This window comes from Chiloscyllium plagiosum, unplaced genomic scaffold (genome assembly GCF_037043375.1).
Source record: "Chiloscyllium plagiosum isolate Xiang-an unplaced genomic scaffold, Cpla_swu_hap1 HiC_scaffold_44, whole genome shotgun sequence".
NCBI lineage: Eukaryota > Metazoa > Chordata > Chondrichthyes > Orectolobiformes > Hemiscylliidae > Chiloscyllium > Chiloscyllium plagiosum.
Genome location: NW_028270182.1, coordinates 45,027,856 through 45,316,213, shown reverse-complemented (window position 1 = coordinate 45,316,213; position 288,358 = coordinate 45,027,856).

Below are 288,358 nucleotides of genomic sequence, written 5' to 3'. Positions count from 1 at the left end.
AGAGGGATAGTGGGGGCGAGAGGGGAAGAGAGAGAGAAAGGGGGCGAGTGAGAGAAAGAGGGGGGCGAGAGAGAGAGGAGGCAAGAGAGAGAGATCGCGAGAGAGACAGGAGGTGGGGTGAGAGAGAGCGATGGGGCAAAAGGGAGAGAGGGGAGCGAGAGAGAGGGCGGCAGAGAATGAGACATAGAGGGCGAGAGAGAGGGAGGGAGAGAGAGGGGGCGATAAAGAGAGAGGGATGAGAGAGAAGCAGAGGGGGCGAGAGAGAGTGGGGGCGAGAGAGAGGGGGGTGAGAGAGGGGGTCAAGAGAGAGGGAGTCAAGAGAGAAAGAGGGATGGGTGACAGAGAGAGGGGTAGGTACGACAGAGAACTGGAGGTGCTGTGTGGACAGCACTAAGGATCAGTTTGGGGGCGGTGTTGGACTGTGTTGAGATTCAGGCTGAGGGCGGTGTTGCCGGTCTTCGGGGTCAGGCTGGGGGTGGTGTGTGGACGAAGGTGAGGGTCAGCCTGAGGGAGCTGTGTGAACGCTGGTGAGGGCCAGGCTGGGGGAGGTGTTGGATGGCAGTGAGGGTACGGTTGGGTGTGCTGATGGATGGTGGTGAGGGTCAGGCTGCGGGCTTTGTGCGGACGTCGATGAAGGTCAGGCTGGGGGCAGTATGTGGACAGCTGTGTGATTCAGGCTGAGGGCGTTGTTGGACGGTGGTGCGGGTTAGGCTGGATGTGGGGTGTGGACAGCAGTCAGGGTCAGACTGGGTGCACTGTTGGACGCCGGTGAGGGTCATGCTGGCGGCAGTGTGTGGATGGCAGTGAGGGTCAGGTTGGAGGCGCTGTTGGATGGCAGAGGGCAAGGCTGGGGGCTGGTGTTGGACGGGCGGTGAGGGTCAGGCTGGAGTCGGTGTGTGGACGGCGATGAGGGTAAGGCTGGTGTCGGTGTGTGGATGGTGGTGAGGGTCATGGTGCGGATGGTGTTGGACTGCAGTGTGGGTCAGGTTGGCGGCGGTGTGTGAATGGTGTTGAGGGTCAGGCTGAGGGCAGTGTTGGACGGCAGTGATGTTCAGTCTGCGGGCTGTGCGTGGATGGCAGTGAGGTTTCGGGCTGGGGGCGGTGCCTGGACGGCGGTCAGGGTCAGGCTTGCGGCTGTGTGTGGACGGCGGTGAGGGTGAGGCTGAGGGCGCTGTGTGGACGGTGGTGAGGGCCAGGCTGGGGGAGGTGTTGGATGGCAGTGAGGGTACGGCTGGGTGTGCTGATGGATGGTGGTGATGGTCACGCTGAGGGCTTTGTGCGGACGTCGATGAAGGTCAGGCTGGGGGCAGTATGTGGACAGCTGTGTGGGTCAGGCTGAGGGCGGTGTTGGACTGTGGTCCGGGTTAGGCTGGATGTGGGGTGTGGACAGCTGTCAGGGTCAGACCGGGTGCACTGTTGGACGCCGGTGAGGGTCATACTGGCGTCAGTGTGTGGATGGCAGTGAGAGTCACGTTGGGGGCGGTGTTGGATGGCAGTGATGCAAGGCTGGGGGCTGGTGTTGGACGGCGGTGAGTGTCAGGTTGGGGTCGGTGTGTGGACGGCGATGAGGGTAAGGCTGGTGTCGGTGTGTGAATGGTGGTGAGGGTCATGCTGGGGATGGTTTTGGACTGCCGTGTGGGTCAGGTTGGGGGCGGTGTGTGAATGGTGGTGAGGGTAAGGCTGAGGGCAGTGTTGGACGGCAGTGAAGTTCAGGCTGGGGGCGGTGCCTGGACGGCGGTCAGGGTCAGGCTTGGGGCTGTGTGTGGGCGGTGGTGAGTGTCAGTCTGGGGTGCTGTATAGACGGCAGTGAGGATCAGGATGGTGGTGGGTTTGAGCGGTGGTGAGGGTCAGTCTGGGGTGGTGTGTGGATGGTAAAGAGGGTCTGGCTGGGTGCGGGGTGTGGACAGCAGTGAGGGTCAGGCGGGGGCCGGTGTGTGGACGGCGGTGAGGTTCAGACAGCGGGCGGTGTGTGGATGGCGGTGAGGTTCAGGCTGGGGGCGGTGCCTGGATTGTGGTGAGGGTCAGGCTTGGGGCTGTGTGTGGGCGGTGGTGAGTGTCAGTCTGGGGTGCTGTATAGACGGCAGTGAGGATCAGGATGGGGGTGGGTTTGAGCGGTGGTGAGGGTCAGTCTGGGGTGGTGTGTGGATGGTAATGAGGGTCTGGCTTGGTGCGGGGTGTGGACAGCAGTGAGGGTCAGGCTGGGGCCGGTGTGTGGACGGCGGTGAGGTTCAGACAGCGGGCGGTGTGTGGATGGCGGTGAGGTTCAGGCTGGGGGCGGTGCCCGGATTGTGGTGAGGGTCAGGCTTGGGGCTGTATATGGGCGGTGGTGCGCGTCAGTCTGGGGTGCTGAGTGGATGGCAGTGAGGATCAGGATGGGGGTGTGTTTGAGCTGTGGTGAGGGTCAATCTGGGGTGGTGTGTGGAAAGCGGTGAGGGTCTGGCTGGGTGCGGTGTGTGGATGGAGGTGAGGGTCAGGCTGGCGGCAATGTGTGGACGGCGGTGTGGGTCAGGCTGGGCGCAGTGATGGATAGTGGTGTGTATCAGGCTGGGGGCGGTTTTAGACGGTGGTGCGGGTCAGGCTGGTGGCAGTGTGTGGATGGCAGCGAGGGTCATGTTGGGTGTGGTGTGTGGATAGCAGTGAGTTTCAAGCTGGCGTGGTATTGGACGGCGGTGAGTGTCAGGTTAGGGCGTTGTGTGGACGGCGGTGAGGTTCAGGCTGCGGCTGGTATGTGATTGGCGGTGAGGGTCAGTCTGGGGGTGGTGATGAATAGTGGTGAAGGTCAGTCTGGTGCAGTGACGGGACAGCGGTGAGGGTCAGGCTTCAGACGGTTCATGGATGGCAGTGAGGGTCAGGCTGGGGGTGTGTGTGGGCGATGGTGAGGGTCAGTCTGGGGGCAGTGTTGTTTTACGGTGTGGGCCAGTCAGGGGATGGTGTGTGGGTGGCAGTGCGGGTCAATCTGGGGTCAGTGTTGGACGGCTGTTGGCGGTTTTTGGGCGGCAGTGAGGGTGAGGTTTGGGGAGATGTGTGTATGGCAGTGAGGGAACGGCTGGGGGCTGGTATTGGACGGCGGTGATGGAAAGGCTGGGGTCAGTGTGTGGATGGCGGTGATGGTAAGGTTGGGGTCCGTGTGTGGACGATGCTGAGGGTCAGGCTGGGGGTGTTGTTGGACTGCAGTGTGCGTCACGGCGGAGGGCGGCGTGTGGACTGTGGTGAAAGTAAGGCTTGGGGCGGTGTGTGGACGGCGGTGAAAGTAAGGCTGGGGGCAGTGTGTGGACAGCGGTGAGGGTTATGCTGGGGTGGTGTTGGATGGCAGTGAAGCTGAGGCGGGGGGCGGTGTGTGGATGTCAGTGAGGTTCAGGCTTGGTGCTGTGTGTGGGCAGTGGTGAGCGTCAGTCTGGGGTAGTGTGTGGATGGTGGTGAGGGTCTGGCTGGTTGAGGTGTGTGGGTGGCAGTGAGGGTTAGGCTGGGGGCAGTATGTGGACGGTGGTTGAGTCAGGCTGGGGACGGTGATGGATCTTGGCGAGGGTCAGGTTGGGGGCAGTGTGTGGACGGCGGTGAGGGGCAGGCTGGGGGCAGTGTATGGACAGCGATGAGGGTCAGGCTGAGGGCGGTGTGTGGACGGTGGTGAGGGTCAGGCTGGGGGCGGTGAGGGTCAGGCTGGGGGCAGTGTGTGAACTGCAGTGAGGTTTAGACTGCGGGTGGAGTAGACTGAGGTGACGGTCAGATTGAGGGTGGTGTTGAACGGCGATGAGAGTCAGGCTGGGGGCAGTATGTAGACGGTGGTGAGGGTCGGGCTGAGGGCGGTGTGTGGGCGGCAGTGAGCTTCAAGCTGGGGCAGTATCGGGCGGTTGTGAGTGTCACATTGGGGGCGTTGCGTGGTTGGCGGTGAGGGTCAGGTTGAGGGTGGTGTTGAATGGCGGTGAAACTCAGTCTGGTTGTGGTGACGGGACGGCGGTGAGGGTCAGGCTGGAGGAGGTGTGTATACAGTGGTGAGGGTCAGGCTTTGGACGGTTCGTGGACGCAGTGAAGGCCAGGCTGGGGGAGGTGCATGAGCGATGGTGAGGGTCAGTCTGGGGCAGTGTTGGATGACGGTGCGGGTGAGGCTGGTGCCGGTGTGTGGACGACGGTGAGGGTCACTCCAGGGCCAGTGTTGCATTACGGTGTGGGCCAGTCAGGGGATGGTGTGTGGGTGGCGGTGCGGGTCAAGCTGGCGTCGGTGTTGGACGGCTGTGGGCGGTTTTTGGACAGCAGTGAGGGTCAGTTTGGGGGAGGTGCACAGACGGAGGTGGATGTCAGGCTGTTGGGCGGTGGTGGTGGGTCAGGCTGGGGCGGTTTTGGATGGCGGTCAAGGACAGGCTAGAGGCACTGTGTGGGCGGTGCTGAGGGTCAGGGTGGGGGCGGTGTGTGGACGGCAGTGAGGGTCAGTCTGGGGGCGATGTTGGATGGTAGTGAGGGTCTGGGTGATTGTGCTGTTGGATGGTGGTGAGGGTCAGGCTGGGGGCATTGTGTGGACGTCGATGAGGGGCAGACTAGGGGCGGTGTGTGGATGGCTGTGAGCGTTAGGCTGGAGGTGGGGTGTGGACAGCAGTCAGGGTCAGACTGGGTGAACTGTTGGACGTTGGTGAGGGTCATGCTGGGAGCAGTGGTTTGGATGGCAGTGAGGGTCAGGCTGGGGGCGGTGTTGAATGGCGGTGAGGGCAAGGCTGTGGCCTGGTATTGGATGGGGGTGAGGGTAAGGCAGGGGTCGGTGTGTGGGCAGCGATGTGGGTAAGGCTGGTGTCTGTGTGTGGACGGCGGTGAGGTTCAGGCTGCGGCTGGTATGTGATTGGCGGTGAGGGTCAGTCTGGGGGTGGTGATGAATAGTGGTGAAGGTCAGTCTGGTGCAGTGACGGGACAGCGTTGAGGGTCAGGCTTCAGACGGTTCATGGATGGCAGTGAGGGTCAGGCTGGGGGTGTGTGTGGGCGATGGTGAGGGTCAGTCTGGGGGCAGTGTTGTTTTACGGTGTGGGCCAGTCAGGGGATGGTGTGTGGGTGGCAGTGCGGGTCAATCTGGGGTCAGTGTTGGACGGCTGTTGGCGGTTTTTGGGCGGCAGTGAGGGTGAGGTTTGGGGAGATGTGTGTATGGCAGTGAGGGAACGGCTGGGGGCTGGTGTTGGACGGCGGTGATGGAAAGGCTGGGGTCAGTGTGTGGATGGCGGTGATGGTAAGGTTGGGGTCCGTGTGTGGACGATGCTGAGGGTCAGGCTGGGGGTGTTGTTGGACTGCAGTGTGCGTCACGGCGGAGGGCGGCGTGTGGACTGTGGTGAAAGTAAGGCTTGGGGCGGTGTGTGGACGGCGGTGAAAGTAAGGCTGGGGGCAGTGTGTGGACAGCGGTGAGGGTTATGCTGGGGTGGTGTTGGATGGCAGTGAAGCTGAGGCGGGGGGCGGTGTGTGGATGTCAGTGAGGTTCAGGCTTGGTGCTGTGTGTGGGCAGTGGTGAGCGTCAGTCTGGGGTAGTGTGTGGATGGTGGTGAGGGTCTGGCTGGTTGAGGTGTGTGGGTGGCAGTGAGGGTTAGGCTGGGGGCAGTATGTGGACGGTGGTTGAGTCAGGCTGGGGACGGTGATGGATCTTGGCGAGGGTCAGGTTGGGGGCAGTGTGTGGACGGCGGTGAGGGGCAGGCTGGGGGCAGTGTGTGGACAGCGATGAGGGTCAGGCTGAGGGCGGTGTGTGGACGGTGGTGAGGGTCAGGCTGGGGGCGGTGAGGGTCAGGCTGGGGGCAGTGTGTGAACTGCAGTGAGGTTTAGACTGCGGGTGGAGTAGACTGAGGTGACGGTCAGATTGAGGGTGGTGTTGAATGGCGATGAGAGTCAGGCTGGGGGCAGTATGTAGACGGTGGTGAGGGTCGGGCTGAGGGCGGTGTGTGGGCGGCAGTGAGCTTCAAGCTGGGGCAGTATCGGGCGGTTGTGAGTGTCACATTGGGGGCGTTGCGTGGTTGGCGGTGAGGGTCAGGTTGAGGGTGGTGTTGAATGGCGGTGAAACTCAGTCTGGTTGTGGTGACGGGACGGCGGTGAGGGTCAGGCTGGAGGAGGTGTGTATACAGTGGTGAGGGTCAGGCTTTGGACGGTTCGTGGACGCAGTGAAGGGCAGGCTGCGGGAGGTGCATGAGCGACGGTGAGGGTCAGTCTGGGGCAGTGTTGGATGACGATGTGGGTGAGGCTGGTGCCGGTGTGTGGACGACGGTGAGGGTCACTCCAGGGCCAGTGTTGCATTACGGTGTGGGCCAGTCAGGGGATGGTGTGTGGGTGGCGGTGCGGGTCAAGCTGGCGTCGGTGTTGGACGGCTGTGGGCGGTTTTTGGACAGCAGTGAGGGTCAGTTTGGGGGAGGTGCACAGACGGAGGTGGATGTCAGGCTGTTGGGCGGTGGTGGTGGGTCAGGCTGGGGCGGTTTTGGATGGCGGTCAAGGACAGGCTAGAGGCACTGTGTGGGCGGTGCTGCGGGTCAGGGTGGGGGCGGTGTGTGGACGGCAGTGAGGGTCAGTCTGGGGGCGATGTTGGATGGTAGTGAGAGTATGGGTGATTGTGCTGTTGGATGGTGGTGAGGGTCAGGCTGGGGGCATTGTGTGGACGTCGATGAGGGGCAGACTAGGGGCGGTGTGTGGATGGCTGTGAGCGTTAGGCTGGAGGTGGGGTGTGGACAGCAGTCAGGGTCAGACTGGGTGAACTGTTGGACGTTGGTGAGGGTCATGCTGGGAGCAGTGGTTTGGATGGCAGTGAGGGTCAGGCTGGGGGCGGTGTTGAATGGCGGTGAGGGCAAGGCTGTGGCCTGGTATTGGATGGGGGTGAGGGTAAGGCAGGGGTCGGTGTGTGGGCAGCGATGTGGGTAAGGCTGGTGTCGGTGTGTGGATGGCGGTGACGGTCATGTTGGGGGTGGTGTTGGACTGCAGTGTGGGTCAGGTGGGCGGTGGTGTGTGGATGGCGGTGAGGGTCAGGCTGTGGGCGGTGTGTGGACTGTGGTGAGGGTCAGGCTGGGGGCAGTCTTGGATAGCAGTGAGGTTCAGGCTGGGGGCGGTGTGTGAATGTGGTGAGGGTCAGGCTGGGGCGGTGTTGAACAGCAGCGATGTTCAGGCTGGGGCGGTGTGTGGATGGCGGTGAGGTTCAGGCTGGGGGCTGTGTGTGGGCGGTGGTGAGTGTCTGTCTGGGGTGCTCTGTGGACGACAGTGTGGATCAGGATGGAGGTGGGTTTGAGCGGTGGTGCATGTCAGTCTGTGGTGGTGTGTGGATGGCGATGAGGTTAAGGCTGGTGTCGGTGTATGGATGGCGGTGAGGATCATGCTGGGGGTGCTGTTGGATGCCAGTGTGTGTCAGGCTAGGGCGGTGTATGGATGGCGCCATCCTGGGGATAGTGTGTGGACTGTGGTGAAAGTAAGGCTGGGGACTGTGTGCGGACAGCGGTGAGGGTTAGGCTTGGGGCAGTGTGTGAATGACGATGAAGGTCAGGCTGGTGGCGGTGTGGGACAGCAGTGATGTTCAGGCTGGGTGCGGTCCGGGGATGGCAGTGAGGTTCAGGCTGGCGGCGGTGCCTGGATGGCGGTCAGGGTCAGGCATGGGGCTGTGTATGGGCGGTGGTGAGTGTCAGTCTGGGGTGCTATATGGACAGCAGTGAGGATCAGGATGGGGTGTGGGTTTGAGCGGTGGTGAGGGTCAGTCTGGGGTGGTGTGTGGATGGCGATGAGGGGCAGTTTGGGGTGGTGTGTGGACGGCAATGAGGGGCAGGCTGGGGCCGGTGCGTAGATGGTGGTGAGGTTCAGGCTGGGGGCGGTGCCTGGATGGTGGTGAAGGTGAGGCTTGGGGCTGTATGTGAGCGGTGGTGAGGGTCAGTCTAGGGAGGTGTGTGGACGGCGGTGAGGGTCTGGCTGGGTGCGGTGTGTGGATGGCAGTGAGGTTCAGGCTGGAAGCAGTGAGTCGACGGCAGTGAGGGTCAGTCTGGGGCGGTTTTAGACGGTGGTGAGTGTCAGGTTGGGGGTGGTGTGTGGATGGCGGTGAGGTTCAGGCTGGTGGAGGTGCCTGGATGGTGGTGAGGGTCAGGCATGGGGCCGTGTGTGAGCGGTGGTGAGCGTCAGTCTGGGGTACTGTGTGGACAGCAGTGAGGATCAGGATGAGGGTGGGTTTGAGCGGTGGTGAGGGTCAGTCTGGGGTGGTGTGTGGTCGGTGGAGAGAGCCTGGCTAAGTGCAGTGCATGGATGGCGGTGAGGGTCTGGCTGGGGTTGGTGATGGATGGAGGTGAGGATCAGGCTGGGGGCGGTGTGTGGACGGCGGCGAGGGTTAGGCTGGGGGCGGTTTGTGGACGGCAGTGAGAGTCAGTCTGGTGCCGGAGTTTGGACGGCAGCGAGGGTCAGGCTGGGGGCGGTTTTGGACGGCGGTGAGAGTCATGCTATGGGAGGTGTATGGACGGCAGTGAGTTTCAAGCTGGGGAAGTATTGGACGGCGGTGAGTGTCAGGTTAGGGGTGTTGCATGGACGGCGGTGAGCGTCAGGCTACAGATGGTGTGTGATTGGCAGTGAGGGTCAGGCTGCGGCTGGTGATGAATAGTGATGAAGGTCAGTCTGGTGTCAGTGACGGGACAGCGGTGAGGATCAGGCAGGAGGCGGTGTTGAACGGCGGTAAGTATCAGGCTGGAGGCAGTGTGTGGACGGTGGTGAGGGTCAGGCTTCGGACGGTTCTTCGATGGCAGTGAGGGTCAGGCTGGGGGTGGTGTGTGGGCGATGGTGAGGGTCAGTCTGGGGGCAGTGTTGGATGACGGTGTGGGTGAGGCTGTGGTCGGTTTGTGAATGACGATGAGGGTCAGTCTGGGGGCAGTGTTGTATTACGCTGTGGACCAGTAAGGGGATGGTGAGCGGGTGGCGGTGCGGGTCAAGTTGGGGTCAGTTTTGGACGCCTGTGTGCGGTTATTGATCGGCAGTGAGGGTCAGCTTGAGGGAGGTGTGTGGATGGCAGTGAGGGCAATGCTGGAGGGGTTTTGGATGGCGGTGAGGTTCAGGCTGGGGGCGCTGCTTGGACGGTGGTGGGGGTCAGGCTTGGGCTGCGTCTGGGCGATGGTAAGCGTCAGTCTGGGGTGCTGTGTGGACGGCAGTGAGGATCAGGATGGGGATGGTTTTGAGCGGTGGTGAGGGTCACTCTGGGATGGTGTGATGATGGCGGTGAGGGTCAGGATGGGGATGGTTTGAGCGGTGGTGAGGGTCAGTCTGGGGTGGTGTGAAGATGGCGGTGAGGGTCTGGCTGGGTGCGGTGTGTGGATGGCGGTGCGGGTCGGGCTGGAAGTGGTGAGTGGACGGAAGTGAGGATCAGACTGGGTGCGGTGTGTTGATAGTGGTGAGGTTCAGGCTGGGGACGGTGCCTGGACGGCGGTGAGGGTCAGGCTTGGGGCTGTGTGTGGGCGGTGGTGAGCGCCAGTCTGGGGTGCTGTGTGGACGGCAGTGAGGATCAGGATAGTCGTGGATTTGAGCGGTGGTGAGGGTCAGTCTGGACTTGTGTGTGGAAGGTGGTGAGAGTATGGCTGGGTGCGGTGTGTGAAGGGCGGTGAGGGTCAGGCTGAAGGCAGTGTGTGGACGGCGGCGTGGGTCAGCTGGGGTCAGTGAGGACCTGGCTGGGGCGGTGTGTGGACGGTGGCGAGGGTCAGGATGGCGGCAGTGTGTGGACGGCAGTGAGGGTCAGGCTGGTGCAGGAGTCTGGATGGCAGCGAGGGTCCGGCTGGAGGCGGTTTTAGACGGCGGTGAGGGTAATGCAAGGGGAGTTGTGTGGACGGCAGTGAGGGTCAGGCTGGGGGCGGTGTGTGGACGGTGGCGAGGGTCAGGATGGCGGCGGTTTGTGGACGGCAGTGAGGGTCAGGCTGGTGCAGGAGTCTGGACGTCAGCGAGCGTCCGGCTGGCGGCGGTTTTAGACGGCGGTGAGGGTCATGCTGGGGGAGGTATGTGGATGCTGGTGAGGGTCAGGCTGGAGGCGGTGTGTGGGCGGTGGTGAGGGTCAGGCTGAAGCGGTGTGTGGACGGCGGTGAGTGTTAGGCTGGTGCAAGAGTGTAGACGGCGGCGATGGACAGGCTGGGGGCGTTTTTGATGGCGGTGAGGGTTATGCTGAGGGTGGTGTGTGGACGGCAGTGAGTTTCAAGCTGGGGCGGTATTGGACGGCGGTGAGTGTCAGTTTAGGGGTGTTGCGTGGACGGCGGTGAAAGTCAGGCTGCAGATGGTGTGTGTGTGGCGGTGATGGTCATGCTGGGGTGGTGATGAATAGTGGTGAACGTCAGTTTGGTGGCAGTGTCGGGACGGCGGTGGGGATGAGGCTGGAGGCAGTGTGTAGACGGTGGTGAGTGTCAGGATTCGGATGGCTCATGGATGGCAGTGAGGGTCAGGCTGGCAGCGGTGTTGCACGGCGGTGATGGTAAGTCTGGGGTCAGTGTGTGGACAGCGCTGAGGGTCAGACTGGGGATGGTGTTGGCCTGCAGTGTGGGTCAGCCTGAGGACAGTGTGTGGATGGCGGTGAGGGTCAGGCTGGGGGCGGTGTGTGTCCTGCGGTGAAAGTAAGGCTGGGGGTGTTGTGTGGATGGCAGTGAGGGTCAGCCTCAGGGCGGTGTGTGGATGGCGGTGATGGTCAGGCTGGGGGGGGGTGTGTAGACTGCGGTGAAGGTAAGTCTGGGAGCGAGGTGTTGATGGCAGTGCGGGTCAGGCTGGAGGCGGTGTTGGATAGTGGTGTGTGCAAAGCTGGGGGCTGGTGTTGGATCGCAGTGAGGGTCATGCTGTGGGTGGTGTTGGACTACAGTGTGGGTCAGGTTGGGGGCGGTGTGTGGACTGTGAAGAAAGTAAGGCTGGGGAGGTGTGTGGACTGTGGTGAGGGTCAAACTGGGGGCGGTGTGTGGATGGCAGTGAGGTTCAGGCAGGGGGCGGTATGTGGAAGGCAATGAGGGTCCGACTGGGGATGGTGTTGGCCTGCAATGTGGGTCAGGCTGAGGATGGTGTGTGGATAGCAGTGAGAGTTAGGCTGGGGGCGGTGTGTGGACTGCGGTGAAGGTAAGGCTGGGGGTGATCTGTGGACGGCATTGAGGGTCACGCTGAGGGCGGTGTGTGGACGGCAGTGAGGGTCAGACTGGGGATGGAGTTGGCCTGCAAAGTGGGTCAGGCTGAGGATGGTGTGTGGATGGCGGTGAGAGTTAGGCTGGGGGCGGTGTGTGGACTGCGGTGAAAGTAAAGCTGGGGGTGTTGTGCAGACGGCAGTGAGGTTCAGGCTGGGGCGGTATTGGATAGTGGTGTGGGCAAGGCTAGGGGCTGGTGTTGGATGGCAGTGAGGGTCATGCTGGGGGTGGTGTTGATTGCAGTGTGGTCAGGCTGGAGACAGTGTTGAACAGTGGTGAGGGTCAGGCTGGGGACAGTGTATGGATGGCAGTGAGGCTCAGGTTGGGGGCGTTTTGTGAACGGCGGTGAGGGTCAGGTTGAGGCGGTGTGTTTGCGGTAGTGAGGGTCAGGTTGGGGGTGGTGTGTGGATGGCAATGAGGTCGAGGCTGGAGGCCGTGCATGTGTGGCAGTGAGGGTCAGGATGGGGGCGGTGTGTGGGCGGTGGTGAGGGTCAGGCTGGAGCGGTGTGTGGACGGCGGTGAGTGTTAGGCTGGTGCAAGAGTGTGGACGGCGGCGAGGGTCTGGCTGGGGTGAGTTTTTGATGGCGGTGAGGGTTATGCTGAGGGTGGTGTGTGGACGGCAGCGATTTTCAAGCTGGGGCAGTATTGGACGGCGGTGAGTGTCAGTTTAGGGGCGTTGCGTGGACGTCGGTGAAAGTCAGGTTGCAGATGGTGTGTGTGTGGCGGTGATGGTCATGCTGGGGTGGTGATGAATAGCAGTGAACATCAGTTTGGTGGCAGTGTCGGGACGGCGGTGGGGATCAGGCTGGAGGCAGTGTGTAGACGGTGGTGAGTGTCAGGTTTCGGATGGCTCGTGGATGGCAGTGAGGGTCAGGCTGGCAGCGGTGTTGCACGGCGGTGATGGTAAGTCTGGGGTCAGTATGTGGACAGCGCTGAGGGTCAGACTGGGGATGGTGTTGGCCTGAAGTGTGGGTCAGCCTGAGGACGGTGTGTGGGTGGAGGTGCGGGTCAAGCTGCGTGCGTAGTTGGACGGTTTTGGGCGGTGTTTGAACGGCATTGAGAGTCAGGCTGGTGGCGGAATGTGGGTGACAGTGAGGGTAAGGCTGGGGGCGCTGTGTGATGGCGGTGATGGTAAGGCTGGGGTCAGTGTGTGGACAGCGCTGAGGGTCAGTTAGGGGATGGTGTTGGCCTACAGTGTGGGTGAGCCTGAGGACGGTGTGTGGATGGCCGTGAGGGTCAGGCTGTGGGCGGTGTGTGGACTGTGGTGAAAGTAAGGCTGAGAGTGGTGTGTGGATGGCAGTGAGGGTCAGGCTGAGGGCGATGTGTGGATGGCAGTGAGGGTCAGGCCGTGGCGGTGTGTAGACTGCGGTCAAAATACGGCTGGGAGTGATGTGTGGACGGCAGTGTGGGTCAGAATGGAGGCGGTGTTGGATAGTGGTGTGGGCAAGGCTGGGGGCTGGTGTTGGATGGCAGTGAGGGTCATGCTGTGGGTGGTGTTGGACTGTAGTCTGGGTCAGTTTGGGGGCGGTGTGTGGACAGTGATGAAAGTAAGGCTGGGGAGGTTTTTAGACTGTGGTGAGGGTCAAACTGGGGGCGGTGTGTGGTTGGCAGTGAGGTTCAGGCTGGGGAGGTTTGTGGAAAGCGGTGAAAGTAAGGCTGGGGTGATGTGTGGACGGCAGTGAGGATCAGGCTGATGGCGGTGTGTGGACGGCAGTGAGGGTCAGACTGGGGATGGTGTTGGCCTGCAATGTTGGTCAGGCTGAGGATGGTGTGTGGAAGGCGGTGTAGTTTAGGCAGGGGGCGGTGTGTGGACTGCGGTGAAAGTAAGGCTGGGGTGAGGTGCTGACCGCTGTTAGGTTCAGGCTGGGGGCGGTGTTGGATAGTGGTGTGGGCAAGGCTAGAGGCTGGTGTTGTATGGCAGTGAGGGGCATGCTGGGGTGGTGTTGGACTGCAGTGTGGGTTAGGCTGTAGACGGTGTTGAACAGTGGTGAGGGTCAGGCTGGGGACAGTGTATCTATGGCAGTGAGTGTCGGGCTGGGGACGGTGTGTGGGCGGCAGTGAGGGTCAGGCTGGGGGCGGTGTGTGGATGGCGGTGAGGGTCAGGCCGGAGGCGGTGTTGCACGGTGTTGAGGGTTAGGCTGGGGACAGTGTACGGATGGCAGTGAGGTGCAGGCTGGGGGCGTTTTGTAAACGGCGGTGAGCGTCAGGTTGAGGCAGTGTGTGTGCGGCAGTGAGGGTCAGGCTGCGGGTGGTGTGTGGATGGCAATGAGGTCCTGGCTGGAGGCGGTGCGTGTGCGGCAGTGAGGGTTAGGTTGGGGGCAGTATGTGGGCGGTGGTGAGGGTCAGGCTGGAGCGGTGTGTGGACGGCGGTGAGTGTTAGGCTGGTGCAAGAGTGTGGACGGCGGCGAGGGTCAGGCTGTGGCAGTTTTTGTTGGCGGTGAGGGTTATGCTGAGGGTGGTGTGTGGACGGCAGTGAGTTTCAAGCTGGGGCGGTATTGGAGAGCGGTGAGTGTCAGTTTAGAAGCGTTGCGTGGACGGCGGTGAAAGTCAGGCTGCAGATGGTGTGTGTGTGGCGGTGATGGTCATGCTGGGGTGGTGATGAATAGCAGTGAACGTCAGTTTGGTGGCCGTGTCGGGACGGCGGTGGGGATCAGGCTGGAGGCAGTGTGTAGACGGTGGTGAGTGTCAGGATTCGGATGGCTCATGGATGGCAGTGAGGGTCAGGCTGAGGGCGGTGTGTGGATGGCAGTGTGGTTCAGGCTGGGGGCGGCGTTGGATCGTGGTGTGGGCAAGGCTAGGGGCTGGTGTTGGATGGCAGTGAGGGGCACGCTGTGGGTGTTGTTGGACTGCAGTGTGGGTCAGGCTTGAGACAGTGTTGAACGGTGGTGAGGGTCAGGCTGGGGAAAGTGTATGTATGGCAGTGAGTGTCAGGCTGGGGACGGTGTGTGGGCGGCAGTGAGGGTCAGGCTGGGTGTGATGTGCAGTGAGGTTCAAGCTGGGGGCGGTGTTGGATAGTGCTGTGGGCAAGACTAGTGGCTAGTGTTGGATGGCAGTGAGGGTCATGCTGGAGTCGGTGTTGAACGGTGGTGAGGGTCAGGCTGAGTGCAGTGTTGGATGACGGTGTGGGTGAGGCTGGGAGCGATTGTGGATGGCGATGAGGGTCAGGCTGGTGGCAGTGTTTGGACGTTGGTAAGGGTTAAGCTGGGAGCAGTGTTGATTGACGGTGTGTGTGAGGCTGGGGGCAGTCGTGGACGGCAGTGACTGTCAGACTGGCGACGGTCTATCGGCGTTGGTGAGAGTCAGGCTGTGGGAAGTGTTGGATGACGGCGTAGGTGAGGCTAGGGCCAGTGTGTGGATGGCGATGAAGGTCAGGCTTGGCGTCGGTGTGTGGACGGCAGTGAGGGTCAGACTGGGGATGGTGTTGGCCTGCAATTTTGGTCAGGCTGAGGATGGTGTGTGGATGGCGGTGAAGGTTAGGCAGGGGGTGGTGTGTGGACTGCGGTGAAAGTAAGGCTGGGGTGAGGTGCTGACCGCTGTAAGGTTCAGGCTGGGGGCGGTGTTGGATAGTGGTCTGGGCAAGGCTAGAGGCTGGAGTTGGATGACAGTGAGGGGCATGCTGGGGGTGGTGTTGGACTGCAGTGTGGGTCAGGCTGTATACGGTGTTGAACAGTGGTGAGGGTCAGGCTGGGGACAGTGTATGTATGGCAGTGAGTGACACGCTGGGGACGGTGTGTGGGCGGCAGTGAGGGTCAGGCTGGGGGCGGTGTGTGGATGGCAGTGAGGGACAGGCCGGAGGCGGTGTTGCACGGTGTTGAGGGTCAGGCTGGGGACAGTGTATGGCAGCGGTGTGTGGGCGATGGTGAGGGTCAGTCTGGGAACATTGTAGTATTACGGTGTGGGCCAGTAAGGGGATGGTGTGTGGGTGGAGGTGCGGGTCAAGCTGCGTGCGGTGTTGGACGGGTGTGGGCGGTTTTTGAACGGCAGTGAGGGTCAGGCTGGTGGCAGAGTGTGGATGGCAGTTCGGGTAAGGCTGGGGTGGTGTTGGACGGTGGTGATGGTAAGGCTGGGTTCAGTGTGTGGACAGCGCTGAGGGTCAGTTAGGGGATGGTGTTGGCCTGCAGTGTGGGTACGCCTGAGGACGGTGTGTGGATGGCGGTGAGGGTCAGGCTGGGGGCGGTGTGTGGACTGTTGTGAAAGTCAGGCTGAGGGTGGTGTGTGGAAAGGCAGTGAGGGTCAGGCTGAGGGCGGTGTGTCGATGCCAGTGATGGTCAGGCTGGGGCCGTGTGTAGACTGCGGTGAAAGTAAGGCTGGGAGTGATGTGTGGACTGCAGAGAGGGTCAGGCTGGAGGCGGTGTTGGATGACGGTGTGTGTGAGGCTGGGGCGGTAGTGGATGTCGGTGGGGGTGAGGCTGGGAGCGGTGTTTGGACGTTGGTAAGGCTCAGGCTGAGATGAGTGTTGGTTGACGGTGTGTGTGAGGCTAGGAGCAGTCGTGGACAGCAGTGAGTGTCAGACTGGGTACAGTCTTTCGGCTTTGGTGAGAGTCAGGCTGTGGGATGTGTTGGATGACGGCGTGGGTGAGGCTAGGGCCAGTGTGTTTACGGCGGTGAAGGTCAGGCTGTCGCGGTGTGTGGACGGCAGTGAGCGTCAGGCTTGGGGCAGTTGGTGGCCAGCGGTGAGTGTCAGGCGGGAGGCAGTGTATGGACGGCGGTGAGGGTCATGCTAAGGGCGGTTTGTGTACGGCGGTGAGTTTCAGGCTGGGGGCTGTGAGTGGAAGGCAGTGAGTGTCAGGATGGGGTGGTGAGTCGACGGCGGAGATGGGTCAGGCTATGGGCAGTGTGTGGATGGCGGTGAGGGTCATGCTGGGGGCGGTGTGTGCACGGCGAGGACGATAAGGCTGGGGCGGTGTGTAGATGGCGGTGATGGTCAGGCTGGGGCGGTGTGTAGACTGCGGTGAAAGTAAGGCTGGGAGTGATGTGAGGACGGCAGTGAGGGTCAGGCTGGAGACGGTGTTGGAAAGTGGTGTGGGTAAGGCTGGGGGCTTGTGTTGGATGGCAGTGAGGGTCATGCTTGGGTGGTGTTGGACTGAAGTGTGGGTCAGGTTGGGGGCGGTGTTTGGACTGTGATGAAAGTAAGGCTGGCGAGGTGTGTGGACTGTGGTGAGGGTCAAACTGGGGGCGGTATGTGGATGGCAGTGAGGTTCAGACTGGGGGCGGTGTGTGGACAGCGGTGAAAGTAAGGCTGGGGGTGATGTGTGGACGGCAGTGAGGGTCAGACTGGGGATGGTGTTGGCCTGCAATGTGGGTCAGGCTGGGGATGGTGTGTGGATAGCGGTGAGAGTTAGGCTGGGGGCGGTGTGTGGACTGCGGTGAAAGTAAGGCTGGGGGTGATGTGTGGACGGCATTGAGGATCAGGCTGAGGGCGGTGTGTGGACGGCTGTGAGGGTCAGACTGGGGATGGTGTTGGGTTTCAAGGTGGGTCAAGCTGAGGATGGTGTGTGGATGGCAGTGAGAGTTAGGCTGGGGGCGGTGTGTGGACTGCAGTGTGGGTCAGGCTGAAGACAGTGTTGAACGGTGGTGAGGGTCAGGCTGGGGACAGTGTATGTATGGCAGTGAGTGTCAGGCTGGGGACGGTGTGTGGGCGGCAGTGAGGGTCAGGCTGGGGGCGGTGTGTGGATGGCGGTGAGGGTCAGGCCGGAGGCTGTGTTGCACGGTGTTGAGAGTCAGGCTGGGGACAGTGTATGGATGGCAGTGAGGGTCAGGCTGGGGGCGTTTTGTGAACGGCGGTGAGGGTCAGGTTGAAGCGGTGTGTGTGCGGCAGTGAGGGTCAGGCTGGGGGCGGTGTGTGGGCGGTGGTGAGGGTCAGGATGGCGGCGGTTTGTGGACGGCAGTGAGGGTCAGGCTGGTGCAGGAGTCTGGACGTCAGCGAGCGTCCGGCTGGCGGCGGTTTTAGACGGCGGTGAGGGTCATGCTGGGGGAGGTATGTGGATGCTGGTGAGGGTCAGGCTGGAGGCGGTGTGTGGGCGGTGGTGAGGGTCAGGCTGAAGCGGTGTGTGGACGGCGGTGAGTGTTAGGCTGGTGCAAGAGTGTAGACGGCGGCGATGGACAGGCTGGGGGCGTTTTTGATGGCGGTGAGGGTTATGCTGAGGGTGGTGTGTGGACGGCAGTGAGTTTCAAGCTGGGGCGGTATTGGACGGCGGTGAGTGTCAGTTTAGGGGTGTTGCGTGGACGGCGGTGAAAGTCAGGCTGCAGATGGTGTGTGTGTGGCGGTGATGGTCATGCTGGGGTGGTGATGAATAGTGGTGAACGTCAGTTTGGTGGCAGTGTCGGGACGGCGGTGGGGATGAGGCTGGAGGCAGTGTGTAGACGGTGGTGAGTGTCAGGATTCGGATGGCTCATGGATGGCAGTGAGGGTCAGGCTGGCAGCGGTGTTGCACGGCGGTGATGGTAAGTCTGGGGTCAGTGTGTGGACAGCGCTGAGGGTCAGACTGGGGATGGTGTTGGCCTGCAGTGTGGGTCAGCCTGAGGACAGTGTGTGGATGGCGGTGAGGGTCAGGCTGGGGGCGGTGTGTGTCCTGCGGTGAAAGTAAGGCTGGGGGTGTTGTGTGGATGGCAGTGAGGGTCAGCCTCAGGGCGGTGTGTGGATGGCGGTGATGGTCAGGCTGGGGGGGGGTGTGTAGACTGCGGTGAAGGTAAGTCTGGGAGCGAGGTGTTGATGGCAGTGCGGGTCAGGCTGGAGGCGGTGTTGGATAGTGGTGTGTGCAAAGCTGGGGGCTGGTGTTGGATCGCAGTGAGGGTCATGCTGTGGGTGGTGTTGGACTACAGTGTGGGTCAGGTTGGGGGCGGTGTGTGGACTGTGAAGAAAGTAAGGCTGGGGAGGTGTGTGGACTGTGGTGAGGGTCAAACTGGGGGCGGTGTGTGGATGGCAGTGAGGTTCAGGCAGGGGGCGGTATGTGGAAGGCAATGAGGGTCCGACTGGGGATGGTGTTGGCCTGCAATGTGGGTCAGGCTGAGGATGGTGTGTGGATAGCAGTGAGAGTTAGGCTGGGGGCGGTGTGTGGACTGCGGTGAAGGTAAGGCTGGGGGTGATCTGTGGACGGCATTGAGGGTCACGCTGAGGGCGGTGTGTGGACGGCAGTGAGGGTCAGACTGGGGATGGAGTTGGCCTGCAAAGTGGGTCAGGCTGAGGATGGTGTGTGGATGGCGGTGAGAGTTAGGCTGGGGGCGGTGTGTGGACTGCGGTGAAAGTAAAGCTGGGGGTGTTGTGCAGACGGCAGTGAGGTTCAGGCTGGGGCGGTATTGGATAGTGGTGTGGGCAAGGCTAGGGGCTGGTGTTGGATGGCAGTGAGGGTCATGCTGGGGGTGGTGTTGATTGCAGTGTGGTCAGGCTGGAGACAGTGTTGAACAGTGGTGAGGGTCAGGCTGGGGACAGTGTATGGATGGCAGTGAGGCTCAGGTTGGGGGCGTTTTGTGAACGGCGGTGAGGGTCAGGTTGAGGCGGTGTGTTTGCGGTAGTGAGGGTCAGGTTGGGGGTGGTGTGTGGATGGCAATGAGGTCGAGGCTGGAGGCCGTGCATGTGTGGCAGTGAGGGTCAGGATGGGGGCGGTGTGTGGGCGGTGGTGAGGGTCAGGCTGGAGCGGTGTGTGGACGGCGGTGAGTGTTAGGCTGGTGCAAGAGTGTGGACGGCGGCGAGGGTCTGGCTGGGGTGAGTTTTTGATGGCGGTGAGGGTTATGCTGAGGGTGGTGTGTGGACGGCAGCGATTTTCAAGCTGGGGCAGTATTGGACGGCGGTGAGTGTCAGTTTAGGGGCGTTGCGTGGACGTCGGTGAAAGTCAGGTTGCAGATGGTGTGTGTGTGGCGGTGATGGTCATGCTGGGGTGGTGATGAATAGCAGTGAACATCAGTTTGGTGGCAGTGTCGGGACGGCGGTGGGGATCAGGCTGGAGGCAGTGTGTAGACGGTGGTGAGTGTCAGGTTTCGGATGGCTCGTGGATGGCAGTGAGGGTCAGGCTGGCAGCGGTGTTGCACGGCGGTGATGGTAAGTCTGGGGTCAGTATGTGGACAGCGCTGAGGGTCAGACTGGGGATGGTGTTGGCCTGAAGTGTGGGTCAGCCTGAGGACGGTGTGTGGGTGGAGGTGCGGGTCAAGCTGCGTGCGTAGTTGGACGGTTTTGGGCGGTGTTTGAACGGCATTGAGAGTCAGGCTGGTGGCGGAATGTGGGTGACAGTGAGGGTAAGGCTGGGGGCGCTGTGTGATGGCGGTGATGGTAAGGCTGGGGTCAGTGTGTGGACAGCGCTGAGGGTCAGTTAGGGGATGGTGTTGGCCTACAGTGTGGGTGAGCCTGAGGACGGTGTGTGGATGGCCGTGAGGGTCAGGCTGTGGGCGGTGTGTGGACTGTGGTGAAAGTAAGGCTGAGAGTGGTGTGTGGATGGCAGTGAGGGTCAGGCTGAGGGCGATGTGTGGATGGCAGTGAGGGTCAGGCCGTGGCGGTGTGTAGACTGCGGTCAAAATACGGCTGGGAGTGATGTGTGGACGGCAGTGTGGGTCAGAATGGAGGCGGTGTTGGATAGTGGTGTGGGCAAGGCTGGGGGCTGGTGTTGGATGGCAGTGAGGGTCATGCTGTGGGTGGTGTTGGACTGTAGTCTGGGTCAGTTTGGGGGCGGTGTGTGGACAGTGATGAAAGTAAGGCTGGGGAGGTTTTTAGACTGTGGTGAGGGTCAAACTGGGGGCGGTGTGTGGTTGGCAGTGAGGTTCAGGCTGGGGAGGTTTGTGGAAAGCGGTGAAAGTAAGGCTGGGGTGATGTGTGGACGGCAGTGAGGATCAGGCTGATGGCGGTGTGTGGACGGCAGTGAGGGTCAGACTGGGGATGGTGTTGGCCTGCAATGTTGGTCAGGCTGAGGATGGTGTGTGGAAGGCGGTGTAGTTTAGGCAGGGGGCGGTGTGTGGACTGCGGTGAAAGTAAGGCTGGGGTGAGGTGCTGACCGCTGTTAGGTTCAGGCTGGGGGCGGTGTTGGATAGTGGTGTGGGCAAGGCTAGAGGCTGGTGTTGTATGGCAGTGAGGGGCATGCTGGGGTGGTGTTGGACTGCAGTGTGGGTTAGGCTGTAGACGGTGTTGAACAGTGGTGAGGGTCAGGCTGGGGACAGTGTATCTATGGCAGTGAGTGTCGGGCTGGGGACGGTGTGTGGGCGGCAGTGAGGGTCAGGCTGGGGGCGGTGTGTGGATGGCGGTGAGGGTCAGGCCGGAGGCGGTGTTGCACGGTGTTGAGGGTTAGGCTGGGGACAGTGTACGGATGGCAGTGAGGTGCAGGCTGGGGGCGTTTTGTAAACGGCGGTGAGCGTCAGGTTGAGGCAGTGTGTGTGCGGCAGTGAGGGTCAGGCTGCGGGTGGTGTGTGGATGGCAATGAGGTCCTGGCTGGAGGCGGTGCGTGTGCGGCAGTGAGGGTTAGGTTGGGGGCAGTATGTGGGCGGTGGTGAGGGTCAGGCTGGAGCGGTGTGTGGACGGCGGTGAGTGTTAGGCTGGTGCAAGAGTGTGGACGGCGGCGAGGGTCAGGCTGTGGCAGTTTTTGTTGGCGGTGAGGGTTATGCTGAGGGTGGTGTGTGGACGGCAGTGAGTTTCAAGCTGGGGCGGTATTGGAGAGCGGTGAGTGTCAGTTTAGAAGCGTTGCGTGGACGGCGGTGAAAGTCAGGCTGCAGATGGTGTGTGTGTGGCGGTGATGGTCATGCTGGGGTGGTGATGAATAGCAGTGAACGTCAGTTTGGTGGCCGTGTCGGGACGGCGGTGGGGATCAGGCTGGAGGCAGTGTGTAGACGGTGGTGAGTGTCAGGATTCGGATGGCTCATGGATGGCAGTGAGGGTCAGGCTGAGGGCGGTGTGTGGATGGCAGTGTGGTTCAGGCTGGGGGCGGCGTTGGATCGTGGTGTGGGCAAGGCTAGGGGCTGGTGTTGGATGGCAGTGAGGGGCACGCTGTGGGTGTTGTTGGACTGCAGTGTGGGTCAGGCTTGAGACAGTGTTGAACGGTGGTGAGGGTCAGGCTGGGGAAAGTGTATGTATGGCAGTGAGTGTCAGGCTGGGGACGGTGTGTGGGCGGCAGTGAGGGTCAGGCTGGGTGTGATGTGCAGTGAGGTTCAAGCTGGGGGCGGTGTTGGATAGTGCTGTGGGCAAGACTAGTGGCTAGTGTTGGATGGCAGTGAGGGTCATGCTGGAGTCGGTGTTGAACGGTGGTGAGGGTCAGGCTGAGTGCAGTGTTGGATGACGGTGTGGGTGAGGCTGGGAGCGATTGTGGATGGCGATGAGGGTCAGGCTGGTGGCAGTGTTTGGACGTTGGTAAGGGTTAAGCTGGGAGCAGTGTTGATTGACGGTGTGTGTGAGGCTGGGGGCAGTCGTGGACGGCAGTGACTGTCAGACTGGCGACGGTCTATCGGCGTTGGTGAGAGTCAGGCTGTGGGAAGTGTTGGATGACGGCGTAGGTGAGGCTAGGGCCAGTGTGTGGATGGCGATGAAGGTCAGGCTTGGCGTCGGTGTGTGGACGGCAGTGAGGGTCAGACTGGGGATGGTGTTGGCCTGCAATTTTGGTCAGGCTGAGGATGGTGTGTGGATGGCGGTGAAGGTTAGGCAGGGGGTGGTGTGTGGACTGCGGTGAAAGTAAGGCTGGGGTGAGGTGCTGACCGCTGTAAGGTTCAGGCTGGGGGCGGTGTTGGATAGTGGTCTGGGCAAGGCTAGAGGCTGGAGTTGGATGACAGTGAGGGGCATGCTGGGGGTGGTGTTGGACTGCAGTGTGGGTCAGGCTGTATACGGTGTTGAACAGTGGTGAGGGTCAGGCTGGGGACAGTGTATGTATGGCAGTGAGTGACACGCTGGGGACGGTGTGTGGGCGGCAGTGAGGGTCAGGCTGGGGGCGGTGTGTGGATGGCAGTGAGGGACAGGCCGGAGGCGGTGTTGCACGGTGTTGAGGGTCAGGCTGGGGACAGTGTATGGCAGCGGTGTGTGGGCGATGGTGAGGGTCAGTCTGGGAACATTGTAGTATTACGGTGTGGGCCAGTAAGGGGATGGTGTGTGGGTGGAGGTGCGGGTCAAGCTGCGTGCGGTGTTGGACGGGTGTGGGCGGTTTTTGAACGGCAGTGAGGGTCAGGCTGGTGGCAGAGTGTGGATGGCAGTTCGGGTAAGGCTGGGGTGGTGTTGGACGGTGGTGATGGTAAGGCTGGGTTCAGTGTGTGGACAGCGCTGAGGGTCAGTTAGGGGATGGTGTTGGCCTGCAGTGTGGGTACGCCTGAGGACGGTGTGTGGATGGCGGTGAGGGTCAGGCTGGGGGCGGTGTGTGGACTGTTGTGAAAGTCAGGCTGAGGGTGGTGTGTGGAAAGGCAGTGAGGGTCAGGCTGAGGGCGGTGTGTCGATGCCAGTGATGGTCAGGCTGGGGCCGTGTGTAGACTGCGGTGAAAGTAAGGCTGGGAGTGATGTGTGGACTGCAGAGAGGGTCAGGCTGGAGGCGGTGTTGGATGACGGTGTGTGTGAGGCTGGGGCGGTAGTGGATGTCGGTGGGGGTGAGGCTGGGAGCGGTGTTTGGACGTTGGTAAGGCTCAGGCTGAGATGAGTGTTGGTTGACGGTGTGTGTGAGGCTAGGAGCAGTCGTGGACAGCAGTGAGTGTCAGACTGGGTACAGTCTTTCGGCTTTGGTGAGAGTCAGGCTGTGGGATGTGTTGGATGACGGCGTGGGTGAGGCTAGGGCCAGTGTGTTTACGGCGGTGAAGGTCAGGCTGTCGCGGTGTGTGGACGGCAGTGAGCGTCAGGCTTGGGGCAGTTGGTGGCCAGCGGTGAGTGTCAGGCGGGAGGCAGTGTATGGACGGCGGTGAGGGTCATGCTAAGGGCGGTTTGTGTACGGCGGTGAGTTTCAGGCTGGGGGCTGTGAGTGGAAGGCAGTGAGTGTCAGGATGGGGTGGTGAGTCGACGGCGGAGATGGGTCAGGCTATGGGCAGTGTGTGGATGGCGGTGAGGGTCATGCTGGGGGCGGTGTGTGCACGGCGAGGACGATAAGGCTGGGGCGGTGTGTAGATGGCGGTGATGGTCAGGCTGGGGCGGTGTGTAGACTGCGGTGAAAGTAAGGCTGGGAGTGATGTGAGGACGGCAGTGAGGGTCAGGCTGGAGACGGTGTTGGAAAGTGGTGTGGGTAAGGCTGGGGGCTTGTGTTGGATGGCAGTGAGGGTCATGCTTGGGTGGTGTTGGACTGAAGTGTGGGTCAGGTTGGGGGCGGTGTTTGGACTGTGATGAAAGTAAGGCTGGCGAGGTGTGTGGACTGTGGTGAGGGTCAAACTGGGGGCGGTATGTGGATGGCAGTGAGGTTCAGACTGGGGGCGGTGTGTGGACAGCGGTGAAAGTAAGGCTGGGGGTGATGTGTGGACGGCAGTGAGGGTCAGACTGGGGATGGTGTTGGCCTGCAATGTGGGTCAGGCTGGGGATGGTGTGTGGATAGCGGTGAGAGTTAGGCTGGGGGCGGTGTGTGGACTGCGGTGAAAGTAAGGCTGGGGGTGATGTGTGGACGGCATTGAGGATCAGGCTGAGGGCGGTGTGTGGACGGCTGTGAGGGTCAGACTGGGGATGGTGTTGGGTTTCAAGGTGGGTCAAGCTGAGGATGGTGTGTGGATGGCAGTGAGAGTTAGGCTGGGGGCGGTGTGTGGACTGCAGTGTGGGTCAGGCTGAAGACAGTGTTGAACGGTGGTGAGGGTCAGGCTGGGGACAGTGTATGTATGGCAGTGAGTGTCAGGCTGGGGACGGTGTGTGGGCGGCAGTGAGGGTCAGGCTGGGGGCGGTGTGTGGATGGCGGTGAGGGTCAGGCCGGAGGCTGTGTTGCACGGTGTTGAGAGTCAGGCTGGGGACAGTGTATGGATGGCAGTGAGGGTCAGGCTGGGGGCGTTTTGTGAACGGCGGTGAGGGTCAGGTTGAAGCGGTGTGTGTGCGGCAGTGAGGGTCAGGCTGGGGGCGGTGTGTGGGCGGTGGTGAGGGTCAGGCCGGAGCGGTTTGTGGACGGCGGTGAGTGTTAGGCTGGTGCAAGAGTGTGGACGGCGCCGAGTGTCAGGCTGGGGTGAGTTTTTGATGGCGGTGAGGGTTATGCTGAGGGTAGTGTGTGTACGGCAGTGAGTGTCAAGCTGGTGCGGTATTAGACGACGGTGAGTGTCAGTTTAGGGGCGTTGCGTGGACGGCGGTGAAAGTCAGGCTGCAGATGGTGTGTGTGTGGCGGTGATGGTCATGCTGGGGTGGTGATGAATAGTGGTGAACGTCAGTTTGGTGGCAGTGTCGGGACGGCGGTGGGGATGAGGCTGGAGGCAGTGTGTAGATGGTGGTGAGTGTCAGGATTCGGATGGCTCATGGATGGCAGTGAGGGTCAGGCTGGCAGCGGTATGTGGGTGATGATGAGGTTCAGTCTGGGAGCAGTGTTGTATTACGGTGTGGGCCAGTCAAGGGATGGTGTGTGGGTGGAGGTGCGGGTCAAGCTGCGTGCGCAATTGGACGGTTTTGGGCGGTTTTTGAACGGCATTGAGGGTCAGGCTGGTGGCGGAATGTGGGTGACAGTGAGGGTAAGGCTGGGGGCGGTGTGAGATGGCGGTGATGGTAAGGCTGGGGTCAGTGTGTGGACAGCGCTGAGTGTCAGACTGGGGATGGTGTTGGCCTACAGTGTGGGTCAGCCTGAGAACGGTGTGTGGATGGCCGTGAGGGTCAGGCTGTGGACGGTGTGTGGACTGTGGTGAAAGTAAGGCTGAGGGTGGTGTGTGGATGGCAGTGAGGGTCAGGCCATGGGCGGTGTGTGGATGGCAGTGAGGGTCAGGCTGTGGCGGTGTGTCGACTGCAGTGAAAATAAGGCTGGGAGTGATGTGTGGACGGCAGTGTGGGTCAGGATGGAGGCGGTGTTGGATAGTGGTGTGGGCAAGGCTGGGGGCTGATGTTGGATGGCAGTGAGGGTCATGCTGTGGGTGGTGTTGGACTGTAGTCTGCGTCAGTGTGGGGCCGGTGTGTGGACAGTGATGAAAGTAAGGCTGAGGAGGTTTGTAGACTGTGGTGAGGGTCAAAATGGGGGCGGTGTGTAGATGGCAGTGAGGTTCAGGCTGGAGGAGGTTTGTGGAAAGCGGTGAAAGTAAGGCTGGGGGTGATGTGTGGGCGGCAGTGAGGCTCTGGCTGTGGAGGGTGTGTGGATCAGCCTGAGGACGGTGTGGATGGCGGTGAGGTTCAGATTGGGGGTGGTTTTTCAGCGTTCGTGAGAGACAGGCTGGGGGCAGTGTTGAATGACGGTTTGTGTGAGGCTGGGTGTTATATGTGGAGGTCGATTAGGGTCAGGTTGGGACAGTGTTGGAAGACGGAGTGGGTGAGGGTGGGGATGGTGCGTGGACGACGGTCAGGGTCAGGTTGGGGACAGTGTTGGATGACGGTTTGTGTGAAGCTCGGTGCGGTGTGTGGAGGTTGGTTAGGTTCCTGCTGGGGTCAGTGTTGAATGACGGTGTGGGTGAGGCTTGGGACGGTGTGTGTTCGACAGTAAGGGTCAGGCTGGGGGCAGCTTTGAATGACGGTTTGTTGGAGGCTGGGTGCGTTGTGTGGAGGTCGGTTGGTGTCAGGCTGGTGGCACTGCTGTATAACGTTGTGGGCCAGGCAGGGGACGGTGTGTGGGAGGCGATGAGGGTCAATCTGGGTGCGGTGTTGGACGTCTGTGGACCGTTTTTGGTCGGCAGTGAGGGTCAGCGTTTGGGCGGTGTATGCACAGAGGTGAGGTTCAGACTGGAGGCGGGTGTTGGACGGCGGTGAGGTTCAGGATGGGGGCAGTGTTGGACGTCGGTGAAGGTCAGGCTGGGGGCGGGGTGTGGACGGCAGTGATGGTCAGGCTGGGGGCGTTTAGTGACCGGTGGTGAGGGGCGGTGTGTGGATGGCAGTGAGGGTCAGGCTGAGGGCGATGTGTGGATGGCGGTGATGGTCAGGCTGGGTCGGTGTGTGTGCAGCAGTGAGGGTCGGTCTGGGGGCGGTGTGTGGACGGAAGTGAGGGTCAGGCTAGGGGCATTGTGTCGATGCATTGAAGGACAGGCTGGGGGTAGTGCCTGGACGGTGGTGAGTGTCTGGTTTGGGGCAGTGCGTGGACGGCATTGTGGGCCAAGTAGGGGGCGGTGTTGCACGGTGGTGAGGGTCAGGCTGGGGACAGTGTATGTATGGCAGTGAGTGTCAGGCTGTGGGCGGTGTGTGGGCAAAAGTGAGGGTCAGGCTGGGGGCGGTGTGTGGATGGCAGTGAGGGTCAGGCTGAGGGCGATGTGTGGATGGCGGTGATGGTCAGGCTGGGGCGGTGTGTGGACTGCGGTGAAAGTAAGGCTGGGAATGATGTGTGGACGGCAGTGAGGATCAGGCTAGAGGCGGTGTTGGATAGTGGTGTGTGCAGGCTGGGGGTTGGTGTTGGATGGCAGTGAGGGTCATGCTGTGGGTGGTATTGGACTGCATTGTGGGTCAGGCTTGGGGCGGTGTGTGCACTGTGATGAAAGTAAGGCTGGGGAGGTGTGGGACTGTGGTGAGGGTCAAACAGGGGCCCGTGTGTGGATGGCAGTGAGGTGCAGGCTGGGGGCGGTGTGTGGACAGCGGTGAAAGTAAGGCTGGGGGTGATGTGTGGACGGCAGTGAGGATCAGGCTGAGGGCGGTGTGTGGACGGCAGTGAGGGTCAGGCTGGGGATGGTGTTTGCCTGCAATGTGGTCAGGCTGTGGATGGTGTGCGGACGGCAGTGAGGTTCAGGCTGGGGGCGGTGTTGGATAGTGGTGTGGGCAAGGCTCGGGGCTGGTGTTGTATGGCAGTGAGGGTCATGCTGGGGGTGGTGTTGGACTGCAGTGTGGGTCAGGCTGGAGTCGGTGTTGAACGGTGGTGAGGGTCAGGCTGAGGGCAGTGTTGGATGACGGTGTGGGTGAGCCTGGGAGCGGTTGTGGATGGCGATGAGGGTCAGGCTGGGGGCGGTGTTTGGACGTTGGTAAGGGTGAGGCTGGGAGCAGTGTTGGTTGACGGTGTGTGTGAGGCTGGGGGCAGTCGTGGACAGCAGTGACTGTCAGACTGGCGACGGTCTTTCATCGTTGGTGAGAGTCAGGCTGTGGGATTGTTGGATGACGGCGTAGGTGAGGCTGGGACCAGTGTGTGGATGGCGATGAAGGTTAGGCTTGGCGGCGGTGTGTAGGTGACAGTGAGGGTCAGGCTTGGGGCGGTGTGTAGATGGCGGTGAGGTTCAGATTGGGGGTGGTGTTTCAGCGTTTGTGAGAGTCAGGCTGGGGGCAGTGTTGAATAACGGTTTGTGTGAGGCTCGGTGTTATATGTGGAGGTCGATTAGGGTCAGGTTGGGACAGTTTTGGAAGACGGTTTGTGTGAAGCTCGTTGGGATGTGTGGAGACCGGTTAGGTTGATGCTGGGGCAGTGTTGGATGACGGTATGGGTGAGGCTGGGGACGGTGTGTGGTCGACTGTGAGGGTCAGGGTGGGGTCAGCGTTGAATGACGGTTTGTTGGAGGCTGGGTGCATTGTGTGGAGGTCGGTTGGTGTCAGGCTGGTGGCACTGCTGTATAACGTTGTGGACCAGGCAGGGGACGGTGTTTGGGAGGCGATGAGGGTCAATCTGGGTGCGGTGTTGGACGTCTGTGGACGGTTTTTGGTCGGCAGTGAAGGTCGGCCTTTGGACGGTGTATGGACAGAGGTGAGGTTCAGACTGGGGGCGGGTGTTGGACGGTGGGGAGGTTCAGGATGGGGTTAGTGTTGGACGTCAGTGAAGGTCAGGCTGGGAGCTGGGTGTGGACGGCAGTGATAGTCAGGCTGGGGGCGTTTTGTGACCGGTGGTGAGGGTCAGGCTGGGGCGGTGTGTGTGCAGCAGTGAGGGTCAGTCTAGGGGCGGTTTGTGGATGGCCCTGAGGGGCAGGCATGGGACGGTGATGCACGTTGGTGAGGGTCAGGCTGGGGAAAGTGTATGGATGGCAATGTGGGTCAGGCTGGGGGCGTTTTGTGGACGGTGATGAGGGTCAGGATGGGGGACGGTGTGTGGCCGGCAGTGAGGGTAAGACAGGGCGGTGTGTGGGCGGCAGTGAGGGTAAGACTGGGGGTACAGTTGGATGGCGGTGAGGTCATACGGGGGGCGGTATGTAAATGGCAGTGATGTTCAAGCTGGAGCACATTGGACGGCAGCGAGTGTCAGGCTGGGGATGGTGCGTTTGTGTGGCAGTGAGGGTCATCCTGTGGTGGGGTTGAATGGCGGTGAAGGTCAGTCGTGGAGCGGTGATGGGACGGCGGTAAGGGTCAGGCTGGAAGCGGTGTAGAACAGCGGTGAGTGTCAGGCTGGGGGCGGTGTGGGGACGGCAGTAAGTATCATGCTGGGGGCGGTGTGTGGATGGCGGTAAGGGTCAGGCTTCAGACAGTTCGTGGATGACAGTTAGGGACATGGTGGGGGCGGTGTGTGGGCGATGGTGAGGGTCAGTCTGGGGTCAGTGTTGGATGACGTTGTGGGTGTGGCTGAGGCCGGTGTGTGGACGACGTTGAGGGTCGGTCTGCGGGCACTGTCGTATAACGGTGTGCGCCAGTCAGGGGATGGTGTGTGGGTGGCGGCGCGGGTCAAGATGAGGGCGGTGTTGGACGGCTATGGGTAGTTTTTGGACGGCAGTGAGGGTCAGTTTGGGAGCTGTGTATAGACGGAGTTGAGGGTCAGGCTGTGGGTGGTGTTGGACAGTGGTGAGGGTCAAGATGGGGCAGTGTTGGATGGCGGTGAGGGTCAGGCTGGGGACGGTGTTGGATGGCGGTGAGGGTCAGGCTGGGGGCACTGTGTGGAACACGGTGAGAGTCAGGCTGGGGTCGCTGCGTGGACGGCAGTGAGGATCAGGCTAGGGGCAGTGTTGGATGGCGGTGTGGGTCCGCCTGGGGGTGTTGATGGATGTCGGTGAGGGTGAGACCGGGGCCGTTGTGTGGACATCAGTGAGGGTCAGTCTGCCGGCGATGTTAGATGGTGGTGAGTGTCAGGCTGGGGGCGGTGTGTGGACGTCAGTGAGGGTCAGGCTGGCGGCGGTGTTGGATGGCGGCGAGGGTCAGGCTGGAGGCTGTGTTGAACTGCTGGGTGTGTCGGGCTGGAGGCGATGTGTGGATGGTGGTGCGGGTCAGGCATTGGACGGTTTCTGGACGGCAGCGAAGTCAGGCCGTGGGCGGTGTGTGGATGGCAGTGGGGGTCAGGCTAGGGTGGTGTGTTGACGGCGGTGAGGGTCAGGCTTTGGGCTGTGTATGGACGGCGGTGAGGGTGAGGTTGGGTGCAGTGTTGGACGGCAGTGAGGGTAAGGCTGTGGACAGTGTTGGAAGGGAGTGATCAAGAGGGATGGGGCCGTGATGGACGGCGGTGAAGGTCTGACTGGAGGCAGTGTCCGGATGCTGTGTTAGTCAGGCTGGGTGCGGTCGTGGACGGCGGTGAGCGTCAGGCATTGTGCAATGTCGGATGATGGTGTGGGTGAGGCTGGGGACAGTGTGTGGACGTCAGTGAGGGTCAGGCTGGGGGTGGTGTATGGACAGATTTGAGGGTCAGGCTGGGTGCAGTGTTGGATGATGGTGTGGGTCAGGCTGGAGGCGGTGTTGGATGCCGGTGCGGGTCAGGCTGGGGGCACTGTGTGGAACACGGTGAGAGTCAGGCTGGGGTCGCTGCGTGGACGGCAGTGAGGGTCAGGCTAGGGGCAGTGTTGGATGGTGGTGCGGGTCCGCCTGGGGGTGTTGTTGGATGTCGGTGAGGGTCAGACTGGTGCCGTTGTGTGTACATCAGTGAGGGTCAGTCTGGCTGCGGTGTTGGATGATGGTGAGTGTCAGGCTGGGGGCGGTGTGTGGATGGCAGTGAGGGTCAGCCTAGGGACAGTGTTGCGTGTGGGCGCGAGTCAGGTTGGCGATGGTGGGTGGACGCCGGTGTGAGTCAGGTTCTGGGTGGTGTGTGGACAGCAGTGAGGGTCAGGCTGGGGACGGTATTTCTTGGCAGTGAGTGTCAGGCTGGGGGCGATGTATGGACGGTGGTTAGGGTCAGGCTGGGGACAGTGTTTTACGGCGTGAGTGTTAGGCTCGAGGCAGTGAGTAGACAGTGGTGAGTGACGGGGTGGTTGTGTGTGGATGGCAGTGAGCGTCAGACTGGGGGCGGTGTGTGGACCGCAGTGAGGGTCAGGTTTGGGCGGTGAATGGACAGCGGTGATGGTCAGGCTAGGATCGTTGTTTCGGAGTTGGTGAGGGTCACGCTGTAGGCAGTGTTGATTGACGGTGTGGGTGAGGCTGGGGGCGGTGTGTGGGCGGTAGTGACGGTCAGGCTGGGGGCAGAGTGAGGATGGCAGGAAGGGTCAGGCTGGGGGCAGTGTGTGGAGGGCAGTGAGGGTCCGCCTAGGGACGGTGTGTGCACAGCGTGAAGGTCAGGCTGGGAGCGGTGTGAGGACGGCAGTGAGGGTCAGACTAGGGGCAGTGTTTCAGTGTGGGCGAGAGTCAGGTTGGCGACGGTGGGTGGACGCCGGTGCGAGTCAGGCTAGGGGTGGTGTGTGGACGGTATTTGTCAGCAGTGAGTGTCAGGCTGGGGGCGATGTGTGGACGGTGGTAAGGGTCAGGCTGGGGACAGTGTTGAACGGCGTTGAGTGTCAGGCTGGAGGCAGTGTATGGACAGTGGCGAGTGTCAGGCTGGAGGCGGTGTTGAACGGCGGTGAGGGTCAGGCTGGGGACGGAGTGTGGACAGTGGTGAGGGTCTGGTTGGATGCGGTGTGTGGGCAGCTGTGGGGGTCTGGCTGGGGTCGGTGCTTGGATAACGGCGAGAGTCAGGCTGGGGGTGGTGTTGAATGTTGGTGAGGGCCAGACTGGCGGTGGTGTTGGACAACATTGAGGGTCAGGCTGGGGGCGTTGTGTGGATGGCAGTGTGGATCAGGCTGTGGGTGGTGATGGACTGCGGTGTGGGCCAGATTGCGGGCACAGTTGAAGGGCAGTGAGGTTCATGCTGGGTGCGGTGTGCATACGGCAGTGAGGTTCAAGCTGTGGTTGGATGGGATAGCGGTGAGTGTCTGGCTGGTGGCGTTGAGTGGACGGCAGTGAGGGTCAGGCGGGGGACAGTGTTAAAGGGGGGTGAGTGTCAGGCTGGAGGCTGTTTTGAACGGCAGTGAGGGTCAGCCTGGGGACAGTGTGTGGACCGTGGTGATCATCAGGCTTTGGGCGGTGTAGGGACGGAGGTGAGGGTCAGAATTCGAGAACTGTTGGACGGTGGTGAGGGTCAAGCTGGGGGCAGTGTGCATACGGCAGTGAGGTTCAAGCTGGGGCGGTATTGGACGGCGGTGAGTGTCAGGCTGGCGATGACGGGTGGACAGCGCTGAGAGTCAGGCTGGAGGTGGTGTGTGGACGGCAGTGAGGGTCAGGCTGGAGGGGGTGTGTGGACGGCAGTCAGGGTCAGGCTTCGGACGGTTCGTGGATGGCAGTGAGGGTCAGGCAGGAGGCATTTTGAATGGCAGTGAAGGTCAGGCTGGGGCACTGTGTAGACGGGGGTGAGGGTCAGGCTGTGGATGGAGTGTGCGTCGCAGTGATGGTCTGGTTGGGGCGGTGTGTGGACGGCAGTGAGGGTAACGCTGGGGTGGTGCTGGATGGTGGTGCGTGTCCAGCTGGCGGGGGGGGGGGGGGGTTGGATGGCGGTGGGTGTCAGGCTGGAGGTGTTGTGTGGACGTCGGTGAGTGTCAGCCTGGGGACAGTGTTGGATGGCGGTGAAGGTCAGTCTGGGGGCGGTGACAGGACAGCGGTGAGGGTCAGGCAGGAGGCGGTGTGTGGACGGCGGATAGGGTCAGGATTCGTACGGATCGTGGACGGCAGTGATGGTCAGTCTGGGGCCGGTGTCTGGACATAGGTGACGGTCAGGCTAGGAGCGGTATTGAATGGCAGTGAGGGTCAGGCTGGGGCGCTGTGTAGACGGCGGTGAAGGTCAGGCTGGGCGCGGCGTGTGGACGGCAGTGAGGGTCAGGTTGGGGGCGCTGTGTGGACGGCAGTGACGGTCAGGCTGGAGGCGCTGTGTGGATGGCATGTGGGTCAGGCTGGGGGCATTGTGTGGGCATCGGTGAGGGTCAGTCTGGAGCGGTGCTGGATGGGGGTGAGGGTCAAAATGGGGTCGCTGTGTGGACGGCAGTGAAGGTCACGCTGGTGGCGGTATTTGATGGCGGTGCGGGTCCGGCTGGGAGTGCTGTTGGATGGCTGTGAAGGTCAGGTTGGTGGAGTTGTTTGGACGTTGGTAAGGGTCAGTCTGGGGGCAGTGTCTGGACGGCAGCGTGGGTCAGCCTGCGGGTGGTGTTAGACGGTGGTTAGCGTCAGGCTGGGGATGGTGTTGGATGCCGTTAAGTGTCAGGCTGGGGATAGTGTGTGGATGGCGGTGAGAGTCATGCTGAGTGCGGTGTGTGTGAGGCAGTGAGCTTCAAGCTGGGGCAGTGTTGGAGGGCGGTGAAGGTCAGGCTGGGGGCGTTGTGTGGATGGCGGTGAAGTTCAGGCTGGGGACGGTGTTGAATGGCGGTGAGTGTCAGGATGGAGGGGCTGAGTGTCAGGCTGGAGGCGATGTGTGGACGGCAGTGAGGCTTATGCTGGAGGTGTTGTTGCACGGCGGTGACGGTCCAGCTGGGTGCAGTGTTGGACGGCAGTGAGGGTAAGGCTGGGGGCGGTGTATGGATGGAGGCGATGGTTAGGCTGGATGCAGTGATGGACGGCGGTGAGGGACAGGCTGGGGGCCATGATGGACGGCCATGATGGTCTGACTGGAGGCAGTGTCTGGATGGCAAGGATGGTCATGCTGGGTGCGGCCGTGGACAGCGGTGAGTGTCAGGCTGGGGGCAGTGTTGGATGACGGTGTGGGTGAGGCTGGGGACGGTGTGTGTACCTCGGTGAGGGTCAGACTGGGGACAGTGCGTGGGTGGCAGTGAGGGTCAGGTTGGGGGCGGTGTATGAACGGAGGTGATGGTGAGGTTGAGGGCAGTGTTGGATGGCGGTGAGGGTCAGACTTGGGGCGCTGTGTGGACGACGTTTAGAGTCAGGCTGGGGGCAGTGTGTGGACGGCAGTGAGAGTAAGCTGGGTGCGATTTTGGATGGCGGTGCGGGTCTGGCTGGGGATGCTGTTGAACGGCGTTGAGGGTCAGGCTGGAGGCGTTGTGTGGGCAATGTTGAGGGTCAGTCTGAGGTGGTGTTGGACGGCGGTGAGGGTCAGGCTGGGGACGGTGTTGAATGGCAGTGAGGGTCAGGCTGGAGATGGTGAGTGTCAGGCTGGAGGCGATGTGTGGGCGGCGGTGAGGGTCAGGCTGGATGCGGTGCGTGGATGGCTGTGAGGGTCAGGCAGGATGCGGTGCGTGAACGGTAGTGAGGGTCAGGCTGGAGGTGCTGTTGGGCGGTAGTGAAGGTCAGGCTGGGGGCGGTGTATGGACGGAGGTGAGGGTCAGGCTATGTGCAGTGTTGGACGGCGGGGAGCATCAGGCTCAGGGCAGTGATCGACGGCCTTGAAGGTCTGACAGGAGGCAGTGTCTGGATGGCGGTGATGGTCAGGCTGTGTGCGGTCGTGGTCGGCGGTGAGTGTCAGGCTGGGGGCAGTGTTGAATTTCGGTTTGGGTGAGGCTGGGAGCGGTGTGCGGAGGTCGGTGAGGGTCAGGCTGGAGCCAGAGTTGGATGACGATTTGTGTGAGGCTGGGGCCGGTATGGGGACGATGGTGAGGGTCAAGTTGGGGGCAGTGCTGAATGACGGTTTGGGTTACGCTGGGTGCGGTGTGTGGAGGTCGGTGAGGGTCAGGCTGAGGCAGTGTTGGATGACGGTGTCAGCCAGGAAGGGGACGGTGAGTGGGTGGCGGTAAGGGTCAAGCTGGGGGCGGTGTTGGACGGTTGTGGGCGACTTCTGGACGGCAGTGAGGGTCTGGTTGGGGGTGATGTGTGGACGGCAGTGAGGTTCAGGCTAGAGGCGGTGTATGGACGGCGGTGAGTGTTCGGCTTCAGATTGTTCGTGGACGGCTGTGAGGGTCAGGCAGGAGGTGGTGTTGAATGGCAGTGAGTGTCAGGCTGGAGGCGGTGTGTGGACGGCAGTGAGGGTCAGGCTGGAGGCGGTGTGTGGACGGCGGTGAGGATCAGGCTTCGGACAGTTCGTTTTTGGCAGTGAGGGTCAGGCAGTAGCTATTTTGAATGGCAGTGAGTGTCAGGCTTTAGGCCGTGTGTGGATGGTGGTGAGGGTCAGGCTTCGAACGGTTCGTTTATGGCAGTGAGAGTCTGGCAGGAGGCATTTTGAATGGCAGTGAGTGTCAAGCTGGGGGCGGTATGTGGACGGCGGTGAGGGTCAGGCTACAGGCGGGTTGTGGATTGCAGTGAAGGTCAGGCTGGGGCAGTGTGTAGAAGGGGGTGAGGGTCAGGCTGGGGATGGAGTGTGGCTCACAGTGAGGGTCTGGTTGGGGCGGTGTGTGGATGGCAGTGAGGGTAAGGCTGGGGTGGTGCTGGATGGTGGTGCGTGTCCAGCTGGGGGGGAGTTGGATGGCGGTGGTTGTCAGGCTGGAGGTGTTGTGTGAACGTCGGTGAGTGTCAGCCTGGAGGCAGTGTTGGCTGGCGGTATAGGTCAGTCTGGGTGCGGTGACGGGACAGCAGTGAGGGTCAGGCAGGAGGCGGTGTGTGGTCGGCGGGAAGGGTCAGGAATTGGACGGTTCGTGGATAGCAGTGATGGTCAGGCTGGGGCCGGTGTCTGGACGGAGGTGACGGTCAGGCTGTGAGCGGTATTGGATGGCAGTGAGGGTCAGACTGCGGGAACAGTTGGACGGTGGTGAGGGTCATGCAGGGGACAGTGTGCATACGGCAGTGAGGTTCAAGCTGGGGCGGTATTGGATGGCGGTGAGTGTCAGGCTGGCGACGACGGGTGGACAGCGCTGAGAGTCAGTCTGGGGGAGGTGTGTGGACAGCAGTGAGGGTCAGGCTTCGGACGGTGCGTGGATGGCAGTGAGGGTCAGGCAGGAGGCATTTTGAATGGCAGTGAGAGTCAGGCTGGAGGCGCTGTGTGGACGGTGGTGAGGCTCAGGCTTCGGAAGGTTCGTGGATGGCAGTAAGGGTCAGGCAGGAGGCATTTTGAATGGCAGTGAGAGTCAGGCTGGAGGCGGTGTGTGGGTGGTTTGGGTCAGGCTTCAGACGGGTTTTGGATCGCAGTGAAGGTCAGGCTGGGGCAGTGTGTAGACGGGGGTGAGGGTCAGGCTGTGGATGGAGTGTGGGTCGCACTGAAGGTCTGGTTGGGGCGGTGTGTGGATGGCAGAGAGGGTAAGGCTGGGGTGGTGCTGGATGGTGGTGCATGTCCAACGGGGGGGGGGTGGTTGGATGGCGGTGGGTGTCAGGCTGGAGGTGTTGTGTGGACGTCGGTGAGTGTCAGCCTGGGGGCAGTGTTGAATGGCGGTGAAGGTCAGTCTGGGGGCGGTGATAGGACGGCGGTGAGGGTCAGGCAGGAGGCGGTGTGTGGACGGCGGATAGGGTCAGGATTCGGACGGTTCGTGGACGGCTGTGATGGTCAGGCTGGGGCCGGTGTCTGGACGGAGGTGACGGTCAGGCTAGGAGCGGTATTGGATCGTAGTGAGGGTCAGGCTGGGGCGCTGTGTAGACGGCGGTGAAGGTCAGGCTGGGCGCCGCGTGTGGACGGCAGTGAGGGTCAGGTTGGGGGCGCTGTGTGGACGGCAGTGACGGTCAGGCTGGAGGCGCTGTGTGGATGGCATGTGGGTCAGGCTGGGGGCATTGCGTGGGCATCGGTGAGGGTCAGTCTGGAGCGGTGCTGGATGGCGGTGAGGGTCAAGCTGGGGTCGCTGTGTGGACGGCAGTGAAGGTCAGTCTGGGGGCGGAGTGTGGATGGCAGTGAAGGTCAGGCTGGTGGCGGTATTTGATGGCGGTGCGGGTCCGGCTGGTAGTGCTGTTGGATGGCTATGAGGGTCAGGTTGGGGGAGTTGTTCAGACGTTGGTAAGGGTCAGTCTGGGGGCAGAGTCTGGACGGCAGCGTGGAACAGGCTGGGGGTGGTGTTAGACGGTGGTTAGCGTCAGGCTGGGGGTGGTGTTGGACGGTGGTTAGCGTCAGGCTGGGGATGGTGTTGGATGCCGTTAAGTGTCAGGCTGGGGATAGTGTGTGGACGGCGGTGAGAGTCATGCTGAGTGCGGTGTGTGTACGGCAGTGAGCCTCAAGCTGGGGCAGTGTTGGAGGGCGGTGAAGGTCAGGCTGGGGGCGTTGTGTGGATGGCGATGAGATTCAGGCTGGGGATGGTGTTGAATGCCGGTGAGTGTCAGGATGGAGGGGCTGAGTGTCAGGCTAGAGGCGATGTGTGGACGGCGGTGAGGCTCAGGCTGGAGGTGTTGTTGCACGGCGGTGACGGTCCAGCTGGGTGCAGTGTTAGACGGCAGTGAGGGTTAGGCAGGGGGCGGTGAATGGATGGAGGTGATGGTCAGGCTGGATGCAGTGATGGACGGCGGTGAGGGACAGGCTGGAGGCCATGATGGACGGCCATGATGGTCTGACTGGAGACAGTGTCTGGATGGCAAGGATGGTCATGCTGGGTGCGGCCATGGACAGCGGTGAGTGTCAGGCTGGGGGCAGTGTTGGATGACGGTGTGGGTGAGGCTGGGGACGGTGTGTGTACCTCGGTGAGGGTCAGACTGGGGGCAGTGCGTGGATGGCAGTGAGGGTCAGGTTGGGGGCGGTGTATGAACGGAGGTGATGGTGAGGTTGAGGGCAGTGTTGGATGGCGGTGAGGGTCAGACTGGGGGCGCTGTGTGGACGACGTTGAGAGTCAGGTTGGGGGCAGTGTGTGGACGGCAGTGAGAGTAAGCTGGGTGAGATTTTGGATGGCGGTGCGGGTCCGGCTGGGGATGCTGTTGGACGGCGTTGAGGGTCAGGCTGGAGGCGTTGTGTGGGCAATGTTGAGGATCAGGCTGGATGTGGTGCGTGGATGGCGGTGAGGTTCAGGCAGGATGCGGTGCGTGAACTGTAGTGAGGGTCAGGCTGGAGGTGCTGTTAGGCGGTAGTGAAGGTCAGGCTGGGGGCGGTGTATGGACGGAGGTGAGGGTCAGGCTATGTGCAGTGTTGGACGGCGGGGAGCGTCAGGCTCGTGGCCGTGATGGACGGCCTTGAAGGTCTGACAGGAGGCAGTGTCTGGATGGCGGTGATGGTCAGGTTGGGTGCGGTCGTGGTCGGCGGTGAGGGTCAGGCTGGGGTCAGTGTTGAATTTCGATTTGGGTGAGGCTGGGAGCGGTGTGCGGAGGTCGGTGAGGGTCAGGCTGGAGGCAGAGTTGGATGACGATTTGTGTGAGGCTGGGGCCGGTATGGGGACGACGGTGAGGGACAGGTTTGGCCAGTGCTGATTGACGGTTTGGGTTACGCTGGGTGCGGTGTGTGGAGGTCGGTGAGTGTCAGGCTGAGGCAGTGTTGGTTGACGGTGTCAGCCAGGAAGGGGACGGTGTGTGGGTGGCGGTGAGGGTCAAGCTGGGAGCGGTGTTGGACGGTTGTGGGCGACTTCTGGACGGCAGTGAGGGTCTGGTTGGGGGTGGTGTGTGGACGGCAGTGAGGTTCAGGCTGGAGGCAGTGTGTGGATGGCGGTGAGGATCCGGCTTCAGATGGTTCGTGGACGGCAGTGAGCGTCAGGCAGGAGGCGGTGTTGAATGGCAGTGAGTGTCAGGCTGGAGGCGGTGTGTGGATGGCAGTGAGGGTCAGGCAGGAGGCGGTGTATGGACGGCGGTGAGGGTCCGGCATCAGATGGTTCGTGGACGGTAGTGAGGGTCAGGCAGGAGGTGGTGTTGAATGGCAGTGAGTGTCAGGCTGGAGGCGGTGTGTGGACGGCAGTGAGGGTCAGGCTGGAGGTGGTGTGTGGACGGCGGTGAGGGTCAGGCTTCGGACAGTTCGTTTTTGGCAGTGAGGGTCAGGCAGTAGGTATTTTGAATGGCAGTGAGTGTCAGGCTTTAGGCCGTGTGTGGACGGTGGTGAGGGCCAGGCTTCGAACGGTTCGTTTTTGGCAGTGTGGGTCTGGCAGGAGGCATTTTGAATGGCAGTGAGTGTCAAGCTGGGGGCGGTGTATGGACGGCGGTGAGGGTCAGGCTTCAGACGGGTTGTGGATTGCCGTGAAGGTCAGGCTGGGGCAGTGTGTAGAAGGGGGTGAGGGTCAGGCTGAGGATGGAGTGTGGCTCGCAGTGAGGGTCTGGTTGGGGCGGTGTGTGGATAGCAGTGAGGGTAAGGCTGGGGTGGTGCTGGATGGTGGTGCATGTCCATCTGGGGGGGCTTTAGCTGGCGGTGGTTGTCAGGCTGGAGGTGTTGTGTGGACGTCGGTGAGTATCAGCCTGGAGGCAGTGTTGGCTGGCGGTGAAGGTCAGTCTGGGTGCAGTGACGGGACAGCAGTGAAGGTCAGGCAGGAGGCGTTGTGTGGACGGCGGGAAGGGTCAGGATTCGGACGGTTCGTGGATGGCATTGATGGTCAGGCTGGGGCCGGTATCTGGACGGATGTGACGGTCAGGCTGTGAGCGGTATTGGATGGCAGTGAGGGTCAGGCTGGGGCGCTGTGTAGACGGCGGTGAGCGTCAGGCTGGGGGCGGCGTGTGGACAGCAGTGAGGGTCAGGTTTGGGGCGGTGTATTTTCGGAGGTGAGGGTCAGGCTGGGAGCGCTGTGTGGACGGCAGTGAGGATCAGGCTGGGGCGCTGTGTGGACGGCGGTGAGGGTCAGGCTGGAGGCGGTGTGTGGACGGCGGTGAGGGTCAGGCTTCGGACGGTTCATGGATGGCAGTGAGGGTCAGGGTGGGGCAGTGTGTAGTCGGCGGTGAGGGTCAGGCTGGGGTCGGAGTGCGCATCACAGTGAGGGTGAGGCTGAGTGTGGTGTGTAGATGGCGGTGAGGTTCAGGCTGGGGTCGGTGATTCGCTGTTCATGTGTGTCAGGCGGGGGGCAGTGTTGAATGGCGGTTTGAGTGAAGCTGGGAGCGGTGTGTTGAGGTCGGTGAGGGTCAGGCTGGAGGCAGAGTTGGATGACGATTTGTGTGAGGCTGGGGCCGGTATGTGGACGACTGTGAGGGTCAGGTTGGTGGCAGATTTGAATGACTGTTTGGGTTAGGCTGGGTGCAGTGTGTGGAGGTCAGTGAGGGTCAGACTGAGGCAGTGTTGGATAGTGGTGTCGGCCAGGCAGGGTTCGGTGAGGGGTGGCGGTGAGGGTCTGGTTGGGGGCGGTGTATGGACGGAGTGAGGGTCAGGCTAGCGGCAGTGTTGGACCACGGTGAGTGTCAGGCTGGAGACGGTGATTGTCAGGCTGGAGGCGATGTGTGGACGGTGGTGAGGGTCAGGCTCGAGGTGGTGTTGGAAGGCGGTGATGGTCAGGCTGGGTGCAGTGTTGGACGGTGGTGAGGATCAGGCTGGGGGCGGTGTATGGATGGAGGTGAGTATCTGGTTGGGGGCCGTGATGGACGGCCATGAAGGTCTGACTGGAGACAGAGTCTGGATGGTAGTGATGGTCAGGCTAGGGTCAGTGTCGGATGATGGCGTGGGTGAGGCTGGGGACGGTGTGTGTACGTCGGTGTGGGTTAGAATGGGGGTGGTGTGTGGATGGCAGTGTGGGTCAGCCTGTGGTCGTCTTTCGTTGTTGGTAAGAGTCAGGCTGTCGACAGTGGGTGGACGGCAGTGTGAGTCAGGCTGAGGGTGGTGTGTGGATGGCAGTAAGGGTCAGGGTGGAGACGGTGTGTGGACAGCGATGAGGGTCAGGCTTTGGACGGTTCGTGGAAGGCAGTGAGGGTCAGGGTGGAGGCGGTGTGTGGATGGCGTTGAGGGTAAGTGTGGGGCAGTGTGTTGACAGCGATGAGGGTCAGGCTGGGGCAGAGTGCGTGTCGGAGTCAGGGTCAGGCTGGGGCAGCATGTGGACTTCAGTGAGGGTCAGGTTGGGGGGTTGTACGGACGGAGGTGAGGGTCAGGTTGATTGCGGTGTTGGATGGTGGTCAGGGTCAGGCTTGGGGCGCTGTGTGGATGGCAGTGAAGGTCAGGCTGGGGGCGGTGTGTGGACGGCAGTGAGGTCGGGGTGGGGGCGGTGTTTAATGGAGGTGCCGGTCCGGCTGGGGTGCTTTTGGACGGCTCTGAGGGTCAGACTGGGGGCGTTATCCGGACGTTGGTGAGGGTCAGTCTGGGGGCAGTGTGTCGACGGCAGCGTGGGTCAGGCTGGGGATGATGTTGGACGGTGGTGAATGTCAGGCAGGGGGTGGTATGTGTACGACGGTGAGGATCAGGCTTGGGGTACTGTAAGACGCCGGTGATTGTCCTGCTTGGGGCAGTGAGTGTATGGCAGTGAGCTTCAAGCTGGGGCAGTGTTGGAGGGCGGTGATGGTCAGGCTTGGGGCGTTGTGTGAACGCTGGTGAGTGTCAGGCTGGACGCAGTGAGTGTCAGGCTGGAGGCGATGTGTGGATGGCGGTGAGGGTCAGGCTGGAGGCAGTGCGTGGATGGTATTGAGGGTCAGGCTGGAGGTGTTGTTGGACGATAGTGAGGATCAGGCAGGGGGCGGTGTATGGCCGGAGGTGAGGGTCAGGCTGGGGTCAGTGTTGGAAGGCAGTGAGCATCAGGCTGGAGGAAGTGATGGATACCAATGAAAGTCTGACTGGAGGCAGTGTCTGGATGGTGGTGATGGTCAGGTTGGGTGAAGTCATGGACGGCGGTGAGTATCAAGCCGGGGGTAGTGTCAGATGATGGTGTGTATAAGGCTGGGGACGGTATGTGCATGTCGCTGAGGGTCAGACTGGGGGCGCTGTGTGGATGGCAGTGAGGGTCAGCCTGGGTGCAGTGTTTTAGTGTTGGTGAGAGTCAGGCTGTCGATAGTGGGTGGACGACGGTGTGAGTAAGGCTGAGGGTGTATGGATGGCAGTGAGGGTCAGGGTGGAGGCGGTGTGTGGATGGCAGTGAGCATCAGGCTTTGGACGGTTCGTGGATGACAGTGAGGGTCAGGGTGGAGGAGGTGTGTGGATGGCGGTGAGGGTCAGGCTGGGGGCGGGGTGCGTGTCGCAGTGTGGGTCAGGCTGGGGGCGGTGTGTGGACGGCGGTGAGGTTCAGGCTGCGGGCGGTGTTTCGGCATTTGTGTGTGTCAGGCTGGAGGCAGGGTTGGATGATAGTGTCAGGCAGTGGACAGTGAATGGGTGGCGGTAAGGGTCAGGCTGGGGGGCAGTATTGGATGACGGTTTGGGTGAGGCAGGGAGCAATGTGTGGCGGTTGTTGAGGGTCAGGCTGGGGGCAGTATTGGATGACAGTGTGGGTGTGGCTGGGGGCAGTGTGCGGAGGTCAGTGAGGGTCAGGCTGGAGGCAGAGTTGGATGACGATTTGTGTGAGGCTTGTGCCTGTATGTAGATGATGGTGAAGGTCAGGTTGGGGTCAGTGTTGAATGACTGTTTGGGTTAGGCTGGGTGCGGTGTGTGGAGGTCGGTGAGAGTCAGGCTGGGGCAGTGTTGTAAGATGGTGTCGGCCAGGCAGGGGACAGTGAGTGGGTGACGATGAGATCATCAGAGGGTGGTGTTGGACTGTGGTAGGAGACTTTTGGACTGGGGTGAGGGTCTGGTTGGGGGCGGTGTCTGGACGGAGTTGAGGGTCAAACTGGGGGCGGTGTTGCACCGTGGTGAGGGTCAGGATGGGGGCGGTGTGTAGACGGTGGTGATGGTCAGGCAGGAGGCGGTGTGTGGACGGCGGTGAGGGTCAGGCTGGGTCGGTGTATGGGCGGCGGTGAGGGTCAGGCTGAGGGTGGTGTGTGGGCAGCAGTGAGGTTCAAGCTGGGTGGTGTGAGTGTGGCAGTGAGGGTCAGACTGGGGGTGGTGTTGAATGGCGGTGAAGGTCAGACTGGGAGCGGTGACAGGACGGCGTTGAGGGTCAGGCAGGAGGCGGTGTGTGGACAGTGGTGCCGGTCAGGATTCAGACGGTTCGCGGATGGCAGTGAGGGTCAGGCTGGGGATGGTGTTGGATGGTGGTGAGGGTCAGGTTGGGCGTGCTGTGTGGACGTCGCTGAGGTTCAGGCTGTTGGGCGGTGTCTGGGCGGCAGTGAGGGTCAGGTTGCGGGTGGTGTATTGACGGAGGTGAGGGTCAGGCTGGAGGCGGTGTTGGATGGCGGTGAGAGTCAGACTGGGGGCGTTGTGAGGACGGTGGTGAGGGTCAGGCTGGGGCGGTATGTGGACAGCTGTGATGGTAAGGCTGGGGGCGGTGTTGAATGGCGGTGTATGTCCAGCTGGGAGGTTTGGACGGCGGTGGGGTTCAGGCTGTGGGTGTTGGATGGACGTCGGTGAGTGTCAGCCTGGGGTCAGTGTTGAATGGCGGTGAAGGTCAGTCTGGGGGTGATGACGGGACGGCAGTGAGGGTCAGGCAGGAGGCGTTTTGAGCGGAAGTGAGTGTCAGGCTGGTGACGGTGCGTGGACGGCGGTAAGGGTCAGGATTCCGATGGTCCGTGGACGGCAGTGCGGGTCAGGCTGCGGCTGGTGTCTGGACGGAGGTGACGGTCAGGCTGGGAGCGGTATTGGATGGCAGTGAAGGTCAGGCTGGGACGCTGTGTAGACGGCAGTGAGGGTCAGGCTGGAGGGGCGTGTGGATGGCAGTGAGGGTCAGGTTGGGAGCGGTGTATTGACGGAGGTGAAGGTCAGGCTGGGGGCGGTGTGTGTCAGGCTGGGAGTGCTGTATGGATGGCGGTGAGGGTCAGGCTGGGGGCGGTGTGTGGATGGCAGTGAGAGTCAGGCTGGGTGCGGTCTTGGATGGCGGTGCGTGTCCGGCTGAGGATACTGTTGGACGGCGTTGATGGTCAGGCTGGGGGCGTTGTGTGGGCGTCGGTGAGGGTCAAGCTGGACGCAGTGCGTGGACTGTGGTGAGGGTCAGTCTGAGGCGGTGTTGGATGGCGGTGAGGGTCAAGCTGGGGTCGCTGTGAGGACGGCAGTGAAGGTCAGACTAGGAGTGCTGTTGGACGGTTGTGATGGTCAGGCTGGGGGCGTTGTGCGGATGTTGGTGAGGGTCAGGCTGTGGGTGATGTGTGGACGGTAGTGAGGGTCAGACTGGGATACTGTTGGACGGCAGTGAGGTTCATGGTGGGGGCGGTGTGTGTACAGCAGTGAGCTTCAAGCTGGGGCAGTTTTGGAGGGCGGTGATGGTCAGGCTGAGGACTTTGTGTGGACGGCAATGAGGGTCAGGTTTGGGACGGTGTTGAATGGCGGTGAGTGTCAGGCTGAAGGCGGTGCGTGGACGATAGTGAGGGTCAGGCTGGAGGTGGTCTTTGGACGGAGATGAGGGTCAGGCTGGGTGCAGTGTTGGACGGCGGTGAGTGTCAGGCTGGGGGCCGTGATGGACGACCATGAATGTCTGACTGGAGGAAGTGTCTGGATGGCGGTGATGGTCAGGCTGGATGCGGTCGTGGACCGCGGTGAGTGTCAGATGACGATTTGGGTGAGGCTGGGAATGGTGTGTGTACGTCTGTGAGGGTCAGACTGGGGGCAGTGTTTCAGCGTTGTTGCGAGTCAGGCTGTCGACAGTGGGTGGACAGCGGTGTGAGTCAGGCTAAGGGTGGTGTGTGGATGGTAGTGTGTGTCAGGCTGGGGGCGGTCTGATAGCTTAGATTACTTACAGTGTGAAAACAGGCCCTTGGCCCAACAAGTCCACACCGATCCGCCGAAGCGCAACCCACCCATTCCCCTACATTTACCCCTTCACCTAACAGTACGGGCAATTTAGCTTGGCCATATCACCTGACCTGCACATCTTTGGACTGTGGGAGGAAACCGGAGCACCCGGAGAAAACCCACGCAGACACGGGGAGAATATACAAACTCCATATAATCAGTCACCTGAGTCGGGAATTGAACCCGGGTCTCTGGCGCTGTGAGGCAGCAGTGCCAACCACTATGCCACCGGGGCGTCCACGGTGGTCATGGTCAGGCTTGGGGCGGTGTGTGGACAGCGGTGAGGGTCAGGCTTGGAGCGCTGTTTCGGCGTTGGTGAGGGTCAGGCTGTAGGCAGTGTCCATTGATGGTGTGTGTGAGGCTGGGGGGCGGTGTGTGGACGGCAGTGAGTGTCAGACTGTGGACGGTTTGTGGACGGCAGTGAGGGTCATGCTGGGGGTGGTTTTGGATTATGGTGTGGATGAGGCTGGGGACAGTGAGTGGGGACATTGGTGAGGGTCAGGCGGCAGCTCTGTGTGGACAGTGGTGAGGGTTCGGCTTGGGGCGGTGTTGAACAGTGGTGAGTGTCAGGCTGGGGGCGGGTGTTGGTCGGCGGTGACGATCAGGCTGGGGTTGGTGTTGGACGGCAGTGAGGATCAGGCTGGAGGCGGTGTGTGGAAAGTGGTGGCGGTGAGTGGACGGTGGTTAAGGTCAGGTTTGCGGTGGTGTGTGAACAGTGGTGAGGGTCAGGCTGGAGGCAGTGTGTGGCCGGCGGTGAAGGTCAGGTTGGGGGGCGGTGTGTGGATGGCATTGAGGGACTGGCTGGTGGCGGTGTGTGGACGGTGGTGAGGGTCAGGCTGGGGGGCCGTGTGGGGACGGCTGTGTGGGTCAGGCTGGGGGCGCTGTTGGAGGGCGGTGATGTCAGACTGAGGGCACAGTTGAATGGTGGTGAAAGTCATGCTGGGGGCGTTGTGTGGACGGCGGGGAGGGTCAGTCTGGGGGCGGTGTGTGGACGTCAGTGAGAGTCAGGCTGGGGCGGGGTGTTGGACTGCGGTGAGGGTCAGGCTGGGGCAGTGTGTGGATGGCAGTGAGCGTCAGACTGGGGCCGGTGTGTGGACGTTGGTGAGGGTCAGGCTTAGGGCGGTGTTGGACGGCGGTGAGGGTCAGGCTGGGGACAGTGTTAGAAGGCAGTGACCGTCAGGCTGGGGTCTGTGATGGACGGTGGTGAGCGTCTGACTGGAGGCAGTCTCTGGACAGCGATGATGGTCAGGCTCATTGTGGCCGTGGATGGTGGTGAGGGTCGGGATGGTGGCGGTGTTGAGCGGAAGTGAGTGTAAGTCTGGGGGTGCTGTGTGGACGGCGGTGAGGGTCAGGCTGGGGGCGGAGTGTGGACGGCAGTGAGGATTAAGCTGGGGGCGGTGTGTGGACGGCAGTGAGGGTCACGCTGAGGGCTGGGTTGGATGGCAGTGAGGGTCAGGCTGGGGGTGGAGTGTGGATGGTGGTGAGGGTCAGGCTGGGGGCGGTATGTGAACGGCTGTGATGGTCAGACTGGGGTTGGTGTGTGCGGCATTGTTGGTCGGCTAAGGGCGATGTGTCAGAGGCAGAGAGGATCAGACTGGGAACGGTGTGTTGATGGCAGGGTGGGTCAGGCTGGGGGCGGTGTGTGGGGACGGTGTGGATCAGCCTGGGGGCGGTGTGTGGCACGTGGATGGCAGTGAGGCTCAGCCTGAGGGCAGTGCGTGGATTGCGTTTAGGGTCATGCTGGGGGCTGTGTTGTATGGCGGTGGGGGGTCAGGCTGGGGGCGGTGTTGAACGACGGTGAGGGTCAGGCTGGGGGCGATGTGTGGACGGCAGTGAGCGTCAGGCTGGGGGTGGTGTTTGGACCTCGGTGATGGTCAGCCCGGGGGAGTGTTGGATGACGAAGTGGGTCAGGTTCGGATAGTGTGTGGGCGGCGATGAGGGTCAGATTGGGGTTGGTGTGTGGGAAGTACTGTGGGTCAGGGTGGACGGCAGTGAGGGTCAGGCTGGGGCAGTGTGTGGACAAAGTGAAGGACAGGTTGAGGGTGGTGTGTTGACGGCAGTGGGCGTCAGGCTGGGGACGGTGTTGGACGGCAGTGAGGGTCAAACTGGTGTTGGTGTGTGGACGACAGTGCGCATCAGGATGAGGACGGTGTTGAACGGCGGTGAAGATCAGGCTGCGTGTGGTGTATGGACGGCAGTTTGGGTCAAGCTTGGGCGGTATTGGTAGGCGTTGCGGGTCAGGCTGGGGACGGTGTGTGGGCGGCAGTGAGGGTCAGGCTGAAGGCGGTGTTGAACGGCGGTGAGGGTCATGCTGGGGGTGTTGTTGAATGGCGGTGAAGGTCAGGGTGGGGGCGTTGCGTTGACGGTGCTGAGGGTCAGGCTGTGGACGGTGTTTGCCTTCAGTCAGGGTCAAGCTTGGGGCGGTGAGGGTCAGGTTGCAGACTGTGTGTGGACAGCAGTGAGGGTCTGGCTGGGGATGGTGAGTGGGTGGCGGAGAGGGTCAAGTCGTGGGCACATTTGGTCGGTGGTGAGGGTCAGGCTGGGGGTGGTGTTGAACAGCAGTGAAGATCAGGCTGGAGGCGGTGTGTGGCGATTGTGAGGGTCAGATTGGATGCGGTGTTGAACGGCGGTGTGGGTCAGGCTGGGGATTGTGTGTTGACTGCGGTGAAGGTCAGGCTGTTGGCATTGTGTGGATGGCGGTAAGGGCCAGGCTGGGAGCTGTGTTGAACTATGGTGAGTGTTAGGCTGGGGGCGGTGTGTGGACGGCGATGAGGGTAAGGCTCGGGTCGGGGTTGTACAGCAGTGAGGGTCAGGCTGATGGCTGTGTGTGGGCAGCGGTGAAGGTCAGGCGGGGGTGGTGTGTGCACGACAGTGCCGGTCAGGCTGGGGGCGCTGTGTGGACAGTGGTGAGGGTCAGGCAGCGGTTGGTGTGTAGACGGCGGTAAGGGTCAGGCTGCGGGAAGTGTGGCGGCGGCGGTGAGCGTCAGGCTGGGGTCAGTGTTGTATGACAGTGTGCGTCAGGCTGGGTACGGTGTGTGTGTGGCGGTCAGGGTAAAGCTGGGGGCGGTGTTGGACGGCTGTGGGCGTTTTTTGGACAGCAGTGAGGGTGAGGCTGGTGTCGGTTTATGGACGGCGGTGAGGGTCCAGCTGAGTGTGGTGTTGCATGATGGTGAGGGTCAGGCTGGGGCGTGTTGGATGGCGGTGACAGACATGCTGGATGCGTTGTGTGGACGGCAGTGAGGTTCAGGCTGGGGCCGGTGTGTGCACGGCAGTGTGGGTCAGGCTGGGGATTGTGTTGCATGGCAGTGAGGGTCAGGCTGGGACGGTGTGTGGGCGGCGGTGAGGGACATGCTGTCGGCGGTGTTGAACGGCGGTGAATGTCAGGCTGGGGTCGTTGAGTTGACGGCAGTGAGGGTCAGGGTGGGGACGATGTGTGGACAGTCGTTAGGGTCAGGCGTGGGGTGGTGTGTATACGACGGTGAGTGTCAGTTCGGGGACACAGTTGGTCAGCGGTGAGGATCAGGCCTGGGGTGGGATGTGTGGATGGCAGAGAGGGTCATGCTGGGGGCGGTGTGTGTGTGGCGGTGAGGGTCAGACTGGGGGCAGTATTTTATGGCAGTGAGGGTCAGTCTGGGGGTGGTGTGTGGACGGCAGTGAGCGTCAGGCTGGGGGCGGTGATTGGGTGGCAGTGAGGATCAGGCTGAGGGCAGTATGTGGGTGGCAGTGAGGGTCATGCTGGGGACGGTATGTCGATGAGATTAGGGTCAGGTTGGAGGCAGTGATGAATGGCGGTGAGGGTCAGGTTAGGGACAGTGTGTGGATGTCAGTGAGGGTCAGACTAGGGCAATGTGTGGAAAGTGTTGAGTGCCAAGCTGGGGGTGCGAGTGGATGGCGATGTGGGTCAGGATTTGGGTAGTGTTTGGAAGCTGGTGAGAGACAGGCTGGGGGCGGTGTGTGGACGGTGGTGAGAGTCCGGCTGGATGTGGTGTGTGGATGGTGTTGAGGGACAGGTTAGGGGCGTTGTGTGGATGGCAGTGAGGGTCAGGCTGTGGGGCAGAGTGTGGACGGCAGTGAAGATTAGGCTGGGGGCGCTGTGTGGACGGCAGTGAGGGTCACGCTGAGAGCTGGGTTGGACGGCAGTGAGAGTCAGGCTGGGGGTGGTGTGTGGACGGCTATGATAGTCAGACTGGGGTTGGTGTGTGCGGCATTTTGGGTCAGCTAATAGCGATGTGTCAGCGGCAGTGAGGATCAGACTGGGAACGGTGTGTGGATGGCGGTGAGGGTCAGGCTGGGGGCGGTGTGTGGGGGCGGTGTGGGTCAGCCTGGGGGCGGTGTGTGGCACGTGGATGGCAGTGAGGCTCAGCCTGAGGGCAGTGCGTGGATGGCGTTGAGGGTCATGCTGGGGGCTGTGTTGTATGGCGGTGGGGGTCAGGCTGGGGGCTGTGCTGAACGACGGTGAGGGTCAAGTTGGGGGAGGTGTTGAACCGTGCTGAGTGTCGGCCCTCGGGCGGTGTGTGGATGGCAGTGAGAGTCAGGCTGGGGGCGGTGTCTGGGCGACAGTGGGGGACAGGCTGGGGGCGGTGTAAGGACTACCAATTGGTGGGTCAGAATGGGGTGGTGTGGATGGCAGTGAGGTTCAGGTTGGGGGCCGTTTGTGGACGGTGGTGCGGGTCAGGCTGGGGGCAGTGTGTGGACGGTAGTATGCGTCAGGCTCAGGACGGTGTGTGGATGTGGGTGACGGTCAGGCTGGGGGTGATCTGTGCATGGTGGTAGGGTTCAGATTGGAGGCGCTGTGTGGACGGCGGTGATGGTCAGGCTGGTGAGGTGTGTTGTTGGCTGTGAGGGTCAAGCTGGAGGCAGTGTGTGGACGGTGATGAGGGTCAGGCTGGGTGCGGTGGGTGGGCAGCATTGAGGGTTTTGTCGTGGGTGGTGTGTGAACGGCAATGGGGTCAGGCTGGGGGTGGCGTGTGGACTGTTTTGGGGTTCAGGCTGGGGGCAGTGTGTGGTCGGCGGTGAAGTCCAGCTAGGGGTGGTGATGAATGGTGGTGAGGGTCAGGCTGCGGATGGTGTGTGGACGGCGGTGACGGTCAGGCTGGGGGCGGTGTGTGGATGGCGGTGATGGTCATGCTGGTGGCTGTGAGGGTCAGGTTGGGGGCCGTGAAGTTCAGACAGGGAGCGTTGTTGGGCAGCGGTGAGCGTCAGGCTGGATGCAGTGCATGAACGGCATTGAGGGTCAGGCTGGGGGCGGTGTTGGACGGCGATGGGGGTCAGGCTGGGGATGGTGTGTAGCCAGCGGTGAGGAGCAGGCTAGGGGCGGTATTGCACTGTGGTGAGGATCAGACTGGGTGTAGTGTTGGACGGTGGTGGAGGTCAGGCTCGGGGCGGTGTTGAACAGTGGTGAGGGTCAGGCCAGTTGTGGTGGGTGGACGCCGGTGAGGGTCAGTCTTGGGGCGTGTTGGATGATGGTGAGGGTCAGGCTGGGGACGGTGTGTGGACGTTAGTAAGGATCAGGTTGGGGAGGGGTTGTACGGTGGTCGGGTCAGGCTAGGTGCGGTGTGTGGACGCCAGTGAGTGTCAGACTGGGGGCGTTGTTGGACGTTGGTGGGGGTGAGGCTGGAGGCGGGAGTGGGTGTCGGTGATGTTCAGGCTGGGGACGGGTGTGTGGACGTCAGTTAGGATCAGGCTGGGCGTGTGTGGACTACAGTGTTGGTCAAGCTGGAGGCGGTGTGTGGACGGCAGTGAGAGTCAGGCTGGAGGCGGTCTGTGGATGGCGGTTGAGGTCAGGCTGGGGGTTGTGTGTGGACGGTGGTGAGCTCAGGCTCGGGGTGGTGTGTGGATGGCAGTGGGGTGCAGTGGATGGGCAGCGTTGAGGTTTATTTGTGGGTGGTTTGTGAGCAGCAGTGGGGGTCAGGCTGGGGGTGGTGTGTGGACTGTGGTGGGGTTTAGTATGGGGCCGGTGTGTGGTCGGCAGTGAGGGCCAGCGAGGGGCAGTGTTGAATGGTGGTGAGGGTCAGGCTGGGTGCAGTGTTGGATGGTGGTGGAACTCTGGCTGGGTGTGTACGGCGGTGAGAGCCAGGCTAGGAGTGATATGTGTATGGCGTGGAGGGCCAGGCTGTTTGTGGTGGATGGGCGGAGGAGAGAGTCAGGCTGGGGGCGGTGTGTGAACGGTGGTGAGGGTCAAGTTGGGGGTGGAGTGTGGAGGGCAGTGAGGTTCATGTTTAGAGTGGTGTTATACGGCAGTGGGGGTGTGGATGGGGGCGGTGTGCGGACAGCGTTGAGTTTCAAGCTGGGGCGGTGTTAGATAGTGGTGTGAGTCAGGCTTGGGAGGTGTTGGATGGCGGTATTGGTCAGGCTGGTGGCATTGTGAGGACGGCGGTGAGGACGGTTGGTCAGGCTGGGGCGGTGTGCGGGTGGTGGTGAGGGTCAGGCTGGGGTGGTAAGTGTCAGGCTGGGGGCGCTGTGTGGACAGCAGTGAGGGTCAGGCGTGGGGTGGTGTTGAATGGCGATGAGTGTGAGGCTGGGGGTAGTGTTGAACGGTGGTGAGGGTCAGGCTGGGGGCGGTGAGGGTCAGACTGGGGGGGTTGTTGGGAAGCGTTAAGGATCAGGCTGGGGTAGTGTGAGAACAGCCGTGTGGGTCAGGAGGCAGAGCGATGGGTGGACTGCAGTGAGGGTCAGGATGGGGATGGTGTTGGACGGTGGTGGGGGTCAGGCTGGGGGCGGGAGTAGGCGTCAGTGAGAGTCAGGCTGGGAGTGGTGAGTGGACGGCAGTGTGGGTCAAGCTAAAGGCGGTTTGTGCACGGCAGTGAAGGTCTGGCAGGGGGTGGTGTTGGACTGCGGTGAGGGTCAGGCTGGGGCAGTGTGTGGATGGCAGTGAGCGTCAGACTGGGGCCGGTGTGTGGACGGTGGTGAGGGTCAGGCTTAGGGCGGTGTTGGACGGCGGTGAGGGTCAGGCTGGGGACAGTGTTAGAAGGCAGTGACCGTCAGGCTGGGGTCTGTGATGGACGGTGGTGAGCGTCTGACTGGAGGCAGTCTCTGGACAGCGATGATGGTCAGGCTCATTGTGGCCGTGGATGGTGGTGAGGGTCGGGATGGTGGCGGTGTTGAGCGGAAGTGAGTATCAGTCTGGGGGTGCTGTGTGGACGGCGGTGAGGGTCAGGCTGGGGGCGGAGTGTGGACGGCAGTGAGGATTAAGCTGGGGGCGGTGTGTGGACGGCAGTGAGGGTCACGCTGAGGGCTGGGTTGGATGGCAGTGAGGGTCAGGCTGGGGGTGGTGTGTGGATGGTGGTGAGGGTCAGGCTGGGGGCGGTATGTGGACGGCTGTGATGGTCAGACTGGGGTTGGTGTGTGCGGCATTGTTGGTCGGCTAAGGGCGATGTGTCAGCGGCAGAGAGGATCAGACTGGGAACGGTGTGTGGATGGCAGGGTGGGTCAGGCTGGGGGCGGTGTGTGGGGACGGTGTGGATCAGCCTGGGGGCGGTGTGTGGCACGTGGATGGCAGTGAGGCTCAGCCTGAGGGCAGTGCGTGGATTGCGTTTAGGGTCATGCTGCGGGCTGTGTTGTATGGTGGTGGGGGTCAGGCTGGAGGCGGTGTTGAACGACGGTGAGGGTCAGGCTGGGGGCGATGTGTGGACGGCAGTGAGCGTCAGGTTGGGGGTGGTGTTTGGACCTCGGTGATGGTCAGCCCGGGGGAGTGTTGGATGACGATGTGGGTCAGGTTCGGATAGTGTGTGGGCGACGATGAGGGTCAGATTGAGGTTGGTGTGTGGGCAGTGGTGTGGGTCAGGGTGGACGGCAGTGAGGGTCAGGCTGGGGCAGTGTGTGGACAAAGTGAAGGACAGGTTGAGGGTGGTGTGTTGACGGCAGTGGGCGTCAGGCTGGGGACGGTATTGGACGGCAGTGAGGGTCAAACTGGTGTTGGTGTGTGGACGACAGTGCGCATCAGGATGAGGACGGTGTTGAACGGCGGTGAAGGTCAGGCTGCGTGTGGTGTATGGACGGCAGTTTGGGTCAAGCTTGGGCGGTATTGGAAGGCGTTGCTGGTCAGGCTGGGGACGGTGTGTGGGCGGCAGTGAGGGTCAGGCTGAAGGCGGTGTTGAACGGCGGTGAGGGTCATGCTGGGGGTGTTGTTAAATGGCGGTGAAGGTCAGGGTGGGGGCGTTGCGTGGACGGTGCTGAGGGTCAGGCTGTGGACGGTGTTTGGCTTCAGTCAGGGTCAAGCTTGGGGCGGTGAGGGTCAGGTTGCAGACTGTATGTGGACAGCAGTGAGGGTCTGGCTGGGGATGGTGAGTTAGTGGCGGAAAGGGTCACGTCGTGGGCACATTTGGTTGGTGGTGAGGGTCAGGCTGGGGGTGGTGTTGAACAGCAGTGAAGATCAGGCTGGAGGCTGTGTGTGGGCGATTGTGAGGGTCAGATTGGATGCTGTGTTGAACGGCGGTGTGGGTCAGGCTGGGGATTGTGTGTTGACTGCGGTGAAGGTCAGGCTGTTGGCATTGTGTGGATGGCGGTAAGGGTCAGGCTGGGAGCTGTGTTGAACTATGGTGAGTGTTAGGCTGGGGGCGGTATGTGGACGGCGGTGAGGGTAAGGCTCGGGTCGGGGTTGTACAACAGTGAGGGTCAGGCTGATGGCTGTGTGTGGGCAGCGGTGAAGGTCAGGCGGGGGTGGTGTGTGCACGACAGTGCCGGTCAGGCTGGGGGCGCTGTGTGGACAGTGGTGAGGGTCAGGCAGCGGTTGGTGTGTAGACGGCGGTAAGGGTCAGGCTGCGGGCAGTGTGGCGGCGGCGGAGAGGGTCAGGCTGGGGTAAGTGTTGTATGACAGTGTGCGCCACGCTGGGTACGGTGTGTGTGTGGCGGTCAGGGTAAAGCTGGGGGCGGTGTTGGACGGCTGTGGGCGTTTTTTGGACGGCAGTGAGGGTGAGGCTGGTGTCGGTGTATGGATGGCGGTGAGGGTCCAGCTGAGTGTGGTGTTGCATGATGGTGAGGGTCAGGCTGGGGCGTGTTGGATGGCGGTGACAGACATGCTGGATGCGTTGTGTGGACGGCAGTGAGGTTCAGGCTGGGGCCGGTGTGTGCACGGCAGTGTGGGTCAGGCTGGGGATGGTGTTGCATGGCAGTGAGGGTCTGTCTGGGGGCCGTGTGTGGACGGCGGACAGGGTCAGGCTGGGGACGGTGTGTGGGCGGCGCTGAGGGACATGCCGGCGGCGGTGTTGAACGGCGGTGAAGGTCAGGCTGGGGTCGTTGCGTTGACGGCGGTGAGGGTCAGGGAGGGGACGATGTGTGGACAGTGGTTAGGGTCAGGCTTGGGGTGGTGTGTATACGACGGTGAGTGTCAGTTCGGGGACACAGTTGGTCAGCGGTGAGGATCAGGCCTGGTGTGGGATGTGTGGATGGCAGAGAGGGTCATGCTGGGGACGGTGTGTGTGTGGCGGTGAGGGTCAGACTGGGGGCAGTATTGTATGGCAGTGAGGGTCAGTCTGGCGGTGGTGTGTGGACGGCAGTGAGGGTCAGACTGGGGGCGGTGATTGGGTGGCAGTGAGGATCAGGCTGAGGGCAATATGTGGGTGGCAGTGAGGGTCATGCTGGGGACGGTATGTCGATGAGGTTAGGGTCAGGTTGGAGGCAGTGATGAATGGTGGTGAGGGTCAGGTTAGGGACAGTGTGTGGATGGCAGTGATGTTCAGACTAGGGCAATGTGTGGAAAGTGTTGAGTGCCAAGCTGGGGGTGCGAGTGGATGGCGATGTGGGTCAGGATTTGGGTAGTGTTTGGAAGGTGGTGAGAGACAGGCTGTGGGCGGTGTGTGGACGGTGGTGACAGTCCGGCTGGGGGTGGTGTGTGGATGGTGTTGAGGGACAGGTTAGGGGCGTTGTGTGGATAGCAGTGAGGGTCAGGCAGTGGGGGGTATGTAGATGCGGGTGTGTGACAGACCATGGGCGATGTTTGGAAGGCGGTGAGGGTCAGGCTGGGGTGTTGTGTGGATGGCAGTGAGGGTCAGGCTGAGGGCTGTGAGTGGACGGCGGTGACGGTCAGGCTTTGGGCGGTGTGCGGACCGCAGTGAGGGTCAGACTAGTGGGAGTGTGTGGGCGGCAGAGGGGATCAGGCTGGGGGCGCTTTGTGGACGGTGGTGATGGTCAGGCTGGGGGCAGAGTGTGGACGGCAGTGAGGATTAGGCTGGGGGCGGTGTGTGGACGGCAGTGAGGGTCACGCTGAGAGCTGGGTTGGACGGCAGTGAGAGTCAGGCTGGGGGTGGTGTGTGGATGGTGGTGAGGGTCAGGCTGGGGGCGGTGTGTGGACGGCTATGATGGTCAGACTGGGGTTGGTGTGTGCGCCATTGTGGGTCAGCTAATGGCTGTGTGTCAGCGGCAGTGAGGATCAGACTGGGGACGGTGTGTGGATGGCGGTGAGGGTCAGGCTGGGGGCGGTGTGTGGGGGCGGTGCGGGTCAGCCTGGGGGCGGTGTGTGGCACGTGGATGGCAGTGAGGCTCAGCCTGAGGGCAGCGCGTGGATGGCGTTGAGGGTTATGCTGGGGGCTGTGTTGTATGGCTGTGGGGGTCAGGCTGGGGGCGGTGTTGAACGACGGTGAGGGTCAGGCTGGGGGAGGTGTTGAACCGTGGTGAGTGTCGGCCCTCGGGCGGTGTGTGGATGGCAGTGAGAGTCAGGCTGGGGGCGGTGTCTGGGCGACAGTGGGGGACAGGCTGGGGGCGGTGTAAGGACAACCAATTGGGGTGTCAGAATGGGGTGGTGTGGATGGCAGTGAGGATCAGGCTGGGGGCCGTTTGTGGACGGTGGTGAGGGTCAGGCTGGGGGCAGTGTGTGGACGGTAGTATGCGTCAGGCTCAGGGCGTTGTGTGGATGGGGGTGACGGTCAGGCTGGGGGTGATCTGTGCATGGTGGTGGGGTTCAGATTGGAGGCGCTGTGTGGACGGCGGTGATGGTCAGGCTGGTGGGGTGTGTTGTTGGCGGTGAGGGTCAAGCTGGAGGCAGTGTGTGGATGGTGATGAGGGTCAGGCTGGGTGCGGTGGGTGGGCAGCATTGAGGGTTATGTCGTGGGTGGTGTGTGAACGGCAATGGGGTCAGGCTGGGGGTGGCGTGTGGACTGTTTTGGGGTTCAGGCTGGGGGCAGTGTGTGGTCGGCGGTGAAGTCCAGCTAGGGGTGGTGATGAATGGTGGTGAGGGTCAGGCTGCGGATGGTGTGTGGACGGCGGTGACGGTCAGGCTGGGGGCGGTGTGTGGATGGCGGTGATGGTCATGCTGGTGGCTGTGAGGGTCAGGCTGGGGGCCGTGAAGTTCAGACAGGGAGCGTTGTTGGGCAGCGGTGAGCGTCAGGCTGGATGCAGTGCATGAACGGCATTGAGGGTCAGGCTGGGGGCGGTGTTGGACGGCAATGGGGGTCAGGCTGGGGATGGTGTGTAGCCAGCGGTGAGGAGCAGGCTAGGGGTAGTATTGCACTGTGGTGAGCATCAGACTGGGTGTAGTGTTGGACGGTGGTGGGGGTCAAGCTCGGGGCGGTGTTGTACAGTGGTGAGGGTCAGGCCAGTTGTGGTGGCTGGACGCCGGTGAGGGTCAGTCTTGGGGCGTGTTGGATGATGGTGAGGGTCAGGCTGGGGACGGTGTGTGGACGTTAGTAAGGATCAGGTTGGGGAGGGGTTGTACGGTGGTGTGATCAGGCTAGGTGCGGTGTGTGGACGCCAGTGAGTGTCAGACTGGGGGCGTTGTTGGACGTTGGTGGGGGTGAGGCTGGAGGCGGGAGTGGGTGTCGGTGAAGTTCAGGCTGGGGACGGGTGTGTGGACGTCAGTTAGGATCAGGCTGGGCGTGTGTGGACTACAGTGTTGGTCAAGCTGGAGGCGGTGTGTGGACGGCAGTGAGGGTCAGGCTGGAGGCGGTCTGTGGATGGCAGTTGAGGTCAGGCTGGGGGTGGTGTGTGGACGGTGGTGAGCTCAGGCTCGGGGTGGTGTGTGGATGGCAGTGGGGTGCAGTGGATGGGCAGCGTTGAGGTTTATTTGTGGGTGGTTTGTGATCAGCAGTGGGGGTCAGGCTGGGGGTGGTGTGTGGACTGTGGTGGGGTTTAGTATGGGGCCGGTGTGTGGTCGGCAGTGAGGGCCAGCGAGGGGCGGTGTTGAATGGTGGTGAGGGTCAGGCTGGGTGCAGTGTTGGATGGTGGTGGAACTCTGGCTGGGTGTGAACGGCGGTGAGAGCCAGGCTAGTAGTGATATGTGTATGGCGCGGAGGGCCAGGCTGTGTGTGGTGTATGGGCGGAGGAGAGAGTCAGGCTGGTGGCGGATTGTGAACGGTGGTGAGGGTCAAGCTGGGGGTGGAGTGTGGAGGGCAGTGAGGTTCATGTGATGGTTACGGTACAGTGGGAGGTATGTCGGGCCGTGATGGTTACTGTACAGTGGGAGGCATGTCTGGCCGTGACAGGTACTATAAAGTGGGAGGTATGTCGTGCCGCGATGGTTACTGTACAGTGGGAGGCATGTCTGGCCGTGACGGTACTGTACAGTGGGAGGTATGTTGGGGTGTGATGGTTACTGTACTGTGGGAGGTATGTCGGGCCGTGACGATTACTTTACAGTGGGAGGTATGTCTGGCCGTGACAGGTACTATAAAGTGGGAGGTATGTCGTGCCGCGATGGTTACTGTACAGTGGGAGGTATGTCGGGCCGTGATGGTTACTGTACAGTGGGAGGTATGTCGGGCCGTGACGGTTACTGTACATTGGGGGCAATGTCGGACCGTGGGGGTTACAATACAGTGGGAGTTATGTTGGGCCGTGAGGGTTACAATACAGTGGGAGGTATGTTGGGCCGGTTTGGTTACTGTACAGTGGGAGGTATTTCAGGCCATAATGGTTACTGTACAGTGGGAGGTATGTCAGGCCGTGATAGTTCTTGTACATTGGGAGGTATGTCGGGCCATGACAGTGACTGTACAGTGGGAGGTATGTTGGGCCATGATGGTTACTGTACAGTGGGAGGTATGTCAGGCCGTGATGGTTCTTGTACATTGGGAGGTATGTCGGGCCATGACAGTGACTCTACAGTGGGGGGTATGTGGGGCCATGATGGTTACTGTACAGTGGGAGGTATATCGAGCTGTGACTGTTACTTTGCAGTGCGAGGTATCTCGAGCCCTGACAGTGACTGTACAGTGGGAGGTATGTTGGGCCGTGATGGTTACTGTACAGTGCGAGGTATGTCGAGCCATGACTGTGACTGTACAGTGGGAGGTATGTTGGGCCGTGTGACAGTGGCTGTACAATAGGAGGTATGTCGAGCTGAGATGGTTACTCTACAGTGGGAGGTATGTCGGGCCGTGACGTTTACTGTACAGTGGGGACAATGTTGGGCCGTGATGGTTACTGTACAGTGGGAGAGATGTCGGACCGTGATGGTTACTGTACAATGGGAGGTATGTGGGGCCATGATGGTTACTGTATAGTGGGAGGTATATCGAGCTGTGACTGTTACTTTACAATGCGAGGTATATCGAGCCCTGACAGTGACTGTACAGTGGGAGGTATGTTGGGCCGTGATGGTTACTGTACAGTGGGAGGTATGTCGGGTCATGATGGTTACTATACAGTGGGAGGTATGTTGGGCCGTGAGGGTTAAAGTACAGTGGGAGGTATGTCTTGCCATAATGGTTACTGTACAGTTGGAGGTTTGTCGGGTCATGATGGTTACTATACAGTGGGAGGTATGTTGGGCCGTGAGGGTTAAAATACAGTGGGAGGTATGTCTTGCCATAATGGTTACTGTACAGTGGGAGGTTTGTCAGGCCATAATGGTTACTGTACAGTGGGAGGTATGTCAGGGCGTGATGATTACTGTACAGTGGGAGGTATGTCGAGCCCTGACAGTGACTGTACAGTGGGAGGTATGTTGGGCCGTGATGGTCACTATACAGGGGTGGGGTATGTCGGGCCGTGATGGTTACTCTACAATGGGAGGTATGTCGGGCCGTGATGGTTACTGTACAGTTGGAGATATGTCGGGCCATGACAGTGACTGTACAGTGGGAGGTATGTCGGGCCGTGTGACAGTGACTGTACAGTAGGAGGTATGTCGAGCTGTGATGGTTACTGTACAGTGGGCGGTATGTCTGGCCGTGATGGTTACTGTACAGTGGGAGGTATGCCGAGCCATGACTGTGACTGTTCAGTGGGAGGTATGATGGGCCGTGACAGTTACTGTACAGTGGGAGGTATGATGGGCCGTGACAGGTACTGTACAGTGGGAGGTATGTCGGGCCGTGATGGTTTCTGTACCGTGGGAGGTATGTCGGGCAGTGATGGTCACTGTACAGTGGGAGGTATGTCAGGCCGTGACGGTGACTGTACAGTGGGGAGTATGTTGGGCCATGATGGTTACTGTATAGTGGGGGGTATTTCGGGCCGTGATGGTTTCTGTGCAGCGGGGGGGGTATGTTGGGCCGTGATGGTTACTGTACAGTGGGAGGTATGTCAGACCGTGATGGTTACTGTACAGTGGGAGGTACGTCGGGCCATGATGGTTACTGTACAGTGGGATGTGCGTATGGGTCCGTGAAGGTTACTGTATAGTGGGGGGGAAGTCGGGCCGTGATGGTTACTGTACAGTGGGGGGTGTGTCGGTATGTGATGGTTACTGTACAGTGGGATGTGCATGTGGGTCCGTGAAGGTTACTGTACAGTGGGGGTGAAGTCGGGCTGTGATGGTTACTGTACAGTGGGGGGGTATGTCGGTATGTTTTGGTTACTGTTCGGGGTTGGTATGTCGGGCCGCGATGATTGCTGTACAGTGGGAGGTATGTCGAGCCATGACATTGAGTGACAGTGGGAGGTATGTTTGGCCGTGTTGGTTTCTGAACGGGGTGGGGCGTGGTATGTCGAGCCGTGATGCTTTCTCTACAGTGGGAGGTATGTCGGGCAGTGACGGTTACTGTACAATGGGAGGTATGTCAGGCCGTGATGGTTACTGTACAGTGGGAGGTAAGTCAGACCGTGATGGTTACAGTACAGTGGGAGGTATGTGGGTCCGTGATGGTTACTGTACAGTGGGAGGTATGTCAGACCGTGATGGTTACTATACAGTGGGAGGTATGTCGGGCCGTGATGGTCACTGTACAGTGGGGGGTATGTCTGGCTGTGATGCTTACTGTACAGTGGAAGGTATGTCTCTCCATGGCGGTTACTGCACAGTGGGAGGTATGTCAGGCCGTGACGGTTACTGTGCAGTGGGAGGTATGTCGGGCCGTGATGGTTACAGTACAGTAGGAGGTATGTCGGTCCGTGATGGTTACAGTACAGTAGTAGGTATGTCAGACCGTGATGGTTACTGTACAGTGGGAGTTATGTCGGGCCGTGATGGTTACTATACACTGGGAGGTATGTCGGCCCGTGATAGTTACTGAACAGTGAGAGGTATGTTGGGCCATGATGGTTACAGTACAGTGGGATGTATGTCAGACCGTGACGGTTACTGTGCAATGGGAGGTATGTCAGGCCGTGACGGTTACTGTGCAGTGGGAGGTATGTCGGGCCGTGACGGTTACTGTGCAATGGGAGGTATGTCAGGCCGTGACGGTAACTGTACAGTGGGAGGTATTTCAGACCGTGATGGTTACTGTACAGTGGGAGATATGTCTGGCGTGATGGTTACTGTACAGTTGGAGGTAAGTCGGGCCGTGATGGTTACTGTACAGTAGGAGGTATGTCGGGCCATGATGGTAACTGTACAGTGGGAGGTATGTCGGGCCGTGATAGTTACTGTACAGTGGGAGGTATGTCGGGCCGTGATGGTTACTGTGCAGTGGCAGGTATGTCGGGCCGCGATGGTTACTGTACAGTGGGAGGTATGTCGGTCCATGACTGTTACGTACAGTGGGAGGTATGTCGAACTGTGACGGTTACTGTACAGTGGGGGGTATGTCGGGCCGTGTTGGTTTCTGTACAGTGGGATTTCTGTCAGTCCGGGAAGTTGCAGACTGTATGAGTTGTACAGAATATGATTGTGCTGCTGCCGTTCGGCCATTGTACCTCATAGATGCATCTTCATTGGTTGCTTAATCTGTTTAAAGTCTGTACCATTCAGTAGATAGCATGGTGTGGAGGGTCTGCCATATGTGAAGTTAGCCCTTGTTCCCCGTCAGGACTGTGCAGTGACCATTCTCACCGATATATGAATTGGAGGAGTGTGTCTGCAGCAGGCAGATCGGTGATGATGTCGTCAATTTTTGGTTTCCCTTTTATTGGTTCTCCATAACCTGCCGCAGAGCAGTCTAGCCGCCACAGGACCCAACATCAATGCTGAGCACTAGGATTATTTTAGATTTTGTGCGAACAGACCCTTCGGCCCAACCATCCCACGCCAACCCCCTCCAAAGAGCAACCCACCACCATGGCCAATTCACCTGATCTGCATTTCTTTGGACTGTGGGAGGAAAGCCATGCAGACACGGGAAGAATGTGCAAACTCCACACAGGCAGTGGCCCAAGGCTGGAATCAAACCTGGGTCTCAGGTGCTGTGAGGCAGCAATGCTAACCATTGAGCCACCATGCCTCCCCATATTGACTATATGTCAAGGAGCTGTCCGCCTGTGCCTGGCTGTGTCCTGTCAGTGGGACAGAACCTACCACAGAGGATGGTGATGTTGTCTGGGACAGAGTTCTGTTCACATAATCTTGTTTTCCGGACAATATCTGATCGTTGCTTGATTAGTCTGTGGGAAATATACAGCAGGTCACGTTTACATTCTGTATAATGATGAATTAATATCACTTTATTTTTTACATATTTTAAAATAAACCAAACATCATTGTTTTCAGTTGAATGCAATTGAAGTGAACAATAATTGACTTACAAGAGCGCACACCTAAGTATTACAGTTCAGTGACTATAGTAACCAGCCAATTCATGTCCAGTTCAGTGAACACACCAACTTGCAGGCAGAAAAGCTGTTGGAAATGACATTGAGAAAAAACTTACATTCAGGCACAGTTTTACTGGCCCTCACCACGACCTCCAAAACACTGGCCATCTCCAAAATCTGTTCAGTGAGCTTCCTAACTTGAGCTGGACAGTTAGTCACACAATCCCTCGCAATAGACTGGTTAGATACATTCCTGAAGAACAGGGAGATGTGTGTGGGGCAGACTGGTCAATGGACTAGCACATGGCGCTGGTCCAGATGCAGTTCAACATTTGTAATAATGACCAGTAAACAACCATGTCTTGCAAGTATATTCCTTCTGGTGTGCCACCGAAACTCTGTAATTTTGTACCTTGGACCTACTCCTGAATGAATGTGTTATAAAGATGAAGGATTCCTGCAGCACATGGCATCTTACATTGAATCCCTCATAAACCATATCCAGTGTATGTTATTTCCACAATGTCAGTATCCAAACAGAGTTGTGCAGCTCCATTGATGGCTGGCATCAGCCCAGCCCAACATCCTTGTGTGTGACTTGAGCTGGAAATCTCTGTGTAAATGTTTTCACCATTGTTCTAACCATTAACTGAAAGGTCCGACATCCTTTCATAATATCAACTTTTAGATAGTCCAATAAACACAAAATCCTCCCTTTATTCAGTTCATCTTTAGAATAATATGTTGAAAACGGTGCACAACTCACAGTGTGGAGCATTAAAATGATGAGTCTCAGTTCCACAGCCAAGACCAAGTTATTATTTTGTACAAGGACTTTGAAAATAGAGCATAGAACAGTACAGCACAGAACAGGCCCTTCAGCCCACGATGTTGTGCCGACCGTTGGAACTCATGTATGAACCCTCACATTTCTGTGACCATATGCATGTCCAGAAGTCTCTTAAATATCCCCAATGACCTTGCATCCACTACTGCTGCTGGCAACGCATTCCATGCTCTCACAACTCTCTGTGTAAAGAACCCGCCTCTGACATCCCCTCTATACTTTCCTCCAACCAGCTTAAAACTATGACACCTCGTTTTAGCCATTTCCGGCCTGGGAAAAGTCTCTGGTTTTCGACTCTATCTATGCCTGTCATTATCTTGTCTACCCCAAATTGGCTCCCCTCTCCTCATCCTTTTCTCCAATGAAAGAAGTCCGAGCTCAGTCAACCTCTCTTCATAGGATAAACCCTTCATTCCAGGTTGCATCCTGGTAAACCTCCTCTGAACCCTCTCCAAATCATCCACATCTTTCCTATAATAGAGCGACCAGAACTGGTCGCGTTATTCCAAGTGCGGTCTAACCAAAGTTTTATAGAGCTGCAAGAAGATCTCATAACACTTAAACTCCATCCCCCTGTTAATGAAAGCCAAAACACCATATGCTTTCTTAACAACCCGGTCCACTGGGTGGCTATTTTAAGGGATCCATATACCTGCCTCCCAAGATCTCTCTGTTCCTCCATACTGTTAAGAATCCTATCCTTAATCCTATACTCAGCTTTCAAATTCGACCTTCCAAAATGAATCACCTCGCATTTATCCAGGCTGAACTCCATCTGCAACCTCTCAGCCCACCTCTGCTTTCTGTCAATGCCCCCTGAAGCCTACAACAGCCCTCTGTACCGTCAACGACGCCTCCAACCTTTGTGTCGTCTGACAATTGCTGTCCCTTCCTTCAATCCCCTCATGCAAGTCAATAATAAAAATTACAAACAGTGGAGCCCCATGGACAGAGCCCTGTGGAACAACACTCAACACTGACTTCCAGGCAGAATATTTTTCTTCTACTACCACTCGCTGTCTTCCGTAGGCCAGCCAATTCTGTATCCAGACAGCTAGGTTCCCCTGTATCCCATTCCTCCTGACCTGCTGAATGAGCCTACCATGGGGAACCTTATCAAATGCCTTGCTGAAGTCCATATACACCACATCCACAGCTCGACCCTCATCATGACCTGCCCCTCACAAAGCCGTGTTGACTGCATTTAATCACGTCATGCATTTCCAGATGGTCATAAATCCTATCCCTCAGAATCCTTTCTAACACCTTGCAGACAACAGACGTGAGACTTTCTGGACTGTAATTGCACGGGAATTCCCTATTTTCTTTCTTGAAGAGAGGAATTGCACTTGCCTCTCTCCAGTCCTCAGGAACGACTTGAGACCGAGGATGCAAAGATCTTCGAGAGTGACGAAGCAATCACATTTCTCGTTTTCCAAAGCAGCTGAGGACAAATCTGATCCGGGCATGGCGACTTGCCAATCTTAATGTTGCTCTTCGGAGGGTCTGTGCAGACTTGCTGGTCTGAAGGGCTTGTTTCCACACTGTAAGCTAAAAGGTGCTTAAAAAAGCAGTGTGTGTGTCATCATTTTGATTCAAACCTCGTCCCTCAAAGCCTCATTTGAAGACCCTTCCAAGATATTGCCCATCCTTTCAGCAGTAACTGACTTGTTAATTCATAAAGCAATACCACATCCTCTTTAACACCCTGCCCTGTCCTGCCTATAGTTCCAGTACAACAGAGTATTGAGTTGTTAGCCCTGACCTCCCTCAAATGCGCCTCTGTGATGGTAAAAATGTCACACTTCCACATATCAACTCATTCCTTCATCACATCTGTCAGCCTGTCTGAAAATACTCCCAGCATTAACGTAAGCTGGAATATAATACCTGGAATACCCGGTACCTCGGAGTGCTTCAGTCATATCCTGTTTGTTATCAAGCTGCTGAAACCATGAATCACATTTCTAACTCTGGCACTAAATGAATATCTGTGGAATTGTAATTTCGTTTTTTAAAAAATGTATTTATCAAGTGCAACTTTCCAGAACTGAGCAGTCAGCTCCACATACAATGAGTCCTGATGGTTAATTCCCTGCTCAGTATTGGAGAAAGTGAGGTCTGCAGTTTTTCGAGACCAGAATCAAAAAGTGTGGTGCTAGAAAAGTACAGCAGATCAGGCAGCATCCGAGGGGCAGGAGAGTCGATGTTTCCGTCATAATCTCTTCATCAGGAAGGCATTGGTGCATTCTTTATTTTTTCATTCCATGACTCACAGAATGTTGTGAACTGTACTTACTCAGGAAGGCAGCACTGCATATTCCACTGAAATGGAAAGCAGTCAATCAGTTGGTTGGACAGTGTGCAGAAAAGTTGAAGGGAAGTATACACTGATTGAATGAATTACAACCATAAGGATAGGTAAATCCCCTGGGCCAGATGGGGTTACACTAGTTTACCCCAGGAAGTGATGGGAGAGACTGGCGTGCCTTTGGCGATGATATTTGCGTCCTCACTGTCCACTGGAGTAGTGCCAGCTAGATGTTTGGAGGGTGACAAATGTTATTCCCTTGTTCAGGAAAGGCAATAGTGATAACTCTGGGAATGACCGAACAGTCAGTCTTGCATCAGTGGTGGGCAAAGTACTCCAGACGTTTCTGAGAGACAGTATTTACAATTACATAGGAAACGATAGTTTGATTACAGATAGTCATCACGGCGTTGTGAGGAGCAGGTCCTCCGTCAGAAACCTCATTGAATTCTTTGAAGATGTAAAAAACACATTAATGAAGGTCGACCTGTAGATGTGGTCAACAAGAATTTTAGCAAGGCATTCCCCATTGTAGGCTCATTCAGAAGGTACGGAAGCATGGGGCGCAGAGAAATTTGGCTGTATGGATACAGGCGTGGCTGACTCATAGAAGACAGAAGATGGTAGCAGATGGAAAGTATCCAATATGGAGCTCAGTGACCAGTGGTGTTCCAAAGGGATCGGCTCGGGGACCTGTGCTCCTTGCAATTTTTATAAATGGCTTTGATGAGGAAGTGGACAAGTAAGTTAGTAACTTTGCTGATGACACGGAGGTTGGTGGGGTTGTGGATAGTGTGGAGGGTTATTGTATGTTGCAACAGGATATTGACAGGATGCAGAGCTGGGCGAATAAGTGGCAGATAGAGTTCAACATTAAAAAGTGTGAAGCAATTTATTTTGGAAGGATGCATTTGCATAAAGAATACAGGGTTAAAAGCAGAATTCTTGGCAGTTTGGAGTGACAGAGGGATCTTGGGGTCATTGTCCATAGATCTCTCAAAGTTGCCACCCAAGTTGATAGGGCTGTTCAGAAGGAATGTGGTGTGTTGTCTTTCATTATCGGGAGATTGCGTTTTAGAGCAGCGAGGTTATTCCTTCGCTCTATAAAGCTGTGGTTCAACCATACTTGGAATATTGTGTTCAGTCCTGGTTGCCTCATTATAGGAAACACGTGGAAGCGTCAGAGAGTGTTCAGAGGAGACTTACCAGGGTGCTGCAAGGACTGGAGGGCATGTCTTACAAAGAAAGGTTGTGCGGCTAGGGCTTCACTCCAGCGGTGATAGCAGAGTCAGATCGATTAGGAATATTTAAGTCTTGGATAGACACACGAAAGTGAGTGCATTGAAGGTTTTGTTGGTTAGTCTGATCTTAGGGTAGGCTGAAAGGCTGGCAAAACATTGAGGGCTGAAATACCTGCACTGTGCTGTACTGTTCAATGTTCCAAATTTCATCAGATTATGGATTTTCATCAGTTGGTGAATGCGTGAGGGAGTGAGGTGTGTGAGGGAGTGAGGTGTGTGAGGTCAGGAAGGTGGGGAGGGGCGTTAGACCAAGACTACCAGTTTTGATGTAATTGTTACATTCATCTGAGTGTCAGCACAGTATGTGTGGTTATCTTGACCAGACAAAATCCACCAAGTTCAGTTCGTAAAGCGATTTTTGGCTTGCAAGGTTTGTTCCTGGTTTCTTCAGATACATTCTGTTGGGTGACCGATGAATTAGTATCTGACCATCCACAGGCATGTATAATTTTATTTTGATACTGTTGAATGTGAAGGTACACTTATTGGATATATTTTCAGAGGGTTCACCGTGAGACACAAAATACTGTAATAGACTGTCAATTGTGAACGCTTTCACGCAGTGTCTGGTCCAGGGTGAAGATGTATGGAGTCTGGGGGACATGCCAGATGGCATCATCATAAGTAACTTGTGCGATGTGGTTCTGATACTCCATGTCCATACATCTGCTCCATGGGCCAGGCTCTGACTGAGGATGAATTTATAAGGCCTGGCTCCTGGTCAGTCATTGGTATCTAATTTAGACAGCATTTGTACCTACACTGAGAGTAGTGATAGCCTGTTAGCTAGTTTCCTCCTGCTCAAGGTGGATTCCAAATGATTCTCTGTGAGGGAATGTTTGAATGACTGCCCTAACCCAGGTGGGAAACTCTCTTCACAGATTCAGGACCAGTGTCTCTCTGAGTGCTACATGCAGCTGTGAGGTCCAGTAGCACTGTACCGAATTCACCCTTTTGGAATCCACTTTTAATGTTGGTCATGATGCAAAGTGATGGGTTTGCTGACCTGTACAATAATCAGGAGTTTTCCATGTTTGTGAATTGGGCAATAATAAGGTATGAGCTACAATTATTCAACTGAACAATAACTGCATCAACTCTGAAAACGATAACATTGATTCTATATTGATGGAATTAAAATATAAACACCGAACAACCTTTTATGACACAAAAGTAAAGAATGCACATTTTGTTTTTAGCGAAAAAGAACATGTTGTCTGACTATGCTGGTGATCACAATTACACATTGAATCTCAGTATTCAAATGCCTAAATTGTCGCTCTATCATTTGCAAAATGGTTGACCTCTGACTGATTGAATATTCAGAGTGAGCAAATTATTGAACAATCAAATAGAACTATAACGCTTACACATTTAAATATAATCAATCGATTTAATTTCTCACCTGAAATGTGTTAACTTCCGTTATTTTCCAACAATTCTATTAGTTTTAATATAATGATGGAAAAGGAGAATCTAGATCTAAAAGTTGACGTTCTAAATTGGAGAAAGGCCAATTTTGACGGTATTAGGCAAGATCTTTTAAAAGCTGATGGCGGCAAATGTTCGCAGGTAAGCGGACGGCTAGAAAATGAGAAGCCTTCAGAAATTAGATAGCCGGAGTCTAGAAACAGTATATTCTTGTTAGGGTAAAACGAAAGGTTGACTAAAGAAATTGAGAGTCTGCTTAAGAATAAGAAGGAAGGATATGATCGGCACAGGCAGGATAGATAGAGTGAATCCTTAGAAGAGTATAAAGGCAGAAAGAGTATACTAAAAAGGGAAATCATGAAGGCAAAAAGGGGACATGAGATAACTTTGGCAAATAGAGTTAAGGAGAATCCAAAAAGACTACAAATACATTGAGAACAAAAGGGTAAACAGGGAGAGAATAGAGCCCTCAAAGATCAGAAAGGTGCCTTTGTGTGGAGCCGCAGGAGATGGGAGAGATACTAAACGAGTATTTCGTATCAATGTTTACTCAGGAGAAGGACATGGGAGATGTAGATGTACGGAGAAATAGATGGTGATATCTTGAAAAATGTCCATATTACAGAGGAAGAAGTGCTGGATGTCTTGAAACGCATGAAGGTGGAAAATTCCCCAGGACTTGATCGATCAGGTGAAACTTGAAAAGGTTCAGAAAAGATTTACGTGCATATTGCCAAGGTTTGTGGGTTTGAGCGACAGCTGGAGGTTGAACAGGTTGGGGCCGTTTTCCCTGGAACGTTGGAGACTGAGGGGTGACCTTATAGAGGTTTATAAAATCATGAGCGGCATGGATAAGGTAAATAGACAAGGTCTTTTGCCTGGGTTGGGGGATTCCAGAACTAGAGGGCATCGGTTTCGGTTGGGAAGGGAAAAATGTAAAAGAGATGTAAGGGGCATTTTTTTCACTCAGAGTGTTGGACTTGCGTGGAATGAACTGCCAGAGGAAGTGGTGGCGGTTAGTACAATTGCAACATTTAGATGGCGCCTGGGTGAGTATATGAATAGAAAGTGTTTAGAGGGATATGGGCTGAGTGTTGTCAGGTGGGACTAGACTGGGTTGGGATATCTGGTTGGCGTGGACAAGTTGGACTGAAGGGTCTGTTTCATGCTGTACATCTCTTTGACCCTGTGACTGTAATTTAGAAATGACAATAATTTGACATGCACTATCAAATAAATAAATCGTTTACATTATTAAATTGTAGCAAACAATAAGTTGAAAACTTGCTATTTTTAGAATGAATGATAAAGATCAAAGAGCATTCCAACACAGGAACAGACCCTTCGGCCCCCCAAGCCTGCGCTGATACAGATCCCCTATTTTCTAAACCTGCCACCTATTTTCTAAGGGTCTGTATCCCTCTGCTCCCTGCCCATTCATGTATCTGTCTAAATACATCTTAGATAATGCTATCGTTCCTGCTCCTACCACCTCCGCTGGCCACATGTTCCAGGCTTCCACCGCCCTATGTGTAAAGAACCTCCCAAATATATCTGCCCTAAACCTTTCCCCACTCACTTTAAACTCATGACCCCGAGTAATTGAGTTCCACAATCTGGTGAAAAAGCTTCTTGCTATCCACCCTGTGTATATCTGCCTTGATTTTGTAGACCTCAACCTTCATCTTTGAAATGAAAATATTCCTAATCTACTCAATCTTTCTTCATCACCAGCACCGTCCATCCCACGCAGCATCCTGGTGAACCTACTCTGTACCCTATTCAAAGCATCCACATCTATTTGTTAATGTGGTGACCAGAACTATATGCAGTATTCCAAATGGCCAAACCAAAGTCCTATGCAACTGTAACATGACCTGCCAACTTTTGTACTCAACACCTGATCCAATGAAGGAAAGCATGCCATATGCCACCTTGACTACTTTACTGACCTGTGTTGGCATCTTCAGGAAACAATGGAGCCGAACACCCAGATCTCGCTATAAATCAATTTTCTCCAGTACTTATCCGTTTACTGCATTGTTCACGCTTGAACTGGATCTTTCAAAACGCATCACCTCGCATTTGCACAGATTGAACTCCATCGGCCAATTCTGTGGCCATCTCTCCAATCTATCTATATTCTGCTGTATTCTCTGACAGTCCCCATCACTATCTGCTACTCCAACAATCTTGGTGTCACCTGAAAACTTGCTAATCAGGCAACCGATACCTTCTTCTAAATCATTAATATATATCACAAACATCAGAGATCCCAGCACGGATCGCTGTTGCACACCACTGGTCATAGGTCTCCATTTTGAGAAATTCCCTTCCACTACTACTCTCTGTCTCCTGTTGCCCAGCCAGTTCTCTATCCATCTAGATAGAACAATCTGGACCCCATGCGACTTCACCTTCTCCATCAGCCGACCATGGGGAACCTAATAAAAGGCCTTCCTCAAGTCCCTCAGTATCTGCTCCAGCAGCTTCCCTACCACTGATGTCAATCTTGCCGGTCTACAATTACCTGGATTATCCCACTATCCTTCTTAAACAAGGGGACAATATTTGCAATTGGCCAGTCCTCCGGGACCTCACCCATGTCCAATCATCCTGCAAAGATATATGTTAAAGTCCCAGTTATTTCCACACTTACATCCCTCAGTAACCTGTGGTTGATCCCATCCGGACTTGGGGGCTTGTCTACCTTAATACCTTTTCGAGTATCCAAAACTTCCTCCCACTTTATGTTGACTTGACTCAGGGTACTCAGAGATCTATCCTCAAACTCAACGTCTTCATGTCCCTCTCCTTGGTGAATACAGATGCAAAGTACTCGCTACAAAACTCACCCATTTTCTCTGACTCCATGCATAACTTTCTTCCTTTGTCCTTGTGTGTCCCAAACATTTCTCTAGTTACCCTCTTGCTCCTTATATATGAAAATAACTCTTTGGGATTTTCCTCAACCCTGTTTGCTACCGATATCTCATGACCACTTTTGGCCCTTCTAAATCCTCGATATTTACTATGGCTCGTGGCTAGTGAAAAGAAAATAAACATTTGTTCGTGCGAGTGGGAACTCAGACCTTTTCAAAGTATTTTTCGCCAAAAAATATTTCAAATCCATCTCAGTGCAAATAAAAAGCAAGAGAAGAAACCTCTTGGGAAGAATAATTTTCAGCCACTGTCACCTCCCCCCCCGCCAAAGTACTTCTGAGGTAGAGAAGAGTGGGGGATTGCAGCAACGGCAGAACAGTAACTATGGATGGTTTAAACATGCAAATCGGCTCAATTAATCAACTTGACAGTGATATCCTTGAATAAAGATTCATAGAGTGTATGAGAAATTATTTCTGAGAGCAGGACGTCATGGAACCAACCAGGGAATGGAACGGCACGGTGGCTCAGTGGTTACCACAGCACCAGGGTCCCAGGTTCGATTCCAGCCTCGGGGGATTGTCTACGTGTAGATTGCACATTCTTCCCCTGTCTGCATGGGTTTCATCCCACAGTCCGAAGATGAGCAGGTCAAGTGAATTGGCCATGCTAAATTGCCCATTGAGTTAGGTATATTACTCAGAGGGAAATGGGATTGGGTGGGTTATTCTTCAGAAAGTCAGGGTGGACTTTTTGGGCCGAAGAGCCTGTTTCCATACTTTAGGGAATCTAATCTAATTTAGATTTGATATTATGTAACAAGGAAGGATTGGTGGATGAGGTTTGCCTTGGAATAACCACAACATGCTGGAGTTTCACATTCAGATTGAAAGAGTGAAGACTGAGTCATACATGAGAGTTTTAGTGTCAGGCAATGATAATTATACTGGCCTAAGGAAGGATTTGGCTGTGGTGGTCTGGAGAGAGAAAAGAACAGTCAAAGGCAGGACAGCTGAAGAAATTTGGCTAAGGACCGAAGAGGAATTGCATTACGGAGAAAAAATATCCATATCTTGATAAGGAAGTCAAGGATAACATGAAGGTAAATCCCGTTGCATGTCATACTGCACACGTTAGTCACACTGCGGAGGATTTTAGCTCGTCAATGGCCTTGTGGTGTTATCATTGAATTCTAATGTGATAAACCCATATAATGTTCGAGTGACCTGGCTCCAAATCCTCTCACAGCAGGTGGCGAAGTTTGAATTCAAATCTGAAATTAAGAGACTGATGGTGGTTATGAATAGATTGCCAAGAAAATCTCACCTGGTTCACTGACGTCCTTTAGGGGAGGAAACTGCCATTCTACCATAGATTCACCACTCTCAAGCTGAAGACGTTTCTCCTTATCTCTGTTCTAAAGATGTTCTCTTGACTCTCAGGCTATGTCCTTGAGTCCTTTCTCTCCTAACAGTGGAAGCATCTTTCCAATGTCTACTCTAACCAGGCAACCAGTATTCTGTGTGCTTCTATTAGATCCCCCTTCATTCTTATAAACTGCAGCGAGTATAGACCATGAGACCTCATATTTTGAGCTTGTCATTCCGAGAACCATTCTTATGAAGCTCCTCTGAACACGCTCTGGGGAGGTACATCCTTCCTGAGTTATGGGGCCCAAAACGATACACAATACACCAAATGTGGTCTGACCAGAATCTTATAGAGCCGCGGAAATCCATCCATTCAAGTCATCATAAAAGAAATGTCATCACTCTATTTGCCTTTCTGATGGGCCACCTGAAATAATAATCTTACGATGGACAATAATAATTTTACCATGGAGTTACAAAAATGAACCATGATTAAAGCATGCTGGGAAGTAGAACCCAGCCTTGACCAAAGTCTCTGTGCTCATCCACATGCAGCAGAATGCAGACAGGCTGCAGCTACCCACAAATGGTTGCAAACAAACCTGACAGCTACAGACCCTGTAATACACACCTGAGGTTGGACCTGAATGGGACCATGGAATGTCGCCCTTGGGCCATCAATGTGACAACCACAGGTTGGATCTGATTGATCAGGGTAAATGAACCTGATCATTCCATTGGCACATTCTCCACACCATCCCAAAAGGTGTGAAGACTTGGGAGGATAAGAATCACTGTAAAACCCCTCAGAGAGTGGTAACTGCTGGTGGGGTGGTATGTGATCATCCAAACTTAAGTTAAAACATAAGGTAGATTGTAGAGATTTTCTTAACAGTATAATACGTTTTATTGTTCCAATATTAAGTGTCTTCAATAAACAAATATCATTGTTTATAAGAGTTGACTCAGTTCTTTTGCTGAATATAAGATTTCAAACACACTGTGTGGCAGATACAGCACCTTGCTAACTACTGACACAACCTGCACATTTACCTTGAGACAATCCTGACTGGAACTCGCAACACTCTGCACATCAGACTTCTGAATTTTCTCCCCAGTTATAAAATAGTCCATGCCTCTCTTCTTCCTACTAAAGTGCATAACTTCGCACTTGATACCAAGTGTACTCCATCTGCCACGTCTTTGCCCACTCTCCTACCCTGTCAAAATCCTTCTGCAGCCACCCTGCCATCTCAATGATACCTGACCCTCTATCTACCTCTGCATCATCTACAAACCTCGCTGGATTGCCCTCAGTTCCTTCATCTAGATTGTTAATGTACAAAGTAAAACGTTTTGTTCCCTTGCGAAACACGAGTTGTCATTGGCTGCTATCCTGAGAAAGACAGTTTTATTCCCACTCTCTGCCTTCTGCCAGACAGTCAAGCTTCTGTACACACGAGTACCTTGTCTCTGACACCATGGGCCCTTATTTTACTCAGCAGCCTCCTGTGAGGCACCTTGTCAACGTCCTTCTTGAAGTCCAGATACATAGTATCCATTAGTTCTCCTTGGTCTAACCTGCTTTTGACATCCTCAAAGTGTTCTAACAGATTCATTAGCATGACTTCCCCTTGATGAAACCATACTGACTTCGGCCTACTTAATTATTCAGAAATCTCATCCTTCACAATGGATTCCAGGAACTTACCCGCGATCGAGGTTATGCCTTATTCCCCTTTTAAACAGGGTGTCAGCGAGATCCAAGATGGCGGCGACCCAGTAGGTCTGATTCTGCAGAGCTCTGCCCAAGACTCAGGCAAAGTGGGGTTCCCACCCTCACCTCGCCTGCTAAATTGCGAAAATAATTTTTGCCCAGCATCCTTGACCATTCTACATCAAACTTTAGCATTCTGATGCTTTTTTAAATGACCAGAGGTAAAGGCTCCCGCAGTTCACAACAGGCAGGGAGTTTTCCCCCAATACCCCTTAGCAACAGAGAGGTATGCAGCCGCCCCGGGGGCCTGGCCTGCTGGGGAGAGCCTAATCTCGGAGTTTCTTAAACTCTGAGAGAAGATTGATGAGTCCATTCAAAAGACGCTGTCCAGGTGGGAGTCGATCTCGGTCATGCTGCAGAAACATGACAGAGAGATCGAGAAACTCGGGCAGCATGTAGGTTAGAGGGGGGGAGCAACGGGCCGCGGCCTCCGAAACCACCATTGAGTCATCCATGGGTCAGGTCTGGGCTCTGGAACATCGTGTCCCGACCTTAGAGGGACATATTGATGACCTCGAAAATCGAGCTCATCAGCCTTCCCGAACAGGAGGAGGAAGGGCAGCTTGTTGATTTCCTGGAGCAATAGCTCCCACAGCTGCATAAACTGGAGTCAGAGCTGGGCCGGGTGCGGGTTGAGCGGGCCCTCGAGTAGGACCAGCGCCGCCGCCAGGTCCTAGTTCAACTTCAACATTAGAGGGAAAAACAGATGCTGCTAGAGTCCACCAGTGTGTTGGGGAAGGATCCCCATGCCATGATATACAGGGGCTCCAGGATAATGTTGTTCTCTGCCTGTGGTCCGCAAGAGGAAAGCATGTGATGAGGCAAAGAAGCGTCTGAGGGATTTAAACATTCAATATTCTGTGCGATATCCGGCAACGCTATGCTGCAGTCATGGAGGATCTGTATATGACTTCAGATCACATAGAAAAGTAAAATAATGCCTGGATACTCGCAACTAGACTGCAGGATTTGAACTGTATGGATAATGACTTTATTTTGCCCCTCTTTTCTTTTTTTTCCTCCTCCTTTCTTTCTTTATTTCTCTTCTCGATCTTTCCGTGGTGATGGGGGAGGGTGAATGTTAGTTCCTTAAGCTTTCTATGGACTCTTATCTATAGCTCGTGCAGTTTATTTTATTATTGGGGGACGTTTCTGATTTTTTTTTATTTCGTTGCTTATTACTTGTTGGGATTGTAATTTTGTAATTTTATGTATTTTAATCTTGTGTTGTTTTGCTAAGTGTATCGAGGTATTGGTGTGGGGGTCGCCCACATTTAACTTCTGTCTTATAAGATGTTGAAATTTACCTACTCTACATTGTAATGCCTGGGCCGAGCGCATGCCTCTGGCTGGGAGATGGTATGGTGGGATTATAGGAAGGTAGTAGTGCCTCCTCTGAACAAGGGGGAAAAATCTCCTTTTAAATAATTTTTACGTTATTTGTTTTTAGGAATAATTCTTAGTTGTTTTGATTTAGCTGTATTAAAGAGTATTTTATGTGTGAATCATGTTTGGTTTTTATCCAATGTCTTTTGGGAGGGGATCTCCCTCCTGGGGGGTCTCTGGTTTGCTTGGCTCGTCATTCGTTTAGGTGGTGCACCTGGAATGTCAAGGGGAGCCACTCACCTCTCAAAAGGAAAAATATATTATCAAGTCTTTAAAAATGTAAGGGTGGGTGTAGCCTTTTACAGGAGACACATCTACTTGATAAGGAGCATTGGAAGCTGCAACAGGGTGGATTTGGTCAGGTATTCTTTTCATCTTTAAGCACAAAAAGTAGGGGAGTTGCCAATCTTACTGGGAAGAATCTTCCCTTCCAAATGCTAAGCCAGATAAAAGATGAGTCTGGACAATATATATTAATTAAAGTCCTAATGTATGAGAGGAATATGGGATTTTGAATCTCTATTGTCCCCTGGTGCACCCTTTTAAATTTGTGATGGAAGCGTTCTCCAAGTTGATGGCTCTCGGGGTGCACCACACAATTATAGGGGGAGATTGTAATTGTATCATCGAGCCGGGGTGGACAGAAAATATGCTCTGTGGGCATATCTAAGAGATCTAGGCAGTTGGCGGATCTGAGTTGGGAGTTGAGGCTGGTGGATGTGTGGAGGTGTCTTCACCCAGAGGGTACAGATTTACTTTTTATTCTAACCCACACAAGTGTCATACCAGAAGCGACATGTTTCTGTCCACTCGATCCTTTTGAACTCAATATTGTTTTGCAAGGTAGGTAATATAACTATTTTCGACCATGCCGCAGTAAATATGGAAGTTAAGACCAGCGATGACGAGATAGCTTCCCGACATTGGCGTATGGACACTTTCCTATTGAAGGATAGTAAGTTCACAAAATATTTCTCGCAGGAATTTAAAACCTTCTGGGATATCAACTCAGGCACGGCCAGTAACCCTTCGGTGATGTGTGAGACTGCTAAGCCATATGCGTGAGGCTTGGTCATATCATATTCTGCGACCCAGAAAAGACAAAAGGGAGAACAATAGTGTCTGCTCGGGGCTCGCCTGAAGGCGGCTAAGGCAGTGTATGTTGATAGACCCTCCACTATTAACCTACAGGGGATCACAGCCCTTAGGGCAACTTTGAATCCCACACTTACTCAAACAGCAAAGAGGCAGCTATTAATTGCGAAGCAGAGATTATTTGAATATGGTGACAAGCCTGGCAGTTATCTAGCATACCTTCACAGAAAGAAAAAGGCTCCCCAAGCCATTACATCTTTAGAAAGAGTGCTGGTACCTGACTTGTGATCGTAAAAAGATCTGTGCAGCCTTTAGAAAGTTCTATTTCGAATTGTATAGGTCACAGGGCTGTAAGGATAGAATGAGGAAGACATTTAAAAAAACCTGGCACTCCCGGGCCCAACCTCGGAACAGATGTTGTTCTTTAATGCCCCCTGGCAAATCAGGATGTACAGGAGGAGGTGAGGCAACTCCAGAGAGGCAAAACGCCTGGGCCAGATGGATTCCAGGCTGAGTTCCTTAAAGAATTGATTGGAGAATTGGTCGGTCGACTTATAAATATGTTTAATTATTCACATAGTCAGGGCTGCCTCCCACCTTCTCTGAGAGAAGCAAATGTTTCTCTCATTCTTAAGAAGGGAAAGGCCCCAGATGACTGTTCTTCGTATAGACCTATATCCTTGTTGAATGTGGATTTTAAAATTCTCTCAAAAATGTTGACATTAAGACTGGAGAGGGTTTTACCTTTCATTATTATAGAAGACCAAATGGGGTTTGTAAAGGGTCGCAGATCAACTCATAACATTAGAAGAGTCTTAAATATGGTACAAGCCTGCCAGCAGGGAACGAGACTGGAATTATTTGTCTCCCTATGGGCAGAGAAGGCATTCGATCGGTCAGATTGGCAATATCTCGTTTATATGCTGGAACGGTTTGGTATTAGAGAGGTCTTTACTAAATGGGTTATAGTATTACATAATGATCCCAAAGCAGAGGTGATCACCAACAGTTTAAGTTCAGATAGCTTTAGCGTTGGCAGAGGTTGTTGTCAGGAATGCCCTCTCTCGCCATTATTATTTATGCTAGTGATTGAGCCGTTGGTGGAAGCTATATGAGCTGACCTTAATATAATGGCTCCAGAGGTTGGATTGGGTAAGTACAAAATTGCTCTCTCTGCAGTTGATGTCCTCGTTTTCTTAATAATCCATTGACATCTGGGGGTGCCCCGCTTAATTCAAGTGGTTAACTTATTTGGCATGTTCTCAGGTTATAAAATCAATCTGTGAAATCAGAGGCCATGTCGCTTGGAGGTCTTGCCAGTATATCCAATTTTCCAGATCAATCCCGTTTCCCCTTTCGGTGGTCACTGGGAGGTTTTCTTTACTTAGGTATTTTTAATGCTCCGGCATTTGGTCAGCTATATAAAGCCAATAAACATTTATTGGAGAAAATATGATAGGACCTACAACGATGGGAAGATTTCCCGATATCTTGGCAAGATAGAATCGCTTTGGTCAACATGTACATCCTACCTGGCCCTTCATACCCTATGAGAATGCTCCCCTTGAGGCTGCTGAGACAGGCGCTGTGTAAGCTTTATGGTTGGCTCGGCTCCTATATTTGGATTCATAGACGGCCACTTATTAAATTAGAAAAGCTGCAGCTTCCACAAGTAAGAGGTGGGCTGGATTTTCCGGATTTTAGGAGGGACCAATTGAGCTCTCTATCATCCTACACAGCTGGTTGTGTGTCTTGTGACCCACAATCAATCTGGTTACATAATGAGGCCTCCAAAGCAAATATCCCCATATCAATCTACAATTTATGGACAAGTTGAGAGTTATTACGGATAATTGTAAAAATCCTATTGTATTAAATACAATCAAAGCCTGAAGGATAATGTGACAGGATGAGGGTAACCGACAAAAAACCTTATCTTTTTCCCCTATAGTGGGAACATTGTGATTCCAGCCAGGGCTGACACGCTGAATTCAAAACCTGGGTGTCCAGAGGTATCGCCTATTTGGGAGATCTTTTCGATGGGGAGGTTGTGATGTCCTTCGAACAGCTGCATTAGAAGTTTGGGCTGCCTAGTAAAGATCTTTTGAGATTTTTCAAATACTACTTTATACAAAAGAAGACCAAATGGATAATTAATTCTAATAAATCGCATAAGGAAAGGAGAGTGATTCGGCCAATGGGTTCTCTCGTGGTCAGTACTCTCTACCACAAACTATTTAATAAGGTATCGAAGGACATGGAACGTTTATATAAAACTTAGAGTCAACAATTGGGGATGGAAATCTCCTTAGAGATGTGGGAGGACGTCTAGGAAAACAACAGGAAGATCTCTATCTATAATAGAACTCAGGCTATCCAAATGAAGATATTTCATAAGGCTGACATGGCATACAAATTTCAAGGCAGGAGCACTCCAGTGTGTCCTATATGCAAAATAGAAGTTGGTACTCTCACTCATTTTCTGTGGACATGCCATAAGATCTGCAGGTATTGGGACAGAGTGGCGAATGTCTTGGCAAAGATTCTGGCTGCGGAGATTGTGTTAGACCCAGTGTCTCTCATTTTTGGCTCCCCAAATTTCCCCTCTTTGGATGTATACGGCAGGAAATTATTCACTATCCTTTCCCTTTGTCTGGGAAAAACATTTTATTGAATTGGGTATCCGAAGGATCCCCCAGGACGTTCAAATTCGTACAGAATAGTCATGGAATATATCCCCCTTGACTTCCTTATGAATATGGTGCACCAAAAAACGGAATTATTTTCTAGAACATGGCAGCCCTTTTTGAACTACATTGACACAGATATGTCAGCCACATTGTTCAGGGCTTTTGTTTAGCCGTGTGGATGGTTCTGGCTGGTTCAGGGGCTCCCGGGAGGAGAAATCACGTATAAAAACGGGTTTTGTTATGACTTGATATAAATGTATTTTAAATGTGTATTTAGTTATTTATTTACTTATTTGTTTTCTTTTCTCCTTTTGTGTATTTTTCGTAATGCAGGCTATCCTATCTCATGTTTTGATGGTTTGTAGAGTAGATTGTAGTTTGCTTTTACATTCTATATTAGGGTTGTTATTATATTATAAAGCAAAATACACTAGTTTGCACTATTTTTGTAATTTGGTAAAAAAAATCAAAAATGTTATTTTTTCAAACAACAGGGTGTCACGTTCGCAATTTTCTCGCCTTCTGGGACCCTCCCTGATTCTCGAGATTCCTGGAAGATCACCATTAATGAGTCCATCCAGCTTATTTTTCCATTTCATTTTTCATGCAACTTCTCCTAATCAGCTCTGCCTCCTCACTCTCTTGAATTTTTGGAATATTATTCATATCTTCCACCGTGAAATCTGATGTGAAATAATTATTCAGTTTCTCATCTATTATTATTCCACACTATTATCTCTCCAGCGTCATTTTCCAGTGCCCCAATATCCACTTCTGCTTCAGAGTCCTACAGCATACAAACAGGCCTTTCACCCAATACATCTACGCCAGTCAGAAAACACTAAACTACATTATTCCCAATTACCTGAAGATCTATAACCTACTATTCCCTGGCATTTTGCGTTTAAATGCTACATTACCGTGTGTCTGTGACCTGAGCATTTTTGTTCTTCCAGTATATGCACAAAATGGTTTCACAGAAATAGATCACACTACTTCAAAGACAGCGACAAGCTCATCAGATCAATAAAAATCTCTACAATTTTCAATAATTATAGAAAATCCGATTGTGTTTTCAATTCATTTTAATGGAGTTAGACTAGCATTAATTGTCCTTGAGAAGTTCCAGTCCGGTTGACGTTGGTCCATCCAAGTGGTTGTTGAAAGGGAGTTCCAGCAGTGCATCTCATGTGTTGGTTTAACTGGGAGTAAATATTACTGGTGGTGGATGGAGTGTTACACAAGCCGCCATGCTGTGATGTACAGCTCGCAGGATAACAGACCCTTTGTCTATATGAATATATGGGAAGGAATTTATTCGTCTTCAGAGAAATAACAACCTTCCAACAGAAGTCTAATAATAATGATGTGAAGTCTGTTTCTATGTTTTTGGTGTCCTTAAAATAATGGTGTTGATGCTGTCGTTGGACGATTCTGGCACTGAGCATGTGAATTATCCTGGATGTTTTCAGAGAGGCTGGACTGTCCTAGGTTTAATAAATTCTGATACTCCATGGGATGATGCTGGTTTGTAATCTCGCCATTTACTGAGCACAGTTCGATGGACGAAACCAACAAGTCCCTGTGGCTTCTGCTTCAGAATGTATCAGAGCTTTCATGGCTGCCACCACATGAAATCATGCAATAAAGACAAGGCCCATCGAGTCTGCACCATCCAATGTTGATACAAGTGCTTTATAAAGTTCGTGGAGTTACCTTCCTTATCCACCATCACAGGCAATGCATTCCAGGCACAATCCATCCTCTGGGATCAAAACAGATTCCACAAATCCTCTCGTAATGTCTTCTCTTTCATTTTAAACGTCTTCCTCCTTGTTTTTAACACTTTGACGAAGGGGAACAGCTGCTGTCTGTTCACTCGGCTCATGCCTCTCATTCACTGATATACCTCTGTTCGGTTCAGTTTCCTCCCACAGTGCACACAGGTTCAGTCGATAGACCATGCTAAATTACCCATCATGTGCAGCTCGGTGTGTTAGCTATGGGAGACGCAGGGAGATGGTAGGGGGGCGGGTTAGCAACGGGAAATGCAAGAATGGGGTATGAGGTGGGTCTGGGCGCAATGCTCTACAAGGGGCCTGTGTGTACTCGACGGGACATTTTTCCATAAAATTTTAAAAAAAGGTTAAATCAAACAAAATGGATACTGGGGTTCTGAAGCAAAAGGGAACAGAGTGCTGGAGAAACGGAGCAGGTTTGGCAGCCTCTGTCGAGAGAAAAGCAGACTCAGCATTTTGAGTCCACTCACCATGCATCAGATATGAAAACAGCTGAAAAATAGTGTAATGCGTGTTGGTAGAGTGAGTTGAATATATGGAGAAGTAGAGATATAGAAAAAATAAATAAAGGGACTGTGGGTAATCCGTTGATATGGAAGTAAATTGTGAGACCATTTTCATTTATTTTTCACTTTTTCCCATATTCCTGAGTCAAATTCGCATGTAAGTATATATCCAAGTCCCTGTCTCTCCATCCTGGGTGTGGTAATCTTTTCTTCATTAATGGGACAGGGCTATTGTTGTCTGGGCCAGTATTTATTTCTCTTTCGGAGTTGTTTTTGGGAAGGTGCTGGGGAACTGCCTTTCTGAACACTGCACTTCGATGTGCTGTAGGCCGACATTGCTTCAGTCTGTGTGGTTTCACTTCTTTGAGACCTTGAAGTGTTATAACTGAATGGCTGGCTTGACCATTTCAAAGGGCATCTGAGAGTCTACCACTGCTGACGGTCTGGAATCACATGTAGTCCAGACCAGTGAAGATAGTGAGCCAGATGTTCTTAGCTTTGACAACCAGCAATATTTCATTAGATTGTTAATTCCAAACATTTAATGAATTCAGATTCCACCATCTGCTGTGGCGGGATTAATGTCTGGGTTTTGGTCATTACCTGGGAAAGATATACCATTGGGAAATATTTGTGGAAATCTCAGAATTTATAGTTTAGAGAAAATACCGCTAGACCATCACCTCCCCAGCATCTCCACCATCAATAGCAGTTTTACTGCTATCGTGACTGAGGTGCAGGAAATTGTGCAGCTTCATTGACAACGATTTCCATGGAGAGCAGAACTATTCATATTTCAGGGACTGCACAGAAATGTAACAGTTTATCAGCCAGGAATAGAAACACAGGAGAGGTAGGCATTTTCAACACTGAGTGGGTCTACCATATTTACAAGCATTGATTTGCTTTTGACATTGGAAAGTCAGTGGAGGTTCTGTGGATGGTTTTCTTGAATTTGTGTTGTCAGCTGCTGCATACATTCAGGGAGACCAGAGGGCCTGGTGTTCTTACTCTGTGCAAGGTATGGGGGTAGATTTTACAGTGTATCTGGGTCTGCAGTGACTGCATAAGGAGGAGCAGGGCACTGCACTGTCCTTACTGGGATTTCCACAAAGATTTGCCAATGGTATACTTTCCCAGGTGCAAAGAATGAAGCCAGTTTATTTCAACAATGAAGAGGTCACAGAGTTGTGCAGTCTCACACCAGTGAGAAGACTGTACTCAAAATTGCCCATCAACCATTTTGATTCTGGAACTTGACAGACAGGAATGGGGGACATATCCATTATGCCAGAGTCTCATCTTCTCACGTATTCACGAGGTGACAGAGGCCATCTCTATCCAGTGAGGTGAATACATTGGACCTGTCCAAACAGAGGGAGCAACAGAAAATCTGTTTGGAAATATTAGAGAACAGGGTGACTGACAAAAGTGAGGAAGTTACGAAATTTAGAATTAGTAAAGTCGAGGTACTAGAAAAAACATTGTATTGAAGGCTAGTAGGCTGCTGGAACAGAAGAGTGATGGATTTAGAGGGCTACAGAGATAGGGTTGGAAAACTGAACTTGCTGGATAACTCTTTTCAGAGCTGGTGCAGACACGATGGATCAGTGGTCTCCTTCTCTCCTGTCTTTTCCTTAATTATATGAGGGAGGTCAAAACTCTATAGATTCTGTAAAGGATCCTTCAGACTGGAAAGCACCTATTATGACCACACATACTTAGAACAAGATGGAGGGTGAAAATAGAAAACCAACTGGGGGATAAGTGCATGTCAGTTGTGAGGAAACTATGAGCAATTTTTGTAATTACTCATAAATAGATCATTGGAGAACAATGATATAATTGAGCAGAGTCAACCTAGATTCCGGACAGTAAAACTGTCTTTGATGGAGAATGTTGGTTGTGACATCGACGAGTGAGAATAGTGCGTTTAAATTTTCAGAACAAGGTTGACACGGTTGCACACAGGTAAGTGAAGAAATTTACAGACCTTCGGTAACGGGGAGGTATCCTACATGGATTGTGAATTGGATCATGGAGAGAACACTGAGACGAGCGTCCTCCTTTGGACAGAATGCCACGACTGATTGGGTATCACTTTTATCAGTGCTTGGAACACCGCTGTTTGTAATGCAGAGAAATGATTTGAATGTGAACAACATATACAATTTTTTTCATGTTGGATTTATTAGAAGGTGAGAGGTTGGGAAGTGCTTTTGGCAAAAAGAACCGGAATGCCCTTGGTCATAAGTCATGAGCATAATTCATGCATGGCATCCATTAATCAGGACAAGAAATGAAATGCCAGCCTTCATTACAAAATGAATCATGTGTAGGAGTAAAGACACCTTCCTGCAGTTGTGGAGTGTTGTTGAGACAGTATTTGGGCTATTATGGACATACAGACTTTCTTTCTTATATAAATCAATGATCTCCCTGTCACAGAGACAGTGGAAATGAGTTTTATCAGAATAATCACTGGGATGATGGTAGCATGAGGAGAGTGTGATGGAAATGGATGTTAATTTGTAGCACGGTGAGAGAATAAGAGTTGACTACATTGGAACTTGAATATCATGGACGAACATGCATTATTTCCAGTGAAAGACATTGGTGGCAAGAGAAAGTGCATTTTCCCCATGACACGTGCTCCTTGGTAGTTTATGTAGCTCTGTGGAGCTCCCATGTTGATTGAGAGAGAGCTTCAGGCTCTGACTGAACTCTTACTGCCTCAATGTGCAGTTGGTGTGTGACACTGCGCTGAGCGTCACATTATTCACAAACCTGCCAGCAGCTACAATTCCTTACTTCTGATAGAGTTAGCCATTCCCAACTTCCTTCCAAAGAGAACACCAGTCTCGCTTCTCGGAAATGGAAGATGCCTCCGTGAGTCTTCACATGAAACATTTTCTTCCCTCTTCACCGTAAAAATACCACATTAATATATCAATTGTGTACCATTAGCAATGGAGCCAGAAGGAACACAATGGAGCAGTCTATCCGTGCAGTTTCTACTTCATTGGTTTGTCATGTTGGGGTGTCGATAACATCCTTTCTGTACAAGGGAATTGGGCGGCTGTGTTGGCAATCCTTGGTTCCTGTTTAACAGTTCAATGTGTTTGACTGGGCTCCTTAACTTCCTGTGTAATAGGCAGGAGGTAATGAATGGGCTATCCCTATTCTTATCCAATAGTGTTGATGGGCTGAATGAGCTCATCACATTCCTGTGAAGTGAGCTTTGGTGCTGAATAAGCTGCTTCTTTTATTGTGGTAATGCACAGTGTCCAGCAGTACTGTTACATGAATGTTACCAACACTCTAACAGCACAAGCCTAAATGCTGTCCGGGTCTTGTTGCGAATGGACACAGACTGCTACAGGAGCTGAGGGAGGACACATTATTCTGAACATTGTGTGATCTTTATTGACCTTTCCCACTTCTGAGTGATGGGGGGAGGGGGGGCGGGGAGAGACATTGAGGAGCAACTGAAGATGCTCGTGCTGTGGACCTCCCGCAGAGATGTTCCGGGACTGAGGTGGTGGTTGTCCAAGAACCACAGCCAACTTCTTTGTGCTGAATCATTCCAACCAGTAGGGAGGTTCCTCCTAATCTCCATAAAGTTCCATTTTCTTCAGGTTTCTTGATACCATCATCAGTCAAATACTGCCTTGCTATCAGGGCCAGTGACTCTTACCTGGTGTTCGCATATTTTCTTGATGTCAAAAGTTCACGCTTTATGTGTGCAGTATGTTTCCTTCTCACAGAGGGGAGTGACCGTCGGGACCTCTCTATCCCAGAGAGGTAGGGGAGAGAGATTACTGAGACAGTTGGAAGACAGAGATAGATGGATGTTTGACACGTCAGGGACTGTAGGAGTTGGGGCCTCGAGCAGATCATCGATGATCCTATTGAAGGGAAAGGCAGGCTGTATAATCTGAATGACCTACTCCTGCTTCTAATGTTCTTGCATTCTGTTATTGGATGTTTCATCGTTGTTATTTTCCTGGAAGTGTGAAGGATTGTTGCCGTCAAAGAGACAGAGGATTTTGTGAGCAATATCTGGTTACAGTATGGGGGCTGTAATCACTGTGAATCTAGGTCTACAACATAACTAATGAATGGAGACTGGGGAAATTCTGTAAAGAGAGAGGAAGGGACTGTTTCACAGTAATATTTTCCCAAGAAAGTTTTCCAATCCCCACCAAATCATTTTTGACTGTATTTAGGGGCTGAATGGTCTCCTCTATTTCTGTGCACCAGGTAGTAGGAGCAAGTGGACTCCAACTGTTCCTGTGTAGCAGATTGAGGTGTTGAATGGAATGGGGCAAAGTAGGACTGAGGAACTGGAGTGGGCCCTGCCCACCAGGCACTAAGATTATGGCTGATCAGATTTTCGTCTCAGCCCACATTCCTTTCTGCAGTTCATTATCCTTGAGTCACTTTCCCATCAAATATTTAAATAACACACCATTGAATAAATGCAAACACACAGGTACACAAACCTATGGGGCAGAAAATTCCCACTTTGAGAATTTCTCCTTATCCCTATTTCTACCGAGGTTAGAGAGTCATTGTTTTTTTTTTATAGTCCCACTCCTCGAGAAGTCACGAGAAATTATCAGTGTAACTAAGTGTGTAATTTGGTAACTTAATCCGTCTCAGACTGGGTCAAGTTCAATGTTAGGAAGAAGTCAGATACGTTTCTTTAATTTGTAAAAATAACTCATCTAAAATCCAAGGAAAGTTACTGGAATTACAATGGATGCATAAATGATGTACCGTTTGGACATTGACAGTATATACATCAACGTTTATTTTTCTGTAAATCTGAGACACAGAGTCATGCACACAAAGACACACACACACACACACACACACACACACACACACACACACACACACACACACACACACACACACACACACACACACACACACACACACACACACACACACACACACACACACACACACACACACACACACACACACACACACAGAAAAAATGAAACTCTGCAGTATATTAGTTTGGAGAGGTTTTTCTTACCAAATAACAGTTAATTTCATGACAAAAGCAAAATTGAAAATGTTTCAATTGTTATTCTGCCTCTGAAGTTATTCTGCCTCACAGAAGCTGCTAGCACTGGGGTTTCTTCATGGAACAGTTGGATTTGGCTGAATTCTCTTTGCTACAGGCAGTGGAGAGATTCCAATAATTACTCAACTGGAACCCTCAAAGAGTGCAAATGATCGCTGATTGGTTTTCAGCTCGCATATGTTGCTGTAGAGACGTGCAAGTAGAGATAGAGATAAAACCGTTTGCTTCTCTGACAGGTTACATTTTCTCCCTGTCTGATCTGAAACATGCAATAATGTGACCCGAACACCATATATAAGGTCTGGTTGAACATTCCCCTGATTGCATGGCTCCATCACTGTTATATGCTCCATTTTGGAATGATTTGTAATTTATAATTGAAGGTATGTTTAGATGTGTCTGCATTATTTTTGTACCATAAATTCATGTCTTCATAGTATCTGTGTTAAAATGAAAATGTTGTTTTCGAAAACTGAACGCTTACTTTTATTCTCTCATCCATTAGCAACGCCCCAATCGACTCTCCTCACGGCCTGATATGGTTCAATATGAACATCTCTCATTCTCAGGCTTGAAGTACTCTGACCTTGTAGGGGCCATGAGGGCATGGATAAGGGGAACAGCCAAGGTTATTTTCCAAGACTGGAGGGGTCCAAACCATAGACTCGTGATTTAAAGTGGGAGGGGAAAGATTAAGAAGATACCTGAATGGTAACTTTTTTACGCAGAGAGTAGTGCGTGCATGGAACGAGCTGGCAGCGAAAGTGCTGGAGTTTAGTACAATTACAACATTTAAGAGACAATGGATGGGTATATGTATAGGAAGGGTTTAGGTGGTTATGGATCTAATTCTGCTACATCAGATTGGTGCTACATCAGATTTGGAATATCTGGTCGGTGCAGATGAGCTGGACTGAATGGTCTGTTTCTGTGCTGTATAACACTATGATTCCATCAGGGCTTCAGTTCAGCAATAAGCAAAGTGAAGCATCTGTGAAAAGCTTCTAAAAAAATTGCATGTTTTCTTTCAATTTAGGGGTTCAGTACTATCCACAAGATATTCGATGAAGTCTCAGCATTGTCATCTACAGATGCAGTAAAATATCCCAATGATTATACCCAATAGCGTTTGCATGAAACAGCATCATTCGATACACTTTCCGAATCACTTGCTGAATCTGCTGACTAGGTTTATCTGACTCATGTACCGAGACATACAAATCCCTCTGTACCAATGAGTTCATCGATGTTCTCTCCATTTAAGTAGGTTACTGATCTTTTACCTGTTCAACACAGCACTGATTTCCGTTTCCCACATTATACTATTTTCTGCCAAAGTGTTGCTCACGAACTTCCCCTGTTTGTTTCCCATTGCAGAGTCTCTATGTCCAGTTAAGTGACTACCTTGGTGAATGAGCTGACTGGTCTCCACTCCAATCAGTCCCCTCATCCAAATCATTGGTATAGATTGTAAGTAGTTGATAATCTCACACTGATCCCTGAGGGACTCCACCAAGTTACAACTTTTCAGCCTGAAAATAAACGTTTATCCCAAATGTTTATTCCCTGATAGTTAACCGGGTTTCCCCTGTTGCTGGGCAGCAGGCTAGGAAGGTTGGATGGCCTCAGCCTATGTTGTGTAATGTACTTAGCGGCTGAATGACATCAATCTATTCCTGCATAAATCCATAGAGGACAGAATGGTCTCCTCCTGTCTCATTATAACGATGCGGACTGGCTGGATGAGATCTTCCTTTTCCTCTGTAACATTACTGAATGCTTGAGAGAACAACACATGTGTTAGGTCCAGCAGCTGGCCATTCAGCCCCTCGCACCTGCTGCACAATTCAGAATGTACATTGTTGATGCGATTGTAACTAAATCTCCCTTTCCTGTCTGCTCCCAAGAGTAACCCACCCAGACCAGTTCAAATGATATCCTACGTGGATCCCTGACTAATGCCCCTAACATAAATATCCCTGGGAACTATGGACAATTTATCGTATCCAATTCACATAACATCCACATTGTTGGACTGTGGCTGGAAACCAGAGCACCCGGTTTAAACCCACGCAGACACGGGGAGAATGTGAATCTCCACACAGACTGTCGCCCGAGGGTGGAATTGAGCATGGGTGCCTGGCACTGTGAGGTACCAGTGCGAACCACTGAGTTTTATGATTAGATTCATACAATACCTCCCTCTGCTGGACTCCCCACACCACTGCATCAGTGGCACAGTTTTTAAATCTCTGAGAAGATAACAAATCCTTTGCTGTGAATCTCTCAAATTACACAGCCATTTGATTTTTGAAATAATATCTTTGGACGCACAGAGCAGTTTTGTCTGATACTAAGCAATGTTGTTCCTGCGTCATTACCAACACTACTGGGCCTTTTTCGGGACTTTTCAATACATTCTCACATAATGTTTAAGCATTGCAAGTCACAGAATGTGAAATCAATTCATCTCATCTCCTGACAAAATGGTTCACTCAGATGTGAGCATTTCCATTCTGACAGGCCTAAGTATATTTGCAACCCTCCACCTTCTACCAGCATTGTGTCTGAGTATGTGTGTCTGTGTGTGTGTGATGATGATGCTGTCAGTTTAGATAGTACTGTGAGCTGCTGCCCTCTCTCCCACCCATACTGAATCTTCGCAGGTTATCACCCTCTGTCATTGTCACTGCAGTAGGGTGTGGAGGCCAGCTGAGGGAGAGATTGTGTCATTTTCAACACCACAGAGACTGTCGGACCTGCACCCACGTACAGATGCCCACAGAGTCAAATACAGACACACAGGTAAAGGGGTTGTGGGTGGGGAGATGGATATCGGGCACTCCACCACCCGGTTTCACTCTTTGTATCCTATTCCGAGCTGTTTGTCCTGGAATAGGAGACTGGGAAGGATGGAGTGAGGGTGAGAGTGGATGATCCCGCTGCTGTTAGTACTGTTGTAGGTGAGGGAGGGGGGGAAGTGTCGAGAGGGAGTCAGTCAACAGTGTTGTGTCCATGCATTGCTATTAGTGATGGAGATATAGTAGAGGGGAAGGAGAGAGAGGGGGAAGATGCTGCATGCTGGGTGGTGAGCTCAGACCATGTCTCGCCGTGTCTAGTGGTATGGCCCCCCGCTGGGAAGAGAATGGTCCCCCTCGGGTACTAGCCCTTCCACCAGAACCACCGTGTCTCTGTCGACAAACCATGGTGTAATTGCCCCTTACCTGCCATGGTCAGGATAAACTGTGCAGGGCAGTGCCAACCTGAGAAAGCTCATCCATGTGCCTTTTAAAGATGGCACCAGTGCCAGGGATCACGGAATACCAAGGGGCATGTGGGTGATGGTGGTTATCTACAACTTTGATGGGTGGGAGCATCGGGTGGTATTGAATGAGAGGGATACTATGGGGTGGGGTGGGTAGTTAATGAGTTGATGCCGATTAGATAGCACCAGGAAACTAGCTCAGCCTCGTGCAGACAATCCCTCTGTCACACTCAATGAAAATGGCACTGAGACAAGTTATTGTTCGATTCAACCCAATGAGTCAAAGACTCTGCTGACCCAAATCCCAATTAAAACGCTGCAGCTGCTTGGCCAATGCTGTCCATCACAGAGAAGGATCTAAACGTCACCTTAACCTTGGAAAAAAGGCAGTGGGGAGGGGGTAGTTGAGGTATCACTGGGGGAGCATTTTATGCAAATCATCATAATTCTATTAGTTTTAAAATAGAGATGGGAAAGGATGAACCGGGTCTAAAACTCAAAGTTATACATTTTGGAAATCCAATTTTGATGACATTAACTAAGAATTTTCCAAATTCGATTGGGGCATATATTCTCAGAAGAGGGGGTCATTTGGGAAGTGGGAAGCCTCCAAAAATGAGATGTCAGGAGTACAGAGACATTATGGCCCTGTTAGGGTGAAGGGTAAGGCTGGTACGTGTAAGGAATGCTGGAGGATCGGAGAAGTTGAGGTTCTGGTCACGGATAAAAGGGAAGCACATTTCAGGTATAAACAGCAGGAATTGAGGGTTTTTTCTTAAGTCATTCACAGGATGAGGGCGTCCCTGACTAGGCAAGCATCTATTACCCATCCCTAATTGCCCAGAGGGCATATATCAGTCAACCACATTGTTCTGAGTCTGGAGTCACTTGTCGGCCAGACCAGGTAAGAATGGCAGTTTGTTTCCTTAAAGCGTGTCAGTGAACCGGATGGATTTTTCTGACAATCAAAATGGTCATCATTGGACTCTTAATTCCTGATTTAAAATGAATCACTAGAAGTGTCTGAAGGCAAGAAGAGTATACTTAAGAGGGAAATTGGGAGCTTAAAAAGGGGCATGTGATAGCTTTGGCAAATAGACTTAAGGAGAATCCAAAGGAATTCTACAAATACGTCAAGGACAAAAGAATAACTGTGGAGAGAATAGGACATCCTTAAAGATCAGCAAGGCTGCCCATGTGCAGAACAACAGGAAATGGGGGAGGTGCTGAACTAATACTATGGATCAGTATTTACTGTGCAGGAGGATATGAAAGCTAGAGAACATGGGAAATAAGTAGTGACATCTTGGAAAGTGTCTGTATTACAGAGGAGCTGCTGGAGGTCTTAAAACATACTTAGGTAGAAAAATGATCTGGTATTTATTCGATGTATGCTAGAACTCTGTGAGAAGGTACCCAAATGATTGCTGGGGCCCTTGTTATCATTAATAGCCACAGGTAAAGTGCCGGAAGACTGGATGTAGACTAATGTGGTGCCACTACTTAAAGGATTTAAGAAGGGTAATAAGGAAAAGCCAGTGAGCCTGACGTCAGTGGTGGGTAAGTTGTTGGAGGGGATTATGAGGCAATGATGTTCATGCATTTTGAAATGTAACAACGGATTAGGGATAGTCAATATGGCTTTTTGCAAGCAATATTGTGTTACTGGCTTGACTGAGATTTCTTTGAAGCAGCAACTAAGAAGATTAATTGAAATAGAGTGGTGTACATTGTCGATATGGACTTCAGTAAGGCGTTCAACAACATTGTGCATGGTCATTTGTTTAACAAGGTTGGTTCATATGAAATACATGTTGAACTAGCCATTTGGATACAAAACTGGCTCAAAGGTAGGAGGCGGAGGGTGGTGGTAGAGGGTTGCAATGTCCTGGCAAAGGTTTGTAATGCTCCCCCTGCCAAGCAGATAGTCCAGTTTATGGAGTAATCCTCTAGCATGACCTGCACAGCTCTCTACCTTAACCAGTACCTTACCCCAGTTTATGGTTTCTGGTCTGGCTCTGTGAAGCAGACTCAGAATTTGAGGCAATGGACCATTCTAGCGGATCTGGCTATGTCTTTATTCAATGTTTGCATTCTTGGGATTGTATCCACCATTGTCTCCCTTATCCCGTTATTTCAACCCCCCCCCCCCCCCCCATCTTCTTATTCTTATTTTCAGAAAAGTATCAGTTAATAAATTATTCGGGGTTTTTTTTCTGTATCTTTCCCTGGCTTTAGTTTCTGACTCACTCATGCATCGAGTGCTGGCATTGTGAAGCTCAGAAAAATTGAAATGGTATATGTCAGGCTGTTGTTCACTTCCCGGTGTGTCCCATGTGCTGCTCCATGGACAGGGGTGTTCCTGCAGCTCTGACTCTCAGGAGTCAGGTTTGAAACTTGGTATACACCTGCCCAGGGAACTTCTCTGTTTGTCTCTCTCAGTTGATTGTGTGGTCAGTGACACGAGGAAAATCCTGGATTATAATTGTAAAGGAACGGGCATTTAACTTGTAGCTGAGGGGCTTCTGACAGTCTTTTGTTATTGAAAATTTAGTAGAGGTGCTGGGGATGGTTTGCTGGAGATTGTGCTGGGAGCTGCCTCGGACATTCAGGGAGACCTGAGGATTTGGTGACCAAACTCTGGATGGAGCATGGGGACTGTAGTTACAGCACCTGGGTCTGTAACATGAACAACAAATGGAGCAGAGGCTACAGAGGGGGGAAGCTCTGAAACCACGGAGTGTGTGTGGGGGGGGGCAAGGGATCTGCTGTATCTGTCTGTGTTTTCGCCTGGACAAGCACACCCTGGACAAGCACACCGTCTCACTCTCCCTGTTACATACATTGATGCACACTCTCCCTCTCTGCTCCACACACACACACTCACACTCCCCCCTCACATTCCACACACGCACTCCACTCTGTAACACACGCATGCACACACAGCCTCTCTCTTTCCCTCTCGCACTCACACTCACATTCCACCTCACTCTCTCTCACACATACAGACAATGTCTCTCTCTATCCCCTTCACACAGACTCGCCCCCTCTCTCACACATACGCCCATGGACACACACATGTCCGCACATATAAATCTGCGGGGTGAATTTGCATTTGTCAATTTGTATTCGCAGATGCATTTTATTTGTTCCAAAAACATACAATTTGTAGACAGTCAGTCAATGTGATATTTTACAAACTCCTACTTTGTAAATGAAACTAGTCTGACTCCAGGTGAAGACACAGACAGCGTCCAATCAAGGTCTCACGCTTAGAATACATTGTCTGACCGCAAGCGTTACTTCATTTACCTGAAAGCATCTCCAGATAGTGACTTGAAATAAATTCCGCGATTTGCATATTAATCAATCAAACTTGCACATCCATTCTAACTGATTAAGTTTAAGAGCCATCTTGGATGTGTACAATTCATGCGCAGAAGTTGTACAATCCTTTGATCTTTTCCTTATAACTTCTGTGTTTAAGGTCATCATTTCTCTTACACCTGACGAAAGAGGAACGCAATAAAATATTGTGTTTACAACTACACCCATGGGGCTCTAACTTAGTGTCATTTGATATTTGACCTTGTCCAACCCAGTCCAAAACCAGCAGCTCTATATCATGGCTTTTACTGGTTCACTAATCCTCTCAACTAGCAAGTAAATTGTTCCTAACCCCATGTGTTCTTGCTTGCATATTAATCTTTTGCGACGCACGTTATGCACTGATGGCTGTAAATCCAGATATAAGACATCTATCTGATCCCCATTATCCAACTAGTTTGTTACGTTTTATTTAAAGAAAGTTAGTCAAATCATTCAAACTTGGTTTATCCTTCGTAAAACTATGTTGACTGTGCTGAATTGTGGCTTGACTTTGGAAATCTCCTGTTATTAATTCCTTCATAACGGATTCTAATAATTTGTCTTCAATCCCAAACGTTTTCTCACTACTTTTCATTCCCCAGTGAAGCTGGTTATTCGAAGTCCTTCCCTTTCTATAACTTCTATGTTCCCTTTCACAATTCCTGTGTAACAGGCACAAAACTGTAAAAGATCTGCTCCAATTGCTGCGTAAGAGGCATGATTGGCTGATTGGACTCATTCTGTTCCTACTTTACACACTCGCTGGGCGGAATGTCCGAAAGGTGTTCATACATTATAGTCTCAATGGACTTGCATGTCATGTTCCTGTTGCTGTTCCTGTTCCTGACCAAGCTGCTGAAGATCTCAATGTCCACCTTCTGTCGCTCAATGACAGGTTTGGGGACTTATGGAATCTCCCTGCTCAAATGTCACTTTTCAAGGGCTCAACTATGCAGGCAAGGTGTGTTGCCCACACTGGGTATCTCAGTGGTTAGCACTGCTTTCTCACTGCACCAGAGATCCTCATTCAATTTCAGTCTCCAGTTTCCTCCCACAGTCCCAAGATGTGCGGATAAGATGGATTGGCCAAGCTAAATTACCCATAAAGTTTGGGGATGTGGAGGCCAAGTGCATCAGTCATGGAAAATGACAGGTTATAAGATTGGGTGGAGTGGGTGGTGGAATTAGATGGGATGGTCTTCGGCGGATCAGTGTGGGAGTCGATGGGTCAAATGGCCTGCTTGCACACTGCAGGGATTTTATGATTAACACCTTCGTTGCAGAAATCAGCTGAGGGAACAATCTTTGAGTTCATTCCAACATCCTTTCCTCAGTGAGGAAATTAAATCTGTGTACACTACTCCAGATGTGATCTCACTGAGATCCTGTACAGCAGTAGCAACGCTTTACCAACCTGCTGTAATGTTCCCACACAGGTTAGAGCAGTCTCAGCTGTCTGGGGAATACACAGCTTTGCTAAAAGATCATTGTCCTTCTCTATTCCGCCAGCATAACGGGTGATCTGGAAAATGTCTCAGAATGACGCTTGAGAAGAACGGGGAAGATGTGGTGAGATAATAACCATGTTGAGATATGCCTCGCCAAACATCTTGTCTGAATCTACCATTAACCTCGCCAGACCCCACGTCACTCAGGTTCCACAGAATCTGGTAAGGTGATTCTTAGAAACAGCAAGGAGAAGCAAACTTCGATGTGAGTTATGTATCAAAGTGAAAGTTGCAATACAAAGGTTGTGTATGCTATAAAACAGGAAATTAGACATACAGGTTTGTGAGTACTGCAGTAATAGTGGACAGCTTCAAGTTACATCTCACCAGTGTTTACCCAAGTGAATGTTAATGCTGGGAAAACGGATTTCATCAGCATGTCTATATTGCTTTAGTAATATATTGAGCACCAAGCTGTTGATCAGGCAATTTTGGAATTGGTGTTGTGTGATGGTAGTGGGGCATGGTGTCTCAATGGTTAGCATGGCTGTTTCACAGTGCAAGGGACCCGGTTTGGGGGAGAGGGGGAGGGCAGCATGGTGTCTCAGTGGTTAGCACAGCTGTTTCATCGTACCAGGTACCCGTTTTTGGGGGAGGGGGAGGGGGTCATGATGTCTCTGTGGTTAGCACGGCTGTCTCACAGTACCAGGGACCTGGTTTGGGGGGGAGGGGTCATGTTGTCTCTGTGGTTAGCACGGCTGTTTCACAGTACCAGGGAGCCGGTTTGTGGGGGAGGGTGAGGGGTTCATGTTGTCTCTGTGGTTAGCACGGCTGTCTCACAGTACCAGGGAGCCGGTTTGTGGGGGAGGGTGAGGGGTTCATGGTGTCTCTGTGGTTAGCACGGCTGTCTCAAAGTACCAGGGACCCGGGTTTGTGGGGAGGGGTCATGTTGTCTCTGTGGTTAGCACGGCTGTTTCACAGTACCAGGGAGCCGGTTTGTGGGGGAGGGTGAGGGGTTCATGTTGTCTCTGTGGTTAGCACGGCTGTCTCACAGTACCAGGGAGCCGGTTTGTGGGGGAGGGTGAGGGGTTCATGGTGTCTCAGTGGTTAGCACGGCTGTCTTACATTTCCAGGAACCCGGTTTGTGGGGTGAGGAGGAGGGGCTCATGGTGTCTCTGTGGTTAGCATGGCTGTTTCAGAATACCAGGAACCCAGTTTTGAGGTGAGGGGACCTCGTGTCCCAGTCGTTAGCAGAGTTGTTTCACAGTACTAGGGACCCGGTTTTGGGGGGAGGGGGTCATGGTGTCTCTGTGGTTAGCACGGCTGTATCACAGTACCAGGGACCCGGTTTGGGGGCGGAGGGGAGTACAGCATTGTGTCTCATTGGTCTGCGGGCTGTTTCTCAGTACCAGGAACGCAGTTTGCTTCCTCCCTCAGGACTGTCTGTATTGAATTTTCACATTCTCCCCGGGTGTACTTGTGTTTCCTCCAGGTTCCTCCCACAGTCCAAACATGTTCAGTGTATTGACGATTCTAAATTACCCATCATGTGCAGCTAGGTGTGTTAGCTAAGGGAAATGCTGGGATCGGGTAGGAAACGGGTTAACTAATGGAAGTGCAGAATTAGGGCATGAGGTGGTCCTGAATGCAATGCTCTGCAGAGGGTCAGTGTGGACTCGATGGGCCAATGTCGCATAATATATAAAAAATGTTAAATCAAACAAAGTAAGTTACTGGCGATCTGAACCGAACAGAAACAGAATGATGTGGAAACGGAGCAGTTTTGGCAGCCTCTGTCGAGAGAAAAACAGAGTTTGCATTTTAAATCCACTCACCATGTATCAGATCTGAAAGCAGATGGGAAATAGTATAATGTGTGTTGGTGGAATGATTGGAATATGGGGAGAAATAGAGGGATAAAAAAGATTATTGATAATCAGCTGCGATGGAATAAAATGTGAGATTATTTTCATGTATTTTTCACCTTTTCCCATATTCCTGAGTATCATGCACATGTAGGTATATATCCAAGTCACTGTTTCAAGTGAGGACCGTCCCCTCCATCTTTCTTTCATTAATGGGATATTGGTGTTGGTGGTCTAGGCCAGAATTCATTTTCCTTACCGAGTTGCTCTCGAGAAGCTGTTGGGGAACTGCCTTTCTGAACCCATGCACTTCAAAGTGCTGTCGGCTGCCAGTGCTCAGTTCTGTTTGGTTTCACTTCTTTGAGAACTTGTAGTGTTATATCTGAATGGCTGGCTTGACCATTGCAAAGGGCATTTGAGAGTCTGCCATTGCTGAGGGTCTGGAGTAACATGTAAGTCAGACCAGGGAAGATAGCAAGTTTCCTTCTCTGGAGGACACTAGTGAGCCAGGGTTTTTTTTTAGTGTTGAAAGTCATCAATATTTCATTAGATTGCAAATTCCAAACATTTTATTGAATTAAAATTCCACCATCTGCTGTGGTGGGGTTGAAGTCCAGGTTTGGGTCATTGTGTGATGTACTTAGCAAACTGAATGACATCAATCTCTTCCTGCGTAAATCCTTAGAGGGCAGAAGAGTCTCCTCCTGTTTCATTTTACCGACGCTGACTGGCTGAATGGGATCTTCCTTAATCTCTGTAATATTACTGAGTGCATGAGAGAACAACACATGAGGAAAGAGCATCTGCTGGCCATTCAACCCGTCGTGCCTGCTGCACCATTCAGAATGTGTATTGTTGATGTGATTGTAACTAATCACCCCTTTCCTCTCTGTTCCCAATAAACATAGATTCTCTTGTTCATCAAAGTTTTATGATATTCAATCTTGAGTGTTTTCAGTAACCCAGTCTTCACTGCTACTTCAGCATGAGAACACGACAGACCACAGAACCTTAAAGAGATAGGAATATCTCTGTCTCAGTCTGAAATGGGAAGGCCCTTAGTCTCAAAATGTGTTACCCTCAAACCAATCGCCACTTTTTTAAGATAAAAAGGGATGATAATTAGGAACATATATTTAAAATTCAGTCCCTGAAACCTGTCCATATTCCCATTAACTCTCAAAAATCACATACTTACCAATTTGAATCTCCACTGAACTTGCAGGAAGACAGTCCTAGGCACCACAAGATCATATCAGCATGAGACACTGAAGCAGAATTAATCCATTCAGCCCATCTAATCTACCATGGCAATTGACCACGGCTGAAATATTTCTCAACTCCATTCTCCTGACTTCTCAGACTGACCATTGATCGCTTATTAATAAAAAAATATATATCTCTGTGTTAAAGCCATTGTCTGCCTGTATGTTGGGGTGGTGGGGGGGGGGGGGGGGGGGGGGGGGGTGTTCGTGTGTTTGTGTGTAAATGTCCATATCCATGTGCGTATCTCTGTGTGCATGTGTTATGTGTGTTAGTGTCAGAATCTAAGTTTGTGTGCACCACTGTCTGCATCTTTTTACAATGTTGTTTTTGAAGAAAACACTTTGAAATTGGAATCAGTCTCCTTCCTGCTCTCCCTACAATGCGGAAACAGGCCCTTCGGCCCAACACATCCTTACTGACCCATCGAAGAGTAACACTGACCCTTCGAAGAGTGACACATCCAGACCCATTCCCCTACTATCCTACGTTTAGTCATGACTAATGCCCCTAATCTACACAGCCTCGGGCACTATGGGCAACTTAGCTTGGCCAATTCACCAAACCTGGACATCTTTGGACTGTGGGTGGAAACCGAAGCACCCGGAGGAAACCCACGTAGACACAGGGAGAATGTGCAAACTCCGCACAGTCAGTTCCCGAGGGTGAAATTGAACCCGGGTGCCTCGCGCTGTGAGGCAGCAGTGAGAACCACTGAGTTTTATGAACAGATTCGTACAATACTACTCTCTGCTAGTCTCCCCACGCCACTGCATCAGTGGCAGAGATTTTTTTACTTTCTCAGAAGATAACAAATCCTTTACTGTTGATCTCTGAAATTGCATGGCTGTTTGGTTTTTCAAATAATATCTTTGGATACACAGCCAGTTTCGTCAATACTGATTGATATTACAACCACTGCTAGGCTTTTCTCAGGACTTTCTAATACTTTCTCATATAATGTTTAAGTATGAGAAGACACAGAAGGAGAATTACATTCTTCTTATCTCCTAACAAAATGTTTCACTCGAAGGTGAGCATTTTCATTCTGACAGGCCGAAGTATATTTGTAAACCTCCATCTACCAGCATTGTGTGTGTGCGTGGAGGGGAGGAGGGGGAGTGTGAGATTGGGTGGGGGGTTAGGTTGTGTGTGTTGATGGTGCTGTCAGTTTGCATGGTGTTGTGAGCTGCTTCCCTCCCACCCTCCCAGAGTGAATCCTCGAGGGTTATCACACCCAGCCATTGTCGCTGCAGTCGGGTGGGGAGGCCATCTGTGGGAGAGATTGTGTCATTTTAAGCACCACAGAGACTGTCAGACCTCCACCTACATGTAGGTACTCACAGAGTTGGGTGTGTGTTGCTGGAAAAGCACGGCTGGTCGGGCAGCATCCAAAGTGCAAGTAAATCGAGAAAATCGAGATTTCAGGCCACAGCCCTTCATCAGGAAGTTTAAATCCTGGAAATATGGGATGACCATAGCCTTAGAAAGCCACAAAATCCCCACCTGACATCACGCTCTCCCAAATTGTATTCCATCTGCTACTGCTTTTCCCACTCTCCTATACTGTCTAAATCTTTCCGCAGGGTCCCTGCCTCCTAAATACTACATGTCCCTCCACCTATCTTTGCATTATTGCAAACGTAGCTAGAATGTCCTCAGTTCTGTCATCCAAATCATTGACCTATAAAGTGAAATATTGTGGTCCCAGCACTGAACAATGTGAAAAACTACAAGTTATCGGCTGCTATCCTGAGGAGTATTTTATCCCCACCCTGCCTCCTGCCAGACAGCCAGTCCTTTATCCATGTTAATACCTGACCTTTAACACCATGCGCCCTTGTCTTACTCAGCAGCCTCCTGTGCGGCACCTTATCAGAGGCCTTCTGGAAGTTCATACAGGAACTCCCATTGGCTCCCTTGATCTGACCGGCTTGTTACCTCTTCAAAGAAATCTCATTAGCTTGTGGGCAAGGTATTTATTGAAATGGGGAGCAATCAGAAGGTCTGAGTCATTCCTGCAGACAGAGTGGGAGTGTTCCTCAAAGCAGTCTCTGGTCTCTCCAGTGGAAAGGAGACTGCTTTGGGGGAACGATGTCAGGAGACTGGATTGAAAGAGTAAAGTGAAATATTGTTTCACCTGGAAGGTATGATTGGGGTCTTGGACAGTGAGGAGGGAAGAGGGGAATGGGCAAGTGTTGCAGCTTCTGCATTTGCATGGGAAGGTGCCATGGGGGAGTGGGGAAGGGTTCGGGTTGATGGAGAGTGTCACAGAGGAGATAGTCCCTGTGAAATGCTGACAGTGGACGGGAGGGGAAGATGTATTTGATGGTGCTGTCCAGCTGGAGGTGGTGGAAGTGGCGGAGGATGCTTCAGTGAATGTGGATTCTAGTGCAGTGGGAAGTGAGGACAAGGGGAGGTCTATCACTGTTCTGGGAAGGAGGGGACGGAGTGAGGGCACAAGTGAGGGGCATAGGGCAGTCACAGCTGAAGGCCCTATCCACCGGAGTTAGAAGATTTTTTTTGAGAGAAAAGCTGTTCATGTAGGAAGCTTCCCACTGGAATGTGGCATCATCGAACAGAACTGGCAGAGCCAGAAAAACTGGGAGAATGAAGTCACTTTCAACTGATCATGTATTCATCTGCAGACAGAGGTTCCCCCTGAATGATTGAAAAGAGCCAGGCATTTCCATTGCAGATTTCTGTCTTTTTCTGATCTGAAACGGGATGTGAAAATAAACTCAGGTAAAGGTTAGTAGATGTGTGGGTGAGACATTTTAACAGATACTTCATAACGCTAATCAATATTTGACTCTGGTCAAAAGGAAGATGATAAGCAGATGTGAAGATGACTCCTCCCCCCACCCACCCCTCCTCCCCCCCCCCCCCCCCCCCCCCCCCCCACCCCCTCCATGATGCACAAAGGCTGTGAAGGATAACTAATCAATCACAAACTACAGATTTCAGGTTGGTGAGCTCCAGCATCGGCCACATTTGGGAAGTTTAGTTTTGGAATCAGAAGCAGATTGAATAAAGTAAAATATAAAGAAAAATATTCTAAAACTGGCTAAAAATATAAAAAAATAAAATTATCACCAAGAGTTTTTCCGTACCAATTATAAAACGTTCATGATATGTGTATGACCCTTGGAAGAAAGGCAGGAAAGTATATGTGGGACACCTGGAGGATGGTGACCCTGAGAACATATAGAACATAGAACATAGAACAATACAGCACAGAACAGGCCCTTCGGCCCACGATGATGTGCCGAACTTCTAACCTAGATTAAGTACCCACCCATGTACCTATCCAAATGCCGCTTAAAGGTCGCCAATGATTCCGACTCTACCACTCCCACAGGCAGCGCATTCCATGCCCCCACCACTCTCTGGGTAAAGAACCCACCCCTGACATCTCCCCTATACCTTCCACCCTTCACCTTAAATTTATGTCCCCTTGCAACACTCTGTTGTACCCGGGGAAAAAGTTTCTGACTGTCTACTCTATCTATTCCTCTGATCATCTTATAAACCTCTATCAAGTCACCCCTCATCCTTCGCCGTTCCAACGAGAAAAGTCCGAGAACTCTCAACCTATCCTCGTACGACTTCCTCTCTATTCCAGGCAACATCCTGGTAAATCTTCTCTGCACCCTCTCCAAAGCTTCCACATCTTTCCTAAAGTGAGGCGACCAGAACTGCACACAGTACTCCAACTGTGGCCTAACCAAAGTCCGGTACAGCTGCAACATCACTTCACGACTCTTGAATTCAATCCCTCTGCTAATGAACGATAATATTCCATAGGCCTTCTTACAAACTCTATCCACCTGAGTGGCAACCTTCAAAGATCTATGTACATAGACCCCAAGATCCCTCTGTTCCTCCACCTGACTTAGAACCCTACCATTAACCCTGTATTCCGCATTCTTATTTGTTCTTCCAAAATGGACAACCTCACACTTGGCAGGGTTGAACTCCATCTGCCACTCCTCAGCCCAGCTCTGCATCATATCTAAGTCCCTCTGCAGCCGACAACAGCCCTCCTCACTGTCCACAACTCCACCTATCTTCGTATCATCTGCAAATGTACTGACCCACCCTTCGACTCCCTCATCCAAGTCATTAATAAAATTTACGAACAGCAGAGGACCCAGAACTGATCCCTGCGGAACTCCACTTGTAACTGGGCTCCAGGCTGAATATTTACCATCTACCACCACTCTCTGCCTTCGACCAGTTAGCCAGTTTTCTATCCAATTGGCCAAATTTCCCTCTATCCCATGCCTCCTGACTTTCCACATAAGCCTACCATGGGGAACCTTATCAAATGCCTTACTAAAATCCATGTACACTACATCCACTGCTCTACCCTCATCCACATGCTTGGTCACCTCCTCGAAGAATTCAATAAGACTTGTAAGGCAAGACCTACCCTTCACAAATCCGTGCTGGCTGTCCCTAATCAAGCAGTGTCTTTCCAGATACTCATAAATCCTATCCCTCAGTACCCTTTCCATTACTTTGCCAACCACAGAAGTAGGACTAACAGGCCTGTAATTCCCGGGGTTATCCCTATTCCCTTTTTTGAACAGGGGCACAACATTCGCTACTCTCCAGTCCCCTGGTACCACCCCCGTTGCCAGTGAAGACGAGAAGATCATTGCCAACGGTACTGCAATTTCCTCTCTTGCTTCCCACATAATCCTAGGATATATCCCGTCAGGCCCGGGGGACTTGTCTATCCTCAAGTTGTTCAAAATGTCCAACACATCTTCCTTCCTAACAGGTATCTCTTCTAGCTTACCAGTCCATTTCACACTCTCCTCTTCTACAATACGGTCCCTCTCGTTCGTAAATACTGAAGAGAAGTACTTGTTCAAGACCTCTCCTATCTCTTCCGACTCAATACACAGTCTCCCACTACTTGATCGGACCTTCCCTCGTTCTCGTCATTCTCACGTTTCTCACATACGCATAAAATGCCTTGGGGTTATCCTTGATCCTATCCGCCAACGATTTTTCATGCCCTCTCTTAGCTCTCCTAATCCCTTTCTTCAGGTCCCTTCTGGCTATCCTGTATCCCTCCACTGCTCTGTCTGAATCCTGTTTCCTTAACCTTATGTAAGCCTCCTTCTTCCTCTTTACCAGACATTCAACCTCTCTCGTCAACCAAGGCTCCCTCACACGACCATTTCTTTCCTGCCTGATAGATTGGGAAAGGTTATTGAGGCTTGTCCTGTGTTGCTGGACATTTCTTCAAAGCCCAGGTTCTGCACTGAGCTGGGTGGTGAGCTCAGACCATGTTCGTTCGGTCTGATTGTGCGGCTCCTCTGGGAAGAGAAAGGTCCTCATCTGTACCAGGCGTTCCACCGTGTCCCTGTCAACAAATCGTGGTATAATTGTCCATTATCTGCCTTGCTCAGGGTAAATTGTGCAGGGCAGCTCTGAACTGAGAAAGCTCAACCGTGTGCCCGTTGGTCATTTACAAATGGCTCCAATGCTCAATTTGTAAGCTCTTAACATTGTTCAATCCTAGACGGATTGCTGGTACACTTGTCTCCGAAGTGTTTCATGATGAACAGATATCTCATCTTGCCTTATATGTATCCGGGCTGGAACTGTGAGGAGGAATGAATATCCAACATAATTCCTGACGTAACTGTCACTCCTCCAGCTCGGCCCATTCTGCTGCCAAACTCCATATTTCTGCAAAATTTTGTCCATGAAGTAATTACCCAAGCAAGACATGAATATCTGTCACTCTGTTATGGACCAGAGCAGATCCCCTCAAAGTACATGGAGAAGGTAATCTCCACCCGAGCGTTTTCTTATTTTAAAGGTAAATGGGAGGTACTGTATTTCAGATACAATTCGATTGGTCAAAATATCGACATTAAGCAGAACTCAATCTATTCAAACACAGTAGACAAAACATAACGAAAACAAAAGGATCTTGGAATAACTTAATTCTTTTGGAAAACTTAACAGAATAATAGGTTATTCAACTAACAGGAACTGCTCCATTATAGTAACATCCTAGAAAAACTCACATGTCGAAAAACAAATTCAGGAAACAGATTGTCTCACATGCAGTTATCCGATCCAGGAGGGAAAAACATCAAAAACAATTCTGAGAGAAATCTCAGAGAGAGAGTGTGTAGCAGCCGGGAGAGATTCACTGCCTTCCAACCCTGCTGAGACCTCAGCAATAACTGACGAAAGGTTAACCGAAGAATCCTGGTTCTAGGAGTGTTTGACCATCACTCCACATGACAAGACCGTGGCTGCAAGGACCACAAGGAATGGAGTGTATCTACACCGTCTAAGGCATTGTAGTAGCCTCTCAAAAATGCCTAACCCCACCTACGCCATTAAATAATGGTCAGATATATGTCAAAGTTAAATATAAATACATAAACCGAAAGAATGCAGCAGGCCTAGTGATCAGACACAGATGGCATAAGGTGCCCAGAAATTCATACCTTTCCAAAACACAGTAGAATCAACGAGATAGTGAAGAGAAAGCATCATCTCGCTCCCTTACCTCTAACTCTACATTTGGAGATGTACCATTCACCCAATAGTCAGCGATGTCAGCATCCCATCCAGTCTAAGTGTTATTGGAATATGTCAGGGTGGTTGTGAAAGGGGTTAACTGGAGCTGTTTGTTCAGTGGCTGTGATTAATATCAGTCTTCATGGACTTAACTGTATCACTGGAGGGTTTCCCTCTTCCATAATTAGGGGCTTCTATCAACTTGTTACGCCATAGTATTCGGGGCAGCGTCACCCTCAACAGGATTGGGATCAGCAGCGACAGAGAGAGGGAGAGATCAGAATCTGAGAACATGACGCTGGAATGTTCCAACAATGGACCAGAACCTGCGAACATTAGACTGGAATGTTCCAACAATGGATCAACATCTAAGAACATTATACTGGAATGTTCCAACAACGGATCAAAATCTGAGAACATTAGGCTGGAATGTTCCAACAATGGACAGGAGTTTATCCGATGATCTTTACTATCTTTCTCTAGATTCGACATGGTTAGAGTTGCAGATAGAAGACGTAATGATGATTATTTAGGAAGATTACTACGCCATCCTCGCTATCCTTGGTGTTCCTGGTATACCTATCTCTGTAAATTCTATGATGATGGTGAGTGTTATTGCTACTTCGGTTATTTATATTTCGCAAAAGCATAAACTTTCAGTCATAAACTCGACTTCGAGTCCCCTTTTTACCCTAAAATGTTCTACAATTCTGGATTGTGTCTGTCATTAAAACGGCCAAAATCCACCTGTAAAATATCCCCAGTCTCCACTTCTGCCTCAGTGTTGTTGCTGAATGAGCTTGTCATCTACCCCTTCCTTAACTTCAGACCTTATGGCTTCACTTCTCTTCTGACCTTTCTTCCCCATTACAAATATTTTGACCACAAACGTATTCTTGTCTCTACTGTTACTTCACAGCAGGGGCACTGTATCAGAGTAATAATATCACTGACTGTGTAATTCAGAGGCACAGGCTATGACTTTAAACTTATTGTTCGAAATCCTACCACAGCCGATGACAGAACAGAAATTCGAATGATAAAAATTGGAATGAAACCTAAATTCACTCGTGGCAACCGTAAACCACCAGATTTCTTTTTCCTTATTTTACCGATAACCTTTCGTAAAGAACTTTAACATTTTTGCCCAGTCTGGACTAGGTGTGAATTCTGACCCACAACAATATGGTTGGCTCCATATTTTCTTGACAAGTGGCCTCACAGTCAAGAAAAATTAGTGATGGACAACAAATGCTGGCATCCTGGGAAACAACAACATAAAAAGTGAAATAAACGAAGGAACTGTGGCTACTTGAGTTCTGACAAAATTCTTCAGCATCTAGAAGTGTTGTAGAATCTCAGCAGTCATGTCTCTCTGTCAGGAGAAACACAGATAATGTTTCGAGTTCAGTGACCTTATCAAAACTTAATGCAACTGGGAAATAATATTATTTACATCAGGGATGATAAGAAGGGTGAGTGGGAGGTTTGTGTTGAATGCATGGAGGAACGTTCAGCAAAAGAGAGACAGAGCTAGAGACAGGCAAAGCAAGCAGAAGGATTGCTGATGATGAACTGCAAGGAAAATAGAATGGGAAGTTATTCTAACATTTTCCCTTTTCTGATATTCCTGAATTTCACGTAATTTATGTATGTGCCTGTTTAAAGTGAGTTACGTTCCTTCTATCTCTCTTCTCTGAGTGTCGTGACCAATTTCGTCGGCAATACTGGTGCTGCCCGACTAGTTGCTGAGATACAGAGAAACATAATGTCACATTGTCAACTGCTTCTTTCAGAGAGTTACTGTGGGACTGTGTGGAAACGTAACAGGTTTCTAAGCTAGGAAGAGAAACTGAGGAGAGGGAGGCATTTACAACATTGAATGCGTGCACCATGGGTGTGGGAATTTGACTTGCTGGTGTCAGTAGAAGGTCAGGGAAGTTCAGGTGAATGGTTTTCCTGGCTTTGTATTGTCAGCTAATGGGTTCATTCAGGGAGACCTGAGGGTCTGGGGATGCCTCCCTGGATACAGAATTTGCAGAGTGTCTGGGTGTATGGGAAACAAATGGAGCTGAGACTAGACAGAAGGGAAGCTTTGTAAACAGAGAGGAGGTGGACACTGCAATTTCCTCCCTGGGATTTCCAGGAACATTTGTCTAAGCTGGACACATTCCAGGTGTAAAGTGTGAAGCCAGTTTGGTTCAAAAATGAGGTGCTCACTGAGCTCTGTCCCCTCCTTCAGTATAACCTGTAGCCTCACACCAGGGACAGGACTTTGCTGACTCTCACCATGAAGAGAACTGTATCGATTCTGGAACTTTCCACGCAGGAGTTGGTAATATATACACCATCTCTGAAGTATAGTCCTCCGATGTATTGCTCGCTGACAGAAGCCATCTGCCTGCTGAGAGGAATGCATTGGTTTCATCTCCATACGAGTAGGTATAGAAACTAACTTTCCGAAAAATAAGGGAACAGAGTGTCTGGCAAAAAATGATGGACGGCAGAAAATTAGAATTAATGAAGAGTATGTTTTGAAAATCTAATTGAATTGAAGTTTCATAAGTTGCCGCATCTGATGAGCTCCATCCCAGAGTATTGAAGAGGTGGCAACAGAGCTAATGAAAGAATGACTGATTATTCTTCAAAGCTGGTTACATTCTGGAAAGGATGCTGCAGACTGGAAAGCAGTTATTGTTCCACTAAATATTTAAAACAGGATGTGGAGAGAATACAGAAAACTAAGTAACTTGATTCCAACTGTGAGAAAAACATTGTAACCTTTTATGAGGAATGTGACAACTATTCACTTGGAGAATAATGATATGATTTGGTGCATCGGACTAGATTCAGGAAAGGGAAATGATCATTGCTGAACCTGCTGGGGGTTGTGAGTATTGTCTGCTGTGACATCGACAATTGAGAAGCAGTGGGAGTGGAGTATTTGAACTTTCAGAATACGTTTGACATGTTTGAATATGGATGAGTGGAGGATACTAGAGTCCATGGGTAGGTAGGGTTGGAATAGATACTATATTGATTAAACATTGTGTAATGGAGAATGAGAAGAGTAGTGCTTTTTTCAGGTCTGAAGGCTTGTTGGCTGGCAGAAGGAAGAGTGTTTTTGCAGTGGGTATTCACAAGGTATATAAATGATTCAGATGTGAACAAATAATACAATCATTCCCTTTATATCTATTAAATGGTGAGAGGTTGGGAAGGACTGGTGTTGAAAAGAACCACGATGTCCTTGGTCATAAGTCACTAACAGAATTCTTATGGGGCAGGAAGTAAGTGATACGTGGCACTTCATGCAAAATGATTGAAGTACCAGAGTTATATACCTTTCCCGATGGGAGTGTTTTATTAAGACAGTATTTGGTGCATTGTTTACAGATTTGGTCTGTTTTATAAATAATGGTTTTTTTGTCACCGAGACAGTGCAAAGTAGTTTCACCAGACAAAACCCTGGCATGATGGCACCATGAGGAGAGAGAACAATAACTATATGTTTAACCTGTAGCGCTTTGAGAGAATAAGAAGATGAAACTTGATGGTTTTCGACGGACACTCATTACGTCCTAAACAGCTGAATTGGGTAAAAATGCTATATTTTCACTGGATGGTTGACTCCCGATAGTTTTCCTGCCTCTGCAGTGCCCTCATGTCTATTGACAGAGTGGTACAATCTCTAAATGAACTCTGAACACTTTAATCCACAGTTACTGTGTGAAACTGCATTGAATGTCACTTTGTACACAATACTATCAGCAGTCACAATACCTTCATTCTGAAACACTTAACAATTCCGCACCACTTTCTGACCTCCATGGAAACCATGGGTCTGCTATATTGGAAATGGAGGACACCTTTGGAAAATGGTTAAAAATGTTGGCATCATTGCTACTGCCAAAGAAAATGTTAAAGTTACACAAATGTACAATTAATAATTAAGTCACGAGGGACAAGATGGTGCAGTCTATCTGTTGGGTCCCTGCTCCATTTGTTTGTGAAGTTGTAGCATCTCTTACACCTTCTTGTTCCTGGGTTAGTTTCCTGTTCCTCAGTAAGTAACTCCAGATGCAAACCACTCTCTTTCTGATCCCGTGTAAGTAAAGGAGTTAGTAGATTCCTTCTCTTACTGTGTAATTGGCAAGAGGGACTGAATGAGCAATCACACGTCTTGTCCAATATTTTGAAGGGTTGAATGACTTCCGCATATTCTTGTGAACACAAATTAAGATGCCGAATTAGCTGTACCTTTTACTGTCGAAATGGAGAGTGCTGTTAAATGAGTGTTACCCAGACTTTACCGGCACGATATTGAATGGTGTCCAATTCTTGGTGTACATGCACACAGACTGTTTCAAGAGCTGAGGAGGGCCAACTTGTTCTGAACTTCAGTGAATATTAGCAATTCTGCTCTGTTTAGACTCAATAGGCTGAATGGCCTCCTTCCACTCTGTAAGGACGCTATGCTGACAAAGTGGAGATACCTGGGCTGAGTGAGCTACCCTTAGGATCTCCTGCAGAGATGCCCAACGGCTGAGATGATTGATGCCCACCGATGATAAATATCTTCCTTGTGTTGTGACTAACTCCAAAAAGTGGAGAGGTCGCAATCAATTCACAGTCAGTGCAAATTTCCTCAGATTACTTGATGTCATCATTGCTCTAATACTACCTTGAGTTCAGGCCCAGTCTCTCTGTCTAATCCCCCGTGTTTCCTCTTTTGTTCATATCAATAGGTCATGGTGTAGAAGCAGAGAATGTTTTCTTCAAACAGAGGGTAGTGAATGTCAGGAATTTCCTTACGCAGAGGGTTAGGAGAGCTAGATCATTGAAAGGGACCAGTGGTGTCACGCAGGGCTCCGTTCTGAGACCTTTGCACTTTGTGATTTTTATAGCTGACTTCAATGAGGAAGTGGAAGGATGGTTTAGTAAGTTTACCAATGACACGAAGGTTTGTGAAGTTGTACATGGGTGTTTGGAGGGCTGTTGTAGGTTGCAACGGGACATTGACATAATGCAGAGTTGGGCTAAGAAGTGGCAGATTAAATTCAAACTGGTAAAGTGTGAAGTAATTCCCTTTGCAAGCTTAAATTTGAATGCAGAATAATGGGTTATAGGCAGGGTTCTTGGCAGTGTGGAAGAACAGAGTGATTTTGGTGTCCATGTCTCTGGATCCCTCAAAAATAATACTCAAATTGGTAGGGTTGTTAAGAAGGCGAATGGTGTGTGAGCTTTCATTAGCAGGAAGATTGACTTTAAGAGACGTGATGTTATGCTGCAGCTCTGTCGAGCCCTGGTTGGACCGCACCTGCAATATTGTGTTCACATCTGGTCACCCTATTATAGGAAGGACGTGGAAGCTTTAAAATGGTGCTGAGTAAATTTACTAGGATGCTGCCTGTACTGGAGTGTAGGTCTTATGAAAAAAAATTGAGGGAGTTAGGGCTTTTCTCATTTGCATTAAGAAGAATGAGAAGTGACTTGATAGAGGTGTCAAAGATGATGAGAGGCAAAGAAAGAATGAATAGTCAGAGACCTTTTCCCCAGGGCAGAAATGTCTATCACGAGAGGTCATCATTTTAAGATAATTAAAGAAAGGTTTGGGGGAAATATCAGCGGTAGGATATTTTTTAACACAGAGTGTATGGAATGCACTGCCAGCGGTGGTAGTAGAGTCAAATACGTGAGGGAAACATAAGAGATTTTTGGATAGGCACATAGAAGAGAATTCTCTGTGGAAGAGAATTTCCACTTGAAAGGCCCTTTTTAGAATTGCTCCTCATCCCTCTTACACAATCAGAGAGTCAAACAGCGTGCAAAGAGATCCTTTATTCCAGCCTGCTCACCCCGACCAAACACCTCTGGCGACAAGCCTCCAATCTGGAAAGCAATTGGTTACCTTCAAGACAATTTTGTATCCAATTGGTTCGCTTTCCCTGGATTCCATGTCACTTGACCTGAATAATCTATTATAGGGAACCTTATTAAACGCCTTGCTGAAGTCTGTGAAAACAATATGTTCGACAGCACATTCTTCAATCTTCTTTGTCACCTTTTCAAATTATTCAATCACATTAATGAGACATTATTTCCATTACACAAAGCCATTTTGACTATCCCCAATCAGTCCTTATCTTTCTAAATGGATGTAAGTCCTATCCCTCAGAACTGCCTCCAACAAACTCCTCTACACTGAAGTTAGGCTGACTGAGTCGATAATTTCCTATGTTTTTGGACCGCTGTTCCCTTTTCTAGTCCCACCCCTCCACTGGCCACAAAAAAATTAATTATATCTATGTTGGTGATATGGCCAATGATACAGTTCTCAGATTGTGTCAGGGTCAGTGTTAGGAACAAGTCAAGCAGATTTCTTTAAGCTGCTAAAACAACACGTTTATGACCAAAACAAAGTTACTCAAACTATGATGGAAAGAGGAATGACGAGAGGATATTGGATATATTTACATTGATATTTCACTTTGAAAAATACAGTGGAACACACTCTCTCTCTCTCTCACACACAGACACACACACACACACACACACACACACACACACACACACACACACACACACACACACACACACACACACACACACACACACACACACACACACACACACACACACACACACACACACACACACACACACCCATACACACACACACACACGTTTGATAACAAACTGAAAAGCAAAATATCTGCAGCGTTATCGTGACAGAACTTTGCCCAAATCTTCGAACACATGACAAAAAGAAATATGACAGTCTGGCCCAAATGCTGTTCTATAAATAGAGTCATCAAGTCCTACAGCATGGAGAGAGGCCCTTTGGCCCACACTGGTCCATGCTGACCCAAATGTTCATCAACACTAAGTCCATTTCCCAGCACATGGCCCATAGCCTTCTTGTCCTTTCCTGTCCATGTACTTTCCAAATGCTGTTTAAATATTGTTAATATAAATGATTCAACCAATTACGCTGGCATCTCATTCTCCTGGTGCAACACTCTCTGCGTAAAACAGTTTCCAGCGGTTTTCCTTTTATTCTTTCCCCTCTCACCTTAAACTGATGCTCCGTCGTCCTCAATTCCCCAACTCTGTGAAAAAAGGTTGAGTCAATTCACCCTATCCGTTCCTCTCATAATCTTGTACACTTCTATAAGATCCCCCTCAATCTCCTACGCTCGAAAGAAAATAGTGTTCGCTTGTCAAACTCCTCCCTATATATCATACTGTTGAGTCTTGGCAACATGTTTGTAAATTCCGTCTGCACACATTCCAGTTTAGAAACATCCTTCTAATCGCAATGTGACAAAACTGAACACAACACTAAAAGTGCAGCCTCACCAACATCCTGTATAACTGCAACATAACATCCCAACTTCTCTCCTCCACGTCCTGATTGATGACTGTCAGTGTCCCAAAAGCCTTCTTCACTGCCATATCTAACTGTGACTCCACTTTCAGAGAACGGTGGACCTGAACTTCAAGGTCCTCTGCTCAACTACACTCCTTAAGGCCCGACCATTCACCATGAAACTCCTACCTTGATCTGACTTTGCAAACATATTCTTCAGCCCACTTCTCCAGTTTGATCAAGGTTCTGCTGCAATTTCTAATAACCTTCCTCACTCTCCACGATGCCACCTATTTTACTGTCACCTTCACATTGACGAATCATGCCTTGTACATTCTGAAGAATATCATTGATATCGATAACAAATAGCAATGGGCCCAGTACTGACCCCTGAGGCACTTCATGTGTCACAGCCCTCCAGTCCGAGAGCATCCTTCCACTATTACCCTCTGCTTACTACCAACAAGCCAATTATGTGTCCAATTTGTCAGCTCCCTCTGGATTCCATGCGATTCTAACCTTCCAGATCAGCCTATCAATGGTAACCTTATCAAATGCCTTACTGAAAACCATACAGACTATGTCTACCGCAGTGCCCTCATCAACATTCCTGGTCACTTCATCAAAGAACTCAAACAAATTTGTGAGGCATGATCTCCCACTCAGAAAGCCATGCAATCTTTCCAATCTAAAAACAATCTAAATATCACACGGTATGTGGTATTGGAACTTGCATCATGAGTAGATTTTGTACATTTGTCATTGAACTATGTTGACAAAACGCAAGGGTGGCATGGTGGTTTAGTGGCTAGTACTGCTGCCTCACAGTGCCATGGGTCTGGGCTTGATTCTAGCTGTGGGTGACCCTCTGTGTGCAGTTTGCACATTCTCCCTTTGTTTATGTATGTTTCCTCCGGGTGGTCCATTTTCCTCTCACAATCCAAAATTGCACAGGTCAGGTGAATTATCCATGCTAAGTTACCTATAGAGTTGTGTGCATGAGTCAGGGTTAAGTATAGGTTAGGGGGATGGGACTGGGTGGGTTACTGTTTGGAGGGTCGGTATGGCCTTGTTGTGCCAAATGGCCTGTTTCCATATTGGAGGGAATCTGAAAAAAAAATTTCTAATCAAAAGCTATCTTTCCAAATGCACGTACATCTTATCACTCGGAGTCTTCTCAAGTAACCTACCTACCACAGATGTAAGGCTTCCTGGTCTATAGTTCCCAGATCTTTCTTTGCTTCCCTTCTTTAATAATGGCACAACATTTGCTATCCTCCAATAATCAGTAACCTAACCTGTAGCTAACGATGATGCAAAAATATCAACCAGGGTCCCCGTAGTTTCTTCTGTCGTCTCTTGCAGTGTTCTCGGAAGCATCTGTTTAGGACCAGGAGGTTTATCCTCCTTCATACATTCTAATGCATCCAACAAGTCCTCTCCTGTGATATTGACTAACGCAAGATGTTACCACGACGTTTGTTAAGCTCCCAAGCCTTCGTGTATTTCTCCACGGTAAAGACAGAGGAGAAATATTCATTGAGAATCTCGCACACCTCCTACGGTTCCTGGCATGCATGTTCACTTTGGACCTTGAGGGGTCATATTCTCGTTTAGTTATTCTTTTTTTCTTTAATATACTTAAAGAACCGCTTTGGATTCTCCGAAACCTTCTCAGCCAAGGCTATCTTGCGCCCCCTTTTCGCCCTCCTGATTTTCTTCTTCAGTGATCCCCTGTATTCCTTTGTATACCTCCAGGGAATTCCCTCGATCCCAGCTGCATGGACCTGAGCCACACCGCCTTTTTGCTGGTCAAAGACTCAATACCTCCTGACATCGAGGGTTCCCTATCCCTGCTAACCTTGCCTTTCACCTCAAAGGAATATATAGACCTTGAGCTCGAGACATTTCAATTTTAAAGGCCTCCCATTTGCAGGAGGTCCCTTCGCCTGCAAACAAACTCCTCCAAACAACCCCTACAAGTTCCTATGTAATTCCATCAAATTTCGCCTTGCCCCAATTTTGAACTTGAACATATGGACCGGTTTTGTCCTTCTCCACAATTATTTAAAAACTAATTCAACTATGGTCACTGGTCCCAGAGTGCTCCCCCACATTCACCTCAGTCACCTGTCCTGCCCTCGATCTTACAGTAGGTCACGGTTTACCCCTTTCCGAGTTGCACCCTCTACATACTGCTTGGGGAAACTTTCCTGAACACACTTAATAGATACAGTCCATCTCAGTCCTTAATTCTATGTCATTCCCAGTCTATGTTACGAACATTAAATCTCCTACTATGGCAATCACATTGGCCCTGGAAGTCTCCCCAACCACTCTACATATTTTTGTTCAGCGAATTCCTCGTTTACTATTTGAGGACATATGGAACAACCCAAATAATATCACCATTCCCTTCTTACTTCTAAGTTCCCCCACAAATCCTCACTGGATATTCCTTCAGTTATTTTATGTCTGATTACTGCTGTGATACTCGCCTTAATCAAAAATGAAACTCCCTGTCCCCTCTTTCCAACATCTCTGTCTCGCACAAAGGAACTGTACCCCAGTAAATTAAGTTGCCTGTCCTGTCCCTCCCTTAGTCATGTTTCTGTGCTGCTATAATATCCCAGTCCCACGTACCTATTCCTGCCCTGGGTTCATCGGCCTTACCTGTCAGCCATCTTGCATTTCAACAGTTGCAATTTAATCCTGATTTGGAGATGCCGGTCTTGGACTGGGGTGGACAAAGTTAAATATCACACAACACCAGGTTATAGTCCAACTGGTTTAATTGGAAGCACACTAGCTTTCGGAGCGACGCTCCTTCATCAGGTGATAGTGGAGGGCTCGATCGTAACACAGAATTTATAGCAAAATTTTGCAGTGTGATGTAACTGAAATTATACATTGAAAAACTGATTGTCTGTTAAGCCTTTCATCTGTAGGAAAATATAATGACAGTTTCGCTTCTTTCATGTGTAAATCACAAAACCTTTTTTTAAGAAGTTGCATTCTCGGGTTAGCTGTTAACAATGGTGATAGCTAGACAAAATGTTGAAGGTGTTAGCCCCCTGTGTTCCCTGATGTTTAGACTGAATCTAATCTACAAAGTGAGATAACAGAGTTTTACATAAATGCATGCAGCTTTTGAGCTCAGAGTCTACTGTTTACAATTAATTCTACAATTTAATCCAACATGCATTTCTTGCTCCTTTTCGTGTTCCAGCCGAACCTGTCACTTCACTTTACTGTTTCTGATTACTGTATCTCCTTCCAGCCTCGCACTTGCCTCCCTGCTGTTGAGGATCCCACCCCTCACCAACCACAGCCAATTTTGTTGAAATCCTCCGTTGAAGCTCGAGCAAACCTGCCTGCCCGGATATTAGTCCCCTTCTAGTTCAGGTACAACCCGTCCTTCCTGAACAGGTTACCGCTGTCCCACAAAAGATCCCACTGATCCAAAACTCTGCCCCCTGCACAAATTCTTTAGCCACGCATTCATCTGCCATATCCTCCTGTTCTTACCCTCACTCACACTGGAAGTAAACCGAATATTACCACTGCGGTGGTCCTGTCGTTTATCGTTTTTCCTCGCGCTCTATAATTACTCCACAGGACCTCATCACTATTTCTACCTGTCATTTGTACCAACGTGCTCCCCGCCCGGTGAGAATGTTCTGCAGCCGCTCTGAGACATCCTTGACCCTGGCACGTGGGAGGCTACACACCATTCTGCATTCCGATTTGCAGCCACAGAATCTCCTGTCTGTCCCTCTCACTATCGAGTTTGAACAATTACTTCTGAAGTTATTCTGCTCGCACAACCTTCTAACAATGGGATTTCTTACTGCAACAGTTGGATTTAGCTGAATTGTTTTTTCTTCAGGCAGTGGGAAAATTCCAATGTATCCTGATCAGGAATCCTCATTCGGAAAGACGACTGGGCTTTTTTCACTCCCACACATTGCTGTGAGGAGCGACAGGGAAACAGAAAAGGAACAATAGAATGTCCCTTCACAGATAGGCTACATTTTTCCATCTGTAAGTTAAATCAGTTACGTTATCAGGGCCCAAACGGGACCATGTGAGCTCTCCTTGAACATTGTCCGAACTATATGACTCCATCACATTCTCGACTCCAGGTCAGTGCATTATTGCTGTTGTCATACACATAATCCATTCATTAACAATAACTGGCCCTATTTGATAATATGTGTCTGTATAGTGTAAAATTAAGCATTTCATGACTTCCCAATATCTGTGTTAAGATGAATATGTTTTATTCTTAAACAAATACAGAAATTGCTGAAAACTTTCAGCCTGTCTCGCAGCATGTATGAGGAGAAATCAGAGTTCAATCTTTCTGTCCAATGGCCTTTCCTTTGAACCTGACGTTTTCTTAAATTATTTCCCCAGTTTTATTCTCCCACACAAGAAGAAATATCCATCCGGTATTCACCAACGACACTCTTCTCAAGATTTTACATGGTCAATAAAACAACCCTCATTCTCAGGCTGAACTGTTAATTCTTCATAAAGTAGTGCCTTCATCCCAAGAATAAGTAAAGAGAAACATCTTTGAAAGGTTTTGAAAGCAATTTTGTCTTTTTTTTCCAGTTTAGGCAATAACTACACATAATATATCAGATGTAATCTTAGCAATGCAGAAAAACATCGCTAAGATCATACCCAACCCCCCTTTCACGAAACAGAATCATTCCATTTACCTTCCAAATCACTTGCTGCATCTTCAGAGTAATTTGATGTGAGTCATGTACTAAGACACACAAGTCCCTCTGTACCACTGAGTTCTGCATTCTCCTTGCACTTAAATAATTTTCTGCTGTATTGTCTTTTTCCCCAAATCAGAAAATTCCCATCACATCTGTATTGTACTGTTATTTTTTCAGCTGAAGGTTTGATTACAACTGTCCTCTGTCTGCATGCCATTGCTTGATGCTCTGACCTCCCCCAGTTTGTGTCCCGTTGCAGACGTTCTGCACTCCCACTTTCTGTATCCCGTTACAGACTCTGCTCTCCCTCTGTCTTTCTCCCATTGCAGACTCTCTGCCCTCTCTCTGCCCGCATCCCATTGCAGACTCGATGCCCAACTCCTCTCTATATCCCATTCCAGACGCTTTGCTCTCTAATGTCTGTATCCCATTGCAGTCGCTCTGCCTCCCCCTGTCTGTATCCCATTGTAGATGCTCTATCTCCCCTCATCTGTATCCCATTGCAGACGCTTTGCCGTTCCCCCATCTGTAATACACTACAGATGCCCTAACCTCCCTTGTCTGTTTCCCATTGCAGACGGTCTTCCCTCCACTGTCTGTATCCCATTGCAGAGGCTCTGCCTCCCCCGTCTGGATGCCACTGCAGACGCCCTGCCCTCTCTGTCTGTATCCCATTGCAGGTGCACTGCCCTTCACTGTCTCTATCCCATTGCAGATGATCTGCCCTCCACCTGTCTGTAACCCATTTCAGACGCGCAGCCCTTCCATGTCTGTATCCCATTAGAGACGATCTGTCTCCATTTGACATCTTACTGAATGACTATCCTGGTGCATGAGCAAACTGAGCTCCTTCCCCTTCATCCAATTCATTGGTATGGATTGTAATTTGTTGACAACCTCACACAGATTCCTGAAGAATTCCACTAGTTACAGCTTTCCAAACACAAAATCAGTAATGATCTCTACTCTGTATTTCCTGACGCCACCCAAGGCACCCCTGCCCCTGCATAACAGCCTGGGATGGTTATGTATCATCCTCCTTTGCTGTGTAATTTACTGAAATGATTTGATACTTCATTCTATTCCAGTCTAACCCCATGGTGGTGTATTATGGACTTCCCCTGCTGCATTGTTACGATGCTGACTGGCTGAATGGGATCTTTATCTCCCATTCAACAGAACAACGTGTGACATAGGAACAGCAGTTGGCTATTCGGCCCTTCCAGCCTGCTGCACGAATTAGAAACATGATGGCTGGTCTGATTGTAGCTGACCACCTCCTTTCCTGTCTGGTCCCAATAAACATTGACTCCCCTGTCCATCAAAGTTCAGTCAAGGTCGGCCTTGAATATCCTCAATGACCCAGACTTCACTGTTCCCAGGGGATGAGAACGCCACAGGTCGCATAATCCAAAGGAGAAAGGAACAACGTCAAGTCATCTCCTCTTTTCAGAAACAAGGGCACAGCAAATAGGAACAAACATAGACCATTCAGCAACTCAAATCTATCCCACAGTCCCATTGACTGTTCAGTCAAGTTCTTATCTGACTTAGCTTCTACTGCACTCTTGGGAAAATAATCCTGACACCTTAAGTCCACAGACCATAGGAAATTGGAATTAGGCCATTTGGCCCATCAAGTCTACTTTGCTGTTTGATCCTGTCCGGTGTGTTTCTCAACATAATTCTCCTGCCTTCTCACTGTAACTCTTGATCGTTGTTTTAATCCAACTTTACTATCCTTGTCTGAAATACATTTTTGTGTCTGTGTCTCTATATGGATGATTGTGTGGTTGTGTTTTTGTGTTTGTGTGTGCGTGTTTGTGTGTGTTTCTGTGTATATCTGTTTAATGGCAGGAGACAGGGTGGTCGTGAATGGTTGCTTTTTGAACTGGAAGCCTGTGAACAGTGATGATCCACAGGCAAAAGTGTGATCATCGCTTGACATGCGGATGACAACAGGTTTGGGTGAATAGTGGACAGTGTTTGCATAATGGAGAACAATTGAAGATTGCAAAGAGATCTTCAGTAATTAAATCAATGATTCATAGACATGTACAACAGGGAAAGAGAACCTGCAACTCGTTCATCCCATCCAACGATTCTAAATTAATCCAGTCCCGTTTGCCAGCATTACGTCCATATCCCATTAATCATATAGCCACCAGTTGCCTTTTAAATGCTCTAATTGCTCCAGCCTCCAACAGTTCCTTTGCCAGCCTATTACATACAAGCGCCATCCTCTGCAGGAAAAAAAGTTGCACTTCGTTGTCTTTCAAATCTTTCTCTTCCCAACTTAAACCTATGCCTTCTAGTTTTAGTCTCTCCTACCTTGGGGGGATGAAACCTTGACCATACCCTATCCATGCTCTTCATATTTTTATAAACCTCTCGAAAGTGCAAATGTAACTCTGATCAAGACGATTGGCTGTGCTTTCAATCATCCTGGATCTAAATTCTCACATTCAGTAGTCGGACCCCTTCCGTCTCCATCATGACACGATTCCAAAAAAGTTTAATCAACTTGTTCAGACATATTATGAATCAGCTCTGTGGGATTTTAAACTAAAAGTTTCGGCACAGTGATAGGGACACTGCCATCATTCAGCATTAGCCCCTAAAGCTGCAACATTATGCTCCTGTGTGTTTGTTCATCAGCCTGTTGTAACATACTGTGATACACCTCCACAGGATATGAATACACACCACCTTCTCCAGAGACAGGTGCACTACCATATGTTGATGGACTGGAATCGATTTCAGAGTTCCGGCTCAGAAACCTGGGCACCACCCACTACACAAGGCCTAAACCATGCCCAGATTTTATGTCTTCTTTTAAGTATATGGATTTATTAAATTCTGGTTAACATTACCAAATTATACAGTGGGCATTTCTCATTGAAAAGAAGTGCAAGTTATTAGCCTCAACGATAGGATGTTGAGTGCATTCGCTGTGCTATCAAGATAAACTATTAACATCTTCAATTGCTTGGGTTTGATTTCCGGTTTAAATGGCTGTTAACAGTCGTCTGCTATATCAGGGAAAGAAATCCTGCAAACACACTCTGCACTATGAAGGATCTCGAGTAGATATCAATACTGAACACCAGAGACGAGGAAAGAGCACAATGTCCCAAATCACCGTTCACGATTTCAAATCTCTAACATGTGGCTTTCCTCTTCCTAAGATCATGACGTCATACAAGATACCTATTCTCTATCCAGCTTCTCCTTACCCACTCCTCCCTCTGCCTGCGCAAAGCAAACCAAGCTCTGCGTCTTTGGGAAAGTTAAGACAGTTATTTGTGGACCTACTGGAGAGGGGGGTATCGTTTTAATCCGAATGGGGAATGTAGAGGGGGTAATAATATCACTCATTCGGCTGATGTGTGGCACATGGAGTTTAACTTGGATACATGCGATGCATTGCATTTTGGTAAATCAAACAAGGGGAGGGCTTGTACAAATAATGCTGGACTTTGGTCGTTATGTAGAAAAGAGGGACCCGGGGCGCAGGTGTAATTCTTTAACGTTTGTGCTGCAGGGTGTTTAAGGATACTTCATTGCTCAGACCTTTGACATTAGAAGTTGAGAAGTCATGCTGAGGTTGTGCAGGACATTGATGAAGCCTCTTCTGCTGTACTGTGTGCAATTATAGTCGTTATGTTATAGGAGGGATATTATTAAACTGGAGAGGGTTGGGAAGAGATTTACAAGGTTGTTACCATGAATACTTCATCTTCTGTCTCGGGAGCCTGCAAACACAAGGCATGAAGATTGAATTGACGAGTTTCCAAACCACCCTCACCCATCCAGATCCCAAATCCAACTCTCCGACTCAGGTCCGCCCTCTCGAAATGATCTACGTGTCCATGTTCCTTCCCACCGACCGCTGCACACTCCCCATCGACCTATCACTATCACCTTCCACCTTCGTCCACGTATCGCCTACCTTTCCGCAGCCTCACCCCACCACCCATTTTCTCTCAGCCCTCTTCCCCCTCCCCAGGCATGAAGAAGAGTCCTGACTGAAAAGATAACTCTCTTGCTCCTCGGTTGTTGACTGACCAGCCGTGCCTTTTCCGTTATCACACTTTATCTACACTGAATTCTCCAGCATCTGCAGTCCCCATTGTCTCTTAGGTACCATAATATCGTTGTCTGTTGTAAACGCACACAGTCTAAGAGACATTTTCTTCAAGATAATGGATGATAGAAGTTCTCTCAATGTTTTATTGATATTGTAATACCTGAGCAGCAGGTACAGGACACATGCTTCCTTTTATAAACAGGGAAGCATATTCATGTTCCAATAAATCTTCAGTATTACTCCCATATCCAAGGCAGATTGAATTGAATTGACCTACAAGCCCCAACATTCGCTCCCTCAGTCACCCTCACATATCCGTATCAAAATGTGTAAATATTAATCCTTATTTTGAATTTTAATAAGATAGTATTGCATTGAAACGGGCTAACTGGAACTATTAGTTCAGCGAATGTTTTTGATGTCAGTCTCCGTGGATCCTAAATGTGTCATAGGAGGATTTGCCTCTTCTATTAATTAAGGATTTGGTTCAATGTGTTATCCCATAGTATGAGCAGGAGCTCACCGACAGCACTAACAGGGATAAGCTGCTCCAGAGAGAGGGGGAGGAGAGATCATAAGCTGAGATCATTAGACTGGAATGTTCCAACAATGGATCAGAACATGAAAACATTAGACTGGAATGTTCCAACAATGGACAGGAGTTTATTTTAAGGTCTTTACTGGATTCCCAAGCCTGGAATATTATTCGTTTGGTGGATCTATAATTTTCTGCTGGTTATTCAAGCTGGTTACTATGCCATCCTCGCTATAGTTGGTGTTACTGGTAAGTCATTCTATCTGCTCATTAAGCCAGGTTAAACTGAATTGCTGCCCATATGATTTAAAATTTAGAAAGATAGACGTCAACATTTTCAATTCTGATGCAATTCCATTTCACACAAATTATAACGAGAAAATTACTCATGACAAATTACTCACCAATATGCGAGGAGGAACCAGACTGTTCTCCAACTCCATAATCCTTCTAACCCTACACAGATGTACATTTCCATATCCTTCCCACTCACTAATCCTGTCCAATACCACCATCATGATATCCCCGTCTCCTCCTCTGCCTCAGTGCATCTTTTGAATAAACCATCAATTGTTCCTTTGTTAAAGCTGGACACAAGTTATCAAGTCCCTTCTAACCACATGTTAATGACAGAATAATTGTGCTTGAGTATGTTGAACTTGTTCACTGTACAAAATCAGTCAGACAGGCAAAGAACTGCATGCTGCTTTAGTCATTGCACATAATCTAGAGGCACAGAATAATAATCTGTTGATATCCCATGAAGGAAATTAATGTAATTGAAATGAAACTATCATCATTTGTGAGAAAAGGCCCATCTGATTGCATCATGTCCTTCAAAGAAATCAATGGGTTATCATTCCCCAGTCAGGTCTGTGCAAACTCACAACAATGTGTTTTACTCTGTGTTGTCCTGTGGAACAGCTGAACCAGTCACTCAGTTCAAGATCCATATAACATGCTGGCCTGGCCAGGGCTGCCCACATCCCGTGAGAGAAGAACAAAAATAAAGTTAGCTCCCTTCCTGTGCCTGTTTTCCTTATTCCTACACTTCATTTCCATTCAGGTAGGTGACTATTCCCCATTTCAAGTGCAATCTTTCTGACTGAGTCTCTCCCCAAGCGTGATGGTCATCTCCACGGGCACCTCTGGTGCTGACTTTACTGATGCTGACATTCAGATGTAACAAACGTTTAAATTCCGCGTCAGTGGCAGTGCATAGAGTCGGAATGGGGTTTTATGTCATTACAAAGAAATGGAGACCGGTAAGTGAGGGAAAGGAATTATTATGATCATCACTGAAATTGTTGTTGAGGCAGTATTTGGGATACTGTGGATAGATTTTCTCTCCTTTAAAAAGGAATTATCTCATTGCAACAGAGACAGTGTAAAGGAATTTCACCAGACTAATCCCTGGGCTGTTGGTAAAAGAGGAGTGAGTGAAGGTTAATCTGTAGCACTCTCAGAGAATAACAGGTCATTGCATTGAAACTTGATGGTGATGGACAATCACTCGTTATGTTCTACACAGACTCTGAGAAGACGATAAATTCCATGGCTTGTATTTTTTTATTTTACTCGGGATGCATGATTCTGGATATTTAACTGTTTCTGAGGATTAAAATCTTCAATCAAATCCTGCCTTGATATCCGGCTCAATCTCTCATATCTGAGCAGAACAGTTAATCCCTTTTGTAAAGATTAATAAGATGGTGTCTGGAGAATATTTTCTTCTCACAGAGGGTAGTAAATGTCAGCAATTCTCAGGTCTAGAAAGTTAGGGGAGCTAGATGACTGCAAGTACTTAAAGAGGGGATAGTTGGATTTTTGACCTGTCAGAGAGCTGAGGGGTGTGAAGAATTGGGCTTTAAAAAGGAGTTAATACCAACAGTAAGTCAGACATGATCGAATACAATGCCGTGAACGTCTGAATTACCTACTCCTGTTTTTTATGTTCTCATATTCTGTCTTTGGAAAGTGAATGTTTGTAATTTTCCTGGAAGAGCTGTTATTGAATGTTGAGGACAGTGAGAGACATGTATTCGGTGAGCCATCCCTGGGAGTGATATGGGCCAGATATTCACAGTGAATCTGGGTCTACAACATGACCAACAAATGAAAGCCCAGTTGCAGAAAGGAGACATTCTCTAAAGAGATGGGAGGCCTCTTTCGTAACCAGCCTGGATTTCCATCACATTTTCCAATTCACACCAAACCACAGTGTTGATGACTGAATGGTATCCTGTGTTACTGCGGACCAGGTATTTGGAGCAAGTGGTCTCTATCTGCTCCTGTTCAGAGTGGTTGTAAGGAATGAGTGGAACATAGGAAATGGGACTGAGGTGCAGGAGTGGGTCATTCGACACTTTGTCATTGCTCGAACAGACAGTAAGGTCATGGCTGATCTGATTTTGATCTCCGCAGCACTTTTCTATCTGTCCACAATTTTCCTCCATTCACGCCTGTCAAATGTTGAATAAACTCAACTTTGAATAAATGCAAACACCTAAACAATACTAGGAAATTGCACAAAGTCAAAGTGCACAGGCAGCACAATTCTGGAAGGCACCGGGCATTTATCTATCAGTCTTCTTCCTATCCAATTAATTCTGCTGCCGTTTATCATTTTTGATTTGTTCATGGAATGTGGCTGTTGTTGATAGGCCAACATTTATGGACCATGACGAATTACGAAAGAAGTGGTGGTCTTGAGCTGCCATCTTGGGATGAAGCTTCGGGGGAATAGAATTACCATTTGAACAGCCCAGTGAGAAATTCTCATTCCTGCTCCGACCACTGTTGGAGGGTCACTGTTTCATTAACCAGCCCCTCTACTCCACTGGTCATTTTCCCGACAAATGTGAGACACAGAGTCACACACGTACAGACACATAGACGAACGCACATGTCTTAAGACGAAAAAGAATAAGGAAAGGTTTCCAGAGTTTCATAGTAGTTGAACTCATATCAAATAGAAAAGTGATAATGTGTCCCAACTGCTATTCTGTCTCCGATATTATTCTACTCAAACAAACTGCAGGTATGAGACTTCTTCCTGGAACAGTTGGATTTGGTAGAATTTCCTTTCCTTCAAGCAGTGGAGAGATTCCCATGAATCCGCAGCAGGAATCCTCCATGTTAGGTAAAGATGACTCAGGGATTTTTGACTCTCGCACTTTGCTGTCAGGAGGGTCAAAGTGATAGAGAGTTAGCAATCGGCTGCGGCTTACGACCATAAGATCATCGGATATCGGAACAGAAGTTCGGCCATTCAGCCCATCGAATCTGATCCACCATTCAATTATGGCTGACAGGTTTCTCAACCACATTCTCATGCTTTCTCCCTGTAACCCTTGATCCTTTTGATACTTAAGAACCTTTCTATCTCTGTCTTAAATATACTCAATGACCTAACATCCACTGCCTTCTGTGAAAATGAATTCCATAGATTCTGCACTCTCTGGCTGAAGACATTTCTCCATATCTCCATTCTAAAAGGTATTCCCTTTACTCTAAGGCTGTGTCCTTGGGTCGTAGAGTCTCCTACCAATGTAAATCTTCTCAACATCCACACTGTCCAGACCATTCAGTATTCTGTATGTTTCAATTAGATCAACCCACATCCCTCTGAACTCCATCAAAAACAGTCCCAGAGTCCTCAAACGTTCTCAAACGTAAGCTTTTTCATTCCTGGGGCTATTCTCGTGAACCTCCTCTGAACGCCTTCCAAGGCCAGCACATCCTTCCTGAGGTATGGGGCTCAAAACAGCGCACAATACTCCAAATATGGTCTGACAAGAGCCTCATAGAGCCTCAGACGTACGTCCCTGCTTTTACATTCAAATCCTTTCAGAATAAATGCCATCATTGCATTTGCCTTCCTAACTACTGACTCAACCTGCAAGTTTACGTTGAGAGAATCCTGCAGTAGAACTCCGAAGTCCCTTTGCACTCCAGATGTCTGAACTTTCTCCCCATTTAGAAAGTAGACCATGTTATATTCTTACTAAAGTGCATGTTCCCGCAATTACCAACTTTGTACTCCATCTACACTTCTTTGCCCATTATCCTAACCTGTCCAACTCATTCTTGAGCCTTCCTGTCTCTTCGACGTTACCAGTCCCTTTCCCTATCATTTTATCATCTTCAAATGTAGCCAGAATGCCTTCAGTTCCTTCATCAGGATCGTTCATGTATAAAGTGAAAAGTTGTGGTCTCTACACTGGGCCTTATGGAACACCACTTGTCACCGAGCCCCAGGCTGTTCACGAGAATAGCCCCAGGAATTAGAGTCGAGCGTGTGGTCTGTAAAAGCACAGCATGTCAGGCAGGCAAGTCAATGTTTCGGGCAAAAGCCCGAATCCTGTTGAAGGGCTTTTGCTCAAAACAGCGATTTTCCTGCTCCTCAGATGCTGTCGGATCCATCCTGCTTTTCCAGCACCACACTCTGAACCCAGTGTATATCCCAGATGCCCTCCTTCTTCAAAAACCGCAGTTTCCCCTCCCACATGGTGAACGATGCCCTGCAGCGCATCTTATCCACTTCCCACACCTCCGCCTTCGAATCTCACCCCTGCAAATGCAGCAGGAAAATACCATCCTTGTTCCTCACCTTCCATCCCATCAAACCTCCAAATGCAATGCATCTTCCTCCCCATTTGCGCCACCTACAAACAGACCCAACCACCAGAGATTTATTTCCCTCCCCACCCCTATCTGCATTCAACAAAGACCATTCACTTCGTGACTACATCATCATGTCAACACCTCCCACTAAAGCACTCTCCCCTCTCAGCTCCTTCCCCTGCCACGGCTGGAATTGCAAAACCTACGTCCGCACCTCCCCCCCCCTCACCTCCTCACAAGGCTCCACAGAATCCTTCCATATCCCTCGGAGTTTTACCTGCACTTCCAGACACAGTACCTACTGTATCCATTGCTCCCGATGTTGTCTCCTCCACATTGGGGAGACAGCACGCGAACATGTGGCACACTTCAGAGAACATCTCCAGGGCACCCGCACCAACCAACCCCACCGCCCCATAGCAAAACATTTGAGCACACCCTCCCACTCCACAAAGGCCCTGGGCTCCTCCACCACCACCCCCTAACCACGTGATGGCCTGGAGGAAGAAATGCTCATCTTCAATCTTGGAACCCTGCAACCACACGGGATCAATTTGGATTTCACTAGTTTCTTATTTTCCTTTCCAACACTTTAAACTTCCAACTCAGCATCACCCCCATGACTTGTCCTACCTGTCCATCTTCCTTTCCACCTTTCTGCTCCACCCTCCTCTCCGACATATCACTTCTACCCCCAACTTCATCTACCTATGACATTCTCAGCTATCTTCCCCATTCCCATCCCCTTCCCATTTACCACTCAGCAGCTTTGGGCGATAAGTCTCATTCCTGATGTAGGGCTGAGACAGAGAATGTGGATTCTTCTGCTCTTTGGATGCTGCCTGAAGGTCTGTGCCTTTCCTGCACATCTTTGTCGACTCTGACGTACAGCATCTGCAATCCTTACTTTCTCCCTTGGGTTACTGTATGCAAAAAATTCCCCACCAGACATTTTATGCAGGCGGTCTGCTATTGTATCCCTGTCTCCTTTTATAAACAGAGTGGGACATACACAGCTTTGCACAGTTATGGCATTTCTTCCAGATACAAGGAAATGGTAAAAAGAAAGATTGAAAGATTTGTCGTCGGTCTGTCAGTAACCCTCATCCATTTCATCCAGACTGAGCAAATATTCGCTTTTATAATGATATGAAATGCAATATAAGGAAGGGGTTAACTGAACCGATTTGTTCAGTAGCTGTGGTAATGTCAGCCTCCATGTATTGTAATTATCCCAATGGAACGTTTCCATCTTTTCCTGATAAATGGGCTCTGTTAGCATATTATTCCACAGTGTGAGCGGGAGCGTCACCGACAGCACTAACAAGGATCAGTGTCTGGCACGCCTTTATTTTGATATTCTTAAGCACTATAGCACTGTAACTCATCTGTCCATGATACTTCCGTTAGTCTCTCTGTGTCGATTATCCAATCCCTGACAGTTGTTCATATTTAACCTGTTTTCCTTCAAGTGCATTTTCTCTCAAGCAATGATTTTCTCATTCAACCACCCCAAATTCACGCCCCCAACACACACACACCACACACAGACACACACACACAGACATACACACACACACCTCTGATACTGGTCTAATGGAAATAGAAATCTTCACCTGCTGTGTGTGTTTGATTTGTATATCGTTCTCATATGATAGTAAAGGTTAGCAATACTCCTCATGCTATGCAGACAATCCAGATTACTGAGCAATACACTAGCATGGCTTGCACAGCTCACTGTGTTAGTCTGTCATCTTGTCCCAATTTATGTTGCTTGAACTGTTCTGGGAAGCAGATTCAGAATTTGGTGGAACAAACTATTTCAGCTGATCTGAAAATACCTTTATTTCATGTTCAGATTCTTGCAATTTTGCTCTCTAGGGATTCAACCAACAGTTAGTGCCATTACCCAGTATTTTTCTATATATTTCCACAACACGATCTCAGTTAATTAACTGTCTGTTTCTGTCTTTAATGTGAATCTCTGTGTCCCTCTATATCTTTCCCTAGCTTTGGTTTTTGTCTCCCTAGTGTATCGAGTGCTGACATTGTGAAACTCAGAAACAATGAAATGGTATGTCTTGGGCTTTTGGTGTTCCATGGGAAGGGATGTGTGTGTCGTGTTGTTGTTCACTTCGCGGTCTGTCACATGGGATGTTTCATGTCGGGGCAGGTGGTGTATGTCGGGCTGTTGTTCACTTCAGGTGTGCCCCATGTAGTGTTCCATGTCCAGGGAGGGGTTGCGTGTCGGGTTGTTGTTCACTTCCCGGTGCGTTTCATGTGGTGCTCCATGTGTGAGGTGGGTGTATGCCTGGGGTGGGAGAAGGGTTGGATCATTCACGTGAATGATCCCTTGCTGCTATTCTGTCTGAAATGCAACTTAATGCTGTTTCCTCCTGGATTGGAGAACTGCATTCGAGACTTTTTGGCCTTGGGTGTGTCTTTTTCCCAAGGGATGAGTTTATGGGATGTTAGTACATTGGAACAGCTCGTTAGTAGATGATACTGTATCTCTTATTCTGTTAAGATTTCCAGTAGTTATGTTATTCTAAACTTCTCGTCTTCTTGAATGTGTTTTTATTGGAGTGTTTAAATAAATTGTGTTTTGCCTAAAATTGAGTGGTTTGACCAGCCACATCACAGCTGGAGCATTCACTTCACATCTGCCTTTATTGTACGACAAGGTTGGCGTCCAGGCTACCATCTTAAAGCATTTTAAGGCAGTCTGGTCTGGTCCGTAGCAAACTGGGGACTCTAGTCCGTTTTGAAATCGATAATTCCAAATTGGGTTCAGGTTTATAATGCCCACAGTGTGGAAATAGGCCATTTGGCCCAACAAGTCCACACCCAATCCACCGAAGGAGAAATCTCCCAGAGTCATTCCCCTTCCTTACTATTCCACATTCACCCCTGACTAATCTACACAACCCTGAATTGTGCAGGCAATATAACATGGCCAATTCACCTAATCTGCACATTTTTGGGCTGTGGGAGGAAAACGGAGAACCCAGAGGAAACCCACTCGGGCATGGGGAGAATGTGCACAAGGAGATTGTTGGGCTCAAAGGCGGCGTCTGGGTAGTTGTTAGTGTCTTTTGTTCCGGGTGTTGAATTCGGATGGCTTGAACAGTGTTTTGTTGCTAATGGTTCTTCTGTCGCTAAGCGTTCTCTGGGTGTGGAAGAAGTGAAGCTGGAGACTTTACAAAAGGTGAGCAAGGCAAAGGTGTTAGAATTGGCAGACAAACTGGAGTTGGGTTTGTGTTTGTCTGTGAGAGAAGGAGAGATAATTACAGCTATCGCTTGGCATTTAAATATTGGTAGAAACACCATCACAGTCTTTGGAAATGGCTAGAATGCAATTGTAGATGAGGCAGCTTGAACATGAAAAGGAATTAAAACAGTTTTAAATATGATTATAAGTGGAATTGAAAGAAAAACAGGAATAAAAAAGACAGATAAAGAAAGTAGAAAAGCAGGAAGAGAGATAGAATTTCAACTTCAAACGTTAGCAATTAGAGAGGAAGGTCGACTTAGAAGGCAGATATGAGGGTAGACAGTAGGCTGAATATGGAGGATAGTGAGGATGATTAACCCTGTGGGAACCAAAAGACCTGATGGGGATCTGTTTCAATATAGGGGAGAAAGTGAGGACTGCTGGAAATCAGAGCTGAAAATGTGTTGCTGGAACAGCGCAGCAGGTCAGGCAGCATCCAGGAAACAGGAGAATCGATGTTTCGGGCATAAGCCCTTCTTCAGGAATGAGGAAAGTGTGTCCAGCAGGCTAAGATAAAAGGTAGGGAGGAGGGACCTGGGGGCGGGGCATTGGAAATGCGATAGGTGGAAAGAGGTCAAGGTGAGGGTGATACGTCAGAATGGGGTGGGGGTGGAGAGGTCAGGAAGAAGATTGCAGGTTAGGAAGGCGGTGCTGAGTACGAGGGATTTGACTGAGACAAGGTGGGGAGGGGTAATGAGGAAACTGGTGATATCCAAGTTCATCCCTTGTGGTTGGAGGGTTCCTAGGCGGAAGATGAGGCGCTCTTCTTCCAACCGTCGTGTTGTTGTGGTCTGGCGATTGAGGAGTCCAAAGACCTGCATATCCTTGGTGGAGTGGGAGGGGGAGTTGAAGTGTTAAGCCACCGGGTGGTTGGGTTGGTTGGTCCGGGTGTCCCAGAGGTGTTCTCTGAAACGCTCCGCAAGTAGGCGGCATGTGGCGTGGGTGGTATTGGATGGGATGGATTCCCATGTTGTTTGGGGGCCGGGGGCCGTGTTGGTTTGTGGCGGGGGCCCATATTAGATGTGGGCGGGGCGGTGTTTAATGTGGCGAGGGCCGTGTTGGATGGGGAAGGGTGCAGTGTTGGATGGGGACAGCGGCAGTGTTGGATGTGCCGGGGGCTGAGTTGGATGTGGGCGGGGGCCGTGTTGGATGTGGGTGGGACGGTGTTTGATGGGCGAGAGCCGTGTTGGATGGGGCGGGGGTCTGTGTTGGAAGAGGGCAGGAAACCGTGTTGGAAGGAGCAGGGGTGGTGTTGGATGGGGCGGGAGGCTGTGTCGGATGAGGGTGGGTGACCGTGTTGGATTGGGCGGGGGGCTATGTTGGAAGGGAGCGGGGGCCATGTTGGATGGGGTTGGGGGCTGTGTTGAATGGGACAGGGGGCTGTGTTGGATAGGATGGGGGGGCCGTGTTGTATGGGTTGGGGGGTCCGTGGTAGATGTGGTGGGGGAGCCGCGTTGGATGTGGGGATGGAGGCGCGTTGGATATGGGCGGGGAGGTGATGTGGCGACATTGGTTAGGGGCGTGGGCAGTGTTGTTTGGGGCGGGGACCCATGTTGATGGGGGCAGGGGTCAGAGTTGGATGGGGCAGGAGGCAGTGTTAGATGGGGCGGGGGGCGGTGTTGAATGGGGTGGGGGGTGTTGGATGGGGGCGGTTTTAGTGTTGGATAGGGCAGCAGCTTGTTGGATCGTGGCGGGGGCGTGATGGATGGGTGGAGGAGTGCGTTGGATGGGGGCAGTGGCCGTGTTGGATGGGGGCGGGATTGGTGTTGGACGGGGCGCGAGCGGTGTTGGATGGGACGAAGGTTTGTTGGATGGTGGCGGGGGCATGTCGGATGGGTGGGGGAGCTTGTTGAATGGGGGCTGAGGCCGTGTTGAATGGGGGCGGGGGCGTGTTGGATGGGTGGGGGAGTGTTTTGGATGGGAAGCGGGGGCAGGGATGAATGGGGCGAGAGCGGTGTTGGATGGGGGCGGGGGGCGGTGTTTGATGGGGCAGGGGCTGTGTTGGATGGGGCGTGGGGCCGTTTTGGATGGGATGGGGGACGGTGCTGAATGGGGCGGGGGCGGTGTTGGATGGGGGCGGGGGGCGGTGTTGGATAGGGCGGAGGTGTGTGTTGGATGGGGCATGGAGCCGTGTTGAATGGGGGCCATGTTGCATGGGAGGAAGGGGCCATGTTGGATGGGTGTGGGGACCGTGTTGGATGGGGGAAGGGAACGGTGTTGGATGGGGGACGGACTGTGTTGGATTTGCGTGGGGGGCTGTGTTGGATGGGGTCGGGAGCGGTTTTGAATGGGGCAGGGGTCGTGTTGGATGGGAGTTGGGGAGTTGTGTTGGAAGGGGGTGGTAGACCGCATAGAATGGGGTTCCATTGGATGGGGTGGGGGCCATGCATGATGGGTGCAGGGGGCTGTATTGAATGGGACAGGAGCCTCATTGTTGGATGGGGTGGGGAATGCGTAGGATGGGGATGCATTGGATGGTGGCGGGGGCCATGTTGAATGGGGCAGGTGGGGCCGTGTTGGATATGGGCAGGGGGGTGGTCGGGCGGCATTTAATGGGGCGGGGGCGGTGTTGAATTGGGAGGGAATCCATGTTGGTTGGAGGCAGGCGGCCGCGTTGGTTGAGGCAGGGGGACCGTGTTGGATGAGGGCGGGGTGGTGTTTGATGGGGTGAGGGCCGTGTTGGATGTGGGCGCGAGGCCGTTTTGGATAGGGGACGGGAGGTGTTTGATGGGGCAAGGGCTGTGTTGGAAAGGATGGGGTGCTGTGTTGGATGGGGGCAGGGGGCCGTGTTGGATGGGGGTAGGGGTCGTAGTTGTGTGGGGCGGGGGGCAGAGTTGGATGGGACAGGGCGGTGTTGAATGCGGCGGAGGTGTGTTGGATGGGGGCGGGGTGGCGATGGAAGGGGCGGGGGCTTGTTGAATGGAGGCGGGGGCGTGTTAGACGGGTGGGGGAGTGTGTTGGATGGGGTGGGGCTTGTTGGATGGGGCAGGGGCTTGTTGGATGGATGGGGAAGTGTGTTGGATGGGGCGGAGGCCATGTTGGACGGGGGGGGAGTGTTGGGTGGCTGGGGGAGTGTTTTGTTGGGGCGGGGGCGGTGTTGAATGGGGTGGGGCGTGGTGGATGGGGCAGGGGCGGTGCTGCATGGGGCAGGGGGCCGTGTTGGATGTTATGGGGTCGATGTGGGATGGGGCAATATTGGTTGGGGATGTGGGGTCGTGTTGGATGGGGCAGAGGGCGGTGCTGAATGGGGCGGCGGACCGTGTTGAATGGGGATGGGGGCGGTGTTGGATGGGGCAGGGCGCTGTGTTGGTCGGGGTGTGGGGCCATGTTGGATGGGGCGGGGGCGGTGCGGAATGGGGCGGGGGACCATGTTTGAGGGGTTGGGGGCGGTGTTGGATGGGGCGGAGGCCTGTGTTGGATGGGGCATAGGCTGTGTTCAATGGGGGCAATGTTGGATAGGAGAAAGGGGCCATGCTGGATGGGTGTGGGGACCGCGTTGGATGGGGGTGGGGGGCTGTATTGGATGCGATTGGGTAGCGGTTTTCAATGGGGCAGGGGCCGTGTTGGATGGGGGTTGGGGAGCTGTGTTGGATGGGAGTGGGGGACCGCGTAGGATGGGGTTGCATTGGATAGGGGAGGGGGGGCATGCTGGATGGGTGCAGGGGGCCATGCTGGATGGGTGCAGGGGGCTGTATTGAATGGGACAGGAGCCTCATTGTTGGAAGGGAATGGGGAACGCATAGAATGTGGTTGCGTTGGACGGTGGCGGGGGGCCGTATTGGAGAGGGCGGGTGGGGCCGTGTTGGATGTGGGCCGGGGCGTGGTGAGGCGGAATTGGTTGGGGAAGGGGCGGTGTTGAATTGGGAGCGGGCCCATGTTGGTTGGGGGCAATGGGCCGCGTTGCTTGGGGGCGGGGAGGCTGTGTTGGATGGGGACGGGGTCTGTGTTGAATGGGGACAGGGAGCCGTGTTGGAAAGAGCGGGAATGGTGTTGGATGGGGGCGGGGGGCCATGTTGGATAGGGATGGAGGCTGTGTTCGATGGGGCGGGTGGCCATGTTGGATGGGGCAGTGGGCCATGTTGGATGGGTCAGGAGGGCTGTGTTGAATGGGATGAGGACCATGTTGGATAAGGTGGGGGGTCGCTTTGGATTGGAGTGGGGGGGCCGTGTTGGATTTGTTGTGAGGCCCTGTTGTATGGGGTGGGGGGGCATTTTGGATGGGGCAGTGGGGCCCTGTTGGATGGGGCGGGAGCAATTTTTGATGGGGCAGGGGCTGTGTTGGAAGGACCGGGGGCGGTGTTGGATGGCGGAGGGGGGCAGTGTTGGGTTGGGGGCAGGGAGCCGTGTTGGAAGGAGCAGGGCGGTGTAGGATGGGGGCGCGGGGCCGTGTTGGATGGGGGCGGGGGCGGTGTTGGATGGGGGCGGGTGCAGTGTTTGATGGGGGCAGGATGGTGTTGGATGAGGGCGGGGCTGTGTTGGATGGGGGCGGGGGTCTGTGTTGGATGCGGATGGGGGACCGCGTTGGATGGTGACGGGGAGCAGTGTTGGATGGGATGGGGAATATGTTGGGTAACGTGGGGGGTTGCATTGGATAGGGGCAGGTGTGTCGTGTTGGATGGGGTGTGGGACGGTGTTGTTTGGGGTGGGGGGGCCATTTTGGATGTGGTGTGCGGCCCTGTTGTTTTTGGCGGGAGCGACTTTTGATGGGGGGTCTGCATTGTTCGGGACGGGGATAGGGAAGATGGCAATGGGGACGGTGTTGCGAGGGCAGGGTGGACAGGGGAGGTGGTGGTGTTGGATGGGGCGGGGCCGGTGTTGAATGGGCTGGGTGTCCGTCTTTGGTTGGAGGCGGGGTGCGGTGTTGGATGGGGAGGGAGGCTGTGTTAAATGGGGCGGCGGGCAGTGTTGAATGGGGCAGGGGGCTGCGTTGGATAGGATGGTTTTGTGTGATGGATTGGGTGGGGTCCGCATTGGATTGGGTGTGGTGTCATTTTCGTTTGGATGGGGTCCATGTTGGATTGGGTGGGGGACTGCGTTGTGTTGGGTGGAAGGCTGCGTTGGATTGGGTGGGTGGACCACGTAGGATGGGGTGGGGAGCCGAGTTGGTTGCGGGCGGGGGCTGTCTTGGATAGGTGTGGGAAGCTGTGTTGGATGGGGCACGGGACCATGTTGAATGGGGGCGGTGTTGGATGGGGGCGTGGTCTGTGCAGAAAGGGGCATGGGGCTGTGTTGGATGGGGCAGGGGACCATGTTGGATGGGTCGGGGGTGCTGTGTTGGATAGCGGCAGGGAGCTGTGGTGGAAGGAGTCGGGGTGGTGTTGGAAGGGGGCGGTGTTGGATGGGGGCGTGAGGCCATGCTGGATGGGGCGGGGGCCTGTGTTGGATGGGAGCCAGGGAGCCGTGTTGGAAGGACAGGGGGCGGTGTTGGATGGGGGTGCGGGGCCGTGTTGGATGGGGATGGAGCCGGTGTTGAATGGGGGCGGGGCAGAGTTGGATGGGGGCAGGGCGGTGTTGGATGAGGGCGGGGAGCCTTGTAGAAATGGGGGCGGTGTTGGATGCGGGCGGGGGGCCGCATTGGATGGTGAAGGGAACCGTGTAGGATGGGATGGGGACCAAGTTGGATAAGGAGGGTGGGTTGCGTTGGATGGGAGCGGGGAGGCCGAATTGGATGGGGTGTGGGACCCTGTTGTGTGGGGTGGGGGCCATGTTGGATGGGGCAGTAGGGCTTTGTTGGTTGGGGGCGGGGGAATGTGCTGGTTGGGGCGGCAGAGATTTTTGATTGGGCTGGGGGCTGCGTTGTTCAGGACGGGGATGGGGATGATGGTAATGTGGGCGTTGTTGGTACGGCGGGGCAGACTGGGGCGGGTGGGTAGTGTTGGATGGGTTTGGGGGGTCGGTGTTGGATGGGGCAGAGGTGGTGTTGGATGGGACGGGGGCGGTGTTGAATGGGCTGGGGGTGGTATTGGACGGGGCGGGAGACTGTGTTAAATGGGGGCAGGGGGCGGTGTTGAATGGGGCGGGGGGCTGCATTGGTTTGGGTGGGGAGACCACGTTGGATGGGGTGGGGGGCCGCATTCTTTGCGGGCGGGGGCTGTCTTGGATGGGTGTGGTGAAGCTGAGTTGGATGGGGCAGGGAACTATGTTGAATGGGGGTGGTGTTGGATGAGGGTGGGGGCAGTGTTGGATAAGGGTGGGGAGCGGTGTTGGATGGGGGCTTGGGGCCGTGTTGGATGGGGGCGGGCGGATGTGTTGGATGGGTGCGGGGAGCTGTGTTGGTTGGGGGCGGGGGTCCATGTTGGATGGGGGCAGGGGCAGTGTTGGACGGGGGCGGGGGGCAGCGTTGGATTGTGGCGGGGGCAGTGTTGGATGGGGGCCAGTGTTGGATGGGGTGGAGAAAGAGATAGATGGGGTGGGGGGTTTGTTGGATGGGGGCTGGGGCAGTGTTCGATGGGAGCGGGGCGCCGTGTTGGATGGGGCCGGGGGCCGTGTTGGATGGGGGCAGGGGGCAGTGTTGGATGCGGGCGGGGCAGTGTTGGATTGGGCGGGGGACAGTGTTGGATTGGGGTGGGGAGCCGTGTTCGATTGGGGTGGAAGGCCATGTTGGTTGGGGGCGGCGACAGTGTTGGATGGGGCGGGGTCAGTGTTGGATTGGGGCGGGTGGCAGTGTTAGACTGGGGCGGAGGGCAGTGTAGGAATAGGAAGGGGTGGTTTTAGATGGGAGCGGGAGCAGTGTTGGATTGTGGCGGGGGCAGTGTTGGATTGGGTGTGGGCAGTGTTGGATGAGGGCGGCGGGCAGTGTTGGATGGAGGCGGGGGGCACTGTTGGATGGGGCGGGAGGCCGTGTTGAATGGGGGCTGGGGGGCCTTGTTGGATGGGTGGGTGAGTGTTGGATGGGGGCAGGGGGGAGTGTTGAATGGGGCAGGGGGCTGTGTTGGATGGGCAATGGGTCTGTGTGGATGTGGACAGGTGCGGTGTTGGATGGAGCAGGCGTCCGTGTTGGATGGGGCGGGTAGCGGTGTTGGATGGGGGAGGGGGCCGTGTTGGATGGGCCGGGGATTGCAGTGTTGGTTTGGGCAGGGGGCGATGTTGAATGGGGCGGGGCGTGTTCGATGGGGGCGGGGGCGGTGTTAGGTGGGGCGGGGGCCTGTTGGATGGGGCGGGGCGTGTTGGATGGATGTGGGAGTGTGTTGGTTGGTGGCGGGGCCGTTTTGAATGGTTACGGGGCGATGCTGGATGGGGCGGGTGCTTGTTGGACGGGGCGGAGGCATGTTGGATGGGTGGGGGTGTGTTGGATGGGGCGAGGGGTGGTGTTGAATGGGGCGGGGTGTTTTGGAGTGGGGGTGGGGGCAGTGTTGGATGGAGGCGCGGGGCAGTGTTGGATTGGGGCAGGGGGCAGTGTTGGATTGGGGCTGGGGCGTTGTTGGTTGGGGGCGGGACAGTGTTGGATTGGGGCCAGGGCAGCGTTGGATTCGGGCGGGGGCAGTGTTGGATTGGGGCGGGGAGCCGTGTAGGATGGGGGCGGGGGCTGTGTTTGATAGGAGTGCGGTCAGAGTTGGATGGGGTGGGGGGCCGTGTTGGATGGGGCCTGGGACAGTGTTGGATGGGGGCGGGGGGCCGTGTTGGATGGGGGCGGGGGGCAGTGTTGGATGGGGAGGGGGCAGTGTTTGATTGGGGTGGGGGCAGTGTTGGATTGGGACAGGGGGCCGTGTTGGATTGGGGCGGGGGTCCGTGCGGGATGGGGGCGGGGGCCGTGTGGGATTGGGCGGGGGGGCAGTGTTGGATGGAAGCGGGGGCAGTGTTGGATGGGGCAGGGGCAGTGTTGGATTGGGGCGGTGGGTCAGTAATGCATTGGGGAGGGGGGCAGTGTTGAATGGGGGCGGGGGGCAGTGTTGGATTGGGGCGGGGGGGCCGTGTTGGTTGGGGGCGGGGCAGCGTTGGATGGGGGCAAGGGGAAGTGTTTGATTGGGTAGGGGCGCAATGTTGGATTGGGGCAGGAGGCAGTTTTGGATGGGGGCGGGGGCAGAGTTGGATGGGGCGGGGGGCAGTGTTGGATGGGGTGGGGGCACTGTTGGTTTGGGGCGGGGGCAGTTTTGGATGAGGGTGGAGGGGCCGTGCTGGATGGGGCGGGAGGCAGTGTTGGATTGGGGCGGGTGGCAGTGTTCGATTGGGGCGGGGGGCAATATTCGATGGGGGCGGGCGGCCATGTTGGTTGGGGGCAGGTGGCAGTGTTGGATGGGAGCGTGGGTGCCGTGTTGGATGGGGGCGGGGGCAGTGTTGGATTGCGGCGGGGTGCAGTGTTGGATTGGGGCAGGGGACCGTGTTGGATGCGGGCGGGGGGCAGTGTTGGATGGGGGCGGGGCCATGTTGGATGAAGGGGGAGCGTGTTGGATGGGTGGTGGAGTGTTGGATGGGGGCAGGGGGCAGTGTTGGATGGGGCGGGGCATGTGTTGGATGGCGCATGGGGCCATGTTGGATGGGAGCCATGTTGGATGTGGGCAAGGGACCACGTTAGATGAATGTGAGTTCTGTGTTCGATGGGGGCGCGTGGCTGTGTTGGATGAAGCGAGGGGCTGTTTTGGGTGGGGCGGGGGCCATGTTGAATGTGGCGGGGGACCGTGTTGGATGGGGGCTGGGGAATAGTGTTGGATTTGGGCGGGGGGCCATATTGGATTGGGGCGGGGGGCGGTGGTGGATGGGGTGGGGGCAGTGTTGGATGGCAGTGGGGGGCAGTGTTGGATGGGGTGGGGGCCGTGTTGGATGGGGCGGGGGGCAGTGTTGGATGGGGGCGCGGGGCTGTGTTTTTAGGGAAGGGGCAGTGTTTGATTGGGGCGGGTGGCAATGTTGAATTGGGGCGGGGGCAGTGTTCATTGGGGGCGGGGGGCCATGTTGGATGGGGCAGGGGGCAGTGCTGGATGGGGACGAGGGCAGCGTTGGATGGGGGCGTGGGGGCCGAGTTGGATAGGGGCGGGGACAGTGTTGGATTGGGGCGGGTGGCAATGTTGGATTGGGGTGTGGGCAGTGTTCATTGGGGATAGGGAGCCATATTGGATGGGGACAGTGGCAGTGTTGGATGGGGGCGGGTCAGTGTTGGATGGGGCGGGGACCGTATTGTATGAGGCGGGGGCGGTTTTTGATGGGTTGGGGTCTGCTTTTTTGGGGACGGGGCCGGGGCATATGGGAGCAGAGAGACAGTGTTGGAGGCGGCGATCATGGGCTGTGCGCTGCTGCAGTCTCCTGAACGAGGAGCAGACTTTCGAAACTCCGAGCCCCAGAGGAAAGGCATTTAGTCGATTAACCAATATTCGAAATCGTGCCCGCCCATCTCGTTCTGATAATCGAGGTTTTCATGTGTACGGATTTCAGTCAGACGTTTGATAAGGTTCCCCATTGTTGGCTACTGCACAAAATATGGGGACATGGGATTGAGGCAATGTAGCAGTTTGTGTCAGAAACTGGCTCGCTGAAAGAAGACAGATGGCGGTGTGTGATGGGAAATGTTCATCCTGGAGTTCAGATACTCGTGGTGTACCACAAGGATCTGTTTAGGGGCCACTGCTGTTTCTAATTTATATAAATGAACAGGATCAGGGCGGAGAATGATGGGTTAGTAAATTTGCAGATGAAACTAAGGTCAGATCAGTTATGGATAGTATCAAAAGATGTTGTAGGTTGCAGAGGGACATAGATAAACTGCAGAGCTTGGTTTAAAGGTGACAAATTGAGCTTAAAAAGTGTGAGGTGATTCACTTTGGAAGAGGTAACAGGAATGCAGACTCCTGGACGAATGGTAGTGCAGATGAGCAGAGGGATCTCGGTGTCCATATATGTGAGATCCCTGCAAGTTGCTCCCCAGTTGATAGGGATGTTAAGAAGGCATATGGTATGTTAGCTTCTATTGGTAGAGGGATTGAGTTTCGGAGCCACGAGGTCATGTTGCAACTGTACAAAACTCTGGTGCAGCCGCACTTGGAGTTTTGTGTGCACATCTGGTCACCAAATTATAGGAAGGATGTGGAAGCTTTGGAAAGGTTAATCAGAGGATTAGATCGGGTGGAAAGTGAGAGCCTTTTTTTCTCACATGGTGATGGCTAGCACAAGGGAGCAAAGCTTTAAATTGAGAGATGATAGATATAGGACAGATGTCAGAGGTAGTTCCTTTACTCTGAGTGTAGTAGGGGTGCAACAGTTGTAGACTCGCCAACTTTACGAGCATTTAAATGGTAATTGGATAAACAAATGGATGATAATGGAATAGTGTAGGGCTTCAGATTGGTTTCACAGGGCAATGCAACATCGAGGGCCGAAGGGCTTGTACTGTGCTGTAATTTTCGATGTTCTTCTATGTTCTAGTTGCTGCTAAAGCTGCTTGGCTTTGTGTTTTTGCTAAACAGCATAACAATACAACACATTGTGAACATCTGAGATCTCATTGAGGGATCAAATTGCAAAAAGGCAAAACACCATGGAGGCACAAGTGTGTGAGCACCAAAACATCAGCTGAGCAGCCTTAGATCCAACCTAGTTTAGTCTATGAGCTGATAACCTGTTCTGTGCAAATTGTCCTCACAGTCTGACAATGTCGAGGGCCAGTGCTGTGCCATGACAATGCAGAAAGGTTGGGGTCACGTGTCGGATGTTACATGTTGGATGCTAGTGTCACTGGAGGGGTGCATGAGGCTATTGGCCTGACATATTGATGCCAGGTCTCCAAGATATTTGCTAGAACTGTTTAGGAGGATTTAAACGAGTGAGGTGGGGGTTGGGACCCAGGGAGATCGTGAGGAAAGAGATCAATCTGAGACTGGTACAGTTGAGAACAGAAGCGAGTCAAACATTCAGGGCAGGCAGGGACAAGGTAGGACTAATAAATTAAACTGCATTTATTTTGATGCAAGGGATCTAACAGAGAAGGCGGATGAACTCAGGGCATGGTTAGGACTGGGATATCATAGCAATGACAGATATGTGGTTCAAGCATGGACAGAACTGGCACCTTAGTGTTCCAGAATACAATGCTGCAGGAAGGATAGAAAGGGAGGCGAGAGAGGAGGGGAGTGGTGTTTTTGATAAAGGATAGCATTACAGCTGTACTGAGGAAGGATATTCCTGGAAGTACATCCAGGGAAGTTATTTGGGTGGAGCTGAGAAATAAGAAAGGGATGATCACCTTATTGGGATTTTATTATAGACCCCCTAATAGTCAGAGGGAAAGTGAGAAACAAGTTTGTAAGGAAATCTCAGTTACCTCTAAAAATATTAGGGTAGTTGTGGTAGGGAATTTTAACTTTCTCAACATAGACTGGGTTACCATAAGGTGAAGGGCTTGGATGGAGAGAAATTTGTTAAGTGTGTAGAAGAACATTTCCTGATTCAGTAGGTGAATGTACTAACTAGAGAAGCTGCAAATCTTGACACTATACTTGGGAAATAAGGCAGGGCATGTGACTGAGGTGTCAGTGTTGGGAGCACTTTGGGGCCAGCGACCATAATTCTATTAGTATTGAAATAATGATGGAAAAGGATAGACCAGATCTACAATTTGAAGTTCTAAATTGGAGGAAGGCTTACTTTGTTGGTATTAGGCAAGAACTTTCAAAAGCTGACTGGGACAGACGTTCACAGGTAAAGGAACGGCTGGAAAATGGGAAGCCTGCAGAAATGAGATAACGAGAGTCCAAAGACAGTATATTCCTGTTAGGTTAAAAGGAAAGGCTGGGAGATATAGGGACTACTTGATGATTAAAGAAATTGAGAGTTGGAGAAGAAAAGGAAGGAAGCATATATCAGATATAGAAAGGATAGGTTGAGTGAATCCTTAGAAGATTATAAAGGCAGTAGGGGTATACTTAAGAAGGAAATCAGGAGGGGAAAAAGGGACATGATATAGCTTTGGCAAAAAGAGTTAAGGAAAATCCAAGGGTTTTTCCAAATACATTAAGGACAAAAGAGTAACTAGGGAGAAAATAGGGCTCCTCAAAGATCAGCAAGGTGGCCTTGGTGTGGAGCCGCAGGAGATGAGGGATATATGAAACGAGTATGTGGAAAAGGACATGGAAGATATAGAATGTAGGGAAATAGATGGTGACATCTTGAAAAATGTCCATATTTCAGTGGCGGAAGTATTGGTTGTCTTGGAGTGCATAAAGGTGGATAAATCCCCATGACCTGATCAGGTGTATCCTAGAACTCTGTGGGAAGCTGGGGAAGTGATTACTGGGCATCTTACTGAGATATTTGTATCATTATAATCTCAGGTGAGGTGCTGGAAGACTGGAGGTTGGTTAACATGGTGTCACTGTTTAAGAAGGGTGGTAAGGACACGCCAGAGAACGATAGACCAGTGAGCCTGAACTCGGTGGTGGGCAAATTGTTGGAGGGAATCCTGAGGGACAGGATGTACAAGTATTTAGGAAGGCATGGACTGATTAGGGATAGTTAACGTGACGTTTTGCGTTGGAAATCATGTCTCACAAACTTGATTGCGTTTTTGAAGAACAAAGAGGATTGATGAGGTCAGGGCAGTGGATGTGAATTTTATGGACTTTAATAAGGCCTTCGACAAGTTTCCTCATGGGAGACTGGTTAGCAAGGATTGATCTCATGGAATACAGGGAGAACTAGCCATTTGGATACAGAACTGTCTCATAGGTAGAAGACCTAGAAGAGGGTGATGTTGGAGGGTTGTTTTTCAGACTGGAGGCCTGTGACCAGTGGTGTGCCACACGGATCGGTTCCGGGTCCACTACTTTACATCATTTATATAAATGATTTGGATGTGAGCATAAGAGGTTTAGTTAGTAAGTTTGCAGGTGACACCAAAATTGGAGTAGTGGACAGCGAAGAAGGTTACCTCAGATTAAAACGGGATCTTGATCAGATGGGTCAATGGGCTGAGAAGTGGCAGATGGAATTTAATTTAGATAAATGCGAGTACTGCATTTTGGGAAAGCAAATCTTAGCAGAACTTATGCATTTAATCGCAAGGTCCTAGGAAGTGGTGCTGAACAAAGAGACCTTGGAGTGCATGTTCATAGCTCCTTGAAAGTGGAATCACAGATAGGATAGTGTGGAAGGGGTTGGTATGCTTTCCTTTATTGGTCTGAATATTGAGTACAGGAGTTGAAAGGTCATGTTGTGGCTGTACAGGTCATTGGTAAGGCTACTTTTGGAATATTGTGTTCAATTCTGGTCTCCTTCCTATCGGAAAGATGTTGTGGAACCTGAAAGGGTTCAGAAAAGATTTATAAGGATGTTGCCAGGGTTGAAGGATTTGAGCTATGGAGAGAGGTTGAATAGGTTGAGTCTGTTCCCTGGAGCATCAGATGCTGAAGCGTGATCTTAGAGTTTTATAAAATCATGAGGGGCATGAATAGGATAAATAGACAAAGTATCTTCCTTGGGGTGGGGGAGTCCAGGACATAGGTTTACGGTGAGAGGGGAAAGATATAAAAGAGCACCTTTTTCATGCAGACGGTGGAAGACATATGAAATGAGCTGCCAGAGGAACTGGTGGAGGCTAGTACAATTACAACATTTAAAAGTTATACGGATGGGTATATGAATAGGAAGATTTTGGATGGACATGGGCCAGGTGCTGGCAGGTGGGACTAGATTGGGTTGGGATATCTGGTCGGTGTGGACAAGTTGGACAGAAGGGTTTGTTTCCACGCTGTACATCTGTGTGATTCTGCGATTCAAGATGTCTGGAGGAGCAAGTGGCCAGCTGGTGTCGCACATACCCACTATCTTTTGTGTTGGGAATTCTCAGCGCTTTTTCCTGCTCAGCAGGTGGGAGAATAGGAATCTATATATCTTTTTCTCAATAGCCTGTTTATTTTTTAAAAATATTTTTTGCACCCCACACTGTCACCAAACAGTGGTATTGACAAGCATTGCCCTCCTCAACAAAGGGTAATGCTCAGTGATCAAAGAGTGAAAGGGGGATTAGGGATTAAATCAAAATAGAGTCAGAGAGGGAAATAAAACAATCCACATCCTGCGGTGTCCACCTCTCTCGAAACCCTTGAAGGTGTTGGTAGACACTGCATGTTCCTTCTCTCAGGATACCAGGGCCCAGACATAACCAGTGAAGAGGGGCAAGAAATCAGCCATAATGACCTCCACGGCCTGGACCTGTTTATGGCTAGTTTGGCCAAAATAAGAGTCCATATATTACTGAGTTGAGATTATGTAATAATGAACACCATAACAAATAATAATAGTCTCCGTTAATAGGTCTTATCTGAGCCTTCAGGATTTGCTTGGTAAATGTGACTTGTCAGTCTCAATGGCAAGAAAGGCCTCACTTGACATTAAACACAATTCTTCCAAATTATTCAATTGGTCTTTTTTGGGTTTGCAGTCACAGTTATCTAATATCGACAGTCGACAATTTGTTAGTAATTTTCTCATGGTTTATTGAGTTTGCAAAGAAGCACCAGTTTAGGTATGACACATGAGTTAATTAGATAACTAAAATATTATAACCGTGACAATTGGTATCAGTGGCTGATCCCACGGGACAAACAGAATGTCAGAATGAAATGCTTCAATAATTAAAGTGGTAGGGGCAGCATCCTGCTCTCTCACTGAGATGGTAGGGTACTCTCCCCTCGGTCTTCCTCCTCTTCTTCCGGTCTATCTTCCATCTGCCTGGTGAGGACTGCTCAATGAAGACTGCTGTCTGGGGACTCATGGATGAGATCTGCTGCTGACAAGGCGTGCTTAATGAGAAGTGTCCTCTGAGACTCCTGCCCGATGCCACAATACATTATTATATCACATTTCCAGAGGCAAGTTTATCAATTGTCTGAGCTCTTTTGCCACTGGCCATTGGACAACCACATTTGAAGTGGTGGAAATGGTCTTTTGGATGCAGATGCTTGTGGAATGGAAAGTGAGGAGTAAAAGGATCCTATCAGTGTTGTGAGAGGGAGGAGAAGGGGGTAGGTGAAGGCAGAGATGTAGGAAATGGATGGGACATGTTTAACAGCCCTGTCAGTCACAGCAGGTGCCTAGAAAATGTCCTCTTTTATCTCAAATGAGGATTCCACCAGTCTTCACTTTCCACGCAGACAGATCAAAACCTACAAAACGGATTAGAATAATATAACAAAGCAAAAGATTCAATGTTCCAGGTGCAGAGAGAAGGTGCACAGACAGCGATCTCAATATTAAATTTAAAATTTGTGAGGTCATTTCAAAAGTCTCAGAACAGTGGGGAGAAAGCTGTTCTTGGATCTATACAAACTTTTATATCTTCTGCCCAACAGAAGAGAGAATAACAGTGGTGGGAGGGGTCTTTGATTATGTCGGCTGCTTTCCCGAAGCAGTGGGATGTATAGATGAAATTAATGGATGGAAGTTTGGTTTGCAAGATGGACTGGGCTGTGTTTAAAACTGCAGTTTCTTCAGATCTTGGGAATAGCAGTTGCCAAATCAAGCTGTGATGCATCCAGATAGGATGCTTTCTATCTGTATGGAAATGATCATTAGCTGCTACTTCCACCATCTGCAGTGCCCTGTGTTACAATATGGAGGTCGAACCATTCTGTTAGTTCAAACAAACATCCAGAAACACTCACCTTGCTTCATAATTTGTTAAAATGTGAGTGTTAAGTTTGTTAAAATTCCTAATTTCCACTATTCAAAGAAAAATAACAATATATTTTTCTAATGCTAATCAAGAACACTAAACAAAACCTATTCACAAATCCTTTTCTTAACTACTTACTATCTGACCCCAACTTTATAAAAATGCTGTTCAGATAACACACTTATTAAACATTACATTTATTCATTCTCAAGTCCAACAGTCCTTGCCTTCTCCACTGTCTTCAGTCTTCCATCTGCTGACCTCCCTGGGTCATCTTCTTTCTTTTTACAGACCGTATGTTTTACAGGAGAAGGTAAAAAGTGCTTTCCTGTTTCTTTGAGAGCAAGATGTTAAATGGGCAATGAGCTTTCCATCTCCGTAGCAGTTACTCAGATCTTCCGTGGAAATTGCTCTCTGACCAAATTTCAAAATAGCCGCAATTTTTATACTCCTCAACATCGCTTTCTGTCATTGGTCCAATGTTCTCAAAACAATAAATTCAAACTCGATTGGATTTTAGTAAAGTATTGAAGAATATCTAAAAAGATTCTCCATATTTGTAAGATTCCGTTTTGTAATCTTTAAAAAGAACCTCCATATTTGCAAGACTTTATTTTGTACGATAAACTGACTTTTAAAAAGGCGAAACTTAGTGACCGTAAGAATGAATGAATCTTGGCACAAATTAACATCTGTCCTGCTTCCCAGACAGTTGCCATGGCAGTTGTCATGATGCCATGACACTATGACCAGGACAAGATTGTGTAGCCTCGCTATTATCTCGCTGTTGTAGATGACACTAATTAATTGGTTTGTTTAACATGTGTGAAACAATCCAAGAAGAAGTAACATCACATTAACAGTATTGTTATTTAGAAGTGATTATCTTGTTCACATACATTAATGCAAATAAAATCACATCAGCAACTTTGTTTAACAATACTAAAGTTATTAATTATCTAATGAGAACCTAACTAATAAAGAAACATTATATGGTGAGAAATAGAAAACATGAGAGAATATTGTATATTAAGGGTACAAATAATTCTGTCCCCTTACTTAGATTTAGAGATCTGTTATTAGCATAGTAAGGGATATCTATGATTGATAATCTGGCTTATTGACTACTGATCTCGCGCCGGCTTCATTACAAAAAAAATTGTGCTGTTTTGCTTACATGTGGTCTGAGAAATTCTGAGTCCACATTTTGCACCTTGACTTGTTTCCTAACTTGGGAATGGTTCGATAGAAGAAAGTGAGGACTGTAAATACTGGAGATCAAAGCTGAAAATGTGTTGCAGGGGAACGTGCCGGGAGTGGAGGTTGGGTTGGTGGGGGGTGTGGATCTGACAAGAAAGTCACGGAGGGAATGATCTTATCAGAATGCTGACAGCTGAGGGGAGGGAAATATATCCCTGGTGGTGGGGTCCGTTTGGAGGTGGATTTAAGTGGTTCTGTCGGCTGATTAAATGACTGAAAGTTTGAATTGAACTCAATATGTAGGTTCCCTTCGGTATTTTACCTTGAGACCACTCCTTGTGCCCAAATAGACGGTCTTTTCCTCACCTAGTGAGACTTACACCTTGAAAGGATAGACCTAATCACGGTCTGGAAATATAGGTTGGATTGCTTCTTTGCCTTTATGGTTGGATTTACATTCAGGTTAACCTTGGGTCTATGTTTTCAGGTTAACCTTTTTTTTTCGATATAGCCGGTTTGCAGTTTGTATTTCTCATTGACTTGGCTGGTGTCGATTTGAGTTTTTTTTTGGTGTCATTTTCAGTTTTTTTTTTACTCAGTCGGTGTCGATTTCTGTTTTTTTTGTTGATTTGGCTGGTGGACGATTTACAGTTCTGCAGTTATGGGTCAGTCTTTAGATAGGACAGGGAGAGGCACTCTCCTTCACAGCATGAGTGAAAAACCTTCTGATCAGTAACAATGTTTTTTCTGGGTTAGAAGTCCTTCATAGAAAGTGGACATTTGATAATTCTTTGCGTGAATTTGTGAACTTGGTAAATTTTAATATACAAATTAAATAGGATAAGCTAATCTTTAAGTTCCAAGAATGCAATCCTTGTCGAACAAGATTTTGTTAAAATTTCCAAATTTTTGAGAAAACTAATGGAGATGTGGTGGTGACGTTTAACGATATTTGGGTTTTGATGAAGATGTAGAAACACCTGTCCTTGCATGTGTTGTTGTAGATCTATAATCAGTTACACTATTATAATAAAAATCTCTTCAGGCTATTGATTAGATTCCTTACAGTGGCCCTTCAGCCCAACAAGCCCACACCGACCCTCCAAAGAGTCAGCCACTTCCCTCTGATTAATTTAGCATGACCCATCCAGCGGACCTGCACTGTGGGAGGAAACCAGAGCACCCAGTGGGAATCCACACAGACACAGGGAGAATGTGCAAACTCCACACAGGCAGTCACGCAAGGCTGGAATTGAAGCCGGAGCTCTGGCGCTATGAGGATGCAGCGTTAGCCACTGTGCCACCCACAGATTTTATTTTTAAGGTAAAACTCTCCCTTCTCTGGAAATACAATGTAGTCCTCTGCTCTGGTGTTAAGATGTAGGTATTTCGGCCAGTATTCATGGATATGGATTTTTTTAAAACTTGATCCTTTCAGTTGTTTTAATATGCAAATAGGTCATCTACGCAAAGTATTTTATTATGATGATTATGACAGCCATTTTGATTTTATTGGTATATTTATACAATTTAATTTCTGTAATGGATAAATTGACCTGAAAATTATAATCATAATCTGTTTCGTCACTTGATTAGTTGGAGTTCAAATTTATTCGGTAAATGAATTTGTTTCAGTTTTGAGTTCTCTTTTTATTAAAAAAAAACATGATTAATCGATCATCTCTAACGGAATTGATTAGTTTGTTTGTGCTCACATTCATTTCCTATTGGACTTTCTCTTTTTAATTTGTTTTTCAGGGTTTGGTGCTTTTTAAAATCTGTGAGATTAATAGGGATTTAATTGGATTTTCAGTAGTGAAATTCATACGTACAGCACCTACGGAATTTCAGAATGTTTTACATTGATTTTCATTTTTCTTTGAAGGCAGTGGGAAAGGAAAATGTGGATGTGCTTTAAAATGGATTTTTAATTCTTTTCAACTATGCCTTGTGCACAGTCCAGTTCATCCACCATATGTTAGGTAGCTCAATTCACTAACTTGACTTATATTTGTTAACCACAGGAAGTATTGCACAAATCTTGGTTTAATTTTACATTATTGCATTTTTATGAAAAAAAAACTTGTTTACTAATAGCTGAGTGGGAATTTGAGTTTTTGTGATGCACTAATTTTTGATACAATACTCTGAAAACAATCTGACAGATTTTAAATATTTTGTGACATTTAAGTCTGCTTGTTATTCTTAATTGACTGCAATTTCTCAGTGACTTGTTCAAAACCCATCTCTCTAATTTAGAATATGGTTATTTTAGTATCTTTTAACCATTTATATTAGTCCTTAATTGCAAAAACAGAATTAATTTGCCAGTTCGATTGGTTTTTATGCAAATTGGGTTTTGTACAAGCAATTGCCAATAGACATTAAGGCAATACGATGGAAAGTGCAACAACACAGCAACAGAAGAAAGGTTAAGGGAAAGTGAGACTTTCCGTGTTCCTCATGTAAAGCACAGGCACTGAAACAACAGGTTGAATAACCTTTTGTGCTGGAGTCATTCTTATTTTTATTTGATAAGCTTGCCTAAGAGTAGGACAAATCTAATTGTTAGGATTGTGTGCACTGCTATTTCTGAATAATATAGAGATGTTGCTTCTCTCAGATGTTCAAAATTGAATGTATTAATGACAGTTCAAAAAGGAATATTTTATTAATTTACGTCAGAAGTTGCTAAAATAATGTCACTCTTTGGGAAATTGCATCAGTGGGCATTAACAAACAGATCAATAACCAAATTAGCAGAAGCTGTGGGGGCATTGAAATTTTTATCACATAACAATACTTTGTAAACTTTCTTCGGATTTTTGTAAGTTTAATTTGGACATGCTAAATGTGTTACTTCTGAGTTTAATTTATTTATTTGAATCTTTATTATACTCTGTAAATGACATGAAGTCTTGATACTCTACCCTCTGTATAGGTCAGTAAACTAGAGACCAGGATTTGGCCTCTTGTGAACAGGCGGTAAACCTTCTTTGAATTAAAAATTGAGAGAAATACTTAGCTATTTAAAAAAAATCAGGAAAGTTAAACAGGATAGACTTCCAAAACATGAAACCAGATGGATCCAACACACCATGCTTCTACTGGTAACCAAAAATACACAAACGTGCCCCCCCGACCCATAGTCTCCCTACCTTGTACACAACATACAGACTAGCCAGAGAACTCCACTAAAAACTAAAACACCTAATTGAAGATGCACACTACTCCATTCACTCCACTCAAGAATTCCTGAACAACATCAAAGACACGAAGATATAAGAGGACAAAATAATGGTCTCCTTTGACATTATATCCCATTCTCTCTCTGATACGCATACGCATTCTCTCTCTCACGCACACTCGCACACATTCTCTCTCTCACACCATTCTCTCTCACACACACACGCATTCTCTCTCACGCACATACGCATTCTCTCTCTCACACATGCATTCTCTCTCTCACACATGCATTCTCTCTCTCACGCACACACACAATCTCTCTCTCACACACATGCATTCTCTCTCTCACACGCACACACATTCTCTCTCGCACACATGTATTCTCTCTCACGCACACACGCATTCTCTTTCTCACATTCATGCATTCTCTCTCACATGCGCACACGCATTCTCTCTCTCGCACACGCATTCTCTCTCACAGCCACACGCATTCCCCCTCTCTCATGCATTCTCTCTCACGCACACACGCATTCTCTTTCTCATGCACACAGGCATTCTCTCCCGCTCGCACACATGCATTCTGTCTCTTTAAAATGCATTCTCTCTCTCTCACATGCATTATCTCTCTCTCAAACACGCATTCCATCTGTCATACACACATAGATTCTCTCTCTCTCACACGCATTCTCTCTCTCACTCACGCATTCTCTCTCTTGCACGCACGCATTCTTTCACTCTCATACACGCATTCCATCTCTCATGCACACACGCATTCTCTCTCTCACGCACAAACATTCTCTCTCTCACACGCACGCATTCTCTCTCTGTCATGCACACATGCAATCTCTTACACACACACACACAGGCATTCTCTCACTCGTGCACACATGCATGCTCCCTATCTCACACGCATTCTCTCTCTCTCTCATGCACACACACATTCTTTCTCTCACGCACACACGCATTCTCTCTCTCATGTACAGATGCATTCTCTCACACACACAGGCATTCTCTCACTCGCATGCACGCATTCTCTGTCTCTCACACGCATTCTCTCTCTCCCACTCACGCATTCCCTCTCTCATGCACACAAGCATTCTCTCTCTCTCACATTCATTCTCTCTCTCACGTGCACACTCATTCTCTTTCTGACGCATACGCATTCTCTCTCCGTCACGCACACAAGCATTCTCTTTTTCACACATGCCCTCTCTCTCTCACGCACACACGCATTATCTCTCTCTCTCGCACACATGAATTCTCTCTCGCACACACACATTCTCTCGCACGCACACATTCTCTCTCACGCAGATATTCTCTCTCTCTCCCACATTCTCTCACGCACACACGCATTCTCTTTCTCATGCACACAGGCATTCTCTCACTCTCACGCACACGCATTCTATCTCTCTCACACGCATTCTCTCTCACATACACGCATTCTTTCTTTCTCACATGCATTATCCATCTCTCTCACACACGCCTTCCCTCTCTCACACACACGCATTCTCTCTCTCTTACACACGCATTCTCTGTCCCACACACGCATTGTCTCTCTCACGCACACACGCATTCTCTCTTTCACACACACAGGCATTCCGACACTCTGGGCACACATGCATTCTCTCTCTCACGCACACACGCATTCTCTCTCCATCTCACACACATTCTCTCTCTCTCACACACACATTCTCTCCCTCATTCACACATGCATTCTCTCTCTCTCACACACGCATTCTCTCTCCCACATGCACACATGCATTATCTCTCTCACACAGACATGCATTCTCTCTCTCACACGTACACACGCATTCTCTCTCTCTCGCACACATGCATTCTCTCTCTCCCACACACGCATTCCCTCTCTTACGCACACATGCATTCTCTGTCTGTCACGCACACACGCTTTCTCTTTCTCACACATGCACTCTCTCTCTCATGCACACACGCATTTTTTCTCTCTCGCACACATGAATTAACTCTCGCACGCACATATTCTTTCTCACACACATTCTCTCTCTCCCACATTCTCTCACGTACACACGCATTCTCTTTCTCACGCACACAGGCATTCTCTCACTCTCGCAAACACTCATTCTCTCTCATACACACTCGCATTCTCTCTCACAAACACACACATTCTCTCCCACACACGCATTCTCTCTCTCACACACGCACGCCTTCTCTCCAATGTACATACGCATTCTCTCTCACAAACACACGCATTGTCTCTCTCTCTCACACACACGCATTCTCTCTCACGCACATACGCATTCTCCCTCTCTCGCACACTTATTCTCTCTCTCACACACACGCATTTTCTCTCTCACACGCACACGCATTCTCTCTCACACACAGGCATTCTATCTCTCTCACACACGCATTCTCTCTCACACACACACATAATCTCTCGCACACATACGCATTCTCTCTCTCTCAAGCACACTCGCATTCTCTCTCACAAACCCAAGGATTCTCTCTCTCTCACATGCATTCTCTCTCTCACACACACACGCATTCTCTCACTCTCGCGCACACACATTCTCTCGCATGCACACAGGCATTCTCTCTCTCTCACACACGCATTTATTCTCCCCCATGCATATACTCATTCTGTCTCTCACACACAATCATTCTCTCTTTCACATACGTATTTTCTCTCTCACACACATGCATTCTCTCTCTCACACTCTCATTCTCTCAAGCACACACATTTTCTCTCTTGCGCACATGCATTCTCTCTATCATGCACACACGCATTCTCTCACACACGCAAGCACACATTTTCTCTCTCTCACACACACGCATTTTCTCTCTCTCACACACACGCATTCTCATTCTTACACACACACGCATTCTCTCTTTCACGCACACAGGCATTCCCTCACCCTCGAACACACGCATTGTCTCTCTCACGCGCACAGGCATTCTCTCTCCATCTCACACGCATTCTCTCTCTCACACACGCAATCTCTCTCTCTCACGTACATACGCATTCTGTCACAGACGCACACATTCATTCTCTCTCCCTCACACTCATTCCCTCTCTCACTCACACACACATTCTCTCTCTCTCACATGCATTCTCTCTCTTATGCGCACACACATACTCTCTCACACACACATGCACTCTCTCTCTGTCACGCACACACACATTCTCTTTCTCACACATGCATTCTCTCTCACACACACACATTCTCTCCCTCATGCACATACGCATTCTCTCTCTCTCACACACGCATTCACTCTCCCACACACACCCACATATTCTCTCTCCCACACGCACCCACGCATTCTCTCTCACACACACATGCATTCTCTCTCTCTCACATGCATTCTCTCTCTCACACACACATTCTCTCCCTCATGCACATATGCATTCTCTCTCTCTCACGCACGCATTCTCTCTCTCACCCAGACACGCATTCTCTCATGTACACAGACATTCTCTCACTCTCTCACACGGTTTCTCTCTCTCTCACATGAATTCTCTCTCTCTCAGACGCACGCATTCTCTCTGACACACACACACATTCTCTTTCTCACGCACACATTCTCTCTCACACACATACATTCTCTCTCACACAAACGCATTCTCTCTCATACACACTCGCATTGTCTCTCACAAACACACACATTCTCTCTCACGCACATACGCATTCTCTCTTACACACACGTATTCTCTCTCACACACACGCATTTTCTCTCTCACACACACATACGCAATCTGTCTCTCACACACACTCATTCTCTCTCACACACACGCCTTCCCTCTCTCACACACACGCATTCTCTTTCACACACACTCATTCTCTCTCTCACACACACGCATTCTCTCTCTTGCACACATGCGCTCTCTATCTCACACACGCGCATTCTCTCTCTCATGCGCACACGCATTCTCTCTCACACACACACATTCTCTCTATCACACACACGCATTTTCTCTCTTGCACACATGCGTTCTCTATCTCACACACGCGCATTCTCTCTCTCATGCACACATTCTCTCTCTCACACACACGCATTCTCTCTCTTGCACGCATGCGTTCTCTCTCTCACACGCGCACACGCATTCTCTCTCACACACACACATTCTATCTCTCACACGCACACACACATGCATTCTCTCTCTCGCCCACACGCATTTTCTCTCTCACACACACACGCACTCTCTCTCTGTCACGCACACACACATTCTCTTTCTCACACATGCATTCTCTCTCTCACACACACAGTCTCTCCCTCATGCACATACGCATTCTCTCTCTCTCACACACGCATTCACTCTCCCACATGCACCCACATATTCTCTCTCCCACACGCACCCACGCATTCTCTCTCTCACACACATGCATTCTCTCTCTCTCACATGCATTCTCTCTCTCACACACACATTCTCTCCCTCATGCACATATGCATTCTCTCTCTCTCACGCACGCATTCTCTCTTTCACCCACACACGCATTCCCTCATGTACACAGACATTCTCTCACTCTCTCACACGGTTTGTCTCTCTCTCACATGAATTCTCTCTCTCTCAGACGCACGCATTCTCTCTGACACACACACATTCTCTTTCTCACACACACTCATTCTCTCTCTCACACATGCATTCTCTCTCACACAAACGCATTCTCTCTCTCACACAAACGCATTCTCTCTCATACACACTCGCATTGTCTCTCACAAACACACACATTCTCTCTCCCACACGCATTCTCTCTCTCTCTCACACGCACGCCTTTGCTCCAATGTACATCCGCATTCTCTCTCACAAACACACGCATTCTCTCTCATACACACACACGCATTCTCTCTCACGCACATACGCATTCTCTCTTACACACACGTATTCTCTCTCACACACACGCATTTTCTCTCACACACACGCCTTCCCTCTCTCACACACATACGCAATCTGTCTCTCACACACACTCATTCTCTCTCACACACACGCCTTCCCTCTCTCACACAAACGCATTCTCTTTCACACACACTCATTCTCTCTCTCACACACACGCATTCTCTCTCTTGCACACATGTGTTCTCTATCTCACACACGCGCATTCTCTCTCTCATGCGCACACGCATTCTCTCTCACACACACACATTCTCTCTCTCACACACACGCATTCTCTCTCTTGCACACATGCGTTCTCTATCTCACACACGCGCATTCTCTCTCTTGCCCACACGCATTCTCTCTCTCATGCACACACGCATTCTCTCACACATTCAAGCACACATTTTTTCTCCCTCTCACACACGCATTCTCTATCTCACATGCATTCTCTCTCTCACACACGCATTCTCTATGTCACACACACGCATTCTCTATGTCACACACACGCATTCTCTCTCTCCCACACACGCATTCTCATTCTCACACACACACGCATTCTCTCTTTCATGCACACAGGCATTCCCTCACTCTCGCACACACGCATTCTCTCTCTCACGCACGCACGCATTCTCTCTCACGCACGCACGCATTCTCTCACTCTCACATGCATTCTCTCTCTCACACACACATTCTCTCTCTCACATACGCATTATCTCTCTCACGCACATACGCATTCTCTCTCTCTCGCACACATTCATTCTCTCTCCCTCACACTCATTCCCTCTCTCACTCACACACACATTCTCTCTCTAACATGCATTCTTTCTCTCACGCGCACACACTTTCTCTCTCACACACACACGCATTCTCTCTCTCTCGCACACACGCATTCTCTCTCCCACATGCGCCCACGCATTCTCTCTCTCACACAGACGCATTCTCTCTCACACACGCATTCTCTCTCTCTCACATGCATTCTCTCTCTCACACACGCATTCTCTATGTCACGCACACGCATTCTCTCTCACGCACACACGCATTATCTCATGTACACAGGCATTCTCTCACTCTCTCACACGCATTCTCTCTCTCTCACATGAATTCTCTCTCTCATACACACGCATTCTCTCTTACACACACACATTCTCTCTCTCATTCACATACACATTCTCTTTCTCACACACACTCATTCTCTCTCTCACACATGCATTCTCTCTCACACACACACGCATTCTCTCTCTCTCACATGCATTCTCTCTCTCACACATGCATTCTCTCTCACACACGCATTTTCTCTTCCTCACGCACATACGCAATCTATGGCTCACACACACTTATTCTCTCTCACACACACGCCTTCTCTCTCTCACACACATGCATTCTCTCTCTCACACACTCATGCTCTCTCTCTCACACAAGCATTCTCTCTCTTGCACACATGCGTTCTCTCTCACACACACACACGCGCATTCTCTCTCTCATGTACACACTCACCCTCTCTCTCACACACACACATTATCTCTCACACACACACGCAGTTTCTCTCTCTCACGCACATACGCAATCTCTCTCTCTCACACACACATTCTCTCTCTCACACACGCCTTCTCTCTCTCACAGACACACATTTTCTCTCACACACGCTCATACTCTCTCTCTCACACACGCATTCTCTCTCTTGCACACATGCGTTCTCTTTCTCACACACACACGCATTCTCTCTCCCATGCGCACACACACATTCTCTCACAAACACACACACACGCATTCTCATATGTTTTCGCTCTCACTCACACGCATTTTCTATCTCTCACACACACGCATTCTCTCTCACACACAGGCATTCTATCTCTCTCACACACGCATTCTCTCTCACACACACACACATTCTCTCTCGCACACATACGCATTCTCTCTCTCTCACGCACACTCGCATTCACTCTCACAAACACAAGGATTCTCTCTGACACACCCATTCTCTCTCTCACACGGTCATTCTCGCTCTCACACACACGCATTCTCTGTCTCGCGCGCATGCATTCTCTCTCTCATGCACACACATTCTCTCACACGCACACACATTTTCTCTCTCTCTCTCTCTCTCACACACACGCATTTTCTCTCTCTCACACACACGCATTCTCTTTCACACACACTCATTCTCTCTCACACACATGCGCATTCTCTCTCTTGCACACGTGTTCTCTCTCACACACATGCGCATTCTCTCTCTCATGCGCATACGCATTCTCTCTCTCACACACACACACACATGCATTCTCTCCCTCGCCCACATGCATTCTCTCTCTAATGCACACACGCATTCTCACACACACGCAAGCACACATTTTCTCTCTCTCACACACACGCATTTTCTCTCTCACACGCATTCTCTCTCTCATGCATGCACGCATTCTCACACACACGCAAGCACACATTTTCTCTCTCTCACACACACACGCATTTTCTCTCTCTTACACACATGCATTCTCTCTCACACATGCATAATCCGTCTCTCTCACACACACATTCTCATTCTCACACACACACGCATTGGCTCTTTCACTCACACAGATATTCTCTCACTCTCGCACACACGCATTCTATCTCTCATGCATGAACGCATTCTCTCTCCCTCACATTCATTCCCTCTTTCACTCACACACGCATTCTCTCTCTCTCACATGCATTCTCTCTATCACACACACACATTCTCTCTCTCTCACGTCCGCATTCTCTCTCTCACGCACATACGCATTCCCTCTCTCAATCACACACGCATTCTCTCTCTCACATGCATTCTCTCTCTCATGCGCACACACATTCTCTCTCTCACACACACGCATTCTCTCTCGGTCACACACACACACATTCTCTTTCTCACACATGCATTCTCTCTCACACACGCACATTCTCTCCCTCATGCACACACGCATTCTCTCTCTCTCTCACACACGCATTCTCTCTCCCACACGCACCCACGCATTCTCTCTCACGCACACACGCATCCTCTCATGTACACAGCCATTCTCTCACTCTCTCACACACGCATTCTCTCTCTCTCACATGAATTCTCTCTTTCACACACACACATTCTCTCTTGCACACACACATTCTCTCTCTCAAGCACATATGCATTCTATTTCACGCACACACACATTCCCTCTCACACAAACGCATTCTCTCTCTCACACAAACGCATTCTCTCTCATGCACACTCGCATTCTCTCTCACAAACACACACATTCTCTCTCTCTCACTCGCATTATCTCTCTCTTACACGCACGCATTCTCTCTCCCACATGCACCCACGCATTCTCTCTCTCTCACACACGCATTCTCTCTCTCACACACACGCATTCTCTCCCTCTCACATGCATTCTCTCTCTCACACATGCATTCTCTATGTCACGCACACTCATTCTCTCTCTCACGCACACACGCATTATCTCATGTACACGGGCATTCTCTCACTCTCTCACACGCATTCTCTCTCTCTCACATGAATTCTCTCTCACACACACACGTATCCTCACTTACACACACACATTCTCTCTCTCATGCACATACACATCCTATTTCTCACACACACGCATTCTCTCTCTCTCACATGCATTCTCTCTCTCTCACATGCATTCTCTCTCACACACATGCATTCTCTCTCACACACACGCATTTTCTCTCTCTCACACACATACGCAATCTCTCTCTCACACACTCATGCTCTCTCTCTCATACACGCATTCTCTCTCTTGCACACATGCGTTCTCTTTCTCACACACACGTGCATTTTCTCTCCCATGCGCACACTCATTCTCTCACAAACACACACACACACACGCACGCATTGTCATGTTTTCGCCCTCACTCACACGCATTTTCTATCTCTCACACACACGCATTCTCTCTCACACACAGGCATTCTATCTCTCTCACACACGCATTCTCTCTCACGCACACACACATTCTCTCATGTGCACACACATTCGCTCACACACACACACATTGTCTCTCGCACACATACGCATTCTCTCTCTCTCACGCACATCGCATTCACTCTCACAAACACAAGGATTCTCTCTCACACACCCATTCTCTCTCTCACACGCTCATTCTCGCTCTCACACACACGCATTGTCTGTCTCGCGCACCTGCATTCTCTCTCTCATGCTCACACATGCATTCTCTCACACGCACACACACATTTTCTCTCTCTCTCTCTCTCACACACGCATTTTCTCTCTCTCACACACACGCATTCTCTTTCACACACACTCATTCTCTCTCACACACATGCGCATTCTCTCTCTCATGCGCACACGCATTCTCTCTCTCTCACACACACACACACATGCATTCTCTCCCTCGCCCACATGCATTCTCTCTCTCATGCACACACGCATTCTCACAAACACGCAAGCACACATTTTCTCTCTCTCACACACACGCATTTTCTCTCTCTCACACACATGCATTCTCTCTCCCAATGCATTATCCGTCTCTCTCACACACACATTCTCATTCTCACACACACCCGCATTGTCTCTTTCACTCACACAGGCATTCCCTCACTCTCGCACACACGCATTCTCTCTCTCACACGCATTCTCTCTCTCATGCATGCACGCATTCTCACACACATGCAAGCACACATTATCTCTCTCTCTCACACACACGCATTTTCTCTCTCTTACACACATGCATTCTCTCTCACACATGCATAATCCGTCTCTCTCACACACACATTCTCATTCTCACACACACACACGCATTGGCTCTTTCACTCACACAGATATTCCCTCACTCTCGCACACACGCATTCTATCTCTCATGCATGCACGCATTCTCTCTCCCTCACATTCATTCCCTCTTTCACTCACACACGCATTCTCTCTCTCTCACACGCATTCTCTCAATCACACACACACATTCTCTCTCTCTCACGTCCGCATTCTCTCTCTCACGCACATACGCATTCCCTCTCTCACTCACACACGCATTCTCTCTCTCACATGCATTCTCTCTCTCATGCGCACACACATTCTCTCTCTCACACACACGCATTCTCTCTCGGTCACACACACACACATTCTCTTTCTCACACACGCATTCTCTCTCCCACACGCACCCACGCATTCTCTCTCACGCACACACGCATCCTCTCATGTACACAGGCATTCTCTCACTCTCTCACACACGCATTCTCTCTCTCTCACATGAATTCTCTCTTTCACACACACGCATTCTCTCTTGCACACACACATTCTCTCTCTCAAGCACATATGCATTCTCTTTCACGCACACACACATTCTCTCTCTCACACATGCATTCCCTCTCACACAAACGCATTCTCTCTCTCACACAAACGCATTCTCTCTCATGCACACTCGCATTCTCTCTCACAAACACACACATTCTCTCTCTCTCACTCGCATTCTCTCTCTCTCACACGCACGCATTCTCTCTCCCACATGCACCCACGCATTCTCTCTCTCTCACACACGCATTCTCTCTCTCACACACACGCATTCTCTCTCTCTCACATGCATTCTCTCTCTCACACATGCATTCTCTATGTCACGCACACGCATTCTCTCTCTCACGCACACACGCATTATCTCATGTACACGGGCATTCTCTCATTCTCTCACACGCATTCTCTCTCTCTCACATGAATTCTCTCTCACACACACACGTATCCTCTCTTACACACACACATTCTCTCTCTCATGCACATACACATCCTATATCACACACACACTCATTCTCTCTCTCACACATGCATTCTCTCTCACACACACGCATTCTCTCTCTCACATGCATTCTCTCTCACACATGCATTCTCTCTCTCTCACACACACGCAGTTTCTCTCTCTCACACACATACGCAATCTCTCTCCCACACACACTCATTCTCTCTCTCACACACGCCTTCTCCCTCAAACACACACACATTCTCTCTCACACACGCTCATACTCTCTCTCTCATACACGCATTCTCTCTCTTGCGCACATGCGTTCTCTTTCTCACACACACGCGCATTCTCTCTCCCATGCGCACACTCATTCTCTCACAAACACACACACACACACACACACATTCTCATGTTTTCCCCCTCATTCACACGCATTTTCTATCTCTCACACGCACGCATTCTCTCTCACACACAGGCATTCTATCTCTCTCACTCACGCATTCTTTCTCACGCACACACACATTCTATCTCGCATGTGCGCACACATGCTCTCTCTCACAAACACACATTCTCTCTCGCACACATACGCATTCTCTCTCTCTCATGCACACTCACATTCTCTCTCACAAACACAAGGATTCTCTCTCACACACCCATTCTCTCTCTCACACGCTCATTCTCTCTCTCTCACACACACGCATTCTCTGTCTCGCGCACATGCATTCTCTCACACGCACACCCACATTTTCTCTCTCTCTCACACACGCATTTTCTCTCTCTCACACACACGCATTCTCTTTCACACAGACTCATTCTCTCTCACACACATGCGCATTCTCTCTCTTGCACACGTGTTCTCTCTCTCACACACGCGCATTCTCTCTCTCATGCGCACACGCATTCTCTCTCTCTCACACACACACATTCTCTCTCTCACACACACACATGCATTCTCTCCCTCACCCACATGCATTCTCTCTCTCATGCACACACGCATTCTCACACACACGCAAGCACACATTTTCTCTCTCTCACACACATGCATTCTCTCTCACACATGCATTATCTGTCTATCTCACACACACATTCTCATTCTCACACACACACGCATTGTCTCTTTCACTCACACAGGCATTCCCTCTCTCTCGCACACACGCATTCTCTCTCTCATGCATGCACGCATTCTCTCTCCCTCACACTCATTCCCTCTCTCACACACACATTCTCTCTCTCACGTCCGCATGCTCTCTCTCACACACACGCATTCTCTCTCTCACACACGCATTCTCTCTCTTGCATACATGCGTTCTCTCTCACACACACACATTCTCTCTCCCATGCGCACACACATTCTCTCACAAACACACACACGCACGCATTCTCATATGTTTTCGCTCTCATTCACACGCATTTTCTCTCTCTCACACACACGCATTCTCTCTCAGAGACAACATTCTATCTCTCTCACACACGCATTCTCTCTCACGCACACACAAATTCTCTCTCTCATGTGCACACACATTCTCTCTCTCACACACACACAGATTCTCTCTCGCACAAATACGCATTCTCTTTCACAAACACAAGGATTCTCTCTCACATGCATTCTCTCTCTCACGCGCACACACATTCTCTCTCATGCACACAGGCATTCTCTCTCTCACACACACACGCATTTTCTCTCCCTCACGCACATACTCATTCTGTCTCTCTCACAAAATCATTCTCTCTTTCACATACGCATTTTCTCTCCCACACACATGCATTATCTCTCTCAAACACTCATTCTCTCTCACACACACGCTTTCTCTCTGTCGCACACATGCATTCTCTTTCTCATGCACACTCGCAAGCACACATTTTCTCTCTCTCTCACACACGGATTTTCTCTCTCACACACACGCATTCTCTCACTCTCACGCGCACACGCATTCTCTCTCATGCACACAGGCATTCTCTCTCTCTCACACACACGCATTTTCTCTCCCTCACGCACATACTTATTCTGTCTCTCTCACGCACTCATTCTCTCTTTCACATACGCATTTTCTCTCCCACACACATGCATTCTCTCTCTCACACACTCATTCTCTCTCACACACACGCATTCCCTCTATCACACACATGCATTCTCTTTCTCATGCACACACGCTAGCACACATTTTCTCTCTCTCACACACACGGGTTTTCTCTCTCACACACACACGCATTCTCTCTCTCACACAACCATTCTCTCTCTCACACACTCATTCTCTCTCTCACACACACACATTCTCAGTCTCGCGCACATGCATTCTCTCTCTCATGCACACGCATTCTTTCACACGCACACACACTTTTTCTCTCTCTCTCTCACACACACGCATTTTCTCTCTCACACACACGCATTCTCATTCACACCGACTCATTCTCTCTCACACACACACACATTCTCTCTCTCACATACACACATGCATTCTCTCCCTCACCCACATGCATTCTCTCTCTCATGCACACACGCATTCTCACACACACGCAAGCACACATTTTCTCTCTCTCTCAAACACGCATTTTCTCTCTCTCACACACATGCATTCTCTCTCACACATGCATTATCTGTCTCTCTCACACACACATTCTCATTCTCGCACACACACGCATTGTCTCTTTCACTCACACAGGCATTCCCTCACTCTCGCACACACGCATTCACTCTCTCATTCATGCACGTATTCTCTCTCCCTCACACTCATTCCCTCTCTCACTCACACACGCATTCTCTCTCTCTCACACGCATTCTCTCTCTCTCACACACACATTCTCTCTCTCACGTCCGCATTCTCTCTCTCACACACACGCATTCTCTCTCACACATACGCATTCTCTCTCTCACATGCATTCTCTCTCTCACACACGCTTTCTCTATGTCACGCACACGCATTCTCTCTCTCACGCACACACGCATTATCTCATGTACACAGGCATTCTCTCACTCTCTCTCACGCATTCTCTCTCTCTCACATGAATCTCTCTCTCACACACACGTATTCTCTCTTACACACACACATTCTCTTTCCCATGCATATACACATTCTCTTTCTCACACACACTCATTCTCACTCTCACACATGCATTCTCTCTCACACACACACACACGCATTCTCTCTCTCTCACATGCATTCTCTCCCTCACACATGCATTCTCTCTCACACACACGCATTTTCTCTCTCTCACGCACATACGCAATCTCTCTCTCACACACACTTATTCTCTCTCTCACACACGCCTTCTCTCTCACAAACACGCATTCTCTCTCTCACACACTCATGCTCTCTCTCTCACACAAGCATTCTCTCTCTTGCACACATGCGTTCTCTCTCTCACACACACGTGCATTCTCTCTCTCATGTACACACGCATTCTCTCTCTCACACACACACATTCTCTCCCACACACACACGTATTCTCTCTCTCTCACATGCATTCTCTCTCTCACACATGCATTCTCTCTCTCACACACACTCATTCTCTCTCTCACACACGCCTTCTCTCTCTCACACACACACATTCTCTCTCACACACGCTCATACTCTCTCTCTCACACACACATTCTCTCTCTTGCACACATGCGTTCTCTCTCTCACACACACGCGCATTCTCTCTCCCATGTGCACACACATTCTCTCACAAACACACGCACACACACGCATCTCATATGTTTTCGCTCTCACTCACACGCATTTTCTCTCACACACACACGCATTCTCTTTCACAGACTCATTCTCTCCCACACACATGCGCATTCTCTCTCTTGCACACGTGTTCTCTCTCTCGCACACGCATTCTCGCTCTCACTCACACACACACACATTCTCTCTCTCACACAGACACATGCATTCTCTCCCTCGCCCACATGCATTCTCTCTCTCATGCACACATGCATTCTCACACACTCGCAAGCACACATTTTCTCTCTCTCTCTCTCACACACGCATTTTCTCTCTCTTGCACACATGCATTCTCTCTCACACATGCATTATCCGTCTCTCTCACACACACATTCTCATTCTCATACACACATGCATTGTCTCTTTCACTCACACAGGCATTCCCTCACTCTCGCACACACGCATTCTCTCTCTCATGCATGCACGCATTCTCTCTCCCTCACATTCATTCCCTCTCTCACTCACACACGCATTCTCTCTCTCACACACACATTCTCTCTCTCTCACGTCCGCATTCTCTCTCTCACGCACATACGCATTCCCTCTCTCACTCACACACGCATTCTCTCTCTCACATGCATTCTCTCTCTCACGCGCACACACATTCTCTCTCACACACACACGCATTCTCTCTCGGTCACACACACACACGTTCTCTTTCTCACACATGCATTCTCTCTCACACACGAACATTCCCTCCCTCATGCACACACGCATATACGAATTCTCTCTCTCTCGCACACACGCATTCTCTCTCCCACACGCACCCACGCATTCTCTCTCACGCACACACGCATTGTCTCATGTACACAGGCATTCTCTCACTCTCTCACACGCATTCTCTCTCTCACACATGAATTCTCTCTCTCACACACACACATTCTCTCTTGCACACACACATTCTCTCTCAAGCACATACGCATTCTCTTTCACACACACACACATTCTCTCTCTCACACATGCATTCCTTCTCACACAAACGCATTCTCTCTCTCAAACAAACGCATTCTCTCTCATACACACTCGCATTCTCTCTCACAAACACACACATTCTCTCTCTCACACGCATTCTCTCTCTCACATGCACGCCTTCTCTCCAATGTACATCCGCATTCTCTTTCACAAACACACGCATTCTCTCTCTCACACACACACATTCTCTCTCACGCACGTCCGCAATCTCTCTCTCTCACACACACTCATTCTCTCTCTCACACACACACATTCTCTCTTTCACACACTCGCATTCTCTCTCTTGCACACATACGTTCTCTCTCTCACACACGCGCATTTTCTCTCTCATGCACACAGGCATTCTCTCTCACACACACATACACACATGCATTCTCTCTCTCGCCCACACGCATTCGCTCTCTCATGCACACACGCATTCTCTCACACACTCAAGCACACATTTTCTCTCTCTCTCACACACGCATTCTCTCTCTCTCACATGCATTCTCTCTCTCACACATGCATTCTCTATGTCACACACACGCATTCTCTATGTCACACACACGCATTCTCTCTCACACACACACACATTCTCATTCCCACACACACACGCATTCTCATTCTCACACACACACGCATTCTCTCTTTCACGCACACAGGCATTCCCTCACTCTCGCACACACGCATTCTCTCTCTCACGCACGCACGCATTCTCTCTCTCACGCATATACGAATTCTCTCTATCTCTGTTTTAAAAAATTCTCAAGGTCAGGTTCGTAGGAGAGTAGTCTGACACAGAACAAACGACCAAGAGGCGAGTCTGCTAGAATATGAGCATTTTATTCCCCGCAGCGTCGCCACAACCAGGTACATGCTTACAACGGGTCTGGCTTATACTCACTCTACATGTTACCGGAACTGGGAGCCGTCAGTTCTCGTAGAGCGGTTGCCAACAACCCACGCTCGGCGGTTAAACGTAACCCCGGAGCAGACTCACCGAACTGGAGACTTTTCCAGCTGATATACTCTTTTCCAGATATAAACATTCATGTGAACAGCAGAGCAAGGCTAAAAAACACATTCCATTCTGGTTACATACAGATAAGAAGATTCACACGGGGAGGTGTGTAATAAGATTCACACGGGACTAAGCAACACCTCCATTCCGGTTAGATTCACACATGTATAGGGACATAATTTTTAACCGTTTCACCACATTCCACTGCTTGGCCCAATACATGTGTTACATTATGATTCACACATGTATTGGGACATAATTTTACACCACATTCCACTGCTTGGCCCAATACATGTGTTACATTATGCTTAATTCAGTTCAATTCGTTTCAGTTAATTTCAGTTCAGTCAATTCAGTGTAGTTCAATTCAGCTCAGTTCAGGTCTGTTCAGTTCAATTCAATTGTGTTCAATTCAGTTCCGTCCATTTCAATTCAATTTAGCTCAGTTCCATTTTGTTCCGTTCAATTTGATTCACTTCAGTTCCACTCAGTTCAGTTCAGTTCAATCCCATTCAATTCTGTTAACTCCGCTTCAGCTTTTTGGACATGCCCACATCCTCCGCTGTACCCCAGGCAAGGGGTTCTTCGGCAGGACTGGGATCCTCTCAAGGGTGGACAGCAGCGACCCTGGGGTTCCTCCGGTCGCCCCCCACCATTTCTCAAACAAACTGCCACGTACATGCCCACATCCATGCCATCCCGGAACGGTCGGGATCTCCACAGTTTGTTCTTCTGGTTTCTTAGTCTTTTTCCAAAACATTGTTCTGTATCAAAATCTCTCCTCAATTGCGATTGACCCTGCTCGCAGCACAAGGTCAGGTTCGTAGGAGAGTAGTCTGACACAGAACAAACGACCAAGAGGCGAGTCTGCTAGAATATGAGCATTTTATTCCCCGCAGCGTCGCCAGAACCAGGTACATGCTTACAACGGGTCTGGCTTATACTCACTCTACATGTTACCGGAACTGGGAGCCGTCAGTTCTCGTAGAGCGGTTGCCAACAACCCACGCTCGGCGGTTAAACGTAACCCCGGAGCAGACTCACCGAACTGGAGACTTTTCCAGCTGATATACTCTTTTCCAGATATAAACATTCATGTGAACAGCAGAGCAAGGCTAAAAAACACATTCCATTCTGGTTACATACAGATGAGAAGATTCACACGGGGAGGTGTGTAATAAGATTCACACGGGACTAAGCAACACCTCCATTCCGGTTAGATTCACACATGTATTGGGACATAATTTTTAACCGTTTCACCACATTCCACTGCTTGGCCCAATACATGTGTTACATTATGATTCACACATGTATTGGGACATAATTTTACACCACAATCTCGCACACATTCATTCTCTCTCCCTCACACTCATACCCTCCCTCACTCACACACGCATTCTCTCTCTCACATGCATTCTCTCTCTCACGCACACACACATTCTCTCTCACACACATACACATTATCTCTCTCTCGCACACACGCATTCTCTCTCCCACACGCACCCACGCATTCTCTCTCTCGCACACACGCATTCTCTCTCACACACACACACATTCTCTCTCTCACACATGCATTCCCTCTCACACAAACGCATTCTCTCTCTCACACAAACGCATTCTCTCTCATACACACTCACATTCTCTCTCACAAACACACACATTCTCTCTCTCACACGCATTCTCTCTCTCTCACATGCACGCCTTCTCTCCAATGTACATCCGCATTCTCTTTCACAAACACACGCATTCTCTCTCTCACACACACGCATTCTCTCTCACGCACATACGCAATCTCTCTCTCTCACACACACTCATTCTCTCTGACACACACACATTCTCTCTTTCACACACACGCATTCTCTCTCTTGCACACATGCGTTCTCTCTCACACACACGCGCATTCTCTCTCTCATGCACACAGGCATTCTCTCTCTCTCACACACACACACATTCTCTCTCTCATAAAACACACACATGCATTCTCTCTCTCGCCCACATGCATTCTCTCTCTCATGCACATAATCATTCTCTCACACACTCAAGCATACATTTTCTCTCTCACACACACACGCATTCTCTCTCTCTCACATGCATTCTCTCCCTCACACACGCATTCTCTATGTCACGCACACACATTCTCTCTCTCACGCACACACGCATTATTTCATTTAAACAGGCATTCTCTCACTCTCTCACACGCATTCTCTCTCTCTCACATGAATTCTCTCTCACACACACGTATTCTCTCTTACACACACACATTCTCTCTCATGCACATACGCATTCTCTCTCTCTCACATGCATTCTCTCTCTCACACACGCATTCTCTATGTCACGCACACGCATTCTCTCTCTCACGCACACACGCATTATCTCATGTACAAAGGCATTCTCTCACTCTCTCACACGCATTCTCTCTCTCACACATGCATTCTTTCTCACACACACACACATTCTCTCTCTCACACATGCATTCTCTCTCACACACACGCATTCTCTCTCACACACACGCATTTTCTCTCTCTCATTCACATACGTAATCTCTCTCTCACACACACGCTTTCTCCCTCTCTCACACACACATTCTCACTCACACACACTCATGCTCTCTCTCTCACACACGCATTTCTATCTTGCACACATGCCTTCTCTCTCTCCCACACACGCGCATTCTCTCTCTCATGTACACACGCATTCTCTCTCTCACACACACACATTCTCTCTCACTCACACACACACGCATTCTCTCTCTCACACATGCATTCTCTCTCTCACACATGCACTGTCTCTCTCACACACACGCATTTTCTCTCTCTCACGCAAATACGCAATCTCTCTCTCACACACACTCATTCTCTCCCTCACACATGCCTTCTCTGTCTCACACACACACATTCTCTGTCACGCACACTCATGCTCTCTCTCTCTCTCACACATGCATTCTCTCTCTTGCACACATGCGTTCTCTCTCTCACTCACACGCATTTTCTCTCTCTCATGTGCACACGCATTCTCTCTCTCACACACACACATTCTCTCTCGCACACATACGCATTCTCTCCCTCTCACGCACACTCACATTCTCTCTCACAAACACAAGGATTCTCTCTCACATGCATTCTCTCTCTCACGCGCACACAAAGTCTCTCACACACAGACGCATTCTCTCACTCTCACGCGCACACACATTCTCTCTCATGCACACAGGCATTCTCTCTCTCACACACACGCATTTTCTCTCCCTCACGCACATACTCATTCTGTCTCTCTCACACACTCATTCTCTCTTTCACATACGCATTTTCTCTCCCACACACATGCATTCTCTCTCTCTCACACACACATTCTCTCTCACACACACGCATTCTCTCACACACGCAAGCACACATTTTCTCTCTCTCACACACACGGATTTTCTCTCTCTCACACACGCATTCTCTCTCACACATACCCATTCTCTCTCTCACACACTCATTCTCTCTCACACACACACGCATTCTCTATCTCGCGCACATGCATTCTCTCTCTCAAGCACACACGCATTCTCTCACACGCACACACACATTTTCTCTCTCTCTCTCTCACATACTCATTTTCTCTCTCACACGCACATTCTATCTCTCTCACTCATGCAATCTCTCTCACCCACACACATATTCTCTCTCTCACATGCATTCTCTCTCTCTCTCACGTGCGCACGCATTCTCTCTCACACACATACGCATTCTGTCTCTCACACACATGCATTCTCTCTCACACGCACACGCATTCGTTCTCACGCACATACGCAATCTCTCTCTCACACACTCATTCTCTCTCTCGTACACGCCTTCTCTCTCTCTCACACACGCATTCTCTTTCACACACACTCATTCTCTCTCACACACAGACACATTTTCTCTCTTGCACACGTGTTCTCTCTCTCGCACACGCGCATTCTCTCTCATGCGCACACGCATTCTCTCTCTCTCTCACACAAACACACATTCGCACTCACACACACACACATGCATTCTCTCTCTCGCCCACATGCATTCTCTCTCTCATGCACATAATCATTCTCTCACACACTCAAGCATACATTTTCTCTCTCTCTCACACACGCATTCTCTCTCTCTCACATGCATTCTCTCTCTCACACACGGATTCTCTATGTCACGCACACGCATTCTCTCTCTCACGCACACACGCATTATTTCATTTAAACAGGCATTCTCTCACTCTCTCACACGCATTCTCTCTCTCTCACATGAATTCTCTCTCACACACACGTATTCTCTCTTACACACACACATTCTCTCTCATGCACATACGCATTCTCTCTCTCTCACATGCATTCTCTCTCTCACACACGCATTCTCTATGTCACGTACACGCATTCTCTCTCTCACGCACACACGCATTATCTCATGTACACAGGCATTCTCTCACTCTCTCACACGCATTCTCTCTCTCACACATGCATTCTTTCTCACACACACACACATTCTCTCTCTCACACATGCATTCTCTCTCACACACACGCATTCTCTCTCACACACACGCATTTTCTCTCTCTCATTCACATACGCAATCTCTCTCTCACACACACGCTTTCTCCCTCTCTCACACACACATTCTCACTCACACACACTCATGCTCTCTCTCTCACACACGCATTCTCTATCTTGCACACATGCCTTCTCTCTCTCCCACACACGCGCATTCTCTCTCTCATGTACACACGCATTCTCTCTCTCATGTACACTCGCATTCTCTCTCACACACACACACGCATTCTCTCTCTCTCACATGCATTCTCTCTCACACACATGCACTGTCTCTCTCACACACACGCATTTTCTCTCTCTCACGCAAATACGCAATCTCTCTCTCACACACACTCATTCTCTCCCTCACACATGCCTTCTCTGTCTCACACACACACATTCTCTGTCACGCACACTCATGCTCTCTCTCTCTCACACATGCATTCTCTCTCTTGCACACATGCGTTCTCTCTCTCACTCACACGCATTTTCTCTCTCTCATGTGCACACGCATTCTCTCTCTCACACACACGCATTTTCTCTCCCTCACGCACATACTCATTCTGTCTCTCTCACACACTCATTCTCTCTTTCACATACGCATTTTCTCTCCCACACACATGTATTCTCTCTCTCACACACACATTCTCTCTCACACACACGCATTCTCTCACACACGCAAGCACACATTTTCTCTCTCTCACACACACACGGATTTTCTCTCTCTCACACACGCATTCTCTCTCACACATACCCATTCTCTCTCTCACACACTCATTCTCTCTCACACACACACGCATTCTCTGTCTCGCGCACATGCATTCTCTCTCTCAAGCACACACGCATTCTCTCACACGCACACACACATTTTCTCTCTCTCTCTCTCACATACTCATTTTCTCTCTCACACGCACATTCTATCTCTCTCACTCATGCAATCTCTCTCACCCACACACATATTCTCTCTCTCACATGCATTCTCTCTCTCTCTCACGTGCGCACGCATTCTCTCTCACACACATACGCATTCTGTCTCTCACACACATGCATTCTCTCTCTCACGCACACGCATTCGTTCTCACGCACATACGCAATCTCTCTCTCACACACTCATTCTCTCTCTCGCACACGCCTTCTCTCTCTCTCACACACGCATTCTCTTTCACACACACTCATTCTCTCTCACACACAGACACATTTTCTCTCTTGCACACGTGTTCTCTCTCTCGCACACGCGCATTCTCTCTCATGCGCACACGCATTCTCTCTCTCTCTCACACAAACACACATTCGCACTTTCACACACATATATGCATTCTCTCTCTCATGCACACACGCATTCTCACACACACGCAAGCACACATTTTCTCTCTCTCTCACACACACGCATTTTCTCTCTCTCACACACATGCATTCTCTCTCACACATGCATTATCCGTCTCTCACACACACACATTCTCATTCTCACACACGCATTGTCTCTTTCAGGCACACAGGCATTCCCTCACTCTCGCACACACGCATTCGCTCTCTCATGCATGCATGCATTCTCTCTCCCTCACACTCATTCCCTCTCTCACTCACACACGCATTCTCTCTCTCACACACACATTCTCTCTCTCTCGCACACACATTCTCTCTCTCTCACGTCCGCTTTCTCTCTCTCACGCACATACGCATTCCCTCTCTCACTCACACACGCATTCTCCCTCTCACATGCATTCTCTCTCTCACGCGCACACACATTCTCTCTCATGCACACAGGCATTCTCTCTCTCACACACACACGCATTTTCTCTCCCTCACGCACATACTCATTCTGTCTCTCTCACAAACTCATTCTCTCTTTCACATACGCATTTTCTCTCCCACACACATGCATTATCTCTCTCAAACACTCATTCTCTCTCACACACACGCTTTCTCTCTGTCGCACACATGCATTCTCTTTCTCATGCACACTCGCTAGCACACATTTTCTCTCTCTCTCACACACGGATTTTCTCTCTCACACACACGTATTCTCTCACTCTCACGCGCACACGCATTCTCTCTCATGCACACAGGCATTCTCTCTCTCTCACACACACGCATTTTCTCTCCCTCACGCACATACTTATTCTGTCTCTCTCACGCACTCATTCTCTCTTGCACATACGCATTTTCTCTCCCACACACATGCATTCTCTCTCTCACACACTCATTCTCTCTCACACACACGCATTCCCTCTGTCACACACATGCATTCTCTTTCTCATGCACACACGCTAGCACACATTTTCTCTCTCTCACACGCACGGGTTTTCTCTCTCACACACACACGCATTCTCTCTCTCACACAACCATTCTCTCTCTCACACACTCATTCTCTCTCTCACACACACACATTCTCTGTCTCGCGCACATGCATTCTCTCTCTCATGCACACGCATTCTTTCACACGCACACACACTTTTTCTCTCTCTCTCTCACACACACGCATTTTCTCTCTCACACACACACGCATTCTCATTCACACCGACTCATTCTCTCTCACACACACACACATTCTCTCTCTCACATACACACATGCATTCTCTCCCTCACCCACATGCATTCTCTCTCTCATGCACACACGCATTCTCACACACACGCAAGCACACATTTTCTCTCTCTCTCAAACACGCATTTTCTCTCTCTCACACACATGCATTCTCTCTCACACATGCATTATCTGTCTCTCTCACACACACATTCTCATTCTCGCACACACACGCATTGTCTCTTTCACTCACACAGGCATTCCCTCACTCTCGCACACACGCATTCTCTCTCTCATTCATGCACGTATTCTCTCTCCCTCACACTCATTCCCTCTCTCACTCACACACGCATTCTCTCTCTCTCACACGCATTCTCTCTCTCTCACACACACATTCTCTCTCTCACGTCCGCATTCTCTCTCTCACACACACGCATTCTCTCTCACACATACGCATTCTCTCTCTCTCTCATGCATTCTCACTCTCACACACGCTTTCTCTATGTCACGCACACGCATTCTCTCTCTCACGCACACACGCATTATCTCATGTACACAGGCATTCTCTCACTCTCTCTCACGCATTCTCTCTCTCTCACATGAATCTCTCTCTCACACACACGTATTCTCTCTTACACACACACATTCTCTCTCCCATGCACATACACATTCTCTTTCTCACACACACTCATTCTCACTCGCACACATGCATTCTCTCTCACACACACACACACGCATTCTCTCTCTCTCACACGCATTCTCTTTCACACACACTCATTCTCTCTCACTCACATACACAATCTCTCTCTCACACACACTTATTCTCTCTCTCACACACGCCTTCTCTCACACAAACACGCATTCTCTCTCTCACACACTCATGCTCTCTCTCTCACACAAGCATTCTCTCTCTTGCACACATGCGTTCTCTCTCTCACACACACGTGCATTCTCTCTCTCATGTACACACGCATTCTCTCTCTCACACACACACATTCTCTCTCACACACACACGTATTCTCCCTCTCTCACATGCATTCTCTCTCTCACACATGCATTCTCTCTCACACACACACTCATTCTCTCTCTCACACACGCCTTCTCTCTCTCACACACACACAATCTCTCTCACACACGCTCATACTCTCTCTCTCACACACGCATTCTCTCTCTTGCACACATGCGTTCTCTCTCTCACACACACGCGCATTCTCTCTCCCATGTGCACACACATTCTCTCACAAACACACACACACACACGCATCTCATATGTTTTCGCTCTCACTCACACGCATTTTCTCTCACACACACACGCATTCTCTTTCACACAGACTCATTCTCTCCCACACACATGCGCATTCTCTCTCTTGCACACGTGTTCTCTCTCTCGCACACGCACATTCTCTCTTTCATGCGCACACGCATTCTCGCTCTCACACACACACACACATTCTCTCTCTCACACAGACACATGCATTCTCTCCCTCGCCCACATGCATTCTCTCTCTCATGCACACATGCATTCTCACACACTCGCAAGCACACATTTTCTCGCTCTCTCTCACACACACGCATTTTCTCTCTCTTGCACACATGCATTCTCTCTCACACATGCATTATCCGTCTCTCTCACACACACATTCTCATTCTCATACACACATGCATTGTCTCTTTCACTCACACAGGCATTCCCTCACTCTCGCACACACGCATTCTCTCTCTCATGCATGCACGCATTCTCTCTCCCTCACATTCATTCCCTCTCTCACTCACACACACATTCTCTCTCTCTCACGTCCGCATTCTCTCTCTCACGCACATACGCATTCCCTCTCTCACTCACACACGCATTCTCTCTCTCACATGCATTCTCTCTCTCACGCGCACACACATTCTCTCTCACACACACACGCATTCTCTCTCGGTCACACACACACACGTTCTCTTTCTCACACATGCATTCTCTCTCACACACGAACATTCCCTTCCTCATGCACACACGCATTCTCTCTCTCTCTCGCACACACGCATTCTCTCTCCCACACGCACCCACGCATTCTCTCTCACGCACGCACGCATTGTCTCATGTACACAGGCATTCTCTCACTCTCTCACACGCATTCTCTCTCTCACACATGAATTCTCTCTCTCACACACACACATTCTCTCTTGCACACACACATTCTCTCTCAAGCACATACGCATTCTCTTTCACACGCACACACATTCTCTCTCTCACACATGCATTCCTTCTCACACAAACGCATTCTCTCTCTCAAACAAACGCATTCTCTCTCATACACACTCGCATTCTCTCACAAACACACACATTCTCTCTCTCACACGCATTCTCTCTCTCTCACATGCACGCCTTCTCTCCAATGTACATCCGCATTCTCTTTCACAAACACACGCATTCTCTCTCTCTCACACACGCATTCTCTCTCACGCACGTCCGCAATCTCTCTCTCTCACACACACTCATTCTCTCTCACACACACACATTCTCTCTTTCACACACTCGCATTCTCTCTCTTGCACACATACGTTCTCTCTCTCACAAACGCGCATTCTCTCTCTCATGCACACAGGCATTCTCTCTCTCACACACACACACACATGCATTCTCTCTGTCGCCCACACGCATTCGCTCTCTCATGCACACACGCATTCTCTCACACACTCAAGCACACATTTTCTCTCTCTCTCACACACGCATTCTCTCTCTCTCACATGCATTCTCTCTCTCACACACGCATTCTCTATGTCACACACACGCATTCTCTATGTCACACACACGCATTCTCTCTCACACACACACACATTCTCATTCCCACACACACACGCATTCTCATTCTCACACACACACGCATTCTCTCTTTCATGCACACAGGCATTCCCTCACTCTCGCACACACGCATTCTCTCTCTCACGCACGCACGCATTCTCTCTCTCACGCATATACGAATTCTCTCTATCTCGCACACATTCATTCTCTCTCCCTCACACTCATACCCTCCCTCACTCACACACGCATTCTCTCTCTCACATGCATTCTCTCTCTCTCACGCACACATTCTCTCTCTCACGCATATACGAATTCTCTCTCTCTCGCACACATTCATTCTCTCTCCCTCACACTCATACCCTCCCTCACTCACACACGCATTCTCTCTCTCACATGCATTCTCTCTCTCACGCACACACACATTCTCTCTCACACACATACACATTATCTCTCTCTCGCACACACGCATTCTCTCTCCCACACGCACCCACGCATTCTCTCTCTCGCACACACGCATTCTCTCTCACACACACACATTCTCTCTCTCACACATGCATTCCCTCTCACACAAACGCATTCTCTCTCTCACACAAACGCATTCTCTCTCATACACACTCACATTCTCTCTCACAAACACACACATTCTCTCTCTCACACGCATTCTCTCTCTCTCACATGCACGCCTTCTCTCCAATGTACATCCGCATTCTCTTTTACAAACACACGCATTCTCTCTCTCACACACACGCATTCTCTCTCACGCACATACGCAATCTCTCTCTCTCACACACACTCATTCTCTCTCACACACACACATTCTCTCTTTCACACACACGCATTCTCTCTCTTGCACACATGCGTTCTCTCTCACACACACGCGCATTCTCTCTCTCATGCACACAGGCATTCTCTCTCTCACACACACACATTCTCTCTCTCACACACACACACATGCATTCTCTCTCTCGCCCACATGCATTCTCTCTCTCATGCACATACGCATTCTCTCACACACTCAAGCATACATTTTCTCTCTCTCTCACACACGCATTCTCTCTCTCTCACATGCATTCTCTCCCTCACACACGCATTCTCTATGTCACGCACACGCATTCTCTCTCTCACGCACACACGCATTATTTCATTTAAACAGGCATTCTCTCACTCTCTCACACGCATTCTCTCTCTCTCACATGAATTCTCTCTCACACACACGTATTCTCTCTTACACACACACATTCTCTCTCATGCACATACGCATTCTCTCTCTCTCACATGCATTCTCTCTCTCACACACGCATTCTCTATGTCACGCACACGCATTCTCTCTCTCACGCACACACGCATTATCTCATGTACACAGGCATTCTCTCACTCTCTCACACGCATTCTCTCTCTCACACATGCATTCTTTCTAACACACACACACATTCTCTCTCTCACACATGCATTCTCTCTCACACACACGCATTCTCTCTCACACACACGCATTTTCTCTCTCTCATTCACATACGCAATCTCTCTCTCACACACACGCTTTCTCCCTCTCTCACACACACATTCTCACTCACACACGCTCATGCTCTCTCTCTCACACACGCATTCTCTATCTTGCACACATGCCTTCTCTCTCTCCCACACACGCGCATTCTCTCTCTCAAGTACACACGCATTCTCTCTCTCACACACACACATTCTCTCTCACTCACACACACACGCATTCTCTCTCTCTCACATGCATTCTCTCTCTCACACATGCACTGTCTCTCTCACACACACGCATTTTCTCTCTCTCACGCAAATACGCAATCTCTCTCTCACACACACTCATTCTCTCCCTCACACATGCCTTCTCTGTCTCACACACACACATTCTCTGTCACGCACACTCATGCTCTCTCTCTCTCTCACACATGCATTCTCTCTCTTGCACACATGCGTTCTCTCTCTCACTCACACGCATTTTCTCTCTCTCATGTGCACACGCATTCTCTCTCTCACACACACACATTCTCTCTCGCACACATACGCATTCTCTCCCTCTCACGCACACTCACATTCTCTCTCACAAACACAAGGATTCTCTCTCACATGCATTCTCTCTCTCACGCGCACACAAAGTCTCTCACACACAGACGCATTCTCTCACTCTCACACGCACACACATTCTCTCTCATGCACACAGGCATTCTCTCTCTCTCACACACACGCATTTTCTCTCCCTCACGCACATACTCATTCTATCTCTCTCACACACTCATTCTCTCTTTCACATACGCATTTTCTCTCCCACACACATGCATTCTCTCTCTCACACACACATTCTCTCTCACACACACGCATTCTCTCACACACGCAAGCACACATTTTCTCTCTCTCACACACACGGACTTTCTCTCTCTCACACACGCATTCTCTCTCACACACACCCATTCTCTCTCTCACACACTCATTCTCTCTCTCACACACACGCATTCTCTGTCTCGCGCACATGCATTCTCTCTCTCAAGCACACACGCATTCTCTCACACGCACACACACATTTTCTCTCTCTCTCTCTCACATACTCATTTTCTCTCTCACACGCACATTCTATCTCTCTCACTCATGCAATCTCTCTCACCCACACACATATTCTCTCTCTCACATGCATTCTCTCTCTCTCTCATGTGCGCACGCATTCTCTCTCACACACATACGCATTCTGTCTCTCACACACATGCATTCTCTCTCTCACGCACACGCATTCGTTCTCACGCACATACGCAATCTCTCTCTCACACACTCATTCTCTCTCTCGCACACGCCTTCTCTCTCTCTCACACACGCATTCTCTTTCACACACACTCATTCTCTCTCACACACAGACACATTTTCTCTCTTGCACACGTGTTCTCTCTCTCGCACACGCGCATTCTCTCTCATGCGCACACACATTCTCTCTCTCTCTCACACAAACACACATTCGCACTTTCACACACACACATGCATTCTCTCTCTCATGCACACACGCATTCTCACACACACGCAAGCACACATTTTCTCTCTCTCTCACACACACGCATTTTCTCTCTCTCACACACATGCATTCTCTCTCACACATGCATTATCCGTCTCTCACACGCACACATTCTTATTCTCACACACGCATTGTCTCTTTCACGCACACAGGCGTTCCCTCACTCTCGCACACACGCATTCGCTCTCTCATGCATGCATGCATTCTCTCTCCCTCACACTCATTCCCTCTCTCACTCACACACGCATTCTCTCTCTCTCGCACACACATTCTCTCTCTCTCACTTCCGCATTCTCTCTCTCACGCACATACGCATTCCCTCTCTCACTCACACACGCATTCTCCCTCTCACATGCATTCTCTCGCTCACGCGCACACACATTCTCTCTCACACACACACGCATTCTCTCTCGGTCACACACACACACATTCTCTTTCTCACACATGCATTCTCTCTCACACACGCACATTCTCTCCCTCATGCACATACGTATTCTCTCTCTCGCACACACGCATTCTCTCTCCCACACGCACCCACGCATTCTCTCTCACGCACACACGCATTCTCTCATGTACACAGGCATTCTCTCACTCTCTCACACGCATTCTGTCTCTCTCTCACATGAATTCTCTCTCACACACACACACATTCTCTCTTACACACACACATTCTGTCTCTCATGCACATACGCATTCTCTTTCTCACACACACATTCTCTCTCTCACACATGCATTCTCTCTCACACAAACGCCTTCTCTCTCTCACACAAACGCATTCTCTCTCATACACACTCGCATTCTCTCTCACAAACACACACATTCTCTCTCTCACACGCATTCTCTCTCTCTCACACGTATTCTCTCTCTCACACACAGGCGTATTCTCTCTCACGCACATACGCATTCTCCCTCTCTCACACACGTATTCTCTCTCACACACACACGCATTTTCTCTCTCTCACGCACATACGCAATCTCTCTCACACACACACACTCATTCTCTCTCTCACACACGCCTTCACTCTCCCACACACACGCATTCTCTCTCTCACACACTCATTCTCTCTCTCTCACACACGCATTCTCTCTCTTGCACACATGCGTTCTCTCTCACAGACACGCGCATTCTCTCTCTCATGTACAGACGCATTCTCTCTCTCTCACACACACATTTTCTCTCAGAAACACACACACACACGCATTCTCATATGTTTTCGCTCTCATTCACACGCATTTACTCTCTCACACACACGCATTCTCTCACACACACGCGCATTCCATCTCTCTCACACACGCATTCTCTCTCACGCACACACATTCTCTCTCTCATGTGCACACGCATTCTCTCTCTCACACACACATTCTCTCTCGTACACATACGCATTCTCTCTCTCACACATGCACTCACATTCTCTCTCACAAACACAAGGATTCTCTCTCACATGCATTCTCTCTCTCACGCGCACGCACATTCTCTCACACACACGCATTATCTCACTCTCACTCGCACACGCATTCTCTCTCACGCACACAGGCATTCTCTCTCTCACACACCGTATTTTCTCTCCCTCACGCACATACTCAATATGTCTCTCACACACACTCATTCTCTCTTTCACTTACGCATTTTCTCTCTCACACACATGCATTCTCTCTCTCACACACTCATTCTCTCTCACACACACGCATTCTCTCTCTCGCGCACATGCATTCTCTCTCTCATGCACACATGCATTCTCTCACACACGCAAGCACACATTTTCTCTCTCTCTCACACACGGATTTTCTCTCTCTGACACACACGCATTCTCTCTCTCACACACCCATTCTCTCTCTCACACACTCATTCTCTCTCTCACACACACGCATTCTCTGTCTCGCACACATGCATTCTCTCTTTCACGCACACATGCATTCTCTCACATGCACACACACATTTTATCTCTCTCTTTCACATACGCATTTTCTCTCTCACACACATGCATTCTCTCTCTCACACACTCATTCTCTCTCATACACACGCATTCTCTTTCTCACACACTCATTATCTCTCTAACACGCGCATTCTATCACTCTCACTCACGCAATCTCTCTCACGCACACACATATTCTCTCTCTCAAACACAGTTGCATTTCCTCTTACAAACACATGCATTCTCTCTCACACATGCATTCTCTCTCTTCCACACACATGCATTCTCTCTCACGCACATACGCATTCTTTCTCTCACACACGTATTCTCTCTCTCAGACACACACGCATTCTCTTTCTCACACTCATGCATTCTCTCCCTCATGCGCACACGCATTTTCTCTCTGTCGCACGCATGCATTCTCCCTCTCTCACACACGCATTCACTCTCTCATGCACACACGCATTCTCTCTCTCACTCACACATGCATTCTCTCTCCCATGTACACACGCATTCTCTCTCTCACATGCATTCTCTCTCTCACGCACACATTCTCTCTCTCGCACACGCCTTCTCTCTCTCTCACACACGCATTCTCTTTCACACACACTCATTCTCTCTCACACACAGACACATTTTCTCTCTTGCACACGTGTTCTCTCTCTCGCACACGCGCATTCTCTCTCATGCGCACACACATTCTCTCTCTCTCTCACACAAACACACATTCGCACTTTCACACACACACATGCATTCTCTCTCTCATGCACACACGCATTCTCACACACACGCAAGCACACATTTTCTCTCTCTCTCACACACACGCATTTTCTCTCTCTCACACACATGCATTCTCTCTCACACATGCATTATCCGTCTCTCACACGCACACATTCTTATTCTCACACACGCATTGTCTCTTTCACGCACACAGGCATTCCCTCACTCTCGCACACACGCATTCGCTCTCTCATGCATGCATGCATTCTCTCTCCCTCACACTCATTCCCTCTCTCACTCACACACGCATTCTCTCTCTCTCGCACACACATTCTCTCTCTCTCACTTCCGCATTCTCTCTCTCACGCACATACGCATTCCCTCTCTCACTCACACACGCATTCTCCCTCTCACATGCATTCTCTCGCTCACGCGCACACACATTCTCTCTCACACACACACGCATTCTCTCTCGGTCACACACACACACATTCTCTTTCTCACACATGCATTCTCTCTCACACACGCACATTCTCTCCCTCATGCACATACGTATTCTCTCTCTCGCACACACGCATTCTCTCTCCCACACGCACCCACGCATTCTCTCTCACGCACACACGCATTCTCTCATGTACACAGGCATTCTCTCACTCTCTCACACGCATTCTGTCTCTCTCTCACATGAATTCTCTCTCACACACACACACATTCTCTCTTACACACACACATTCTGTCTCTCATGCACATACGCATTCTCTTTCTCACACACACATTCTCTCTCTCACACATGCATTCTCTCTCACACAAACGCATTCTCTCTCTCACACAAACGCATTCTCTCTCATACACACTCGCATTCTCTCTCACAAACACACACATTCTCTCTCTCACACGCATTCTCTCTCTCTCACACGTATTCTCTCTCTCACACACAGGCGTATTCTCTCTCACGCACATACGCATTCTCCCTCTCTCACACACGTATTCTCTCTCACACACACACGCATTTTCTCTCTCTCACGCACATACGCAATCTCTCTCACACACACACACTCATTCTCTCTCTCACACACGCCTTCACTCTCCCACACACACGCATTCTCTCTCTCACACACTCATTCTCTCTCTCTCACACACGCATTCTCTCTCTTGCACACATGCGTTCTCTCTCACAGACACGCGCATTCTCTCTCTCATGTACAGACGCATTCTCTCTCTCTCACACACACATTTTCTCTCAGAAACACACACACACACGCATTCTCATATGTTTTCGCTCTCATTCACACGCATTTACTCTCTCACACACACGCATTCTCTCACACACACGCGCATTCCATCTCTCTCACACACGCATTCTCTCTCACGCACACACATTCTCTCTCTCATGTGCACACGCATTCTCTCTCTCACACACACATTCTCTCTCGTACACATACGCATTCTCTCTCTCACACATGCACTCACATTCTCTCTCACAAACACAAGGATTCTCTCTCACATGCATTCTCTCTCTCACGCGCACGCACATTCTCTCACACACACGCATTATCTCACTCTCACTCGCACACGCATTCTCTCTCACGCACACAGGCATTCTCTCTCTCACACACCGTATTTTCTCTCCCTCACGCACATACTCAATATGTCTCTCACACACACTCATTCTCTCTTTCACTTACGCATTTTCTCTCTCACACACATGCATTCTCTCTCTCACACACTCATTCTCTCTCACACACACGCATTCTCTCTCTCGCGCACATGCATTCTCTCTCTCATGCACACATGCATTCTCTCACACACGCAAGCACACATTTTCTCTCTCTCTCACACACGGATTTTCTCTCTCTGACACACACGCATTCTCTCTCTCACACACCCATTCTCTCTCTCACACACTCATTCTCTCTCTCACACACACGCATTCTCTGTCTCGCACACATGCATTCTCTCTTTCACGCACACATGCATTCTCTCACATGCACACACACATTTTATCTCTCTCTTTCACATACGCATTTTCTCTCTCACACACATGCATTCTCTCTCTCACACACTCATTCTCTCTCATACACACGCATTCTCTTTCTCACACACTCATTATCTCTCTAACACGCGCATTCTATCACTCTCACTCACGCAATCTCTCTCACGCACACACATATTCTCTCTCTCAAACACAGTTGCATTTCCTCTTACAAACACATGCATTCTCTCTCACACATGCATTCTCTCTCTTCCACACACATGCATTCTCTCTCACGCACATACGCATTCTTTCTCTCACACACGTATTCTCTCTCTCAGACACACACGCATTCTCTTTCTCACACTCATGCATTCTCTCCCTCATGCGCACACGCATTTTCTCTCTGTCGCACGCATGCATTCTCTCTCTCTCACACACGCATTCACTCTCTCATGCACACACGCATTCTCTCTCTCACTCACACATGCATTCTCTCTCCCATGTACACACGCATTCTCTCTCTCACATGCATTCTCTCTCTCACGCACACATGCGTTCTCTCTCACGCACACACATTCTCTTTCTCACACGCACACACGCATTTTCTCTCTCACGTACAGGTGCATTCTCCCTCACACACATGCATTCTCTCACTCGCATGCATGCACACACAAATTTTCTCTCTCACACACACGCAGTCTCTCCCTGTCACGCACACACGCATTCTCTTTCTCACACATGCACTCTCTCATGCACACACGCATTCTGTCACACGCGCACACACACATTTTCTCTCTCTCTCACACACGCATTTTCTTTCTCTCACACACATGCATTCTCTATCTCACACACTCATTTTCTCTCTCACACTCTCTCTCTCTCGCATTCTATCTCACTCACACTGATATTCTCTCTCTCTCATGCATTCTCTCTCTCACGTACACACACATTCTCTCTCACACACGTACGCATTCTTTCTCTCACACACAAACGCATTCTCTCTCTCAAGCACACTTGCATTCTCTCTTACAAATATATGCATTCTCTCTCTCACATGCATTCTCTCTCTCCCACACACACATTCTCTTCTCTCACACACACATGCATTCTCTTTCACGCACATACGCATTCTCTCTCTCACATGCATTCTCTCTCACACGGACTCTCTCTGTCACACACACATGCATTCTCTCTCTCATATGCATTCTCCCTCTCACACGCACACACATTCTCTCTCACACACTCGTATTCTCTCTCTCTCACACACACACACGCATTCTCTTTCTCACACTCATGAATTCTCTCCCTCATGCGCACACGCATTCTCTCTCTCTCGCACGCATGCATACTCTCTCACACAAAGGCGCATTCTCTTTCTCATGCACACAGGCATTCTTTCACGCTCTCACACACGCAATCTCTCTCTTTCACATGCATTCTCTCTCTCTCACACATGCATTATCTCTCACGCACACACACGTATTCTCCATCTCTCTCACACACTCATTCTCTCTCTCTCACACAGGCATTCACTCTATCATGCACACACGCATTCTCTCTCTCACTCACACATGCATTCTCTCTCCCATGCACACACGCATTCTCTCTCTCACATGCATTGTCTCTCTCACGCTCACATGCATTCTCTCTCTCACACACACGCATTCTCTCTCTGTTATGCACACATGCATTCTCTTTCTCACGAACACAGGCATTCTCTCACTCTCGCACACACGCATTCTCTCTCTCTCACACGCATTCTCTCTCTCACGCACACACGCATTCTCTCTCTCACAGACACACACGCATTCTCTCTCTCTCACACACATTCTCTCTCTCTGACACGCATTCTCTCTCTCACACATGCATTCTCTCTCTCACATAGACACGCATTCCCTCCCTGTCACGCACACAGGCATTCTCTTTCTCACACATGCACTCTCTCTCATGCACACACGCATTCTCTCTCTCTCATACACATGAATTCTCTCTCGCACACACTCATTCTCTCTCTCTCTCAAACATGCATTCTCGCTCTCGCCCACATGCATTCTCTCTCTCATGCACACACACATTCTCACACACACACACACAGATTTTCTCTCTCACACACTCATTTTCTCTCTCACACACACACGCATTCTCTTTCCCACACACTCGTTTTCTCTCTCACGCGCGCAGTCTATCTCTTTCACACATGCAATCTCTCACTCCCACACACGCATTCTCTCTCTCACACACACACGTATTCTCTCTCTCTCACACGCATTCTCTCTCTCACTCGCATTCTCTCTTCTACACATGCATTCTCTCTCTCACACGCATTCTCTCTCACGCACACACGCATTCTCTCTCTTGCAGATGCATTCTCCTACGCGCACAGGCATTCTCTCACTCGCAAGCAGGCAGTCTGTCTCTCTCACACGCATTCTCTCTCTCACACACGCATTTTGTCTCTCACACACACACGCATTGTCTTTCTCACACACTCAATTTCTCTCTCACATGCGCATTCTATCTGTCTCACACATGCAATCTCTCTCACGCACACACATATTCTCTCTCTCGCATCCATTCTCTCTCACGTGCACACGCATTCACTTTTACAAACACACGCATTCACTCTCTCCCACACACACGCATTCTCTCTCTCACGCACACATGCATTCTCTCTCACGCACATACGCATTCTCTCTCTCACACATGCATTCTCTCTCTCACACGCATTCTCTCTCTCACATGCATTCTCCCTCACACACACACACACATTCTCTCACACACACACGTATCTCTCTCTCTCACACACACACATTCTCTTTCTCACATTCATGGATCTCCTCCCTCATGCACACACGCATTCTCTCTCTCTCGCACGCATGCATTCTCTCTCTCACACACATGCATTCCCTCTCTCTCACACATACTCTCTCACGCACACACGCAATCTCTTTCTCATGCACACAGGCATTCTCTCACGCTCTCACCCACGCAATCTCTCTCTTTCACATGCATTATCTCTCTCTCTCACATGCATTATCACTCTCTCACGCACACACACGCATTCTCCATTTCTCTCTCACAGACGCATTCACTCTCTCATGCACACATGCATTCTCTCTCTCACTCACACATGCATTCTCTCTCCCATGCTAACACGCATTCTCTCTCACATGCATTGTCTCTCTCACGCACACATGCATTCTCTCTCTCACACACACGCATTCTCTCTCTGTCACGCACACATGCATTCTCTTTCTCATGCACACAGGCATTCTCTCACTCTTGCACACACGCATTTTCTCTCTATCACACGCATTCTCTCTCACACACACGCATTCTCTCTCTCTCACGCACACACGCATTCTCTCTCTCACGCACACACGCATTCTCTCACTCACACGCACACACGCATTCTCTATCTCACTTACAGATGCATTCTCTCACGCACACAGGCATTCTGTCACTCGCATTCTCTCTCTCACACATGCATTCTCTCTCTATCACATACACATTCTCTCTCACACACACGCATTCTCTCTCTCTCACACGCATTCTCTCTTCTACACACGCATTCTCTCTCACACAGGTATTCTCTCTCACGCACACACATTCTCTCTCTCACACGCATTCTCTCTCACACACATACGCATTCTCTCTCACACACACAGGCATTCCCTCACTCTCGCACACTCACATTCTCTCTCCATCTCACAAGCATCCTCTCTCTCACACACACATTCTCTCACTCAGGCACACACGCGTTCTCTCTCTCTCTCACACACACACGCATTCTCTCTCCCACATGCACACTCGCACATTCTCTCACACGCATACATGCATTCGATCTCACACAAACGCATTCTCTCTTAAAACACACACACATTCTGTGTCACACATACAGATGCATTCTCTCACGCACACAGGCATTCTCTCTCTCTCGCACACATGCATTCACTCTCTCTCACACGCATTCTCTCTCTCTCACACGCATTATCTCTCTCACACACGCATTCTCTCTCTCACACATGCATTATCCGTCTCTCACACACACGCATTCTCTCTCTCCCACACACGCATTCTCATTCTCACACACACACGCATTCTCTCTTTCACGCACACAGGCATTTCCTCTCTCTTCCACACACGCATTCTCTCTCTCTCGCGCGCACGCATTCTCTCTCCATCTCACACGCATTCTCTCTCTCATACATGCATTCTCTCTCTCACACACGCAGTCTCTCTCTCTCATACACACGCATTCTCTCCGTCACGCACACACTCATTCTCTTTCTCACACATTCACTCTCTCTCATGCACACACGAATTCTCTCTCTCACACACATGAATTCTCTCTCGCACACACACATTCAATCTCTCGCATGCACACTTTCTCTCTCACACACATATTTTCTCTCTCTCCCACATTCTCTCACGCACACACGCATTCTCTTTCTCATGCTCACAGGCATTCTCTCACTCTTGCACACACGCATCTCTCTCTCTCTTACATGCATTATCCGTCTCTCAAACACACACGTTCTCTCTCTCTGACACGCATTCTCTCTCTCACACATGCATTCTCTCTCTCACATAGACACGCATTCCCTCCCTGTCACGCACACAGGCATTCTCTTTCTCACACATGCACTCTCTCTCATGCACACACGCATTCTCTCTCTCTCATACACATGAATTCTCTCTCGCACACACTCATTCTCTCTCTCTCTCAAACATGCATTCTCGCTCTCGCCCACATGCATTCTCTCTCTCATGCACACACGCATTCTCACACACACACACACAGATTTTCTCTCTCACACACTCATTTTCTCTCTCACACACACACGCATTCTCTTTCCCACACACTCGTTTTCTCTCTCACGCGCGCAGTCTATCTCTTTCACACATGCAATCTCTCACTCCCACACACGCATTCTCTCTCTCACACACACACGTATTCTCTCTCTCTCACACGCATTCTCTCTCTCACTCGCATTCTCTCTTCTACACATGCATTCTCTCTCTCACACGCATTCTCTCTCTTACACACACGCATTCTCTCTCTCACGCACACACGCATTCTCTCTCTTGCAGATGCATTCTCTTACGCACACAGGCATTCTCTCCCTCGCACGCAGGCATTCTGTCTCTCTCACACGCATTCTCTCTCTCTGACACGCATTCTCGCTCTCACACATGCATTCTCTCTCTCTCACACACATACATTCTCTCTCTCTCACACACACGCATTCTCTCTCTCTCACATGCATTCTCTCTCTCATGCGCACACACATTTTCTCTCTCTCACACACGCATTCTCTCCCTGTCACGCGCACACGCATTCTCTTTCTCACACATGCACTCTCTCTCTCATGCACACACGCATTCTCTCTCTCACACAAACATGAATTCTCTCTCGCAAACACTCATTCTCTCTCTCTCACACACGCATTCTCTGTCTTGTGCACACACATTCTCTCTCTCTCACACACGCATTCTCTCTCACGCACACACGCATTCTCTCTCTTGCAGATGCATTCTCCTACGCGCACAGGCATTCTCTCACTCGCACGCAGGCAGTCTGTCTCTCTCACACGCATTCTCTCTCTCACACACGCATTTTGTCTCTCACACACACACGCATTGTCTTTCTCACACACTCAATTTCTCTCTCACATGCGCATTCTATCTGTCTCACACATGCAATCTCTCTCACGCACACACATATTCTCTCTCTCGCATCCATTCTCTCTCACGTGCACACGCATTCTCTTTTACAAACACACGCATTCACTCTCTCCCACACACACGCATTCTCTCTCTCACGCACACATGCATTCTCTCTCACGCACATACGCATTCTCTCTCTCACACATGCATTCTCTCTCTCACACGCATTCTCTCTCTCACATGCATTCTCCCTCACACACACACACACATTCTCTCACACACACGTATCTCTCTCTCTCACACACACACACATTCTCTTTCTCACATTCATGGATCTCCTCCCTCATGCGCACACGCATTCTCTCTCTCTCGCACGCATGCATTCTCTCTCTCACACACATGCATTCCCTCTCTCTCACACATACTCTCTCACGCACACACGCATTCTCTTTCTCATGCACACAGGCATTCTCTCACGCTCTCACCCACGCAATCTCTCTCTTCCACATGCATTATCTCTCTCTCTCACATGCATTATCACTCTCTCACGCACACACACACATTCTCCATTTCTCTCTCACAGACGCATTCACTCTCTCATGCACACATGCATTCTCTCTCTCACTCACACATGCATTCTCTCTCCCATGCTAACACGCATTCTCTCTCACATGCATTGTCTCTCTCACGCACACATGCATTCTCTCTCTCACACACACGCATTCTCTCTCTGTCACGCACACATGCATTCTCTTTCTCATGCACACAGGCATTCTCTCACTCTTGCACACACGCATTCTCTCTCTATCACACGCATTCTCTCTCACACACACGCATTCTCTCTCTCACGCACACACGCATTCTCTCACTCACACGCACACACGCATTCTCTATCTCACTTACAGATGCATTCTCTCACGCACACAGGCATTCTGTCACTCGCATTCTCTCTCTCACACATGCATTCTCTCTCTATCACATACACATTCTCTCTCACACACACGCATTCTCTCTCTCTCACACGCATTCTCTCTTCTACACACGCATTCTCTCTCACACAGGTATTCTCTCTCACGCACACACATTCTCTCTCTCACACGCATTCTCTCTCACACACATACGCATTCTCTCTCACACACACAGGCATTCCCTCACTCTCGCACACTCACATTCTCTCTCCATCTCACAAGCATTCTCTCTCTCACACACACATTCTCTCACAGAGGCACACACGCGTTCTCTCTCTCTCTCACACACACACGCATTCTCTCTCCCACATGCACACTCGCATATTCTCTCTCACACGCATACATGCATTCGATCTCACACAAACACATTCTCTCTTAAAACACACACACATTCTGTGTCACACATACAGATGCATTCTCTCACGCACACAGGCATTCTCTCTCTCTCGCACACATGCATTCACTCTCTCTCACACGCATTCTCTCTCTCTCACACGCATTATCTCTCTCACACACGCATTCTCTCTCTCACACATGCATTATCCGTCTCTCACACACACGCATTCTCTCTCTCCCACACACGCATTCTCATTCTCACACACACACGCATTCTCTCTTTCACGCACACAGGCATTTCCTCTCTCTTCCACACACGCATTCTCTCTCTCTCGCACGCACGCATTCTCTCTCCATCTCACACGCATTCTCTCTCTCATACATGCATTCTCTCTCTCACACACGCAGTCTCTCTCTCTCATACACACGCATTCTCTCCGTCACGCACACACTCATTCTCTTTCTCACACATTCACTCTCTCTCATGCACACACGAATTCTCTCTCTCACACACATGAATTCTCTCTCGCACACACACATTCAATCTCTCGCATGCACACTTTCTCTCTCACACACATATTTTCTCTCTCTCCCACATTCTCTCACGCACACACGCATTCTCTTTCTCATGCTCACAGGCATTCTCTCACTCTTGCACACACGCATCTCTCTCTCTCTTACATGCATTATCCGTCTCTCAAACACACACGTTCTCTCTCTCACATACACGCATTCGCCCTCTCTCACACATGCAATATCTCTCTCTCCCACACACGCATTCTCTCTCTCACGCACACACGCATTCACTCTTTCACGCACACAGGCATTCCATCACTCTCGCACACAAGCATTCTCTCCCCATCTCACACGCATTCTCTCTCTCACACACACACATTCACTCTTTCAGGCACACACGCATTATCTCTCTCTCACACACACACTCATTCTCTCTCCCACACGCACACAGCATATTCTCTCTCACACGCACACACGCATTCTCTCTCACACACACGCATTCTGTCTCACGCATGCAGATGCATTCTCTCACGCACACAGGCAATCTCCCTCTGTCGCACACATGCATTCTCTCTCTCTCACACGCATTCTCTCTCTATCACACGCATTATCTCTCACACACACGCATTCTCTCTCTCTCACGCATGCATTCTCTCTCTCACACATGCATTATCCATCTCTCTCACACACACATTCTCTCTCTCTCACACACGCATTCTCTCTCTCCCACACATGCATTCTCATTCTCACACACACACGCATTCTCTCTTTCACGCACACAGGCATTCCCTCACTCTCGCACACACGCATTCTCTCTCTCACACACACACACATTCTCTCTCCATCTCACACGTATTCTCTCTTGCATTCTCTCTCTCTCACATATGCATTCATTCTCTCTCCCTCACACTCGTTCCCTCTCTCACTCACACACGCATTCTCTCTCTCTCACATGCATTCTCTCTCTCATGCGCACACACATTTTCTCTCACGCACATGCATTCGCTCTCTGTCACGCACACACACATTCTCTTTCTCACACATCATTCTCTCTCACACACACATTCTTTCCCTCATGCACACACGCATTCTCTCTCTCTCAGACACGCATTCTCTCTCCCACACGCACCCACGCATTCTCTCTCTCACACGCACACACGCATTCTCTCTCACACACACACGCATTCTCTCTCTCACACGCACGCATTCTCTCTCTCTCACATGCATTCTCTCTCTCTCACATACGCATTCTCTCTCACACACGCATTATCCCTCACACACACGCATTCTCTCTCTCACGCACACACGCATTCTCTCGTGTACACAGGCTTTCTCTCACTCTCTTACACGCATTCTCTCTCACATGAATTCTCTCTCTCTCACACACGCATTCTCTCTTACACACAAATTCTCTGTATCTCGCGCACATACACATGCTCTCTCTTGCACACACGCATTCTCTCTCTCCCACACACGCATTCCCTCTTTCACGCACTCACGCATTCTGTCTCTCACGCACACATACATTCTCTCTCTCTCACACACAGATTCTCTCCATCACACAAACTCATTCTCTCCATCTCACACGCGCATTCTCTCTCTCACACACGCATTTTCTCTCTCACGCACACACATTCTCTCTCTCACGCACACACGCATTCTCTCATGTACGCAAGCATTCTCTCACTCTCTCACACGCATTCTCTCTCTCTCACATGAATTCTCTCTCTCACACACACGCATTCTCTCTTGCACACACACACACACATTCTCTCTCTCTCGCACATACGCATTCTCTCTCTCTCCCACACACGCATTCCCTCTTTCACGCACTCACGCATTCTGTCTCTCATGCACACACGCATTCTCTCTTTCTCACACACACACATTCTCTCCATCGCACACATGCATTCTTTCCATCACAGACACGCATTCACTCCATCAAACACACGCATTCTCTCCATTGCACACACGCATCCTCTCTCTCACACACGCATTTTCTCTCTCTCAGAAACACGCATTATCTCTTTCTCACACACACGCATTCTCTCTCTCTCGCACACACTCATTCTCTCTCGCGCGCACATGCATTCTCTGACGTCTCACTCACGACAGAATGCATGTGTGAGAGACAGAATGTCTGTTTGAGAGAGAGAATGCGTGTGAGAGAGAGAGAATGCGTGTGTGTGTGTGTGAGAGAGAATGCGCGTGCGTGTGTGAGGGAGTATGCCTGTGTGCGAGAGAGTGCGTGCATGAAATAGTGTGCGCACATGAGAGAGAGAAAATGAGCATGTGTGAGATATGATGTGGATATGCATGAGCGTGAGTGTGAGTGAGAGAAAGAGAGTTTCAGAATGAGAGAGAGGAAGTGTGTGTGTATGTGAAAGAGTGAGTGCATGCGAGTGTGTGTGTGCATGTGAGAGAGTGTGTGTACAAGTGAACGAGAGCCAGTGTGCTCATGAGAGAGGGCATGTGAGAGCAAGAGTGTCGATATGTGTACGAGAGAATGTGTGTGTGCGTGTGCAAGAGAAAACGTGTGCACATGTGAGAAATTGTGTGAGAGCATGAGAATGTGTGTGTGTCCCAGACAGAAGGAGAGCGCATGCATGTGAGTGAGTGTGTGCATGTGAGAGAGTCACTGCATGTGAGATGAAGGATTTGTATTCACACCTTCTGTGTGAGTGTGTGCCTGAGGGACGGGGGGGTGGGTTTAGAGAGAGATTGTATGTGCGAGAGAGAGTGTGTGTGAGAGTGAGGGGGGGGGGGGAAGACAGTATGAGCCTGCGTGAGAGAAATACCAATTGCGCGTGTGAGAAAAAGTGTGTGTATGTCAGGAGTGTGTTTAGAATGTGTGAGAAAGACTTTGCAAGTGTGTGTGAGAGAGACAGAATTTTGGAGAGAGAGAGTGCGAGCATGTGAAAGTGAGAATATATGAGATAGAGAATGGGAGTCTATGGTGGTGCGTGTGTCGGAATGTGTATATGAGAGTGTGTGTGTAAGAGTATGTGTAACTGAGAGAGTATGTGGAAGCGAGTGTGTGAGAGAGAGTGTAGAGAGAGAAAACGAGTGAGTGAAAGTGGATGCATGTGAGTGAGACAGAGAGTGTGTGTGCGTGTTTATGTTTGTGTGTGTGTGACAGAGATTGTGATAGTGCGTGTGAAAATGTTTGAGCATTTGTGAGTGACTGCGTGTTTAAGTGTGTGCATGTCAGTGTGGATGTCTGCAAGTGTGTGAAAGTGCATGTATGTGAGGGACTGATTGTGGTGTGTGAGGGAGTGTGTGTGTTCACGTGTGAGAGAGTGAGTAAATAAGAGTGAGGGACAGTGTATAGTTTGTGGATCATTACTGGGACAGGGACATGAACACGTGATTTATACACAGTTACATTATGGAGGGACAGCATTGACACGGAAACTGGGCAATCAGATGGAAACACACAGACACACACACACACTCACTCACACACACACAGTCTCGCTCTCTCTCATACACACAGACATGGTCTCACTATCTCACACACACAGAACCATGATTTCATTCACTCTCACACACACAGAGGTATGGTCTGTGCCTGTCTGTCTGTGTGTCTGTGTGTCTGTGTGTATGCATCTGAGTCTCTGTCTCTGTGTGTGTCTGTGTGTATGTGTCTTTGTGTTTGTCTGTGTCTCTGCATGAGTATCTGTGTGGGACTGTGTGTGTGTGTGTGTGTGTGTCTGTGTCTGTGTGTCTCTCTGTGTGTATGTCTGTGTGCTTAATAATGTTTCTAGCCTCTGGTTAATTGCTTTCTTATGATATGTTTGTATTTTGATGTTGCTGTGAGGTTATGAAATGCACTGGGGATGGGGGAAGGCAGTGGTGGGATTGTGTATAAACTGGGATCTTGCTGTGTAATTTTTCATTACACTGCTCTCGTACCCCCGGCCCCCCACCAACTCGTCTCTTCTCTCTTTTATCCCGAGGAGCTTTTGTTGGGAAAGCAGGAAAGTGAAGATCCAAAATGCCTGGGGGCCAGGAAAGCCTTGGACAAGAACAACCTCTAGAGGGGGGAGCACAGGCCTGAGGCCTGTTGGCCAGGCTGCAGCCTGTGGGGCCCAGGTGAGTGGGGGTCTGTTTCTTCCCCCGAGTTTTCATCTCCTCTGTGGGTGGGGTGGGGTTTGGACCCTGGCTTTTCGCCGCCTCTGGTTAACTGGGTCCTGTCAGATCACGGCCTTGTCGGTTTTAAAACGGGTTCAAAGCCTGGGGTTAAAGTAACCGGGGCATTGGTGACACAAACAGGTGAAAGCCACAGGATCTGGGAGACGGGACTCCCTCAAGAGGGAATTGTAACCCAAAATATCTGACCCTCTGGAAAGAATTGTCACACTATCAGAGGAAAGTGGGTCATAGAGAGGGCAGGGTGATCGAATTCGATATGGAGAGAAAGAGAGTGAGAGAAAGAAATGGAAAATGGTGAGAGCAAGAGAAACAGGAGAGATAGAGAGAGAAGGGGGCAGTGTGAGATTGTGAAATAGCTGCAATATTTGAGTCTGGGGTGACAGGAAATTAATAAGCCGGAAATAAAAACGATCAGATTTTTGAGCTTCTGCAGCACTGTCACTTGTGGGATTATGGTGTGCGTCAATTGCCCTAATGACATAGTTGCAGGCAGTGAGTGATTTTAATCAGCTAACCCGTCATTTCAAAAATCAACCGACGTGTTTGTGTTTGGTTTGTTGCTGTCTCACTGAGAGGGGAAAAGCTGAGATCGCGCTGTACTATCTCCCTGTGAAAGATTTTCCTGGTCAGCCTTCCCACTAATGCTGCCTCTTTCCTCCCAAAGGGATCTTCCTGGCCACTTGAGGATTTGAAAAGTGTGCGTTTGGGAGCAGGAAACCTTCAAACAAAACCTTCCTACAGAGGGGGAACACAGAACTGAGGCCTATGTGACAGGCTGCAGCCTGTTGGGCCCAGGTGAGTTATGTCTGTATATTACCCCGAGGTTTAATCTCCTCTCTCTGGGGTTGGGGCTGGTTTTTATCGGGACCTCTGGTTAACCGGGTTCTGTCGGATTGTGCCCTTGTTGTTTTTGAACAGGTTTGAAGCCTGGGGCTAAGGTAACTGGGGCCTTGGGATTTGACACAAATACGTCAACCCTTAACCAGCATCAGCCACGATGTGTGTTGGGTTAGATTGCTGCTTGTGGGATCTTGATGTGTGCGCGTGTTTATTAATGTTTCTAGCCTCTGGTCAATTGCTCTGCAGTGATGTCTGTGAATTTCAATGTTGCTGTGATGGTCAGCAACTCATTAATTCAGCAAAAATTAAACTGAACCAGTGTCACAGGGTCATGTGGGAGATTGGGCAAGGTAGAGGGCTTTGGGATCTTGCTGTGCTTTTGGTGCTACTGTTGTATATTATTTCAAATTGATTAGTTTTTATTTCTCAATGTGTTTCGCCACCCCACCTCACGCTCCTCCTAACCCTGGGGGTGAGCAGGAGATTTGATCTAGGAGTTGAAACTCTGGACAATGCAGAGACAGAGAGAATTAAATCACTTCTGCCGCGAGGAATCATCAGACAGCGAAAGAGAGAATAATCAGAAACTGTCCTGTCTCCTTGTCGTTCATTTACATGCGCACACACGGGGAAAAGAATGGTGGGGTTCAGGCTGTCTCTGGGATTTTTCCCACAAGGGGACGTGTTCTGGTCTGGACTGGGGGAGACATGGGGGCGGAATATGGAGGAGGAGCTGCTGCACAGTCTGATCCCACAGATTCACTGTCTCCCTCTCTCACTCAAGAGAGAGAGAGGTGGAGGGAGAATGGGGGTGTGAAGAGGGCGGGAGAGACAGAGTGAGAGAGAGAGAGAGGAAGTAATGAAAGAGAGCGCTGACTGTCCCAGTGGAAGGTTCATTGGTTTAAAGTGGATTTGAGGCCTGGGGTTAAAGGAACCAGGGTCCTAGGATTGTGACACAAACAGGTTACACCCCCAGCATCTGGGAGGAAGGACTCCCGGAGGAGGGAATTAATACCTTAACATGAGAAATTCTCTCCAAAGCCCCATTCTAATGTCAGAGTCATGTGCATAGGCCAGGGGGCTAAAATGTGAGAAATCTGAGAGACAGAGAGAAATATCTTCGAGATGGAGACAGCGAGAGGAGGGAAACACAGAGGAAGAGATTTCAGAGATAGAGGGAAGAGAGGGGAGGATCAGAGATATCTCTGAGATGGAGAGAGTAAGAAGGGGAACAGAGAGAGGGAGGGAAGAGAGATCAGAGATGGAGACAGCGCGAGGGGGAAACAGAGAAAGAGAGAGAGAAAAAAACAGAGAGAGATCTCAGATGGAAAGGGCACAAGATGGGGATCAGAGAATGCGGGACACAGAGAAGGAAGGGGGAAATATTTGGAATTTGTTCAACAGGAGGATTGCTCCCTCTTGTCCAGGAGACAGAATCAAACCCTTAACCAGAATCAGGGACACAAACGATCTGTCCGTGGTTACACTGCTACTTGTGGGATCTTGTTGTGTGTGTTTCAAGCAGGCATCTGGTTAAAAGCTCGATGGTGATCTTTATATTTCGATTATGGAGATGCCGGTGTTGAACTGGGACAACACCAGGTTATAGTGTAACAAGATTCTGCAAAAGCTTGTGTTTCCAGGGAAACCTGTCGGGACTATAACCTGCAGTTGTGTGATGTTTAACGTTATATATCGATATATATAGACACAGAGGGAGGGAGGGGAGGTGGGGCTTATGTGTTTTTTGGGGGGAGGTTATGTCAGGGTCCTGTTGTATGTGGATGGAGAAAAAACACTGCACTAAAAGAGATCCATTTTTAATCTGCTGTTCAATCTCAATGCTGTAGGGGACAAAATCGGGGGAAAGTCGAGGGGGGGAAAGTCGAGGGGGGAATTCGTGGGGGGGATGTCGAGGGGGGAAGTCGAAGGGGGAAGTCGAGTGGGGTAAGTCGAGGGGGAAATTCGAGGGGGGAACTCGACGGGGGAAAGTCGAGGGGGGACGTCCGGGGGGGGAAGTCGAGGGGGGGAAGTCGAGCGGGGATGTCGAGGGGGGAAGTCGAGGGGGGAAGTCGTGGGAAAGAGAGAGAGAAAGAAAAGGGACAGAGAGAGAAAGAGAAAAGAGACAGATAGAGAGAGAAAAAAGGGCCAAATAGAGGTAGAACGAGAGAAAGGGACAGAGAGAGGGGGAAAGAAAAAGGGACACAGAGAGAAAGAACAGGGACAGAGAGAGAGAGCGAAAAGGGACAGAGAGAGAGAGTGAGAGAAAAGGGACAGAGAGAGAGAAAGAGAAAAGGGATAGCGAGAGAGAGAAAAGGGACAGAGAGAGAGAAAAGGGACAGAAAGAGAGAGAGAGAGAGAAGGACGGAGAGAGAAAAAAGGCACAGAGAGAGAGGGAAAAGGGACAGAGAGACAGAGAAAATAGAAGAAAGACAGAGAGAGACAAAGAAAGTGAGTTAGAAGGAGAGAACACAAGACAGACAGAAAGGTGGATGGAGAGACACACAGACAGAGAGTGAAGGGGGAAAGTGAGGTCGAGAGAAAAGTGAGGCAAGGGGAAACATGGTGAGGGTAAGGAGCCCCATACTCACCATCTCATCTGCTCTCTGCTCCATCTCCCCAAGTTCTCTCTCTGTGTCCCATTAGGTAATGAGACTGCTTAAATTGTCAACCCTGGGATTGAGATTCAAACACAACTCATACATTTTCTCACTCACTCTCACACTCACACTCACACTGAGAGACATAGAGACACTAACTCCCCAATACTCCTCCTGGATACGCCATTTGGCAAAAGGAATGATGGCTTCCTGAGCCTGGTTTAAGTAGCCCCAAGTCTCTCATTCAAATCCCATCTCCTCCCAAATCCCAGCTGATCCAGTCAGCTCCCAGTTCCATTACCTGGAACACACCTCCCCCAAGGATGGAACACACGAACTACAATCTTTGTGAGATTACAGCGGGGTCTGGGAGGAAACAGCAGGTCAATGGGTTAGACCAGGGCTGACCCAGTCTGTTTCTGTGTCTGTTCCACCCCACAATTTATCCACTCTGCCCAGCCTGGGAAAACAGACACAGGCACACCTTCCTGCTCCATGGGGAGTTTACAATAGTCTGCCCTCTAGTGGGGTCAGAGCACATTGCTGTGAGTCTGTCTGACTGCTCCATGGGGGAGTTGACAATAGTCTGCCATCTGATAGCGTCAGAGCAGACTTCAGAATCTTCACTGAAATCCCAGTGAAATTTAAAGAAGATTCCTTTCGGCTGTTCATTCAATTATTTCTAAATTGCAGTTCCTGTTCGCAATCGAAACATATCCAAACAACACTGAAGGAAACAGGGATGGACATATGCACTCTAGATTATACTATCTTTCTAACTTTGTACAAAAATTTATTTTATTTGGTTCAACTGTAAATACATGTCGTTTCTTTAATTAATCACTTCTTAATGAGATTGAGGAAGGTTTTAAGTGAAATGTAACTACTCTCTCTGACACACAAGGCAAATGTGCTGTCGCTGATGTTATCAGGGCCCAACGAATTGAGAAAATGGTATCAAGGGGGCAGATGTCTTGATGCAGCGAGTTGTTGTGGTCTGGGATATAATTCATATCAATTCGAATACACAACAATACTTATGAAAAAGCCTGACCCCCACCACCTTCCACACACCGCCTCCAGCCTGACCCTCACTGCCGCCAACACACCGCCCCCAGCCTGATATTCACCGCCGTCCACACACCGCCCCCAACCTGACCCTCAGTGTCGTCCACACACCAGATCCAGCCTGACCCTCACCTCTCTCTCTCTCGCCCCCTCTCTCTCATTCGCCCCATCACTCCACATTTATCACATATTGCCCCACACCACCCTCACCACCTCGCTCACCACCCAACACTCCCCCACCATTACACACCCTGACCCACACGACCTTAGCGTCACGCTCACACCCTCACACTTCACCACCATCACACACACTGACCCACACCACCCTTACCGTCACGCTCACACCCACACCCACACTCACCACCATTGTGCCCACAGCCCCACATCACTCCCACCATCTCGCTCACCACCACACACTCCACCACCATCGCAAACACTGCCCTACACCACCCTCACCATCACACTCACTCCCACACCCTCCACCACCATCATACACATTGCCCCACACAATCCCCACCGTCACGCTCATCACCACATAGCCCAGCACCATCACACACACTGCCCCTCACCACCCTCACCATCACGCTCACACGCAAGCACTGCACCACCATCACACAAACTGCCCCACACAACCCCCACCGTCATGCTCACCCACACACACTCCACCAACATTACACACACTCCCCCACATCACCCCACCATCACGCTCACCCCCTCACACTCCAACAAAATGACACACACTGCACCACACCAAACCACCATCACACACACCCCCACACAGTACACCATCATCATACACACCACCGCACACCTCCCTCAGCACCACAGCAGCCCACGGTCACACACACCCCTACACACCCCACCACTATCACACACACCAACCCACACATCCCTCACCATGACGCTTACCCCTACACACTCCACCACCATCACACACACTGCCCCACACTGCTCCCACCGAAACGCTCACCCCCACACACTCCACTACCCTTACACACACTGCCCCACACCACCCTCACTGTCACACTCACCCCCACATACTCCATCACCATCACACACAATGACCCACACCACTCCCACAGTCACTCTCACCACCATTCACTTCACCACCATGACACACACTGCCCCACACCATCCTCACCGTCACTCTCGCCCCCACACACTACACCACCATCACACACACTGCCCCACACCACCCTCACCATCACGCTCACCATCACGCTCACCATCACGCTCACGCCCACACACTCCACACCATCACACACACTGCCCCACACCACGCTCACCATCGCGCTTAACCCCACACTCTTTACCACTATCACACACAATGCCCCACACCACCCCCACCGTCATGCTCACGCCCACACACTGCACCACCATCACACACACTGCCCCACGCCAACCCCACCGTCACACCCAACCCTACACAATCCAGCACCATCACCCACACTGCCCCACACCACCCCACCGTCACGCTCACCCCCACACACTCCACCACCATCACACACACTGCCCCACACCACCCCCACCGTCACGCTCAACCCCACACACTCTACCACCATCATACATACTACACCATACCACCCCCACCATCACGCTCACCGCCACACGCTCCACCATCATCAAACGCACTGCCCCACACCACCTTCACCATCACCCTAACTCCCACGCACTCCATCACCATCACACACACTGAAGCACACCACCCTCACCGTGTCACTCACCCCCCCCACACAGTCCACCATTCTCCCACACACTCCCCTACCGTCACGTTCACACTCCCGCTCAGTCGCCCACCATCACACTCACTCCACAACAATGCCCCACTGTCAATCCCACTCACCCTGCACAAAGCCTCACCATCAGCCTTACTCAAACACACTCTCCCCCACGGTAACGCTCAGTCTCCCACACACAGCCCCACCCTGATTGTCAGATCCAGTGCACTCCCCCACCATCATACGCACTCTCCCACACATTCCCATTGTCCCATTCAATCCCCTGCACATACCCCCATCGTCAATTTCACTTCCCTGCACACTCTCCCCCACAGTCACACTCTCTCCCCTACACATTCCCCCACCATCACGCTCACTCCCTCGCACACTCCCCCAGCACCACACGCCCACGCAGTCTCCCACCATCACACTCCTCACACACCTTAAACTGAGCTCCTGCCTGTGAAGAGTTGAAAAATGTGGTGCTGGACAAAAACTCAGCTAGGCAGAATCCAAGGAGCAGGCGAATCGACGTATCGGGCATAAGCCCTTCTTCAGGAAGGCTGGTGGTGGTGCAGTCCTCACTTTCGCCTTCCTGCCTATGAACTCGTGCCCACATGATCCCCTCTAAATGGCCTTTGACCCCATCCCAATTCCAATTCCTGAGTAACAGACAGTATTTCCCACGCAATGTTTTCTGTTTGTGATATCCTGTTGTACGAGTATCAGCCACAGCCTATGGTGCCACTCCACCTGTTACCCCCTAGTAACGGCTCGTGTTCTAACACTCACTATGTCCCCAAGTAATGGCGTTTGGCCAAAGCTCCATACAGTTGCCCTGGCAATGGCCTGACGTGCCGTCCTAATCTCTGTTCACTATCATCGGCCTGAAGATCGACAACCCTGTTCTGTCCCCCCAGCAATGACGGATTCGAGGAAGACAGGAACATTGGAGGTTATCATCGGAAGACGGAGAGAGAGTGAATGAGATTGGGGAAGACTAGGATAGTGGAATTGAGTGTGTAAATATGAAAAGGAGAGAGAAATAGCAGCACAATATGAGAGTGGGAGGGGTATATGGAGGGAGAGTGACAAAGGGAGCAAGATGAATTCTGCTGAGAGCCTAGTCGGATCGGGAGACCCAGAAGGTAAAGTAAGGACAGAGGGAGTTAAACCCAGCTCCTGAGCTCAGGGCCCTATCCCCTCCCCTTCCCTGAGGACCAGGACTTGGGGCTGAGTCTCTCTCTCTCTCCAGCTCAGCTTCTCCAACACAAAGACACACAACAACATCTTTCACTCTGCTGCTCGGCACACTTTAATGAACATTTTTATTGTTTACAAATGGAAGGGATGGATACAGTCAGTGGAATGGTGCCTTTTCTCACTGGCCCCAGAGTTGTGAGAAACATTGAAATGTTTCCCTGTAACCCCCCTTTGGGATAAGGATGGACAAACCAGCGCTACCCTCACTCTGTTACCATAGCGACAGGCTGCTCCATCGCTGAATCACTGAACAAAAATGAGAAAATCCCCGAAAATTGATTACTGAGGGAATTAGATGAATCGATGGATTTGGGTGAAGGGATATTTCAGCACATTCTTCAGCTGCTGCCTGAACTTAGTCTGGGTCACGGCATAAATCGCGGTGTTTGTGCAGCAACTGAGGAGCTGCAGCATGAAGCCCAATTCCCCCACAACGGCATGCAGATACACAGAGTAATACCCAATCCACCACATCCGGTACCATAAAGAATACAGCATGAACGTTGACCATAACAAGATGAAATTGGCCGAGATCACAAACAGTAAAATGATGGATTTCTTTCGGTTTCTCATTTCTGTGTCAGACTGGGCGTCCCGATTGGTGTAAGCGCGGAGTCTCCTGCGGGCTCTGCTGGTCACTAAAATGTGTCTGACGGTGAGAACATTGAGTAGCAGAATCAGGAGAAATGGGACACACGGGGTTAGAATGTGGTGGAGGAACTCGATTGTGACCCAGACACTGGAGGTTCGAACAGCGGCTGTTACATCACAAAACCAGGGGCGGTTCCACTGCCAATACCGAGCCGTGAGCATAAAATACCAGGAAATGTCCTTTAAACAGCTCAGCACAGTCACTGCTCCCAGAACCACAGCCGCCGTTTTCTCACTGCAATATTTACTTTTCAACTTCTGGCAACAAATGGCCACAAACCGATCAAAGGTGAAAGTGACGGTGAACCAGACAGAGCAGTCAGTGGCTGCATAAAGCAGGACGGCATGGATATTACACACGGGGACGGAGTCCATCAGCCAATAAAACTGTTCATCATAAACAATGGGAATGTGTCTCAGTATCAGGTCGAGGATAATGACCAGGAGATCCGCCGCTGCCATGGCCCCCAGGTAACGTCTGACACATGGAGACAATCCACAACCTTTGTAAAGGAGGACGTAGATGGTCACTACGTTAACTGTGAGGAAGGAAAACAAACAAATTATCAATCAGCCTGGAGGCAAAAGGACCCGTTTGATCGGGGAGCCACTGAGATTTTCAAATATGCCCCTGTATTCAGGGATTTATTAAAATAATTGGAGCTGGAATCACAAATGGGAAGGTCGGAATTACTGACAAAAATGTGACATAAACACAAGAAACCCTCCCTCCGCAAACACACAGAGACACATCCATAAGGACAGATGGTCTCTAGAACATTCCCACACACTCGATCACTCGAGAGCAGACAGAGGTCACTCCTTCCCAGTTCCTAATACGGAGGGTGGAAACGTTGCTGTCCTGAAGGATTCTCTCCCAGTTTCCTGAAGACAAACGGAGTTTGGGAATTTCTGTATTTGGTCTAAGTTGTGGTCGATCCCGTGTCGTGAAGAAATGTAAACGCAGGGTAAACGTATTCACCCCTTTAACTGCCTGAGGGGCCTTCAGAACACTGTCTCCTTCTCCCTGGAACGGGATCTCTTCTCTCGGGATCTTATCGTTTGTTCAATTCACTGACATCCGGCCGTTCACAAACAATGTCAGGGACAGAACGTTCCGGGGAATGTCAGTTATACAATGTCAGGGACAGAATTTTCCGGGGAATGGCAGTTATACAATGTCGGGGACGGAATGTTCCGGAGAATGGCAGTTATAGAATGTCAGGGACAAAACATTCCGGGGAACTCCTTGACCTGTCCATGACCTTCCCCCATCCTCTCTGATCTATCAACTCTCCCCCATCTCCGTCTCCCGATCACATTCCCAGCTCTCTTTCCCCAGCCCCAGCTCCTGCACCAGCCCCAGCCCCAGCTCCTGCCCAGCCCCCTCCCATTTATCTCTCAGCCCCCCGGCCCACAAGCCTCATTCCTGATGAAGGAATTATGCCTGAAACATTCATTCCCCTGGTCCTCGGATGCCGCCTGACCCGCTGTGCTTTTCCAGCACCACTCTCCCAGTCAGGAAACAGTCCGACACCGTCATACTCACAGGATCAGGCCAGATGGGTAATTTAGATTAGAATAGTTTACTTACAGTGTGGAAACAGGCACTTGAGCCCAACATGTCTACACCGACCCGCCGAAGCGCAACCCACCCAGACCCATTCCCCTACATTTACCCCTTCACCTAACACTACGGACAATTTCCCATGGCCGATTCACCTAACCTGCGCATCTTTGGACTATGGGAGGAAACCGGAGCATCCAGACGAAACCACGCAGACACGGGGAGAATGTGCAAGCTCCACACAGTCAGTCAACGGAGGCGGGAATTGAACCCGGGTCTCTGGCGTTGTGAGGCAATAGTGCTAACCACTGTGCCACCGTGTCACCCAGAATGTTTCATGAAGCCGCATCACCATCCCTGGGTATATCCTGTCCCACCGGCAGGATAGACCCACCAGTGATGGGTACACCCTGGGATAGTTAGGGAAGGAGTTACCCTGCAATTCCTCAAAATTGATTCCAGAACGAAGGAAATCTCATGGTAACAGATCATGGTCAAGGAAATCGCCTGACGATGGTTATCTCCTGCCTCCCACCCCTCCTCTCGGTGATAACTCAGTTCCCCTCGATGTTGGAAATAAATCAGAGGCAGCACTGAGGGTGATAAGGATACAGACCGTCCTCTGTATGTGGGACTTCAATGTCCATCACCAGGAGTGTCCCCACAGGCCCACCGCTGCCTGAGCAGGGACAGGCTTCAATACACAACAGCCAGGCTGGGGGAAACATTCTCACCAAACTCCTTGTCCCAGATCGATCTGACCCTGACAGTATTTGTAGGAGCAGCCAGCACAGAGTCCTGGTGGAGGCGCAGTCTCAGCCTCATATTTAACATTCCCAAGATTAGTGTGTTGCTGGAAAAGCACAGAACGTCAGGCAGCATCCGAGGAGCAGGAAAAGCACCGTTTCGGGCAGCAGAACTTCATCACGAATGAGGCCGAAAGCCTCCTGGATGGAGACATAAATCATATTAGGCGTAATGCTCACTGTGTGATGTGGCACTCCCTCCTGTGAAGTAGGACATACTTCTAAAGGGCTGAGCACATGGAAACTGGCCATCCATGAGGCACTGTGGGCTAGTAACAGCTGCAGCATCAATGGCCTTCCCTCCATCATAAAGTCAGAAGTGGCCTATTCACTGATATTTTCAAAATATTCAGCACCACTCACAACTGCACCGATACCGAAGCAGGCTATTCAGCCCATTAAGAGTTTTAAACAGGAACAGAATGAGGCCAGTCAGACAGTGGAGGCTGTTACACAGCGATTGGAGCAGATCTTTTAATCTCGCATACCTGTTACACAGGAAATGGAAGGGAACATTCAGCATTTCAAAGCTGCGACACAGGAATACGGGGAGCTGTGTAGACCACAGCCGTGCATTGATCTATAAACCCGGACTAGACATCTGTCCAGGAAGGGGAGCTGTGCAGAACACAGCAGTATATTGATCTATAAACGCAGACTAAATATTTGTCCAGGATGGGGAGCTGGGCAGACCACAGCAGTGCATTGATTTATAAACCCAGACGAGATATCTGTCCAGAACGGGGAGCTGTGCAGACCACAGCAGTGCATTGATCTATAAACACGGACGAGATACCTGTACAGCACGGGGAGATGTGCAGACCACAGCAGTGCATTGATCTATAAACCCGGATTAGACATCTGTCCAGGACGGGGAGCTGTGCAGACTACAGCAGTGTATTGATCTATAAACCCGGACCAGACATCTGTCCCGGACGGGGAGCTGTGTAGAGCAGTGCATTGATCTATAACCACGGACTAGATATCTGTCCAGGATGTGGAGAAGTGCAGACCTCAGCAGTGCATTGATCAATACACCCAGACTAGATATCTGCCCAGCAAAAGGAGCTGTGCAGACCACAGCAGTGCATTGATCTATAAACACGGACCAGATATCTGTTCAGCACGGGGAACTGTGTAGACCACAGCAGTGCATTGATCTATAAACCCGGACTAGATATCTGTCCAGGATGGGGAAAAGTGCAGACCACAGCAGGGTATCGATCTATAAACGCAGACATGTTTTCAGTCCAGCACCGGGAGGTGTGCAGACCACAGCAGGGCATTAATCTATAACCCGGACTAGATATCTGTCCAGCACCGGGAGCTGTGCAGAACACAGCAGTGCATTGATCTATAACCCGGACTAGATATCTGTTCAGGATGGGGAAAAGTGCAGACCACAGCAGGGCATTGATCTATAAACCCTGACATGATATCTGACCAGCACCGGGAGCTGTGCAGACCACAGCAGGGCATTGATCTATAACCCGGACTCGAGATCTGTCCAGCACCGGGCGCTGTGCAGACCACAGTAGTGCATTGCTCTATAACCCGGACTAGATATCTGTCCAGGATGGGGAGAAGTGCAGACCACAGCAGTGCATTGATCTATAAACCCGGATTTGATATTTGTCCAGCACCGGAAGCTGTGCAGAATTCAACAGTGCATTGATCTATAAACCCAGACTTGATATCTGTCCAGCACCGGGAGGTGTGTAGACCAAAGCAGGGCATTGATCTATAACCCGGACTAGACATCTGTCCAGCACCGGGAGCTGTGCAGCCCACAACAGTGCATTGATCTACAAACCCAGACCAGACTTCTGTGCAGCACGGGGAGCTGGGAAACCAAAGCAGTGCATTGATCTAGAAGGAGAAATTGAGGTCTGCAGATGCTGGAGATCAGAGCTGAAAATGTGTTGCTGGTAAAGCACAGCAGGTCAGTCAGCATCCAAGGAACAGGAGAATCGACGTTTCGGGCATAAGCCCTTCTTTCCTGAGAAGGGCTTATGCCCGAAACGTCGATTCTCCTGTTCCTTGGATGCAGACTGACCTGCTGTGCTTTACCAGCAACACATTTTCAGCATTGATCTATAAACCCGCACCAGATATCTGTCCAGAACCGGGAGCTGTGCAGACAACAGCAGTGTATTGATCTATAAACGCAGACCAGATATCTGTCCAACACCGCGACTTGCGCAGACCGCAGCAGTGCATTGTTCCATAAATCTGGACTAGATATCTGTCCAGCACGGGGAGCTGCGCAGACCACAGCAGTGCATTGATCTATAAACCCGGATTAGATATCTGTCCAGGACGGGGAGCTGTGCATACTACAGCGGTGCATTGATCTATAACCACGGACTAGATATCTGTCCAGGATGTGGACAAGTGCAGACCACAGAAGTGCATTGATCTATAAACCCAGACTAGATATCAGTCCAGCCCCGGGATCTGTGCAGACCACAGCAGTGCATTGATCTATAAACCCGGACTAGATATCTGTCCAGCACGGGGAACTGTGCAGACCACAGTAGTGCATTGATCGATAAACCCGGACTAGATGTCTGTCCAGGATGGGAAGAAGTGCAGACCACAGCAGTGCATTGATCTATAAACCCGGATTAGATATCTGTCCAGCAACGGGAGTTGTGCAGACCGCAGCAGGGCATTGATCTATTAACCGGACTAGATATGTGACCAGCACCGGAGCTGTGTTTACCAAAGCAGTGCATTGATCTATAACCGAGACTTGATATCTGTCCAGCAGATCACAACAGTGGATAGATCTATAAAAGCAGACGAGACATCTGTGCAGCACGAGGAGGTGGGAAACCAAAGCAGTGCATTGATCTATAAACCCAGACTAGATATCTGTCCAGGACGGGGAGCTGTGCAGCCACAGCAGTGCATTGATCTATAAATCCAGTGTAGGTATCTGTCCAGGACGGGGAGCTGTACAGAACACAGCAGTGCATTGATCTTTAATCCCAGACTAGATATCTGTGCAGCACGGGGAGCTGTGCAGACCACTGCAGTGCACTGAGCTATAAAGCCGGACTAGATATCTGTCCAGGACGGGGAGCTGTGCAGAACACAGCAGTGCATTGGTCTATAAACCCAGACTAGATATCTCTCCTGCACCTGGAGCTGGGCAGACCACAGCAGTTAATTGATCTATAACCCGGACTAGGTATCTGTCCAGCACGGGGAGCTGTGCAGACCACAGCAGTGCATTGATGTCTAACCCGGACTAGATATATATCCAGCACGGGGAGCTGTCCAGACAACAGCAGTGCATTGATCTATAAACCCAGACTAGATATCTGTCCAGCACGGGAAACTGTGCAGCCCAAAACAGTGGATTGATCTATAAACTTGGACTAGATATCTGTACTGCACGGGGATCTGTGCAGAACACAGCAGTGCATTGATCTATAAACCCGGAAAAGATATCTGTCCAGCACGGGGAACTGTGCAGACCACAGCAGTTCATTGATCTATCAACCCAGACTTGACATCTGTGCAGCACGGGGAGCTGGGAAACCAAAGCAGTGCGTTGATCTATAAACCCGGATTAGATATCTCTCCAGCACCGGGAGCAGTGCATACCACAGCAGTGCATTGATCTATAAACCCAGACGAGGTATCTGTCCATGACGGGGAGCTGTGCAGAACACAGCAGTGCATTGATCTATAAACCCAGACTAGATATCTGTCCAGGACGGGTAGCAGTGCATACCACAGCAGTTCATTGAACTATAAACCCGGACTAGATATCTGTACAGGACGGTGAGATGTGCAGACCACAGCAGTGATTTGATCTATAAATCCGTACTAGATATCTGTCCAGGCGGGGAGCGGTGCAGACCATAGCAGTGCATTGAGCTATAAACCCAGACTAGATATCTTTCCAGAACTGGGAGCTGTGCAGACCACAGCAGTGCATTGACCTATTAACCCGGACTAGGTATCTGTCCAGGACCGGGAGCTGTGCAGACCTCAACAGTGCTTTGAACTATAAACCCGGACTCGATATCTGTCCAGGACGGGGTTCTGAGCAGACCATGGCAGTGCATTGATTTATAAACCCAGACTAGATATCTTTCCAGCACGGGGAGCTGCACAGAACACAGCAGTGCATTGACCTATCAGCCACTACTAGATATCTGTCCAGCCCCGGCAGCTGTGCAGACCACAGCATTGCATTGTTCTACAAACCCAGACTAGTAATCTGTCCAGGACGGGGAGCTGTGCAGAACACAGCAGTGCATTTATCTATAAACCCGGACTAGATATCTGTCCAGCACAGGGAGCTGTGCAGACCACAGCAGTGCATTGATCGATAACCCGTACTAGATATCTGTCCAGCACGGGGAGCTGTGTAGACCACAGCAGTTCATTGATCTATCAACCCAGACTAGATATCAGTCCAGGACGGGTAGCTGTGCAGGCCACAGCAGTGCATTGGTCTATAAACCCATACTTGATATTTGTCCATCACCGGGAGCTATGCAGACTACAGCAGGGCATTGGTCTATAACCCGGACTAGATATCTTTCCAGCAGGGGGAGCAGTCCAGACCACAGCAGTGGATTGATCTATAAACCCAGACTAGATATCTGGACAGCACGGAGATCTGTGCAGACCACAGCAGTGCATTGATGTATAAACACAGACAAGATATCTGTCCAGCACGGGGCACTTTGCAGACCACAGCGGTGCATTGATCTATAACCCGGACTCGAGATCTATCCAGCACGGGGAGCTGTGCAGCCCAAAACAGTGTATTGATCTATAAACCCGGACTAGATATCTGTACAGCACGGAGATCTGTGCAGACCACAGCAGTGCATTGATGTATAAACACAGACAAGATATCTGTCCAGCACGGGGCACTGTGCAGACCACAGCAGTGCATTGATCTATATACACGGAGCAGATATCTGTCCAGCAATGGGCGCTGTGCAGACCACAGCAGTGCATCGATCTTTAAACCCTGACTAGTTATCTGTCCAGCACCGGGCGCTGTGCAGAACACAGCAGTGCATTGATATATAAACCCAAAATGGATATTTGTTCAGCACCGGGAGCTGTGCAGAATACAGCAGTGCATTGATCAATAAACCCGGACCAGACATCTGTCCAGGACGGAGAGCTGTGCAGACCACAGCAGTGCATTGATCTATAACCGTAGACTAGATATCTGTCCAGAACGGGGAGCTGTGCAGAACACAGCAGTGCATTGATCTATAAGCCCAGACGAGATATCTGTCCAGCAGCGGGAGCTGTGCAGACCACAGCAGTGCATTGATCTATAAACCCGGACTAGATACCTGTCCAGGACCTTGGTCTGTGAAGAACACAGAAGTGGATTGATCTATAAACCCAGACTAGATAACTGTCCAGGAGGGGGAGCAGTGCTGCCCAAAGCAGTGCATTGATCTATAAACCCGGACTAGGTATCGGAACAGCACGGAGATCTGTGCAGACCACAGCAGTGCATTGATCTAAAAACCAAGACTCGATATCTGTCCAGCACGGGGAGCTGTGCAGACCACAGCAGTGCATTGATCTATATACACGGAGCAGATATCTGTCCAGCACTGGGCGCTGTGCAGTCCACAGCAGTGCATTGATATATAAACCCAGAATGGATATCTGTTCAGCACCGGGAGCTGTGCAGAATACAGCAGTGCATTGATCTATAAACCCGGACCAGACATCTGTCCAGGACGGAGAGCTGTGCAGACCACAGCAGTGCATTGATCTATAACCGTAGACTAGATATCTGTCCAGAACGGGGAGCTGTGCAGAACACAGCAGTGCATTGATCTTTAAGCCTAGACTAGATATCTGTCCTGCAGCGGGAGCTGTGCAGACCACAGCAGTGCATTGATCTATAAACCCGGACTAGATACCTGTCCAAGACCTTGGGCTGTGAAGAACACAGAAGTGGATTGATCTATAAACCCAGACTAGATAACTGTCCAGGACGGGGAGCAGTGCTGCCCAAAGCAGTGCATTGACCTATAAACCCTGACTAGTTATCTGTCCAGCACGGGGCGCTGTGCAGAACACAGCAGTGCATTGATATATAAACCCAGAATGGATATCTGTTCAGCACCGGGAGCTGTGCAGAATACAGCAGTGCATTGATCTATAAACCCGGACCAGACATCTGTCCAGGACGGAGAGCTGTGCAGACCACAGCAGTGCATTGATCTATAACCGTAGACTAGATATCTGTCCAGAACGGGGAGCTGTGCAGAACACAGCAGTGCATTGATCCTTAAGCCTAGACTAGATATCTGTCCTGCAGCGGGAGCTGTGCAGACCACAGCAGTGCATTGATCTATAAACCCGGACTAGATACCTGTCCAAGACCTTGGGCTGTGAAGAACACAGAAGTGGATTGATCTATAAACCCAGACTAGATAACTGTCCAGGACGGGGAGCAGTGCTGCCCAAAGCAGTGCATTGACCTATAAACCCTGACTAGATATCTGTCGAGCACGGGGAGCTTTGCAGAACACAGCAGTGCATTGATTTATAAACCCAGAATGGATATCTGTCCAGTACCGGAAGCTATGCAGAGCACAGCTGTGAATTGATCTATAAACACAGACTAGATATCCGTCCAAAACCTGCAGCTGTGCATACCACAGCAGTGCATTGACCTATAACCCCGGACTAGATATCTGTCCAGCAACGGGAGATGTGCAGGCCACAGAAGAGCATTGTTTTATAAACCCACACTTGATATCTGTCCACGACGTGTAGCCCTGCAGACCACAGCAGTGCATTGATCTATAAACCCAGACAAGATATCTGTCCAGGACGGGGAGCTGTGTAGACCACAGCAGTGCATTGATCTATAAACCCAGGCGACATATCTGTCCAGCACGGGGAGCTGTGCAGAACACAGCAGTGTATTGATCTATAAACCCGGACTAGATATCTGTCCAGCAGGGGGAGCTGTGCAGACCACAGCAGTGCATTGATCTATAACCCGGAAGAGATATCTGTCCAGCACCGGGAGCTGTGCAGACCACAGCAGTGCATTGATCTATAACCCGGACTAGATATCTGTCCAGCACGGGTAGCTGTGCAGAGCACAGCAGTGCACTGTTCTATAAACCCGGACCAGATATCTGTCCAGCACGGGGAACTGTGCAGACCACAGCTGTGCATTGATCTATTAGCCCAGACTAGATATCTGGTCTGCAGGGGGAGCTGTGCAGACCACAGAAAGTGCATTGATCGATAAACACGGACTATATACATGTTCAGGACCGGGAGCTGTGCAGACCACAGCAGTGGATTGATCTATAAACCCAAACTAGATATATGTCCAGGACGGAAAGCTGAGCAGACCACAGAAGTGCATTTATCTATAAACACAGACTAGAAATCTGTCCAACATCTGGAGCTGTGCAGACCACAGCAGTGCATTCATCTATAAACCCTGACTTGATATCTGTCCAGGACGAGGAGCTGTGCAGAACACAGCAGTGCATTGATCCATAAACCCTGACTTGATATCAGTCCAGCACGGGGAGCCGTGCAGATCACAGCAGTGCATTGATCTATAAACCCAGACGAGATATCTGTCCAGGACGGAAAGCTGAGCAGACCACAGCAGTGCATTGATCTATAAACCAAGACCAGATATCTGTGCAGCACTGGGAACAGTGCAGACCACAGCAGTGTATTGATCGATAAACCCGGACTCAATATCTGTCCAGCAGGGGAAGCTGTGCAGACCAGAGCAGTGCATTGATCTATAAACCCAGTCTTGATATCTGACCAGCACCGGGAGCTGTGCAGACCACAGCAGTGCATTGATCTTTAATGCGGACTAGACATCTGCCCAGCACTGGGAGCTGTGCAGACCACAGCAGTGCATTGATCTAAAACCCAGACTAGATATGTGCCCAGCACCGGCAGCTGTGCAGACCACAGCAGTGCATGGATCGAAATCCCGGACTAGATATCTGTCCAGCACGGGTAGCTGTGCAGACCACAGCAGGACATTAATCTATAAACCCGGACCAGATATCTGTCTTGGACGGGTAGCCGTGCAGACCGCAGCAGTGCATTGATCGATAAACCCAGACTAGATATCTTTCCAGGGCGGGGAGCTGTGCAGACCACAGCAGTGCATTGATCTATAAACCCAGAGGAGATATCTGCCGAGGTCGGGGAGCTGTGCAGACCACAGCAGTGCATTGATCTATCAACCCAGACCAGATGTCTGTGCAACACCGGCAGTTCTGCAGACAACAGCAGTGCATTGATCTATAAACACAGACTAGATATCTGACCATCAAAGGGAGCTGTGCAGACTACAGCAGTGCATTGATCTATAAACCCAGACTAGATATCTGTCCAGGACGAGGAGCTGTGTAGACCACAGCAATGCATTGATCTATAAACACAGACTAGATATCTGACCATCAACGGGAGCTGTGCAGACCACAGCAGTGCATTGCTCTATAAACCCAGGATAGATATCTGTCCAGGATGGGGAGCTGTGCAGACAAAAGCAGTGCATTTATCAATAAACACGGACTAGATATCTGTCCAGCACGGGGCGCTGTGCAGACCACAGCAGTGCATTGATATTTAATCCCGGATTAGATATCTGTCCAGCACTGGGAGCTGTACAGAATACAGCAGTGAATTGATCTATAAACCCGGAACAGACATCTGTCCAGGCCGGGGAGAAGTGCAGACCAAAGCAGTGCATTGATCTATAAACACAGACTAGATATCTGACCAGCACTGAGAGCTGTGCAGACCACAGCAGTGCATTGATCTATATCCCCGGACGAGATATCTGTCCAGCACGGGGAGTGGTGCAGATCACAGCAGTGCATTGATGTATAAACCCAGACGAGATATCTGTCCAGGACGGGGAGCTGGGTAGATCACAGAAGTGCATTGATCTATAACCACGGACGAGATATATGTCCAGGATGTGGACAAGTGCACACCACTGCAGTGCATTGATCTAAACACCCAGACTAGATATCTGGCCAGGACGGGGATAAGTGCAGATCACAGCAGTGCATTGATTTTTAAACCCAGACCAGATATCTGTCCAGCACCGGGAGGGGAGTGGACCATAGCAGGGCATTGATCTATAAACCGAACTAGATATCTGTCCAGCACGGGGAGCTGTGCAGATGACAGCAGTGCAGTGATCTTTAATCCCAGACGAGATATCTGTCCAGCACAGGGAGCTGTGCAGAACACTGCAGTGCATTGATCTATAAACCGAGACTAGATATCAGTCCAGAACGGGTAGCTGTGCAGATCACAGCAGTGCATTGATCTATAAACCCGGGATAGATATCTGTCCAGCACCGGGAGCTGTGCAGACCACAGCAGTGCATTGATCTATAAACACGGACCAGATATCTGTCCAGCACAGCGAGCTTTTCAGACCACAGCAGTGCATTGATGTAAAAACTCGAAATAGATATCTGTTCAGGATGGGGAGCTGTGCAGTCCACAGCAGTGCATTGATCTATAAACCCAGAGTAGATATCTGTCCAGGATGGGGAGAAGAGCAGACCACAGCAGTGCATTGATCTATAAACGCAGACTAGATATCTGTCCAGCACCTGGAGCTGTGCAGACCACAGCAGTGCATTGATCTCTCAACCCGGATTAGACATCTGTCAAGCAACGGGAGCTGTGCAGATTTCAGCAGTGCATTGATCTATAATACCAGATTAGATATCTGTCCAGCACCTGGAGCTGTGCAGAACACAGCAGGGCATTGACTCAGAACCCGGACGAGATATCAGTCCAGGACAGGGAGCTGTGCAGACCACTGCTGTGCATTGATCTATACCCCGGACTTGATATATGTTCAGCACCGGGAGCTGTGCAGACCACAGCAGTGCAATGATCTACAACCCGGATAGACATCTGTCCAGCACGGGGAGCTGTGCAGGCAACAGGAGTGCATTGAACTATACCCCGGACTTGACAGATGTCAAGCACGGGGAGCTGTGCAGAACTCAGCAGTGCATTGATCAATAAACCCAGACTAGATGTCGGTCCAGCACCTGGAGCTGTGCAGACCACAGCAGTGCAATGATCTGCAACCCGGACTAGACATCTGTCCAGCACCGGGAGGTGTGTAGACCATAGCAGGGCATTGATCGATAACCCGGACTAGATATCAGTCCAGCACGGGGAGCTGAGCAGACCACTGCAGTGCATTGATCTTTAATCCCAGACAAGATGTCTGTCCAGAACGGAGAGCTGTGCAGACCACAGCAGTGCATTGATCTATAAACCCGGATTAGATATCCTACCAGCACGGGGAGCTGTGCAGAACACAGCAGTGCATTGATGTAAAAACCCAGACTAGATATCTGTCCAGCACCGGGAGCTGTGCAGACCACAGCAGTGCATTGATCTATAAACCCGGACTGGATATCTGTCCAGCACGGGGAGCTGTGCAGACCACAGCAGTGCTTTGATCTATAAACCCGGAATCGATATCAGTTCAGGACGGAGAGCTGTGCAGAACATAGCAGTGCATTGATCTAAAAACCCAGACTAGATATCTGTCCAGCACCGGAAGCTGTGCAGACCACAGCAGTGCATTGATCTATAAACCCAGACTAGATATTTGTCCAGCACCTGGAGCTGTGCAGACCACAGCAGTGCATTGATCTATAAACACGGACCAGATATCTGTCCAGCACAGCGAGCTTTTCAGACCACAGCAGTGCATTGATGTAAAAACTCGAACTAGATATCTGTGCAGGATGGGGAGCTGTGCAGTCCACTGCAACGCATTGATCTCTAAACCCAGACTAGATATCTGTCCAGCACGGGGAGCTGTGCAGACCACAGCAGTGCATTGATCTATAACCCGGACTTGACAGATGTCAAGCACCGGGAGGTGTGCAGAATTCAGCAGTGCATTGATCTATAAACCCAGACTAGATATCGGTCGAGCACCTGGAGCTGTGCAGACCACTGCAGTGCATTGATCTATAAACCCAGACTAGGTATCTGTCCAGAACGGGGAGCTGTGCCGACCACAGCAGTGCATTGATCTATAAACCCGGATTAGATATCCTACCAGCACGGGGAGCTGTGCAGCACACAGCAGTGCATTGATCTATAAACGGGGACTGGATATCAGTCCAGCACGGGGAGCTGTGCAGACCACAGCAGTGCTTTGATCTATAAACCCGGAATCGATATCTGTTCAGGACGGGGAGCTGTGCAGAACATAGCAGTGCATTGATCAGTAAACCCTGAATAGATATCTTTCCAGCACGGGGAGCTGTGCAGACCACAGCAGTGCATTGAGCTATAACCCGGACTAGATATCTGTCCAGCACGGGGAGCTGTGCAGACCACAGCAGTGCATGGATCTATAAACTAAGACTAAATATCTGTTCAGATCGGGGAGCTGTGCAGAACAGAGCAGGGCATTCATCTAAAACGCGGACGAAATATCTGTGCAGGACGGGGAGCTGGGTAGATCACAGCAGGTCATTGATCTATAAACTAAGACAAGATATCTACACAGAACGGGGAGCTTTGCAGACCACAGCAGTGCATTGATCTATAAACCCGGACTAGATATCCGTCCAGCACGGGGAGCTGTGCAGACCACAGCAGTGCATTGATCTCTCAACCGGGATTAGATATCTGTCCAGGACGGGGAGCTGGGTAGATCACAGAAGTGCATTGATCTATAACCACGGACTAGATATATGTCCAGGATGTGGACAAGTGCACACCACTGCAGTGCATTGATCTAAACACCCAGACTAGATATCTGTCCAGGACGGGGATAAGTGCAGACCACAGCAGTGCATTGATCTATAAACCCAGACCAGATATCTTTCCAGCACCGGGAGGTGAGTGGACCATAGCAGGGCATTGATCTATAAACCGGACTAGATATCTGTCTAGCACGGGGAGCTGTGCAGACGACAGCAGTGCAGTGATCTTTAATCCCAGACTAGATATCTGTCCAGCACGGGGAGCTGTGCAGAACACTGCAGTGCATTGATCCATAACCCCGGACTAGATATCTGTTCAGCACCAGCAGCTTTGCAGACCACAGCGGTGCACTGATCTATAAACACAGACTAGATATCTGCCCAGGACGGGGAGCTGTGCAGACCACAGCAGTGCATTGATCTATAAACCCAGACTGGATATCTGTCCAGCACCTGGAGCTGTGCAGACCACAGCAGTGCATTGATCTATAAACACGGACCAGATATCTGTCCAGCACAGCGAGCTTTTCAGACCACAGCAGTGCATTGATGTAAAAACTCGAACTAGATATCTGTGCAGGATGGGGAGCTGTGCAGTCCACTGCAACGCATTGATCTCTAAACCCAGACTAGATATCTGTCTAGCACGGGGAGCTGTGCAGACCACAGCAGTGCATTGATCTATAACCCGGACTTGTCAGATGTCAAGCACGGGGAGCTGTGCAGAATTCAGCAGTGCATTGATCTATAAACCCAGACTAGATAGCGGTCGAGCACCTGGAGCTGTGCAGACCACAGCAGTGCAATGATCTATAACCCGGACGAGACATCTGTCCAGCACCGGGAGCTGTGCATACCGCAGCAGTGCATTGATCAATGAAACAGGATTAGATATCTGTCCACCATGGGGCGCTGTGCAGACTACAGCAGTGCATTGATCTATGAACCCAGACTAGATATCTGTCCAGGATGGGGAGAAGAGCAGACCACAGCAGTGCATTGATCTATAAACGCAGACTAGATATCTGTCCAGCACCTGGAGCTGTGCAGACCACAGCAGGGCATTGATCTCTAAACCTTAATTAGACATCTGTCAAGCACCGGGAGCTGTGCAGATTTCAGCAGTGCATTGATCTATAAACCTAGATTAGACATCTGTCCAGCACCTGGAGCTGTGCAGACCACAGTAGGACATTGACCTATAACCCGGACTAGATATATGACCAGGACGGGGAGCTGTGCAGACCACTGCAGTGTATTGATCTATACCCCGGACTTGATATATGTTCAGCACGGGGAGCTGTGCAGACTACAGCAGTGCATTGATCTATGAACCCGGATTAGATATCTGTCAAGCACCGGGAGCTGTGCAGAATTCAGCAGTGCATTGATATATAAAACCAGTTTAGATATCTGTCCAGCACCTGGAACTGTGCAGACCACAGCAGTGCATTGATCTATAACCCGGACTCGATATCTGTCCAGCACGGGGAGCTGTGCAGGCAACAGCAGTGCATTGATCTATAACCCGGACATGATAGATGTCAAGCACGGGGAGCTGTGCAGAATTCAGCAGTGCATTGATCTATAAACCCAGACTAGATATCGGTCCAGCACCTGGAGCTGTGCAGACCACAGCAGTCCAATGATCTATAACCCGGACTAGACATCTGTCCAGCACCGGGAGGTGTGTAGACCATAGCAGGGCATTGATCGATAACCCGGACTAGATATCAGTCCAGCACGTGGAGCTGTGCAGACCACTGCAGTGCATTGATCTTTAATCCCAGACAAGATATCTGTCAAGCACGGGGAGCTGTGCAGACCACTGCAGTGCATTGATCTATAAACCCAGACTAGGTATCTGTCCAGAACGGGTAGCTGTGCAGACCACAGCAGTGCATTGATCTATAAACCCGGAAAAGATATCCTACCAGCACGGGGAGCTGTGCAGACCACAGCAGTGCATTGATCTATAACCCGGACGAGATATCTGTCCAGGACGGGGAGCTGTGCAGACCACTGCAGTGCATTGATCTGTACCCCGGACTTCATACATGTCCAGCACGGGTAGATGTGCAGACCAGAGCAGTGCATTGATCTATACACTCAGACTAGATATCTGTCCAGCCCGGGGAGCTGTGCAGCCCAAAACAGTGGATTGATCTATTAACCCGGACAAGATATCTGTCAAGCACAGGGAGTTGTGCAGACCACTGCAGTGCATTGATCTATAAACCCGGATTAGATATCTGTCCAGCACGGGTAGCTGTGCAGACCACAGCAGTGCATTGATCTATAAACCCGGACGAGATATCTGTCCAGTACCGGAAGCTGTGCAGACCACAGCAGTGCATGGATGTATAAACCCGGATTAGATATCTGTCCAGCCAGGGGAGCTGTGCAGAACACAGCAGTGCATTGATCTATGAACGCAGACTAGATATCTGTCCAGCACCTGAAGCTTTGCAGACCACAGCAGTTCATTGATCTATAAACCCGGATTAGACATCTGTCAAGCACCGGGAGCTGTGCAGATTTCAGCAGTGCATTGATCCAGAAACCCAGATTAGATATCTGTCCAGAACCTGGAGCTGTGCAGAACACAGCAGGGCATTGATCTATAACCCAGACGAGATATTTGTGCAGGATGGGGAGCTGTGCATTCCACAGCAGTGCATTGATCTATAAACCCAGACTAGATATCTGTCCAGCACGGGGAGCTGTGCAGACCACAGCAGTGCATTGATCAATGAACCCGGATTAGATATCTGTCAAGCACTGGGAGCTGTGCAGAAATCAGCAGTGCATTGATCTATAAACCCAGATCAGATATCTGTCCAGCACCCGGACCTGTGCAGATCACAGCAGTGCATTGATCTATGACACGGACGAGATATCTGTCCAGCACGGGGAGCCGTTCAGACCACAGCAGTGCATTGATCTATAACCCGAACTTGATATATGTCCAGCACGGGGAGCTGTGCAGACCAGAGCAGTGAATTGATCTATACACTCAGACTAGATATCTGTCAAGCACGGGGAGCTGTGCAGACCACAGCAGTGCATTGATCTTTTAACCAGGACTAGATATCTGTCCAGGACCGGGAGCTGTGCAGACCACAGCAGTGCATTGATCTATAAACCAGGATTAGATATCTGTCCTGCACCTGGAGCTGTGCAGACCACAGCAGTGCATTGATCTATAAACCCGGATTAGACATCTGTCAAGCACCGGGAGTTGGGCAGATTTCAGCAGTGCATTGATCTATAAACCTAGATTAGATATCTGTCCAGCACCTGGAGCTGTGCAGACCACAGCAGGGCATTGATCTATAACCTGGACGAGATATCTGTCCAGGACGGGGAGCTGTGCAGAACACTGTAGTGCATTGATCTATACCCCGGACTTGATATATGTTCAGCACGGGGAGCTGTGCAGACCAGAGCAGTGCATTGATCTATACACTCAGACTAGATATCTGCCCAGCACGGGGAACTGTGCAGACCACAGCAGTGCATTGATCTATAAACTATGGCGACCTATCTGTCCAGCACGGGGCGCTGTGCAGACCACAGCAGTGCATTGATCTTTAAACACGGATTAGATATCTGTCCAGCACAGGAAACTGTGCAGAATAGAGGAGTGCATTGATCCATAAACCCGGAGCAGACATCTGCCCAGGACGGGGATCACTGCAGACCACTGCAGTGCATTGATCTATAAACCCGGACTAGATATCTGTCCAGGATAGGGAGAAGTGCAGACCACAGCAGTGCATTGATCTATAAACCCAGACGAGATATGTGTCCAGGACGGGGAGAAGTGCAGACCACAGCAGTGCATTGATCTATAAACCCGAATTAGATATCTGTCCAGCACCGGGAGCTGTGCAGAATTCGGCAGTGCATTGATCTATAAACCCAGATTAGAAATTGGTCCAGCACCGGGAGCTGTGCAGAATTCAGCAGTGCATTGATCTATAAACCCAGACTAGATATTGGTCCAGCACGGGGAGCTGTGCAGACCACTGCAGTGCATTGATCTATAAACCCAGACTAGATGTCTGTCCAGAAAGGGGAGCTGTGCAGGCCACAGCAGTGCATTGATCTATAAACCCGGACTAGATATCTGTCCAGGACGGGGAGCAGTGCAAATCATAGCAGTGCATTGATCTATAAAACCAGGCTAGATATCTATCCAGGACGGGGAGCTGTGCAGACCAAAGCAGTGCATTGATCTATAAACTATGGCGACCTATCTGTCCAGCACGGGGCGCTGTGCAGACCACAGAAGTGCATTGATCTTTAAACACGGATTAGATATCTGTCCAGCACAGGAAACTGTGCAGAATACAGGAGTGCATTGATCCATAAACCCGGAGCAGACATCTGCCCAGGACGGGGATCACTGCAGACCACTGCAGTGCATTGATCTATAACCGCAGACTAGATATCTGTCCAGAACGGGGAGCTGTGCAGAACTCAGCAGTGCATTGATCGATAAGAGCAGACTAGATATCTGTCCTGCACCGGGAGCTGTGCAGAACACAGCAGTACATTGATCTATATAACCGGACTAGAAATCTGTCCGGACCGGGGAGCTGGGCAGACCAAAGCAGTGCATTGATCTATAAACACCGACGAGATATGTGTCCAGCACGGGGGCGCTGTGCAGACCAGAGCAGTGCATTGATCTATAAACCCAGATTAGATATCTGTCCAGCGCCGGGAGCTGTGCAGACTACAGCAGTGCATTGATCTATAAACCCGGATTAGACATCTGTCAAGCACCGGGAGCTGTGCAGATTTCAGCATTGCATTGATCCTGAAACACAGATTAGATATCTGTCCAGCACGGGGCGCTGTGCAGACCACAGCAGGGCATTGATCTATAACACGGACGAGATATCTGTGCAGGATGGGGAGCTGTGCAGTCCACAGCAGTGCATTGGTCTACAAATCCAGACTAGATATCTGTCCAGCACGGGGAGCTGTGCAGACCACAGCAGTGCATTGATCAATGAACCCGGATTAGATATCTGTCAAGCACTGGGAGCTGTGCAGAAATCAGCAGTGCATTGATCTATAAACCCAGATCAGATATCTGTCCAGCACCCGGACCTGTGCAGATCACAGCAGTGCATTGATCTATGACACGGACGAGATATCTGTCCAGCACGGGGAGCCGTTCATACCACAGCAGTACATTGATCTATAACCCGGACTTGATATATGTTCAGCACGGGGAGCTGTGCAGACCAGAGCAGTGAATTGATCTATACACTCAGACTAGATATCTGTCCAGCCCGGGGAGCTGTGCAGCCCAAAACAGTGGATCGATCTATAAACCCGGACTAGATATCTGTCAAGCACGGGGAGCTGTGCAGACCGCTGCAGTGCATTGATCTATAAACCCGGATTAGATATCTGTCCAGCACGGGGAGCTGTGCAGAACACAGCAGTGCATTGATCTATAAACCCGGATTAGATATCTGTCCAGCACCTGGAGCTGTGCAGACCACAGCAGTGCATTGATCTATAAACCCGGATTAGACATCTGTCAAGCACCGGGAGCTGGGCAAATTTCAGCAGTGCATTGATCTATAAACCTAGATTAGATATCTGTCCAGCACCTGGAGCTGTGCAGACCACAGCAGGGCATTGATCTATACCCCGGACTTGATATATGTTCAGCACGGGGAGCTGTGCAGACCAGAGCAGTGCATTGATCTATACACTCAGACTGGATATCTGTCCAGGCCGGGGAGCTGAGCGGCCCTAAACAGTGGATTGATCTATAAACCCGGACTATATATCTGTAAAGCACGGGGATCTGTGCAGACCACAGCAGTGCATTGATCTATAAACCCGGACTAGATATTTGTCCAGCACGGGGAACTGTGCAGACCACAGCAGTGCATTGATCTATAAACCCAGACTAGATATGTGTCCAGGACGGGGAGAAGTGCAGACCACAGCAGTGCATTGATCTATAAACCCAGACTAGATATGTGTCCAGGACGGGGAGAAGTGCAGACCACAGATATCTGTCCAGCACCGGGAGCTGTGCAGAATTCAGCAGTGCATTGATCTATAAACCCAGACTAGATATTGGTCCAGCACTGGGAGCTGTGCAGAATTCAGCAGTGCATTGATCTATAAACCTAGACTAGATATTGGTCCAGCACCGGGAGCTGTGCAGACCACAGCAGTGCATTGATCTATAACCCGGACTAGATATCTGTCCAGGACGTGGAGCTGTGCAGACCACAGCAGTGCACTGATCTTTCAACCCAGACTTGATATCTGTCCAGCACCGGGAGTTGTGTAGACCATAGCAGGGCATTGATCTATTACCCGGACTAGATATCTGTTCAGGACGGGGAGCTGTGCAGACAATAGCAGTGCAATGATCAGTAAACCCAGACTAGATATCTTTCCAGCACGGGGAGCTGTGCAGAACACAGCAGTGCATTGATCTATAAACCCAGACGAGATATCAGTCCAGGACTGGGCGCTGTGCAGAACACACCAGTGCATTGATCTATAACCCCGGACTAGATATCTGTTCAGCACCAGCAGCTTTGCAGACTACAGCAGTGCATTGTTCTATAAACCCAGACTAGATATCTGTCCAGGATGGGGAGCTGTGCAGACCACAGCAGTGCACTGATCTATAAACCCAGACTAGATATCTGCCCAGGACGGGGAGCTGTGCAGACCACAGCAGTGCATTGATTTATAAACTAAGACAAGATATCTACCCAGAACGGGGAGCTTTGCCGAACACAGCAGTGCATTGATCTAAAACGCGGACGAAATATCTGTGCAGGACGGGGAGCTGGGCAGATCACAGCAGGGCATTGATCTATAAACTAAGACAAGATATCTACCCAGAACGGGGAGCTTTGCCGAACACAGCAGTGCATTGATCTATAAACCCGGACTAGATATCCGTCCAGCACGGTGAGCTGTGCAGACCACAGCAGTGCATTGATCTATAAACCGGGATTAGATATCTGTACAGGACGGGGAGCTGGGTAGAGCACAGAAGTGCATTGATCTATACCCACGGACTAGATATATGTCCAGGATGTGGACAAGTGCACACCACTGCAGTGCATTGATCTAAACACCCAGACTAGATATCTGTCCAAGACGGGGATAAGTGCAGATCGCAGCAGTGCATTGATCTATAACCCCAGACCAGATATCTGTCCAGCACCGGGAGGTGTGTAGACCATAGCAGGGCATTGATCTAAACCCGGACTAGATATCTGTTCAGGACGGGGAGCTGTGCAGACCATAGCAGTGCATTGATCAGTAAACCCAGACTAGATACCTTTCCAGCACGGGGAGCTGTGCAGAACACAGCAGTGCATTGATCTATAACCCCGGACTAGATATCTGTTCAGCACCAGCAGCTTTGCAGACCACAGCAGTGCATTGTTCTATAAACCCAGACTAGATATCTGTCCAGGACGGGGAGCTGTGCAGACCACAGCAGTGCACTGATCTATAAACTCAGACTAGATATCTGCCCAGGACGGGAACAGTGCAGACCACAGCAGTGCATTGATCTATAAACCCAGACTAGATATCTGTTCAGCACCAGCAGCTTTGCAGACCACAGCAGTGCATTGTTCAATAAACCCAGACTAGATATGTGTGCAGAATGGGGAGCTGTGCAGACCACAGCAGTGCACTGATCTATAAACCCAGACTAGATATCTGCCCAGGACGGGGAGCAGTGCAGACCACAGCAGTGCATTGATCTATAAACACGGACCAGATATCTGTCCAGCACAGCGAGCTTTTCAGACCACAGCAGGCCATTGATGTAAAAACTCGAACTAGATATCTGTCCAGGATGGGGAGCTGTGCAGTCCACAGCAGTGCATTGATCTATAAACCCAGACGAGATATCTGTCCAGCACGGGGAGCTGTGCAGACCACAGCAGTGCATTGATCAATGAACCCGGATTAGATATCTGTCCAGCACCCGGAGCTGTGCAGCTCACAGCAGTGCATTGATCTATTACACGGACTCGATATCTGTCCAGCACGGGGAGCCGTTCAGACCACAGCATTGCATTGATCTATAACCCGGACAAGATATCTGTCCAGGACGGGGAGCTGTGCAGACCACAGCAGTGCATTGATCTATACCCCGGATTTGATATATGTCCAGCACGGGGAGATGTGCAGACCAGAGGAGTGCATTGATCTATACACTCAGACTAGATATCTGTCCAGCCCGGGGAGCTGTGCAGCCCAAAACAGTGGATTGATCTATAAACCCGGACTAGATATCTGTCCAGGACGGGGTGTTGTGCAGAACACTGCAGTGCATTGATCTATAACACGGACTCGATATCTGTCCAACACGAGGAGCTGTGCAGACCATAGCAGTGCATTGATCTATACACTCAGACTATATATCTGTCCAGCCCGTGGAGCTGTGCAGCCCAAAACAGTGGATTGATCTATAAACCCGGACTAGATATCTGTCCCGCACGGGGAACTGTGCAGACCACAGCAGTGCATTGATCTATAAACCCGGACTAGATATCTGTCCCGCACGGGGAACTGTGCAGACCACAGCAGTGCATTGATCTATAAACCCGGACTAGATATCTGTCCAGGATGGGGAGAAGTGCAGACCACAGCAGTGCATTGATCTGTAAACCCAGACTAGATATGTGTCCAGGACGGGGAGACTTGCAGACCACAGCAGTGCATTGATCTTTAAACCCGGATTAGATATCTGTCCAGCACCGGTAGCTGTGCAGAAATCAGCAGTGCATTGATCTATACACCCAGACTAGATATTGGTCCAGCACCGGGAACTGTGCAGAATTCAGCAGTGCATTGATCTATAAACCCAGACTAGATATTGGTCCAGCACCGGGAGCTGTGCAGGCCACAGCAGTGCATTGATCTATAACCCGGACTAGATATCTGTCCAGGACGTGGAGCTGTGCAGACCACAGCAGTGAACTGATCTTTCAAACCAGACTCGATATCTGTTCAGGACGGGGAGCTGTGCAGACCATCGCAGTGCATTGATCAGTAAACCCAGACTAGATATCTTCCCAGCACGGGGAGCTGTGCAGAACACAGCAGTGCATTGATCTATAAACCCAGACTAGATATCAGTCCAGGATGGGGAGCTGTGCAGACCACAGCAGTGCACTGATCTATAAACCCAGACTAGATATCTGTCCAGGATGGGGAGCTGAGCAGACCACAGCAGTGCACTGATCTATAAACCCAGACTAGATATCTGTCCAACACATGGAGCTGTGCAGACCACAGCAGTGCATTGATCTATAAACACGGACCAGATATCTGTCCAGCACAGCGAGCTTTTCAGACCACAGCAGTGCAGTGATGTAAAAACACGAACTAGATATATGTTCAGGATGGGGAGCTGTGCAGACCACAGCAGTGCATTGATCAATGAACCCGGATTAGATATCTGTCAAGCACCGGGAGCTGTGCAGAACACAGCAGTGCATTTATCTATAACCCGGACTCGATATCTGTCCAGCACCGGGACCTGTGCAGAACACAGCAGTGCATTGATCTATAAACCCAGATCAGATATCTGTCCAGCACCCGAAGCTGTGCAGATCACAGCAGTGCATTTATCAATAACACGGACTTGATAACTGTCCAGCACGGGAAGCAGTTCAGACCACAGCAGTGCATTGATCTATAAACCCATACTTGATATTTGTCCATCTCCGGGAGCTGTGCAGACCACAGCAGGGCATTGATCTATAAACCGGAGGAGATATCTGTCCAGGACTAGGAGCTGTACAGACCACTGCAGTGCATTGATCTATGCCCCGGACTTGATATATGTCCAGCATGGGGAGCTGTGCAGACCAGAGCATTGCATTGAACTACACACTGAGACTAGATATCTGTCCAGCCCGGGGAGCTGTGCAGCCCAAAACAGTGGATTAATCTATAAACCCGGACTAGATATTTGTAAAGCACGGGGATCTTTGCAGACCACAGCAGTGCATTGATCTATAAACCCGGACCATATATGTGTCCAGCATGGGGAACAGTGCAGACCACAGCAGTGCATTGATCTATAAACCCGGACTAGATATCTGTCCAGGATGGGGAGAAGTGCAGACCACAGCAGTGCATTGATCTGTAAACACAGACTAGATATGTGTCCAGGACGGGAGAGGTGCAGATCACAGCAGGGCATTGATCTATAAACACGGATTGGATATCTGTCCAGCACCGGGAGCTGTCCAGAATTCAGCAGTGCATTGATCTATAAACCCAGACTAGATATTGGTCCAGCACCGGGAGCTGTGCAGAATTCAGCAGTGCATTGATCTGTAAACCTAGACTAGATATTGGTCCAGCACCAGGAGCTGTGCAGACCACAGCAGTGCATTGATCTATAACCCGGACTAGATATCTATCCAGGACGTGGAACTGTGCAGACCACAGCAGTGCATTGATCTTTCAACCTAGACTTGATATCTGTCCAGCACCGTGAGCTGTGTAGATCATAGCAGTGCATTGATCTATAAACACGGATTAGATATCCTACCAGCACGGGGAGCTGTGCAGAACACAGCAGTGCATTGATCTATAAAACTGAATTAGATATCTGTCCAGCACGGGGAGCTGTGCAGACCACAGCAGTGCATTGATTTATAAACCAGGACTAGATATTGGTCCAGCACCGGGAGCTGTGCAGACCACAGCAGTGCATTGATCTATAACCCGGACTAGATATCTGTACAGGACGTGGAGCTGTGCAGACCACAGCAGTGCATTGATCAGTAAACCCAGACTAGATATCTTTCCAGCACGGGGAGCTGTGCAGAACACAGCAGTGCATTGATCTATAAACCCAGACTAGATATCAGTCCAGGATGGGGAGCTGTGCAGACCACAGCAGTGCATTGATCTATAAACCCAGACTAGATATCTGTCCAGGATGGGGAGCTGTGCAGACCACAGCAGTGCACTGATCTATAAACCCAGACTAGATATCTGTCCAGGATGGGGAGCTGTGCAGACCACAGCAGTGCACTGATCTATAAACCCAGACTAGATATCTGTCCAGGATGGGGAGCTGTGCAGACCACAGCAGTGCACTGATCTATAAACCCAGACTAGATATCTGTCCAACACATGGAGCTGTGCAGACCACAGCAGTGCATTGATCTATAAACCCGGACCAGATATCTGTCCAGCACAGCGAGCTTTTCAGACCACAGCAGTGCAGTGATGTAAAAACACGAACTAGATATATGTTCAGGATGGGGAGCTGTGCAGACCACAGGAGTGCATTGATCAATGAACCCGGATTAGATATCTGTCAAGCACCGGGAGCTGTGCAGAACACAGCAGTGCATTTATCTATAACACGGACTCGATATCTGTCCAGCACCAGGAGCTGTGCAGAACACAGCAGTGCATTGATCTATAAACCCAGATCAGATATCTGTCCAGCACCCGAAGCTGTGCAGATCACAGCAGTGCATTTATCTATAACACGGACTCGATAACTGTCCAGCACGGGTAGCAGTTCAGACCACAGCAGTGCATTGATCTATAAACCCATACTTGATATTTGTCCATCTCCGGGAGCTGTGCAGACCACAGCAGGGCATTGATCTATAAACCGGAGGAGATATCTGTCCAGGACTAGGAGCTGTACAGACCACTGCAGTGCATTGATCTATGCCCCGGACTTGATATACGTCCAGCATGGGGAGCTGTGCAGACCAGAGCATTGCATTGAACTACACACTGAGACTAGATATCTGTCCAGCCCGGGGAGCTGTGCAGCCCAAAACAATGGATTGATCTATAAACCCGGACTAGATATTTGTAACAAACGGGGATCTTTGCAGACCACAGCAGTGCATTGATCTATAAACCCGGACTAGATATGTGTCCAGCATGGGGAACAGTGCAGACCACAGCAGTGCATTGATCTATAAACCCGGACTAGATATCTGTCCAGGACGGGGAGAGGTGCAGATCACAGCAGGGCATTGATCTATAAACACGGATTGGATATCTGTCCAGCACCGGTAGCTGTGCAGAAATCAGCAGTGCATTGATCTATAAACCCAGAAGAGATATTGGTCCAGCACCGGGAGCTGTGCAGAATTCAGCAGTGCATTGATCTGTAAACCTAGACTAGATATTGGTCCAGCACCGGGAGCTGTGCAGACCACAGCAGTGCATTGATCTATAACCCGGACTAGATATCTATCCAGGACGTGGAACTGTGCAGACCACAGCAGTGCATTGATCTTTCAACCCAGACTTGATATCTGTCCAGCACTGGGAGCTGTGTAGACCATAGCAGTGCATTGATCTATAAACACGGATTAGATATCCTCCCAGCACGGGGAGCTGTGCAGAACACAGCAGTGCATTGATCTATAAAACCGAATTAGATATCTGTCCAGCACGGGGAGCTGTGCAGACCACAGCAGTGTATTGATTTATAAACCTGGACTAGATATCTGTCCAGCACGTGGAGCTGTGCCGACCACAGCAGTGCTTTGATCTATAAACCCGGAATAGATGTCTGTTCAGGACGGGGAGCTGTGCAGACCATAGCAGTGCATTGATCAGTAAACCCAGACTAGATATCTTTCCAGCACGGGTAGGTGTGCAGAACACAGCAGTGCATTGATCTATAAACCCAGACTAGATATCAGTCCAGGACTGGGCGCTGTGCAGAACACTACAGTGCATTGATCTATAACCCCGGACTAGATATGTGTCCAGGACGGGGAGAAGTGCAGATCACAGCGGTGCATTGATCTATAAACACGGATTGGATATCTGTCCAGCACCGGGAGCTGTGCAGAATTCAGCAGTGCATTTATCTATAAACCCAGACTAGATATTGGTCCAGCACCGGGAGCTGTGCAGACCACAGCAGTTCGTTTATCTATATACCCAGACAAGATATCTGTCCAGCACCGGGAGCTGTGCATAACACAGTAGTGCATTGATCTATCAACCCGGACAAGATATCTGTCCAGGACCGGGGGCTGGGCAGACCAATGCGGTGCATTGATCTATAAACACGGACGAGATATCTGTCCAGCACCGGGAGCTGTGCAGACTACATCAGTGCATTGATCTATAAACCCGGACCAGACATTTGTCCAGGACGGGATCTGTGTAGAGCACAGCCGTGCAATGATCCGTAACCACGGACTAGATATCTGTCCAGGATGTGGAGAAGTGCACACCACAGCAGTGCATTGATCTATAAAACCATACTAGATATCTCTCCAGGACGGGGAGCTACGCAGAACACAGCAGTGAATTGATCTATAAACCCAGACTAGATATCTGTCCAGCACCGGCAGCTGTGCAGAACACACCAGTGCGTTGAACTATAACCCCGGACTAGATATCTGTCCAGCACCGGCAGCTGTGCAGACCACAGCATTGCATTGATCTATAAATCCAGACTAGATATCCAGCACAGCGAGCTTTTCAGACCACAGCAGTGCATTGATGTAAAAACTCGAACTAGATATCTGTCCAGGATGGGGAGCTGTGCAGTCCACAGCAGTGCATTGATCAATGAACCCGGATTAGATATCTATCAAGCACCAGGAGCTGTGCAGAATTCAGCAGTGCATTGATCTTTAAACCCAGATCAGATATCTGTCCAGCACCCGGAGCTGTGCAGAATTCAGCAGTGCATTGATCTATAAACCCATACTTGATATTTGTCCATCTCCGGGAGCTGTGCAGACCACAGCAGGGCATTGCTCTATAACCCGGACGAGATATCTGTCCAGGACGGGGAGCTGTGCAGACCACAGCAGTGCATTGATCAATGAACCCGGATTAGATATCTATCAAGCACCAGGAGCGGTGCAGAATTCAGCAGTGCATTGATCTTTAAACCCAGATCAGATATCTGTCCAGCACCCGGAGCTGTGCAGACCACAGCAGTGCATTGATCTATAAACCCATACTTGATATTTGTCCATCTCCGGGAGCTGTGCAGACCACAGCAGGGCATTGATCTATAATCCGGACGAGATATCTGTCCAGGATGGGGAGCTGTGCAGACCACTGCAGTGCATTGATCTATACCCCGGACTTCATATATGTCCAGCACGGAGAGATGTGCAGACCAGAGCAGTGCATTGATCTATACACTCAGACTAGATATCTGTCCAGCCCGGCGAGCTGTGCAGCCCAAAACAGTGGATTGATCTATAAACCGGGACTAGATATCTGTAAAGCAGGGGGATCTGTGCAGACCACAGCAGTGCATTGATCTATAAACCCGGACTAGATATCTGTCCAGCACTGGGAACTGTGCAGACCACAGCAGTGCATTGATCTATAAACCCGGATTAGATATCTGTCCAGCACTGGGAGCTGTGCAGACCACAGCTGTGCATTGATCTATAAACCCGGTCGAGATATCTGTCCAGCACTGGGAGCTGTGCAGACCACTGCAGTGCATTGATCTATAAACCCGGACTAGATATCTGTCCAGGACCGGGAGCTGTGCAGACCACAGCAGTGAATTGATCTATAAACCCAGACTAGATATCTGTCCAGCACGGGGAGCTGTGCAGACCACAGCAATGCATTGAACTATAAAACCGGACCAGATATTTGTCCAGCACCGGGAGCTCTGCAGACCACAGCAGTTTATTGATCGATAAACCCAGACGAGATATCTGTCCAGCACGGGCGCTGTGCAGACCACAGCAGTGCATTGATCTTTAAGGCCGGACTAGATATCTGTCCAGCACAGGGGGCTATGCAGAACACGGCAGTGCATTGATCTATAAACCCAGATCAGACATCTGTCCAGCACGGGGAGCTGTGCAGAACACAGCAGTGCATTATCTGTAACCGCAGACTAGATATCTGTCCAGGACGGGGAGTTGTGCAGACCACAGCATTGCATTGATCTATAAATCCAGACTAGATATCTGAACAGGACGGGGACTTTGCAGACCACAGCAGTGCATTCATCTATAATCCCAGACGACATATCTGTCCAGCACCTAGAGCTGTGCAGACCACAGCAGTGCATTGATCTATAAACCCGGATTAGATATCTGTCAAGCAGGGGGAGCTGTGCAGAATTCAGCAGTGCATAGATCAAGAAACCCAGATTACAAATCTGCCCAGCCCTTGGAGCTGTGCAGACCACAGCAGTGCATTGATCTATAACCCGGACGAGCGATCTGTCCAGGACGGGCAGCTGTGCAGACCACCGCAGTGCATTGATCTATAAACCGGATTTGACATATGTCCAGCACGGGGAGCTGTGCAGACCACCTGTGCATTGATCTATACACCCAGAGTAGATATCTGTCCAGCCTGGGGAGCAGTTCAGCCCAAAACTGTGTATTAATCTATAAACCCGGACTAGATATCTGTACAGCACGTGGATCTGTGCAGACCACAGCAGTGCATTGATCTATACACCCAGACTAGATATCTGTCCAGCTGTCCAGCTGATTTGGGAGCTGTGCAGCCCAAAACAATGCATTGATCTATAAACACGGACTAGATATGTATCACGCACCGGGAGCTGTGCAGTCCACAACAGTGCATTTATCTATAAACCCTGACTAGATAACTGTCCAGGTCGGGGAGCTGTGCAGACCACTGCAGTGCATTGATCTATAAACCCTGACTAGATATCTGTCCAGGACGGGGAGTTTTGCAGACCACAACAGTGCATTGATCTATAAAACCAGACTAGATATCTGTCCAGGACGGGGAGCTGTGCAGACCACAGCAGTGTATTGATCTATAAACCCAGACCAGATATCTGTCCAGCACCAGTAGCAGTGCAGACCACTGCAGTATATTGATCTCTAAACCGAGACCAGATATTTGTCCAGGACCGGGAGTTCTGCAGACCACAGCAATTTATTGATCGATAAACCCGGACTAGATATCTGTCCAGCACGGGCGCTGTGCAGACCACAGCAGTGCATTCATCTATAAACCCAGACAAGATATCTGTCCAGCACAGGGAGCTGTGCAGACAACAGCAGTGCATTGATCTATATACCCAGACTAGATATCTGTCCAGCACCGGGAGCTGTGCAGAACACAGCAGTGCATTGATCTATAAACCCGGACTAGATATCTGTCCAGGATGGGGGCGCTGTGCAGACCACAGCAGTGCATTGATCTATAAACCCAGATTAGATATCTCTCCAGCACCGGGATCTATGCAGACTACGGCAGTGCATTGATCTATAAACCCGGACCAGACATCTGTCCAGGACGGGATCTGTACAGAGCACAGCCGTGCAATGATCTGTAACCACGGACTAGATATCTCTCCAGGATGTGGAGAAGTGCACACCACAGCAGTGCATTGATCTATAAAATCAGACTAGATATCTGTCCAGGACGGGGAGCTATGCAGAACACAGCAGTGAATTGATCTATAAACCCAGACTAGATATCTGGCCAGCACCGGGAGCTGTGCAGAACACACCAGTGCGTTGAACTATAACCCCGGACTAGATATCTGTCCAGCAACGGCAGCTGTGCAGACCACAGCAGTGCATTGATCTATAAACTCAGATGACATATATGTCCAGGACGGTGAACTGTACAGAACACAGCAGTGCATTGATCTATAAACTCAGAGTAGATATCTGTCCAGAACGGGGAGCTGTGCAGACCACAGCAGTGCATTGATCTATAAACCGGGACTGGATATCTGTCCAGGACGGGAATCTGTGCAGAACATATCAGTGCATTGATCTATATACCCAGACTAGATGTCTGTCCAGCACCGGGAGCTGTGCAGACCAGAGCAGTGCATTGATCTATAAACCCAGATTAGATATCTGTCCAGCGCCGGGAGCTGTGCAGACTACAGCAGTGCATTGATCTATAAACCCGGACCAGACCTCTGTCCAGGACTGGAGCTGTGTAGAGCACAGCCGTGCATTCAACTGTAACCACGGACTAGACATCTGTCCAGGATGTGCAGAAGTGCACACCACAACAGTGCATTCATCTATAAACCCAGACTGGATATCTGTCCAGGACGGGTAGCTGTGCAGAACACACTAGTGCATTGATCTATAAACCCAGGCTAATATCTGTCCAGCACGGGGAGCTGTGCAGAACACACTAGTGCATTGATCTATAAACCCAGGCTAATATCTGTCCAGCACGGGGAGCTGTGCAGAACACACTAGTGCATTGATCTATAACCCCGGACTAGATTTCTGTCAAGCACCGGCAGCTGTACAGACCACAGCAGTGCATTGATCTATAAACCCAGATTACATATATGTCCAGGACGGGGAGCTGTACAGAACAAAGCAGTGCATTGATCTATAAACCCAGACTAGATGTCTGTCCAGAAAGGGGAGCTGTGCAGACCACAGCAGTGCATTGATCTATAAACCCGGACTAGATATCTGTCCAGGACGGGGAGCAGTGCAAATCATAGCAGTGCATTGATCTATAAAACCAGGCTAGATATCTGTCCAGGACGGGGAGCTGTGCAGACCAAAGCAGTGCATTGATCGAAAAACTATGGCGACCTATCTGTCCAGCACGGGGCGCTGTGCAGACCACAGCAGTGCATTGATCTTTAAACTCGGATTAGATATCTGTCCAGCACAGGAGGCTGTGCAGAATACAGGAGTGCATTGATCCATAAACCCGGAGCAGACATCTGCCCAGGACGGGGATCACTGCAGACCACTGCAGTGCATTGATCTATAACCGCAGACTAGATATCTGTCCAGAACGGGGAGCTGTGCAGAACTCAGCAGTGCATTGATCTATAAGAGCAGACTAGATATCTGTCCAGCAGCGGGAGCTGTGCAGACCACAGCAGTACATTGATCCATATCCCCAGTCTAGATATCTGTCCTGCACCGGGAGCTGTGCAGAACACAGCAGTGCATTGATCTATATACCCGGACTAGATATCTGTCCAGGCCGGGGAGCTGGGCAGACCAAAGCAGTGCATTGATCTATAAACACGGACGAGATATGTGTCCAGCACGGAGGCGCTGTGCAGACCAGAGCAGTGCATTGATCTTAAACCCAGATTAGATATCTGTCCAGCTCCGGGACCTGTGCAGACTACAGCAGTGCATTGATCTATAAACCCGGACCAGACATCTGTCCAGGACGGGAGCTGTGTAGAGCACAGCCGTGCATTGAACTGTAACCACGGACTAGACACCTGTCCCGGATGTGGAGAAGTGCACACCACAGCAGTGCATTGATCTATAAACCCAGGCTAATATCTGTCCAGCACGGGGAGCTGTGCAGAACACAATAGTGCATTGATCTATAACCCTGGACTAGATTTCTGTCCAGCACCGGCAGCTGTACAGACCACAGCAGTGCATTGATTTATAAACCCAGATTACATATATGTCCAGGACGGGGAGCTGTACAGAACAAAGCAGTGCATTGATCTATAAACCAAGACTAGATATCTGTCCAGGACGGGGAGCAGTGCAAATCATAGCAGTGCATTGATCTATAAAACTAGGCTAGATATCTGTCCAGGACGGGGAGCTGTGCAGACCAAAGCAGTGCATTGATCTATAAACTATGACGACCTATCTGTCCAGCCCGGGGCGCTGTGCAGACTACAGCAGTGCATTGATCTATAAACCCAGACTAGATATCTGTCCAGAACGGGGAGCTATGCAGACCACAGCAGTGCATTGATCTATAAACCCGGACTAGATATCTGTCCAGGACGGGGAGCAGTGCAAATCATAGCAGTGCATTGATCTATAAAACTAGGCTAGATATCTTTCCAGGACGGGGAGCTGTGCAGACCAAAGCAGTGCATTGATCTATAAACTATGACGACCTATCTGTCCAGCCCGGGGCGCTGTGCAGACTACAGCAGTGCATTGATCTTTAAACCCGGATAAGATATCTGTCCAGCACAGGAAGCTGTGCAGAATACAGGAGTGCATTGATCCATACACCCGGAGCAGACATCTGTCCAGGACGGGGATCACTGCAGACCACTGCAGTGCATTGATCTATAACCGCAGACTAGATATCTGTCCAGAACGGGGAGCTGTGCAGAACTCAGCAGTGAATTGATTTATAAGAGCAGACTAGATATCTGTCCTGCACCGGGAGCTGTGCAGACACAGCAGTACATTGATCTATAAACCCGGACTAGATAACTGTCCAGGACCGGGAGCTGTGCAGTCCAAAGCAGTGCATTGATCTATAAACCCAGACTAGATATCTGTCCAGCACCAGGAGCTGTGCGGACCACAGCAGTGCATTGATCTATAAATCCGGAGCAGATGTCTGTGCAGGACGGGGAGCAGTGTAGACCACAGCAGTGCATTGATCTATAAACCCAGACTAGATATCTTTCCAGCTCCGGGAGCTGTGCAAACCACAGCAGTGCATTGATCTATAAAACCAGGGCAGATATCTGTCCAGGATGGCGAGCTGTGCAGACCACAACAGTGCATTGATCTTTAAACCCGGATTAGATATCTGTCCAGCACCGGGAGCTGTGCAGAAAACAGCAGTGCATTGATCCATAAACCTAGACTAGATATCTGTCCAACACCTGGAGCTGTGCAGACCACTGCAGTGTATTGATCTATAAACCCAGACCAGATGTTTGTCCAACACCTGGAGCTGTGCAGACTACAGCAGTGCATTGTTCAATGAACCCAGACTAGATATCTGTCCAGGACGGGTAGCCGTGCAGACCACAGCAGTGCATTGATCTATAAACCCTGACTAGATATCTGTCCAGGACGGGGAGTTTTGCAGACGACAACAGTGCATTGATCTATAAAGCCAGAATAGATATCTGTCCAGGACGGGGAGCTGTGCAGACCACAGCAGTGTATTGATTTATAAACCCAGACCAGAAATCTGTCCAGTACCGGTAGCTGTGCAGACCACTGCAGTGCATTGATCTATAAACCCAGACCAGATATTTGTCCAGCACCGGGAGCTCTGCAGACCACAGCAGTTTATTAATCGATAAACCCGGACGAGATATCTGTCCAGCACGGGGCGCTGTGCAGACCACAGCAGTGCATTGATCTATAACCGCAGACTAGAGATCTGTCCAGGACGGGGAGTTGTGCAGACCACAGCAGTGCATTGATCTATAAATCCAGACTAGATATATGAACAGGACGATGACTGAGCAGACCACAGCAGTGCATTGCTCTATAATCCCAGACTACAAATCTGTCCAGCACTTGGAGCTGTACAGAACCCAGCAGTGTATTTATCTATAAACCCGGACAAGATAACTTTCCAGCACGGGGAACTGTTCAGACCACAGCAGTCCGTTGATGTATAAACCCGGACAAGATATCTGTCCAGGACAGGGTACTGTGCAGACCACTGCAGTGCATTGATCTATAAACCCAGACTAGATATCTGTCAAGCACCTGGAGCTGTGCAGACAACAGCAGTGCATTTATCTATATACCCAGACTAGTTATCTGTCCAGCACCGGGAGCGGTGCAGAACACAGCAGTGCATTGATCTTTCAACCCGGACTCGATTTCTGTCCAGGACGGGGAGCTGTACAGAATCCAGCAGTGCATTGATCTGTAAATTCAGACTAGATATCTGTCCAGCACCTGGAGCTGTGCAGTCCCCAGCAGTGCATTGATCTATAAACGCAGACTAGATATTTGTCCAGGACGGGGTGCTGTGCAGACTACAGCAGTGCATTGATCTATTAACCCAAACTAGACATCTGACCAGGAAAGTTAGCTTTGCAGAACACAGCAGTGCATTGATGTATAAACACAGTCGAGATATCTGTCCAGCACCGGGAACTGTGCACAACAAAGCAGTGGATTGATATATAAACCCGGACTAGAAATCTGTCCGGCACCGGGAGCTGTGCAGACCACAGCAGTGCATTGATCGATTAACCCGGACTAGATATCTGTGCAGGAAGGGTAGACGTGCAGACCACAGCAGTGCATTGATCTATAAACCCAGACTAGATATCTTTCGAGGACGGGTAGACGTGCAGACCACAGCCGTGCATTGATCTATAAACCCTGACGAGATATCTGTCGAGCACGGGGAGCTGTGCAGACCACAGCAATACTTCGATCTGTAAACCCAGACTAGATATCTGTCCAGGACCGGGAGCTGTGCTGACCACAGCAGTGTATTGACGTATAAACCCGGACTAGATATCTGTCCAGCACCGGAAGCTGTGCAGAATTCCGCAGTGCACTAATGTGTGAACCTGAAAGAAATATCCATCCAGTATGTGGAGCTTCTCGGACGACACCATTGCATTATCTATAAATCTCAACCAGTTAGTCTCACCAGCACAGGGAACAGTGCAGTAATCACCGTGAATTAATCTGTAAAAGAGGAGCAGTTACCCTCACAGCATGTAGGACTGTGTACCCCACCCCAGTGCACTGATCTGAAAACCAGGAGCAGTTATCCCCACCAGCATGTAGGACTGTGTACCCCACCCCAGTGCATTGGTCTGTAAACCAGGAGCAGTTACCCTGCCAGCACGTAGGACTGTGTACACCACCCCAGTGCATTGATCTGTAAACCAGGAGCAGTTACCCACATAGCATGTAGGTCTGTGCATCCCACCCCAGTGCATTGCTTTGTAACACTGCGTTAGATCACTGCCCAGTGTGGGGAAACTTGCAGCCCATGCTGGAAGTGACAGGATGTGCAGCTCCCACCTTTTTCCAGCTCCATATCTCCATTGGGCCATGATGAGGGGGTGCTGTGGGTGTGAACATCACTGCCAGAGAGAGATAGCGGGGGAGACAGTTTAAGTGTCACCACATGGGAGGGATTTGGGAAGTAGACCGAGAGGGGGAGACTGAGAGACAGTGTCATGGAAGGATGTGTTTCCAGGTTTCAGAATGCTGAAATGAAAATATTTCAACAGCATCCTGTAACATAAGTCAGTGTTTCCAGGAGTGGTAGGTGAACATGATATTGGTGGGTGTACAGATGATGCAGAGTTTTGGATGAGTATTTGTTCTGCAGCTTTGTATCTGGGTGTAGGGTCAGCAGAGTCTTTGACTCATTGGGCTAAATCTAACTATAATTTGTCTCAGTGCCATTTTCATTGAGTGTGACAGAGGGATCATCCACACTAGGCCGAGCCAGTTTTCTGGTGCTAGCTTATCGAACTCACCACATTAACTACCCGATCCACCCCATGGTGTCTCTCTCATTCAATACCAGTCCGATTCTCCCACCCAATATGGCTGGAGGTACACACCATCGTTCGGCTGCCCCTGGATATTCCATGATCCATGACACTGGTGCCATCTTTAAAAGGCCATTGAGCACACGGTTGAGCTTTCTCTGTTTGGAGCTGCCCTGCACAGTTTACCCCGAGCATGGCAGATAAGGGGAAATTACACCACGGCTTGTCGATAGGGGCACGGAGGGCCTGGCGGGGGACCATTCTCTTCCCAGAGGGGGCCACACCACCGTACCCACCGAGCATGGTCTACGCTCGCCACCCAGCTCAGTGCAGTATCTGCGGTCTGAGGAAATGTCCAGCAATACAGGACAAGCATCAATAACCTTCCCCGCTCTGTCAAGGTAAGGGTCACTGTATTCTCTATGGTCCCTCGCACTCGCTGTGTATCCGACCCCCGAACAAGGCTCATTCTCAACCACTCTCACTACTGCAAACAGCAGCTTCTCTCTCTCACTGTCTCTATCTCTGTCTCTGTCTGTCTCTGTCTGTCTCTGTCTCTGTCTCTCTCTCTCTCCCCCTCCCTCCGCTTTAGCCCCCCCCCCCCCCCCCCCCACACTAATAACATTGCATGGATACAATACTGTGGACTGACTCCCCCGGGATCCCTCACCATGCCCCTTTTCTCCACCTACACCAACACTAACAGCAGGGCCACCCTCACTTCCTCCCTCCCCTTCTCCCATTCCAGGAGAAAGAGCCTTGAATAGGACAGAAAGGGCCAAGCCGGGTGGTGGAGTGACCGATATCCGTTCCCTCACCCCCCGTCCCCCGCCATGTGGGGAGGACCCTGGTACGAGCCGGAAGGACCGGGACGCCTCGTGTGGAGATTCTGAAACATCCACGTTCCACCGACCGAGTAAGGAGCAATGTTCAGTGAAGGGCAACTCTCACTTTAAACTCACCGGCAGCTCCGTTTCCCCCGGCACCACTTAGAAGCCGTGGCCCTGATGCCATTTCCCTTTTGTGTCGAGCTGGTACAAATGGAATCCCCATGGTCTCGGTGGGCAGGAGGGTGGGATCACATCACACCGTCACCACCACCTCCCAGGAAGGGCGCACCGAGACTCTCTCCTATACCTCCCTCTGTAAACAGCTCAGATACTGAAACTAGTCTCTGATAGTTACTGTTCTCCCCACTTGTCCTGACATCTTCAACAACCTATGCTCATATACACCCAGCACTCTCTGCTCGTGCACTCCCTTTATAACGATATGACCTGTATTAAACTGCCTTTCAATGTCTTTCCTACCACAGTCCATCACCTCACATAGCTCTGCACTGATCCCCATCTGCCTGACACCTGACCACTACTCCAACGTGTCACTGTCCTGTTAGAGTTCCACAGTGACCTCCATAGACTTCAGAGTTCTTCCAGGTTCGGTGACATCCACAAATATTGAGATTGTCATAGCGTCACAGTCCCCATGAAACAACTGAAATCCTGCCACACTGACGAGTGTGAGCAAGTGAACTACTGATATTCCCACGGACAGAATCGAATAATGACTTGCTATCAATGGAGCAACAAAACTCCTGACATATACGAGACAGAGTAGATGAAATATTGACATATCACAGAGCAAGAGAAATCCGGATAGGTTCCACTTATCTATATTCATCATGGTCGAATGTGATGAAGTTGAAAGTGTGTACTGTACCTTTAAGAGAGGGTGAATGCTGTTCTGAACTGAGAGCTTACAAGCACCTGTGATATGAGAGGATGGCAGACCCAGAAACAGTATATTGCTATAGAGCTGGAGTCAGGTAATAATCAGTTAAGCGAAAGAGAGTCCCAGAGTTGTGAATAGTTCATGTAAAATGTTCACTTTCAACGTGAAAAAATAAATTGATGTTATTATTTAAACAATGGAATTTGGTAGGTCTGTCACTCATATTTTAGCAGTTTACGAGGCGAACTTATGTTTAGTTTCAATTACTAGATGAACTTCATGCAGGATCCTAACAATTACTGTGTGTGTATCTGTGTGTCTCTGTGTGGGGCAGGTCTGGCTGTCTCTGTGGTGCTTTAAGTGATGCAATGCCACCCTCTGCTGGCCTCCACACGCCACTGCACAGACATTGGCAGAGGGTGAAAACCAACAGGCATTCATTCAGAGAGGGGGAGGGAGAGGGCAGCTGCTCGCAGCACCATCCAAACTGATGTCTTATCCATGTACTGACCTAAATGTCCTTTAAACATTGTAACTGTCCCTGCTTTCACCACTTCCTCTGAAGTTCATTCCACACACAAGCCAGACTCTGTCTAAAATAATTACCTCTCATGACATTTGTGAATCATTTTTCCTCGCATCTTAAAATATCCCTCAGTTTTGAATCCCCAACTTTAGGGAAAAGACATCAGCCCTTCTGCTTATCTGTACCCCTCACGATTTTGTAAACTTCTGTGAAGTATCCCCTTAATCTCAGTCTCCAGTGAAAAAAGTCCCATCCTACCCAGCCTCTCCTTATAGCTCACTCCCTCCATTCCCAGTAACATCCAGGTTAATCTCTTCTGAACCCTCTCCAGCTTAATAATATCAAGGTCAGTAATATCAAAGTGAATAATCAAGGTATTTTCTAAGGGTAGAGGAGACCAAAACTAGAGGACATAGGCTTAAGGTGAGAGGGGAACATTTAAAAGAGACCTAAGGGGCAGCTATTTCACCCAGAGGGTGGTGTGTCTATGGAATGAGCGGGCAGGATGACCAGATTTGACACTGTATTCCAGAAGAGGCCTCACCAATATCCTGTACAACCACAACATGACGTTCCAATTCCGATACTCAAAGGTCTGTCCTATGAAGACAAATGTATTAAACACCTTCTTAACCACACTATCTATATGAGATGCAAATTTTAAAGAATTATACCTGACGGCCGAGGTCTCTGTTCTCAACACTGCCAAAGGCCCTGCTTTTAATTGTATAGGTCCTGCTCTTCTTTGATTTACCAAATCCAATACATCGCATTAATCCAAACTGAACTCCATCTGCCTCCACTCAGCCCGGTGTGTGATATTACTTCCACCTCACACATCCCCTTCAATTTTAAAATTCCCATCCCTCTCCAGGAGGCCTGCACACTCCGGCCTTGATTTTCACAAAGACCCTGAGCTTGGTTTGCCTTATGTGGTTAGGGGGAGGTGAGACAGATTGCAGACACAGTCGGTGGAGTGGAGAGACTGGACAGTAATCACCGCCCAGGACGAGAGGAGTCGCACTTTAGAGTTGGGTAAGAGTTTCAGTGTTTTGTGACCAGAAATTAAGCTCTTCCTTCGTCTCTGGTGTTCAGTAATAAATATCCATTTGAGACACGTCATTGGGCAGAGTGTGTCTGCAGGATTTCTTTCCGAAATATTGCAGACTACAGATAATAGCGATTAATCAATGGCACAGCACATACACTCAATATCCTACAATTGAGACAAATATCTTCATTTGTTTAACAACACAAAGTGTTTTTTGTAATTCAGTAATGGTAACCTGAGTATAATAAATCCATAACGGACTGAAAGTGGGCACTAAAATATGACCCAAAATCTGGGTAAGGTAGTGTAGTGGGTAGTGTCCCTGTCTCTGATCCATAACTCTGGATTTGATTCCAATTCCTGAACTTGTGTGGTAGTGTTCCTAGCTCTGGACTAGTAGGACTGGATTCAAGTCCTGCCTGTTGCAGAGGTATGTCACAGCATGTCAGAACAGGCTGATGAACAAACACACTGGAGAATAATGTTACAGCTTTATGGGTATTGCTGAGTGATGCTAGTGTCCCTATCTCCGTGCACAAAGGTCCAGGTGTAAAGCCCACAGACGTGTCTCATGATACATCTGAACAAACTGATGAAAATGGATTTAGAATTGTGACTTGATGGAGAATGAAGAGGTGTCAGTATTGAATTTCAGAATTTCTGCCCAGGATGATTGTGTTGATTGGAGTCACATTTCACAGCAGTAGTGGTTTATAAAATCATAACGGTCATGGATAGGGTGAGTAGTCAGGGTTTTTCCCTAGTTTTGGGGCGTCCAAAACTAGAGGGCATTGTTTGAAAGTGAGAGGGGAAAGGTTTTGATGAGGCCTAAAGGGCACCTTTTCACACAGATGATAATGTGTGTATGGAATGAGCTGCCAAAGAAAATGGTGCAGCCTGGTACGACTGCAGCATGTAAAAGGCATCTGGGTACTGACAGACCTGCCGAGTCTTTCCAGCAATTTCTGCATTTGTTAAAAAATGCATTCATTTTAACACAGATATTCTGAATAAATTAAATATTTTATTTTTTAATGACACAGGGCCATGTAAACATATTTCAAATCAGTCGAGACCATTTTCTGCTCATGGTATGGCTCTGTGTATGACAGCAGCAATGATGCATCGACTTGGAGCAGGTAGTGTGATAAAGACATAGTTTGGACAATGTACAAGGAGACCTCACATGGCCCAGTTTGGGAGAGAATGACATTATTGTGTGAGTCAGCTCAGAGAGGGAGAAAATGTAACCTGCCTGAGAAGAAACGGCCTATTGCACTCTCTCTCTCCTTCATTGTTCCTCATCACAACAATGTGTGCAAGCTAAAACAAAACTCTACAGTCATCGTGACTTTTATAGAATCACTGCAGTGTTGAAACAGGCCCTTCAGCCCAACAAGTCCATTACAACCTTCCCAACCCATTCCTCTGTATTTGCCCCTGACTAATGCACCTAACCTAGAATTCTCTGAACACTACAGACAATTTAACATGACCAATCCACCTAACCTACACGGTTTGAGCTGTGGTAGGAAACTGGATCACCCATTAGAAGCTCACACAGACAAGGGGAGAATGTGCAAATTCCATACAGACAGTCACCCAAGGCTGGAATCGAACCCAAGCCCCTGATGCTGTGAAGCAGCAGTGCTAACCACCGTGCTACCCATTGGGTGATCCCTGACCAGAATTCACTGGAATCTCCTCACTGCCTAAAGCAAAGGGAATTCAGCCAAATCCAACTCTCCCAGGATGAAATCACATTGCTACCAGCTGTGTGAGTACAATATCTTCAGAAGCAGAATAACGTTTTGGACAATCTCAATTTTTACTTTTGTCATGAGTTCCAATCATATCTGGACAAAGTTCTTTCAAATTAAATTGCAGAAATTTTGTTAATGTGTGTGTGTGTGTGTGTGTGTGTGTGTGTGTGTGTGTGTGTGTGTGTGTGTGTGTGTGTGTGTGTGTGTGTGTGTGTGTGTGTGTGTGTGTGTGTGTGTGTGTGTGTGTGTGTGTGTGTGTGTGTTTCAAAAGGGAAATATTAGACCATAAGACATAGGAGTGGAAGTAAGGCCATTCGGCCCATCGAACCACTCAGCCATTTAATCATGGCAAATGGGCATTTCAACTCCACTTCCCCGCATTCTCCCCGTAGCCCTTAATTCCTTGTGACATCAAGAATTTATCAATCTCTGCCTTGAAGACATTTAGCGTCCTGGCCTCCACTGCACTCTGCGGTAATGAATTCCACAGGTCCACCACTCTCTGGCTGAAGAAATGTCTCCGCATTTCTGTTCTGAATTGACCCCTTCTAATTCTAAGGCCTAACGGAAACAATTTCTTAGCGTCCACCCTTTCCAAGCCATTGATTATATATTTGCAATACCCAAACTATCTTTCCATCATAGTTTGAGTAACATTGCTCTGGATCATAAACGTGTTGTTTTAGCAGATTAAAGAAACTAGCCTGACGTGTTCCTAAAACTAACGCTGACACATTCTGAGAACGATATGATCGGCCATATCACGAACCTGGTTACATTTAACATTTGTTGTGAGCAGGGGAGGAGTGGGACTAGAAAAGGAAACAGTGACCCAAAAAGCCGGGGAACTATAGACTGGTGAGCCTGATGTCAGCAGTGGGTAAGCTGTTGGAGGGGATTCTGAGGGATTGCATTTACATACATTTGGGAAGGCAAGGGCTGATCGGGGTGGACAACGTGGCTTTCTGCATGGGAAATCATGTCTCAGTAATTTGCTTGAGTTTTTTGAAAAGGTGACAAAGAAGATTGATGAAGGCAGTTTGGTCGACATTGTCTATATGGACTTCAGCAAGGTGTTCATTTAAAGAACAAAGAACAAAGAAAATTTACAGCCCAGGAACAGGCCCTGCTCCCTCCAAGCCTGAGCCAATCCAAAGGTACTGTCTAAATCAGTCGCCAAATTCCTAAACATCTGTATCCCTCTGCTCCCAACCTACTCATGCATCTGTCCAGACGCATCTTAAATGAATCGACCGTGCCTGCCTCTACCACCTCCGCTGGCAACGCGATCCAAACGTCCACCGCCCTCTGTGTGAAGTACCACGTGTATCCCCCTTAAACATTCCACCTCTCACTTTGAAAGCATGACCTCTCGTTATTGAATCCTTCACCCTGGGAAAAAGCTCGTCTCTATCCACCCTGTCTATACCCTTCATGATTTTGTAAACCACAGTCAAGTCCCCCCTCAATCTCCTTTTTTCTAGTGAAAATAAAACTAACTTACAAAGCCTCTCTTCATAGCTAGTATCTCATACTGATTGGTAGCCAGATGAGTAAGGTTCGGTCACGAAGGATACAGAGGAAGCTAGTCACAATTGGCTTGAAGGAAGAGGGATACTTTTCAGACTGGAGACTTGTGAGCAGCAGTGTGCTGTAAGAATCAGTACTGAGTTCACTGCATTTCATCATTTATGTAAAGGATTTAGATGTGAATATTGGGGCCATAGTTACTAAGGTTACAGATGACATCAGAAAAGTGGCGTAGTAGATTATCTCAGAGTACAACGAGACCACAATTAGATGGGACAAAGAGGCAAGGAGTGAGAGATGAAGTTTAATTTAGATAGGTACGAGGTTTTGTATTTTGGAAAGGCAAATCAGGGCAGCAATTATACACTTAATTGTCAGGTCCTGAGGCGTGTTGTGGAACAAATGGACAAAGGGCTGCAGGTGCATTGTTCCTTGAAAATGGAGTCGTAGGTAGACCGAGTGGGAAAGAACACATTTGGCGCATTTGCCTTAATCAGTCAGAGCATTGAGTATAGGAGTTGTGGTGGTATGTTCCATCTGTGCAGGATGTTGGTGAGGCCACTTTAAGAATACTGCGTACAACTCGGTTGTCTACTGAAAAGATTTACACAGATGTCCCAGGACTGGAGGGTTCGAGCTTTAGGGAGAGGTTGATTAGGTTGAGGTGGTTCCCCCTGGAGTGTCAGAAGCTGAGGGGTAAAATTATCGAGGTTTTTAAAACCATCAGTGACATGGATATTCAGAATAGCCACGTTCTGCTCCCCAGGGTAAGGGAGTCCAGAACAAGGGAGCATAGGTTGAAGGTGAGAGGGCGAATGATTTAGAAGGGACCTAAATGTAAATGTTTCACACAGAGAGTGGTGTGTGTACAGAAAGTGCTGTCAAAGGAAGTGGTGAAGGCAGTTACAATCGCACATTTAAAAAGTATCTGAAAGAGGAGGGTTATGGGCCATATACTGGCAAATCGAACTGGATCAGATTTGATATCCGATCGGAGTGAACAGATTGGACTAACGGGTCTGTTTCCATTCTGCATGACTCTCTGATTCTATAAGAAGGATGACGAATAATTCCCAAAGGACATTTCAAGTGGGAATTCTCTTCACTGGAAGTTTATCGTGCCTCTATGGTCACATTGATTGAAAGCTGCATTAGTTAACTATTTGACAGAGAAGTGTGTCATGCATAATGGGATGCAGACAGGAAAGTGGGGCAGATACCACAACCTGTTCAGCCACAATCTCAGGGCCTGGTGGAGAAAGGTCAAAGTCTCTAATGACCCACACCTGCTACTCAGTCCCATGTTCCTGTGTTCCATTCAGCCCCTCAAACCTGCGAGACAGGGGCAGTTGGAGGCTACTTACTCCTATAACATGTTGCACAGAAAAAGAGGAGAACATTCAGTCCTTCAAGACTGTCACATAAGCTTTGAAGTGATTTGGGAAATGTAATTGGAAAACCAAGGCTGGGTATGAAAGAGGCCCCTCATCTATCTTTACAGAGCTTCCCCTCTCTGCAACTTGTGCTCCATTTGTTGGTCATGTTGTAGACCCAGATTCACTGTGAATACAGCCCCCATATCTCACCCAGCGATGGCTCACAAAATCTTCTGGTCTCCCTGGCTGCAACATTCAGTAACAGACATTCATGAAAATAACACCCACTAACTATCCAATAACAGAATGTGAGAACATCAGAAACAGGGGCAGGTCGTTCACTCCCCAAGCCTGCCTTGTCCTTCACTAAGATTGTGGCTGATCTGCTCTCGGTCTGAAATCCTCTTTAATACCCAATTCCTCATAGCCCTCACCTCTCTGACAGGTCAATATCCATATTCCTCCTTTTCAAATACTTTCAGTCATCCAGCTCCCCCAACACTCTCGAGAAGAGAAATCCTGACATTCAATCCCACCTGTTTGAAGAAAACAGTTGCTGCTCCTATATCATGGCTTATTGATATGAACAAAAGAGGTTGACACAAGGGTTCAGGTAAAAATGACTGGCCCTGATATCAAGGCAGTAGTTGACTTCTGTTGACATCAAGGAGCTGAACAAAACTGGACTTAATGGGAATCAGAGTAAACTCTCCAGTATTTGGAGTCAAACATGGCATAAAGGAAGATGTTCATCATCTCAGACCTGGGGCAGCTCTGTGGGAGACCCTAAGGGTAGCTTCGTCTTCACAAACAGCTTCAGCTGCTTCATCAATGTCTCCCCTCCCCACCCTCCCCACCATAAGATCAGAAGTGGGGATGGTCAGTGAAGATTCCACAATGTTCAGAACATTTTGTCCCCTGTCAGCTGCTGAACTGGTCTGAGTCCATGAGCAGCAAGGCCCAGACTCCATTGAGAGTTGTGCTGTTAACGTGTCTGTAACATTCATGGATCAGCACTTCCTATTACCACAGTAAAATAAGAGTTCATTCAGCACCTCACACTGGTTTCACAGGAATACGAGGAAGTCATTCAGCCCATTGAGAGTATTAGAGTAGGACAGGGACAGCCCATTCAGTGCCTCCAGCTTATTACTAAGGAAGAGAAGGAGTCTAGTGTGATGGATCACACAGGAGCCACTCGAAAATATTTGAAGGCAATAGCTTAGATTCTAATGTTTTCTTATTTTAAAGGAAATGTAAAGTGTCTGTTCCAGATGCAATGTGACAGGTCAACCTACTCGGTGCGAAGCAAAACACCATTTACTTAAACACGAAAGATAAAATGAAACCAAAGAAAGAGGAATCTAGAATAACTTAATTCTATTGGCCAAGTTATCAGAATAATAGATCGTGGAGCGATAACTCATGAACTGTTCCAATATAGGAAACTCTCATAAACACAGCCCCTGGCAAAAAGGAATATTCAGACACAGAATGTCACAAACATTTCTCCAATCCAGAAATTAAAAACAGCAGCAAGAGAAAATTCAGAGAGAGTAGCAGCCAGGAGATAGTCACTGAAGCTTCCAACTCTGTGGAGATCCCAATCGTTTCTGATGTTACTGAGGAACAAAAACCCAGAGATCCTAATCTGTGAGAGCTGGCCACACCCATTCAGGCTGCATTAAAATAAAGGCCTCTCTCGCTGTTTAATCAAGTGGTCTTAACTAACCAGCTTGGTAACGGTCGTTCAATCTCTCTCTTAAAAGAAACCAGGACAAAATAACCTCTTAAAGCTGCAGCATCATCACACTTGTCAGCACATCGAGCTGTCAAGCAGGAACCAGGGGTAACCCAATCAGGCCCTTGGCCCTGTCCACTTGGACGAGGAAGAAGCCATTCAGACCCTTGGGTCACTTACATATGAACAAGATGAGGCCATTCAGCCCCTTGAGTCACTTTCACAAGAACAGTTAGAGGCCATTCCCCCCTCAACGTACTTACACAGGGACAGAATGAGATTATTGATGCTGACTCCTGATGAATGTTTTATGCTCGAAAAGTCGATTCTCCTGCTGTGCTTTTCCAGAAATCCACTTTCTACTCTGATCTCCAGCATCGGCAGTCCTCACTGCCTCCTAATTGATGCTCGAACATGATGAACAAGTGGAGCAGAGGCTGCACAGGCAGACTGCTCCACGTTGTTCCTCCTGGCTCCATTGCTTATGATAGACACGTGGGACTTTAACGTGGTTTTCTCGTGGTGAACAGGGAAGCCATCTGTCTTGTGTGAAGTCTCAAGAAGGCACCTTCCATCTCTGAGAAGTCAGCCTGGTGTTCTCTATGTAGGGCGGAAGCTGGTTGGAATGGCTACCTGTTTTAGATGGAAGGTATTGTGGCTGCTGTTGGGGATTGTGAGCAACAAGGCGTTCAGTACGGGTTCACACGCCAACTGCACAATAACATGGGGAGAGTTAGTAAAGACATATAAACTATTAGGAAAATCACGCTAGACTGATGAATGGACTCTCTTAGTTAAAATAATGCTGACCGTGTTCATGTTGATCTTGTCTAGTGCACGTCCTGTTCAGTGTAACCTGTATGCCTTAGATTGTCCAAGTCTATTTCCACCCTATGATCTGCCTGGCCATGCTTACTATAACCTGCCTCCACTGCTCATAAATAAAGTGTTTCCCTGTACTGAGATACACGTGGCAATAAATCAAACAAATCAATCCTGGGTAAAATATGAAATTTCTCACCCTATCAATGTCTCTTTTGAAAATAAGTGATCACTGCAACTCCTCGTGCTTCAGCGTCACCATTTCTTCGTCTCTCACAGCTCTACAGATTAAACACTCAGCTTCTTTACTCTATCATCATGTTTCCGGGTCCGTGGTGAGGAGATCATTCCTTACAAAGGTGATCAAATCTGTAGAGAGTGCCCCAAATGCTCTCTCAGCAAGGCTCTAGAACAGCAGGAAGATAGCTTTACTTATGTACTCGAATCATCTTACAATGAAGGACAGCATACCACTGACTGCACCCATTACTTACGCAGGGTTGATTCGGACCGGTCAGCATAGATTTGTGGTTTGGAGATCATGCTTCCCAAATTTGTTAGAGTTATTTGATGAAATGACCAAGAAGGTTGATGAGGACGGAGCGGTAGGCATAGTCTCTATGGATTTCAGTGAGACCTTTCAATAATGTTCCACCTGGCAGTCTGCTCTGGAAGGTTCCATCACGTGGAATGCTGGGGGAACTGGCCAATTGGTTACACAGTTGGTTTGATGGTAGGAAGCAGAGGGTTTAGTGGAAGGATGCTTGTCAGACTGGAGGCTGGGTCCACTGCTGTTTGTTATCTATGATTTGGTTAAGAACGTACAAGGCAGGATTAGCAAGTTTGCAGATGACACTAAAATGAGTGGGAGCATGATCAGTGAGGAATTTTATCAGAAATTGCAGCAGGACCTTAATCAGGTGGGGAAGTGGGCCGAGAAATGGCAAATGGAATTTAATATTGATGCGTGATGTCTCGCATTTTGGAAACTCAATTCAAGATAGGCGTTTCGTGGTGAATGGGAGGGCCTTAAGGGGTGTAGTGGGCAGAGAGACCTTGGGGTTCAGGTGCACAGTTCCCTGAGAGTAGAGTCGAACACTGGGACAACACTACTATTATAGGACAAGCCAAACAGAGAACAGCCAGGGAATTTCTAGAGGCATGGCACTCATCCACAGATTCTATCAACAAGCACATCGACCTGGACCCAATATATCGGCCACTGCAGCGGACAGCTGGAACTGACAACCGGAAACAGCAGATTTAAACCACTACAAATGCCGGAGGATACATCACAGAAGCGCTTCACAGGAGGCTCCCAAGCACTGAGGATGACACCTAGACAGGGGACAAAACGTCTGCAATACAAATTTCCAGCTCGGCGAACAGAACCACAACAACGAGCACTCGAGCTTCAAATCTTTGCCCAAACCTTCTGCACACCTATATAACACTAGAATAAGTCAAATCTTATCTCCACTTTTTCCATAAAATCCGTGATAACACATCTGCTATCACATTTTAAGGCCCACAGCATGTACATTTTGTAAGTTTAAAGTCGGTAAGATAAGACTCAAATGGAATACTCTCATATTCTGTTCTTTAAATATTCCAAAAAATGCGAGAGGTTTGTCTTTGCCCACAACCATCTCCGCCAATTTGTTTGTCACATAAACATTAAAAATTGTCAAGCCAGTGCGAAACTTAATCATTCTTGTTCAATAATGGAGGTTTTGTATTTTTTTAATGGTGGATATGAGTATTTTCAACAACGAGCCAATTAGCCATTCAATTCCATCATCATCTTTCTGTATCAAAACATCTCCGACCCCTATATTCCAAACATCAAACATAATTGTCAAAGGGTTTCAAAATATTTGGTGTAGGTAAAACTGGTGCGGTGATTAATCCTGCTTTAAAATTCTCAAATGCCTCCTGACATTGTACTGTCCACCACAATTCTGTGTTCTTCTTTAGTAAATACATCAGTGGTGCCAATACGCTGCTGAAGTTTGGAACAAACTTCTGATAGAATCCTCTCAGCTCCAAAAATCGAACTTTCTTCGAGGATGTTCGTGGAAATTCCTCAAATCCCTTCGTCTTTGTGTTCCATGGGGTCAACCTTCCATGTCCAATGTAATGTCCCCAGAACGTTACCTCTGCCTTCACAATTCTGTTTTCTTTAAATTTCTTCCCAAGTTTGCTTCTTGTTATCGTTCAACATGCTCTGCCAACTGTAACATGTGAGCTTTCAATTACTTGCTGAAGATCACGACATCATACAGATAAACAATTTGTTCATCTGGCCACAGCTCTGTTCCTGAGTCCTAAATGTGGCTGGTGCATTATTCATCCATATAAAATATTCGATGAAGTTTTTTGTCATCTTCAGTATCTTTAGCAGATAGCTTAACTGACTGAACATGTTGTTTAATTTGAAAGAGGCCACTAAACCTGAGAGTTGAATAGTGTAGGGCTGGAAAAGCACAACAGGTTGGTGGCATCCAAGGGGCAGGAGAATTGACGTTTCAGGCACAAATAATTCATCAGGAAAGTTGGGGGTAAGTGAGGGGGAAGGGGCTGAGAAATAAATAGGAGGGTGAGGGTGGAGCTGGGTGGAAGGGAGCTTGGAGGGCGATACGTATATGCAGGTGGGGTGTGTTGGTGATCGGTCGGAGAGGAGGGTGAAGTGGATAGATGGTAGGGCAGCTGGAAGCCTCAAACTGTACAACATCAACGTTGATTTCACCAAATTCCAAATCTCCCCCAACCTCTCCCAGATCCAACCGTTCAACTTAGCACTGCCCTCTTGAACTGTCCTAATTGTTCATCTTCCTTCCCACCTACCCATTCCACCCTCCCCTCCGACATATCACTATCACTCCCACCTACATCTTCTTATCGCCTTCCAAGTGACCCTCCCACCAGCCCAGCTTCTCCCCTAGTATTTATCTTTCAGCCCCATTGACCCCTCACCATTTTCCTGACGATGGGTTTATGCTTGATATTCGAATGTCCTGCTGTTCGGATGCTGCCAGATCTTTTGTGCTTTTCCGGCCCCACACTATTCAACTCTCATCTCCAGCATCTGCAACCCTCAATTGCTCTCGGCCTCTAATAGTAAGAGATGAAAGTATTTTCACTCTTTCTGGTATGTTAATCTCTTCTCAACTATTAGAGACTGAGCAGATCCCGTATCTCAGAAAATTATAACTTCTTGTCCTTTTCCCCCTGTTCTTTCTGAGTAAAGTTTATCCACAGAGGCGAATTCTTTATAGAGATCAGACACTGACTCCATACCCAGCCCCTGCCTCGGCTGTGCCCTCTCATTCAGCTCCTCGGCTCTACTTGGGGTCTGCTTTACCAGTTTCACTAATGCCACTGGCTTAGCCTCTTCTACAAATCTTTCCTCAAAGTGCCTTCCTTCAACCCCCAGCACTGTGTGACCCAGCTTACTGCAGTGAAACCACCTTTTGCCAGTGCCCTTCTTAAACCATTGGCACTGCAATTTTATGTGTTCCACACCCTTATAGTGAGAACACCTGAGGCTGTTCACCTCCTTTCAAACCCTTTGGGCTTCTTTTTTCACCTGTGGTAAAGTATTGTGCGCTATTGTACACTTTCTCCCTTTCTCCCAATTTCTGTCCCTCACAGGATGAAAATCCTCCGGGAAGCTAAATTTCATCTCATGCACCAATGCATATTTACCTGCATTTCTACCACGCTTCTCGGTTCCTGAACTTGCTGTTCATTCACATGAATTCTTACCATCACTGGAAGTGAATGTTTAAACTTCTCCAGCAGAATAATCTCCCTTCGAGCCTCACATGCCTTATCCATTTTTAAGGCTAACGCCCATCTATCAAAATGACTGTGGTTAATTATTTCAAACTCAATATAAGTCTGACCTGGTTCCGTCTATTTTTATGAACCTCTGTCTATATGCTTCTGGTACCAATTCATAACCAATCAAAATAGCCAATTTGACTTTTGCACAATCTCTTGACCCCTCATCTGACAGCGCTGCACATACCTCACCAGCTGTGCCCACCAGCTTAGTATGAACGAGCATTACCCACAAGTTCACTGGACACACCATCTGCCTAGCCATTTTTTCAAATGAAATAAAAAAGGTTTTGACATTTTTCTCACCGAAATATGACAAGATATTAACATAGTTTTATACATCCATACGTTCTCCCTTCATCTCCACCTTGTTAATTTAACTTTCGTGTCTAATTCCCAACTTCTGAATTTCAAATTATCTCTCTCTTTTTTTTCCTCTCTCTCTGTCTTCTCTCTCTGTTTCCGTTTCTTTCTTTATCTTCTAACTTCAGTTGCCATATTTGCAATTTAAATATTTTATAACTCTACTGTACTTGTTTGTTTCTCCGATACATCAAAGTGCTTGACCAACTCCATTATAATTTCAGCTTCCCTTTTCTCCCTGGTTAAACCCAATTCCAAACTATTTGCTAATTCTAAAATTTGTCCTGCTTCTATCTTTCTAAACTTTCTTGACAAATTTAAAGGGAACCTCTTTAGTAATGTTAAAAGCCATTTCTCTCACTTTTAATTTAACCAACCACAAGTAAACAAAATTAAATGAATTTTCCCACCGGTTTTATTTGAAGATCTAGGTCACTAATTGCAACGTGTTGGAATCTGCTCGGACCTTTTGCACCCTAAATCTGTTCAAGTCTGTCCACATCCCATACAGCAAGGCCCCAAACTGTTAAGGCGTCAATGTCGAACCCCTCTGTTAATTAAAATCACAAACCCAGAAAAGCTCACCTCACCTAGTAATCTGTTAATACCTGAGTGACAATGAGGTCCCAAATTCCACTAATAAAATAAAAATAACAGTTCGTATGTATGCAAGTTATCTCGCTGTGCTTGAAGGAGTGTTTTCAGATGTTTCGACACTATGACTAGGTAACATCATCAGTGAGAGTCTCTGCTGAAGCGCTGGTGGTATGTCGCGCCTCTCTTTTTACAGGTCTTGGTTTCTTCAGAGCGGTGATGTCATTTCCGGTTCCTTTTTATTACAAGAGAATGTCGATGGATCTAAATTGTTGTGTTTATTGACAGGCTTCTGGTCAGAACGCCATTCCTCTAAGAATGTCCTTGCGTGTCTTAGTGTGTGTGTGCGTTGTCCCAATCAAAGTGGTGCCCTTCTTTGTCTGTATGTATGGAACATGGTGATAATGGGTCATGTCTTTTGCTGGCCAGTTGGTGTTCATGTATCCTGGTAACACGACAACAGGACAGTTTCAATGGTGGAAAAATGATTTTATATACACTGTTTAATTAATGTGTTTGTGCAGATATGTAACATTTTTCATATGCACACAAAATATTCTAAATGAGCAACGGAGACACAGTTAACGAAAAGTGATGCATATGATGTATAAAATTTATAAAACAGCATGATATCATGATAAGAATGAGAGACTGGAGTAGAGGATTCCAGAAAAGGAGGGAAAGTTGAGAGAATGGGAACATATCATTTTAGGTGAGAATCAAATGATGTTTTATTAGATTAGATTAGATTAGATTAGATTAGATTAGATTAGATTAGATTAGATTAGATTACTTTACAGTGTGGAAACAGGCCCTTCGGCCCAACAAGTCCACACCGACCCGCCGAAGCGAACTTTCTGTTCATTCACATGAATTCTTACCATCACTGGAAGTGAATGTTTAAACTTCTCCAGCAGAATAATCTCCCTTCGAGCCTCACAGGTCTTATCCATTTTTAAGGCTAGCGCCCATCTATCGAAATGACTGTGGTTAATTATTTCAAACTCAATATAAGTCTGACCTGGTTCCGTCTATTTTTATGAACCTCTGTCCATATGCTTCTGGTACCAATTCATAACCAATCAAAATAGCCAATTTGACTTCTGCACAATCTCATTCTTATCATGATATCATGCTGTTTTATAAATTTTATACATCATATGCATCACTTTTCGTTAACTGTGTCTCCGTTGCTCATTTAGAATATTTTGTGTGCATATGAAAAATGTTACATATCTGCACAAACACATTAATTAAACAATGTATATAAAATCATTTTTCCGCAGCGCCAGAGACCCGGGTTCAATTCCCGCCTCAGGCGACTGACTGTGTGGAGTTTGCACGTTCTCCCCGTGTCTGCGTGGGTTTCCTCCGGGTGCTCTGGTTTCCTCCCACAGTCCAAAGATGTGCAGCGTCAGATGAATTGGCCATACTAAATTGCCCGTAGTGTTAGGTAAGGGGTAAATGTAGGGTTATGGGTGGGTTTCGCTTCGGCGGGTCGGTGTGGACTTGTTGGGCCGAAGGGCCTGTTTCCACACTGTAAAGTAATCTAATCTAATCTAATCTAATCTAATCTAATCTAATCTAATAAAACATCATTTGATTCTCACCTAAAATGATATGTTCCCCTTCTCTCAACGTTCCCTCCTTTTCTGGAATCCTCTACTCCAGTCTCTCATTCTTATCATGATGTGTGTTATAAATTCTTGCTTCTCGTGTCTCAATTTATTTCAGTTAATCTCCTCTCTAACAGAATTAAATATAATGGCCTGTTGGGTTCTTTTTAAAGCTAGTGTCTGTCATATTATTGGAGATAAAATTTCTGGCATCAGACCAGCAATTGAACACATTACTCTGTTGTCCATGCACTGTACAAGGACCTCAGCACACAGGAATTGCCAAAACATTGAGGGATGTACATCTACTTCTTTTGATGATCTAGATTTTTCATTTTTTCACTTTTCCTCATCTATGTTGTCTCGCTCTTTCTCGCTTTGTATCTAGTAAAGAAATTTACCAATTATTCTTTGCGTCTCTTCTCTCAAAACGCCTTCTTTCCGTTTATATCTATTGCTCGGTTCTTGATGCAATGTGATTATAATTCAGCAACGTAACTGCAAAGACATTCGGGAGGAGCTGGCCAGAGTTAATTGGAAGGGGAGCCGATCAGGACAGACCATGGATCAGCAAACGCAGGAATTTCTGTGGATAATTCGGAGGATATCAGAAATTCATCCCAAAAAACATGAAACATACTCAAGGAAGGACAAGGCAGCCATGAGCGATAAGGCATCAAACTAAAAGAGGAAACATACAATGTGGTGAAGATGATTGGGAATCCAGAGAAGTAATTGGCTCTGAAACTACATAAGGCTAGCATCACTGACACTACAGAGCTCTTAATCATGGTCAGGGAGAGAAATAGAGGAATCACATTCACTTTAAACACAGAAGATGGTATTACTCAAGGAAAAAAGATTCAGATGAATTAAACAATTGAATTAAAATCAGTTAATCTCTTTAGCAGAATGTGTCAGATTGGAAGCATGACCCAAGGAGAGACCCTCAGCAGAATGAGAGTATGATAATTGAAGTGTTACCACATCAGAAACCAGAGTAGATCACTGAGTACAGGGCTGATGGGTGAATGGGTGTCGATGTGAACTAAGGGACAGACAGTAGAATATTGCAGCTCAAAACTGCGTATTTATGTAGTGCTGTCGACTACAGCAGCAGGAGAAGCAAAACAGTATTCAACCACAACCTGTAACATTTAGCCTCAAATAATCTCCTCAGTCTGCCATTACCAACAATACGATCTATGTTTCAGCAATGACTGTGGGTGAACATGACTGGTTCAGAACCACATGAACTAAACCTGACGCGAACCCATTAAAGCTGCCACGCTTGACCAACAGATCTGATCAAAGCTCCGCAGTCCTGGACGATTGATCCAGATCTGATCAAAGCTCCGCAGTCCTGCCCTTCTTTGTCTGTATGTATGGAACATGGTGATAATGGGTCATGTCTTTTGCTAGCCAGTTGGTGTTCATGTATCCTGGTAACACGACAACAGGACAGTTTCAATGGCTGGAGCAAAGGGATCCACAAATATCCCCATTCTAAATAATCGAACAGCTCTGCACATTAGTGTAAAAGACCGGGATGCGGTATCTGCATCACCCTCAGACAGAAGTGTTGCCTCGATGATCCACCTCACCCACGCCATGTTACCCACAGAATCACAGATGCCAGTCTTCAACCAATTCGATTCACTGCACGTGACAGGAAGAAACTGCTGAACACAGTAGATACGACAAAGGCAATGGGCCCGGACAGCATTCCTGTAATAGGACTGAAGATTTGTGCTGCACAACAAGCCGTATCCCTGCGGAAGCTGTTTCATTCCAGCTCCAACTCTGACATCTCCTTGGTAATGTGGAAAATTACTCAACTATGTCCAGTTCCTCAGAGGAATGTAATTACAATCTGACAAATTCCCACCCCTCAGTCCCACCACGACAGTCAAATTGGTGGGAGTTCTTTTTGACCGAGCTGTCAAGCAGCACAGAAATAACCAGATCAGTGTGGTTTCCAATAAGTCCCCATGTGGAAGTGGTGCTGCGATGGAAATGTCACTGGATTATTAATCCAGACCAGGATAATGCTCTGGCAGCGGGTGGAAGTTAAAAATAGTTGACACCATATTATGATGCAAAATCTGGTGTCAGTAACAGTGACCTTCAAGCCAATGTCGATTGTAAACACCAATTTGCTTCGCAAATGTACTTTCAGAAAGCGAATCTCCCGTACTTTCCTGGTCTGGCCTAAACGTGACTGCAGACACACAGACATGTGATAAACTTTCAATAGTCTCTGAGTCCACCAACCAAGACATTCTATTGTATCAAACTGTTCCGAGGTCTAAAGGATTAAACCAGACAGGACACCCAGCCCCAGCCTCAGTATCGGAAAAGGGAATGAGAAACACAGTCCTGTTGACCCTGCAGAGATCTCCTTCCTAACATCTGAGAGCTTGTGACAACATTTACGGACAACACAGAAACATCGGGAATGGAGTAGGCCATACAACACATTGAGCCTTCCCCATTCCAGTTCATGTTCAAACATCTCCTCAATGCACTTTTCCCACACACTGTACACATCCCTTAATGTGTTTAAGCGTGGGAAGCTATAAAGTAGGAAGTGTAGTCGTCCCTTTGCTCTGTTGAGTTTGCCTCCAATTCAGTATAATGATACCTGGCCCTTATTTCCACATCGTACCCCTGCTCTCTCACCATCACTTTACTGTCTCTAAGTCCGTATTTATATTCAGTTTCTTGGCTTCCAGGTTCGAGCCCATTCCCCAGGGTCACCAGTTGCTGAGTGCAGTCATTTATTGTCATCTCATTGTAGAATAGTCTGTCTGTACGGAATACTGTGGCCGCTTGTTTTAGACACCACAGCCTGGGGAATTATCATCCCTGCTTTCAATGCGTCTCACCCTGTCAGTGCTTGATATATCTCACTGCGATCTCCACCCATTTTCTTAAACCCCATGGAATACAGGCCCAGTCGCCCCTAATTCTGTTCCCACAACAAACCCGTCATCGGAAAGATCAGTCTGGTCATCCTTCACTGCTCTCCCTCAATGTCAGGTTTGTCCTTTATGAGGTACGGATACCAAACCTGCACACAATACTGCACAGTGTTTGAGATGGGGTGTCAAAAAGGTCCTGTATAACTGCAGTAAGACACGCTTACTCCTGGACCCAAATCCCCTTGAAATGAAGGTCAACACCCCATTTACCTTCCTAATTGCTTTCTTCCCTGCAATATTGCTTTCAGTGACTGGTGTACAGGGAGATCGAGATCTTTGCAATGTTACAGTTCCCTACTTGGTGGTCCGATGTATCCTGGTCAGCGTGCCAATGCCATCCCCAGTGTTGACTTCTGGGTTCAGACCTCACTGCGCTGCAGGGACCTTAGAGGACTGCGCAGAAGGAAACAACAAAAACGAGTATACATCGCTTTGTAGATCAACATGTTTAAAACAATCCCTTTTCAAACGAAAAGCTGCCAATCTTTGGTTCCTATCAAAGGGCACACCGTCACCTCTTCCCACATTGCTCTCCATTTGCTACGTATTTGCCCATTCACTCCACTTGCCTTGTCACCTTGAAGCTTTTTTACAACCTCCTCACCTACTCACAATCCATCATCCTTTAGATTCGTCAGCAGGTTGAGATATATTGTATTTGATTTCCGCAACCAAATGTTTAATGGGTATTGTGAACAGCTGGGGTCCGAGCACCGATACCTGTGATACCTCAGCAACCTTCATCTGTTAAAATAAATGTGTTTTTTTTAAATTTATTTATGTCGTGTGACTGGCTGGGCCAGCAATTATTGCCTGTCCCATGTTGCCTTAAGAAGGTGGTGGTGAGCTGCCTTGTTGAACCGATGCAACCCACTGTGGATTCAGTGATGGTAACACCATTGAAAGCCATGGGGTAGTGGTTAGATTGTATTTAAGTGGTGATGGTCACGGTCTGGCATTTGTGTGACGTGAATATTACTAGCCACTTGTCAACCTGGATAATGTCCAGATCTTGTCGCATTTGGACATGTCCTGGTTCAGTATCTGAGGAGTCACAAATGTTGCTGAACATTGTACAATCATTGGCGATCACCCCCACTTCTGACCTTATAATGGAGGGAAGGTCATTGATCAAGCAGCCCTGAAGATGTTTGGGCCTAGGCTACTGCCCTAGGACTCCTACAGACTTGTCCTGGAGCTGAGTTGACTGACATTTATCAACCATGACCATCTTCCTACGTGTCAGGTATGATTCTAACCAGCGGGGTGTTTGCCCTGGATACCCATTGATTCCAGTTTTGCTAAGGTTCCTTGATGCCAAACTTGGGCGAAAGCTGCCTTGTTTTAAAGGGCTGTCACTCTCACCCCACCTCTGAAATTCAGCTCTTTTGTTCACGTTTGAACCACGGTAATCAGGTGGACCTGAGTTGGAACCCAAACTGGGCGTCATTGAACAGGTTATTCCTGAGCAGGTGCTGCTTGAAAGCACTGACACCCTCCATCACTTTACTGATGGGGTGGTAATTGGTCAGATTGGATTTGTTCTGCTTTTTATGTATAGGAGATACTTGGGTAATTTTCCACGTAATCGGGGAAATGTCGTTGTAGCGATACTGGAACAGTTTAACTAGGTCAGTGACAAGTTCTGCAGTACACGTTTTCAGTACTATTGCCAGAATGTTGTCAGGGTATGTACCCTTTGGAGTACCCAGTGTCTCCAACTGTTTCTGGATATCGCGTGGACTGAATCGAATTGGCTGATGACTGGTAACTGAATTACTGCGGACCACTGGAGGAGGCTGAGATGGATCTTCCCCTCAGCACTTCTGACTGAAGGTTGTTGCGAATGCATCAAGCTTATATTTTGCACTGAGGTGCTGGGCTCTTCCATCATGGAGGAAGGGTTATTTGTGGAATCTCTTCCTCCAGTGAATTGTCTAATTGTCCATAATTAATCTCGACTAGAAGTTAACGGACTGCAGAGATCTGAACCGTTGGTTGTGGGATCACTTATCTCTGTCTATCCCTTACTGCTTATGCTGTTTAGCACACAAGTTGACCCTGTTGGTGGCTTCACCAGGCTGACACCTCATTGTCAGGTATGTCTGGTGCTGCTCCTGCCCTCCTGCACACTGCATTGAACGAAGATTGATCCTCCAGCTTGATGGGTAATTGTTGTGTGGGGGATATGCCAGGTCATGAGGTTGCGTTGGAGTACAATTCTGCTGCTGTTGCTGACCCACGGCACCTTCTGGAAACCCAGACTTGAGCTGCTAGAGGCGTTTGAAGTTGGTCTTATTTAGCACAGTAATAGTATCACTCAAAATGATGGAGGTTATTCTCAATGTGAAGGTGTGACTTCGTCTCCACAATGACTATGCGGTGTCCACTCTTACCGATACTGTCATGGACAGATACTTCTGCAACTGGCAGATTGGAAAGGCTGTGTTCAAGTATGTATTTTCCTCTTGTTGGTTCGTTCACTACCTGCCGCAGAACCAGTCGTGCAGTTATATCCTTTAGCACCCGGCCGGCTCGATCAGGAATGCTGTCGCTGAGATACTCTTGGAGGTGGACATTGAAATCCTCCACCCAGAGTACATCTTGCATCCGTGATATCCTCAGTGCTCCCTCCAAGTGTTGTTCAGCATGGAGAAGTACAGATTCGTCAGTTGGGAGAGGCTGGTACATGGTAAACAGCAGGAGGTTTCCTTTCCCATGTATAAACTAAAGCCATGAGACTTCGTGGGATACGGAGTCACTTTTGAGGACTCCCAGAGCAATTCCCTTCCAACTGTATCCCACTGTGCCACCACTTCTGCTGTGTCTGTCCTGTTGGTGAGATAGCAGATATCCGGGTAAGGTGATGGGGTGTCTGGGACATGGCCATACCCACATAATCATACCTTACAGACAATGTCAGGCTGTTTCTTGACGAGTCTGTTTATTTCTATTCATTGTTTCCTGCCAGCTGTCCCATTCTAGAAACATGGCCATATATTCACCCCAATCCACTAAGATTTGATTTTGTATACTAGGCTTGGAGCTTTACCAAAACGTTTCTGAAAAACCAAATGCTTTACGTCCATTGCCTCTCTTTCATTTGTCTCCCAGTCTGTTTCTCAAACATGATTACCATTTCATAAATCTATGTTAGTGTTGTCTATGACCATTGTTTTCAGTCCCAGTAATTTTTCCGAAACCATTTACTTACTATGTTCTGTGTTCCATGTACTCTATCATTTTCCCACACCAGACTTGGTTTTCCTTGTATTGTTAGAAAGTTCCGTGAAGACAGAACTGAAGTAGTGATTTCATAGTTCTCCCATTTCCCTGTTCCCCAATCTCCATTCTCTACTTTCAGTTTGTAAGTAAGCTGCACTTTTCTCATATTTCTCACATTGACATGATTTAACAAGATATTACAGTTCACTCTTATAACCCTTGTGAATATACTCTTCAAAAACTCATCAATTCCTGTCTTAAACTGCTCAATAATTGACCTTCCACACCATACACTCACAGGAGCATTGACTCTGTGCCAGCAGAAGTACAGCACGATCTATATTAGTCCCATTTTCCTACAGCAGGCCCATAGCCGGGAATGCTATGACACGTTTAAGTGCTCGTCCAAGTACTTTTTAACAATCATGAGGTTAAATCGTGATAATTCCCCTCTCAGGAAGTAATCCCAGAAGACAATACCCTCAAGGTGCACAAAAGTTTAAACCCTCTCTGAACCTCAAAGTTTTCACTTTAAAAGTGTGCTCCTTTGTTCTTGACCCACTGACTAAAAGGAACAACTGCTGTCTATCCACCCTGTCCGTTTCAATCATAATCTTATCCTTCGGAATCACGGACCCCTCAGCTTTCTCTGCTCCAAAGTAAACAACCCGAGCTTATCCAGCCTCTCTCCATAGCTGATATGCTACATCCCAGGGAATATCCTGGTGAATCACCTCCGCACCCTCTCCAGTACAATCACATCCTTCCTGGAATGTGGCTCCCAGAACTACATACAGTACTCAATTTTGGCCGAACCAAAGCTCTGTATTGCTCTTATAATCTACGCCCTGATTAGGAAACACAACACCCAAGGTCCAATTATTAACTAGCCCATTAATCTGTCCAGTCACATTCAGGGATGTGTGGAGAAGCACCGTCTGAGCTTCCTATTGTGCTGCCATTCATTGAGTCCCCTCCTGCCTGGTTCCTTCTCCCAAAGTGAATCACCTCATATTTATCAGGGTTACATTCTATCTGCCATTGATCTGCCCATCTGACCATTCCATCTGCATCGTCCTGTAAATTAAGGCCTTCCTCCTCACTGCGAACCACCCAGCCAATCTTTATGTCAATCATACACTTACTTATCACATCTCCCCCAATCTCCATCTAGCCCCCTCCACATTTACATCTTTTTTTTATGAATAACACAGCACACAAACAGCCTTCTCCAGGCACACAAACGGCCTTCTCCCACCACCCTCTGTCTCCTTCTGCTAAGACAATTTTCGTTGTAATTTGTCAAGTTATCCATCATATTGTGAGATTTTACTTTATTTGTCAGTTTCCCAGGTGGACATTTGTCAAAGGCCTTCCTACAAAACTAAACAATCGATCTCCTCAAACTATTGTATGTGACTTCCTTCACGATGATTATCCCTGATCAAACCTTGCGACTCTGATTGGAGTTCAATTTCCTCCTTTCCTATATTATCCAGTAGTTTCCATAACAGTGATCTAATACTCGCTCGTCTATAGTTCCCTGGTCTATATGTCCCACCCATACTGTGAAGTGTAATCGTATTAGCAGTTGTCCAGTTCTCTGGCACATCCCCTATGGTCAGATTCTAATTAAAATATTCAGTCAGGGCTTTCCTCCCTTGCTGCAACAGCCGCCCTGTCATACAACTCATTCAGACATAGAGATTGGTCCAAATTTATACAGAACAAAGCCTCAAATTCTTTCTCGTATTTTACATCAATCTGTTCAAGAGCTTCCCCATCCATCTTCTTGAATTCTGTACCTGTCTCCTCCTTCTCCCAAGTAAAATAGATGTGAAGGTCTCATGTAACAATCCATCAATGTTCTCCAGCTTGACACACAGATTGCCCCTTTGGTTTCTAATGGACACTAACTGTTTGCTGATTATTCTGTTCTACTTGTCCGTGTAGAATATCGTGGGATTCTCCCTGATCTCGCCTACTTGTACTTCTCCATGTCCCTCTGTTATTCAGTTCGCTCTATGTTTCACTGCAATTACCTCTCATGTTTTGAAACTTAAGATCACAAGCTGAGTTTCCACATCAGACAATCTTGCCATTTTAGGGATTAATCTGGATAATACCTTTTGCAGTTCCTCTGTAGTCAGGACATTCTTTCTTAGATTGGGACTCCGCACGATACAAAATACGCTAAGTGTAGTCTCATGAACACTCGATACAACTGGTGCACGACATCCTCTATATTCCAATTACATTCACATGAATGTAAACCTATTTTTTACTTTCCCATGTGCATATGTTCTTCCCAATACCTCTTGCTTTAACTTTTCTCACGAGCTTACTGTGTGAGTTCTTTAAAAAAAGCTCATGAATATCCAACTATACGTTATCCATTGGTGCTTCATTGCCTATGTCCACAAGAATCATCTTCAAACCATTTTAAAAGAATGTTTTCCACTTCTGGCTTTCCTTTTATCGATACATTACCACACTCCCCAGTTATGTTATTATCTTCTATATATCTAGTAGCATGTTCTTTGTAATCGAGTCCAACAGACACCTGACTGCGGATGACAAGTTACTGGTCTGTTGTTCACCACTCTCCATCTTCATCCTTTCTTAAACTGTTGGATAATATTTATAACCTTTGCCTTTGGCTAAATGACTTTCGGGAATGTGTCGAAAAATAAAATGAAAATCTGCTATGCAATCAACATGTCTATTGCTGCTTCCTCTGAAATTCTTGTATGATGTGTATCGAGTCTGTCAGATTTATAAATACTCAATCCAGCTTTCTTTTCAAAGATGACCTCAACACTGATAAGAATGACCTTAGACTTTACTTACACAAGTCCCAGGGTCACTTGGTATTCCTGGAACAATTTCTGGACATTATTCCATGAAGATAGACACAAAGAAACTGTTTCTTTTCCCTGCGATTTTTCTGTTCTCTGCAATAAATTATCCTGAACGCACACCAACTGTTCCACATTTGGCCTTGTTTTTATTTTTTCCATACATTGATAGACGCTTTTTAGCAGTCTTCATGCTTTTCTTTCATTAGCACGCATTTTCTCTTTTTGATTTTCTTCTCAGTTTCTTGGTCATCATTTGCTGGGTCCTACATTTCTCTGAATCCACTGGCTTACTGCAACACTTGGCATTTTTCTAAGCTGCCTCATTTCATCTAATAGGTAGATGAAGGTGGGGTTGAAAGTGATAGTCGGAGAGGAGGGTTGACCAGATCGATAGGAAGGAAGATGGACACATCGGAACTGTTCAAAAGGGCGGTGCTGACTTGGAAGGTTGGAGTGGGATAAGGTGGGATTAGGGGAAATGGGGAAATGGGGAAATCCACCATGATCCCCTGTGGTTGGAGGGTCCCAAGGCAGAAGATGAGGCTTTCTTCCTACAGGCTTCTGGTGGCTCGGGTTTGGCGATGGAGCAAGCCTAGGGCCCTCATGTCCTTGGCAGAGTGGGAAGGGGAGTTAAAGTGCTCAACCACAAGCCGATAGAGTTATTCAATGTGGTTGTCCCAGAGATATTCTCTGACATGATCCAGAAGTTCACCTCCTGCCTCGCCAATGTAGGAAAGACCACATTGGGTGTAATGGATGCAGTAAATGAGGCGGTCTGTCTCCCTTCGTCACCTATCACTTTCAATACCACCTTCATCTACCTATCACATTCCCAGCTACCTCCCCCCTGCCGCACCCCCTTCTCATTTATCTCTCAGTCCCCTTGGCCCATATGCTTCATTCCTGATTATGGGTTTATGCCCGAAACATCGATTTATCTGCTCTCAGTATGCTTCCTGACTGTGCTTTTCCAATACCACACTCTTCGACTCTGATCTCCAGCATCTGTAGTCCCCACTTTCTCCTCACACCTTCATTGCTCGCATGACTCAGATCTATAACGGTTACTTCAAATTAAACAAAAACTGTTGTGTATTCAAACAGCATAAAAGAAAACCAATACATTGTGTTCCCAAAAGGTCCTTTACAGCAAAATTTTCAATTAGCTCTTCTGATCACTCAACACCAATTCCTAAATAACCCGATCTCGAGATCAGTGCTCGACATAATGTTCATGTCAACCATCTCACACGTGGTCATGAAATCCATTTTCCCCAGCATTAGCATTCAATTGGGTTAACACAGTTTTGATATAATTTAAACAGTACATTATTACTGAAGTACCCACAAATGTGAATATCTCATTTCCTGTTTTATAACATGCCCAACATTTGCACTGCAGCTTTCACTTTGATATATATCTCCCATTATTGTTTGCTCCTTCTTGCTGTTTTTGCGCTCCACCTTACTAGATTCTGTGGAATCTGAGCGATGTGGACTCTGGGGAGATTCATGGTAGAGATCATCTCACCACATCATTTATGATCTTCTAAAACTTTAATTGCTCCATATCTCCCGTGGTGCTGATGGAGTAGAGAAGGGCAATGATCTTCCAACAATGCTCTGTATTCCCCCAAAGAGCTGAGACAGCTCTAACCTGGGTGGGAACTTTACAGCAGGCTGATAAAGTGTTGTTGCTGCTGTACAGGGTCTTAATGAGATCACATCTAGTGTAGTGTGTACAGATTTAATCTCTTCAATGAATAAAGGATGTTGTTATATTTGAAGCAGCTCAGAGTTGGTTCCCTCAACTGATTCCTGCTATGACGGTGCGAGCTTATAACGAAAGGATGGTCAGGTTGACCCAGTAGCCATTGGAGTTTACAAAAATTAAAGAGTGTCCTATTTCAACATAGATGACAGAAGGAGTTAACAAGTGGAGTGAATTACACGATAGTGGAGGAATCCATTCCGTTCTCCAGCCTGTTACACAGGAACAACTGGAGGATATTCAGGCGTTCGAGCCTGTTGCACCAAAACAGGACGAGGCTATTCAGCCCCTAGAGCCTGATATACATTTACAGAAGGAGGCCAATCAGCCACTCGAGCCGATAACAATAGGCCATGCACCAGTATCCTGTTAAACAGCAACAGGATCAGTCCATTCAGCCTCCTCAAGTCTGTAACATCGGAAGTGGAAGAGGTCACACTGTGACTGGAGATTGTTACACTGGGATAACGGGAGGCCAGTCAGACCCACCGAGCCTATTGCAAGGGAATTGGATAAGAATAAAAACTATCTGACACTTCTTTCATGAGAAAGGAAAAGGTAATTCAGACGCATGTCTGTTGTACGGGAACAAGAGAAGACCAATCACTCCCTCGGTCACATCTCCGGGATACATGAGGAGACCGTTCAGTATATCCACCTGTTATGGAAAAGAATGAGAAGACCCATCAGCACCTCAAAATGTTACCCAGCAACAGGAGGATTCCATAATCCCCCAACCCCCTAATGCATCAACGGGAGAAGGTCATTCTGGGAACACCAGAAAGACGCCAGCCCATCGAGATTGTACACCAGCAGGATGATGGGTCCAGCCAGCCACACATGCCTCAAACAGCAATTGGAGTAGACCTCTTAAAACCTTTTGCCCATTAAACAGGAATTCAAAGAAAACTTCAAGGTTTTCGAAAGGGAAGAAATTATAATAACTGTATACATTTGGGAGTAAAACGTAATGATAAGCTATTGTAATTTAAGACAATTATTAGAATCCATTGTTGAGGACATTTGCAAAGTTAAACCACAATCCATTCGAGTCAAATGGTTTTATAAAGGATAAATCGAGTTTGAAGTGTTTGCTTGACTTACTTAAAGATGTGACAAGCAAGGTGGATGGTTGGATTCCTGGCGATGGAATGTATCTGGTCTTCCTGAAGGTATCGGATATGTCGCTTCTCCAAAGAGTAAGTGGCAAGATCAGACAACATGGATTTAGGAGTAATTTATTAGCTTGGATGGAGGATTGGTTAACCAACAAAATGGAGCCAGATGGTATAAATGTGTCATTTTCTTTTGGCAAATGCAATTTGTGGTGTGCTATTGATTTCAGTTCTCATTTGCGATCATTAGTATTACTGTACTTGGTTGACTGGATAGAAAATACGACACCACATTTTCAGATGACACTGACATCGTGGGAAATAACTTCGGAATGATTATGCAAGCGATTTTAAGACTATATGGATAGGTTGGGTGAACGGGCCAACATTTAGCAAGGAAAAATAAAGTGAATAAATATGGGGCTATTCAAGTTGGCCAGTATAATAGAAAGACAAATTATTATCTAAATGGAGAGAAAGTTCAAAGTGCTTAGGTGCAGAAGGATCTGGGTGTCTGCTTGCATATCACAGAAAACCTGCTTGCGGGTACTTCAAGTCATGAGAAATACAAGCATAATTTCAGCTTTTATTTATAAAAGGATAGAGTAGAATGGTCGGGAGTGTTGGTGTAGCTATGCAAGACATTAGTGAGGCTGCAACTGTTTGGGTGTCCTGCAGAATGAGGTAATCCATTGGAGGCAATTCAGAAGAACTTCATTAGATTGATTCCGTGTTTGAAAAGTTTGTCTTATGAAGAGAAATTGCGCAGTTTAGGCCTATACTCTCGAGTTTATAAGAATGAAAGGAGATCTCATTGAGGTCTGTAAAATGCTAAAAGTAATTGAACGTGCAGGTGTGGAGTGGATTTTTTTTTAATGTGGCGCAATCTACAACAAGAGACGAGACTTTTAGGATGGAGAGATGGCAGGAAATTGTAACAGAGTCCGCGATGACATCAGCCTCATCGAGGGGTTGGATTCCTCACAGATGCTGCTTGTTTTTATTCAACCCTTTTCTGTGTTGCACAGGAATGGGGGAGGACTGGGTATCATACAGGAAGCAGGCACTCAGGATAAGTCAGTCTCAATCAGTTAGAGAGAACGTAACCAGCAGGGTCACACAGTGACCAGCGCTGGGTTTTCAACTAATTACAATCTATATCAATGATCAGGAGGATGGAACAGATATACATATGCTGAGTTTGGTGATGTCGCTGTGGTAAGCAAGAGATTAAATTATCAAGAGAGGGGGAAGAGTGCAAATAGATTCAGAGAGGTAAAGATAATAGATAATAGTTTGGCAGGTGAAATTTAAGATGATATAACCTGTAATTTCATTTACAGGAATAATAGAAAGCAATATGCTACTGAAATGCAGAGGGATTACGGGACTTAATGATACTGTGTACTGGGGGGTTCACTCAGACCCGTTCAGACATGGGAGGTTTTGCTCCATCCCTGATCATCAGCTCCCAGACACTCCAAGTGACCCCAATGCTCTCCGTACACATGGAATACTTTGATGTGATTGGTTGGTGGTAGGGATGGTGCTTTGAAACGTGCATCAAGGGGACGGCCTTTATCCAAGATATATTCATTTCTTTCTACGTGGAGACCCGATGACGATGTGAATGGCTGACTGCTTTTGAATGAAGAGGCCGTGACTGCTGCCAGGACAGTGGATATTCATCAACATGATGTACTGTCATGGGCACACTGTAACATTAATAGAGAGAGCTCTTTCAGTTCCTCTACTTCTCCCCATTGACATGGGTACTCCGCAGATGCCATGTACACCATCGGGAAACCCACTATACTGGATAAACCCGGCAGCTCCCTGCTGAGGGAGAAACAATGTTTTGACCTCATCCACCATATACATCCTACGTCACCATATTTTGGCACTGACGTTGAGATGCTGGGAGATGACGAATATGTCACCCACTCCTGCCTGGAAAGTTCTGGATCATAGAAGCTGAATGAAACAGTGACCCGAACAGCCACTGGCAGCACCATCCTCCCCCTCGTGTAAAGGTGCTGGTCATGTTGAAGGAGATGACACCGCTCTGTAACCAGCTCCTTGTTCAATCAGGGTCCCCTCACACTTTGATCCTAGGTTAGGTGGAGCTTGGGAAGCTGTTCCTGGAAAACCCGGGGTGAATACAGCAGATCCCTTTCCCCACACACACTCACTCCGTGGTTTCAGAGCTTCCCCTCCCTGCAGCCTCTGCTCCATTGGGTGTTCATGTTACACACCCAGATGCTGTAACTACACTCCCCATGCTCCATCCAGAGTTGGGTCAGCAAATCCTCAGGTCTCCCTTAATATCTGAGGCAGCTCACAGCACATCCTCCAGCAAACCATTCTCCAGCCCCTTCACTAACGTTTCAATAACAGGAGTCAGTCATAAACCCCTCGGCTGCAGATCCCTGCAAAATGTTTTAAGAAGGCCGTTTAGACCCAAACCTTTCCTTATTTTGAATATAGATGGGAAGTGTGCGTTCCAGAAATGTTGTGACTGGTCAAGCCAATCGACATTAAGCAAAATATAATCTATTCAAATGCTTTAGTTAAAATCTAATCAAAGGAAAGAATATTTTGGGATAGCTTATATGTTGGCACACTTACACGAACAATAGATACCGTACCTTCTTGGTATACACTGCTTGACTCAAAGACATATTCAAATACAGATCTTTACATGCAATTTTCCGATCCAGGAGAAAGCAACATCAAGAGATCTCAGAGAGAAAAGCAGCTGGGGATCATGTATTGATACTTCCAACCCTTCGAGGAACCCCAACAGCTTCTTAATGCTGCAGCTAAAAACAAATCGAGAATACCTGGTCTGGGAGAGCTGGCCACTGCCCTTCCATTGTTACCACCGTTTTAATGAAACCTAAAGGCCTTCTCAGTTATGTACCTAAACTGTGTTCAGACTGCAGTTCTGCACCTCTGCCTTTATAACCTCTCTTCAAAAACAACCTAAGAGAAAGTAACCTCTTTACTGCGATAGTAAACTCACCACTCCTCCTTTCATAAAATGATCCATCAATATGCAAAGATGGATTTATTTTAGACCTCCTAATCGTCCTCTGTTAGTAAACGGAAATGCATATATAGGTAAAAAAAAACAATGACTGCAGATGCTGGAAACCAGATTCTGGATTAGTGGTGCTGGAAGAGCACAACAGTTCAGGCAGCATCCGAGGAGCAGTAAAATCGACGTTTCGGGCAAAAGCCCTTCATCAGGAATATAGGCAGACAGCCTGAAGGGTGGAGAGATAAATGAGAGGGGGGTGGGGTTGGGGAGAAAGTAGCATAGAGTACAATAGGTGAGTGGGAGAGGGGATGAAGGTGATAGGTCGGGGAGGGTGGAGTGAATAGGAAGGGAGGACAAGTCATGGGAACAGTGCTGAGCTGGAAATTTGGAGTTGGGGTGAGGTGGGGCAAGGGGAAATGAGGAAACTGTTGAAGTCCACAGATGCCCTGGAGTTGAAGTGTTCTGAGGCGGAAGATGAGGCGTTCTTATTCCAGGCGTCGGGAGGTGAGGGAGCCGCGGTGAAGAAGGCCCAGGGTCTCCATGTCCTCGGCAGAGTGGGAGGGGGAGTTGAAATGTTGGGCCACAGGCCGGTGTGGTTGATTGGTGCGGGTGTCCCGGAGATGTTCTCTAAAGTGCTCTGCTAGGAGCCCTCCAGTCTCCCCAATGTAGAGGAGACCGTATCGGGAGCAACGGATACAATAAATGATATTGGTGGATGTGTAGGTAAAACTTTGATGGATATGGAAGGCTCCTTTAGGGCCTTCGATGGAGGTGAGGGAGGAGGTGAGGGAGGAGGTGTGGGTGCAGTATTGCAATTCCTGCGGTGGCAGGGGAAGGTGACAGGATGGGAGGGTGGTTTGTAGTGGGGCGTGGACCTGACCAGGTAGTCACGGAGGGAACGGACTTTGCGGAAGGCTGAAAGGGGTGGGGGTATATATCCCTGGTGGTGGGGTCTGTTTGGAGGTGGCGGAAATGTCGGCGGATGATTAAGTCTATGCGAAGGTTGGTAGGGTGGAAGGTGAGCACCAAGGAGTTTTCTGTCCTTGCTACGTTTGGAGGGGTGGAGTCTGAGGGCGGAGGTGTGGGATGTGGACGAGATGCGTTGGACGGCAACTTTAACCACGTGGGAAGGGAAATTGCGGTCTCTAAAAATGGAGGCCATCTGGAGTGTTCTGTGGTGGAACTGGTCCTCCACAGATACGGTGGAGGCGGAGGAATTGGGAATACGAGATGGCATTTTTGCAGGAGGTAGGGTGGGAAGAAGTGTAATCCAGGTAGCTGTGGGAGTCGGTGGGTTTTTTAAAAATGTCGGTGTCAAGTCGGTCATCATTAATGGATATATATAAAACATTGACTCTGAGCATACAAATGTTCACAACTAGATTCGAATTCAGTCATTTTACTCCTGCCACAGAATGCCTTTTTCTTTCTTCATCCAAGTCTCCACAACGTGTCAATACTTAGGTTTTTCTCGCCCTGTCAACTGTAGAATTTCAAATTGAATGGGAGAAATAATAAGCTCAATCGAAACAGACTGGTATTCTTCTCCCTAAACCTCTCCAAAAAACTTTAAGGGGTCACAATCAGTGATAAAGATTTGTCTCAGGTATGTTATTCGCAATTTAAATGCTGAAATATTGTAACGCCAACGCCAAGCTGAAGGCCTCCTTCCCCATTGTAGAATAAATCTGTTGATGTTTCCAACCACTCCAACCACACTCCAACCACACTTTACATAATGGAGCACTTCTCATCTCTCCAATACTCCCTCTGAATGAGATAGCGCCTTATGTCTCAGCATAAAAGAATTACATGCTTCTGTATCTGTTAATGCTCTAACCTCTTTACCTGCTACTCCTGGCCTATGCTAATAAACCTTACTTTCACAGGTATATGTTTTAAGACGATCTCACACATTCTTCTCAATCCCTCACAGAAACCAAACTTTGATTTCTGAACCAAACCATCATCATCAGCCATTTCGGCTTCTAATCTTGCCATTGTAACTCTCTGCTCTTCCACATGAGTTCTCACGACTGCAGGAAGTGAATTGTTGAAATTCTCCAAAATAAGATTCTCTCTAACAGTGTCATCGCTTTGCTTTGTTTTTAATACCCTTCCCCACCTTTCAAAATTACTTTGTTTGATCCTTTCAAACTCCATGTGCATTTAACCAGGGACCCTTTTTTACCTTCCTGAACACTGTCTGTCAGCTTCCGGCAAAAGGTCATACGCACTTCAGATGGCTTCCTTTACCTCCTCATACTGGCCAGATACCTCCTCTGATAGGGATGCAAATACCTATCAGCTTTGTTTGAATCAAATAATCCACATGTTCTCTGGCAACTGCACGTGTTTATCCACTTTCTGAAATGATATTAAAAAGGCTCCCCCATCCTTCTCATCAAATTTAGATAATGCCTGGATGTATTTAAACAGAACCCCATCAGGGCTTTGGCTACCATAGGGTTGCTCATCCTCACTATCCTCCTCATCCAGCCTATCATCTACTTTCATCACCACCTTCTATGTCACCTTTCCTCTCTAATTACTAACTTTTGAAGTTGAAACTCTCTGCTTTTCTTCTTTGTTTTTCTCTCTTTGTTCTTCATTTCCTGTTCTTTTAATTCCTTCTCATGTTCAAGATGCCTCATTTGAAATTGAATTCTCGCCATTTCCAAAGAGTCTGATGGCGTTTCTACCAAATGTAATTGCCGAGCTATAGCTGTAATTATCTCTCATTTTTGCACAGACAAACACAGCCCTAACTCCATCTTGTCTGCCAATTCCTACAGCTTTGCCTTCATTACCTTTTGTAAAACCCCCAACTTCACTTCATCCACACCCAGAGAACTTTTAGTGACTGAAAGAATCTTTATACACAAAACACTGTTTAAACCAACCGAATTCAACATCCGGAACAAAAGACACCAATAGCTACCATACACGACCTTTGAACCCGATAGTCTCCCGGTGCATAATGTTTGTGGGAAGCTAGGAAAGAGATTGCTCTGCATTTTGCTTTCATATTTGTATCATTGATTTTAATAGGTGAGGTGTCAAAAGACTGGAGGGCTGCTAACATAGTGTCATTATTTAAGTAAGTAAGGAAAAAAAACAGGTAACGAAAGATCTGTGAGCCTGACGTCAATGGTGACTAATTTGTTGGAGGGGATTTTGAGGGAAAGTATATATATGCATTTGGAACGACAAGGACTGAAGAGGGCTTTGTACATTGGAGATCACATCCAACTGACTCGGTGGAATTTTTTGAGGAAGTGATGAAGATGCTTGATGAAGGCAGGACAGTGGATGTTGTCTTTATGGAATTCAGTAAGAAAACCAAAATGTTCTACATGGTAGACTGGTTAGCAAGGTTAGACTGCCTGGAATCCAGCGAGAGCTCTCCATTTAGATCCCAATTTTCTTGGATATTGGAGACAGGGCGTTTGTTCATTAAACTTGGAGACCTGTGACCAGTGGCGTACCGCAATGATCAATAGTGGGTCCACTGCTTTTAGTCACTTATACAAATCATTTGCATTTGAGTATATGAAGTATGGTCAGTAAGTTTGTAGATAATTCCAAATTTGGTGGTGTAGTCAACAGTGAAGAATGAACTCTCAGACTCTAATAGGACCTTGCTTAGGTGAACAGAGGAGTGGCAGATAGAATTTATTTTAGTTAAATGCGATTTGTTGCATTTTGGCAAGACAAATCAAGGCAAGACATATAGGTAGGGTCCTTTCGAAAGCTGCTAATCAAGGAGAACACCATAGAAATTATCGAATACCTACAGTGAGGAAACAGGCTATTCGGCCCATCGAGGCCACACCGTCCCTCTAAACAGTATCCCATTGGACAAACCCCTACCCTATCCCTCTGAGCCTACATTTCCCATGGCTAATCCACCTCGCCTACACATCCCTGGGTACTATACACAATTGAGCATGGCCAATCTACCCTTATCTGTATATCTTTATACTGTCGGAGGAAAACATAACATCCGGAGGAAAGTCACACAGACACGGGGAGAATGTGCAAACACCACACAGACAGTCATTCAAGAATGGAATTAAACCCAGATCGCTGCGCTCTGAAGCAGCAATGCTAGTCACTGAGCTACTGTGTCACCTTGTGATGCAGGTTCTCCGATTCTTGAAAGTGCCGTCACAGATAGACAGCGCAGTGAAGGAGGCACTTGGTGATCTTCCCTTTATTGGTGCGTGCTTTGAGTCTAAACATTTGCATGACATGTTGCATCTGTGCAGGACATTGGTTTGGCCACTTTTGTAATATTGACTTTCATCCTGGTCACCCTGCTTTCGGAAAGATGTTATCAAACTTGAAAGGGTGCAGAAGAGATTTAAAAGAATGTTGCAGGTGTTGGAGGGTTAGAGTTTCAGGGAGAGTTTGAATAGGCCGGGACTATTTTCAAGTGTTGAAGCTGAGGGGTGACAGTAAAGACGTTTATAAAATCATGAGGGGCATAGATAAGGTAAGCAGTCATCATGTTTTACCCAGGACAGGCGAGTCCAAAATTAGAAGACAAAGGTTTAAGGTGAAAGGGGAAAGATTTAAAAAGGGACATGAGGAACAATATTTTCACATAGAGACTGCTGTGTGTGTGGATTGAACAGCCAACCGAGGTGATGGAGGCAGGTGCAGTTACACAATTCAAAAGGCATTTGGATGGATACATGCATGGGAAATGATTAGAGGGAGATGGGCCTAGATGGCTAGGGTGACGAGATTTATTTAGGGTATTTGGTTGGTATGGACGATCAGACCAAAAGGTATTTTTCTGTGCTGTACATCTCTGAGACTCTATTGCCTCTTGAGTGTATAACACAGGAACAGGAGGAGGCTATTCAGCTTCTGAATTCTGTCAGGCAACTTGTTTGCTCAATTGCTGAGAATAAAATACAAAAATACATCATTCACATTTTGATGGTGTTTTACAGAAACAGGAGAAAGGCTTTTATTCTAGAGAAGCTGTAATGAATGTGAAGAGGCCATTCAGGCCCTCAATTCCATTCCACAGGAGCAGCAGATGAGCACAGAGCTATTGGAGCTGGTCAGTCAGTTGCAGGAGGAGGACATCTACTTTCGCAAACCTTGGATCAGGAGGCAGTCACTCAGCTGCTCAAGATTGGGACAAAGGAACAGGAGGCAGTTACTCAACTGCTTGATACTGGGACACAGGGACAGGAGGGAGTCATTCAACTGCTCGAGACTGGGACACAGGGAAATATGGAGATTAGTGAGGCCCCGGCATCCTGTTATGCAAGGACAGCAGGAGGTGACTCACTCCCCACCAGTATGGGACACTGGGAGAGAAGGGGAGTTTGCTTGGAACAAACATAAATATATGAATAAGTTGCATTATTGGTCCATTCAATCCTGCCCCACCATTCACTAAAACCACAGCTGATCTGATGATGATTCCCTCATTCCATTTTACGTAGACTCCCCTTTCTGCAGCCTCTGCTTCATTTGTTGGTCATGTTGCAGACCCAGATGCTGTAACAACAGTCACCATGACTCATCCAGAGGGATGGGTCTAACCGGATGAGTCAAGATTTGAAGAGTCCAATCACAAGAATTAAAACACAAAACAAAGGCATTGCCAGATGTTTAGTACTCTCGCATTCGCTATCCAACTCACATAACCAGCCCATCCAAGACATATTCAGGATGGAGCATTGTGTAGATCCGGCTAGTGTACAGCTGTATGCAACCCAGAAATGTCCAGAGGGAAGCTCTGTGCAGCCCACACCAATGCTTGATCTATAATCCTGGACTAAGTGTCCAGCGTGGGGAGCTGTGCAGTCCGCACTGGTTCATTCATATATAAACACAGGCTGTTGCATTGTTCGGTAACACTGTATTAGATCACTGCCCAGTGTGGTGAAAAATGTAACCAATGCTGGAAGTGACAGCATGCGCAGTTCCCATCCATTTACAGCTCCATATCTCCACTGTACCTTGACAAGGGGTGCTGCGAATGTGAAAATCACTGCGATGAAGAGATGTAAATGAAAACAATTTGAATACCAATAGTTCTGATAAAGGCGCATATCACTCTAGTATCTAAACATAGAACATAGAACATAGAACAGAGAACAATACAGCACAGAACAGGCCCTTCGGCCCACGATGTTGTGCCGAACTTCTAACCTAGATTAAGTACCCATCCATGTACCTATCCAAATGCCGCTTAAAGGTCGCCAATGATTACGACTCTACCACTCCCACGGGCAGCGCATTCCATGCCCCCACCACTCTCTGGGTAAAGAACCCACCCCTGACATCTCCCCTATACCTTCCACCCTTCACCTTAAATTTATGTCCCCTTGTAACACTCTGTTGTACCCGGGGAAAAAGTTTCTGACTGTCTACTCTATCTATTCCTCTGATCATCTTATAAACCTCTATCAAGTCACCCCTCATCCTTCGCCGTTCCAACGAGAAAAGGCCGAGAACTATCAACCTATCCTCGTACGACTTCCTCTCCATTCCAGGCAACATCCTGGTAAATCTTCTCTGCACCCTCTCCAAAGCTTCCACATCTTTCCTAAAGTGAGGCGACCAGAACTGCACACAGTACTCCAACTGTGGCCTAACCAAAGTCCTGTACAGCTGCAACATCACTTCACGACTCTTGAATTCAATCCCTCTGCTAATGAACGATAATACTCCATAGGCCTTCTTACAAACTCTATCCACCTGAGTGGCAACCTTCAAAGATCTATATACATAGACCCCAAGATCCCTCTGTTCCTCCACCTGACTAAGAACCCTACCATTAACCCTGTATTCCGCATTCTTATTTGTTCTTCCAAAATGGACAACCTCACACTTGGCAGGGTTGAACTCCATCTGCCACTCCTCAGCCCAGCTCTGCATCATATCTAAGTCCCTCTGCAGCCGACAACAGCCCTCCTCACTGTCCACAACTCCACCTATCTTCGTATCATCTGCAAATTTACTGACCCTTCTTCGACTCCCTCATCTAAGTCATTAATAAAAATTACAAACAGCAGAGGACCCAGAGCTGATCCCTGCGGAACTCCACTTGTAACTGGGCTCCAGGCTGAATATTTACCATCTACCACCACTCTCTGCCTTCGACCGGTTAGCCAGTTTTCTATCCAATTGGCCAAATTTCCCTCTATCCCATGCCTCCTGACTTTCCGCATAAGCCTACCATGGGGAACCTTATCAAATGCCTTACTAAAATCCATGTACACTACATCCACTGCTCTTCCCTCATCCACATGCTTGGTCACCTCCTCGAAGAATTCAATAAGACTTGTAAGGCAAGACCTACCCTTCACAAATCCGTGCTGGCTGTCCCTAATCAAGCAGTGTCTTTCCAGATACTCATAAATCCTATCCCTCAGTACCCTTTCCATTACTTTGCCTACCACAGAAGTAAGACTAACAGGCCTGTAATTCCCGGGGTTATCCCTATTCCCTTTTTTGAACAGGGGCACAACATTCGCTACTCTCCAGTCCCCTGGTACCACCCCCGTTGCCAGTGAAGACGAGAAGATCATTGCCAACGGTACTGCAATTTCCTCTCTTGCTTCCCACATAATCCTAGGATATATCCCGTCAGGCCCGGGGGACTTGTCTATCCTCAAGTTGTTCAAAATGTCCAACACATCTTCCTTCCTAACAGGTATCTCTTCTAGCTTACCAGTCCATTTCACACTCTCCTCTTCTACAATACGGTCCCTCTCGTTCGTAAATACTGAAGAGAAGTACTTGTTCAAGACCTCTCCTATCTCTTCCGACTCAATACACAGTCTCCCACTACTGTCCTTGATCGGACCTACCCTCGTTCTCCTCATTAAAGATGAAATAACTGAGATAATATCCAATGAGGATTTGTGAACGGTGCAAAGAAGTAAGAGGGGGATGGTGATGTTATAGTGGTTGCACTATAAGCCTCCAAATAATCAATGGGAATTAGAAGAACAAATATGCAGGGAGAGTGGCGAGACTTGCAGGAGCAATAGGGTTGTCAAATTAGGTGATTTTAATTTTCCTAAAATAGACTGGAACATCCAAATGGTTAAGAACTTGGATGGAACGAAATTTGTTAAGTGTGTTCAGGAAAGTTTCTACAAGCAATATATAGAGGGTGCTACTCGAGAAGGGACAAACTCGACCAACTGTTGGGAAATAGGATAGGATAGGTGACGGAGATAAAGTGGGGAGCATTTAGGGAAAAGTGACTAGAGCGCTATTAATATTAAAATAGTTATGATAGGGATAAAATTGGTCCATGGATTCAAGTTCTAAATTGGGGCAAGGCGTAATTTGTTGGAATTAGACAGGGGATTGCAGGGGTTGTTTGGAGTTGTGTGTTTCCAGGTAAAAGGATCCCGGGCAAGTGGGAAGCCTTCAAAAGTGAGATAGCTCGAGTTCAAGGTCTATGTATTCCTGTGAGGGTGAAGGGAAAGTGAGGTTGTAAGTGTGAACAGGTGACAAGAGACATTGAGGCTCTGACCAGCAAAAAACGGAGGCCTGGTTCAGGTACAGGCAGCTGGGACCAAGGAAATCCCTGGAGATACACAGGGGATACAGGAGTTTACTGAAGAAAGAAATCAGCAGGGCGAAAAGGGGGTATGAGATAGCCTTGGCTGAGCAGATTAGTGTGAATCCAAATTCAGTATAGTAAAGAAAAAGAACAACCAGAGAGAGAATAGGACGTCTTAACATCCAAAATGGGCACGCATGTGTAAAACCTCAAGAGATGGTTGAGTTCCTCAATTCCCCCTCTGTGTTTACCATGAAGAAAGACATGAAGAACTGTGACCTTTGAGAGGTTAATTGTCATAGCTTGGTACAGTCCATATCACAGTAGAGGTGCTGATGGACACATTAGAATGCATAAAGTCAGAAAAATCTCTTGGTCCTGACAAGATATATCCAAGAGCACAGCAAGAGGCGAGCGAAGAAGTTCAGGGGCCAAGGACCCGGAAGACTGGGCGGTAACAAATGTGCCCTAATTCAAGTAGGACTGCAAAGAAAAGTCTGGGAAATAGAGACCCGTAAGCTTCACATATGTTTTCGGTAACCCACTTGAGAAAGTTCTGAGATATAACATATGCATGCATTTGGAAAGAAAGAGATTGACTTGGAGCAGTCAGCATAGTTTTTTGCGTGGCAGATCATGCCTTACCAATTTTGTTAGAGTTTTTGAGGAAGTGACCAGGAAGGTTGACAAGTGCAGGGTGGTGGACATAATCTAAATGGATTTCAGTAAGGCCTTTGATAAGGTTCCACATGGTAGGCCGCTCGAGAAGGTTAGACCGCATGGACTCAAAGGTAAACTGGCAAATTGGCGACACAATTGACTTGACGTTATGAAGCAAATGGCTATGGTGGAGGTATGCTTCTCGGACTGGAGGTCTGTGACTAGTGGAGTGCCTCAGGGGTCGGTACTGGGCCCATTGCTGTTTGTTATCTATATCAATGATTTGGACCAGAGTGCACAGCACAAGGTTAATAAGTTTGCAGATGACACTAAAATAGTAGGCATCATTTACAGTGAGGGACATTATCAGAAATTGCAGCAGTACCTTGAACAGCTGGGGAAGTGGGCTGAGAAATAGAAAATGGAGTTTAATGTAGATAAGTGTGACGTCTTGCATTTTGGAAAGTCAAATCCAGGTAGGAGTTTAATGATGAATGAGAAGGCCTTAAGAAGTGTAGTGGAACAAAAGGACGTTGGAGATCAGGTGCACGGTTGTCTGAAATTAGAGTCGCAGATATACAGGACAGTGAAGAAGACTGTTGGCACACTGGCCTACATCAGGGCATTGAGTATAGAAGTTGGGACGTTATGTTGCAGTTGTACAGGATGTTTGTAAGGCTGCAGTTGAAATATTGTGTTCAGTTTTGTTCACCTTGCTCCAGAAAAGATATTATTGAACTAGAAAGAATGTAGAAGATATTTACAAAGATGTTTCCTGGGCTAAAGGCTCTAAGTTATAGGCAGAGGTTGGACAGGTTAGAACTTATTTCTTTACAGTGTAGGCAATTGAGGGCGTTCTTATAGAAGTGTAGCTCTTGTAAAATCATGAGTGGCGTGCATGGGGTGAATACTTCAATTTTCTTCCCCAAGATTGTGGAATCGAGGACTAGAGGACATCTATTAAGGTTTGGAAAGGATACAAAATATAAAAAGGAAACTGAAGGGCAACTTTTTTCCACAGAGTGTGGTACTCATATGGACTGAACCGTCAGTGGACGTGATTGAGGTGGGTACAATAACAACATTGAAAATGCATTTGAACCAATACATGGAAAGGAAAGGATTCGAGGGATACAGAGCAAGGGCAGGGAAATGGGGTGCGTGTGGATGGACATTTTGGTTGGCATGGACCAGCTGGGCCAAATTACCAGTCATACTGGCAGTCTCGTGCAATATGACTGTAAATGAGTGTGTTTTAGGTTGGAGACGATGGGGGGTAGAGACTGAGAAAATATGTCATGGAAGGACATGCTCACAGGTTTCAGAATGCTGAAATGAAGACATTTCGGTAGTATCATGCAACACGGGTCAGTGCAACACGGTGCATGTACACCTTCAGCGTGAACCACCATGTGGGTCTATCTAATGAGAGTTCTTTGGCACTCTATTCTATCAATGTTAGCATTTTAATTTTTAACAACACTTTTTACAAAAAAAAAGATTTTTATTATTATATTAAAACAATAACAAAAAACTCAAATAACTGAACAAAATTACTCCCATGTACCTGTACATACAAAACAAGTTAAAGTCTCTTAACTGACAGAAGAAAAATGCAAATAAACAATAAATAATAAATAAATAATACGGCTCAGAATAACAAAACGATAGCTCTTGTTCTTTGAGAGCATTAATTGATACACATTCCTATGTTCACAATTCTCCATACGTGACTCATTAGACAATATCATCATGGCTATATAAAAGCCCTTTTTAGAGTGGCAGGTAAGCCTATATCGCGGCAATCCAAAAAGGGTTGCCATATCTTATATACATCTCTGCTTTTTGGTGCACCATACTGGTGAGACTGTCCAAAGGGATATTTACCATGACGAGCTTACGATGACCCAACAGACCCGGGGGTTTTTCAGACATCCAACATAACAGAATATTTTTCCTAGCACAGGAAATATGGCGGAGATACTAAAAGAGTATTTTGCATCAGCATTTACTGTGGAAGACATAAAATGTAGGGAAGTAGATGGTGACACCTTGCAAAATGTCCATATTACAGAGGAGGAAGTGCTGGATGTCTTGAAACGGGTCCCCAGGACCTGATCAGCTGTACCCTAGAACTCTGTGGGAAGCTAGAGAAGTGATTGCTGGGCCTCTTGTTGAGATATATGTAATATGGATAGTCATAGGTGAGGTGCTGGAAGACTGGAGGTTGGATAACGTGGTGCCACTGTTTAAGAAGTTTGGTAAGGACACGCCAGGGAACTATAGACCAGTGAACCTGAAGTTGGTGGTGGGCAAGTTGTTGGAAGGAATCCTGAGGGACAGGACGTGCATGCATTTGGAAAGGCAAGGACTGATTGGGAATAGTCAATATGGCTTTGTCCGTGAGAAATCATGTCTCACAAACTTGATTGAGCTTTTTGAGGAAGTAACAAGGAGGATTGATGAGGGCAAAGGGGTAGATGTGATATATGTGGACTTCAGTAAGGGTTTTGATAATGTTCCCCATGGGAGACTGATAAGCAAGGTTAGATCCCATGGAATACCGGGAGAACTCGCCATTTGGATACAGAACTGGCTCAAAGGTAGAAGACAGAGGGTGGTGGTGGAGGGTTGTTTTTCAGACTACAGGCCTGTGACCAGTGGAGTGCCAAAAGGATCCGTGCTGGATTCACTACTTTTTTGTCATTGACATAAATGGTTCGGATGCGAGCATAAGAGGTACAGTTAGTAAGTTTGCAGATGACACCAAAATTGCAGGTGTCGTGGACAGCGAAGAGGGTCACCTCAGATTACAACGGGATCTTGACCAAATGGCCGGTGTGCTGAGAAGTGGCAGATGGAGTTTAATTCAGATAAATGCGAGGTGCTGCATTTTGGGAAAGCAAATCTTAGCAGGACTTATACACTTAATGGTAACGTCGCAGGGAGTGTTGCTGAACAAAGAGACCTTGGAGTGCAGGTTCATAGATCCTTGAAAGTGGAGTCGCAGGTAGATAGGAGAGTGAAGAAGGCGTTTGCTATGCTTTCCTTTATTGTTCAGAGTATTGAGTACAGGAGTTGGAAGATCATGTTACGGCTGTACAAGACATTGGTTAGGCCACTGTTGTAATACTGCGTGTAATTCTGGTCTCCTTCCTATCGGAAACATGTTGTGAAACTTGAAAGGGTTCAGAAAAGATTTACAAGGTTAATGCCAGGGTTAGAGGATTTGAGTTATAGAGAGAGGCTGTTTTCGCTGGAGCGTCGAAGGTTGAGGGGTGACATTATAGAGGTGTACAAAATTATGATGGGCATGGATAGGGTAAATAGGTAAAGAGTTTTCCCTGGGGTCGCAGAGTCCAGAACGAGAGGTCATAGGTTTAGGGTGAGAGGGGAAAGATATAAAAGACACCTACAGGGCAACTATTTCACACAGAGTGTGGTACGTGTATGGAATGAGCTGCCAGGTGAAGTGGGGGAGGCTGATACAAGTGCAACATTTAAGAGGCATTTCGTTGGGTAAATGAATAGGAAGTGTTTGGAGGTTTATGGGCCGGGTGCTGGCAGGTGGGACTAGATTGGTTTGGGATATGTTGTCGGCATGGATGGGTTGGACCGAAGGGTCTGTTTCCATGCTTTACATCTCTATAACTCTATGACTTATATTAATCTCTGTTTTCTGGTGCACCATACTGGTGAGAAGGTCCAAAGGGATATTTTCAATGAGGAGCTTATAAAGACCCAATAGCCCCGAGGAGGTTTCAGACATCTAACACAACAGAATATATTTCCTAGCACAGAAAGCAAGTATTTTTTTCCCATGTGCATCTGCATAAGATACTCTGGATAGGACCCAGGAAAAGAGAAACCAGGTCCATCTCCAATTCGGTCCCCAAGACCCACTCTACCACACCTAAAACTGTGCTCCAATATATATGAAGCCTGCAGCAGGACCACATGCAATGAGTAAGAGTGCCTGTAGTCATTCTGCATTTAGGACATGTTGAAGATAATGCCACTTTGAATTTTGAGAGAAACTCTGGTGTCAGATACACCCTATGAATAATTTTCCAATGCATGGAATGGGTCCTATTACAGATCAAAATCCTTCGAGCATTTTCACACATATCCTCCCATGGCTCCGAAGAGATCTAAACCCCCAACTCCCTCGCACAGACGCCACGAAGCTGCACAGCCTTGTCTGAGGGGATACTATCCAACTATTGATAAAGAATGCTGACAGAGAGTGTATTCTTAGCAAAAAGAACTCACTTCTCTGTATCGGATCTAGAAGTGTCTGTTAAAGGTTTTTTTTTTAAATCAAATCTCTAATCTGGAAAAAAAAACAGAAGACGTTTCTACTAGGTAGTCCATACTTACGTGTTATTTGACCAAATGATATCATTATTTCTCCCTCAAGTAACACGTGGTGACTCAATGGTTTGCATGGCTGAATCACAGCACCAGAGTCACGGGTTTGGTTCCAGTCTTAGGTGACTGGCTATGTGCAGTTAGTATATTCTCAACTGTGTCTGCGTAGGTTTCTTCCCACAGTCACAAAGGTGTGCAGGTTAGATGAATTGGCCATTGCTAACTCGCTCATAGTGTTCCAGGATCGGCAAGTTGGGGCATTAATTTAAATATAGGATGGTAGGAGAATGGGTCTGGGTGGGTTACTGTTCAGAGGGTCGAAGTGGACTTGCTGGGCCCAAGGATATGTTTCCACACTGTAGGGATTCTACTAATGCTAAATCATCCAAGCAAGGTACCCCACTCGCTACCCATAGTTTAAACCTGGAATCCATTATCCCCGGTTGATGACCCGGTATACCAATTATAGGGGTAAGAAACATGGTTTTGGCTGTATTGCCTTCGATCTGACGCATTGTCCTTCAAGTTTTAACAGTATTGATGATCATTATTTTATGACAATACTCCATAAACGTTGTCATTTTATCTAAGAACAACAGACAAATAAGGGTTCACTTTGTCTGAGAGGGCTCAATGTCTAACCATATTGATGCCGAGACCTCAGCGGATCAGGCACTCACATACGATGAAAAAAACTTAATTGATTGCTTTTAATCGGGGAGGTCAACTCCCCACGATCTGTGGAGCAGTTGCAATTTTGTTAGCTTGATAAAGAATCGCTTATGGTGCCAAATTAAAGAGCTAAACCAGCCTTTTTTTCCCTCAAAAACATCTTAGATGAGATTACTTACAGTGTGTAAACAGACCTTTCAGCCCAACAAGTCCACACCAACCCACCAAAGCGTAACACAACCAGACCCATTCCCCTACATTTACCCTTTCATCTAACACAACGGGCAATTTAGCATGGCCCATTCACCTAACCTGCACATTTTTGGACTGTGGGAGAAAACCGGAGCACCAGGAGGAAACCCACGCAGACATGTGGAGAACGTGCAAACTCCATACAGTCAGTCGCCTGAGGTGGGCAGTGAACCCGGGTCACTGGCACTGCGAGGCAGCAGTGCTAACCATTGTGCCACAGTGCCGCCCACACGGCTCATCTGTCTGGGAAACATCAAAGAAAGCATTCACACGGGGTGTAGGAAATGAGGAAGGACATTCATTTTAATAACAGCTATCCGACCTGACCAGGATATTGGAAATGCCTCCATCTTTGAAGGTCTTGTCTAATTTTGTCAAACAAATGGACACAGTTCCCGTTAAATAAATGATCAAAGACAGATGCAATGAATATACTGAAATAGGGAAACCACCCCCTTGACCATTTAAAAGGAAACCAGGATTTGCCCTCAGTATCAGGTATTTCCCTAAGACCTCCCATAGGCATGGCCTCCAACTTTGTAAAATTAATCTTATTGCCCGGAAAGGCAACAAGTGAATTAATATATTGCATCACATGAACTACTGAAATTGCGGGATTTGACTAAAACGTAAGACCCTCATCTCCATATAATGTAATCTTACGTGACTTCTATCTCACTTCTGGGGCAGATATGTTGGCATCCCTACGGATGTCCTCCGCCAGTGGCTCAATCACCTCTGTAAACAACAGTGGCGAAAGGTGTCACCCTTGTCGGCTGCCTGCAGAAATATTAATATTACTGGTTGGCCACACCATTAGTGAGAACCGCAGGCAGAGGATCGCAGTAAAGGACTCTCACCCACTTGATAAAAACTTTGGGTAGACCAAACCGTTCTAATGTACAGAAGAGATCCTGCCACTCAACTCAATCAAATGCCTTCTCTCATCTGAAGAGATCAATAATCCCTGGACAGATTGTTGTTGACATTCTTGGATCATATTGAGTAAATCCTTAACGTTGTAGGAAGATCTCTGCGGCTCTTTATAAGGCCTGTTTGGTCCTCTTTGGCAACGGAAGGCAGCAAAGTTTCAAGCCTGATGGTACGGGTCTCAGACAGGATTTTGAAACCAACATTTAAAAGTGAGATTGGCGTGCAAGAATCACAATCTTCCAGGGTCTTCCTTTCTTCAGCATCAGAGAGATATGAGCCTCTCTGAAGGATGGAGGGAGGGGGTTCGTGACTGTATAAGTGATGGAACATGTTAAACATTAGCCCTGACAATAGGTTTATAAATTATTTATAAAATTCAATAGGAAATCCACCGGGAACGTGCACCTTCACATTCTGAAACTGCTTCACCCACTCCTGCGCTGATAATGATGCATTAAGACACAACACTTCAGGGGTAACTCCAGGAAAACCTAGGTTCTTGAAAAACGACTCCATCTTAATCCATCCATCCTCAAAATGTTAAGTCTGAAATAATTCAGAGAAAAATCTCCCACAGGAGGCACTAATATTTTTGGAATTGAAGGTGAGGATCCCATTATCTTCCCTAAATGAAGTAATGGCTTGAGATGGGTGCTCGTTTTCCTAGCAAGATAGACTAAATACATGCCTGGCTTATCACCATGTTCAAACAACCTTTGTTTTGCAAACGTAACTTCCTTCTTGGCTGTCTGTGTGAGCGTGGAATTCACTGTAGACCGAAGCGTTGTGATCTGCTGCAGCTTAGCCACTGAGGGTCAATCACAGTATGCCCTCTCGGCTGCTCTCTGCATTGCCTAAAACCATCGTTCCTGCTCCCCCTTCTGCTGCATCCTAAAGAATAATTATTCCCTTGGCATAAGCCTTAGCAATTTCCCATAGCGTGAATGAGTTACTGGCTTAATCTGAATCAATGGCTCAGAAAGATCTGAATTCATTGCAGTGGGCGGCACGGTGGCACAGTGGCACATGGTGAGGACTGCTCTCTCCCACAGCGCCAGAGACACGGGTTCAATTCCCGCCTCCGGTGACTGACTGTGTAGAGTTTACACATACTCCCCATGTCTGCGTGGGTTTCCTCCGGGGGCTCCGGTTTCCTCCCACAGTCCAAAAATGTGCAGGTTAGGTGAACTGACCATGCTAAATTGCCCGTAGTGTTAAGTGAAGAGGTAAATGTCGGAGAATATGTTTGGGTGGGTTGCTCTTCGGCGGGTTGGTGTGGACATGTTGGGCCAAAGGGCCTCTTTCTACACTGTAAGCAATCTAATCTAAATGCTCAATGAACTAACTAGTCTTCAGTATAAAGGGATAATGTCTCGAATCTGTTACATCGCCCTTAATCTTAATCAATAAGTATACTGTTTCATGGTCAGAAATTGTAATATTCCCAATTGTGCAGGATGCCACCGAATCTAAGATTGTTGCAGGGATGGGGAAGATATCAACCCTCGTGTGGCATTTTTGCGGATTAAAGAAAAAAATAAAATCCCTACTTGTGATGTGGATCTACCTCCACACATCCACCAGCTCTAGTTCTGCACACAAATCCAGTAATTGCTTACATTACAACGAGAGTATTGGGGCACCTTTGGACATTTTGTCCACCATGGGGACCATAAGACATTTGAAATCTTCTACAATAATGTGCCATGATGCAAGATAACTGAATTTGGAAAATGCATCTACAAAGATTTTAAGAGGGTGCGCGGGGAGGGGGGGCGGCGCAATATTCAGTCAAAATACTGTATTATTTACCATAGTTCAAGGCTTTGGGATTATTAACCCACCCACCCCCACCTGTGAGTGTCAAATACAATCTAGTAGATTAAATGGAAGATTCTTTTTTATCCATAATGGCTTCTCCACTACTTGTAGTATTAAAAGAGGAGAAATAAACCCGATCAAACCAGACTTGCTGTCATGTCAAATGTTCCTTGTCATCAAGATGCATCTCCAGCAATAGGACAACATCCACATTTTAAGACTAGAAAGTACATTTTTCCTATTTTCTGGCCAATGGCTCCCCTTAATGTTCCAGGTACACCATTTAAGCACATCATTACCCAGAACACACCGTAACAACATTTGAACTCGAGAGAGGAAGAACTCGAATTGCTGATCATTAATAAACAAAGTCTCATAGAGCTTAAATACTACACAAACTAAGAATACTACAACTTCCAACTCTCAAAACTTTCCAAAACTAAGCATTTTAAGTAAATGGCTAGGATGGAGTGGGTTAGGGAACCACTTTGACGGTGCTGTGATGCAGAGCCCAACAAAGTAGACCTTCCGGATCGCCACCATCTTGGATTTCCCCTTAACATTTTAGCGATATTATCATTTCATTTTGCATTGTATTCCTCGATGTTCTGGAGTAGTGTGATTTTGTACCACTGTCAGCGTTTCCCCAATACTGCACATTCCTGCCATTCCCCGATAATCCTTGACTCCGTTATTATTTATGAACCTTCTGTCTGTGCCTCAAACATATTCAATACCTCTGCCTCCAATGGTCTGCAGGGAAGAGAGTTCCAAATACTCTCACCACTGTAAAAACAAAAATTAACCTCATCTGCGTGTGAGATTATTTTTGTCTCCTTACCCGAGAAAGCATATAATTAAACTGGAAGCAGTTCGACGATGTTTCACTTCATGTATTCCAGGGAAGAGGGTCTTATATTATGAAGGCTTTAACAGGTTACTCTTGGAATGAGAGTGACCTTATTGAAACATACAAAACATAGAGTAAAGTGATCAGACAGATACCCACTGGGTGTTTGTATAGTCCAAACTTCTTGTTGTTTTTATACAAGGTCTACATTGTGGAAGCAGGACATTCCGTCCATCAAGTCCACATTTACCCTCGGAACAGCATACCCACCCGGACCAGCCCCCTACTCTATCCATGTAACCCTGCATTTCCCATGACGAACCTATATAACCTACACATCCCTTGGCACTATGGACAATTTAGCATGGCCAATCCGCTCGGAGATGCATATCTTTGGACTGTGGGAGGAAACTGGAACACTGGGAGGAAACCCACACAGACTATGGGAGAATGTTCAAAATCCACATAGAGGTTTGCCCGAGGTTGGAATTCAATGCAGCTACTTGGTGATGGGGGGTAGCAGTGCTAACCACAGATCCACCATGCGCATCCGTTAGTTCTATTAGTTACTTGTGGCTGACTAAAAAAATCTGCCTGACTTGTTCCTGTCACTGAACCTGACCCAGTCTGTGACCTTAATCATTGGCCATATCACCAACCTGGTTACATTTAAAAATTGGTGTCAGTAGTGGAGGAATGGGACGAGAAAAGGAAACAGTGACACCCTTCAACCTCAGTCAGAGCAAGAATTTGGAAAAATTCACAAAGTGGGATTTCAGTCAAGTGGGAATTCTCTTTCCCAGAAGTTTGGGATGGCTGGATCTTCATATTATATCGAAGCTGGCTTTGTCTGATTTTCCATTGACAGGTGAATCAGGGAGAATGGTGCATGGAAAGAAAAGTGCAGCTGGGATCACAATGAGATGAGCCATGAACTTATTTACTGGTGGAGTAGCGTGAAAGGGCCGAATGGCCCACTTGTGTCCCTCAGCCCTCTGTTCAGATGTT